General features: G+C 40.0%; 19 protein-coding genes across 27 annotated transcripts; 13 read left to right on the top strand and 6 right to left on the bottom strand.

Annotated features, from left to right (window-relative positions):
- Positions 1–4,760: 4,760 nt before the first annotated feature.
- chp1 (calcineurin-like EF-hand protein 1) lies at positions 4,761–12,215 on the top strand. Its single transcript, XM_074692829.1, has 7 exons — positions 4,761–5,165; positions 5,442–5,514; positions 7,167–7,247; positions 7,809–7,936; positions 8,135–8,196; positions 10,400–10,522; positions 10,703–12,215. Exons 1-7 carry the CDS (start codon positions 5,099–5,101, stop codon positions 10,754–10,756), a joined length of 588 nt encoding a protein of 195 aa, XP_074548930.1. The 5' UTR covers positions 4,761–5,098; the 3' UTR covers positions 10,757–12,215.
- Positions 12,216–17,738: 5,523 nt separating this feature from the next.
- Positions 17,739–19,632, bottom strand: oip5 (opa interacting protein 5). The gene is made up of 5 exons (XM_074692599.1): positions 19,352–19,632; positions 18,844–18,910; positions 18,567–18,689; positions 18,258–18,339; positions 17,739–18,104 (listed from the first exon to the last, which is right to left on the bottom strand). Exons 1-5 carry the CDS (start codon positions 19,521–19,523, stop codon positions 18,009–18,011), a joined length of 540 nt encoding a protein of 179 aa, XP_074548700.1. The 5' UTR covers positions 19,524–19,632; the 3' UTR covers positions 17,739–18,008.
- Positions 19,633–20,587: 955 nt separating this feature from the next.
- On the top strand, positions 20,588–24,679 carry nusap1 (nucleolar and spindle associated protein 1). The gene is made up of 12 exons (XM_074691838.1): positions 20,588–20,778; positions 20,938–20,994; positions 21,118–21,303; positions 22,098–22,281; positions 22,659–22,751; positions 22,879–22,991; positions 23,104–23,154; positions 23,246–23,424; positions 23,808–23,971; positions 24,066–24,176; positions 24,254–24,359; positions 24,451–24,679. The coding sequence occupies exons 1-12, from the start codon at positions 20,704–20,706 to the stop codon at positions 24,536–24,538; spliced, it is 1,407 nt and encodes a 468-aa protein (XP_074547939.1). The 5' UTR covers positions 20,588–20,703; the 3' UTR covers positions 24,539–24,679.
- A 121-nt stretch (positions 24,680–24,800) lies between these two features.
- ndufaf1 (NADH:ubiquinone oxidoreductase complex assembly factor 1) lies at positions 24,801–27,495 on the bottom strand. 5 transcript variants are annotated; one of them, XM_074691841.1, is made up of 6 exons: positions 27,027–27,260; positions 26,880–26,941; positions 26,025–26,545; positions 25,669–25,854; positions 25,491–25,565; positions 24,801–25,395 (listed from the first exon to the last, which is right to left on the bottom strand). In XM_074691841.1, coding segments are annotated over exons 2-6 (924 nt in total). In that variant the 5' UTR covers positions 26,881–26,941; positions 27,027–27,260; the 3' UTR covers positions 24,801–25,254. The 5 variants fall into 5 exon arrangements, with proteins under 5 accessions (XP_074547942.1, XP_074547944.1, XP_074547946.1 ...); XM_074691843.1 differs by lacking the exons at positions 26,880–26,941; positions 27,027–27,260 and adding an exon at positions 27,443–27,495 and having other exon boundaries at positions 26,025–26,548; XM_074691845.1 differs by lacking the exons at positions 26,880–26,941; positions 27,027–27,260 and adding an exon at positions 27,443–27,490.
- rtf1 (RTF1 homolog, Paf1/RNA polymerase II complex component) lies at positions 27,337–37,401 on the top strand. The gene is made up of 18 exons (XM_074691837.1): positions 27,337–27,683; positions 30,596–30,706; positions 30,788–30,938; positions 31,592–31,793; positions 32,832–32,949; positions 33,074–33,185; positions 33,262–33,400; positions 33,493–33,670; positions 33,829–33,911; positions 34,008–34,095; positions 34,225–34,332; positions 34,434–34,511; positions 34,840–34,961; positions 35,304–35,361; positions 35,615–35,692; positions 35,787–35,888; positions 36,118–36,232; positions 36,360–37,401. The coding sequence occupies exons 1-18, from the start codon at positions 27,600–27,602 to the stop codon at positions 36,464–36,466; spliced, it is 2,034 nt and encodes a 677-aa protein (XP_074547938.1). The 5' UTR covers positions 27,337–27,599; the 3' UTR covers positions 36,467–37,401.
- A 676-nt stretch (positions 37,402–38,077) lies between these two features.
- On the top strand, positions 38,078–43,208 carry golga5 (golgin A5). Its single transcript, XM_074691234.1, has 13 exons — positions 38,078–38,270; positions 39,266–39,925; positions 40,174–40,401; positions 40,508–40,727; positions 40,819–40,942; positions 41,029–41,232; positions 41,385–41,555; positions 41,684–41,812; positions 41,908–42,006; positions 42,112–42,331; positions 42,419–42,518; positions 42,609–42,672; positions 42,760–43,208. The coding sequence occupies exons 2-13, from the start codon at positions 39,274–39,276 to the stop codon at positions 42,838–42,840; spliced, it is 2,292 nt and encodes a 763-aa protein (XP_074547335.1). The 5' UTR covers positions 38,078–38,270; positions 39,266–39,273; the 3' UTR covers positions 42,841–43,208.
- A 1,189-nt stretch (positions 43,209–44,397) lies between these two features.
- Positions 44,398–70,952, top strand: trip11 (thyroid hormone receptor interactor 11). Of its 2 annotated transcripts, XM_074691529.1 has the most exons (22): positions 44,398–44,561; positions 44,741–44,999; positions 47,539–47,615; positions 49,417–49,527; positions 49,627–49,929; positions 50,905–50,973; positions 51,469–51,634; positions 51,750–52,076; positions 52,155–52,195; positions 52,286–52,384; positions 52,490–52,693; positions 54,090–57,107; positions 57,219–57,359; positions 59,271–59,464; positions 59,651–59,814; positions 59,900–60,003; positions 61,110–61,209; positions 61,864–61,945; positions 62,223–62,337; positions 65,575–65,697; positions 67,024–67,168; positions 67,318–70,952. In XM_074691529.1, the coding sequence occupies exons 2-22, from the start codon at positions 44,861–44,863 to the stop codon at positions 67,524–67,526; spliced, it is 5,931 nt and encodes a 1,976-aa protein (XP_074547630.1). In that variant the 5' UTR covers positions 44,398–44,561; positions 44,741–44,860; the 3' UTR covers positions 67,527–70,952. The 2 variants fall into 2 exon arrangements, with proteins under 2 accessions (XP_074547630.1, XP_074547629.1); XM_074691528.1 differs by having other exon boundaries at positions 44,398–44,999.
- Positions 70,953–72,439: 1,487 nt separating this feature from the next.
- fbln5 (fibulin 5) lies at positions 72,440–89,637 on the top strand. The gene is made up of 11 exons (XM_074692123.1): positions 72,440–72,967; positions 73,073–73,127; positions 73,349–73,397; positions 74,376–74,657; positions 84,606–84,728; positions 85,334–85,450; positions 85,539–85,655; positions 86,676–86,798; positions 87,158–87,284; positions 88,456–88,651; positions 88,963–89,637. Exons 1-11 carry the CDS (start codon positions 72,924–72,926, stop codon positions 89,122–89,124), a joined length of 1,395 nt encoding a protein of 464 aa, XP_074548224.1. The 5' UTR covers positions 72,440–72,923; the 3' UTR covers positions 89,125–89,637.
- A 2,452-nt stretch (positions 89,638–92,089) lies between these two features.
- Positions 92,090–106,776, top strand: tc2n (tandem C2 domains, nuclear). Of its 2 annotated transcripts, none has more exons than XM_074692333.1 (12): positions 92,090–92,188; positions 94,263–94,348; positions 94,424–94,627; positions 96,825–96,995; positions 97,125–97,204; positions 98,379–98,451; positions 98,807–98,907; positions 100,905–101,021; positions 101,112–101,303; positions 105,566–105,680; positions 105,762–105,961; positions 106,173–106,776. In XM_074692333.1, exons 2-12 carry the CDS (start codon positions 94,288–94,290, stop codon positions 106,281–106,283), a joined length of 1,425 nt encoding a protein of 474 aa, XP_074548434.1. In that variant the 5' UTR covers positions 92,090–92,188; positions 94,263–94,287; the 3' UTR covers positions 106,284–106,776. The 2 variants fall into 2 exon arrangements, with proteins under 2 accessions (XP_074548434.1, XP_074548435.1); XM_074692334.1 differs by having other exon boundaries at positions 92,119–92,188; positions 94,286–94,348.
- A 5,193-nt stretch (positions 106,777–111,969) lies between these two features.
- Positions 111,970–117,380, top strand: plek2 (pleckstrin 2). Its single transcript, XM_074692717.1, has 9 exons — positions 111,970–112,175; positions 112,304–112,468; positions 113,774–113,955; positions 114,048–114,139; positions 114,258–114,445; positions 114,561–114,662; positions 114,801–114,884; positions 115,042–115,120; positions 117,218–117,380. Exons 1-9 carry the CDS (start codon positions 112,122–112,124, stop codon positions 117,343–117,345), a joined length of 1,074 nt encoding a protein of 357 aa, XP_074548818.1. The 5' UTR covers positions 111,970–112,121; the 3' UTR covers positions 117,346–117,380.
- Positions 117,381–118,493: 1,113 nt separating this feature from the next.
- On the bottom strand, positions 118,494–123,019 carry LOC141806686 (galectin-related protein B). Its single transcript, XM_074692322.1, has 4 exons — positions 122,822–123,019; positions 122,437–122,522; positions 119,882–120,062; positions 118,494–119,800 (listed from the first exon to the last, which is right to left on the bottom strand). Exons 1-4 carry the CDS (start codon positions 122,846–122,848, stop codon positions 119,657–119,659), a joined length of 438 nt encoding a protein of 145 aa, XP_074548423.1. The 5' UTR covers positions 122,849–123,019; the 3' UTR covers positions 118,494–119,656.
- A 1,085-nt stretch (positions 123,020–124,104) lies between these two features.
- Positions 124,105–156,945, top strand: zfyve26 (zinc finger, FYVE domain containing 26). Its single transcript, XM_074692440.1, has 42 exons — positions 124,105–124,265; positions 125,149–125,424; positions 125,507–125,669; positions 125,813–125,962; positions 126,223–126,562; positions 128,468–128,592; positions 128,789–128,953; positions 131,267–131,355; positions 131,450–131,601; positions 131,681–131,875; positions 132,036–132,626; positions 132,707–132,871; positions 133,856–134,007; positions 134,098–134,341; positions 134,483–134,746; positions 134,864–134,983; positions 136,001–136,171; positions 136,254–136,487; positions 136,785–136,890; positions 139,132–139,985; positions 140,597–140,796; positions 141,061–141,165; positions 141,261–141,383; positions 141,491–141,667; positions 142,912–143,161; positions 143,281–143,379; positions 143,480–143,667; positions 143,782–143,918; positions 144,447–144,475; positions 144,658–144,794; positions 145,071–145,291; positions 145,786–145,933; positions 146,132–146,341; positions 149,525–149,740; positions 150,124–150,321; positions 151,445–151,525; positions 151,612–151,739; positions 151,820–151,994; positions 152,200–152,259; positions 152,505–152,687; positions 152,843–152,893; positions 154,774–156,945. The coding sequence occupies exons 2-42, from the start codon at positions 125,234–125,236 to the stop codon at positions 154,984–154,986; spliced, it is 7,800 nt and encodes a 2,599-aa protein (XP_074548541.1). The 5' UTR covers positions 124,105–124,265; positions 125,149–125,233; the 3' UTR covers positions 154,987–156,945.
- A 1,819-nt stretch (positions 156,946–158,764) lies between these two features.
- rdh12 (retinol dehydrogenase 12) lies at positions 158,765–165,615 on the bottom strand. Of its 2 annotated transcripts, none has more exons than XM_074692438.1 (7): positions 165,442–165,615; positions 164,731–164,846; positions 163,568–163,723; positions 163,384–163,488; positions 163,065–163,274; positions 162,747–162,936; positions 158,765–159,930 (listed from the first exon to the last, which is right to left on the bottom strand). In XM_074692438.1, exons 1-7 carry the CDS (start codon positions 165,513–165,515, stop codon positions 159,828–159,830), a joined length of 954 nt encoding a protein of 317 aa, XP_074548539.1. In that variant the 5' UTR covers positions 165,516–165,615; the 3' UTR covers positions 158,765–159,827. The 2 variants fall into 2 exon arrangements, with proteins under 2 accessions (XP_074548539.1, XP_074548537.1); XM_074692436.1 differs by having other exon boundaries at positions 158,785–159,930; positions 164,731–164,849; positions 165,442–165,613.
- A 1,412-nt stretch (positions 165,616–167,027) lies between these two features.
- On the top strand, positions 167,028–170,859 carry vti1b (vesicle transport through interaction with t-SNAREs 1B). The gene is made up of 6 exons (XM_074692439.1): positions 167,028–167,329; positions 167,433–167,491; positions 168,347–168,544; positions 169,568–169,741; positions 169,834–169,895; positions 170,012–170,859. The coding sequence occupies exons 1-6, from the start codon at positions 167,233–167,235 to the stop codon at positions 170,109–170,111; spliced, it is 690 nt and encodes a 229-aa protein (XP_074548540.1). The 5' UTR covers positions 167,028–167,232; the 3' UTR covers positions 170,112–170,859.
- A 2,429-nt stretch (positions 170,860–173,288) lies between these two features.
- Positions 173,289–181,456, bottom strand: arg2 (arginase 2). The gene is made up of 8 exons (XM_074692882.1): positions 181,219–181,456; positions 181,055–181,127; positions 175,629–175,803; positions 175,335–175,494; positions 174,816–174,910; positions 174,600–174,704; positions 174,371–174,507; positions 173,289–174,269 (listed from the first exon to the last, which is right to left on the bottom strand). The coding sequence occupies exons 1-8, from the start codon at positions 181,330–181,332 to the stop codon at positions 174,079–174,081; spliced, it is 1,050 nt and encodes a 349-aa protein (XP_074548983.1). The 5' UTR covers positions 181,333–181,456; the 3' UTR covers positions 173,289–174,078.
- A 2,321-nt stretch (positions 181,457–183,777) lies between these two features.
- rbm25a (RNA binding motif protein 25a) lies at positions 183,778–194,952 on the top strand. 2 transcript variants are annotated; one of them, XM_074691865.1, is made up of 18 exons: positions 183,778–183,945; positions 184,228–184,350; positions 184,904–184,953; positions 185,202–185,372; positions 185,618–185,675; positions 185,780–185,940; positions 186,030–186,227; positions 186,315–186,395; positions 191,602–191,870; positions 191,975–192,086; positions 192,412–192,501; positions 192,615–192,688; positions 192,780–192,930; positions 193,120–193,528; positions 193,615–193,919; positions 194,079–194,177; positions 194,375–194,422; positions 194,515–194,952. In XM_074691865.1, the coding sequence occupies exons 2-18, from the start codon at positions 184,248–184,250 to the stop codon at positions 194,605–194,607; spliced, it is 2,472 nt and encodes an 823-aa protein (XP_074547966.1). In that variant the 5' UTR covers positions 183,778–183,945; positions 184,228–184,247; the 3' UTR covers positions 194,608–194,952. The 2 variants fall into 2 exon arrangements, with proteins under 2 accessions (XP_074547966.1, XP_074547965.1); XM_074691864.1 differs by having other exon boundaries at positions 186,312–186,395.
- Positions 194,953–196,323: 1,371 nt separating this feature from the next.
- Positions 196,324–207,036, top strand: slc39a9 (solute carrier family 39 member 9). Its single transcript, XM_074692335.1, has 7 exons — positions 196,324–196,863; positions 198,539–198,647; positions 200,692–200,895; positions 201,345–201,413; positions 201,707–201,792; positions 202,657–202,791; positions 203,340–207,036. Exons 1-7 carry the CDS (start codon positions 196,768–196,770, stop codon positions 203,571–203,573), a joined length of 933 nt encoding a protein of 310 aa, XP_074548436.1. The 5' UTR covers positions 196,324–196,767; the 3' UTR covers positions 203,574–207,036.
- A 1,568-nt stretch (positions 207,037–208,604) lies between these two features.
- On the top strand, positions 208,605–221,378 carry plekhd1 (pleckstrin homology domain containing, family D (with coiled-coil domains) member 1). Its single transcript, XM_074692090.1, has 13 exons — positions 208,605–209,133; positions 212,145–212,238; positions 213,149–213,238; positions 213,371–213,447; positions 214,561–214,652; positions 214,743–214,795; positions 214,875–214,969; positions 215,066–215,159; positions 215,384–215,589; positions 218,096–218,228; positions 218,447–218,591; positions 219,380–219,523; positions 219,805–221,378. The coding sequence occupies exons 1-13, from the start codon at positions 208,979–208,981 to the stop codon at positions 219,960–219,962; spliced, it is 1,536 nt and encodes a 511-aa protein (XP_074548191.1). The 5' UTR covers positions 208,605–208,978; the 3' UTR covers positions 219,963–221,378.
- A 649-nt stretch (positions 221,379–222,027) lies between these two features.
- Positions 222,028–229,763, bottom strand: ccdc177 (coiled-coil domain containing 177). Its single transcript, XM_074692088.1, has 3 exons — positions 229,374–229,763; positions 225,406–228,662; positions 222,028–222,269 (listed from the first exon to the last, which is right to left on the bottom strand). The coding sequence occupies exon 2, from the start codon at positions 228,648–228,650 to the stop codon at positions 226,125–226,127; it is 2,526 nt and encodes an 841-aa protein (XP_074548189.1). The 5' UTR covers positions 228,651–228,662; positions 229,374–229,763; the 3' UTR covers positions 222,028–222,269; positions 225,406–226,124.
- Between the last annotated feature and the right edge of the window lie 6,790 nt (positions 229,764–236,553).

Here is a 236,553-nt window from a genome sequence, read left to right as displayed (position 1 = left end):
AAATTTTACAGGATGAATATTTTCTGTTTGATGGATTTTTTATGCCTATTTTGTGCCTCAAGAAAACACGTGCATATTAATTTGGCAACTAAAGTATCCGTTAAATTCTGGTTTATGTCGCTGAAAATATGGAGCAAATGGTACCAAGAGGCCCCCCTTACTGAAAACTTGGACTAACCAGACTAAATTTTAGAAAAACAAAAAACAAAACAAAAACAGTAAAATGGATCAAAACCAGTTATTAAAATATGTTTGGATGAAAGCAAACTCAAGAAACTGTTCTCCACAAAGTTGATATAAAATATTTTCTACCTTTTATTAAATGAAATTATTGACAATCTAGTTTATTTTTATAGATAAAGAGTAGATCTTCTCAAAACTTATTTGATCAGTCTTTTTTGAACATATCACTGGGAAAATTAAACCACAAATAACCTCCACAAATCCCATTCTATTCTTCAGAAGTAGAAAATATTTTACCTGACCTTATGGACCACGGTGCATTACCAGCTTTTGCCTCTATAATAAGCGCATTAAGCTTGCTATATTATAAGACAGCAACATCTAGTGGCGCTTGTTTGTACTACAGCCAATATTCAATAAAAGCAATAAAGTGTGAGTACATTCACTGAGGTGCAAGTATGATAGATGGAAAGCTTCTGTTTCGGTAGAATAGATTGATGAAATATGGTAAATAACCACATAATTTGGTTGTAAATAAAAAACAGCCTTTTCATTATAAGGTTTTACTGCTGTCAACAAATAGTAAATTAACTTTTTACTGCAGTGTAATGTAAATACATTGAGTTTTATTACTATTTTGTAAATACTTTACTTAAATGCTGCCTCAGTTCCACTATTCTGTCACAAAACTTTTGATATGTTTGTCTTGTATGTCTTATGTCCAACATTTATTCATTTTCAGTAAAGTGTTTTAACTGTGTGCATTGCTTTTGTTGATATTTAATCCTGTAAAAATGTTATATCCTATTAATCCATGTCTATGTGTGTTTTTTTATTCCAGGAAACTTCAGTTTCCCTATATTTGTGTTTGTATGTTTTTCATTTCTATCTACTTTATTTGTATTTGTGTGTTTGTCATTTCTATCCACTTTATATGTATTTGTATGTTTGTCTTGTCAGAGTTTGTCCTGTTCGCCAAGTACGTCTTGTCCTGTGTCCTCACTCATGGCCTGCACCTTGTCGTGGTGAGTGGGCTTTCAACTAAGACAGGCCTCCTCTGTTGAAAAGCTTGTTACATGTATTGTGTTATTGATGGTAGGAGAAAGCTCACACAGCGTTTATATTTCCAAGTTTTATTTAAATAGCCACATCAGAAACAAAGTCAGAGCAATAAGGTGCGGCAGTTTGGTACCAAGTACCATGTATAATTTGTGGTGTAATGTAAACATCATGGCAACATGACTACTATTTTAATTTCACATGTTGTAATTATGGGATCTATTGTATTATATGCATTGTATAATACATAATATATATGTGTGTATTTATATATATGTATATTTATATATATATAATATGTAAAAAACTAAGCTTGATAAGTTTAAATGAAAACATCTTGAAATGTAATTATTTGAGTCACAGTGTCTGCTGCCATCTGCTGGTCAGTTTTTTGCTCGCACATCAAGCAGGTGCAGTCTGAAGTGAAGCACAAACCAGGGGACTGGTCAGGAATCATGAAGCAGCAAAAATCTAAAGAAATATGTTGGAGACTTTCTGCTCTTTGGATCAAACACATGCCCTGGATCAACACTTTCTTTACTTATTTTACTTGTGGTATTCATCTTTTTTGTTTTTTTCTTTTTGTTGTTTTTTGTTTAATACAGAGCAGTGCCGGATTTAGTCAAAGACAATAATTGTTAAGTAACATGAGTTATTTCTTTTATTTCATTCTTTCATTTGAGAGGATTGTCTGTTTGACTTAAATCAAACACTGAAGATTTTATATGTGTTGATTTGTTTTTATCATCACTTACTGGCAATACTCTCTCTTCATCTTTTAAGTCTGTATGTGAATTAGATTGAATTTATCCAACGTTAAGTTTCTGGATAATTAGGTGAAACCTTTGGAACAACTGGACCCTGATGTTTACCAGAACCATTTGCAGTAGCAGAGCAAATCTTCAATTAGCTTTAAAACAGAACCATCACATGAGCAAATCACAGTCAACTTTATGATTATATTTCTGTGTGTTTTTACAGAAGCTCCTCTCAGAGTCAGACTTCATTGCCAACCACTGACAACATGGAGGGTTGGTTCCCAGATGAGGTTTACAGTCTTCAGCAGGAAGTGTGAAAAGAAACAGCTACATTTAAAAGCTGAACCCCAGGCTGGAAGACGGTGTACTAAGAGTTGGTGAGAGACTTAGCAAGGCTACCATGCCTGAAGAGTCAAAACATCCTGCCACTAACATTTTTAGTAATTGTCTCCAAACAGGGATGTCAATTATTGTTGCAGAAACACAGTCTGTTTTTTTTACAGGCAGATCAGTCAATAATAATATCAGGTTGGTTTTAGACATCACTGAATATTAAAACCTAATCAAAGATTATGGATTTCTTCTATTTCTAGATTTCTACAAGGCTTTTTATTCAGTAGAGCATCCTTTTATCATGTGGGTACACAATTTGGCTTTAAATCCAAATTTAAGGAATTTTATAAGGAGTCTGTATCAAGATATCAGCAGTTGTGTCATATTGCCAAATGGCACTACCCACAGTTTTAGGGTAAATGTAGGGATCTCACAAGGTTTCCCAATCTCACCATATTTATTTGTATTAGCTGCTTAAATGCCAGTAATTCGCCTTAAAAATTGTAGTGACAGGATGGAGGCCTCAAAGTTATTGATTTTGATTGTATTAATGGGACATTTGAAATAAACTTGACACAAGTCTGGATCCAACATAACAGCTCTTTTTGGTACAGCATTCCAAATAACATATTTAGTAAACTTAGAGGACTGAAATTTCTCCTTGTCACAGATTTTGAAATGTATAAACTTCCTATATCATTATTCCATAAACAAACATTATTGTGTTGGAATTTATGCCCATAACTTCTCACCCCACTCCACTGTACTCTGGAACAATAGATTTATACTGTAAAGAAAAAAATCTTTATTTTCTGGAGATTGGTTTAAAAGAGGTATTTGGTCTGTGGTTGACTTGATGGATAATGTTGGTAACCTAGTGGATAGAGGACATTTCTGCACCAAACACAACTACTACAAGAAATACCTCAAGAATTTGTGTTTCTAAAAAAAATAAATATAATGGCACATCAGATTATCAAACTGGACCCGGATCCACTTTTAATCCAAGGCAGTTTAATCTGGGATAAAAAGTACAATAACTCCTTTACGAGAAAATCTTTTACTGAAAAATTATTCCGATTCAGATAAACAAAAGAAGAATTACATTTTACATAAATTTGATGAAAATTCTTTTGGTTGACTAAGATCTTTGTATCTAAAACAAATGGGGTGCAAAGGAAGTTTCATCAGTTCCACCTTCTTTCTCCATAGAAATGTGATGTTTGGTTTAATTTTGGATAACAAAACTGATTAACTATGCATTCATTTTATACTGTGTCTAGCTAAATTCTTTATACAAATATAAAGACATTTTAAGTCATCCCCTAATTTACTTTCTTTTTGAATGAATGTAAATTGTACCTCAAGTCTTTAAAATAGTAAAAGAAAAAAATAACTCAAACAATTTATGAAATTTCGAAGAAACTTTCCCAATAAATTAGAATTTAAAAATGATATGCCCTTTTCCCTTTTAACTCGTGTTTTTTTCTTATTTCATTTATTTGTTATTATTATTTTTACTTTTATTTCTGTACTAAGTCCAATGCGGACTAAACGCACTTTAAAGCACTCCTTTTATATATATTTTTCAAAGTTATTGTACTGTTAAATATTGTCATGGCAGCTGTTCTCCCTTGATAGTTTTGTACTATTACTGTTCTGTAATGTTAATAGTTATATCTTTACATAATCAAGAGTATTCCATAAAATAAAAAATTTGAAAAAAAAAAAAGACGAAGAAAAAAAAGCATGATTGAGGAATACACAGACTGTAATAAAATTGACGTCATGTTGCTCGAAGTCCCTACAAAAATAGCTCCCCTGGTGGCTGGCTCCAGTATAGGTCCAAAAAAAAAAAAAAAAAAATCAATCTCCTCAGCCATTCCAGATCAGTTGTGGTCAAACTTTTAAAAAAATATTTTCCCTTGTACAAATGTTTCTCATATCCTGTTGTTGTGGTGATTTGAAAATAATATTGGGTTTGTATTCAGGTCCTCTTTTTTGTGAAAAGTTTCATTTCCATTTGTTAAAAGAGGTTAAAAGGGAGACTTTACGTCAAGTCAATTATGACTGACAGCTGCCATTCTTGTGTATTTTTGTCAGGGATTGTAAAATATGTCGGGAGGGAGAGCCAAGAAGAGATCGGATTCGCGAAATTAAAAATTATATTTGTCACCTGGGTCCACTCTGCCATTGGGGGCGCCTGTGACGGGGGTACTTTGGGTTCAGAACAAACCGTACAACGGTCGTGACCATTCCATTCTATATACAGTCAATGGGGTTACGTCAATAGGCGCGTTCCGTTTTCTGTTGACTATTCAAGTTTTCGATTGATTCGTTTGGCATAACTTATTATCCGGTATTTTTGTTCCTGAGGATAGTAAACTTTTTTTTTAAAGCCACCAACTACCTTTTTTTTTAATCGGGCAAAATACTTGGCCACCTTAATCTGTGAGGACATTCCTGGAAGGGAGGCGGCCTCTCTCGGTACCTGCCCTCCACTTAAAACAGGAAGACCGAAACCCGGACTGCTAACATGAAAACTCGACCGAACAGAGACAGGCTTTACTAGAAAACACCAAACCTACATCGACGAAGGGATTTGAAACGCCCTGTTTGGATTCAATCCGTGACAACTTTCACCGGAAAACGGCTTGATTTAGATAGCTCGCTGCGTTAGCTTGTGTGCTAACTTTGACGTTGGTCCGGATTGAGGTTCTAACACAGCTGGTTCGGATTGCGCAAGAAGAATTTACCTTTTCACCATGGGGTCCAGAGCGTCTACGTTACTTCGAGAAGAGGAAATTGAAGAAATAAAGAAGGAGACTGGGTGTAAGTGGACCTCGGGCTGTATCAAAGATGATAAAGGCTGTGACACATTAGCTGCTTAATATACTTTATGTTGTCATTCATGTACTTATGTCCTAATGGTTGTTCGTCTAGTTGGGTAATATTACAACAGCTGACAAATTACAACACCTCAACAATCCAGTTATCAATGAGCTCTGTGGAGTTAGGTCAAAAGTTGTTTCCCCTGAAGCTGTATACCTGTCATCTTCTGCTCCACTGAAAGTAAAATCTTTGCCCCTTTTGGTGTCTCTCCTTCAGTCTCCCACAGTCAGATCACCCGCCTATATAGCCGCTTCACAAGTCTGGATAAGGGTGAAAACGGCACCCTAAGGTAAGATATTTGAAACAGTAATCATATTAATACAAGGTGTTATATTTAGCAGGTTATTTTATCATATGAAGACAGATTAACTTCATAAAGCCCATGAAAGGACATTCAGTACTCTGTAAAAACAGCCTTTGTTTACATTTTCCACAGCAAAGGTTTTAGTAAGAGATACGACTAAATGTTAAAAAGACACAGGCTGAGATTTAAATAAGGTAAAAAGTACTTGAATGTGTATCAGCTTGCAAAAACGGAGGTGCCACTTCAACACTGAGGCTCCAAAGTCAGTGCAACACAAGAACCCTGTCAGGAGCTTTCACTGACATGTGACTTTCGGGGAAGTCGTAAGTGTGTGATCCAAAACATTTTCATGCAGGTAAACCAAAAAATAAATCTTTAGGAAATGTTTTTGATTTAAAGAAAGCTGGAATTTGCTCTGTGAAGTTGTGTTTTTAATTGAAAAGCGTAAAAATGTGATGTTTTATCAGTTAAGCAGATAATTCTGGCACTACTTCACCTACCTCCAAGGTGCAAAATGGGCAAAGCTGCAGCTACATTTGTAGCATAGAGAACAATTGTTTTAGGTCTAAAATCTTAGTGTTGCTGGAGTTTTGACCCATTTCCATTAGTTAAGACAGCCAGAGGGAATGGGAAGGAAAGATATTTTGGTTTTAGAAACAGACATAAAACAAAACAAATACTTTTATTCCACCAGAAATTATTAATGTATTCTTTTTGTGTCTGCTCTTAAAACCATTTGAAAATACTTCTTTAAACCAGACATATTGTAACACTATCTGCCAATCTGGTAATGAAATTTTTCTCTTACTATTTATACTTTCAATCTAGCACCTGCTGCAACAAAGACTTTTGCTTCTGTACATCGGGCTCTAGCTTAAACCACTATGGTGGTCAGAGCGTGTACGAGCACCAAGAAGGCAAATATCATGGAATCAGTTATTTTACAGAAGGTGTGGAGGATATAATGATAAATTCCAGTCATTTCCAACAAACATGACATTGTGACATTTATCTGGTTTGGGATTAACCCTCAGCCACAGGTGAAGAAACAGCTGTGTAATCATTAAAGCTGAGGAAACATTAGTTTTAAACTTGGTTTGGTGGTAAGGGTTCATTTGCAGATCTTTGTTTAAAGGGAAGTCATGGTGTTTACGCATAACAAGGTCTTGGTTCTGCTTGTTCTTTCTTGCTCCAGTGCATTCAGTTGCAGCATCAAGGTGACTTTCTTATCATTCATCAGTTGCCACAACAATGAGATTTATGTTGAGGTCTCATGAATGTGACTTTGGTGTTCAAATAGTTAGCTTAGATACAATTAGATATTTGGCTCACACATTTTTTTACGAACAAAAAGTAGAATTAAGTAGAGTCATATCAGCAATTCATGTTATCTGTCAAAGTGACTGTTTTTGTCAGTGGAGTTGACACTGGTTGCAAAAGTGATCTTACTCCTCAAGAAATCTGCTTGTGCAACACCAAAAGTTTTTTATGCCACAGTCATACAGAGTAATACATTTTTTATATTAGGGCCAAGGTTCAGAAATACCAGAGTGACCCTTTGACATCTGTTTTCTGCTGGAAGGCTTTAAATAAATGTGCTGAATGCCAACTTAGATAATATTTTCTTATGTCTCCAGTCGAGAAGATTTCCAGAGGATCCCAGAGTTGGCCATCAATCCTTTGGGAGACAGAATAATCAATGCCTTCTTCCCTGAAGGGTGAGTTCTCTCTGTTGTTCTGCGGTTACCGAAGATTGATTTCACTGAAGTGTCTATTATAGCTTTGAGTCACAATCACCGCAAAGCTGAACGAAGCCATCAGAGATTTCCAGCTGTGGCTGCAGACTCGAGAGGCTCTGCCAAGTCTGCGCTGGAGGAACTCTGCTGGGGCCCTACAAATCCTTTCTGTATATTTGGAATTTCTCTTGGCTGATTTATCAAGTCTGAGAGTATAAAACCAGATGTTTTCAGCTGTGTTATTAAAATCCAAAAATGTCAGATGTGTAGGCGTTCTAATGTTAGCTGTGGATTTTAATGCTTTTTGAGGGTGCTTGGGTTTTGGCTTGTTTGCCACCGACTATCTTGAAAATAGAGTTTGCCTCTGTAAAACGGTGTAAAGTTACAACTAGTTTGAGTTTTCTTTGTGTCTCTCACAGCGAGTGTTTTCTTTACAATAAAGGTAACCTGAGCTGCACAGAGGATCAGTTGCAGTTTAGTTGTTGTGAATTTTTTGTTCCTTTTACTCCTTGGTCATGTTCTTCTCTGTCTCCTGGTTTTTAGAGAGGATCAGGTAAACTTCAGAGGCTTCATGCGGACCCTGGCTCACTTCAGACCGATCGAGGACAATGAGAAGAACAAGTCGGCCGCCACCAGCGAGCCACTGAACAGCAGGACGAACAAGCTGCTCTGTGAGTGTTGAGCTCGGTCCTGTGGGTGTGTTCAGAGATGCTGGTGACAAATATTATGACAGGAATTAAAACCTGACCTCACTGTGTTGCTCATGTCTGATACATTTACGTTATTTTCTTTTTGTGAGTTGCTGATGTTTGTAAATTCCCCTGTAGGTGATCGATAAGGCTTATCTTACCTTATCTTATCTTCTACAGTTGCTTTTCGCCTGTACGACCTGGACAGAGATGACAAAATTTCCCGGGATGAGCTGCTGCAGGTGAGTGGATCATTTTCTTATTATTCATATAAATAAGAAGCTGAGTCACTGCAGTTTGTAGAAACTATTGGGTGTGCCAATTTTAGATATTAAAGATATATTAAATACAAGGCATTTAAAGGGGAAGTTGTTTATAAAATTTGGAAGAGCTTTAGTTAATGGTGTCAGAAAGTTGCTCGTCCCCTTTGTATCAGGTAGTTTGTTTATGTTGTGATCCGCTCTTTGTTTTCATATGGCAAGGTTCAACTCAGTGCTGCCTGTATATCAAATAAAACAATAAAAACTAACCATTGAGTACTCAGAAGACAGCCAGCCCTCTTATTCTGTGAGAACAATATTTTTTTTGTCATGTAACAGCCACTTGGCATTATTGATTAAAAAGAAAACATTTTCCATTTTAAGTTTCTTTTCCAAAGGGAGGGGGGTTTCTAGTTTACTCCTGCCTTTGTTTGGTTGTGTTATAGTTATTTAAAGGTCCCATATTATGCTCCTTTTCTGCACTTTATTATGGATCATTGATGTCTTCATGAAATGGTAGTAACATGTTTTGGTCCAAAAAGCCAATAAATCAAGCACAGCAGCATTGTTTCCAGGCTCTCATAGCCCCTCTGTTCAGAACGCTCTGATTTAGTGGGCGGGGTCTTCATATGTAAATGAGCCACCACTGATACCGCCCCGCTCTTCCGCGTCACTGAGAGCGGCGCCACAAGCTCCGAGTGCACAATGTTTAGAAAACAACGAAGCTCGTTTACCGTAATATTATACAGGCTAAAGCAACAGGCTAACTGCAGCTAAAGTTAGCATCCTGAAGCTAACACAGAGACAGGGGGGACACTGAGGAAAAGCTCTTACATCTGCTCCACAGCACACAGCATTTAAAACACTCACATTTCCAGGGTCTGAGGTTTGTTGGTGGATGGTTGGTAATGCGCCTGGATTCAGGACCAGTCTATTCGATAGCCCTCTGTTGTACTGTCCAAAGTTGGAAAAGCAGTCGGCCGTGAAGTGACTAGCACACACATGCACAGTTTAACTGAGTGTAGCTGGCACATTTCCTTATAAATGAACTCTAGCCACTTAGTCTGCCTTCTTCCAAGATAGGGAGTTTGTGCATGGAGCTATGTGGCACTTAGTTTAACTGTGCGTTATTATCACTTTTGATTCAGGTCAAACCGTAGATTTACCATTATGTATAAATGTGTATAATGTATGTATGACAAAAAGCATGTGGGAAAAAATAACCAAGGTGGACTCAGAGGGTCAGCAACCCCCCTTTTTATACTAAAATACCTTATTTTTTCTTTAACTCTGTAATATGTTCCATTAGACGCTGCCTGAAATTATTTAGTAAAAAAAATTAAGATACTTTGCAGAAAAGGGAGTTGCTATTCTCATACATAAATACAGAGGCAGCAGTAGATTACCAACTTCTTTAATCAGCAGGAGTAAATCTGCTTCATCTTTTTTGTCATTGACTATTTAGTCTGCTTCTTACAAAACCATCTAACTTCTGTCAAACAGTGATTTTTACTTGGGTTGCAGTGAAGGAAGTTGCTGGTCTACCCTGAAGAATATCAAAGAACTTTTTAATCTTTGAATCATTTGACCCCATAAAAGAATAATGGAAAAAGAAAACACAGACTTGTGACAAAAGAACAAATGCTGTTATGTAAATGTCTAAACGCTCTGCAGAGCGAGAGTGAGGGATTTCTACACTGATGACGAGACTTTGCCCTTGTGCTGATAATGATGATATGATGGTGCCGTATCTCACCTTAAGTACAGGCTGATGCTCCCCAAGACGGTGTAATATCCTGTATTTTGTCTCCTCTGTTATTTGTTGTCCCTCCATGAAGCCATGTTGGTCTGGGTGACTTTGTGTGACCTGTAATTGCTCTAAGCTCGGGGTTTAATGACTCAAAGACGAGTTTGTTGTTTTGGGCAAAACATTTTGCCTGTCTCATGAGGTGCACCAGCCTCTCATGAGGTGCACCAGCCTCTCAGAGGGAAAGAGCTGCTAGGAGAGAAGTGTTTCTAACTGCTTTATCATCTCTTTACTGTATTATTATCATCCTACAGTCAAGTGCAGCTGCTAATTAGCGCTCATACTAATTAACTTTTGTATCATTAAATGCACACAGCGTAAACATTATGTGGCAGCTGTTCATTAACCATGAAGTGACTTTCTGCTCCTTTCTCTCAGGTCCTGAGGATGATGGTCGGCGTAAACATTTCAGATGAGCAGCTTGGCAGTATTGCTGATAGGACCATACAGGAGGCTGACACAAATGGAGACAACTCTATTTCCTTTAATGAATTCATCAAGGTGAGTTTCCTGCGTTTTTTCCACTCTACAATATTCCTCCTGTTGGAGTAAATGCTTAACAAAGGTGTTATTGTTAAACACATTTTAAACCATGAGGTGAACTCTTGTGCTAGGTCTGTTACACATTACAGGTATGTGTCATAGAGAAGTTATTCCTGCTCTGTTTTCATCGTCCCTCAGGTTTTGGAGAAGGTGGACGTGGAACAGAAAATGAGCATCCGGTTCCTGCATTAAATATATTTTTTTAGTTTCTTTTTTTTATTTTGCTTCAACATGTTGTTGACTTCAGGACACGACCTCATCCAGCTCCTCGGCAGGCTGCTGTGGCCCACACTACAAGAACACGCTGTCAGACCAAGCATTTGGTAGATTAAGTCATAGATCTTGAGTTTCTGCCTTTGCGAGGCTCCGTAAACAAAGGGAAAAGTTGCGTGCCTTGGGTTGTTTTATGCATTGTCACTGTGTATTTTTTCCCAGTAATTAAAGATTATTTATCAGAGGGCTTTAGAGGGTCACAGTTAGTATCACTGCTGTTCCACTTTCTCACGCAAAATGATTTCAAAGCACGGTACAATAACGCTTTTTGCCATTGCAGTGAGTAAGTTTATTCCAAGTTTACTCATGCCGTACTATAGATATTTAACTCATGCTGTGTCATCGTCTGTTTGAATATGCAACAGTTCAAAGTGAAACTTGTTAGGTGTTTTGTTCACTTTAAAATAGACAGTGTTTCTGATGCAAACAGGATCGTATGACTCCCTTTCTTTGACTTGTGGCAGAGCGAGTCAGACGAGCCAGATCTACTGTAAGTTTGTCCTTTTGAAGCAAAGCAGGATGTGCTCCTCATGTTTTTTGTGTTTTCTCACTGAAGTGCCACAACTTTGGTTTTCTTTTGTAAGATATTAATCCAACAGGAAATGGGGGGAGCTACGGCCATGTTTGTGTTTTTCTTTAACTAAGCTACTGCCAATAGATTGTTGTTACCTGTTTCAGATGTTGGACTTCAATCAAAGCGAGTGTGGCTCTCTTGTAAAAACCAATGACCATCTCAGGCCTGTTGAAGCTAACGTGTATATTATATTCTATTTATAGATTCATTCATCAAGTTATGATAATGAAAGTGATTTCTCACTAAATTCTTCTCTCACTGTCTAGCATGTTTGTCTCCCCTAGCACCGGTTTTAATCTGTAATCAGAACATAAAGAAAAGTGGTATCACTTAGATTTAGCTGCTAATTTGACTTGATTTATCTTCACAAAGCCATTGTTGACAATGCCAGGCCCTGTGGAGTGAACTGGGCTGGCTGTTCACTAGTTACTAAACCATGATAAAACTTGTATTTATACAATTGGTCTCCCAGTTTACTGATTTATCCAAGATTTTACTTTCAGTCTATATAAATTGCAGATATAAATGAGAATCAAATAAATTTGGCATCATTTACTGTGCTCAGTTGAATACATGAATTGAAGTGCAGATGTCACACCCTTAAATGTGAGTTTATGAGGTCACCACAAGAACATCCTCCAGCCACTGAGTGCAGGATATATACCCTGACCACTTGGTTGAATCATCATGAGACGATGCATCAATTGTGATTCATTTGTTCTGTGATGTTGGTCTATATTATCAAAGTGATTCATGAATTTGATCTGAATAAATACAAGTGCCATGCTCACTTTGTGTCACTCATTACTGAAGTTTAGTTTGTTCTTTTTTGTTTGTTTGTTTCAGTCCATTTTCCCCCGAGGACTCTTTTTATTTCTGACATGTAGGCAAGTAACTACAGTCAGGTATTTCTTTTTAAAATCAAAAATCAAGTTTTTTTTAACTGTAATAACTGAGCTCTGGTTTTATGCATTTACACTGAATTTTTTAAATACTCTGAATCTGTCCTTATGAATTGATCTTTTTGAACCCTGTGACAGATTTCAGTATTTTTCCGATCATAGTTGAAATTATTCCTTTACTTGTTAGAAAGTACTGCTGTATGATATTTCAATGTCATGTTAACATTTAGGCAAACCAGAAAATAGACCATCATAGACTGTCTAATACATTGATACTAGGATTTTACTATCCGTGAAGTCGCCCATCTGTTTCTGAACAGAGTAATGAAGCTAGTTGAAATATAGTTTCCAGTCTTTCTGCAACCAGCCTTAAGTGGGCCCTAGATTAACTGTGGCTTTTAGTATTACTGCATTGACTTCATTTAAAAAAAAAAAATGTCCTTGGTCCCAATAACTGGCGGCCTGTGTACCAACATGTCATTCCCTGACTCCCTCTTTAACCCAGTTTCCTGCTCTGTTCGCTGCCTTGTCCTTTTTAATAAAAGTGTAAAAGCCATAAAACGTAAACAAAAAGTGACCAGCATGGATGGGCCAATGTAACGCTGAACTATCAATACACACAACTCCTTACAGTGCCTTTAACTACATTAATGAGTTTCTGTTTCAAGCTGTTTCAAGAGCTAGAGTTCTACTTCCGGGGCGGGCTCAATTTATGATTGACAGCCCTCTCGTGCAATAATCGCGCTCTTCCGTTCGCTCGTAGGAACAGAGCAAAAATGGCGTAGAGCCGAGGGTGTGAGGAGACGGGGACGAGGGGACCTTCTCCCCTCCGGGGTGGAGGAAGGGAGGAGAAGCGTACCCGGTGTATGGTTTCCTCTTCTTAAGATATACCCTCACTCAGCGCGCCCAGTTTCCCTGCACAAAAACCGGGCAAACGTCCAGTTTGGGAGAGCTAAATGTGTCACCGTGGAGGAAGAAACCCCCTGGCTTTTGTTTACCATTATGAGCAGCTGCAGCTCGAACCACCGTGGAAATACCTCTGCATCACTTCGGACCATCGTTCCCACCAAGGTCAGGGCTGTTTTTATCACCTGAGACGTCTTCCCCCGTCGTGACACATTTTTAGTATTAACAATGCACTTGGAAGGAGACGTTATCCTTTAATATTTAATGTACAAAGTGGTATTATTTTGTCTATCTGTCTCTATGAGAGTTCTAACGGTTGGTCAATAATTTTACCAGATATTCGCAAAAAAGCAATTTCATGAGATAATAAGTTTACGAAACGTTTTATGAATCAAATATTTTTACAAATCTGAATATTAAAACTCAAGTGTAGCAGCAGATTGTCATATAGAATATAAAGAAAATAGGATTTAAGATGATTTGACAAGAGACTGCACATCTTGTTGAAATAATTCCCATTAATGTCTAAATATTCAACTTAATTTTGTACAGTTGTGCCATGGACTCCCTTATGAAAGTGGTTGTGCATCAATAATGCTGAAATTCATCACTAACTTTTCCTGTAGGATGTGTTTCCCAGTGGTGATGGACAAACAACTCTGTCCACATCAGCCCCAACACCCGCGGATTGCTTCGTTTCAATCTTTGGAGTGAAACAGTGAAGAGTCTTTGCGAAGATGACCTCTGTTGGGTTTTGTGGTACTCGAGCATCCTCGTCCCTCCTGCTGCTGCTGGAACTTTGGCCTCCTCTCCTCCACAGCTCCTCCTTTTCCTCTGTTTTGGCCTGTTCCTGTGGCACCATCATGAGTCAGAACATCCATCTGGATCATGTAGGAGTCTGACTTTCATCTGCACTGACATGACGCCTCACTGTGGTGTACCTGTCAGGTTCAGCTCATGGCGCATGTGCCTGAGAGTTTCATCATTCAGGCATCTGCAGTAAGATTTGGGTTAGATTTCTCTCATGCTGCTTGTAACAATGCCAGTTAAATATAAATGACGTCCCCTTACACTTAGTAACTACATCACCACAGTTTGATAACGAACAAAGTGCTCCACATTTTCTGGGAAAAAAAGTAAAGACACACGATACTGTAGCAAAGATCAAGGTCCTGTGATAAAACTCGACTCAAAGGGTGTTTTTATTTTTTATTTTTGCACTACCTCATCACCATAACAAGTCAAAACAGGAGTGAAGGGAGTGTGATCAGAACAAGTCACCTGGTTGGAAAGCGCCACAGCAGTTTTAAGTTGTTCCTGTGTGGATTAGGTTGAAGGGTTTATAAGACGGCTGAGCAGCCCAGAAGCACATGACACATGCCTTCAGTTTATCCATCATGAGGAAAACACTCACAGCAACTGTGGTCTCCTATGCATTTGTAGGTTCATTGACAAAGAGCAGGTAGAGACAAAATCAGCAAAACCACCTCTGTGGGTTTGTACTTTGAGATCCCTCGAATCATCTTCATTTTTGCCTTTTGAGTTCCCAAAGTCTCCCTTACACCTCTGCAGTAAGTCCCTTTCAAGCCCTGACTATTGTTTCATTATGAAAAGAGGATCTACTTATTGTTTTTAGGTTGTTGCAGTTTTTTTGTTTTGTTTTTTGCACCACAAGTGACCATACTTTGATGCAAGATTGGAACTGGAGCAGAGCAGCATCATTAGTTTTCACCAAGTCAGGAAGATGCATTAGTTCATAGAAACTATGATAGGTTGATGTTGATTTATGCATCACTGCCCCCTGCTGGTTATAGGAAGGAATGCTTCATTTTTTATTAAGCGAATGTTCTTTGTTTTTTTTTTTTGTTTTTTTGCCTTATTAGAGACACCTGAAGAAAGATAGGAAACATGGGGAGTAGATATGCATCAAAAGGTTGAGCTCAGACTGCAACTACGAGGACTTGAGCCTCTGTTCATAGCGCTCAGCTTAACAGGCGCCCCAGAGGAATGCATGTTTAAGACAGTTTAGCACAGGCTTCGCTTTAAAACCATGACCCTACATCTACTCATGATTTACAATTTAGCTCATGTAGATTCTGGATCTAGCATGCTAAACCCCCCTGAACAGGGCGTCCCTTTAGAGTCTATCAGACATCAATTCTGAGCTGAAGCTTTGATTCCTCTAACTCAAGTGTAGCTGAAGGAAACCCTGGTCTCATTGCTTCAACTTCTCTTTTGTTCCGTTTTTTTTTTTTTTTTTAATCACATTTTTTCGGGATTTGTGCAATATTTGATCTTAACTGTCATGTTGTTGACCAAACTGTATATTGTATAAACAAGTGACAAGTTGTTTGAAAGCAACAAAATCACCAATGTCTTCCATTAAGATATGTATAGACTCATGTGCATTAGCTTATTTAGCGGGACTGTGGTGCCAATCGTAGCCATGCATGACCAGTAGTGATGCTTGCTTCATGAAGAATAGTCAAATCCATTTTCTAGACTGAGTTGGAGCTCAGTAACAGTAATGGGGTGTTATTTGACGGACTACACCTTTAAGATAAAACACATTTAGACGCAGCTTTGCCCTGAAGTCTTAGGTTTCTGCAGCATCTCCTTCTTTATTCCATAGCTCTGGTGTAGAATGAGTCGCATCATGGAAATGACACGATCAGGGTGTGCACATTACGTTGTTTTATATATGCATGTTAAAAAGCGTCAGAATATGTTCTCAAAAAAGCTAAAGAGGTGTCCAAAACCATGCACTCTCAAGCATGAAAAGTATTATAGATGTTTCACAACCACCAAAAAGCTCCAAAAAATGAGCTGATGGCGATAGAAATCTTTAGGAAAATGTAGAGTAGTGAGTTAATCTTAGATTCGGGTATAACTGATAGGGATCCAAGGTAGTGTTTTAGTCTCTCATATATGACATCTTATTGTACATAATACCTCATAGTTTTTGGATTCAGAGCGATATATTTTAATCCATAAAATTGTATTTGATTAGAGTTTTAGAAGCAATAACCTACAATAATGCATGAGTTTAGTGCCAGGGTGTATTTGTTAAAGGACTCTGTAACGTCAAGTGGAAAGGACTTCTCTCTATCTCTTGTATGCCGAAAGTAGCTCTCTGTCTGTCACTTTATTTTGGGAGTGGTACAAAAACAGTCTAATAAAGATCCTTCCTGCAGGACACGTCAGGACAGCCGTAGCATCGCAGTATCACCAACTAAAGATATCTTTCTCATGCCAAAACTGAACCCTGCCTTTTATCCTTCAACACCAAACAATTTCAACCAATCAGTACAGGAGAGATACTTTAGGTTTAGACTCTTGTAGCATTTTTACACCCACAGATCCCTCTCCCACCCTTTCCTTTTTAGTAACTGTGGCTGCAAAGGACTCACTGAACGAACTTGTTTGAAAAGCACTTTCTCTCTACGTACTGACTTGCACCATCATCATCATCATCATTTTCATTATCATCCCCCTGTCTTGAATACTGTGTTCTTAAAAAACCCTGTAATGCTCTCTGTTGTGATTATAATCACAATTTATAAGCAAGTAGGCGTCTAGCAACAATGAATATATGGGTTTAAAAAATATGCATGACTTTTAGCAGAATAATGAATGATTTGTATTGCATGCAATAATCCAACTTTGTAATGTGAATGAGTGTAATTAGGCTAATGAGATGTTCATTATGGGATGTTTTGTGAAAAGGTGACAACATGGGGAACGGTTGTTTGACACGTTGAAGTAGCTTTGTTCATCAGCTGCTGTTTAATGCACCAAAAAAATAAAGTGGGAACCAGAGAGGAGTCTGTGTGACTCTTTCTCCGGGTTGTGCCAAACATGACATCGGCTGTGCAGCTGAGTAACACCATTCAACCCTTTTGTTCCCATGTAAAAAAACAAAAACAAATCTTAGGTAAGATGAGTAATGACTTTACTCTGTTGATCAACTTTTCCACTGAGGAGGTGGACTGTGTAGAAACTATGCACTCCAGAGGGAGGAAATGGGCATGCTTATTATGTGTGAGCCTCTTGTCTGGTTTTGTATTATTAACTTAAAATAAAAAAAGAAATCTGTATCAGAAATTCAGCAATAAAAAGCAGCATGGTGCCAACTGGACGGCTTTGTGTTCATGCTTTCTTCAGTTTGTGTTATCACAGAGATGAAATGTTGAAGAGGAACATTCACAGATATCACAGCTGTAATTTTACCCCTTTTTTCAAGATGTCATATGAGGACGAGAGCCTCTTGATACACCACGGTCTCTCCTTCTGAGTGGCTCAGGCTTTTTTCAAACATGCACTACACCCCTGAAAATGTCACGACTTTACTGATGCATACGAGTGCGAACAGCCAAATTCTATCAGATTTTTTTCAGTCATTTTACAGAAGGAAATGGAATCATTTCTTTTAGATTTATTATAATAAACTGGATATCATGACAAAAAAATGCAGAAAAATAAGAACATTTTAATATACAACTCCTAAGTTTATCATTTCTTCAAACCAGAAATGTATCAAGCCACAACAGTCTTTAAAATCATTCCAACCAAGATGCAGCAAAAATCTGTCTTTTCCATCAACTGTCAAAAAGGAAAAATAATTTTATAGGTTTTTCTTACAAGTTTTGACAATCTAAAGACTAACCAGCAGGAAAGTTTTGACTGCATCTCTGTGAAAAACAGAATTCCAGTGTCAGAAGTGTCACTTTACCAGTTGCTATGAACGTGCATTAGACCAAAAACTACCTCAGTCTAATCCTAACCCACACTAATTATTTGACAGTTGAGTGGAAACACTCCTATCAGCCAGCCTGTTCTTGATGCGTGACATCAGATCCAGTTGTGCTTCAAACTGAAGTCTTACCTGTAACGTAGAACACAGACAGATTAAGTTTTGCACAAATCATAATTTAATCATATCTGAGTTTTCTAAATATTTCTCTTTGACCTTTTTGTAATAGAAAAAAACATTGAGAGGAACTTTAAAATCTAAGTTTTTTAGCAAGTGTCATCCTACCTCATGGATGCTTTCTTTAAACTTCTTCAGATCGAACGAAAGTGTTGACGCTTTGACCATTGAGCCACTGTTGAGGATGTAACTGCAGAAAAAAAGAAACTCATGAACACCTAAGAAATGAATCAATGCAGCCTACTCACAGTGTCAAAGCAATGAAAATAATCTCTTGATAAAATGAGAAATCTGACATGAGCTTTTAGAAAGCGAACCATGACAGAGAGAAATACTTGTGTATCCTAACCTCACCAGACAGCAGTTAACCTCTGACAACACAACAAGTCAATATGTTCGTGTGGTCACAGAGCTTACCAGCTGATGTTTGATTTGGAGAGGAGAAAAACAGAGCGGATTACAGCCAAACGTGATGGAGATGAGTGAATGACTTTCCCCACAGAGGCGCGACAGCTGCGACATTTTAGAGAACTGTAGATGCTGGGAGGAGACAGAACAATTTTAAAGTCAAAAGCAAGACTTTAGAACCATAGTAAGATCAAGAAGTGGCCACACCATACACCTAGATCAATTGACCAATCAATAAGACACATTTTCAGCTCATTAAAGCAAAAACTGTGCTGGTTTCACTTACCAATCAGTCATTTCCCCTCTCCGTCCTAACCCTGTTGCGTCACTCATGACTACATCATCAGTTACCCCTGAGGAGAAACAAGCAGCAGGGTGTAAAACTATATTAAAAAATTGTCATTCAGGAAGTAATTTTGCATTTGTGCCTAAAAATGGAACGTGTATTTCGAATAAAAGTTATATCCTTTAATTTCATAAATTTTTGCATTCTGTTTTACTACCATTACAATAAAAAACGAGTGTTGCTTTTTGCAGTTTCAGGTTTCAATGCAAGATTATATTTTTACCACTAACATTAAAAACACATTTTTTTTAACTGTTAAATCTTTATTATGTCGTCTAATATCACGCTTTTCGCACGATGCGTTTGCACTTAAAGGCCACCGTACAGTAACCCGTCAATTAACAACAGTTACTCCAACAAGTCAAATCAGAAAATGATCTAATAATAATAATAAAACTGACACCTAAAACACATAAGAATACGAGAATACTTGTCAATGTAAACTTACTGAGACACATGATAGAGTCCATGCTTTTAATTTCGCCACAAATGCCGAACGAGTCCCCCAGTATTGTGCTGCACTGCTGACAGTGGAGAGTCATTCGCTGCTTGTTTTCTAACTCTGTGGCCAGCTTTACATCACGGGAACATTCAATAAAGAGACTTCCGTCGAATTCCATGTTGGGAAAAGTTAACAAATCCAAACACAACGGTTGGTTATAGATTTGAGCCAGGATAGTCCTTCCTCAATTCATCCTCGGCGCGCTATGGCGTCTCACGAATGATGCATTCAAGGTTATCACAATGAATCGGAAAAAGTGGCTCCAACGAGTTAACGCCCCCGAGTTGCGACAACAACAACTTCTTCGACCGCCTCTAAGTCATGTTAAAAAGAAATCATACATTTTTTTTTGTTGATAATTTTTTTTATGTCAACGATATGATTGGATAATGATATCACTCTATCTTTTTTTTTTTTTAACGTTTATTTGACTTGTTGGCAAATACTTTCCTATTCAGCCTTTTCAACCTTCATTTATTGCAAACATTTTGGCACCTTTTTTCAGCTCAACTGAAGCATCTGCCTGGCTTTTCAAAAAACAACTTATTCATCGATATGCATCATAAATATTCATCAGGTTTGTGTATTTATGTAAAAATTTTGCATTTTTAACCTTACTTAAAAGTTAGGCAGTTTGTTTGTGGGATCTCTGTTTCTCCTCTTTACATTGTATTTTACCAAAAAATCATTTTAATTTTTTTTTTAATTCCCTAAATCATTTTCTCTGTTATTAATCAATTTCAAACTTAGTTATGTGACAAGTTTAGATTATCTGTTTGTTTTTTTTCTTTCGTGTGTATGAATGCTAAAAAAAATAAAAAAATAAAATAAAATAAAAATAGAAATAAAAAAAGAAGACGAAGAAGAAGAATATCTAACTTTAATGTCTGGCATGCAAAATTAGAAGCCCGAAAAATTTAAGCATCACTGAATGCAACCTACTACGTGTCAAACCTATGCGTTTAACACTTCCACCAGCTAGAGCATATATCAAGAAAACACGTTAACAGTGGCAGGGTTTTTTCTATTTATAATGTCTCTGCTATTTTTTTTTTTTTCGTTCTATTACAACAGCTATTTCACACTATCCATGAGGAGAACGTGAAATAAGTATCCTCGCTCTGATTGGCTATGAGGTACTTCCGGTTACACTCATGAGCCTATCAAACGGCTCTCCTACTGTGTTTTGAATTAGTGTGCTTTTAACCGTTGAGCGCCGCCGTAGCCCACACGAAGTACCGAAGTCAGACGTGCGTGTTGATTTCTTCTTAAAAAACGAAACAAAGGTGTACACCAGCATGGATTTTGACGCTATGAAATATGCTGAGCTACAGAGCATTGCCAAGGAGCTCGGGTTGAAGGCCAACATGAAGGTAACTTGTTTAAATAATTTTTAAAGTACGTGGATGAACGGAATTGTAAACGTTAGCTCCATTCATGTTCTGCAGTGTCGCGTTAACCGATGTCAGCTCTGAGCTCTGAGTCAGTTTTGTGCAGTTACTTGAAATAACCCTCGTTTTGTTCGCAAACAGGCTGAAAAACTCCTGAAATCGATCAAGCAGCATTATAGCCAAAAGGATGTACAGCCGGTGAGTTAATTATGATGTGTCAAAGTAAGATCAACCTGGAGGCGTGTCAAAATTTGATCGATGTCTGTACTAACTCTAAAATACAACGGCTACGTGCTAATATACCGTGGTTCTGTTTTCCAGGAACAAAACAAGGGTGTTGCTGAAGCTCAAGAAGACCAACCTGTGACTCAGGACAGTGCTCAAGAAAATAAAGAAGCGTCTAGCCCTACGGTGTTTGTGAATACACGCCGAGGCAGAGGAAACGGTACCAAGAGGAAGATCTCTGATACTGCTACAGATGCAGAAATACCACCAATTGTTGCAGAGGTATTACACATACAACATCAGATACTATCAGCACTGCAACAGCACAGCATGAACATGGGGAATACATTATTTTGCCCCTCCTGACATAACATTGAAAAATTAGAAATAACTTCTTGGTGCTTGCTTTCACAGTCCACTAGATGGTGCTTTGCATTTGTTTAGCAAAACAGCAGCAGTTAGTGGAAAGATTATCAAACTGGCTGCATAAAAAAAACAGAATTTCCCCCTAGAGGACTACTAAAGTATATCTTAATCTTAATAGCTGTTAAATTTGCATTAAGACTGTCTGCTTTTCAGACTCATTTGGAGGAAATAATTGACGGAAGGGAAAACAGAGTAATGTGTTTACTAATGTTTAGTCTCACTGTCCAGGTGAACCACTCTATGATGGGTTTCTACGACCCATTCATTAACTCTAACTCCTCCCAGTTGTCGTTGTCTCTTCCTCAGTAACATGAATATCTTCCCTCATCAGCAATTTGAAACGGACGAAGCTTCTTTGATGAGTGGTCAATCCAAACTCTACAAAGTCCAGTTGCCTTGGTTTTTGAACCTTCAGAATAGAGTTCTGAATTGATCAAATTAAACTGCACAGAAGTTGAAAAGTCCTGGACACCTGCATTGAAAACAATAGAATTGTATTCTTGCAAATTTTGCATGTTACAAATGCATTAGCCTGAATTTGGATTGTGCTGACACATCATCAGGCTTCATGCACAACCCATATGCAATAACAACCCCTTATTACTACTCATTTTAATAAGGACCTTCAACATTACTTGTGCTCTTTTCAGGATGTCATCAAAGAGGCTGAGTCTTGTGAACCCTGTGATGCCAGAGGTGCAAAGAAGAGAAAAGTGTCCTCTGCCAAGGACTCTGACCAGACTGAAGCTGAGACTCTGAAGAATTTTCAGACCACTGATGGTGAACAGCAGCAGCCTAAAATTAAGGAGGCAGCTACTGCAGTTGTTGACACAAGTGAGTTATGTGTTTTAATGAATAATAACACAAAACTGTAGCTCTTGAAATGAAAACATATGTTCTGTTCTGAGTTGGGAGTGTGTATTTTTTTTTAATCTGGCCTTACTGAAAGTAATCAAAAGAGCCAGATCAGCATCTGTATCTGCTTGATAGCACTACTTTTTAGAGTCTGGGCTAAAGAGCAAATGTTTGTCTTTGCTGCTTAAAAATGTTAAAGATAAATTGTATACCTCTACACTGCCATGCAGTGTATTGTCATTAATCTTGAAACAGCAGCTTCTTCCTTGAGCCTAAGTTGTTGTTACATGTTGTGATGCTGTAAATTAAAACATATTGTTTACTTTTTTTGATTTATTTTCAATGTGTCTGTCCAGAAAACCCACCTAAAGTGGCCAAACAAGGCAGGATCCCTCGCTACCAAGGTTCCCAGCAGAAGAACAAGCCACTGTTGAAGCCAGTCACCCCCAGTGAGTTATTTTTATTGTTTTCGTCTCTCTTTCATCCACTTACCAGTCCAGAAACCACATAACAGCAAAGACTTGGTTCCTGTAAAATAACCTCATAATAACTTTGAGTGCCATGTTTCTTTTGTAGACTTCAAAAAACTCCATGAAGCTCATTTCAACAAGATGGAGTCAATTGATTCTTATGTCCAGCGAAAGACCAAGCAGGTGGAGACGTACAAGAATTCAGGCAAAGAGCTGAAGGTAGTTTAATCTTCTCACCAGTCTTGATTGATTTTCTTCAGAACTTTCTGAATGCTGTTTCTAAACATGTACTTCAGATTTAGATATTTAAATCTTAAATTCTCATTTTTAGAAACTTGGGGACAAAACAAAAACACAGCAGGTTGAAAACAAAACTCAAGTGGTAAGTATCTAGAGCTTTTGACAGTATTTTACTTTTGTATTTTAACTGCATCTATGACCCAGTATCTGACCTAAGTGTGTGTACCCCGCAGCGGGCGAATGTGAGTCGTGTCTCCATGTTCAGCCCTGCCCCTGTGAGCAAAAAGGCAGCTGAGGAGAGGCGCAGACACACTCTGCTCTCAGCCAGCAAAGCTCCAGCAAATAAACCTGGTGCGAAGGATGTCGCTCCGTTCAGACCAGACGTCCTCTCCACCCGCAGGATCAATGTTCGGTGCGCAATATGTTCTTTTCCAAAAGAGTGTCTTGGATTAGTAGTAAATTTGATTTACTCATAAGGGAACTTTGGCAAAGACTATTCAGTCCAGAAAGTTGTGAGCTAAATGTGCAAGTATGTGATAATAATGTAGAAAGATATAGACCTGTTTGTGATGGAGAAAGATGTCTTTAAAATCAATATTGGATGCCTTTACTCTGAATTTAAAAATAATGGTTCACTTATGTGACAGAACACAGATGTTGCTTGTCTTGTGCTGTCTAGATTTGAAAAATTTTGCATTATTCAGTTTAGTTTGGATCCAAACCTGCAACTCACCCCAAAGTGACGAATAACCCAAACAAACTAACTGGTAGAGGTTTCTCTGTGTGTCTCCACAGGTTCTCAGAAGCAGTTCATGACAATGAGTACAAGAGATCGATGGTGAAGACACCAGCACGGAAGTCGCCCTGCGTGACCCCTAGCACCCCAAAGACACAGCAAGCAGCTGAGGGAGGAAAGCCTACTGTCAAGACTTCAGTTTTCTCTGCTTCAAAAACCTCAGGTACTTTGTTCCTCTAAATCAACAGAATGAAATCAGAATTCACCAGTAGATATATGAAGCACAACTCATTTTCTTTTTACCCTGATTTGTGAAGCACCATTCGTCTTCACTGGCAACACGAGCTCAACTCCTGGAACACAAAAAAAGGGAAACTTCGATCTGAAGGCGAGTCTGTCCCGTCCCCTCAACTACAAACCTCACACAGGTACAGAATCAAGTTTTAACATCATTACCACAGCTAGATTGTGCAGCAGTTGCAAAATGGTTTTGTTCTTTTTCAAGGTAAACTAAAGCCATTTGGGGAGACAAATGAAAACGCAGCAGGGAACAAGTCTCTGCTCCAGAACTCTCATCAGAAAAATTACAAACAGCACCAGGTCCAGACAAGGTATGTCCTCAAATTAAGCTCACATGACTGATGCTGATCTATCCCCAGGCTTTGTCTCATTGATGTTTCTGTTTCCTTTTTTCCAATACAGGGTTGAAAGGAGAACCAAACACGTGGAAGAACGGAAACAAAAGAAAGAGAGCATGCTTGGGGCCAGAAGAGGCCTTGTCATGATGTAAAAAGATGTCTGCTTGTAGACGTTTGTACAGCCTCTTGTTCCTGTGTAAATATTTTACTGACACATTTCCTCCCAAAACTTCAGCTTTCTGTTAGAAAAATAGATTCACAATTTCCCTCTTCTGTCTAACATACAGTGCAGTTATTAGATTGGACTTGTGCATTTGTTTAAACTTTTAGAGCTCTGAATGTCTTTTTAATGTGTTGAGAATTTTGCTACAACTGTTCATTTATTCATAGAATGATGTATGTTTTTACTTCTTTTGAGAAATACATAAAAAGGTATTGATGCAAAATGTTTTCTTGTCTGCTTTGGTAGTTTTTAAACTGCCGTTATGGTTTTGTGAAGTAAAGTAGTCACTTGATATTAAGACATGTTGTTCTTTTAAATCACAACATACTAATGTGCAGGACAAGGTCAGCTTTGAGGTAAATAATCCTTTTATTCACAGGGGATGCTAAAGTGATTGCAACCCTTAAATTACTAATGGGAGCTCTAAATCAGTGATGGCATTTGGTTTCATATAACACAAACTGAGGTCTCCTGATATTTCTTACAGGAAAAATACAAAGATACAGCATCCAGTTGGTGAAGGATCACACCCTTTGAACTGAAGACCACTCAAACAGTGATTGTCTTTTCAAATGAAGGACTTTGTGGCAATGGTTTGGATGAAACGGATCCTCCACAAGTCTGTATAAACTGTAGTTTGTCCTCTCAAACTTCTGGATTCCTCTTGTACATCTCGTATGCAAACTCCTCGGTGTGCGCGTAATCTCTGGAGACACCAATGTAATCGATCTCCAGCTGGAACGGTCCGTCTGCTTTATCCCCCAAAGTGAACCCAATGGTCTTTACCTGTAAATAGAATAAAAGACATCATGTAACCTCAACAATGTGATGAGCAATAACTCAGGCTGAGACTCTGGTAGCATCATCACAGTATGTTTTACCTTGTCCAGCCAGGCAGGATGCTGGTCGTCTTGTATTCTTCCACGATGTGTGAGGAAGAACTTGGAGAACGGTATCTGTAAATGGGTAACACCAGAATTAACAAGACTAGTCTTGTACTCCTGTGATAATTGTACACCACTCTTAATTTCAGAACCTCTTTTTTCCTATTGCTCTCACCTTGACATCTTGCCAGTAGGGCCCTCCCCTCGTGTACAAGAAGTAACAGTATATATCATCTTTCTGGTGTGCGAAGTACGTTTCTGTAGCAAGATTGATCATCCAAGGACGACCATCCCCACGCACTCGCAAATGCAGGGTGTTAAAACTCGTCCAGTCATAATACTTTTTTCTGTCGAATGAGGCCTGGGTCAGATAAAGAGATTCAGGGTTAAATGCAGCCATGTTAATCTGACTACCAGTAAAGTTAAGATCAGGTTAGAACTGAGCTTTTAACTTAACAGTACTCAATAATTATTGATACCACCATTTCCATCTTCATAAGCAGTGTATATCGCAAACCTCAGAGAACTAACCAGTGGTTGTTTTGAGCGCATGCTGCAGTAGCCACTGTAACGTGTCTCTCCATCCCTAGGAATTGTGGAGTTCAGAGTCCCGTACAGAAAACAGGTGTCATTCTTGCCGAGCTTCAAGTAAACTTCACTCTGGCCTCCTATTTCTTGATCTGAGGACACAGTCCACTCCTTAAGGCTTTCTGGACTCCTGAACTCCCAAATGACTTGGTTCTGCTCCAGCATGTGCTCCAGAATGGGTTTGCCTTGCGGACCAACCAATCGGTCAGAAATCTCCTCCATCATCAGAGTGAAGTGCTTCTTTATCCCCTGTAGACCCTTAGAGAAGTTAAAGTTGATCTTCTGCCATGGGAGCCTGTTGTCTTTGGGCTGGCCTGGCCGCCTGTATTCACTCGGAGTCAGAGCTCTTCTGGGCACAGTGGTAGGGAGGATAAAAGGCTGGAGGAGCTGCTGGTGCTGGAGGTGGTTGATGGAGCTCAGCAGCCTCGCTGAGGGGAGACGTGAGATCTTTGGCAGAGACATCACTGCTAAAAGACAGGACAGAAAAAAAGAAATATTATTACTGTCCACTTACAGGGTGTTGAGTACATGGTAAATCTAGTACTTGCTCTTCTGCTAAAGAGCCATTCAGATTATTTAAAAAAAAGATGCAGTTTTCCGGTGGAAGTTATGGCTGAAGGACAATTAACCTCACAATTTCCAGTTTTTAATAAAATGAGATAAAATTAAAACAGTCATTATTTACAACCAAATAAGGACATTATGAAAGCATAAACAAACAGGTCTAACTTTATCCTGAATGATAATTTGGTTAGCCTCACTAACGCTCTAACGTGGTAGTTCAGCGAACATACTTACTCTGACCATGTTGTACCAAGAGAGAACGGAATGGGAGATATTTAAACTTATTCGCTTCTACCCTAAGAGTTAGAAAACGACAAATTAATATCCATGTACTACTGTTACAGGTTTTTTTTTTTTAAATCATTGACGGGCCGTGCACACTCGTCTGCTTATCCAAGGTTGTTCGTCTTCAGACCGAAACGGAGCAACGCGGGCTGCATTCAGCGCACATTCCTTGTTTTCTTTGGTTTTCAGAGGCGGTTTTGTCACATTAACACCTTCTTCCGAAAAGATTTTTGAAAAAGGTTATTTTAAGTACTTTCGACAAATGTTCTGATGCAATTCTCAAACATAAAAGAGCGTAAAACTATTTTGCAATTTGAAGTAAAAGGTTGAGTTCTCGTGGATCTTGAACGTAGCTGATGTGCACCACAAATTCCTGTCCGGGCTAACCCAACCAAGCGTTGTCAGTCAGTAGTTCTGCTCTCAGGCAACCGTCAACGTACTTGCTCACTTTGCTCAAAAAACATGAAATTAAACTACATAAATTATACAAAATGATAAACACAAACACTAACAGTAATTTCAGTTAACTGTCAGGGCTTTAAAATCCAGCAATTACTATGGTGTCAATACGGGCGCGCATGCTCAGTACTGCCTTTGTGTGGCTGACTTGCTAGCCTCAAACATTTAGACGACACAGAGGAAGCTAGCAGGTTAGCTGTGCTGCTAATCATGGTGAATGTAAAGAAACGGAAAGGCCGGGTCGTGATTGACTCTGACTCCGAAGACAGTGCTAGCGACGATAATTTAGATCAGGTGGGTGCACACTTTTCTGTCTTGGTGATATTTTATCACCTACTAAAGTGTCAACAGCTTGAGGTGAAGCTAATACATGCTAACTGAGTGCGCTGTGTTTGGCCTCGCTTGAACTATCTGAGAGTGGGCCTGTTTTATTTACAACCCAGTCCTTTGCTTCTCTGTTAACTCAAAATTCATCAAGTTAGATAAATTATGGGTACCCAAATGTTCCCAATAAGTTCACTCATGGCTTTTTGGTTTGTGTAAAAAGTAGTGCATTAGCATGCGTTAGCAAAGTTGTGCTAACGTTAAGGTTACACTCATAGAGATGCTCTTAGCGCTAGCAGTCCTGCAGTGTTGTGTAGGTAATTAAAATGCCGCGCAGTGGGTCTTGAAGCAGCTACTGTAGTGGTGTTTACAGTTGGTGAACAAGACTGGAAGCTTTCGAACTCAACGGGATCGAGATATGTGCACCAACTGAAGCCGTAACGGAGACGGTGATGATTTAGTTTAAAAGAACCTTATCTCCTGAGTGACGTCATGGGCGCAGAGCTGAAGTTCTATTTCGGTGTTGTTGTCAAACACGCGCTGGCAGCCAGACTGAGAATATCTGCAGTCTATCATGTCAGAGTGAGGATCTGAGCGCAGCTCCAATGTGTCCCATTTACTTCACCTGTCATAACACACAGGTGAAGTAACACAGGTGTATGCATCTTTTCCTTGTTCCTACAGTAACAAGTAGATTTTCTTTACATTTAAAATAGTTCTTGAGGGCTCTACAGTGGGTGCTCTGATACAGAGTGCGAAATACAGTCACAGGGTAATTCCCAAGCAATGTTGGGAAAAGTTCACAATTCCATTTCTTGAGCCAGATTACAGTTATTCCTGGTCAAGTATTACTGTACAATACAGATGAAAGGTGCTCAGTCAAATATTACAGGTGTTAACGTGCTGAAGCACTTGGTTTAAAAAGTGTGCAAGTACCTAAACTATATTATTTTTTTACTTCTCAAATCATAGTTCTATTTTCTTGAATGCAGAAGAAGATATCAATGTTCATTCTGCTCCATAGGGATGCATTATATCTATATTGTCAGATAGAAATCTAAAAGCTCTGTGAGGAGTTTAAGTGATCTCAAAATAATGTCCCTTCGATGTACTTGACTTTACACAATCTGCAATTTTAAATGATAGTCAGTGACAAAATGGGTTATTTGTTAATGTTATTTCTCGGTATCAGTAGACAACCCAATCTGATCATTTATGGCACAAAGTCCTTTTGATGACAATATACTGGCCTATAGAGTTTAGCAGTGAGAAACAAGATCTATTCTTTCTGGTGAAAACAATATTCTTAGATTTATTTTGTAGTGATGGCAGTAGTTTTACTGCAGCAGTCTGTTTAAACTCGAGACTCTATCAATAAAATGAATAGCGAGTTTATGTTGGCTCTGCTTGGTGAGGATGGAGTTGGTAGATGAGCACTGGTATGACATAACGCAGATTCACGCACGTTACATGTTGCAGACAAGTCTCAGAGCACTGGGCTGTGAGTAACGCTTAACAGAAAGTCTGCTCCCTTCTCGACATTAAATTTTACTGCAAACTGAGTTTACAAAGTTTTCTTGTTGTCACGTTTTAAACAATAGCGCTATTTAACTACAAATAAGTACGATACCTTTTCGCTTTGCATCCTGGGAAAAGTTGGTTTGAACAAAGAAAAGTAGAGTTAAAAGAAGGTCAGCTCTTGCGTCCTCACAACAGTGGATGATGGTGCTCATGGGTAATGGATTCTTTTTTCTTGAAAAACACTAGCGATTCCTGATAGTCCTCACATTGTCTGTAAGAAATAATTCATCTGGTCAGCTAGCTAGGGAAAAGATCAAGTCAAAATCAGTAAAGAAATAAAGAGGATTTTTTTCCAAATTTCTGTCAAGATGTTTGACATGGCAACAAACCTGTTATGCTCAGTGGATGACAACTTCAGTGCACCATTGAGTTCAACATTTCAGCCATATGGAAGTACTTATAAGGTGCCAGGAACCAGCAGCAACATAGCTATTTGCAAATTAATGCTTGTGAATTACAGGTGATAGTAGGAGGACTTTAACAACCTCCCTGAAATACTATTTCAGGGAGGTTGACTGGTAGTGGTAGTACCACTTTAAGTTTTTTCTGTAGAGTGAGGGCAAAATAGCTTTGGTGCAAGTGCAAGCCTCAACTTTAGTCATTCAACAAAGTGAAAAAATATTGCAGTAAAATGTCAAATGTTCAGACCTTCAGCCAGTCGGAGGGGCTGCTCATATTAGCTGCAGTGTGCACAGCTGGATTTGAAATCTGTATCCTATCAGCATGTTGAGTGGACAGATAATGTGTATATCTTGCAGCTTCGATATTTTGTCCTATCCAAAGCTCAAGAAAGTCTTTGATTTTGATTTGTTTTAATTGTGCAACAACTGTTTCTATGCTTTCATGACCTCTTTAGGATGTATCGTGAGTTCAAGTTGCACAGAAATGTGGTTTAGACAAGTCACTGCTCACACCCTCTGTCAGAATGTGTTAAGATGAATGTCTGCTTCCTTACACCCATGTTATTTTACCTGACGGGAACTGACCTCTGCAAAATAAAAACAAAACACACGAGGCCTGTCAGTAAGCTTTCACACTTAGTATACCATTTGTGTTTGGTAGGTTTGGTCGCTCCGTACGTGTTGTAGCGTTGACTAAATGCTCGTGAATCAAAGCAGCTGCTCTAAATAGACAGAGTGCAGGCTAACAGTACGCTGACTATCATAGGGTCATGGACAAAACAACAAATGAATCAAGCCAAAAATTAAATCATCAATTCAGAATGTTGTGTTGTCCGTCAAGTAACAGAGATCAACATTAATGGGTAATGTTTCAGTGACTAAATAACTGTTTGTTTTCAGGAGCTTTTGTCTCTGGCGAAGAGGAAGAGAGTTGATTCGGGTGAGCAGGAAGAGCCTGTTACCAAACCTGCAGCTTCTACAGACTCTGAGACCTCAGATAGTGATGATGAGGTACGACTGTCCCAGCATTTAAAATGTTTGAAAGTACAACAATTTTATACATCCAGAACTGATTTTCTTTCTCTTTTTTAGTGGACTGTGGGTGGAACCAAAGGAAAAAAGAAGGTTAAACCAGGGAAAGGGTCTGAGAAGAAGAACGCTACAAAGAAGAAGGTCAACAAAGCGACAGCATCTGGTAGCTCAGATGGAGACAGCTCTGCAGAGAGTTCCGCACCAGAGGAGGGTACGCATTTCTCTGTTCAGCTGAAAATATAGTGAACATTTTTTATTCACAAAAGAATGAATTGATGTAACATCCATGTGTGATAAAAAAAAAGGAATGCATCAGTCGTAGAGAAGTTAAAAACCCTACTATCACGTTTTGAGGTTAACGTCACTTTCCAGGAAATGACGAACAGATTTACTCTGAAGTGTAGATTACACACAAAGGTTTCATGTCCTTGTGTGTTTCAGGTGGCTGGGATTACATGACTAATGTACTTATCCTCCTCATCCAATTTATATCCCACAGTGTAGTGTCTAAGCTTTTATTCAGGGGATCAACACAATCATGGAAAACCTGGAAAAGTCTGGGATATGTGGTTTAAATCCAGCCCCAGTGGTGACACTGATTTGGAAATCTGTAGAAGACAAAAAGGCCCCAGTACACACTACTTTAAAGTGTTTCCCATTCATTATTATTAAGCAATCTAATCATATTAAAAAGCATAATAATTCATCCCAACTTGCTGAAGCTTAAGTCTCTGTTTCCATCTTGTGATTGATGCTACTTGCTGACCTGCTAGTAACTCACCCTAAAGTTGACAAGCACTGATGGTGACATTCTTATCTTTTTGGTTTCTGAGTTTTCAAAAAAGTGAATCATTTTCTCATCAGGTGAGGTGTCTGACTCTGAGAGCAACAGCTCGTCCTCCAGCTCTGACTCCGACTCCTCAGAGGACGAGGTGTTCAGGGACGGCTACGACGATGACTTGATGGGAGATGCTGAGGACAGAGCTCGACTGGAGCAGATGACGGAGAAGGAAAGGGAGCAGGAGCTGTTCAACCGAATTGAAAAAAGAGAGGTGCTGAAGAGACGGTAAGTGGCAAAAAATACCAAAGAGATACACCACATCCCAGTGGTCTACAAGTGCAACATATCACATCACACTGCAAGGCTACGGACACTAGCCACACTGCATCCGTAAATATTCATTTTTGTAACTTCATATTAACAAACCACACCACTGTCAGCTTTGCACAGGAGACCAGATAGAGACGGAAAAGCATTTTCTAACTGCCTGCTTCATACTTGATTGATAGATAGAAAATGAGGACAGGTTAAAGGGGCTGTGAGGAGTTTGAAAGTGGTCTTGAAAAAGTCTCCCTTCAGATATATGCCTGATAGTAATTGACACTTTAAAATAAGATTATCAGCCCCAATATTGCTGGTTACAGGTTATTTTAAAATGCTACTTCTTAGCTTCCAGTTTGGGTCCACAAGGACCAGACTGATTTATGGCACATCTAGGTCTCTATGACAACACCACACCAACTGAGGAAGTTTAGGCTACAAAACTACTTACAAACTGACAGTGTTTACTTGTTGTCGCGTTAGCCCACAGATCCGTCTGGGCACCGCGCTAACACATAGCCGGCTGCTACAACGTTAGCTTGATGTCACATTTCAAACCATAGCGCTACATAACTGTACTGATTAGTACCTTACCTCAGCGCATCATATCCAGTAAAAAGTTGTCTTGAACAAAGAATACTTCTTTTGATTCGATCTCCATTTAATTCCAAATCAAACACACGCCTCACTAAAAGTAATTTATGACAGTGTGTGGAGACTCCGGGCCACAAAGTGGCGAGGGACTTCAATCGAAACAGATCCTCCTCATAGCGGCTTTAAGTACACTGTACTTCAAGAACACATAGGAAAATTAGTGCTTCCACTTTTACAAGCTATAAAGCACTAAAATCTCTGAAAATGTACTACTGGTCACTCCCAGTGCCTCATGGATCTCCATTCAAACACTTTTTTGAAAATAGTGTTGGAGTGCGCATTGAACTTGATTTCATTTTGTGGCTGATTTTTCCTGATTTCTTAAAATGTTGCATTTTGTGTCGGCAGTTTTGAAATTAAGAAGAAACTGAAGACGGCAAAGAAGAAGGAAAAAGAAGAGAAGAAGAAGAAACAGGAGGAGGAGCAAGAAAAAAGGAAGCTATCCCAGGTTCAAGACACACAAGTGGTGAGTTCAAGGGCTTTGTTTACATCAGACAGTGTGATGAAATGATGAAATGTATTCATCTTTTCTTACTCCTGCGTTTGATGCCGTTTGACTCTTTTTTACTGTAATACTATCTCATTTCTAGGTCATGTCACACAACAAGGAGAGGCGATCCAAACGGGATGAAAAACTTGACAAAAAGTCCCAGGCCATGGAGGAGCTGAAAGCTGAGCGTGAGAAGAAAAAGAACAAGACAGGTTGGTGTGGTTTTAGCGTCATCATGTTTTCTCCTCATGATCCCAGAAGCTGACGTTTCATCTCTTTGGTGAGCAGCTGAACTGCTGGCCAAACGGCAGCCCCTAAAGACGAGTGAGGTGTACTCAGACGATGAAGAAGAGGAAGAGGAAGATGATGACAAGTCATCGGTTAAAAGTGATCGGAGTTCACGTTCATCATCTTACGACGATGACGAGTATGTTTCATTCTGCTGCCGTTCAATCATCACAGTATTGCGTCCCTTCTTCATCTACAGTAATTCACTGACTTTTTTTATTCTGAAAACAGAAAAGAAGAGACTCCCCCCAAGTCGCAGCCAGTCTCACTACCAGATGAGCTCAACAGGGTCCGGCTGTCCAGACACAAGCTGGAGCGCTGGTGCCACATGCCCTTCTTTGCTAAGACGGTAACGGGCTGCTTTGTGAGGATAGGGATCGGGAACAACAGCAGTAAACCAGTTTATAGGGTAAGCCTGGTTTTACAGTAGAGGTGTCACAAACGGGTATAAAATATGTCTGTGTATCTGTTTTTCATAAGATTGAGGGTATTTTGCTCAAGGGGGATCTGAGAGTCTTGACACTCATAACATTTGAGTTTTACTTTTTCTATCTTGTTTTTTTTAAGGTTGCTGAAATCGTGGATGTGGTAGAGACAGCAAAGGTTTACCAGCTTGGGACGACACGAACGAACAAGGGATTACAGTTGAGGTTGGTACCGAATGACACTCACTGATCTATTTGGAACCAGTAAATAGACCGTTTGTTAACAAAATTTGTGACTTCCTGACTGTGTATCCTTCACAGACATGGCGGTGACACACGGGTGTTCAGGCTGGAGTTTGTATCAAATCAGGAGTTTACAGAAAACGAGTTTATGAAGTGGAAAGAAGCGGTGAGTGTGTCTGAAGAGGTGCTTTTTATTCATTCAACTGTGCTGATGGGTTGGATCAACCAGTTTCTTGGACCCTCAAAAAAACAACAGTTAAAGCCTTGAAACGAGAGTTCTCATTTTCTTTTTCAGATGCTGGACGCTGGGATGCAAGTACCAACTCTTGACGAAATCACCAAAAAGGAACAGTCCATCAAAGAAGCTATGAACTACAAGTTCAATGACAAAGACATAGAGGATGTAAGCCTGTTTTTTCTGGATGTTAGTGGGTCAGTTTGGCTTCACGCAGCATCGTGTGAAAGTAAGTCCAACCTGTTGTTTTTTAATCTTTTTTGCTGCAGATTGTTAAAGAGAAAGACAGATTCCGAAAAGCACCACCGAATTATGCCATGAAGAAAACACAGCTACTTAAAGATAAGGTAAGATGATGTTTGTTGTACTCTTTGCTGCTCATTTCAAACTCCTGTAAAGAAGTTGGCAAAAGGGAAGTAGGAATCATCAGTTTTATCCCAGATTATCATGTTATTTTTCATTTCAGCCTAGTGAACAAGTTAAAAAAAAAAAACTCCTCGCAAGAGCTTTACTGTAAAATATAAATCCTGTAAAGTGGTTAATCCACTGAAGTATAAACAAATATCCTGACCATTAAAGCTTTAACATGTGAACGCCACATATTTGTTCCAGTTTGTGTACTGAACCTAACCTCTCATCAGTGTTTTAACTGATTTTGTTCTGTTTTGATTGAAGGCCATGGCAGAAGAGAGCGGAGATGGTGAAAAAGTGAAAGTGATCCAGGATGAGCTGAATGAGCTTGAGGAAAGGGCAGAAGCGCTCGACAGACAAAGGACAAAGAACATCTCTGCTATCAGGTTTGAGAGCTACTTTTATAAGAGGCTCTTTTACAAAAATAAGAGAATTTAAGACCCAAAGTTTTTTAACAGAAAGGGTTATATCATGTAAATACAGATTTTTTTAAAGTTGTGAATTTTTGTTTGTGAGCCTGTTGTGATTTTATAATATAAATTTTAAAATTTAGTTTAAAGTTAGTTTTTCTGGCTTTTTAATTCCTCTGTTAGAGAGGTCAGGACAGTGGATAGAGCAGGAAAAGGGTTATTGACATGCAGGTGTGATTTAGATCTGGGAAGTGTAACATAGACCACTACACTATAACTGCACCCTCTGACTGAATATCTATTTTTCTCACCATTTAGTTACATCAATCAGAGAAACAGAAGCTGGAACATCGTTGAATCAGAGAAAGCTCTTGTGGTAAGTATCCTATCCTGCAACACACATTCGTACAGGATGCTGTTGGAAATTATTATTTATAATATGGAGGTCATGATTGTAAACAGCTTTTAAAATTAATTCAAATGTATTCTGTGAGTTTTTTTGCCGCTTTATGATTAAGATCCAGAGTAAAGGGATAAATCAGGCGAGCAGCAAACATGAAGTGACTGGACTGTGCTTGTGGCATTAGTAGCTGTTTTAAGATGAGATATTTTATTTTTCTTTTCTACAGGCTGAAGGACAAAACTCCAAAAACCAACAAATGGATCCCTTCACACGGAGACAGTGCAAGCCCACCATGGTGTCTAATGTAAGATCTGTATAATGATTGTGTAATGATTTCACGTTTTGTTGTCTGGGTGCAGAGATCAGTGGAGCTGAAATATTTGTTTTTGGTTCTGCAGGCCAGAGACCCGTCAGTCCACGCAGCTATCCTGGCTCACCTAAACCAGAAGTACGGTTCTGGATCAACACCAGATCCTTCAAGTGCAGAGAAGAACAAACTGGTATGAAGAGATGCTCAATGCTTTAAGATCCATGAGTTTAGAGCTTGAACTCTGATTGTAATTTTTCACTTAATGCTGAGGTGCAAACAGAACTAAAATCCCAGCTGTGAGCATTTTAAAGCCCAACATTTAAGTCATTTGAATATTTTGCGATGCCGCGAAGAAAAGACTTTGAAGGAAATTTTAATTCAGCAAATAATTAATTTTTATTTTGTTTTTCATATTTCAGGGTCAAGCAAGCATAAAAGACAAAGACGTCCCCAAGCCAACCACTGACCTCTCAGAAGACTTGTTTAAAGTTCATGATTTCGATGTTAAGATTGACCTTCAGGTCCCCAACGCAGGTGAGATGTTTATTTTTAAGAAAATAATTATCCTGCTGGCTCAGCCTGACTGTAGCTCTGTCATTGCTTAGATAATTTAGTCACTACTTAAGAATTAAAACATTTACTCTTCTCACTTGTTCTGCAGAGGCCAAGTCTCTGTCTGTAAGCTCCAACGCGCTGCCAGTGAAGGACGGCGCCCCCCGCAGGTCCCTCAACTTAGAGGACTACAAGAAGAGGAGGGGGCTGATCTGATGTGGCCAGTTCATCGTTCAGAAACCACACTGCATGTGTAATTGGCTGTGTGTGTGTGTGTGTGTGTGAGAGAGAGAGAGAGTGTGTGTGTGAATGTGTGCGTGTGTGTGTGAAAGTGTGTGAATGACTCCCAGAGGACGTGTGTTTGAATGTTCATACAACAGACTGTTTATCCAAACACAGAGGAAATAATGTTCAAGCAAAGATTTTTCTCAAAGGATCTCTCAGAAGAAATTTGTTCAGATATTTGTTGTTTCGTTTTTTCATCATCACACACAAACTCGTATGTTGAGTTGTGTTTCTTTTTTATGTATTTAACTTCTTTACCTGCAATTTTTGGTCTTCTGGATTCCACTCCTCTAATGTCTTTTATTTTTCTGAAAGGACACAGCGCTTGTGGATTATTACCTTGAACAAGGACACTATCTTAGAAGACTTAGATTGTTGAGGCATTTTGAAATTGCTGGACTGGAGATCTAAAAGAGATTACCAGCTTGTTCTTACATGAATGACTGTTGTAAATCGTTCCCTCTGAATCTGCCCAATTTGCTGGCCACCCTGAATTTTAACAGCTTTGTGTTTTCTGGCAAAGTTTAGACAACCACCATCTTGGACTCGTATGTGATGCTGGCCCTCTGTGACAGATGTGAAAAACTGAGCACATGCGAGAAAAGACATTTGTCCCTTTTTAAATCTTTGCAACAACTGAATTTAAAAGGAACCTTTTCTATGGCTGGCCTGGTTACTCAAGTGTTGCTTAATTTCTGTTTCCTCTCAGTTGTTTATGGGAAAAAATTCCCCTCCCCTCAGCCTCCAGAGCAGATTCTTCGTGTTATTGATTGTGTCCATAGTCAGTTCCTGTATTGATGTGGCATGCCATGTAAATATGCATTTTGGAGTGAGTGCAGAAAAAATAAAGAGGCACTGTTTCGTAATTCTTGTCAGTTTGTGTATTCTTTTATCTGAAGATGAGACTGCAAAGACTTGAGTCTTTTATTGAGGGTTATTCTAACGTTTAAGATGTAAACATTAACCAAAACTTCACCAGAATTAAAAAAAAATGGTTTGGAGCAAAGTATATTGACCAACAAAAAAATATATTTCAGGACTTGAGACAATAAAGAGGGAAAAGAGTGTCAATTTTGCTAACAGTTGTGTATTTTTTGCCACAGTTGTAATAAATAATTGAGGGCATTCTTACTTTTGAAAAAGAAAAATGCAAAACATGTTTCTTTAATGTTTATATTGTAAATTCTCATAAAAGAGTAACACAAAGATGTAGTCATGGGGTTTTAGATTTTATTTTTAACTTAAGGCTCTAATAACCCAACTAAAAATTGAAAAATGCTTCTTCTTTTTTTTCTTTTCGTGTAAAAATTTGACACAAAAATATTAAACATTTTTAGGTGCTTTTCACAGTACAAAATATCGAAAAAATTGTATGTTTGTTAAACATTTAGTTAGTCTTAATTTTTTTAAAATTTAATAAAAACTTTTGTGTACCATTCTAGTTGTATAAGTATTTAAACTCGTTTACAGACATGAGTTGGAGGTGGATTATGTGGATTGTAATGCCTATTGGTTGATTTTTAATCAGGCATCTCTGCGGTCGCTCTGTTTGGGCTCCTTTGCTTGTAGCGCTTCCTGGTCCACGTATTGAGAAGCTCTCTAACATCCTCTTTGACAGATTATGACATCTGGCTGTGTTAGTTTCAGTAAATTTACTCTTACATGTTCTCTCGTCAAACTGCGGCGGTAGCCAGCTGACCTGAGGCGTTTTCAGACGATCACGTCTTATCAAACGGTGAGCAGGAGATGCTTTTCTTTACTAGCCGGCTAGCCTGTTAGCATATAGCAGTGATGGAGTTAACCTGTGTTTACATTAGTTCATCTACACGTAGGCGAAGCTCCTGCTGATGACTCCTTTATTTTGTCTTTATAGTCATCTTAACACGAATATAATGAAGTATCTTGTCAGTGGTTGTCTTGTTGAGTTGCTTAGCTTAGCATGCTACCTAAATAGAAATGGTGTTAAAGGTCTGAAACTGGGTCTCCCGAGCTGTTTCGAACGACAACACTCTTTACCTAGCCCTCATGGCTCAGTCGTGTTGTTGTCAATTATTTGATGTCTTTGGTACGAATTATGACGTTAAAGAAGATTGCATTGATGATGATGATAATGAGGTTTCATAAAGGTGATGGTTTGAGAATACCAAACACCATGATTTCACACCAAACAGGGGTGGTACCTGACCTTTGCTGTGAGCTGTTGACTCTTTTGCACAGGTTGAGCAGGAATATCCATTTTAGTTTATGGGCAGAGGTTATTATTATTATCATTACAGATCTAACAGGGGTGTAATCTCCACTATAACCTGCTGTAAATCTTTTCAATAACGACTCTTGTTGTGTCCTTATTGACAAAACCTGCAAAGTCTGTGTGGATTTCTCACGTTTTGGAGCTTATTAGACAAACTTGCTTGGAATTATCATCTGCAAGAACCAATTATGCACAAGTGAACAACACTTTGAGTGGACTGATATGACAACTAAGTTAAAGGATGTAATTTCAGCTTGAAATGCACTGTCTGTGCAGGTTGACAGCCTGTTTTATTGACACTATTTTGCTTATTTCAACCATAAATAGTGTAATATAAAGTAAGTTAGTCGTGCTTCTGCCTGTTTAATGCATCAAATTCAAATAAAATTTGAATTTCACAGATTTGAGCCTGTTTGCATAGGAGTCAGCATTTGAATTTATGCCTTGCTTTAACTATTCTTGTGTGTTTGTGCCATCAGGATACAAAATGTCTTGGTTTGCGGAATTGGCCGGTAAAGCTGAGGACTTCCTGAATAAAGTGGACCAGGGAGCAGCTACCGCCCTGACCAAACAGCAGATAAGATCATCCTCCTTTTCTTCACCCTATGAAGGAGAATCATTCACCAAACGTGAATCCAATACTTCAAATTATGAGACCAACGCAGCTGTGACACACACCTATGCATCCTCTCATGATGCTCCAAGCTACATCTCTGCAGCAGCTGGAAACGTCAAGAGGTCCAGTGCAACTCTGCTGGCTGGCACAGCAAACTTGCCCAGTACCATGTCTGGTCCTGGCAGCAGCACGCCAAGCTCGGCCAAAGCCTCGTCTGGCTTTGTGAGGCCCAAAAAGAGCGAGCAGGACTTGGATGATGACATGTTGTTTGACTTTCTGAACAGCTCGGACCCTCCTGCCAACAACAGGAGGGATTCAAAAAGAGAACTCATGAAAGCACCTGTTCCAGTCACTGATGCCCAAAACCCAACACCCCCTCGTTCCACTACCCCTCACACCGTCCCCTCCGCCCCGTCCACGCCCCCCTCAACCAGGGGTGTCTCCAGGGCCTCGAGTATGAGCTCACTGTCTGCTCACAGCATGAAAACATCAGAGGAGAGCTTCACTAAGGAACAAAGCCAAGGTAGGATTATTAAAGCTGTCAAGAGGAGCTTTTGGTTAGTGATGATTAGGATGTGTGTCTGTATCCAGTTTTTAATCCTGCATTCACTTGTGATTATTTCAAATGTGGTGATTTAGTGTTGAAGATTAAACGTAGACATACAGCTGTAAAAGACAACAGAGCAACAAAAGCAGGAATATTTTTGTCCCCTCATTTCTGTTTCTAAAGATAATTTATGTCCTCTGTTTAACCTCACCTGGCTGCCACAGAAACACATGAGAGTCCAGACTCAGGTTTGGCTGTCCCTCAGGAGTCCAGCAGACAGGAGACCCCTCTTCCCCCTCCTTCTTCTTCTTCTCCTCCTGCTCCCTCAGAGGAGCCGCAGAGTCAGATCCTGTCCAGCCTGCGTCTGGAAAACCAGCTGCTGCGTAGTGAGGTGTCCTCCCTCAACCAGGAGATGGCCTCAGTCATCCAGAGAGCAAAAGACCTACAAGAGGGTAATGGATGAGACATAACAACCACAGTCAGGACCATCATTTCTATGCCTTTCTCTTTCACTTACTCTTTCTGTGTTGATGAAATGGTTTCTATGTTCTCTTGCAGAATTGAACCAGACCCGCCTTCGAGCAGACAGGTGGAACTCGGAGCAGTCTCAGAGCGACAGGATGTTAAGGGAACTCCGGTCACAGGTTGATGACCTCACAGAAGCCCTCTCTGCCAAAGATGGTCAACTTGCAGTCCTTAAAATCAGACTTGATGAAGCTGATCAGCTGCTGAAGTCCCGGGTTGCTGCTTTAGATGAGGCTCAGAAGGAAAAATCAAGGTACATGCTCATACGAGAGCTTTGTAAAGTACAGGATGTATCCAGCTCCTTGGAGCTTCCTAACTTTCTTTTTGTGGTTTTTATTCTCCAGGATTATGCAGGACCACTCAGAGGGGAGCAGCATGCACACTCAGGCTCTGGAAACGATCCAGGAGAGGCTGCGGGAGGCTGAACTGGCCCTCAGGAGGGAACAGGACAGCTTCCGGCAGATGCAGGTAAACATGATTCTTTTTGCTTTGCATTTCTTCCTGTGAAGTTTCCAAAGATTAATCTGATGCCATGATTCTCTGCTCTTGTGAAGAGCGAGTACGCCGGCCGTCTGTCCAAGGTAGAGGCTGAGAGACAGATGCTCGCAGAGGCGGTGACTGCAGCCGAGCGGCGGGTTGCAGAGGAGAAGCTCAGGGCTGATGATCACCAGCAGCAGCTGAAAAGTTCCAAAGCTGCAGCTGAGAGCGCCAAACAGGAGTTACAGGACTACAAGCACAAAGCTTCACGTATCCTACAAGTAAGATTTGTTCACTTTTCAAACTTACATCATTTTCATACAGATTTAGCGATATTTCAGGGTTGTGTTGTCTTGTATTATTTGTATGTTCTTGTGCTTTTGCGACTTTTTTACCAATTTTTTCTTTACTTGTTTTCTGGATGATCCTCAAGTCCAAAGAGAAGTTAATCAGCAGTCTGAAAGAGGGATCTGGCCTGGACACTCTGGATGGCAGCGGGGCAATGGCTATGGAGCTTGAGGATTTGCGACACGATAAGGAACTGCAGAGGGAAGAGATCCAAAAACTACAGGGGCAAGTGCACACACTGAGGATAGAAATACAGGTGAGATATTTGAAGTGCAAAGAAAAAGCTTTTTTTTTTTTTTAAATCTCCCTGTTTTAGACATGCAAAGGTCAATGGCAGAAGAGGAAGATGTTGAGTCAGCTTTGCAAATGTTTTTCCTTGGACAGGATTTGGAGAATCAGGCTCTTTCAGAGGCAGAGACATGGCGGGAGCAGCAGGTGCAGTTAGAAGAGCAAATGGCAGCACATAACCGAGCCAAGCAGGAAGTGGAGGCTGAGGTGGAGCGATATAAACAGGTAAGAAGGAGGGAGATGTGAAGAAAGTATTTTGAGATGAGTTTTCATGAAACTGTGCTGGATTTTGTGTGATGTTTTTCTATTTTAATTTGTAGGAGCTGCAGTATGTAGAGGAAGATCACCATCGATCAAAAACCACATTGCAGAGCAGAATCAAGGACCGAGAAGATGAAATTCAAAAACTCAGGAACCAGGTTAGGCGGAATGTAGAGCCCCTGTCCTGCTTACTGTCAGAGAGGAGAGACGTTAAAATGTAATCCAGTATGTAACACTTGTGATGTTGTGACGTGCTCTTGCAGTTGACCAACAAGACTCTCAGTAACAGCCAAGCAGAGCTGGAGAATCGTCTCCACCAGCTGACGGAGACGCTGATCCAGAAGCAGACGATGCTGGAGGCTTTGGGCACAGAGAAAAGCTCTCTGGTCTTTCAGCTGGAGCGGCTGGAGCAACAGCTAAAGAATGCTCAAGGGGGGCAGAGCGGAGGGCCAGCAATCAACATGAGCGGTCTGGAGGTGCCAGGTAGGAGGAGAGGAGAGGAGATAAGATGTGATTTCTAATAATTTTCAGATTTCTGAGTAGTGTGATATATTTCTGTTACATTTCAAGGGGCAAGACAGAGAAGCACTCCAGTCCTGTTTAGCGAACAAGACGCTCCAGGAGTGTATGGAAAAGTACGCAAGGCAGCCAGCACCATCGACCGCTTCAGGTAGCTTTTATTTGTCTCCTCACCTGCTCTGTTCTGTAACAGCACTGTTTCCCCTGTGTGATAAATGACTCCTGGTGATTACCATTTCAGCATCAGACTTGGAATCTTCTTGCGGCGCTACCCTATGGCCAGAGTTTTTGTTATCCTGTATATGGTGAGTATTTTAAAAGCAGATCTTCATTTTGTATTTAATGTATGAACACTGGTTCATCAAAGAAATATAAATGTCTCCTTTGCACAGGCGGTCCTGCACCTGTGGGTGATGATAGTTCTCCTGACCTACACACCAGAAATGCATCACGGTCATCCAGATGGGAGATGAAGGCTTGAATTTCACTGGTGTGTGTTAAAAGGTGTTTGTTTCTACAGCCCTCCATGTACTGATGGTACAAGCTGCTGGGATGTGAAGTCTGGGTCCTTACTTTACCTGATTTGCACAAAAAAGCTAGAAATTAAAGTTATTTCCTCTGTTTTCTCCTTTTTTTTGTTTCAAACTGAGGATTGATATCAGACAGCTGTCAGAACTGACAGTTTTAAAGTAATTACAGAGTGATATATATTGTATTTGTGGTCTGCTGACATTAAATCAAACACACCTGTTCTTGTCTGCTTTCAGACTCTGTCCTCTGGAGAGATTGTATTTAACACTATGTAAAAAAGATTCTTTTAATAAATGAGTGTAAAAGAAAAAAGCATCCTGGCACTTTTCTGAGCCTCAAAACAGCAGGAAAGAGAGATTTACTTGTGTTACGCTAAGAACTACACTCTTACTATTACTAAATTATTCTGTATTATGCATTTATCATCTCAGTAATTCATGACATGACACATTAAAAGCTGACATTTATTACATTTCTAAGTTTCACGTGGGCAATATGAGGATATGTAGTTACTAATATGAGGAAAATTTATAAGGTAAGTTCTCACTCCTATCCATTAGATACTTTTCCAGATACTGTTATAATATAAATGTAACTCTGTCGATAATTTTGATTATTTACATAATAGCCTACAGATAAAACATAACAAGTATTAGCCATTTATTTCATTAAAAGAGGGTATGTCAGTGCTGTAAACATGATTATAATGAATTTAAAGAAAAATGAAATATTTGAATAACATTCAATGGAGGGTTTTTTTTAAGTCAATATGGAGAAGGTTTAGGTCCACTAGTATATATAATAAACTAATAAATAAGCATTCATTTTATTTTATTCCATAAACAAAAGAGTTCTGAGGATAAAGAACAGAATTCTGACTTTAAACTCAGAATATTTTTTTAATTATGAGGTTAGAATTAACAATAAAAGAGAAATCTGAGAGAGAAAAAAACAGGAATCAGAGAAAAAATAAGCAGAAATTGGACTTTTATTACCTCATATCTCTTATTTCAAAGTCAGAATTCAGCCTTGTACTTTAAAAACTCTACGGATAAACAAAGCAATCATGTATTAAGACTCAGAATAATTAAAAAAATTGGGATTATAGACAAGAATTTGAAGAAGAAAAAAAAATCTGTATTTTGAGTAAAAAAAAGAAATAAACATTACTGGGGCAAGTTTCCATTTTTTGTTTTACCTGGCAGAAACAGGCTTTCATATAATAAAATAAAGACTGGTTATCTCATAATTTCGTTTTTATTCAGGACAAGTCTCGTTTCTTTCTTTTTCTTCCTTTTTTGTTTGTTTTAATCAAACAGTGTTCTCTATTGTTCTTTTTTCACCTGGCGGGAACGAACTCCTATACAAAAATATTTTTTCCTGAAAGTCAGTGACACCTAAAATGATCCAAATTCAAGGAGTTTCCTGACCAGTGACGATGTTCCTGAAAGCACCATGGATTTGTTGGTCCTCCAGAATCCCACAATGCACCGCGGCCGTCCTCTGTGTCCACGTCAAACCTGACAGCCATCAGCCGAGCTGGTAATGGCTGCAGTTGAGGTGGCACTTTCTGGGCGCTGTGTTGTTTGGACGGACTAAATACCTGCTGTAAATCACCTCCAGCTCTTTGACTGCGGATCACACGGACCTGGAATTGAAGCCGGTAAATGATCAATGAGCTGTTTTGTTGTCATGCACCGTCGGTTAGCCTGGGTGTCTTGACAAATTCCTCCAGGCAAACGATCAGCTGTGATCATCCAGGCTCTGAGTTAAATAGGCGTCTGTCAGCTTGAAAACCCACTTTGTTTAAGCTCTCTAACGCTTACATTAATGTGTTTGTAGAGAGGCGTACACAGTTTAGCTTAATGAAGAAGTTTTCAGCTCCGGAGCCAAAGCTAAGCTAGCTAGCCCCGACCCCTCGTCCTCCTCGGCCCTGCTTTGTTGTTGTTTGGACGCCTGAAGATGTCATCGTGGCTGGGTGGACTCGGCTCCGGCCTCGGCCAGTCTTTGGGTCAGGTCGGAGGGAGCCTGTCTTCATTTACCGGACAGATATCAAACTTTACCAAAGACATGCTGCTGGAAGGGGTGGAAGAAGTAGGAGGTAAGTCTGTCTTCATGGCATGTCTGTGACTGACACTTTGTTTGACACACCTGTGTGTGTGAGAGAGAAACATATACATTGTCTTGATTCCAACCTGATAATAAGAATCATGGTGAAGTTACCTTTAGTTTTCAAGTCTTAACAGCGACTAGATCACAACAGAGAAATAATGTTGTCCTTTAAAAGGTTATTAATTTATTTAAGTATTCATGTGAGGTAAATGCACATAACTTTAAAAAGGAAGACAAACCAAGATCAAAATATTTTTAAGACCAAACCTCCTATAGAGTGCTATGAGAAATGTTGAATAAAACATGGTTTTGTTGGTTTGCAGATCATTAAAATTCCTCATTTAATTAAAAGCAGTGAATAGACAGAGATATATTGAAACTAAATGTTTTTTAATTGATTTATGAAACATAAATGCTCGATTCAAAATTGGTTCCCCACCACATTCGAAAACAAGCTGTGACAGAAACATTCAGTGCTAAAAAAGCTGTGCAGTGCTTTAACATACAAACATTTGGAGAAACATTGCATAACTTATTCATTGAAGAGGTTTACCACTCTGTGAGAGACTGCGTTAGCTAATAGTTATTTGATTTCAATATAATGTACCTCAGATTTAAATGGGAACAATTTTTATTTACACTGTGTAAAATATGCAGAATCTGGGTAAATTTCTGGATGGGCATGATCTGCAGGTCCTCTGGCATTAAAATTAAAATGACTCTGTAGTGGAAATCACCACATCGGCTCTGCATCACTTAAAAAACCTTTGTGAACACAGTTCGTCACTACATCCACAAATGAAGATTAAAATTACACCATCTGCAGAGAAAAACAAATGTAAACATAATCCAGATGTTAGACTAACTGAGGGGAAACGGAAAACTGTCTTCTGGTCTGATGAATCAAATCTATACTGTTTGAAATTCATGAACGCTGTGTCCTCCGTAAACAATTACGCTTATTGATCTGATTCTCTTGTCAATTTCTACCGTGAATTTTCTGTTTACAAGAGTAGGCTTTACAGGTTTTCTTTGTTAACAACACATTTTTGAGTTTATATGTAATCATAACATGACACTCTTGGCATTTAACGCTGTGCGTCGTGTTTTAACATGTTGGTGGTCCTTTTTTGTGAGGTAAGGCCAAGCTTTCAGTGGCTTTAATCTCTGATCTCTTTGATCTTATTGGAAATTCTCCTGCTGACTGACAAGTGTGGCACATTACGTGACATCAACGTAAGGTCTGGCTGCTCTGGCATGATTTAAAGAATCAACAAGGGAATCATTAAGCATGAAGGCTAATGATGTCAATAGATAAAACTCTTTCAAATTGATTCTTAACAAGAACCAGTTATCGATACCCACCCCTACTCACGACTGATAATGGAGTTCGTATCATTGGTGCTCCTTCTTATTTGGCCTTTTAAACTCAGATGTGTCATCAGTCTGAAGCCAGCACACAGCCAAAGATAAAGCATAAACTGAAAGAGAACTTTGGTCACAGATCTCCAGCTCACAGCTTCAGTCAAAACACAACAGAGTGAGTCCTTATCACAGAGTGGGGAGCAATGCTCCAGGTCTTTAATCTGTCACTTCAGGGATTTTAAAGAAGAAACAGGAGCTGTCTTTTTCTTCAAGCTTCACGTTTTTGTAGTTGTGGGTTTTCTTGTTTCTCTTTTAGTTACATTTTCTTTATTGGAATCTGAGGAGGGTCTTGAAAAATCTTACATTTGGTTGAGTGTGAAGCTATGAGTGTTCAGGCCATCTGTCAAAATCCCATCGCTCTGAAAAAATCCTCAGACATGTTGGCGTGCCCAGCCGTGCATGTTTGTTTGTCATGTGAGCTGGGTTAAACAGATCTGTGTCAGTGTGTGACTCAGATAGAGAGGAAAAAATGTTCCCTGTTCGTATCTCTTGAATGTTTGTGTGCACTGTCAGATAAATGTTCACACTGTGACCCTGTTTTTACATACTACTAGGTCTGATTGACCAAAAAAATCTGCCTTTGTTGTGATCACTGATAGAGAAAAATATGCTAATTGTAAATTAAAAACAGACTTTTACACCTGACTTTCTAACACTTAAATTTTGGTTTGTTGCGTTTTATCCATGCTACGTTCGCTGAGGATGGTTAGGAAGTCAGAAAACTGGAAGAAGGAACAAAGTGTGTGACAATTTAAAGGAATTTATTTGCAAACTAAGCAAAACAAGCTACAGAAAACATTTACTTACCTGGACAATGAGTGCTCACTATTCATGGAGTCTTACTATTAAAAATACTTTGAGTAAAAAAACTTTGACTGAGTGTATATTTACCTCCTAAGCTGTGACCACCCACCTCTTGGTTTCTGGTTAAAGTAATCCAAAGCTTTTTGTAAACAGTAAACCTCTTTTTGTTTGCTTTCTACATCTTATTCCTGTTGCCTGTTTTCAACACTGACTTCAGAGGAATAATGAATCATGTATAATATTCCTCGCTCTGCCTGGATGTGATTTATTCATTGCTATTTTCCCCCCTGTAACTGCAGATGCTGCCACAGAGCTGCATGTGTCCAATGCCAAGTTGGCTGAAGTCGAAGCTGCTTTTACCACACAGAAATCTGAGGTGAGACATCAGGTGCACTAAGAGTACATGTATCTGGCTCACTGGGAACTTTCTCTTCACAGTGGGGAAAGCTTCTGAATTTAATCTACTTGAGTTTCCCTGCAGGTCAGCATGCATTAGATCAGAGCTCATTTTACCTGAGTTTGAAGTCAGATGTTGCTCCTGTTCCTGAGAAAAGTCTTTAATCCCTGCAGAAAGAGAAAGTCACATGCTCTGCAGAGAGAGAAACAGAAAGAGGGAGACCTCCCTGTGATGAAGTCTACCCTTGTTGCTTTTGTGGGATGTTTCTTTATGCATTGGCGTAAGGGCTCATCATGATTAATTGAAGTTTCTACCTTGATTTCGGTTATTGCACGATATTCCACTCTCAACCCAGTTAATTCTGTAAATGTATAATTTTGAAACAAGTCACTGAAATAAACAAGCACAAATGAACACTTAAGGGTTATTTATTCAAACAATGGCATTGAAAATGGTACCTAAATGCATCCTTGTGACTGTGAGAGAGTGGAAGAGAAGGCAATTTTCCAAGCTGGACATGAACACAGCATTACAAGGTTATATATTGAAGAGTAGATATGTTAAGTTGGAAAAAATATGTATTTTATTACTAAACAAATTTATATTTTTTACCACATAAACACAAAAAAGTACCAAAAATCGGTACCGTTGGGTACCGGTACCGATTGCCAGGTACCTGGTATCGGTACCGTATCGTTTCAAATGTGAAAGGCACCCATTCCTAGCTAGCACGGAAATGTTTTGTGAAAAATAAAATCAAATTTCCTTAAAAAAGGAGGGGAAAGATATGCCACATAATTTTAACTGTAAATTATTTATTGATATATTTATTTTATTTTTTTTATTCATTTATTTCATTATTTTTCTTTTGCTATATCTGCCCCCCTTCTTTGTACTTCAAGGACTGGAGTGACCACCTTGTTCCGATGTTGCTCATTTGTTTGTTTGTGGGAATGAAAGACTATTTCTTTATTTTGCAAGCAAAATAAATAATTTTAATACTCTAGTATCAATGTAGAAAATGACTTCGGCCTTCTGAAAAAGGACACAATTTGGCTACAGTAAGGATGATCTCAGCCAAAAAAAAGTAGCAAACAACTGACACGGGATTCTTTTTGGGTACAAGCTGCTGGCGTTGTGCTGTCAGCTCAGTGTTTGAGTTTTTCTCCATGACACTTCTGTTCCAAGACCTCCAGAGTCCTGCTGAATCCAACCGCAATCTGTTAGCATCACATTATCTACGTGGGTCGATCCAGCCATGCTCAGTCCATTCTTGGTCTGACTAAGCTGTTTACATGAATTTTAATAGTCTGATCTCATGCTGGCTAAGCTTTTAGCCTAATTTCTTAAGTTGCATGTTGCTTACATGCTTTGTGACACCTGGCTACCTGCCGTGAAACTACACAACCAGTAGTGTTTTTAAAGGGATGGTTTATTAGTAAGGAGAGACTAACAAGGAGGGAAAAACTGAAATCGCCACAGCAGCTTTACTTCACTTAGAAGCTCTAAACATCGGTTTTGATTATTTTTTAGTTGATTGCCCAGCCCTTACCAGTGTGCAGGTTTTTAAAGATCAGCACATTCAGAAACTGTAGGTATCTGTGTTCTTTATGAGGTTTCTGCACCACAGCGTTCATCGTGCTGAAGTGCTCTTCACCATCTCTGCAGCATTCCTCTGTGCTCAACAAACTCCTCAAACCACCATCCTTTGGAGCCAAGAGGAATGTGAATTTCCTGCATTTTTCTGTTATGGACTAACTCTTGTCTCTTTTTGTTTCAGTATGACAGATTAAGGAAGCTTTACGCGGAGCTGGAGGAGAAGCTGGAGGCGTCGGAGATTCAGATTAAAAGACAGACTGCAGAGTACAGAACGCTGCTGCAACAGAAAGATGTATGTGTTTTTTTACAGTTTTATATTTGATGCAAGGGCCAAACAGGATAACAATGATATTTTTTCTTAATATTAGGTTAATGTTTGTGGTTTTCCCAGGTGGAGATCAGTCACCTGAAGGCTCGGCAGAATGGACTCCAGGAAGAAGTCAAGAACCTGCAGCAGTCAGCTCAGTCAGCTTCTAGCGGTGCTGCGCTGCTTCCGGTCACCACGTCTGCCGCGTCCACTACTTCCTCTTCCGTCTCTTCTTACCTGTCCCGTCCCTCAGGGGCCCACCAAGGCTTCCATGGCGATGAAATGGACCTCAGCGACGTCATCTGGTCGCAGCAGGAGATCAACCGGCTGTCCACAGAGGTCATGCGTCTGGAGGCAGAAGTTGCCCACTGGAGACGAATGTCCCAGGTAATGAGAATTTAAAAATTTGTTGCTGTAGTTAAAGTTTTTAATATAGTAATATCAGAAAACATTGAGGCAGATTGTTCTTTTATATCAAAGGTCTGCAACCTGCAACCCTGTGCAGCTCTTTGACTCTTTTGCAGTGGATTCACAATGCTTTTAAAAAATATTGTGAAAATATTGAATTTTTATTTTCTTTCTTACATAGGGTATTGATGATTAAAGACAATAGAACTGCATAATATCATACTTCAACATTTTGTTAAAATAAATATGCATCACCTCTTGCAATAGTGCTTTCATTTTTTTTTTAAGATTTTTGCAAATTTTTAAAAACAATTTTTATACAAATTTAGATAAAAATCCCAATTGTTTGAAGATTTTTGAAAATTTTGCTAATTCCATTTTTTTACATTTCTGCAAATTCTTGCAAATTGTTTTAATTCCATTTTTTTAATTTGGCAATTTTTTGAACATTTACATTTTTTTTAATATATAGAATTTTTTTGAAATGACAATTTTTTTTTTGTTTTGAAAGTTATTTACATTTTTTGAAATTTGCGCACAACCTGAATCAATTTTGTGAAAACTTTTGCAATTTTTTGAAATTTAAAATTGTTTAAAAAATTTTGAATGAAGAGAAAAGACTGCAGGACTGAAAGTTGGAACTATTTTGAAATTTCATAAATTTTGCAAATTTATGAAATATACGACATTACAGGTTTTTCATTTTTTGATTATTCTTGCAAATCCATGATAAAAAAAAATCTGACATCACAAGTACAATTGTATAAACACAAAAAACGTCTCGTTTAGATAATTACTCACTAGATTTTTACTTTGTATAGAATTTTATACACTTTGTTACTTCTGAATGACTTTAATCCAGGTGAGCTGAGGCCAAACGGCTCTTATGAAAATAAAGGTTGCAGACCTCTGTTTTATATCAAGTACTAAAGAAATCTTTCTTTGTTTTTTCAGGCGTCCACGGCTGCAGGAGGTGGAAATGGTGACCAGAGTGAGATTCTTAAACTTCAAAGAACTATAAAGGTTAGTTTCTTATTGTTCCAAGATTGGTTTAAAGTTGTTTGTTGCTGAGTTTTTTGTTTATTTACAATAAACATTTTAATATTGTCAGAGTATTTCAAGTCAGATTTTTTAAGAAGCATCATTCCTGATCACAACTCTAAGCTTCTTTGGAGTCCTGAAGAAATTTTAATCCTCTTTAAGATCCTTTTTTTGTTCGTATAAGTGACAATTTAATGCTTTTTGTTTTAATTTTTATCCTCATTATAAGCTGAGCTGGCTGTTTTAGTAAAAGATAAGGTTAACATACAGTTGTTGTATTTAGTGGAGCATTATGCAGCATTTAGAGCCCGAGGAGTCACATGTTTCCCTTACAATTTGTTCGAAACAGCGAAAAAAGCGTGACTATTTGAATTCTGGATGATTAAATGTTTGGGTATGTATCTCAAAATGTAGCTTTTGATGAAAAAGAAGTAAGAATCTCTGGGTCTCATTGCTCTCACTGCTGCTTTGGAACAGGAGCTGAGAGAGGAGATGAGTCGTGAGGTGGATGAACACCAGCATGAACTGGCTGCTCTGCAGGACGCTCAGCGGCAGAAGATGGCCGACGTCACACGGCGGCACAGGGAGGAGTTAGCTGATTATGAGGAGAGGATAGAGGAGCTGGAGGAGCAGATTCAGAGTGGTTTGACCAACTTTTGCATTTACTGATTAAACCCAACAGACGAAATTGCAGATTTTATACTCAAAATGTTTGTCCCAGGTTTGCTAACATCCTACTCCAAATCATTTCCCTTCAGGTGGGGGTCAAACAGCTTCCTCATCAGATGCCTCCAAACTTCTTGAACTCCAGAGGATCGTCACCTCTCTGCAGGCGGCAGCAGAGAAACAGGAGAAGCAGCTGCTGGAGACGACCACACAGCTGGAGGAGGCGCAGAAAAAGCAGGCCTCACTGCAGCTGGAGAAAGACGAAGCACAGGAGGAGAACACTGAGCTGCTGCAGAACTACACACGGCTGCAGACCTCGGTCGCAGAGCTGCAGACCCGAGTGCAGGAGCAGGAGGGGAAGACTCTGCAGAAAGCGCAGCTGGACCATGAGATCCAAGTGCTGAGGAAAAACCTCACAGGTACACCATCACTACTTTTCATTTGTGCTCATTCAGCTCTCTTTATTCTGCAAATTCAATCAAATTTCTGCTTTTCAGATGCAGAAAGAGAAATAGAGAGACTAAAGAGCCTGGCAGAGGTAATTTTGAGTCTAGATCTGTATCTGCGGTGCGTTGTTGTATCATTTGACCCCACACTTTAACGACCTCTGAAACATTTTGTTTATTAGGCTGAACCAAAGGAAGAGGTTGAGCATGCAGACATATTAGAACTGAACACCATCATTGGGATGTTGAGACAAGAAAAGGAAGCAGTGGAACAAGAAAAGGTCAGTTCAGTTTCTCTCTGGACATGTTTATAAAGTTTTCTTTGTATTGTTTTTTAAGAACCCTATATCTGTTCTTGGTAAAGTTTATTGACTTTCTTCTCACAGCTTAATCTGGAAGAAAGACTGAAGGTGGCAGAAGAGCAAGTCCAAAGCAATAAAGAAGTTGAATCGTCTGATTCAGAGTCGCTGGAGGATCTGAAAGTGGAGCTGGAGCGAAGAGAAAAGGCTCTGAGAAACACGGAGGAGGAACGAGACATGCTGATGTCAGAGCTGGAGGAGTTGGATCGACAAAACCAGGAAGCAACACAGGTCAGACTGGCTTTTCACTCAAAGGTGTAATTATGTCCGTTTGTGAAGTTCTTATCCAATCAGCATTCAGAAAGTGCTTTTGAATAAAGGGGGCAGGGCCAAGGTGAACAAACTCCCAGGGTGAAAACAGGAAGAAGTTTTGATCAGACAGTTTGTGATGTCGGAGAAATAAAAAACGGATTAACACGTTAATTCCCTTAAATCTCTGCATACATGAACAAATAAACATGTTTGCAGTTCTTATTTTTCTTCTCTGTCTTCTCCCCCGATTTGTGGATCTCCTTTTTTTCTTCACATCATTTTTCTTTTTCTACTTCTTCTCAGCTTTCTCCTTCTGTTCCTCATTATCTTCTCCTTCTCCTCCATTTTCTTTTTGTTTTTCATTTTTCTGTCTTCCTTCATTTCCTCTTCTCCCTCTTCTCCCTCTCCTTCTCCTCTCCTTCTTTTTCTTCCATTTAAGCGTCCTCTTGCTCTTTCCTCCTTAATTTTCTTTTCTCTTTTCCATCCTCCATCTTTTGTCAAGTCTTCTTCTCCGACTCCTCCATCTTTCTTCGTTCCTTCATCATTTCTCCATTTCCTTCCTTTTTGTGGATCTCCTTTTTCTTCTTCTTCTTTTTTTACTCTTCCTTCATTTTCTCCTTCTCCTCTATCTTCCTTTATCTCTTCACCTCCTCTAGCACCGTATCTTCCTTCCTTCCTTCCTTCCTCATTTCCTACTCCTTCCTTTTCCTACTCCTTTCTTCCTTCCTTCATCTTTTCCTACTCCTTCCTCCCTTCCTTTCTTCCTCCCTTCCTTTCTTCCTTCCTTCCTTTCTTCCTTCCTCCCTCCCTTCCTTCCTTAATCCTTTCTTCATACTTCCTTTCTTCCTCCCTTCCTTTCTTCCTCCCTTCCATCCCTCCTCCCTTACTTCTTTCCTTCCTTCCTCGCTTCCTTTCTCCTCTCTTCCTTCTTTCCTTCCTTCTTCTCTCCCTTCCCCCTTTTCTTGTCCCCTCCCCACCTTCCTCTCTCTTCTTCTCCTCCTCTTCCATTTTTGTCCATCTCTTTGTTTCCTTCTCCACCTCTTTCCTGTCTTCTTTCTTCTCTTTCTCCTCATCCCCTCCTTTCCTGGTATGCATGTTTTTTCTTGTTGCTTCTTTATTTTTCCTTCCTTGCTGATCCTCCTCTCTTCAAATCTTCCTCTTCTCTACTTTTTATTCCTCTCTTTTCTTTCACCTTCCTTTTTTCTCTCCCATGTAGTATTTCTAGTGTTAATTAATCAATTAATGGTGTTTCTAACACACATTGATCCTCAAACAACATTGTTTGAATGATTTTATCTCCTGAAATGATTCAGAAATGTACCAATGAATCCGTCATTCTCATGTTAACTTTGTTTTTCCATCTTCTCTTCTCCAGCATTTGATCTCTGCGAAGGAGCAGCTCAGTGGGCAGCTGAAGGAGTCAGAAACTGAAATGAAAAGACTGACCACAGAGCTCAGCACCACCAAAGACAAGAAGAAAGCGCTGGAGCAGGAGCTGGAGACCCAGAAGGAGAAAATCAGCCAGAGCGCCTTCACCCTGAACGACCTGCACATGAGCAAACAGCAGCTGGAGGGGACGGTGAAGGAGCTCAGAGACAAACTGGGACTGGCTCAGGAGCAGAGCAGGGAGGTACGCAGAGAGCTCACAGAGTTGAGGAGGACTCTGCAGGACCGAGAGGAGCAGCTGTCTGCAGCTAAAGCAGAGCTGGATCAGGCGGGGCAGGAAGGAGCTGAAGCACAGAGGAGTGAAGACCAGATAGCAGGGAAGGAGCGGGAGCTGTCAGAGCTCAGGGAAGAAGTTGCAGAGTTGAGGAGCTCTAAGGAGAAGGTGATGGGCGAGGACTACGAGTTAAAGATGGAGAACAGAAGGTTGAAAGCAGAGAGCGAGGAAGCCACCAGGCAGATAAAGGAAAGCCATGCAGCTCTAAACCGAACCGTCCTGGAGAAAGACACTCGTATCGAAGCTCTGAAGCTGGAGAAGAACCAGCTGGAAGGTGAACTGAGGCAGGCTGAGAGCACGCTGACAGAACAAGCCAAGCAGTACCAGCAGACCATCGAGGAGCTGACGCGAGCTCGCTCCATGGATGCTTCAGCTCTGCAGACCGAGCACGAACGCGCCATCAAACTCAACCAGGAGAAGGACATGGAGATCGCTCAGCTGAAGAGGGACATGGAGCAGGTAGCTTCAGATCACAGAGACACCAACGAGATGCTCTCCATCACCGTGGCGGGACAGAAGCAGCTGACAGATTTACTGCAGGAGAAAGACGTCTTCATGGACACTTTGAAACAAAACGCCTCAGATTTGCAGACGGAGCTGGACAACAGAATTTCAGTGGCAACAAAGGAGGCTGAAGCTCTAAAGCAGGCGCTGGAGGAGAAAGATAAACAGCTGGGAGGCATGAAGGAGGAGAACAGTCATCTGAAAGAGGAGATTGATCGACTCAGGGATCAGCAGAGCAGGCCTCAGCCTCTGTCTGAGCCGAGGACTTTAGACATCATCACCGAGCTGGAGACAGAGATCACACAGCTCAAGTCCTCCAAAAACAGACTGGAAGAGGAGCTCCAGACTCTGAGGAGGACCTCGGAGGAGCAGCAGGCCTCTCTCCTCCTGTCACAGCAGTCCCTCCAGGTTCAGCAGAGCGAGCTGGAGCAGGCACACGCTCGCCACCAGCAGACCACACTCAACTACGACAGACTCATCCACGCCAGAGACGAGGAGCTGTCCCGCCTTCAGCAGACGGTTGATCAGCTTAGCGAGAGTCGAGGTCGTGCTGACTCTCCTCCTGTGCAGGGAGACGTCATCCTGCAGGAGGAGAAAACTCAGACTCTCAATCAGGACAATGGTAACGAGAAACATGACCTGTCGAAAGTTGAAATCCAGAAACTGGTGAAAGGCATCAAGGAGAAGGAGACGGAGATCAGCCAGCTGAACGAGAAGAACCTGTCCCTCACCAAACAGCTCGATCAGCTGGTGGTGTCTCGTGATGAAGTGGGGAAACTGTCCCAGATGATCCGGCAGAAGGATCTGGAGATCCAGTCGCTTCATGCAAGAGTGTCGTTAGGTGGAAACAGCGGACAGGATGTCTTATTCCTCCAGCAGCAGCTGCAGGCGTACGCAGTGGAGAGGGAGCAAGTGCTCGCCGTGCTCAACGAGAAGACCAGAGAGAACAGCCAGCTCCGCTCCGACTATCACCGCCTCATGGACATCATGGCTGGGAAGGAGGCCGCTCTCCTGAAGCTCCAGCAGGAGAACCAGCGCCTCTTTAACATGAGCGACCCCTCAGGAAGCCAGGAGATGTTTAAGGAGACCATCCAGAATCTGTCCCGCATCATCAGAGAGAAGGACATAGAGATTGATGCTTTGACCCAGAAGTGCCAAACCCTGGTGACCGTCCTGCAGGCGTCAGGAGGAGAGTCAGGCCCCGGCTCCGGAGGCGTCAGCAGCAACCAGTTTGAGGAGCTGCTGCAGGAAAGGGACACGCTAAAGCAGCAGGTGAAGAAGATGGAGGAGTGGAAGCAGCAGGTGATCACCACTGTTAAAAACATGCAGCACGAGTCCGCTCAGCTGCAGGAGGAGCTCATCAAACTTCAGGGTCAGGTGACGGCAGACAGCGACTGCAGCTCCAAGCTGACGGTGGACTACTCCCGCCTGATCCAGAGCTATGAGCAGAAGGAGAAGAGGCTGGGGAGTCTGAGTCAGGAGCTGGCACAGGTGCAGCAGACCATCACCAAGCTCAGCTCCACCAAGGACGTCCTGCTGGGGAAACTTGACAGCGTAGCACAGACTCCTGAAGCTGCTCCTGCTCAGTCGAGTGGACCTCCTCTCAGAGCCGAAACTCCGAGCCAACAGACCTCAGCAGCCGCAGATGTCGAGAAACTGCAGGAGGAAATTGCAAGATTACAAGCTCATTTGGCTGAGAGGGAAAACACCATCAGGACTATCCAGGAGAACAACCACCGCCTTTCCAACTCAGCGTCTGCCTCAGAGATTGAGCAGAGGAGTCAAGCTGAGGAGGCGCGGCAGGTCAGGGAGAGACTGGAAACCCTACAGAGATCTGTGAGGGAGAAAGACCTGCTCATCAAAACCAAAGGCGACCAGCTGAGCCAGGTCAGCGAGGCGCTACGCAACCGCGAGAACGACAACGAGGTGCTGAAGCAGGCAGTGACCAACCTGAAGGAGCGGGCTCTCATCCTGGAGCTGGATGTGAAGAAGCTGAAGGAGGAGAACGAGCTGGTTGCCGCTCGATCTCGAGAGAAGGAGTCAGAGTTCAGAGCGCTGCAGGAAACCAACATGCAGGTTTCTCTCCTGCTGCGGGAGAAGGAGTTCGAACTGAGCGCTGTGAGCGAGAAGGCTGCAACTGTGGAGCGGATGCTGAAGGACAAAGAGCAGGTCGGTCTGCAACAAAGACCTCCAAGATGATTCTGGAGGAAAATGCATGTTTCTTTGTGAAGTTATCATTCTCTTTCTTCTTTGACTTACTCTGTTGGTTTTATGACGCAGGGTAAATCTGGTGAGCTGAATCAGCTCCTGAATGAGTTGAAGTCCATGCAGGAGAAAGCTGTGGCCTTCCAGCAGGAGAGGGATCAGGTGATGATGGCGCTGAAGCAAAAACAAATGGAGACCACTGCAGTACAGACTGAGGTGAGTTTACAGTCATGGCTCATGTGTTGGTCATCAGTAATTAATATCTCAATATAATGGGCAGTTTTACCTTGATAACGATAAATGCACAATGAATCCCTGACTAATGACTATCTTTGCCATCTGAAAATAACTGCAGGAATTGCAAATCAACTGCTTTTTGTTGATTTATTGACCAAAACTGGCACACATTACTCTCAATTAGGGATGCACTGATCTGAAAATTTTGGCTGATACGGAAATCCGATATTGATATTGTTGTTATGGCCAATAACTGATATTTACCAATATCATTATTGGTAAATAGAAAATAAAAAATCTCAACACGGATAATGTGTCGAGGTAGTTTAAAGAGAGAGAATGGCGCAATTGTGAGAAAAGAGATCATGGAGAGGATCAAAGGATGGAGCTTCCGAGATAAACACGATCATAAAAAGTTCGTTTTGTCTGGTTTTTGAGTCAAAAACAGGAAGAGAGACATAAAAGAAGAGGATCCACTCTTCTTAGGTAGATTTTGTGTTTACATAGTCATAGAAAACAATATTATTTGGGCCTTGAAAGTTCGTCCAAGATGCTCTAAAAATGGCCAGCAGCTAATGAGTAAGTATAGGCTCACTTTAACGGATTTATACCGATATATTGTGCATCCCTTCTTTTAACGAGTTATAAAAGCATAGAAATCCCTTTTAACCATTCATGAATAGACAGGCTCATATTGGAGAATTACAAAGTTTTTCACCTCCAAGATTAACTTTTCCTCATCCAAAACTTTGGATTCCCTCTGGATTAGGGATGCACCGGTATCGGTGGATCAGTGCCCCTCAAAACTGGATCTGTATCAGTGGGAAGGGGTCGATCCAGGCAACCAGCTTTCTCCCTTTTCTTTTTTTACTTGCACTCTTGGTTACTTGATTTGGAATGTTGCCTCTGATGCACTTTCTTTGCATTTTGCTGAATTACTAGTCTACAAAGTAAAAAATGTACAATTGAATATTGATTTCTGCACATTCTGTAGCATGGTTTTTACCCAACTGCTGGTAAACATTGAAATGTTTTATAGTTTAAATAAATATGAACTTCAGTAATTCCATGTACTCATTTTTTGCTGTTTACATAAAACATTACCAGTCTTCTCCCACAGTAGGGAATGCAGGTTATTATTAAACACTGGTATCGGATTGGTATTGGTATCGGTTGATGCCTAAAGCCCGGGTATCGGTATTGGAGCCAGAAAAGTTGGATCAGTGCATTCCTACTCTGGATCTGACCTGTTGATGACTTCTGGCCATGTGTCAGTGACATAGTTTTAATAAAAAAGAAAGAGATTTACCATTGGGAGCCAGAACAGGGTGCTTTATTTTGAAATGACAGGATACTCTGATCATTTTGATGTCTGATTACCTGTTTGGTACGATCTGCTCTGCAGAGATTGACGCATTATAGATTGACTGGCAGTGTAACAGTTGTGCACAGCCTTTCGTGATCGCGGTGCTGGCATACTGTAGTGCCTGCTCTCTGAATGCGAAAAAATTGACCAGAGTGGTTTTTAAGTATGGTGTAGTCAGGGCACATACGCTTTAGGTGCACACAACAGGATCAACTTCGACTGACCTTACTTTATCTACAGCTGTGTTTGTCACCTCTTCATTTGAACCATCTCATTGACTGTTCCCTTCTTGTTCAGACTGGATGGGTGAAGTCATGTGACTACACACGCTGTATCTCATCTTAAAGGGGAATGAACATCTTCTTTTCTGTTAAAACACCAAATTTACTGACATGGGCAAAATGATGTTGGTTGTCGTAGTAAATTTTAGTAACGGTAGATTTACAGTTTATCACCCAGACCTATGTGTTAGTGAGTAAAGAGGAACCAACAGTGACGTTACTACGTCTTTATTTTCCTCACAGCTTCAGCACATGAGGGACAAAGAGCAGCGTCTGAACCTGGAGCTGGAAAGGCTTCGTAATCACCTTCTGGAGATCGAGGAGTCGTACACCAGAGAAGCTCTTTCTGCAGAGGACAGGGAGACGGAGCTACGGAGGAGAGTGGCAATGTTGGACGAGAAGCTGGCTTCGTCTTCAAGTGCAGTGGAAAATGCAAGGTCAGTCTCAATCAAACCATCAGGGACGAAACTGATCTGGATTCTGTATAAGCTGTATAAGATTTAGGAAACTGGGTGACTGTATGGTGAATAGAAACAGTTTTTATCTCACTCAGATTACCTGAGCTAATTAATATTTTTATAAATGCTTCTGATTTAGTTGACTCTGCTTTTCTCGACCTACAGCCAACAGGCCACAATGCAGGTGGAGTCTCTGCAGGAGCAGCTGAGTGGAGCAGTAAAGCAGCGGGACGAAGCCCTCATCCGTCTCAGGACCTCACAGGAGCAGGTCAACCAGTATGCAGTGTCACTCTCCAACCTGCAGATGGTGCTAGAGCAGTTTCAACAAGGCAAGTCACATGCAGAGTGAATTCCTGTAACTGTTTTTTGAGGAGATTCATGTTGTGTTACTTTAATCACCTTTCTCCCAAACAGAGGAGAAAGCCATGTACTCAGCCGAGCTTGAGAAGCACAAAAAGGAAAAAGATGAGTGGAGGAGAAAAGCTGAGAGGCTGGAGGACCAGGCCTCCTCACTTCAGGTGCACCAGCGATTAATGACTCCTTAAAGGTCCCATATTATGCTCTTTTTCCGCAGTTTAATATGGATTAATAATGTCTTCATGAAATGGTAGTGACATGTTTTGGTCCAAAAAGCCAATAAATCAAGCACAGCAGCATTGTTTCCAGGCTCTCATAGCCCCTCTGTTCAGAACGCTCTTATTTAGTGGGCGTGGCCTTCATATGTAAATGAGCCACCGCTGATACCGCCCCGCTCTTCCGCTTCACTGAGAGCGGCGCCACAAGCTCTGAGTGCACAGTGTTTAGAAAACAGCGAAGCTCATTTACCGTAACATTACAGGCTAAAACAACAGGCTAACCGCAGCTAAAGTTAGCATCCTGTAGCTAACACAGAGACAGGGGACACTGAGGAAAAGCTCTTACATCTGCTCCACAGCACACAGCATTTAAAATACTCACATTTCCAGGGTCCAAGGTTTGTTGGTGGATGGTTGGTAATGCACCTGGATTCAGGACCAGTCCATTCGCTAGCCCTCTGTTGTACTGTCCAAAGTTGGAAAAGCAGTCGACCGTGAAGTGACTAGCACACACATGCACAGTTTTACCGAGTGAGCTGACACATTTCCTTGATAAATGAACTCTAGCCACTTAGTCTTGTCTTCTTCCGAGATGGGAAGCTTGTGCATGAAACTATGTGGCTGTTTACAGCTAAAAACAAAGCAGTGATGGCTCTTCAACTTTGGCATTCTCCTCCAGCAGCGGGGAGGGGGATATCTGCTCCGATGGACCAATCAGGTCAGACTTGCTCCTGGTTGGTCAAAAAAGGGATCGCTGACGTCGGTAAATCCCCAAAATCCAAACAGCTCGTTTTAGGTCAGGATTTTACATTCACAAGCACTACTAAATACAGGTTTTGTCTATAAATATCACATTTTTTGGGCTGGGAGGAAATCCAAAGACCCACAAATTTCACCTAAAGACTTAAAGTGATTTTTGCATAATATGGGACCTTAAAAAAATCACTGTGCGACTAACAACAAGACCAGACACCAAATTCCAGTCCTGAAATATTTCTTCGGCCAATTGAAGCTACACGTTGATGACAGGCTGTCGTCCTCTCCCACAGATAAACCTCGATGAAGCTAACGCCGCTCTGGATTCAGCGTCTCGTCTCACTGATCAGCTCGATCTGAAGGAGGAGCAAATTGAAGAGCTGAAAAAACAAGGTGAGAGTACTTTTGAGCATTTTCCCTTACATTTCTGCTTTCATCTAACATTTCCCTGCTTTAAATTCATGTCGTAGAAAAGCACACATAAAGACAGAAGCACTCCGCTCTGCTTGTCCTGTTTTTTAAAGATGTAATAAAATAGATCTGCCACTCTTTGAACATTATTCCAGCCCAGCAGCCTCTGAACATCCACTCCATGTTTCTTTATCCTACACATGTCCCAGAATGAGGGAAACTGTGATCCTTCCAGGGCTTAGACTCTGTAGTTTGTGTCACATTTTAATCTCTGTCAGACACACCGTGAGCATTACATCAGAGCTAATTCCCAGACTGTAGTTCTTTTTTCTTCGCGCTCTCAGACGTTGTACTCAATCAGAGCTGATATGACTCCATGAAGTATGTTTGCTTTACTAACCAGACACCTATGGAAAACTTACACCAGGTCTATAAATACTTGGCTAGCTGTGGGAATTTTCTGTTATAGTCTGACCAGTAAAAAGATTACGCTGGTATGTTTGTGTCTCGTTTTCTGACTCCTGATAATCGTAAAAATCTTAGAAGAGCATTTAGAAACACTGACCACCGCTACTCCTTTTTGCTTCATTCACAGACTGAAACAAATTTTGATATTCTTTCTTCTGTTTGTTGCAGTGGATGTGAGGCAGGAGATGTTGGAGGAGGCTCAGAGGAAACTGATGAACCTTCTGAACAGCACAGAGGGAAAGATTGACAAGTAAGTTCAGACATCTTTGGATCAAATCTGAAATTCCTTCATTCATTTCATTTAGATTAAAAGATTACGAGCTCATGTGGTTTTCATCAGATGGCCAAAAATGACTGAAATTTACCCTCATAGGTTGATTTTTTTCATTAAGTGAAGCAAAGTTGAAAGTGAAAGGGAAATGATGGCCTGTGTGGGGGTGTTTACCGGACCGTAATGATAATGATGACAAAGACGGATGCTCTGAATCACATCATGCTTTATTCAATTCATGTCATTCTGTTTTCAGAGTCCTGATGCGAAACCTGTTCTTAGGATACTTCCACACGCCCAAAACCAAGCGTGCTGACGTGCTGAGGCTCATGGGAAGTGTTCTGGGGCTGAGTCGAGAAGATGTGGATAAGGTGAGAACAGCATTAACCCAGAGAAAGAAATGGAAAGAGTTGTAAGAATTCTTAGTTTCCTCACACATATGCACAGGAACGCTCTGGTAGATTCACAGCTGCCCAAGTTCATCCACAGACGGTTTTAGCCTTTCTATTAATTTAATTGTAACTTTATGCTGCTACTGCCTGTGGCGTCTCCAATTTTAAGCCTTTAAGGAGTATCTTCACCGATATTCTCCTCTTAAATCTTAAGCACGCACTAACTACAAGAATTGAAAATAATGATCGCTGATGCACCACATGTGCTCAGTTGTTTGGTCTGACGTTTTTAGTGCACTCGTAAGACACCAGAAAACAGAGGAGTTGTCTGCAGTGATGCCTTTTATCCATTTTGCCCCCAGAGTAATCAGTCAGTAATGGCATGATCTCACACTGATCACTGACAAAACAACAGTTTGATACTGTATAAAAATAATGTGATTATGTGTTATTTTTTAACTGGCTTGAGTGGGCCAGTGGAGCGTGCAGTCAGCTGACCCAGAGCCTTTCTGTTGCGCTTTGAGCCAGGTGAGCAGGCCAGTTACAATGTCGAGCTCTGATCTCAGAAGGAAGCAACGAGCAGCAAAAAACAGAGACTGTGATGGCTGTAGCTACTGTTTGAGAAAAGTAAAAAGAGACAAAGCGCATCTGGATGAAGATGTGGTTAGAGGATAACATGAGCTGTCTGTGCGGTTGTTGTCTGTTGTTGGGGGCTCTCTCTGATTGGCTGTTGTCATCCTCAGGCCTGAACCACACGTATATGGATATATTCCTGAATGCACATTTTTCTGTCCAATTGGGCCTCTCAACCACACGAACACGGCGATTTCACCCACATAAACAGAGATTTTTAAAAACGGATAAAAAAGTGAAGAAATAAAAAAATATCCGGTTGAGTGGATCCGTGTTGCGGTGTTAAACAGCGCTGGTGTTGACGCGATGACGTCAAGCGCCTAGCAACAAGTCACTGTAGCAACGGTTAATAGCCTGTGTTTGACTGCGCATGCTCATAACGTTCTTCTTCTATGGTTTTCACATTTTGCTACCCTGCCACTTATCGGCCAGGCATGGCATTGCAGGCTTCAGAGGCGATTGTTTTCAGTTGGCCTCTTCGTATGGACAGAGATATTTCTGTGGTGTGGATGAAGATTTTTTTTTAAACAAGGACAAAGATATCCGATCAAAAAAATATCCATATACGTGTGGTTCAGGCCTCAGTGAGAATGAAAGGTGTAATCATCCCGATGAATATCAAACATGTTTGAAAAGGATCGGGGCAGCTCCAACGAGTCTGTGCAACTATTGTGGGGCTTAAGATCGATCTGTCACCTGCTCACACTAGAAGATAATCTGATACTGGATCAGATTTCTCCAGCGATTGTCGGAAAGGCTGAATCCGGGTTAAATCGGCCTGAGAATCCTGTAGTGTGAGCCAAGGATTTACTCTACAGGCAATCAGAGACACTTTTTTTAACACTTTTTTATTCTCCTCCATGAGCTGAGCCAACAGCAGGCTCCCCTGTCTAGTTCTTTTTTTATCAATGTCATTCGTTGTTTTGGTCGTTCTTCTGTATCAGGAAGTGCTGACGGCTGAGTCTGCGTCCACCATTAAAATAAAACCCATTGCGTAGAAAATGACCAGCTTTGACAATAAACAGAGGTACGTCCAAACATTTTGAAGCTGTGTCACTATTAATTTAATTTAGCTGAGTTTCATCAGCACAATATAAAATGAATGTCAGGATTACACATTTCTGAATACAGTCTGAGTTACCTGATCCATTGATTTTACTGGTCATTCATTAATAGAAGCACGGAGCATTTTTCCCCCTCATCTTTCCCCTTTTCGTACCAACCAATCAAAGCTTTTAGGAGACCACATCATACCTAGCAACAGGGTCAACCACACCTCCTCACTGAGATCAAAGTTTCTGTCTCCTCCTTGCTCAGAGTTGCTCTTAGAAGCTTCCTGAATCACTCTAAGCTGAGACTCCTCGCTAGGAATTTTTAGGCGAAGTTAAGAGCTTTCTGAGAACGTTTGTGAACATGGGTCCTGGAAAATAACTTCAGGGAAAGAGTGGGAACCCTGTTATTAGCCTTCTCCTGAAGGGAGACAAAAAGTTTGGATTAAATTTTGTTGAAACCCTTCCAGTAGTTGTTGCAACATTTCTTGAAAAAAAACAAAGTCTGTAAACAATTTAATGACAGATTGTCCAAGAGTTGTTGAGATACTTTCGTTTTTCTCTCTGCTGCTCCACTCTGAGTGGGAGTTGTTCTTTTATTTACTCATTGACCACTCTGACCTGTGACAGTGACCGACCTTTTTCAGCTCTGAAAATATTTATACAGTGAAACACGTCCTCCAGAGGCAAACAATGAACCCTGAAACTCTCTGCTGAACTGTGACTTTTCACTCCTGTAAAGTCCTCTGCGAGCTCAGCCTGGACACAGAGAGCTCTCTCCTCATCGAGACCTTTAAGTGTGTGTGTGCGTGTGTGTGTGTGTGTTTTCAAAGAAAATTACCCAACACTCTTAAAGGGAAACAGATACAGCGTAAGGGGCAAAAGCAATTACAACTCCTCAGAAGAAGTATTTTATTGTCTTGGAGGTCGTTCCATTTTCTTTTTTAATGTCTCCCCAGGCTTCTGTTAACGTCGTTTAAACTTTCCACTCAACTCGTGTTCGCAGCAGCCAACTGTCCCACAAAGCCAAGACGTTTTTCAGAATCAACCTCAGAGGAGCGGCTTGTATCCTCCCTCCTGAAGCTTTTTTTTTTTTTAGTGGATCTAAATACTGGGTAGCTGATGCTGAACGCTGCCAGGCTAATGACGTAGATGATTAGGGAGTATGAATGACTGTGGATGAGGAGGGGAGTGTGTGCTGTCAGCAGAGAAATCAGACAGCCTGTGTTTGAGCTTAGAGACCCACAAAATCGTTTTCCAGAAAGGGATGGCAGGCAGAGAGGAAACTAAAGCTGAAATAATCAAACCACTTCTTCAAAAACAGGAGAAAACCCTCTCTTCAGAAACGGCCTGAATAAACAGACTGTCATGTTAATGTACCTGCACTGATTGATCACTTTGATTGGTCTAATACGAGACACTAATATTGTGGAGGTTTCTGATGAAATATGATCTTACTGTGAAGATTTATAGACTCTGTTTCCTCTGAGAGTCTTTCAGTACGTGTCTTTAATCCTTCGCTCTTTGTCTGCAGATGTTGGAGGAGGATGGACGGCATGGTGTTACTGGATGGGTGTCGAGCTGGCTCGGAGGCAGAGGAGCACAGAGTGTCCCCAACACTCCTCAGAGGCCCACAAGTGGCCCAGGGCTCAACTCGGTAAGACGCTGTAGTTTAGGAAGTGTTTTAGTCCCCATTTGTAGTATGTTGTCAGAGTAGTATTGACCAATCAGATATCAGCAGGCAAATGCAGGTGTGGTACACATGCCTCCACTGACTCCAGAGATTTTCAAACAGCAGACTTCATACTTTTTCAATCAGTGTTTGTGCAGTCTAATTTGGGAGTAAGGAATGTGATATAAGTGTTGTTCTTGCAGCTAACGATCCAATCACTGCATCATTTTCTGTCCTCTGTGGAGGAAGCAAACTCCTCACTTAAGATCTTTCATCAGCAGAATATCCGTGAATAAGTCTCTGTGGTTTGCGGTTCCATTTATCTCTTGTATGTGCTTTTTGTTTACCTGTCTCCTGTCGTTAGTGCTGTCTGGTAGTATGGGGTGGGACTTTTTATGTTTTGCTATGTGTTTTGTTTCATTTTGTTTTAATGTTTGTTAGGGATGGAACGGTTCACAAAATCCACGGTTCTGTTCTTATCACAGTTTTGTAGTCACGGTTTTCGGGTCGGTGTACATTGTTGTTTTTTCAACACCTTTATTTTTGCCATATACCCTGATAATCCACTATTAACACATTATTTTTGATCAATTCTCTCTTGTATAGTCATGAAAAACCTGTAAGAATGAAGCTGTTTCCCATTTATAACATCATTAAAGCTGAGTGAAATATTGCTGGTTTCAACACCCCAACTCCTCAGTAAGGAAAGTCTCTATTGGCTGTCCCAGAAGTCACTAAAAGCCACTAAATGACGCTGCTGTCAGAGGTCAAAACATGCACCAATGTCAGACTCCAAACTACAGAAAAATTGCAAGAATTGTCATCTTTAAAAAAACTCAACAGAGGGGTCTGAAAAGTCATCAAATGTAGCAACAAAGTCTCTAAGTTGGCATCACTCTGTGGCGGTTTTATCCTCCACTTTCTATCCGCCATCTTCAGAGCTAACAGAATGACACAACGCCACAGGTACACCCTCTAACTCTGACCGTCTCCTCTACTCGTCATTTACACTTAACACACGCCTCCCCACAACTGTTCCGCTGTATCCTTCGCCTTGTGTTGCGCATGCGAATGACCTGAGCTACATACTCGCTTCGAACTGAGCTGTAAAGTGAAGAAAAAAGAAAAGCACGAACCGAACAGAGCACACACAGCCCAAACCGAGTGAGGGAAACTGAACATTTTGTTTTCTTTTTTCAATAACCAATCCATCCCTGATGTTTGTGTTTATAAAATTGAAGAATCAATAAAAAAGAGTATTTAAAAAAAGTCTCTGTAACCCCTGAATGTCCTGACTTTTTGTTGTTGCAGTCCTTCTCTGAGATGTTTGTAAAGTTCCTGGAGATCGAGTCCACCCCCTCTCTACCTGCACCAAAGCTTTCACACCACGACATCAAGCCTCTCAGCGCCCCTCCTCTGAGGAGATCCAGCGGTGCTGCTTCCAGCGCTGCCACGGGTAAATGAGTCTTCTGGGAGGAGCTGCCTCCAGGATGTTTCTGTCTCTTAATAAGTCATGTCAGACAGGAAGCTCTTGTTCTTTTCCAGTCTGTCTTACCTCCCCAAACACATCAAACTTGATTTAATTTAATCTCTGTCTCCTCGCAGGAGCTGGGAAGCGAGCCGGAGAGTCCAACCCTTTCCTGGCCCCTCGCTCCGCTGCAGTGCCCCTGCTGACTACTTCTGGTCCTGGAGGCTCAGGAGGCGGACACCTGCTGATGAAGCCCATCTCTGATGCTCTGCCCACCTTCACGCCTGTGCCGGTTTCAGCCGAGGCCAGTGCTGGAGCTGTGCTCAAAGACTTATTAAAGCAGTGATCCTGAAACCAGACGGACAGTGGCGTGATTTTACACTACAGACTGAGATACCTGAGCAGTTTTGCTTCTTATTGCTGCTCTATTTTTATTTCCTTCCAAACGAACCATCCGAAGATTCAAAGCCGTAAAAGGTTACTTTGGTGTTTTTAAATCTGGGCCCTACTTTGACACGTTTAGGGTCTTATTGGCTTGTAGGTCCAGTTTCTGATTGTCTGCACATTTCTCCATCCAGCAGCAGTGAAACTGGCTGTAATGTCTGCAGCTGAATGCATCGCTCAGTTTGAGACACTGCATTCAGATTTCCTGCAGAGACAGACCCTTTTTGGTAAAATTATCCATACTGAAGCAGAAGCAGCTGTTAAATCATCACATCCGAAGCTGCCAGACTCCACCGACAAAAACAGTCATTTAACCCTGAGAGCACAGCTGTTGTTAGCCTATTGCTGCTGGGATAGTTAGCTTGTTTTTGTTGTTGTGGGACTTTGGTCTCTTTACTGGATGTTTTTGATCCAACACAGTATTTGTCTGCTGCACAGCTGTACAGAAACCATAACCTATTGAGGCAGCGGTAGACCACAAACTTTAGTGTTCTCTACGCTAAAATTACTGTTTTTCTCAATGGAGTCTGGTGACTGCAAAGATAGGGGGGTGTAGTGACTGATTCTGGTTTCAAAATGCAGCTTACTCTCAGAAAAAGAGAGTCGCAAAACAAGCAAACAAACAAACAAACAAAACTTTAAAGGAACAGTCCCCTTTTTTTTGTTGAATTAGGTACTTACTAGTAGTAAGTGCATTTTTCCAGAAAAGATGCTACTCAACTTACACTGCAAAAAAACTTAAATCTTATGAAGTGTTTTTGTCTTATTTTAAGTAAAAATTGTCTTGTTATTCTTGATATGAGCCACGTTTAACTTATCAGTCCAGAAAAAAACGTTTTATTTCAAGTTATTTAAAGACAAAAATGAGGTCTTAATTGCTTGTGATAAGTAAAAAATCTGCCTATGGAACAAAAGAAAAGTTACATGTTGTAAGACATTATTCTTCTTTTTAGCAAACTTATAAGCACATTTTTCTTGCTTCATTTTACTTGTTACAAGCAATTCAGACCTCATTTTTGTCTTTAAACAGCTCAAAACAAGACATTTTTCTGAACTCATAAGTTAAAAGTGGCTCGTATCAAGATTAACAAGACAATTCTTGCTTAGAATAAGACAAAAACACTTGATAAGATTTCAGTTTTTTGCAGTGTTACTATACATCCCTTTATTGCGCCGTTAAAAAGCTACTTTGTCTTATCACCAATCTCAGACACGACATGTGGCTCCTCCGCCTTTTTACTCAGTGCACTAAAAAAATGTGCATTTTAAAACTTTTGCAGTTTGATATGATTTGAAGCATCAAACACAGAACACGTGGCTGACACAGAAACAGCTGGAGGGTTTAGTTCAGGTCAGTATTCCCTGCAGGAACACGTGTGTTGTCTGTAAGCGGTATGAGCATAAATTAAAGAGAGAAATGTTGCTGTTAATCAAACGAAAGTTAATAAAGTCTGGACCCCAGGGGGACAAGCTGTGCTCAAGGCTACAGCTTACAGGGATCCAAATTAAATTAACAAATAAATAAAGAGAAATGAAGCGAGATGTTATCTATGGTGGAAAATACACTGCAAAAAATGAAATCTTACCATGTGTTTTTGTCTTATTTTAAGTGAAAATGTCTTTTTAGACTCAGTATGAGCCACATTCACTTGCTCAGTCCAGGAAAACATCTTATTTCAAGTTATTTAAAGACAAAAATGAGGTCTGAATTGCTTGTAATGTGTAAAAAAAATCTGCCAGTGGGGTAAGAAAAATGTACTTCTATTAAGACATTACTCTAGTCTTGATAAGCACATTTCTCTAACCCCACAGGCAGATTTTTTTTACTTGTTTTATTCAATTCAGACCCTGTTTTTGTGTTTAAAAAACTTGTAATAAGGAACTTTTCTGGACTGGTCAAGTGAATGTGGCTCATATTTAGTCTAAAAAGATATTTTCACTGAAAATAAGACAAAAACACCTTTTAAGTTTTCATTTTTTTTGCAGTGGTCTGCTACATTTGGATGTTGACGTGAAGTTACGTGTGTAGGGACAATACACTTACTATTGATAAGTATCTCACACCCTGCTTCAAAAAAAGAAGAACTGTTCCTTTAAGTGACCCCACTTTGATCAGGTGCATTTGCTCTCAGTGTTCACCATGCAGGGATGAGAATCTGCTTTCCACAGCTCAGAGGTATTTTTAAAAAAAGGATCCCCTGCTTTAAAAACACCAGACTCACCCTTTAAAAGTGTCTTTGTATGAGAGGCATTGAACTAAAGTGTTGTTTTTTAAGACTTTGTTTTACTTGCAATGACTGTTCTATGCAGCAGAATCTCCCTTTACACATCACTTTAAGTTCACACTCATCATTAAGTGTTCGTCCATGAGCTGAAACGGGAAAACTCTCAACTGGTAGATTTTCATAGAAAGTGTCCTTTTGATCATGAGTAAGTCTTTGATTCTTCTTCGTCGCACAAGTCCTGACACACAAGTGACCTTGCAGACTCACGGTGTGCAGTTCCGCTCATGTGATCGACTTTCTCATCACCTCTTTTTGCAGAAGGAAACACCTCATGTCTGTCCCTTTTCCATCCTCTGACCTGCAGCTTTTAGTCTCTTTTCTTTTCGACAATGCAGTTTCTGATCCAGGACTCAAACGTCTCTGGCAGCAGTCGGCTGTGTGCAGATTTATGTGGTTGCCTACATCTGTTAGAACCATAAAGACATTTTTTTTTGCTAAATCTTGTCTTTTCCAGACAGCCAGACTGTGATATGCAATAAGCGTTATAATTGTGGCTGTGACTGCAGACTGTGGTTGATCAGAAGCTTGAGACTGCTCCTTTGTTTAAGTACAGCACTATTATATAGTTCTACATATGTAAATGGGTGGAGTTTTTCCTATTTATGGGCACGAAGGACGTTTTGGAAGTTAAGTGCCTGCATTTTTGCTAATTAGATAGTTGTATTATCAGGATTGTAAATGGTTAATATAAATATATATATTTACAACATGTAAAAACTGCACATTGAGAAAGTTTTACCTGACCAGAGGCGGCCGTGGCGAGACCGAGCTGCTCTTCTTTTTCTAAAGGCATCAATCAGCCGCTGCAGAAGGAATGTTACAGGGTTTCTCCAGGTGTATCGATGAAATGTAAAAACTGTAAATCCTGGCTGTAAAAGAATTTTTTGTAGATGTAAAATCTGAAACTAAGAGTTGGACTACCTTGAACTTGGCTGAGGTTAGTATCCTCTGACCTGATTGGAGTTTGAAATCAAATAAAGGTACAGCTGACCCTGAGCCACTCTGGGTTTGTTTTTCCTGAACTTTCTTATTAAAAGAGATGGATTTATGTAACTTTCTTAAGAGCAGCTGGTTTTCTCAGGATACAGGGACAATTCTCAGGTGATCAAGGGAAAAAAAACGACATGCAAGTCTGTGGAGAAAGTGAGTTCATAATGTTCAATAGGCCTTGGATGATATGCTATTCTTGCGTTTTAATTCTATTACAATTATTGGGGTGCTGATTCAATTTAAATTCTTGCATATTTATGATTTTTGTGATTTAGTTTGCTTTTTTAACACCAAACCATATGAAAAAATATAATAATGTGATAATGTCTACAGACTATATCAGGAGCCATATTATCCTATAAGATGCACATTACGTGAGTCAGAAAAAAACATTTCACCCTCTGCTGGGTAAAAGTGGTTATTTTTTTTAAATCCACTTTGTAAACAAAGGCTAAAATTTAAATTTTGAATTTGAAAAAAAAAAGATTTTTTTGACAAAGAATCCCGATTTTAGCTGCGTTTCCACCAAGCAGTCTGGGTCCGTTCAGTACGGTTTGGGACAGTTTGGTACAGTTAAGCCTGATCCCGCTTTCGTTTCCACAGCAAACTGTGCCCTCTCGTGGTGGGCGGCGTGTAAGCCAGATGCTGAAAGCCGCAGCTGTTAGACAATAGCATAACGCCGTACCGAGGAGAAACCAAACTGGTCTGCTTGGTGGAAATGCGGCTTTTGATATTGTTAAAAAAAATAAACAAATAAAATAGAATAAAATAAATTAATAAATAAAAACAAAAAAAATTTAAATTAAACAAAATAAATTTTAAAAAATAAATAAAATAAATAAATAAAAAGAATAATAATAATAATAAATTTAAAAAAACAACAAAAATTGATTTTGTTGAAAAAGAATCCCGGTTTCGATTTGTCAAAAAAAATAAATAAATAAAATAATCAAAAAATACAAATCAATTAAATTAAATTAAATTAATTTAAAAAAGTAAATGCAATAAAATTACTATAATATAAAAATAAATTTAAAAAAAAAACCACAACAAAAATCGATTTTGTTGACAAAGAATCTCGATTTTGATGTTCTCAAAGAAATCCCAATATATATCATTTTTTCATTTTTTCTCCTACCCCTAATGATCAATCTTGCTGTTGTCCACGCTAAAAGACGCATTTATATCATTTTTTCTTTCTTTCTTCTTTGTATCTGTACTTTCGCAACTTTTGGGATGAGTTATGAATAGGCTACCTCATGTAAAATCAAGGTTTTGTCTGCTTTAGGCTTCCATACAACAGTAAAAATAAATATAGATGATAAACAAAAACGAAAAATTAAAAATAATTTTAAAAAATGTAATTCTTGAAGAATCACACTGTTATAAAGTTTCTGTTTGAAGAAGTAATGAAGAAAACAGAGATTTTGCTTCATATTCAGGAGAGAAAGCAGCTCGGATTTTTCCCATATGGCCCTAATCTCCTTCCGTACAAACCAGATGTGACTACTACAGCGCGGATTGAAGGCTCCAGATGTGCAGTGACATTCAGCTGAGAGGCAGGAGGAGTGGGGGCTGTTTATCTCTTTGGAAAACAGACACTCACTGTGTATGCTTTACGTCTCCTCGCCCCCCAGCAGCACAGGAGGAGCAGCACAGGAGGAGCAGCCTGTCGGAGCTGTGGGGCCGCTGCCTCTGCGCGCTCCTCTGACCGGAGGGGGCTGGCTCTCCGTTGATTGAATCCAGCTGTGAAGAAAGTGCTCGGAGGGGGCCCGACAAATTTGCATTGCTAAATACTTTCGCGGGGCCGAGAGAGTGGAGCAGAAACCGAACGGTCCGCTTTGGAAAAAGCCATTTGGTCCATGTACCGAAGCTCCAGCTCGACCAGACGGCACTTAATGAAAACCTGCTGTCGGCTTTCGCGTAAAGGCGCATAGTTGGGGGGCTGTGAGTGCCCTGCTAGGTGGCGGAGAGGGGATTTGGGTAGTTTACGGGTCGTCTGACTCTTTCAGTTTAAGGAAAACATGCTTTTTGAGATACATCGCTTCACATTTTTCTCCTCTGCAAGGTCAGTAGTCTTTGTTTTTTGTCTTTGCGCAACAGGCTGGGTGCTTGAGTTCTGAATGAATATGTCACAAGAAGATGAATAACTGGAGCTCTGCTTTTTTAACAGGATGTTGGCAGCTCTGGTATTTATTCTGCTGTGTATCAAGTCTGGACATGGACAGGTATGAGATCACCTTTCTTCTTTAGAGTGCATGTCTTCATGGAGTTCATTCATTTAGGTCAAGGTCATGGTCAGAGTCTTCCAATGATGGGATGGAGAAGTTTATGTAAGAAGATGACTCTGCAGATTTAGCCAATGAAACTTTATGTGCACTTTAGACATCCTAGAAAGTTTTTGTCCTGATGATAACATGATTAACACCTTACTGACATCTCTCCTCAGACCTGCACAGAGGGTTTCACATATGACCGCAGGGCCAGACAGTGTATAGGTGAGTGGCATCACTCCTGTGCTTTTATTCTGAAAGTCTGTTTTTGGGGGTGTAATTAGAAGCATTTTGTAGAGAGCAACCTCTCTTGGCTTCAACATGAAGTGCCTAAATAAACAGATCCCATAGCCCACAGATGCTCTAGATCAGGGATCTGCAACCTGTGGCTCTGGAGCCTCATGCAGCTCTTTGACTCCTTTGCAGTGGCTCCTTGTAGCTTTAAAATCAAATTATTGAAAAAAAAAAAAAAAAATATATATATATATATATATATATATATATATATGTATATTTTTTTACATTGGGTATTGATGATTAAAGACATTGGCTCTAAATAAGATCATGCATTAACATTTTGCTCAACTAATTGTGCATGACCTCTTGCAATAAAGCTCTCAAATTAAATTTGTTAATTTTTGCTTTTTTTTTTTTTTTTTTTTTTACTATTTTTTTAATTAAGGGAAAAAAATCCAAGTTTTTTTTTAAGATTTGCAAACTGTTGAGAGTTTTGCAAATCTTAAAATTTTAGGAGGTTCTGTTAATTTTTGCAATTAATTTATATCTATTTTTATTCTTTTAATTTTGCAAATATTTTAAATTTTTACATTAAAAAAATAGCAATTTTTTTGAAATTATAATTTATTTATTTTTTGCACATTTTTAAAAATGTCAAAATTTTCAAAAAATGTTGCAACACTTTGAAATTCCATAAATTGTTGCACATTTATGAAATAAACAACAAAACAATTTTAAAAATAGAAAAAAAAAAAAAACTAAAATATCACATGTACAATTTTATATACTATTAATAACTAGATTCTAACTATTTTTAGAATTTTATACACTTTTTTTGTCTTTACTCTTAGGATAAAGTAGATTTTGTGGCTCCCGAATAACTTTAATCCAGCTTAGCTGAGGCAACAGACCAAGGTTGCAGACCCCTGCTCTAGATGCAGCTTTATCTGTTTGTCTGTATTCCAGATGTGGACGAGTGCCGGACTCTCTCTGATGCCTGCAGAGGAGACATGCGCTGTGTGAACCAGAACGGAGGCTACCTGTGCATCCCCAGGAGCTTGTACAACCAGCCCTACAGACCAGAGACCCCCATTCTGCCCGAGCCGGTGTATCCGGACCCGTCACTAGGATTCCCTGACACTTTCGCCCCGGCTGTTCCCAGATCTGTGGAGCCCAGTTACCCCAGAGTGAGGACCACTGCGCCGTGCATCCTGGGATATACTCTTGCAGAGGATGGAACCTGCAATGGTGAGTTTGCATGCTTTTATGAAAGGTAACAAAACAGCAACGTGAAAACATCCCACTGCAGCAAAATGCAATGACAAAATCAACATTTCACTTTCTTGTTTTGCAGAAAAATGTCCCTATGACTTGAATAGTGGGACTCATAATATTATAACTCATGCACAGAGTGTAAAAAGTGTGTTATTACTTTGAAACACTCTGAGGAAAAGTGTTTGACCTCTGCTAACCCCCCACTCCTCACCAATTGTTGGTTTTTGTTGTGAAATCTTAGTTAATTTCACCTCCTTGGACCTCAAACAAACATTGAATGAAACCATCTGAAGGCTTCTTGAAAGACAAAGTGATAAACACACAGACATCTGAAAGGAGTCAGACGACGCCACAGGCTGAGAAGATTTATTGCTCTGCGTCGTGTTATTTATATTTCTAATGTGCTTTATTTTCTGGAAATATCTTGATCTGTTTAGTTGGAAGTCAGTCCAGCTGTCACACAAATGTAGAGGAGCAAAGGGAGCTGTCCTCCAGCGCTTTAATAACAGTCTGATTTACTTTAACCAGTCTGGTTTACTTGTTGCATCAGAGTCGGTGCATCTCTTCTTTTTAAAAGTCGTTTAAAAGTTGTTTGTTTTTTACCACCTGTACAAAAACCACGTTTATTTCACAGCAGGTCAGCATGTCCTCTTAAACGTTGCCAATCAGCTCAGAGCCAGCAGCATGCTGTTTCTGCAACCAGAGCTCTGTTATGTCTGCTTACAACCTGTTCGTTGGTCGGTCAGGAGGTTATTTATTTGTCACAGATGAGTCCACGTGGTTCAAAGAAGGATTTCTCCTCCGACTGTCAGAGGCAGTAGGATTCAATTATAACCTCAAGGCAGTAGACAAATTGGATCATGAAAAAGAAATTTTGGCCATCAAATTTAATCCCCTCAGAACCAAAATGGCAAAATGAAGACACTCTAAAACAAGATGAGAGTGTGCAAAATGCAAAACAGTTGCGTTAACCCTGAATGTTGTGCACATTCAGGTATCAGGGTCACAGATCTGAGTTATTTTCTGTACTTTCCACTGATCTACCACCATCTGCTCTGTGGTTGTTTGGTTGTAATCAAGTCCTGGGTTGAAACAGATTAAAGTAGAGCATTCCTCCATCCCCAAAATAGTACCACCTTCTGGTTGTGTGGCATCTTTCCTGCTTGGACTCTTTTGCTCCGTTTCCATCAAGCAGTCTGGTTTAGATCAGTACAGTTTGGTTCACTTTGGCTTGGTTAAGTCCAGTCCTGTTTGCGTTTCCACAGCCAACCGTGCCCCCTTGTGGTAGGTGGCGTGTAAGCCGAATGCCAATAGCTGCATCAGTTACATAATAGTGTGACGCCTTAGCAGTGCGACACAGTGTACTGCGCTGATAAATCCAACCATGAAGAAAAATGTGACAGAGTAAACAAAGAATATTTTCGAGTGGCTCTTTGTTACAAAGTGCAATCGAGCTTTGTTTTAGAGAAGGCTGTGTGCCACGAGGTGAAATGCAGCTGCTGTCGCTCAGTAAATGATGATTCTTTAGACCAATCAACAGGCGGCAGTGTTGTAGCTCCACCTTCCAGGATCGGTTTAGTCTGGCACCCATGCAGGAAGGTCCCAAAAAGTGGGACAGCTCATCTCGGTTATTTGGGGATCTGTCCAAGGATTAGCCAGTGGAAACGCAATAAAATGCGTGCAAAATGAATCAAACTGAACTGCCTGATGTAAGTGATTCAGTAATGACAATGGACCACTTTAAGGCCTCCTTTTACACAACAACATTTCATCAGAAAATGCTAAAACGCAGTGAAAAAAATCTGCCTTTTTCACAGAAACGCAGAGGGACTGAAAAAACGCTGTAGTAACCATTCCAGGCCTGTGGATGGCACTACAACTGTCTTGTCCAGAAGCCGCTTAGATCTCCACTGAAGTGGAGTTGGGCCGATCATCTGGTTTATTGGCGAATGCTAAGTGCAGAAGTGGAGCAACAGATGCACATTTATAATTGATTTGTATAAAGATAGTAGTAGTCGGTAGTCTGTGACATTTGTAACAACGGTACAGTTGGACTGTTGTATCTGCTCCCGCAAAGCAGAGCGTGACGTCAGCATTTCCACTTAAAACCCGACCAACCGAAAAAACAGACTTACTGTTTACACAGCAATGGTGTCTGTAGCATTTCAGAAAAATTCCACTCTGGAGGTTGTTTTCAAAAGTTGAAAGCTGAAACTCCGTCCCTGTGTAAACGTGAAGCTGAAATGCGACAAAACTTATGCGTTTCAGCCAAAAACCGTTGTCAGGTAAACGGCTCCTAATGCTACTATAAGGAACTTACATTTAGCGCGTCTTTTGAGCAGTGTAGTACGCACAGTTTTGGCCCAAAGTGCAACACCTGACAGAGTTTTGGGGGATTTTAACGGCCAATTCACAAAAACAACTGAAACCTTTTAAATGTGCTAGCTGTTCTAATCATTATTGCCACCACTGTATTTATAAGTCCGATTCCCAAAAAGCCGTGGTGTTGGGTTAAAATTATTCTCACAAAAAAAAAGTTTTATTGTTTGCAGAAAATTCAAAGCCTTAACCTGTGTTGTTCAGCATTAATAGAGCCTTGACAGATGTATAAACTCTCCATGCCACAGAAAGTTGTCATCCCCAAACCATCAGGGACGCTGGTTTTGAACTGCTCCCTGTCCTATTTGAAGCACAGGATGCTGCATCCATGGTTTCCAAAAAGAATGTCAGATTGAGATCAAACCAAGGGACAGCTTTCCTTTTTGGGAAGTCTTTTCTGTTGATAAAGTGAAGAGAAGCTCTAGAAAAAAAAGACTAGTTTTGGTTTTGCAGCATTAAATCAGTCTGTTTCATAACCAGTTACTCCTTTAAGATGGTCACTCACTGTGTCGTGCATTAGCAGCATCTCCAACTGTGAATAGTTGAGCCGTGAAACGTCATTATTGTTGCAGGGTGTAAAAGTGATCATAGTTTGGAGGTAGTCCAGACTTTCTGCAAAGTTTTGTAATTTCCTGTTAGCCTAACATGTTATTATCTCACTTATTTAAGGGTGGGCAATGATTGTTGCACACAGTGATGCGTGCTGCTCATGTGAAGTCACTAATTGGGTCAAAGGTCAAAGATTAGATTATTTCATCCCTTCCTACAAAATATACTCGAGTTACTTTTCTGTCCCTTTGCTTTTGAGGAAGTCAATCTTGACCCTCCAGGTTACACGAGGTGAAGGTGGAGAAGCCTGACTCGGATCAGATCAGATCTCAGGGGCAGATGTTATGTGACTCTCAGTGTGTTGATGTGTCTGCAGAGAGCGACCCTCAGCTCCTCGCGGTGAGGAAATCTCTGCTAAATTTCACAACCACAAGCAGCTGTCAGGGAAACACTACACATCTAATGTCCCCCCCTCCAGCTGTTTTCGATACTTCTTAACCAAATTACTCAACTGCATCCAGCCAGGAGGGAGAATGGCCTCCTTAAAGTCCATTTTAGGTGTTTTCCTCTCATTCTGTAATGAGTGGAAAATGCACACGTATAGAGCAGTTTTCTCCCTCTGCTTTAGCTCATGCACAAATACGGACTGTTTCTCTTTTTAGCAGAGAAAGCCTGTCAGGGAATCTGCTCACAACCTTGTTTGGGTAAACGACGCCATCAGAGTGCCAACCATGAGGTCATTTGTTGCCAAATCAGTGCCTGAGCCGTCCAGGGGAACAGGCAGGCCTCTGTGGGGGCCACTCGTACCCACCCCTCACACCCAAATGCCTGCTCTGTGTGTGTGTATACATGTGTATGTGTGTGTGGTGATGTAACAGGCTGTTGATTGATGTTGACTGCTATGAGCAGAAATTACACAGCTTCCTGTCTGACCCTGCAACAAACACAGCTTTGTGTTTGGGTTAATGGCTGCACGCTCCATCAGCTTCACTAACAGCTCCAGTCTGAGAACAATGGAGCAAATCCAGCTTCAGGTGTGCTTTAACACATGTACTGATCTGTAGATCAGATTGTGCTTCTGATGCAGAATAAATGGACTCTTAAAGTTCCCGTGAGGACTTTTCAAGGGATCTTGATCTCCCTTTTAGATATTTGCCCTCAGTTTTCCTGTCCGGGTCAACCACGACCAGTCAAAGTTTAGCAGAGAGAAGAGAGTCTGTGTTTTCCTCTGCTGAAAAAGGATTTCTTGGATTTGTTTTGTAGTGATAGTGGACACTGGAGCTGAAATGGCGAAAAGAAAAAAGGAAAGAACAGCAGAAGAAAGCTAGAGAAATGTGCTTGTCAAGACTAGAATAATGTCTCAATCCAAGCACATTTCTCTTTCCCCACTGGCAGATTTGTTTTCACTTGTTTCAAGCAATTCAGAGCTCATTCTTGTCTTAAAATAACTTGAAATAAGACACTTTTCTGGACCGGTCAAGTGAAAGTGGCTCATATTAAGTATAAAAAGACATTTTTACTGAAAATAAGAGAAAAACACTTGATAAGATTTCATTTTTTTGCAGTGTACAGCATGTCCTCACCCGTCATGGTATTTACGTGGTAGACGCAACAAACCAAATTAAGATAATTTATCCACCCAATCATCATAATTAAATAATTAATTGAATAATTTATGAACAAAGAAAGAGCTTTATTGGCTTGACCTAGGGTCAGAATTTGGCGTCAACAACATGAAAGCATGGATCCATCCTGCCTTGTATCAACGGTTCAGGCTGCTGCTGGTGGTGTAATGGTGTGGGGGATATTTTCTTGGCTCACTTTGGGCCCTTAGTACCAACTGAGCATGGTTTAAAGTCCACAGCCTACCTGAGTATTGTTGCTGACCATGTCCATCCCTTTATGAGCACAGTGTACCCATCTTCTGATGGCTACTTCCAGCAGGATAACGCTCCATGTCATAAAGCTGGAATCATCTCAGACTGGTTTCTCCAACATGACAATGAGTTCCCTGTACTCAAATGGCCTCCACAGTCCCCAGATCTCAATCCAATAGAAGCACCTTTGTGATGTTCAGCCGATAAATCTGCAGCAACTGTGTGATGCTATCATGTCAATATGGACCAAACTCTCTGAGGAATGTTTCCAGGACCTTGCTGAATCTATGCCACCAAGGATTAAGGCAGTTCTGAAGGCAAAAGGGGTCCAACCAGGTACTAGCAAGGTCTACCTAATAAAGTGGCCGGTGAGTGTAAGTGTCAATAGACATTACCTCCTCGCTTTACATCCTTAGGAAAGTTGTCTTAAACAGAGAAAAGTTGTGTCAAAATGAAAATCTGCTTTCCAAAACAACTGCACATCTTGGCAAGAGAGAGGTCAGGTCTTTGCGACAGATTCTTTATCCTGAAAAACACTAGTTTTTCTAGATAGTCCTCACAGCGCTTTAATGAGTCTAATAAATTTAATCTGGATTTTGTTGATGGATGCATTTTATTAAGGATTTAGTTTTTAGCATCAAGCTTGTATTATACTTCTCCACCTCCCTCCATTGGTCAAGGTGCTAACATCACACTGGTGACTCCATCACATTTGGAGTCTGTGCTGATCAGTTTGTGGAGCTAAGATCACATCTTATCTCATCCAAAGTGATGCCATTCCAACTACTTGGTTAGGCAAAGTTTGTTTTGGTGAAGTGTGCCGTATAGTAGTTTATGTGCAAGATGAAAATGAGGCTTCAATAACTGCTTTATGCCCTTTTCTTCAACCAGTAAAAGTCTTGACTTCACTTTTGGAGACCCTATGCCATCCATCTTTATTTATACAGTCTACCATGCGAGCAGCAGTTATTGTTTTTTTTTAAGAAATGCCACAGCGTGGCTTGAACCTGCCTCAAATCAAACAAACAGATGTGATTGGTTCAACCTGAATCAGGTCAGACGATGAAAGGAAGCCAGATGTGTCTAAATGAGCGAATAAAACAAGGAGTGACAGATTCATCTGGTGTCCAGGCTGGTGCTGTGAGGGGATTTTTTTATACAGCGTGTCCTAAAATTTGATTCAGCATCATTTGTGGATTTATGGAAACAATCTTTAAGGGTGAGTTGGCATCTTAAGAAGAGTATAGATTGCTTTAATTCACTGTCATGTAAAGAAGTCGCTCAGTAGGTGGAGTAGAGTTCAGCTCCCGCGTCTTGTTTTTCATTTCACACAGAGCTGCACAGTTCATTTCCGCTCCTATTCCCACTTTTTTATGTTTGTACTTGAGTAAAGAGATTACAAGCTCCTCCGTGGCTTCAGAAACTATTTCAACCTCACAGGCTTTTGGATCTGACTCAGGGTGCACAATCTGGAAACAAAAAACTTCATTGATCAGATTCAGCCCTCTGTGTTTAAAGGATAAACAACCAACACAGCAGTCATAATAATTCCTAAAGGAGGAGGGGGTTCATTTTTTCATATGTGGTCCTCTTTTTCAAGTCTTCGTTAGAGTCGATGTCTCTGCTGGTGGCGTCCCCATCAGCTCATGAAGCTGTCTATATAAGGAGCTTAACTGTGTAGGTTGGAGATCTGCAGTAAGGCCACACATGGGCGGCAGATGAGGACCAATCAGAGGTTTTCTCTGGTAAATGCATGCAGGTGCCGAGGCCGTGTAGCTGTTGGCCAGGGGCCCATCACCCTGGGCCCCCCTCCACCCCTGTAAAGGGCCAGTGGTCCAAGTTGGCACAAAAGCCAGCGCTCCCACCGACAGACGTTATCGCTTTTCATAGCTGCCTGAGCAAACAGAGAGGCCGTCCCACACCCACTTCCCCCACCGGTTTTCTAGGGATCGGTGACTTCATGGTCTGAGAAACCATAAACAAGGAGGAATTTTTTGATTTGTCACATCCTCATAAGGAAATGTGGCCATTATGATGTGGAGGGTGAGCTGCTCCGAGGGCGCCGAAGGAATTCAGATGTAATCTAAGAATTCTTTAATCCAGAGCAAAAACAATAGTAGAGTGAAGCCCTATTGAAACCTTAGCTGTTGTGTTAAGAGCTTTTTCTGACACAGGGTGGTGAAAAAGTGTTGGGGAAACAGACTTTTGATTGGAAAGCCGCCGCTGCGATCTCAGAGCCAGCAGAGAAAGTTCAAGACTGAAGGCTTAAAGCTGCAGGTACCAGTCATTACCAAGCTTTATTTGTTATCATTAATACTTAAATCTGATTGGTGGAAAACTCAAAACAGCAGTTATTAACTCTTAAATTAATCCACATGGAGAAGGTTATGATTTTACCTCTTCCTGTTGACAATGTGGCAAAAATGTTAGCATATAAACACTTTCCTTCACACATGGTAGGTTTAAACAGGAAAAACATCCTCAGCTATCTTTTGAGAAACAAATTTGTCAGTGATACAAAAAGACCTTGTTAGAAGTTAAAGCCAAAAAATAAAATAAAAAATGACTCAAAGACTCCAGAGTCAATAACATCCGTTTACTCCCACTAAATCCCTTCAGGCCCATGCATTCTCCAAGACATGTTGTCACACTCAAAGAAATATTTTTGTTTTATTTTTCATCCTTCATGAAAATTCTTCCACATCCTGCAACTTCTCCTTACTCTGACAACAAATCCTTAAAAGGTGATTTTAAGGCCTTAAGTAACTTCCAAAAACATCTAATATTCCTCTCTACTGCTGGATATATTAGATCCCCGATTAGCCCGTCTGTATTTTCATCAGGAAATTAAAGAGGGTTATCTTTTTAATCTTTAATTTGGAGTCCATGTCGTAGTAATGTTATGGTATCTGTCTGTGTAGAAAGATGGACTGTATGTTTGTATTAAAGGTCCTCTATCAATGAAGGCGAGTTGAGATAACCACACTGAAACATGTTGGAATAATACAGTAAAAATGTGAGTGTAAACATCATAATATGATCTGTCTGTCTGATTCCCTGGTGGATTCCTGAAAAGTTGAGACACTGTTAAAAAATTAAACTAGATCATCACTCCAGTTGTAAATTCTTCCAGTTGTCTACTGGTAAAATGCAAAAATAAGATAAGATTTGTCATATTAAACTTGATAAATTCTCTTGTCTTTCCTCTGGTTCAGTTTAGTTTGTTAGTTTGGAGAAAAGAAGCTGCTTGCTGGTCTGTGAGTTCCACTTTCAATACTTCGGAGCTATGGTTTATGTTTGGTTGATGTTCATGGAACTTCATTCATTCCTTTTCTGAACCGCTTATCCTGTTTAGGGTTGCAGGTGGCTGGTGCCTATCCCAGCTGTCATTGGGCGAGAGGCGGGGTATATCCTGGACTGGTCGCTAGTCAATCACAGGGCTGACACTTAGACACTTAGACAACCATTCACGCCCAAACTCACACCTTGGGACAATTTAGAGCAGGGGTCCTCAAACTTTTCCCCATCATGGCCAAACAACTTTTCCCTTCTCTGATGGGGGACCAGGGTCAGTTTGTAAAAAAAAAAAAAAAGTGTGACGATCGCAGAGGTGTCCAAACGTAGATATTTATTGCTTCCCAGAAAGCCACACATAACCAAATATTAATAACCCTTTCTGGGATCTTAAAGGGAAAAAAACAGAAAATAAATATCACTACTAATGAAATATGTAACACTATTTATGTAATAAATGATAACTAAATGACCGTTTCGGCTAAGTGACCGAATTAACTCAGTTACAACACCTACCAGCACAATACATTTTACTACCAGTATGGTTGTGTATAAGGATTTTTTTTTTTTAAAGGGTGGGGTTTCAGATAGGGCGCAAACTGCAGAAGGGTGGAATAGAAAGTTACGTTCTATGTATGTGTAAGTCTCGATCACATGGCCAGACTGAAAAACAAAAATCATAATGCGCCTCTGGTATTATTCAGGGGGCTGGGCAAGATGTGGAGGTGGACCATAGTTTGGGGACCACTGATTTAGAATGACCAGTTAACCTGATGAATATGTGTTGCAGGAGGAAGCTGGAGTACTGGGAGAGAACCCACAGAAAGGCTTACCAGCCAAGCTGGGAATTGAACCAGTGACCTTCTTGCTGTGAGGCTGCAGCACTTACAGTTGCGCCACCGTGCATCCGTTCTTCTCAAAATTAAAAGTCTATCAGCGATTTAATCATTTTTTGTGGTACTTGGTTACTGTTAACAAATATGGATGATGAGGCACACGTTTAGGTTGCCCCCCTAGGTTCACCCTCGAGCAGGTGGCCTGGGTTCGAATCTAGCCTGTGGCCTGTTTCCTGCTTGTCATTCCCCACTTTCACACTGATTCCTACGCTATCCACTGTCCCATCCTCTCCGTTAAAGGCGTAAAAAAAGCCTGAAAATAAATGAATTAATATGGCTGCTACAGGCCTTCATATAGACAGTGAAGCCAAATGATTTAGAGCTCCCCCTGCTGACTAACTGTATTTAAAGCAATAACTCCCGCCCCCTTCATCTTAACAGATGAATGGGAATGAAACTACAAAATTTAAACCAGATCGAAATGATGTTTCTCAAACTGTGTAATTCCTCGGCTCTTCTCATGCTGATTTAAGCGACATGTAGTTTGATTTTAAAAATATGATTGATTGACAGCTCTGTTGACCAGTGAGGCTGTACCAAATTAGCAGAATAGAGGAATGAACACTAACGCTGAAGAGTCACTGGACTTTCTGTAACTCTAGGTTTCTGCTTCAACTGATGGGAGGATCTGTTTTCCTGTGGACTAAACCCACCTGAAGGATCTTCGACTCTTCATTGGTCGGTTAATGTGTGTTCTAGTTTGCAGGGTCACATGTCAGCCCTGCACACGCCTTCAAGCGTGGTATATCAACACCCATAAAAGCTGCGGTCTGGCTTCACAGCTCCCAGTGGGAGGAGCATGGAGGCGCGGCGTTCATATTAAAACACAGTCTGTAAAATTAAACATTTGTTTTGGGGACTTTCATAGAAAGAAAGTTTAACACGAGCATCTTCTCTCACTGCTTTTCTTCGTCTCTGTGTTGCAGATATCGATGAATGTGAGACAAACTCTCATCACTGTAACCCCACCCAGGTCTGCATCAACACGTCAGGTGGATACACCTGTTCCTGCACTGAAGGATACTGGCTCATAGGGGGACAGTGTCAGGGTGAGTACTGCAATAAAATTCATATTGGTCATAGTTACTGTGAATTTGTGTTGGTGTTATTTAAAGCTCTGTTATTTTAAACTTCCTGACTCATAGTGGAGTCATAGTAGCCTTAGAGTAAACAGAAAGTTGTTTTAACGTTCATAAAACCAACCTGCAGGAATTTAAAAGCCACTTTAAAGACAAATTAATCAGTTATGACAGAAACTAGTGTGGTAAAGGAAGCTCTGTCAGAGAGCTGATGTTTTGCCTCATGTTAAAATGTTTTATTCAGACACTTTTTAAGGTTTGTGACCCAAAAAGTGAAGAAATTCATGTTTATTTTAAGATCTAGTTTGTGCAATTTGGATTTTCCGAGACCATAATGAATGTATTAGAGGCTCACGAAGGTACAAAGTTATGTTATGTTGTCAAGTTAAAAAGATATAAACTGCTGGCACAAAGAGTGACACTTTGGTTCTGTCAGCTTCAGTTCTCCTTTAGAAGAACAGCGCCCTCTTCTGGTCTTGTGGTTAATTCCTCTCGAGAGGCAGACTTTTACAGGATATTTGCTTTTTTATGTGTGTGCTTTGTTCATAACTTCTGTCTCTTTCTTCTCCCACCAGACATTGATGAATGTCGATATGGTTACTGCCAACAGCTGTGTGCAAACGTCCCCGGCTCTTATTCCTGTTCCTGTAACTCCGGCTTCATCCTCAATCCGGACAGCAGGACCTGTCAAGGTGCACAACACGTCGTCTAAGCAGCAGTCACTCTCGTTTCCTGATGGATGTTTCATTATTCAACCATCTTCCTCTGTTGCTCCTGCAGATGTTGACGAGTGTGAAGACGAGCCGTGCAGTCACGGCTGCTTCAACACGTACGGCTCCTTCATGTGTAACTGTGATGAGGGATTCGAGCTGGCAGCTGACGGTACTTCCTGCATCGGTGAGACGAGATTTTTGGCTGAAATTTTGGCTACACATGCATCTGATGTCACTTCCTGATTAGGTTATCACATTAAAACTGATCTGAGCAGCATTACCTAAGCAGCACATGAGTGAGACTTTACCTCTCCCCAGAGGATGCTCAGACTCTGACTCATGCCTTTATTTTCTCATGTTTAGACTTCAGTGCAGTTTAACCTAGCTGACAAAACAAAACACTAGATAGGCGGAAACTTGTTCAAATTTAGCAGCAAGAGTTAAAAAAAACAGGAAGAGAGTGCACATAACACCAGCTTTGGCATTTATTGTTTCAATAAGTTGGGACATTAAGTTACTTGTTTAACCATCAGGTTGCTTGACAGTTTTCAGACACCATCCCAGGTATGTGACACTACATAGCCTCCCACATCCTGGTTTCCCCTCCTGTAGTTCCACTTTCTGATCTCTAGGATCATCTCCTGGCATCTGCCATTCTTTGAGTTGATGACCTCAGTCTTTTCTCTTTCCATGATGAAATTTCTATAAGAGGAGGTTGTCCTGCTGCTTTGAGTAAGACTGACAAACCTCTAAAGCAGCTGACAGACAGACACAGCGGCATCATGTGAGTCATCTGAGGAAGATTGCAGGAAGTTTGTCGATACTTGAAGCCAAAATAAAGAAAACAGGCTGGTCTACTTACAACAGTTAATAATCAATAATAATAAGAGCTGTCTAACTATACAATAACGGTAAGACCAAATACTCCCTTATGGGCTATTTTGGAGTTTTATTGTGCTTTTATTTTGAAAGGAGTGGTAGCTTTGGGTAACTTGTAAACATATAGACGAGTATAATGGGATGGAGGTTTTCTCATCTCACCTGTAGTCCCAAAATTCAAAGCCCAACCATGATAGCTCTTAAATCTGAACTTTCTTAGATTCCTCTCAACAGGCTTTGGTTAACCTGCTGGATGAACCTTGGATCCAGCTGTATTTAAAATAAGTTTCCATGCTCATCTCGTTTTTGTGTTTCTGTCCTGTAGACCTGGATGAGTGCAGCTTCTCTGAGTTTCTGTGTCAGTACAGATGTGTGAACACCCCTGGCTCATTTTCCTGCATCTGTCCACCTGGATATTACGTTTATGAGGATGGCAGGAGCTGTGAAGGTGAAGTTCAGCACAGGAGACAATGACATGCCTCCAGATTTAAACTGAAAAAGGGGGAAAATGTTGTTTTCAATGTCAGTTTGAAGGAATAACTGCATGAAAACATAACTTTTAGAGTTTTATTTAACTTCTCTTGTGCACAGTACATATTTGAATTAAACTGAGTTTATTGTCTAAAATTAAGTTTTGCATGTTAAGAGATCAGTTTTCACACGAGTTAATGTTCAAATATCTGTGACTGCATGTTTAGTCTTCATGTGCTTACCTTCCCATTCTTATCAATGATGATTGAAATTGTTGTTCCTGTGATGATGACGTTGTTTTAACTGACTCTGATTGTTGTGTGTTTGATTTTAAAGATATCAATGAATGTGACACTGGTAACAACACCTGTACAACAGCACAAGTATGTTTCAATTTCCAGGGAGGCTACACCTGTCTGAACCCTTTACAGTGTCTCCCTCCGTACATCGACGTCAGCGACAAGTGAGTAATCCACTTTCCCCACAGTGTTTTTCAGCCTTTGAATGCATCTTCATACCTGCTGTTTGAAGATTTTTCTCATATTGTGGAAGCTCTGAGATGCAAGTCTTTTTTGCAAGTTTTGTTGTGAAAATTTTTAATAAATCTAAACAAAATCTTTTTTCGGTAAAATTATTTTTGATTATTATTATTTTTTCATTTTGAAGTGTCTTTTTGCAAAATAATACCCAAAACATGTGACAAGTTATCATTTTTTTTAGGGTCCTACATTTTTCATATATTTTTAAATTTTGTAAATTGTATTCCCTTTTTATTATTTTTAAAAAATGCATTTTTATTATTTTGTCTTCCTCGGTAATCATATTATAGCACTCAGTTTCAGCTGAATACTTTGCAGAGTAAAAAAGAGTTTAGTGAGATGTTTGAATGAATGAATATTACAACAAAAATGCTATCCATTTTTTTTTTCAAAAGTGAAAAGTTAAATACAAAAAATAAATAAACAAAAAAAGTGAGGGTTTATAAAAAAAATTAACTAATGGGCAACTTACTTCCACACATTTACTTCCTAACTTGTCGGAGATTAAAACATCTTTTAGAGGATTATCCTCACAAATCAGAAAGAGAAAAGAAAAATCTTGTAAATAGTAAAAATAAATGAGTAAAAATAAATTAAAAAAAATAGTCAAATAAAAAAAAATTAAATAGTAAAATAAAAAGGAACAGTGACTAAATTAAAAAAAAAAAACTCAAAAATTTTTTAATCATTAATAGGAAAAAGAAGCAAAATATGAGACCAAATCCATATATTTATCTTATTATTTGAATTTTTATCTTATGGATTTGACATAATTTGGACTTTTTTCATGAAGGCCATATAGCCATCTTTTTTAAATGGGCAAAAATGGATCTCCATATCAAAACCTCGGTACTTTGGGAAAATAGTTCCACTGCTGACCTAAACTGTCACTGTTTCTCTTGTATATTACTGAACCACCTTTTTATCTAATTCACATATGACTATTTTAAACCACTTAATCTCAGTGGGAAGGTTTCAAATGGCATCATTTTTAAAATTTTCTCTAATCATGCTTCTGTTGTATAAAAACCAGCTTGTGGATAAACCAGATGATGACTCTGACTGTAATTTGTCCTTCCTTCCTTTTCTCGACAGTCAGTGTATGTGTTCAGCTGAAAACCCTGCCTGCAGAGACAAACCCTTCACTATTCTGTACCGACACATGGACCTGTCGTCGGGGCGCAGCGTGCCTGCTGACATCTTCCAGATGCAGGCCACCACGCGCTACCCCGGCGCCTTCTACATCTTCCAGATCAAGTCGGGCAACGATGGGCGAGAGTTTTACATGAGGGTGAGTATTTCAGAGATAAATGAGACTAACTGCACATTCCCACTTGTCCCTCTTTGCTCTCTTCAGCCAGTAGATGGAGCTGTGAGCATGAGTGGTGTGTCAGAGGAGACTCATGTTGTAGAAATACATTTTAGTGTGTAGTTACTTTATGATGTGATAAAATCTCTTTGTTGGAACTTGTCCTGCTTGTCCGACCTTAACATTCAGATTCCTCGACTTTGTGCTTTTGTTTCCTGGTTGTTTAAGATATAACTCAGATTTCCTGCACTTCATTCCTCACATGCCTCTCCTTTTTCTTCCTCCCCTCACAGCAAACCAGCAACGTGAGTGCCACCCTCGTCCTGTCTCGACCCATCAAAGGGCCAAAGGAAGTGGTGTTGGACCTGGAGATGGTCACGGTCAACAACGTCATCAACTTCAGAGGCAGCTCCATCATTCGGCTGACGATATTCGTGTCGGAGCACCCGTTCTGAGGGTCTGAAATGGACTTCATCGAGCCTGGGGAATCAAGCTGCTGCTGATGTAGTAATCAGTCTGAAACGGCTCGTCACCCCTCTCTGTTTGTTTCTGAATCCTTGTGTCATCCTCATAAAGACTCAGCAAAGATCAGCTGATGGGAAGTCAGAATCCCCACCCTGGTTTAATGGACACTGAGCTTTTATGGCTGCGATATGGACGGATATTTATGGTGTACAATTTCTGATATCCTCTATTTAGAAAATGACCTGAAAACGACTTTACCACCTCTGTGTACCAGAATAAATATCATACAGTTTTTTAGGAGTTGCCCAGTTGTCTGTGAATATTCATCCCTTCAGATAAGCTGTGAACTTTCATACACCTGAGCTGTCATTGCATCTCGAGTGCCATCATCTTTTATGAGTCAGGATGAGGGCCGGTTGTCTGAGCAGGAGTGTAATGAAGTGATGTAAAAGCCAGTCATTAAATGAATTATTGATCACAACTTCTTCTAGACCAATAAATGTCTTCACCACACAACTGTTCCTCTATGACGTGAGCGAAACACCTGGACGGATCAATACCTGAGATTTTAGGGGAATATGGAGATAAACTGGGAAAAAGTTGGAGAATTAAAGTTTTGGGGTTCTGCATTAACTTTTTGGGGTTTGGGCAATTCTAAAAAATCATATCAACAGGTTTGGGGTATTTTGGCTGTACCTGTTTTTGTTAATGCTGGAGCTTTTATGAAGTTGAGCCATGTGCATAGCTTAGTTGGACTGTATGAAATATTGGTGGTAAGGTCTCTAGAAGCAAAGTAGAGTTTTGAAGCCCAGAGATAGTGGCGGTCACTGTGAAAAGCTGTTTTAGACCAGCGTTTGGTTGATACATGAAATCCCCAATTTTAGTCCACTTCTGTAAAACCTGCAACCTTAATATCTTCTGATAGAAAAATCTCTCATGCGACCGATCAGTTCAGTTGGTAAAAGTTTTTACTTAATTGTAAAAATGGAGCACAAACATGCACCTTGGGGGAAACAGAAGTTTTCTTCTGAGGGGACTCACAGAAGTGCTCGCCAATGTAAAAGTTAATAAATAACAATTACTATATAGATATAGACATAGTACTGTTAATGGCAGATTTGGTTGCTTTTTGATCCTTCAATATTTGATAAAAATTTTTAGTGCATCAGACGACAATGGCTCTTAATGGTAACAGTCTAAGAGCAGTTCTGTAATGCTATGAGCTGCGCCACGTCATCTTTCCGTGTATTTTAGGCTGTAAGAGCAGCAACATTAACCACAGTTTAATAAAAGACAAAAATCTACAGCCTTCCCCAAATCATTCTCTAGTCCTACTGGTATAACATGAGGCTGAATAAGTCATAACTTTTTTACAAACGGGCTAAAAGATTGCCAACTTGGCTCATTTTAAAAAAGACAGGGAATCTAACAATAACAAACAGACCATAAAGTTAAAACATTTTATGATATTCCTCTTTGACACTGATTAAAAAATAATAATAATAAAAATAAAGGACTGATGGGCCCACCCACAAAGCCACCCCTGCCGTACACACCTATCCTCTGTTCCTTTTATGAATGATAAAACTTTTGGCTCCATCCTTAGATATTTATCAGTAAATTTCTCTCAAGGATGGGAGTGTGTCTACCCCCACACTCTGCTCCACAACCTTCCTTCAACTTTCTCCCAAAGAACACAAATTTCTGACAAACAAATCTTATTTACATTTTACCAACATCCTCTAAACTTTTGAGTTATAAAAATGATCCTTACATGTGATCACAATTAAGATACAGATAAAGGAGAGGAAAATGAGAAAATGAGAAAATGTAAGTTATTGAAAATTTGGCTGTAAATTAAAAATGGCAAGGGAAAACATTATGAGATTTATTATGGGATGCCACACCTCATGAATATTAGAGTTTGAACTGTTATGCAAAAATTTCCAATAGTTTTTTCTACTTCATGGTCTCAAAAAGTCTTCCAGGTGGTTTCATGAAGAATGCAGCAAATCTGTTTTACTTGAATCATACTGAGAGTTTTGAAAACTTGTATCTTTAATTGTTTTATTGTAGGGTGAAAGTTGAGACAAGTGTGCATCAAACTGCATCACCCAAAATAAATCACTTTTATCTGACAACTCCAGACAGAAAACGTGTTTATCAAACCAAAAATAGGCTCTGGATGTTTGTAAGAAGTTGAAATATCTGCTAATGCACCAAACCAAATGCTCTATGACAAAAGTAAATAAAGTCACAAAGTGTTTTGGAAAAACAAAACATACTAAAACGAAAAGAAAAGAAACAAACCAAACAGGCATCATAAAAGTGCTGTGGTGCTCGATCCACTACTTTTGAGTCACGTGGAATAAGACTTATTAAGACCTTTCTGGTGAATGTGGCTTTAAAAAATGTTTGATAAGATCTGAGATTTTGCTTAACCCCCTTCAGGGATTCATCATCCAGGGTCGTATCAATAAAAATCAACATACACAGGGAGGTCTTAGTGCATAAAATATCAGTTAGTATGATGAGGAAGCTTCTGGAAGATGTGCATAACAACTCACCAGCTTATGTAAACAGCGTTGTTCTTCTACAATAAGGAGAGTATTTAAAAAACAGGGGTGTTCGTGATGTATAAAAGTTTGCGTGAACCAGATTGTCCTTCCTCTTATTGTACAGCTGCTGAAGCTGTCAGTGAGCGTGCTCAGTAAATAAAGACACACAGGATCTGTTTGCTGCCTCTGTTTGGACTCAGGTAACGTGGATACAGAGTTTTAATATCGACTGAAGAGGATAAAGATAAGATAAAAGGGTAAACTGAGAAATACATAACAGAAAGTGATGCCCTCATCTGTGTTACGAGGAAGGAAGCTGAAACACTGTGAGTCTGTCCGGGAATCAGAGACAGAGAGAGAAAGAGGGGAGGGAGGGAGGGAGGGAGACAGAGCAGTAAGTGAAGTGAATCAGAAACCTGAGCTTCATTCCTCTCTGCTCTGCTCATGAGAAGGATCAGCTGGGAGTTTATCCTCATTCAGTGAAAACATCACAGGGGTAAGTTTTCATTTCTGATGCTTTTATGTTTACAAATCATTTCTGTTTTACGTGTTTGGCAAAGTTGGACCAGCTCAGATCTCTCCACAGGCTCATTGGCAGCACAGAGCAGGCTCAGTCAGCTGGTTTCAGTCTCTTTGAATGATTCCTGAAAGTATTCCTCTTGCATGTGTCGAGCTTTCAAACCCTGACTCATTCTGAAACATAAGAAAGTACCGCAGACAGAATATTTAAAGACTAATGAGGAAAGTTCAGAGGATTTAAACCAAATTTTGCTGTCACAACCAAGCTGCATTTGTTGGGTTTAAATTTATGGGATTATGACAGATTTTGGGAGAGCCTCCTCAAAGTTGCAAACAGGACAACGCTTGGGATCATGGCACCAAAAACAAATCTGGAGCATGTTGGCAAACTTACAAAGATTGTAAGTCTTTAACAGTGCTCATTTTTTGTGCAACTGAAACAAATTTGGGGAAAAAAATTACATTCTAAAACATAAAAAAAAATTTGCATGGTCATTTTTGTGGGAAAAATGGATAAAAAAAACAATTTAAGGAGCATAACAAAACTACTAATTATCTCAAAGACCAAACTTTGCAGATGTTACATTAAATACCGGGGATTGTTAGAGCTCTTTAAATTTGGGATCATAACGATGACATAATCTGACAAAGTAATCTGATAACAGCTCATCTTTATGGAGCACAGCTGTGAATGTGGGCTGCATTTTAACATGCACTGTAAACGTGATTTTGCAAATTTGTTATTATAGCATTTTAATCTATGTCAATATGACAAAAGATTATTGAAGTTATGATAACTTTTAATAATAAGTTGGCATCATCTCAATAAGGGATGGGTACCAAATTAAGTAATAGGTACCGACTGATTTACATAAAATCAAAAGGTACCATGTCCGGGTACCTAAACCCATCCTTTTGACTGTGAGGGAGTGGAAGAGTAGGCAATTTTCCATGCTGGACATAAACACAGCATTGCAAATATATACACTGAAGGATAAATATGTTAAATTGAAAAAAAAAGACAGAATTATTAGACAAGTTGATATTTTTTTACCACATAAACACAAAAAAGTATCAAAAATTAGTATCATTGGTTACTGGTACCAATTGCCAGGTACCGGGCACCTGTACCGTATCATTTCAAATACCTAATCTCAACTACAAAATATATTCCAACTTGAAAATCTATGTCGGGGCAGCGCAGTGAATATGAGAGCCTCAAACTGTTTTGTGAAGCTACAGCCTTCAAGTTAACAACCAGAATGTCACCATAAGTAAGGAGGGTACTTTACGGATATGAAACCCTACTACTTAATGGATAAAGTTAAAGGTGATATCAGACTGTCTGAGCCAGATAATGTGGTATATATTTGTCTTCCAAGTTAAGAAACAGGTGTCTTACCTGGAAGTACAAACTGGACTTTTGAACCCAATGGTCCAGACCATTTATTTATAATGCTGAACAACAACCTGAAGAAGTTAATGTAGCTAAAAATATAACTTAAATAACCAAAAATGAAAAGTTAACATAACTAAAACCTTGAGTTGAGTTGAAATAGGTTAATTATTTCAAACTACTACCTGAAGAAGTTGAGTTAACAAGTCTAAATTAGCCAAACTAAGACAAGGGTTGACGCAAGACTTCTTATTAAATCAAGATGACTCTCTTGGTGTTGAAACAAAAAATGTGTTTTTGGCCTAACAGCCCTTTACATTACATTTTTTTTTTACATTAAAACAAGAAGTTACATTTAACAGTACAAGTTAAAACACATTTTGCACCAGAATTAGGGCACTGGTTTAGCTCAGTGGCTTTAATGCACCCCATGTACAGAGACTACAGCCTTGCATGACTCCACTTCCAGCCTTTCTCACCCAAAAAGACGCACAAAGCCCAAAAATGAGTTTGAAAAACTTCCAACACTGGATTGAAACTGTTACACCTTTGAGTGTGTGACACCATTCTGACACTCTGGGCGTGTTCAGCCTCTTATTGGCTCATGAAAAGGTTTGTTTGCCGTGTCAACTCTGACTGACACTTACTCTTTTAGTGCTGGATTATTTGCACTTGCAGCCATGGAGTGCCTCAAAGACTGCTGCAAAAGTTTTATGAAGCAAAAGGAGCAGGAGACCCAAGGTAACCCAGCTGCATTTTATGCCACATTTCATCAGCTGTTCTGTATCTGATGATGTGATTTCATCTGTTTTCCAGTGGTCACACTGAGGATGCCTCCAAATAAAGACCAGGCTGACGGATGGGAGCCGGAAGAAGGGAAAGTTGGAGTGTCAGAGGATTATCTCCTGTCCAAGCTGCCCCCTGATGGCAGAGAGGTGCCGTTTGTCCTCCCTACCTTTAAGGCCTCGTACGTCCAACCTCGAGGCTCCCCCTACCCCAACCTCCAGTCTGGTCCACAGAGTAGGTACCTGAAATGATCCCTCAGCTGACTGAACTCCCTGTGTTTACATTTAGACATTTAGGGATTAAAGTAATGATGATCCTAATCTCACCGTCATACTGTAGGGAGAAGTATCGTAAAAACCTGTCCTGTGTGTCAGTGTTGATTTAAAGGTTGGGCTGGTAAATAATGCCGCTTCTCTTCATCACCTGAACACACAACATATCATTTCATTCTCCTCAATCGATGTTTGACTTCAGGATTAGGCCCATTAAGTGCTTCATGCTCGTCATTGTGGCTCCACAAGTGTTTAAGCTTTCAGGGTGTGAACATGAGGAGTTCAGAAACTAACGTGGAGCTCACTGTGGTTCCCTGGGTTCTGCTCAGCATCTGAATGTGCTGCACAAGGTCTATAGGTCTTAAATATGACAAGGAAAGAGAAGCTACTACGCTAATTCATGAGCTAAGGCAAGCCCAAGCTGTGTTACTCTTATTAAAATAATGTGAAATTTGACTGGGACAATAAATTTGGCTGATGTAAAACTGTTTATGATCAACAAACAAGACACTTTAAGAAGACTTTTTTATCATGTCTTAAATCAACCGCTGCTTTAGGGTCTGTTTTCTTCTAAACTGAACTGTGATTTATGAACTTCATGTGGTATTTAAGAGGACTGGAAAGCAGCGATTCAGGCCATAAACTAATAAGAGAATTCAGCTGTTATTTTTGCTTTAGAACCCATTGGAGTGCCAGCGCTGCAATTTTAAAAGTGCTCTTTAGGTTACTGTAACTCCTCAATCATTTGGACTAGCATGAAAAATCAATCAGACCCATTAAAAAGGAACAATAAGCTTCATGGTGATATCCATGGAGCTACAGTACTGCATAGGAATTCATGTGTAACGACATTCCGGTCACAGGCAATAAATAATGCAAGCTGAGCTCATTACAATTCCTGAAAGAAGAGAAGATAAGCTTTCTGGGCAGATCTCTTTTTTAAGCAAAAATAACACCAAAAATAAAAGTTTTAACTCACTTTAGCTAATATTTGGCATGGCCATTTCAAGTGGTTGTCTATGGGACTGACTCACTTCTGAAGCCAGCCTCTAGTGGCCGTCAGAGGAACAAAGTTCCATCCCTGAAAGTCTCAGCTCAAAAATTATAGGCAGGTTGTACTTTTTTTTTTCTGCAACAGCTACCCCATCAGGGAATATTGGCTGCTGTGCAGAAAGTATTTCTTTTTAGAATGTTCTTGGACATTTTGCAGTCCTGTGTTTCCTGTGACGGCTGATAGTGAAAGTCTTTGCACTAGCATTTAGCTGCAAATAATTTTATCCAGTATCGTTGAAGGTTTATTTTAAGGCAAAAAAGTAACAGAATAGAGTTATGCCACTAAATATAAATATCAGTGACTCCAATGGTTGGGTGAGTCCTGTTGAGGGTGCTCAAAAAACAAGCTAACATATAAAGAGAAACTTATCGTCCTGTTCATGTGGCCCTTCTGGTTCCTTCTCGAACCAGTTTCTGTGTTTCAGCGGTTGTTGTTTTTTGCTAACTGCATAAGTTGCCTTTTTGTGGAAATCTCTCCTGATATGCTTGTGAATGTGTGATGACCCTGTGACTGAGGCAGATGATAACTTATGCTGTTAGCTAAAGACAACAATTGCTGGATCACAGAGAACAGTTAGCATAGGAGCTAACAGGGAAATGCTTACTGCTAATTCCACCATTGTCTGGATGTGATCAACAAGAAATAATCATGATTGAAAATGTAGATGCAAAAGATCTATAGACTACAGGAATGTTAACATTCCTTTGCATGGAGTGGCTTTGCAGGTATTGATATTATGACATTTGGTTATTGGGTATCCCTGGTGACACAAATCAAACAGGATCTGATGACTTACGTCATGTTCAATTGCCTCGGCACACAGATGGGTTAGCAGAGGTAAAGGTTAAGGTGACACATTTTACTCATCCAAAACAAACCTCAAGCTAAAGCCTGCAGAGGAGACTCTTGCAACCCATGCCTCAGATGGACCAGCTTAATTAAAACCAGCTCAGAAGTTACTGAACTGACCTTTGATTGCTCAAGAAAAAAAGAACCAGGATATCCTGTTTCTAAATGAAAAGCTTATCTCTCAGTTACTCAGTGAAAGGGAAAAATGTGCTCAAACGAACACACTCTGACCTCCAGCTGTTTGTCCTCTCTGCAGGCTCAGCTCGGTGCACCTACGCAGAGAGGAAGGCTGAGCTGCTGGGCTCCAGCTTCCTCAGCTACAGCCCCGAGTCCAGCTTCCATCGGGGTCAGATGGTTGAGTTTATGTCCCCTGGATCCACCCGCAGAGATACCCTGAAGAACAGAAGCTCCAGTCCCCTCAGTCCAGGTAGAAAAAACTACCTCATATACTTTTTACTTTTTTAATAAAAACAAATGTAGAATACAAAGTGGATTAAAAATTTATGAACCCCAGGTCTTAAATAAAGCTCCATGGGTATAAACATTTTGCTTTCAGGTTGGAATCTGAGGCCTGGTGGCGACCAGCGTCTGAGCAGCTCCATGCTGGATCTCTCCAGCCCTCAGGCTAACATACAGGTGAGACTCTCTTCTATCTTATCTGTTCTCAAACAGCACCTTTCTCACCCTGTGTCAATTTCAGCTAAATATAGATTTATAGTTTTCACAGCAGCAAAGTGGAACAGTGCAAACAGCCTCACAGATAGCACTTTGATTCTAAGAGTAAAGAAGTCAAATGTGAGCCAACTCTTGTGCACTAATGCTGTCAAAAAATATTTACTGGACACATTTTGATGCTACATATTGTTTGTCTTCAGTTGCTGGGGTATAAAAGGTGTTAAAGAGCTTTTCTACAGTTCAGAGTACCCAAATAAGTTGATTTTCACTCAAGTCCCGCCTTTAACAAGGCAAACAGCCAATCATAGTTGAGAATTCTTAAATGACACCTGGAGTAGCCAATCATATTTCAAGGAAACTTACGTTACCTCCCGCTGCCCTTCTTGCTAGAAGTGGACACGCCAAATGCAACAGAGACTGGAAACAGGTAGAAATGTTATCCCTGCCCTTTTCTAAAGAGTAATTAAGAGCAAGAATGAAACAATAACTTTTTTTATTTTTAATTATATCTCTGCTGTATGCTGTAACATCAAATGTGGCGTAATCAAACAAGTTGTGACGTGTTAAACTGAGCTAGCTAGCTACTGGCTTCAGTCCAACAATGAACAAACAGACAACAATGGGACATTGATCTCCTCATCTTAAGCTTTATTGAGCCATTAGGGCCTCCGTACAACTTTTTTAAGAGTTTAAACTTAAAAAAATAGATAGTAATAATTAAAAAAAACACGAACTGAAAAATATCTGAGCGCCTTTGTCGTCTGTAACAGCCTTTGCAGTTAGAATAAGATTGAAGCTCAAATGTTTATCTTGCCAGCATAATAAGCAAACAATAGTGGCATGAAAGGCCCGGCACCTTGGCTTTAGATCTGAGGGTGAACAAATGCACCCACCCAATCCAAGAATAGCGTGCAAGGAAACATGTAAGACGCAGGAGATGATGAGTTCAAAGATGCGGCAGATCTAAAGAGGACATGACCTTTTTATATCTACACAAACACTTGATTCAGATCTATGGCTTGTGCCACATTTATGGTCCCCAGAGGCTGAACCATCTCAGTGTCACAACAGAAAATCTAGGGATCATTTCATGCTGTTCTGACTGATTACTTTCTGTGTTTGTAATCACCTGCAGCACTTTGACTCACTCACCAGCGTCCACAGCAGCACGTCCTCCACCAGGTTTGGCTCCATTGAAAGCAGCTTAGGTGAGTTACAACAAGTGGGAGCACCACCATGAAATACTTTGGTGACATTTAAATTCTGGTTAACTCAATTGCTTTTCAGTTATCTGGGATATCTTTCTTTAGATATATTGCTCATAGTGTAGAGGCGTCTTTATCTTCTGTAAGGATGGCAGCAGGAAGCAGGAAGACACTGCGGTTGCATAACTCCTGGGTTATGGGAATAAAATTAACAAGAGACAATTATTTTAGACCTTAGTCTGAAACCTATTTAGTATTATTCAACATTATACGTTTAAATCTACATTACAACACTAAGCCCAAAACATGCATTGCTTTCTTTCCGTCATACTCCTGTTTTCTCACTCACATGTCTCAGATTCTATCACTTTGTCTGGGGATGAGCGTGAGCTGGGGAAGGTGTGCATCCAGCTGAGCTACCATGAGACTCTGGAACAGGTGTGGATCACTCTGGTCCAGGTAAGGTTACACACTGAAAAGAGAGGTGAGCATGAAAACACAAAAAGCCCCATTGTACTCCTCTGCAGCCTCTCTCAATGGGCTCTGTGTTTGGAGAACACAGAGCTCTGTTAGAGACTCTTGGTGCTGTGTTAACTTTGGTTTGGAGACACAAGGGGGGGAAAGGTTGTGCTTTTGAGAAGCAGAATTGTCTCTGCTGGTGTTTCTGATCATAATTTAATTTATTGTTCTCAGTTTTAACGTCCAGATGATTCTGCAAACCTTTGAAATAGCCTCGAAGGCCTTAACTCTGACACAAACACATCTTAAGACACTTAAGTCCTTCTTACTGGACTTAAAGTTTTTGCATAAGCTGAGCATTTGCAGGGTCACTGCCAATGATCAGTATGAAAGACCCAGCAGCTCAACTTAGTCAAAAAAAAAAAAAAAGAAAGAAAAAAAGACCCTTTGATTAAAAACCTCAGAAAGCAATGGACAAAAACAATCACAGCCAAGCTGGAGCAACTTAAGACAAAGGTAAAAAAAAAAAAAATCACATCAAAGCAGGAAAAACTTGATGAAGAGAGAAGTAACAAAAATTCAGTACCCACTGGAGTTTAAAGGTCCCATATTGTGCTCCTTTTCTGCAGTTTAATATGGATCATTGATGTCTTCATGAAATGGTAGTAACATGTTTTGATCCAAAAAGCCAATAAATCAAGCACAGCAGCATTGTTTCCAGGCTCTCATAGCCCCTCTGTTCAGAACGCTCTGATTTAGTGGGCGTGACCGTCGTATGTAAATGAGCCACCGCTGATACCGCCCCACTCTTACGCTTCACTAAGAGCGGCGCCACAAGCTCTGAGTGCACAATGTTTACAAAACAGCGAAGCTCGTTAACCTTAAAATTACAGGCTTAAACAACAGGCTAACCGCAGCTAAAGTTAGCATCCTGAAGCTAACACAGAGACAGGGGGACACTGAAGAAAAAAGGTATCTGCTAAGGTGGACCAATCAGGTCAGACTTGCTCCTGATTGGTCAAAAAAGGGAATTGCTGACGTCGGCAAATCCGTTTTGGGTCAGGATTTTACATTCACAAGCACTACTAAGTACAGGTTTGGTCATTAAATGTCACATTTTGTGGGCTGGGAGGAAAGCCAAAGACCACAAATTTCACGAAGAGACGTATTAAAGTGATTTTGCATAATATGGGACCTTTAAAAAATAGTAGGAAAAAAAAAGAAAAAGTGAAACAAACTTAGGACACATGGATCTTTGATTGGCACAAAACAAAGGGAGGCACAGTTATGGTACATTAAAGGGGTAATGGGGCTCTGTTAGGCACACAGAGGGGCAGGGGTCACAATCACAAAGGCGGGAAGTGAAGTTGCCTGAAATGAGAGAAGAGCCATGAATACAAAATAAAAGTAGACATGACAGACATGTAAGACAAGACTGAAGTAAAAAGTGGTTAACCCTTACCCTGACCCCTTAACCTGAACCAAACTGACAAGACACAACATTCACTCTTTGTAAGAGCTCTTGGTGAATATGAGGTGGTTTGAGACGGTCTATTTGTAGAGGTGGGGGAAAAAAATGTTATTTGATATATCAGGATTTTTTGTTTGACAATATCAAAATCGGGATTCCTCATCAATTTTTTTTTATTTCAAATTCTTCATTTCAGTCTTTGTTTATAAACTGGATTGGAAAAATGTTACCACTTTTCTCCAGCAGAGGGCGAAATGTTTTTCTCTGACTCAAGTGATGTGCATTCTTATGGGAAAATATGGCTCCTTATATAGTCTGCACACATTATCATCATCATTTTATTTTTTTCCATAGTCTGGTGTTAAAAAAGCAAACTAAAAATCACAAAAATCCTAAATATCAAAGAATGGCCATTTTAAACAAATTGGCACCCAAAGAGTCGTTACAGAATTGAATCGTGAAAATAGCATATTGCCCCAGCTCTATCTATTGGGACATGGTGCCATGTTTCATGTTTTGTTTTCAGTGTTCAGAGCTGAACCTTCCTCCTGATGGAGCAGAACAACAGAAGATTGGATTCAAAGGAATCATCACCGTCCCCAAACCCATACAGTTCAAGAGCTCCATCAAGGAATACTGTCAGGTAACAGCAGAAGCTCCACACGTTCTTACATGAGTTTATAATTCCTTTATGAGCTGTGATATAAAAGTACTGACTCCATCTCCTCTCCAGGATGTGTCCTTCATGGAGACCTTTGTGTTTGCGCTGCGTCTCCAGCAGCTGCGTTGCAGTGCTCTGGTGCTGAGGTTGCAGATGCACAGCAACAAGAAGCGTACGGTGGCGGAGTGCGTCCTCTCTCTACGACAACTGGGCGCTCAGGAGACGGAGCACTGGCTTGACCTCTGCCCTCGATCCAAGTCCTCTGTGAGTCTGCATTTCATTTCTCTTTTGGTTGGGGCGGCATCCATGTAGTGAAATGGGGAACAACAACCTTTGATAAAGGTTCAGTTGGTTGGTCTTCTGAAGGCACAATCCCAATACTTTGTGTATGTTGCCTTCGAGGAACATTCGTTACACAACTTGTGGGTCCGTTGTGTGGTAGTTGGATTACTACATTAATAAGAATTCTTCCTTAGAGGCACTAAACCAACATCTCTGACAAATTCACTAATATCCAATCCAATATGCCCATTCCTCTGGTTGAGGATATTTCCTGACATTCAAGGTCATTCTTCCTGTTTGTGTCCTGTTTAGTTCAGATATGCAGCTGATTGTTTTACCCAAAGTCTCAAAGGAAAAAAAAAATCCGTTATTGAAATATCCCAGACTTTCCCCCAATGTTTCCTTCCTCTGTTTGCTGCCTTTTATCACCTTTTGTATGTGCACAGTAAACAAGAGCTCAGCACTGTGTGTCCCTCATAAAACCGTCTCCGTGATGGATTGTAGCACGCTGGCAGGAACAGTAATCTTGGTCCTCACAGGATAATATTGACACTGAGTCAGGCTTGTTGCATAATCACAGGGAAAGAAAATGAGGATTCATTATCAAGCGAGATCTGGAAACAGGCTTTTTATTGGAAACAAGGAGCCGGTGTGATGATTGTAGAAACCTTAGATGCGGTAAGTAGGTCAGACCTCAAAGCATTTCAACTGCAGAGAGTGGGTTTGCTGATAAATGGATGCTTGTCTGGCCAGTGGAAGTGAAAAGTGAACTGTTTCTGCACTTAAAGGATCAGACAGTGAATCATCATTAGACTCTGTGAGTGACTTCTCCCATCTGGAGGTAAATAGGCACAAATTGTCCAAATCACCGTCGCTCAGTGAAGGCTCTTAAGAGTCGAGACGGCTGCACTTATAGAAGTCTGGACAAGTAAGATAGTGGCTTTTTAAGAAGACGTGTGGATGATTACGCTTTCAGATAAATCAAACAACAAGGCGTAGAGTCTGCAGCTGCACTAGCCCCTTTTTGAAGCTGTAGAAAGGCAAAGCAACATTTACAAGCCAATAGTTGGTTTCCTTTCATTTGAGGTATTTGACAAAAGACAATGGCTGTTTTCCAAACTACTGGCTACACTAGCAGTGCCTTTTATTTTAGCTGAAATTCAGTATGTAGGAGGTACTATGTGAATATTTGCAAAATTTGCAGCCTGCCAAAAATCCCTGGATGTCCTACTGATCCAGGAAAATCTCTCGGTATGCAACAGACCAGTCTACCTGGCATACTCGACGCTAACACTGTTTGTCAATGTGGGTGGTAGGTTTTGGTGAATTACCGCCATCTACTGGAATGATTCAGCATTACAACTACAATACAACCACACTAATGTTTGATGGTCTGGGAGATAGAAGGGTAGTGATGCGAAAGAAACATTGGACAATCTTCTCACCTACAGTTGTATAAGAGATGTTAACTTCTACAAATTCATTTAAACCAATATGAAACACTAATTCCCTTTTTGTAAACCATTCGTGACTTAAATGGAAGAGATGTTACCATCTGCTGCAAAAATACAAATATCTATTTATAACGATATAACTTTAGGATTTATAATTAAAAATCAAATATGGTGATTCTGTAGTGATATAATTAATAAGATAACTAAAATTTCAAGATCTACCCATAGTTTGTTTGTACATTAAAGGTGCAAAGGCCAAAAAATTAAATTAAAATAAAATAAAATAAATTATCATCTGTAGCTCCACTTTCCAAAACTGAAAACCAGAGTAGTGTACAACAAAGCTGACTCAACAGTACCATCATAGCCTACTACATGCTACAAGCAAAAGCAGTAGGCAGTACGCAGTGCCTACCACATACTACATTCACGGGTAGTACGTAGTAGGCCATTGATACAGTTTTGGGTAAATCCACTTGGGGGCTTACTTTTCCTAATCCGCTCATGCCATCAGTTACAAGTGAAACAGCCATCACATTGTCACCTATTTTGGTCACCAGGTGTAAAACTTTACATCTAAGGCCCCGTTTACACAACAATATTACACCTGAAAAAGCATAACGCAGGGAACACGCAGTGAAAAAAAATCTGCGTTTACACGGAAACGCTGATAGACTAAAAACGCTGTAGTGAGCATACCAGGCCTGTAGGTGGTGCTATAACTGTCTTGTCCAGAAGCCGCTTTTGGGAGATCTCCACTGAAGTAGAGTTGAGATGATCATCTGGTGTATTGGTGAATACTAAGTTAAAAAGTGGAGCAAAAGATGCTCATTTTGTTGAAAGACAGTCAGCAGAAAAAGCAGATTGAGCAGCACAAGCACAAAATGGTAGTTTGCGAAGACAGTAACAATGGTACTGTGGTTCTGTTGTATGCGCGTGCGTGAGGCGGAGTGTGACGTCAGTGTTTCCACTGAACACGCTGGCTTACTGTTTACACGGCAACGGTGTTGGGAGCGTTTCAGAAAAATCCCACTCGTTTTCAGAAGTTTGCGTTTTAGGTTGGCTGCAATGCCGTTTCGGTGTAAACACGAGGCTGAAACACAACAAAACTTTTGCATTTCACCCTAAAACCGTTGTCGTGTAAACGGCCCCTAAACCTTTCTGATACATATTTAGGGGTAAAGCAAGAAAGAAAAAGGTCTACTACAACATAAGAGCTACGAGTTAGCTCAAAAAAGGGTATTTCTCTTTCTTTTGGTCTTAATTCTGGCTCTCTGGGTTCCCCCGTGGTAGCTTTACGTGATTTACAGCTCAGGAAAAATCCTTTTTTTCTCACATTGGTGTTTTTGAAAACCCTTATTTCAGCCTCTGCTGTATCTTTAGAGCTCCCTGCTACACTAACTCCCTCCTCTATGGTTGGCCAGTCCTCTGGGGGGACTCTGGTTTGAGGCTTGTCCCTCCAAAGTGTCATGATCCAGTTAGGGGATCCTTGTGCGATGACCTCATCATTTCTAAAAGATCTTGTGAAAATCACGTTATTTTAGGAACAGTTTAATGCAGTTTACATACAGATTTAGAGGTTTTATCAACAAATGAATGTGCAGTGGTTTGGAAATTTTCACTTGTTGAGTCTGAACATCCAGCATTGATGATTTGTATCCATGTTTTAAATGTGGGAAAGTATAATCCTCTTCTTTAAAGTAAGCAAACATGCAGAGATTAAATGTGGTTTGGTTTGGTCATATTTATGACATTTTAGCAGCAAAAAAAAAGTTCAACTCAGGTAAATGTCGGTGGATTCACAGGCTTCATCCGTCAACACACAAAATTGAAGTAATGTATGGTGCATGTTCATTCAAATTTGGCTTCATGTTTCACTGAATTTTATCAAAACTTTTTATTACTTCCAAAAATTGAGTCCAGTTTTTCCCTTTTCAAGCTGAACCACAGATTTTACCACTTCTCTAAGATCTAGAAAAATCTCCCCACCTTCCTCGGCCGTATTCAAAGGTCAAACTGCAGGTTTGATGTCAGACCATAACAGATGATGCTCTTATGTGTGTTTCGTCTGCCTCTTTCATAAAGTGCTTTTTTTGGCGGATGATTAAAGGTCAGTGTGTTGAAGCTTTAAACACACAAAAGCTCCTACAGTGTCGCTCTGACTGACACCAAACAGCTGTCCAACAATTTACAGCAATTGTTCAGAGAGAGCTGCGATTAAAGGTCAGAGTGTCAAACTCTGAAAGCCAGTAGCTGCCAAAGTGCCGGCCCAGTTGTGATGAAACTTGGAAATAAATGTTTCGTCTTTGAACACTGACGCTGGTCGTCTATTTTGGAGTTTATTCCAGGGTAGGAAAAAAACCTTGCATCAGACACTGCCCTGTTTCCTGTAAAGCAGTGACACATTTCTCGTTTACGTTTCCAGTAAATTATCTTTCTTTAACATATTTCTGACTCCTTGATTTTTTTTTTGCTCATTGTTTTGTGACTTGTCAGTTTTATTTTACTGCCTTTGTGTCTTTTATTTTGAAAGGCCACAACAACAACAACAACAACAACAAAAAAAAAACGGCTGTTACCATTATGATAAGTCTCGTAAAGACTCTGACCAACTGTTAAAAGTACATTCGATTAAAATCAGTGAGTCTTACCCAAGCAGCAGAGAAATGAAACTCATGCAGAAGTGATTAAAAAAAAACTGCAATTCCTTGAGTGTCCACTTGAGGCAGCCTCTGGAAGCACTTGAAACCACACACACACCCATTACATTGAATGAATTTACATCTCCAGGTGTGCCACGCCGAGCTCAATCTCACCACCTGCTTTCAGCCGGTCAACGGACGAATCCAACTCCAGGTCCTCGCTGCGCAAAACCTCCCAGCATCCTCCACTCCTCTCACACAAGGTAAGTATCTCTGAGAGTGGACTTTAATGTGATGTGACTCAGTTTTAGTGCAGCTCATGTGATTCTCCCTCGTGTATGAAGCATTTTTTGTCAAAGCGGAGATGCACCAGTTGGGGCGGGTGGTGATGAAGAAGAAGACTCGGGTGATAAAGGCCTCGAAGGGTCAGTGTAGGTGGGCAGAGACGTTTCACTTCCTCCTGGCAGCTTTGGACCACGACTGCTCGCTGTCTGTCAAACTCTACAGCCGCAGCTCGGTCAGAAGGAAACAGTGTCTTGGACAGGTGAGCTTTTCCAGTGTGTATTGGTACAATCAATACTGTCTAGGTTACTGCTGAACAGACAATACGTAAATAACAACCTAGATTGCAATGAGCATCAAAGCCAGTAAACTGATTCTCGCTGTATGACGATATCTTGTAGCTTCCAAAAAGATTTAAGACATAATTCAAGATGAATATAAACAAACTGAGGGATGTCACATGTCTCTGTCAGGTTCAGCTTGGATTCGACAGCCCGGTGCTTGAAGCTGTGGAGCAGTGGAAGGACATGATGGCTCATCCAGAGAAGGTGGTGTCAGCATGGCACGGTCTGAGTCCAGCGTGAGCTTCTGCTGTATGCACCATAGAGACATGCTGTTGTACCGTGGTCCGTTAAAGTTGCTGGATGGGCTCTGATGGAGCAGGAATGTAAAAGACTTGAACACTCGGTGCTACATTCCTGCAGAGAGTTCAGGATTTTGGTGGTAAAAAGGGTCTTGAACAAATTGTAAGCTTGAGTAGTTCTTTTTAGTAGTTTGAGTCTAAGAGGTTACTTTTTTCCTCTTAGATACAGAGGAACACTTGCTTGACTGACAACATACCACTTTGATGTACATAATACTTGTTTTGTAAGTCATCTGACCTGCTTATGTTGCTGCTTTTGTGCAAAATGTTGTCACCAAGTTTAGAAGGACAAAACTTCACAACAAAGCCAAACTGTCTCAAAACATCATATTCACGTAATGATCTTCAATTCCAACAATGACAATATTCAAATAGTTTACTGTCGTCTATAAACCATAGACGGTATAAAACATGGACGAAGCATCCGCAACGCTGCCCCTCTGTTCTTGAAACCGTGAAATGAAACCAATCCGCGGACACAGCCACATTCGCTATGACGCTGGCTGTGAGTTTTTCTTCGAGCAGCTACAGGGCGCCCAGTGGTCATGTGACCTGAGCTGTGCCTCTGATTGGAAAATCAAATGATCCTAATAACAGATAGAAAAAATTCACTCACTGTACAGTGTGTGCCGATAGTGAAATCAGCGTTTTAGACCCAAAATGTTTTTTTAACCAGGCTGTAAATATGCTTTTTAATGCTGTAAAAGTCTGTTTTTATGGCTGGGTGTGTACGTGACTTCTGGTCTTTCTGCAGCCAGCCTCAAGTGGATTCTGGACACAACAATGGAGGACAAGAGTAGAAACAACAAAAAAAGTTGTAACATTTTGAGAATAAAGATGGGATGTTATATCTAAGGGGTCATGACCTGAGAATTAAGTCCCAATGCTAAGAGATTAAAGAACCAATGTCACAAGAACAAAAGAATAAATTACGGACAAAAGTTAAATTGTTTTTTCGGAATTTGTAATGATCCTCCAAAAAAGTCATAATGTCAAGAGAGAACAGAGGTAATGTTACAAGATTTAATTCAAAATGTTCAGAGAATGAAGTTGTAATGTTATGAGATGAAAGTTACAATGTTACAAGCAAGGGGCGGTTAGTTAAAATGAAGTCTATGTAGAAGTGCCAAAAGTTGCGGTTCATCGTGAATCTGACCAGAAGTCACATACACACCCAGCTATAAAAACAGACTTTCACGGCATTAAAAAGCATTTTTAAAGCCTGTTTAAAGATATGGTTTGGGTCTAAAACGCTGATTTCACTATTGGCACACACTGTAGGGTAAGTGAATCCAGAAGTTATTAGCATTATTTGTCCAATCAGAGGCACAGCTAAGGTCACGTGACTGGCAAGTGCCCTGTTCAGAGAAAAACTCACAGCCGGGGTAATAGTAAATGGGGCTGCGTCCGCGGATTGGCTTCATTTTACGGTTTCAGGAACAGATAGGTGGCGCTGTGGAGGCTACATCCATGTTTTATACAGTCTATGGTTACAAGATCAGAGTCATGAAGTTACGAGAATGAAGTCATAACATTAAAAATTTAAAGACTTATTTCTTGATACACTACTGCTTTTGTTCTGTAACGTTACAAACTAATTCTCATATCATTACGACCTTTTCATGTAACGACTTTTAGCCATTGACATTATGACCTAATTCTCAAACATCATGACATTTATTCCCTAAATTTACAACCCCCTTTTTATAACATCACGGCAGCTATTGCCTAATATTACTGCATTTGTTCCATAACATTACCACCCAGTTCTCTTAACATTAACACTTATATTCTGTAACTTTCAGACTTTTATTCTCGTTATATTACTACTTATTTTTTTGACTTCAGAACTTTTAGTCTGCAACATTATGAACTTATACTAGTAGCATTTTGACTTTTGCTCTGTAAATTTAGGGCATTTATTCTGTAAAATTATGAATTATTTTCGTAACATTGCAGTAAGTATTTATTGCGACTTTTGTTATGTAACATTATGACTTCAATCTCATGACATAACGACTTAAATCCTGCACATTATAACTTTTTAGTCAATATTTCCCAAGTTGTCTACCCTGTTTCCAGCTCTTATTCTTTGCTTTGTACATAATAAGGGTGTTAATATTGCTCACTATTTTTGTTTAATTATTTTTTTGGATGACAGTAAATGAAGCTGTTCGCACAGAGAGACAATTTTATACATATCAATTGAACTTATTCAGTTTTGGTTTTGATTCTTTTCGTGTGCAAATATAAACATTTCTTTACTTTTTCTTTTAGCTGCTGTTATTGAAAGTTACCCATATTTACTGTGTGGATATTATGTCACTGTAAAACACAGAAGCACCAAACCTTAGCTGTACCTTTTGATAGTAAAGCACTTTAGTTTTTTTATGGATTAAATGTTTTCATGTCGTAAGTTTCGTTAATAAAAGTAGGCGTGTTGTCTGGAAGTGTCAGGTTTGTTTGTCTGTTGATTAACAGGAGTGAAGAGAGTGCGAACAGAAAATAAATTCTGTCTTTCCATTCCCACACGGGAGGAAAACAGGTCGTCAGCACTGGGATTGCACACCGTTTGCAGAACCTGTAAAATAGGTCAACAGTCGTAAACGTGTGCGTCACGAAGAGGTCGCTGATAGGGAAATCTCACGACAAACGGCAGGAGAATCTGTGCTGCCTCTCCTCACATCCTGCTTCTACTCTCAGCCTTTATCATGAAAGTATTTTGATGTCACATCTCTGTCAGGATGACGAATCCCTGTCTCATTCCCAACACTTGTGGAGTGACCTCTGGAGTTTATTGAAAAGTGAAAACAATTTTCCTTTCAGCTGCAGCACTTAGAATTAATGATAACTTTAAACCAATAAACTGCAAAGAAAAGCAAAAACAACAGTCTGATAATTGCAGGATTCTGAAAAAACTCTCCTTTTTCAGTAGCTTACCATTCAAAAAATAGTTTTAACAGGCCTGTTTGTCCAGACCGCTGAAATCCTGACTCCTTTCAATCCCACAAAAACAGAACACACAGTGTCAAACATGCTTTGTGTAACCAGCTGTGAACAGTGATACAAAAAGTCCAATGCGTATTTACATTTTAAGTCTGTGACCAAGACAACCGGGCGCCCCACGTGAGGCTTCATGCGTCAGTGCTCTTCATATCCTGGTGTGCCAAAAGACCATTTTATTATCTTTATGTAATTAATGTTTGAAGTACGGTTAATGTTATACAGAGGGCTTTCATACACGCCTTACACTGTGACTCGACTTAACACTCCCGTCAGAGGAGGGAGTTTTACTCTGACTCAAAAGAGCTGCAGGATTTAGGTGATTGATCCTCCATGTTTAACAGATCCTTTATTTGACACTTATTTGGACTGCTGCCACGCTGAGTCTGTCGCACACTGTCTTATTGATGCATTCTTTGAAACACGAGTTCCTTCACCCGGGAGACACAATGCAGCAGACAGGAGGGTTGCAAAGGATACAGTCCTCTGTCGTCATGTAAAGCCTCTTCCTGTGTGTCATTCAAAGCAAAAGGTTTGATAAACCAAAGCACAGAAAACCCTGTAAAAACATGAAGAGGTGTCTAAAGTATTCACGTCCATTTCTCAAGTAGAAGTATAGATAGTCGGGTTAAAAAGACTTGTGTAGAATTTGAAGAATCAACTCTGGTTTTGAAAATACTTAGAGTATAAAAGTAAAAGTAATGTAAGGAGAACAAATGCCATTTAGGACAAAAGCTACTGACTATAATTTTTTATTAAAATGTTAATGTTAAAAAAATTTGGAGCAGCTGGTGTTGATCATTAGAGTCTTTCTACACATGGGATAGATCTCTTAGGGCCACTTGTTCAAAGGTAATATGATTGGATTTTGGTAATTGGATTGGATTAAATTCTGAAAATGGGTTTTTCAAAAGGGACAGAAGGATTTTGAAATCGGATTGGATCAAATAATCCAAAAATAGTGTAAATCTGGATCAAATCTTCAGTTTGTGTTATTCAGAACTTTTCTGCAAGATTTGGATCACTTTGATCCACAAAAACAGGATTATCTTGATCCCAACAGGGGGTAGGATTTCAAGGTGGATTTCAGGAAGAAGATGTAGTAAAACCTAAAAGTTGGTCAAATAATACAACATTTCTACAATTTATTTTCCATACTAAATTTTTATTTTAAACCTGACTTGTTCAACAATGACATAAAGTAAATAACTTAACATAGGCTATCAATAAAGCGTTGTATTACAGTAAAGTAAAAACAAAGAGAAAGTGAAAGAACAGAAGTACAGAGCAAACCAGAGAAAAACTTCAGATCTGCTTTCTAAAAGCAAAGCTTAAAAATTCTGGAGAAGAACCCTGAATATTTCTTTTATTTTGCTTACTTCCAGATATTTAGGCTATTTTTTAACATTTCGGACGTTTTCAAAATATCCACTTTTTTTTATATATGTATATTTGTTATTCATTTGTTGTGGCTCAGTTGAGGGGTCATAAAAGAAATTAAAAATAGAAGTGGATTTTTATGATGGTTTTGTTTTTTTCTCAAATAAAAAAACACCCTCGATGACACCATGTTGGCTCTTCTATCTGTTGTTATTTTCAGAGCTGGTTGCCCACATTGTGATACGTTCGTTCGTACGTCCGATCTAGAGCACTGGTAATCTGGATTTCGTGATCTTGAAAACTGTGTATCCAGATCAGGTTGATCCGGTTCAATGTTGCATCCCAATGGTGCAATTTATCTGGATAGGTTTTTATTTTTTTTTCTGTGTGAATGTGCTGATCCTTTTCTTTCTTTCTTTTTTAAATGACAGACTGGAATGAAAACAGGAGTGAAGAGGTTATTTTTCTAAATGTAGGATGTAGAAAGTACAAATATTTGTCTAAAAATGTAAAGAGTAGAAGTAAAAAGTCAGCTAAAAAATAACTTCTCCAGTAAAGTATAGATACCCCAAATTTTTACTTAAGTAGGGTAACAGTATTTTAACTTTGTTACTTGACACCTCTGAAAACATGTTTTTAAAACTGCTGGAAAACTTTCCACATTACAGGAGAGACACTAAACAGATAGTCTGCTCACATCCTGGACTCTAAACTGTGCAACAAACTGAGTTTACAAGCTATCTTGAACAAGGAAAAGCAGTGTCCCAAAAAAAAAAAAAAAAGCTTTCCTTGGACAGAGTCACATCTTTTTGACAGATGGTGATAATGCTTACGGGAAACTGAGTCTTTACCCTGAAAAAAAACCAAAACAGATTCTGGCCAAAGATGTCCAATCACCCAGAAACATTCAATATTTAAAGCAACTCACAGGATATTCTCAGTCTCTGTGGATTTTGGCGCCCCCCTGTGGACAAAGAATGAAGTGTAAATTTCCCATTTTGGCAACTGATCATCCAGGTTTAGTCATCTTTTAAAAACCTTTCTGGAAAGCAAATATATCTAGATCATCCTATTACAGATTAGATTTTTTGAACATGTAATCTTATGACAAAACTCTGTCACCATGGCTTCAAACATACCAGACACTCATTATCCAAACATGCTGTGAGTGGTTGCTCTGAGCCTGTGATCCAGAGCTGAGCCTCTGAGGAGTCAGTGCGCCCTCAGGTGATGCAGAGTAAGAAGTACAGCAACTGTTTGACAATCCAGCATTGAGCAATGTGTGAATTAGTGGGTGTGAACATGACGACGCAACATGACAAACTTTCCTCTTCATTTAAAAACCTGAGCAAGCAGGAACAGGCTGAACTCTGCTGCCAAGATCTCACTGAACAAGATGGATACAGAGAAGACAAACATGATTCTGAGAGAGGGATTCCTGGTGAAGAGGGTGAGATTTTCAAGGACAATAACAGAAACTTTTGCAAATGTATAAGGTGTGGGACAGATTAATGTATGGAAATACCATTGTAAGAGGAAAAAGTGTGCTGAAAATCTTGTTTTAAAATCTGATTTCAGGGTCACTTGGTTCACAACTGGAAGGCTCGCTGGTTTGTGTTGATGCCGGACAAGCTGCTGTATTACAAATACGAAGGAGGCAAAAGAGACTCATGTCAGCGAGGGAAAATCCAGCTGAAGGACTGTGTGATAACAAGTCCTTTTCTGGAGTATGAAAATCGACCGGTGAGTTTTTCCCCTCTGTCACTCTAGTTCAGTGTCACTATTGGTTGAATAAAAGTTGTATTTAAACAAAGTAGGAATATTAAGAGCAACATCAAAATCTGTAACCCCTGTGTTTGTGGACAGTTTTTTACTTTTGGTCTAATTTTTCAAATACCTGCGGCAAAACAGCTCAACTTTTCTCTAGACTCTGAGATTTTATTCTCAGTCTTGAAACTTGAGAAATGTTCTCTCATCTCTCATTATTCTGGCTCTAAAAGTCTTCTACTGTAGAGATGTTTAGACAAAAAAAATGAGAAGCATGCACATCCAAACCAAAGAGAATACATGGTGAGTCAAGAGAGTTCCCTGAACAAAACTAAGCAAAAGACGATGTGCAGACAATTTAATTAACTATTTTGAGATCATTTTGAAACATCACTACCTTGGTGATTTAAATGATCAATTTAAAATTTTATTTTCACTTAAATAATGGAAAAAAAATCCTCTTAGATTAAAAACAAATAAGACATTTCCCATGGATTTAAATGAATGACTTTTACAGGTAGACAAAGTATATATTTTTCCTATGCATGGTCCTGACAGTCTTCAGCACTTTGCAGTTTTTATTTAATGTCTTGATTTAAAAATCAGCAACTTTTATGGGTACTAACCAAATTCTATCAAAAGTACTGGGTACCAATTCTTGTAAAATCAAAATGTACCATGGTTAGGTACCTAAACCCATCCTTGTGCCTGTGAAGGTGTGGAAGAGTAGGTGATTTTCCATGCTGGACATGAACACAGCATTGCAAGATTATATGTTAAAGAATAAATATGTTAAATTGAAAAATTATACATATTTTATTATTCATCAAATTTATATTTTTATCACATAAATATAAAATAGTGCCTGGCAATTGGTAGCGTTGAGTACCGATACCAATTGCCAGGTACCAGGCTCTGGTACTGTATCGTTTTAATCTTCTTAAATCTGCTATGCATAAATATTTGCAGAGATAAACACCAGAACAAAAGCAGGTTTGGACTTGAAACTTGGCATGTAGTATGAAAAAGATTTACTTTCCAGGACTTTTTTTTTTTTTTCAGTTTATGACTTGGTTACTCAATCTTCCTCTTCAGTGTTGATGTTTTTATTGGTAGAAACCACCCTCAAGGTTTGGCTTCACCAGCACAACATTTCTAAAACTCTTACCAAAAGTTTCGCCTCAGGTTACAGTTTTGTCAGGACCTGAGCGCCAACATTTCCTCACTTGAGGATTGGATTCTCTGATCTCTGGCACTCACTAACCTGTGTTTTTCCCCCAGCTGGTGTTTAAGCTCCGGACAAAGAACAAGGTGGATCATTTCTTGGAGGCTTGTTCTCGTGAAGAAAGGGATGATTGGGCGGCTGACATCACGGAAGCAGTCGACAAACTGCGCGTAGCTGCAGGTGGGAAAGTGATGGATGAGGAAGACCAAGCTGGATCGCAGTTACACATCAACCTGAGGTAACACACACGGACTTAGGAGTGTCACACACATGTGGTGCTGTTACCGTGTCAACCTGCTCTTAAGACTGCATCTGTTTTCTTATTCAAAGCAAAGTGTTGGACGCCATGTATGACGTCCACAGCGGCATCAAGATGAGCAACCATGTGGAGCAGGGCAGCACGTACAGCAACTGTTTCTCAGGTGAGCGATGACAACATCCGTTTATTTCTCCATCACCTGCTTCAACATGCATCCATCTTTAGCGTCATACTCAAACTTCAATTACAGCACCTCATAGTTATAAATGATATCTCTTCAGGTTCAGCGGTGGTGGACTGGCTGGTGTTCATGCAGCTGGCTCTGACCCGGGTGGAGGCCATGACCCTGGCCTCAGCCCTCCTGGAGGAGGGTTTCCTGAGGACTGTTGGCACAAGGAGCCTGGAGGGTATCCGCACCGCCGGCCTCAGCGAGCAGTTCATGGATGACTCCACAGCACTGTACAGCTTTGTAAGCCTCAGATAATCCCTGTTTTCTGACCCATCCAGTTATATTTTTATCTTGCAGACCACAGGAAGGAGGTTGAAGTAGTTCTGAGTTCACAGTGTGTTTCTTTTTGTCTCAGTCTGACAACTTGAAGAAGAGAGGCAGTGTGAAGGCCGAGACGTCACTGTCTGCTGTGGAGCTGAGTGGAAAAGTCATAAAGAGAGGAATTCTGCTCAAACAGGTAAGCATGCTTCAGAGCAACCCAAAACCCAACCTTTGATTAAGTTAAAGATCACAGGAAGGGGATACTGTGATGTTTTTTCACCTTCAGACATTGAATAAAAGTCAGACTAACTCTTGGAGCCTCCTTCAAACACAGGGACACAGGAGGAAGAACTGGAAGGTGCGATTGTTTGTGCTTCGTTCAGAGCCAGATTTTCTCCACTACTACGACCCCACTAAGGTGAGTGTGTGAAAGAAATGTTTAAAGCAAATGTTTAGATACAGAGCTTGAGATATGACACTACATAAACTAACCCAAACAAAGCATTTGTTTTGTTTTGGTCATACCTCAGACCACAAACCTGACTCAGCTCTTCTTCCCTCCTGTGATCCATCAGGATGATGTCAGCCCCGTCGGCGGTTTCTCACTGCGGAGCTGTCTGGTTTCCTCTCTGGACGATAATGGAGTTCCCACAGGTGAGTCAATCTGAGTAGACACCTGAAGATTTCTTAGCAAGATAAACTGTTACAAAACAAGACTGATGGTGGAGACTCAATACACTCCTTTTTCACCACTTACTGTGATCAGATATTAAAGCTGTTATAGTAAAAAATGTTTTTTTAAGGATTCTTTATTATTGTGAGATAGGGCTGTTTTCACCATATGTGTACATAACTCCACCATAAATGATCAGATTGCTTTGCAAAACAATACAAGACAAGGTCACCATAATTTCTGACAGATGCAAAAGTACGATCCAGATCTTGGCAATACTCTGGATACTAAGATCCAGAACATAATACATGTACTGGGTTGTCATAATTTTCAACACTGTCAGGAAACAAATTATCGTAAAAATCTGCAACTAACACCAAGTTGTAGCAGACAGTCTACTGAAAGGACGTATAACATTAAAGTAGGACTAAAGTGTTGGTGACAATCACAATATGCATGATGGAGGTCTGTGCTCTCTGAGTGCTTTTCTAGTTTTACAACAAAATAGAGCCAAAGAGACTGACATACCAAGATCTGAGATTATAAAGTCATATATTTGTAAAAAAAAAAAAAAAAAAAAAAAAAAAAAAAAAAAGGAGTGACAAAGTCGAAAGTGAACGTTATCGCCTCTCACGCCTGCACATCAGATACCACTGCTCTTTGTAAATAAATCATGAACTTTTATCTACGTTTATGTCAATTTAAGCAAACAACCTGATGGAGACATGTTTTCATCTGTTACGCTTCCTCCCCTACATCTGTAGCTTAACCAGGAGGTTTCTAGCTGTTCCACGTGAAGCAACATGGCCTGTAGATGTAGTTTTTTTGAGTTTGTGTAGTCTTATTTTCAAGATTTAAAATCTCACAGACTTTCTTGTCCTTTTTTGCACAAAATTTTGTATTTATACTCAAAGTTTGGGACTTAATTTGAACCAAATTGCTGTTTTTTTTCTCACAAATGTATGAGTCAATTCTAATGTACTAACTGACTTTCTCATAAATTTGAGATGGTGAACTTTTCATCACAAATCTGTAACTTAAATCTCAGAATTTAACTCTACTCCTTTAATCTCTGGCTTTAATTTGCTGTTGTTCAAATGTCCACTTCTTTGCGCAAAGCATTCTGGGACACCCGACAGCAGGGATCTGGCTCAGAGCACTACTTATAAGGATCTTTTCTCCATCATCATATCTTTATTATCCATTTAAAGCAAACACACGCGGTGTGCTGGTCTGATTTAAATGACTACTCAGTTTAAGACATCAAGTGAAGCAGAGCAGACAGAGTAGGGGTTTTATGTCCGGGTAGATAATGAGAAGATCCTCCAAAGTGTTCAAGTCCACTCTGATCATTTGACATACAAATATTTGTTAGCATTACAAGAAAGCCCAAATGGAAATATCTAGAAACCTCTTAATCAAAAGACAGTTCAGAGAGACAATTAACCACCATAATTCACAGCTCCTTCTGACATTAACAGATATGCAGCTGATTTTAGTAACAATAATGATCTCTGGAGACATCCAGTGTTCTGCTGTCAAAGACTTTCACCTGACTTGACCAGACTTGGAGTAGATTTCTTTAAATGACGTCTTGGAGCCAGTTCAGGCAGAAGAATCGAGCTGTACTGATTTTACATTTACCATACGTCACTCTCACCGCCACATGTCAGATGCTCTGGCTTGGGGGTGTGTGAGGTGTAAAACTGTGAGTTGTGATGAGGTCAGAGCAAACACGCCTAACCCAAACCCTCACCGATAATATCATTATCTCTATACTGTGAATCAGTCACGCAATGTTACACCCCCTTGATTGTTTTGTCATGACACGTCCTGACTTAAATCATTCAGGGGATCATAACGAGTCATGAAACAGTAAACAGTTACCTGGACTCTGATAAGTTGCCTTACTGTAAAGTGTAACCTTTGAGCTCATGTGAGCCATCTTCTAAGGAGTGTGACACTCAGTGACCATGTGAGTCACTGATTGATGTTTAAAAACTAGTTTTCTATTGCAGGAACTCAAGACTTTTTATGCCAGCTGACACATTTTAACTGTATCCTTCCTCCCTTTGCAGGTGTGAAAGGAAACATCCAAGGCAACCTGTTTAAAATCATCACCCATACAGACACGCATTACTTCATCCAGGCCCCGACCCACCAGGAGAAGATGGACTGGATAGATGCAATCAGAGAGCACTCATAAGGTTCAAACTTCACGTCTGATTCCATGAAGAGGGGTAGAAAAATATACATTCTGTGAATGTCGACTGTAGCAGCAAAGTGGGGCCATGCAATGATAACAACATGATCAATGTTAGTCAATAGCTGATTGTTGGTGTAACTGTATTTTAAAGTTTGTGCTTGAATGTTGTAAAGGTAAAGCCAAAACGTTGCAGCAGCTTATCATATGATCATCAAGTGTATTTAATTTAATTTTAATGTATTTCATTTATTTTTACATTAATAAAAAGGTGTTTTAACTTTTAAGCCTCACTCTTATACTGATGCAATTGCTTATTACGGCCACAAAAAAAGCTGGAGCGGAAGAGAACATTTTTGAGTTTAGAATAAAAAAATTGGGAGAAAAGTTGTAAAAATATGTAAAAAGAAAATAGTAAAAAAATAAATAAATTGCAGCTTTAAAGACTATAAAGTTTCACATTTGCCATAGTATATTTGTGGGAAAAAAATGTTGAAAAAGAGTCGGAAATTTGTGAGGAAATAATAATAATAATAAAAAAAACAATTATATATAATTATATATATATATATATAATTTTATTTTATTTTTTCAAAAAAACAAAAAAAAAGCTGACAATCTTTGAGAAATTACATTATGAATTTGTGAGATGAAGTTACACATTTGTGAAACTTTAAAGTAGTAAATTTGTAGGATTGTAGTGTATGTGTTATTTACATTCATTCACCCTTAACGTTTAATAGTTTCCTGCAGCTCAGCTTCTTTTCAATTCTTTGCCATTAGTCGTTTTACAATTTCCCCTTTCCCCTCATTTAAAGAAGTCTAATAATGCTGTAAATTTTTTTTCCAGTGTAACATATGAATATATTTTAAAGCCTGAACCCAGTAAGCCTTATCTTCAGTGAGGAACAAGAGGAAGTACAAGTACAGACAAGAACAGCCTGAGGACGTGGTTTTTTGCTCCCAGAAACCCCAGACGGGCACTCCTTCTCTGTAAACTCATATGTGAATGACTCAAGCTGAGCTGGAGTTGGTTTAGAGTTGACTTATAGGGAAATCATTTATGACATAATGTATTTTACAGGAATGGAGTTTGTGATTTGCACAGCAAACAACAACAACAAAAAAACAACAACAACTAAAGTGATTTATTGCAGTGAAGTCAATATTAAACATTCCCATAAAAAGTGCTAATGTAAAAATTAAGTACACAAAAAAGTTGGCTTTTTAAAAGTGATAATAAGACAATGTGTGACAGAAGCTAATATGTTTAATCTGTTTTACTGGCATGCACTAACATAGGCTACTGAAATGTTTTTACATTATTCACCGTATTTACATGGCAGCCAATTTCCACTGATGTTACACTTTGAGTAAGAAGCTCTGATGCTTTTGTAATCCCACTTTGAAATCTTATATCAATATAAATATTGACAAAAAAAGAAGTTAAATCTAATCCTTTCCAGATTAATTAGAAGCTGAAAATACATCAGATAATGTGAAACTTGACAGACACTTGCAAGAACTGACAGTGACTGTAAAGTTTATGCCTTTATGATTAGAATAAAAACAAATTCTACCCTGCTTGGTTAAAAAAAATGTGCTATACAGACCAAAAAATGTGTCTGTAACATTTTTGTTTTTGCCCTCTAGTTTCATATTTTAACAAGGAGCTCTTTGGAACTTTGCTCTTTTGGAGCCAGCCTCAAGTGGCCACTCTGGGAACTGCAGATTTGGGGTTTATTTTTTTATCCCTGAAAGCTGCTCCTCATCCGTATGTTGGGGTGTTTCCATATTCATTGATGACTTCACATCAGCTTTATGACATCCTCTCACCCTGACTGTAACGTCAGAAAAAAATGGTTGCCATGTGAACATGGTGAATTACAAATATTACTGTACTTATTCTGGCACAGAATGACAATCAATTGTTTTTGGGGGACATTCAACTTCATGCAGGCGCTCGTAACATTAAGTGCTTTCAAAAGTTAACTCCAGAGAAATCAAAGACAGACGTCTGAGATTTTAATGCACAAGTGTCACATTGTTTGTTCATTACGGGAAATTATCATAGCTCTGACCTCACGGCCTTTAAACTCAGTTCAAATCACATTCTTCGGTTTATTCAAGACATTTATGACTGTCGGTCATTATAATCAAGTCTCCAAATAGGTAATCTAGTGAAGGCACTTTGTCTTAACACGTGATTACGAGGCAGGTTTGGATTATTTTACTCTCTGAAAAACTGGCTCTAATGTCATGTATTTACGGTCCCACATCATCCCTGTCTAGGTTTTTCTTCTTGTCGCTGGTGTTAGGCCACCTTTGTGAGCTGTAGATCTCCAAAAACTCGTAAGGCAGTGAGGGAGGCGAGCGGGACGAACCGGTGGGTGAAGCCACAGAGAGGCTGGCCGTCCACCAGGATGCGAAACTGCTGGTGCTCACAGACGATCTCCATCTGAGAGTCAGAGAGGACGAAGAGGACAATAAGACACACACTCTGTGAACACACTGGCTTTATTAGAGGATGTACTCATACCTTAAAGGATTCCCCAGCTGCAAAGGGAAAGAAGGAGAGTGTGTTTTCAGCTTTTCCCCACTTTCCAGCCAGGCGAGCGTTGCGTTGGACGGCTTTTTCCATGAAGCTGACCTTCAGCTGAAGACCAACGTCGCCCTCCTCCTCCTCCTCCTGAGGGTGACTGGACAGGGTCACCTCCATGCTGCTCCAACACACAACACAGGACAGTAGAGTACTAATGAGTAGAGAAGGCAAATTTACATCCCTTCTTTAACTGAACATCTTATTTCTCAGGCTTCAATTATTTGTCAGTTTTAGTCACTTTAAAAGTCTTAGCACAAAAAAATAACATCAAATTAATAACCACTTTTCTACTTCTATTTATTGTTGTTTATTGTTTATTTAGATCCCAATTACAGCCCAATTACTCATAGGGATGAGAATCGAAAACCGGTTCCTGTTGAGAATCGATAAGAAATGCTTCAATCGATATTGTTAGCCTTTGTGCTTAACAATTTTCTTATCAATTCTTCACATTATGCTGGAGCCGCTGGGCCTTACGTCGACTAGTCTGCTGCAGCTATCTTAGCTTAGCAGTTAGATAATGTTTCCCAAGAAAACTCGGATTCTGGATTTTCAGCTTGAAGTTTTACTGAAGAATTGACTTTATAAAGAAATGTACATTACGCTTTTTCAGGAGATTCATATTCAGTACATTCAAAATGGTATAAATCACCTTATTTACCAAAATAACAAAAAAGCGCCAGCTTGATGCTAACGTATATGGGAAAGTGCATTGATGTGCTTGCAGTTAGCATACATCTGTATCACTTCAGCTTCAGAATAGAATTTCAACTTTCATCACAGAAACATATGGCATCAACTCTGTAAAAAATACAGATCAAATGTGAAAAGCTAACAGGAAATTGAAAGGCCCATGACTGACATAACTACTAAGCTTCCAAACAACTTAAACCATTGCTATAACCACTTTGAGACACTAGATGGCCCTACTTATTAATATATTACAGCACAGTACATCAATGTCACATTGTGTGCAATTTTTACCTGTTTCTGTATAATTATGCCCAGAAATATCCAGACTCAGGAACAAATTACATTTTATTCACTTACAGTATAACCTCAATTAAATATTTTTGACACAGAAAACCTGTAAAGCTACTTTTTGTACCAAGAAAATTCACAACAGGAATTGATAAGGGAATCGATAAAGAATCAGAATAAACAGAATCAATAAGAGCATCGATACTGACAAAATCTTATCAATTCCCATCCCTAACAAGTCACGACTTGAGCAGGAAATACTCTTCGTGGGGTCCACTCATATAAGCGTAAATTTGAAAACAAAAAAGGAACAGTCCAAAACAGAACAAAGAAAGATGAGAAAAAATCAAAACAAGAGGCAGCTCAATAACAATCAATTACAAATTAAAGAGTACAAATATAAAACCTATCACAAATCTATGTATATATACATGAAGTTTTAAAAAAGACATCAGAATGGCTAGACAATGACAATACACATATGACCACACACTTATTTAGACGTACAATTTTTACCACCTGCTGAAAAGTTCATTAAAGTCTCTGAGACACTAGATATTTCTTTAATTTTGCTTTCAAAACAGTTCTCCTTGTAAGAGTGGTCATATCTGATGGGAGATCATTTCACATCCTCATTCCTTGATACAAAACAGTATGTTGTCTTGAGTTATCAAGCTTTTTATCATATATTTACATTTTATTTGGAGCTTTAATTTTCCCAGCTTTTCTATGATACAACTTGAGCTTGTGTGATTTGTTTGAGCACAGAGACATCGTCTGGTCTTTGCTTGTATTGCACAATAGAGATGTTCAGTGAGAAAAGCTACAAAACAGGTATTAACTTGCTATTGTTTTTGGAAAGCCAGTGATTAAATGCAATATAAATGAAGATTTTTGATATTTATTTGTGTACGTAAGGATGCACTCACACACACTTCATGCCACTTCAGTTAAAGTCTGGATCACTCTGACTAGTGTCAAAGATGTATTTGATTATTTTACCCCCTCTGATTCTCTGGTTTAAGCTCTTAAAAAGTAACTTGACATTCAGGGTCCTTTGGGAGCATTTGTCTTTAAACGCTTGAGCCAGAATGAGTTTCTTCCCAGGAACTGAGTTCTGCATCTTAGTTTATTTTTTTAAGCATGCTTTCGTAACCATCAGCCTTTATCCGGCATTAAACTGATGAATGAATGAATGAACAAACAGCAAGCTGATGTTATGACCAAAGAAATTCCAGTATGACTCTTCAGATTTCATGGGATTTTGCAGCTCTCCCACGCACATCAGTCCAGCATATAATTAGGAAACGCTGACTGACTTACAAAGATGTTTTTTTCTTCTTCTAAAGCAGGGACTTGCAGGGTGGTTGGCGTGCTCTCAAACAGAGACAACAGCTGCATATCTGAGCTACAACGCTGCCTGGGCATTTCCTCACGTATTTTAAGAGGCTGCCACGTCAAGTGTGCAACAGTTTATCCATCATTTAAAATCTGCAGGTGCGTACACTCACCTTTTGGGCCTTTTGTTGATAATTCCCATAACAACTAGCTTCATTGAAGGCCGCATTCCGCCCTTTATCTCCCCGGTGTACTCCCCCTGTGAAACAATAGAGGTGTTACACATGAGGATGAGGCCTTCACCGCTAAACATGACAACACAGGGAGTTTATACAAGGAGGATGCGCTCCTGCACCATGCGTCCTGATATTCTGTGAATCTAAAATGGGCTGATACATTTAGCACCGGTTTGAACAAAAGCTCCATTGATCCACATTTTTAACAATCAGTGACTCAGCTGGACAAACTATCTGCATCTGCAAAAGTGGAATCTCAAACTGAATCGTTGCAGAGATTTTGCATGCATGCACCAAAGGTAAACAGATCACGGCTACATACATGTTCTTTCTTGTCCTTTTCTTCCATTCCACCCAGGGCGTGATGCGGCGTGGAGGTTTCGAATCACCGATGCCAACTGAACACTGATCGACTCTGCCTCCAGCTGGCAAACCCCGCCTGCACCACGTTGTCATAGAGACAGGCTCCCGGATTGGCACCGGGGATGATGGGAGACAGTCTGAGAGGGAGAGGAAGGGGGATAAATTAATATACATCATGAGGACAATGTGTTTCCCCCCTCAAAAGCCATAACAATGCTTCAGGATGCTTTTAATTCCTCAAAGTACAATGCACGCGCTAACCTGATGATGCCTTCAAGGTCTGCTTGTTCATTTGGACTACATTTTTCCTTTTATGGTGCACTAAACTAACATAAGCATAGTCATCGCTCCATTTCCTTGGAAACTAAGCAAACTCAATGTGCGTAAGCTCCAGAAAAGGAGTGGAAAAATATTTTTTTTTATTTTTGGACTGGTTGTAAATTATGGTTTGGAAAATATGAGTGTAATCTTGAGCAATTTTTTTTTACAAGGCAAAGACTTTTAAAAGTGATGCTTTAGGAAGGAAAAATAAATTAGTGTAAGATTTTTTTTTGTGTGTTAAAATCCCATTTAGAGGTAGGTGTTTAGAAGGGATCCCAATCACAGGAGGACTGGGGCTGTATTTGGGTCAACAGGTCACAGTATGGGGCTAACTTACAGAGACAGTGCCGTTCATATTTGCAGGGTGACAAATTAACCTGGGCATGTGTTCTGACTGTGGGAGGAACCCAATGAGAACCTAAAAGAGGACATGTAAACTTCACACAAGCAGGCTCCTGCCCTTTTTGTAGAAAGGCAACTACCTTAACCGGTAACATCTTTTAAATCACCTCTTAAATCTCACTTTTACAGACCTGCTTTTATGTAATGTCACAGTTGAAAATATACTTTATTTCAGTTTGATTAATTTGACTTTATTTTTCACAAAATTTTGTTTCTTGATTATTTCAATTTAACTATCTTCTTTAATCTTTATGCTCTCATTAGGTTTGATCACTTTTACATGCCTTTATCTGTTAAGCACTTTGTAAACATTCTTTTTAAAGTGCTATATGAATTAAAACATTATTATTTTGAATAAATAATTATTACATTTAAAATTAAGCAAATTGTGCTTTCTGAGACTTGTTAGTTTGATACACAGTATCTGAATCATATGATGTCCGATGGAACCTGAAGGCGTCATTTTAATAAAAGAAAGTCCCCGGCAAGCGGTTTGGGAACGCCCACTCTTGTCTACCTCGTGCCAACCTTTGACCAACCAGCGTTTGAGAATCAGCTGATTCTGTCACATGACCTCCGTTAACATGCAGCTAGCCGCCTAGCATAACAGGTCAGCAGAAAGCAGGAGCTACGAGTATAAATAATCCCAAATTTCAGGAGAAAACAGCTTAAAGAAATGAGTAAGTAACAAAAATAGATATTTTCTAACTTTTTGAAGCTTTATGATGTATTTATAGTAGATGTTATAGAAGTTGTCGTACTTAATGTACACACAGAAGCCACTCAGCAGCTTTTAGAGCTAACGCTAAGGCTAACAGGGACAATTAGGGAACTGTCAAATCTGAGACACCATGAAGTATTAAAATGTTGTTCGAAAAGTGTATTTAGATGGTATTTAGGTGTCTGTGATAGAAAACAGCAGCTCAGCAGACGGTTGTTTTGATCAGTGTTTGCTTTTCAACGTGCGTGGTTTGTTTGCACAGACTATTAAAGAGACAGAGGACCTTACATTCATAACAAGCTAATAACATATATACCAAGGAACAGGCAACTTGGCATACTTTGATTGAAGCAAAATCGACTTTTACCTGTATACATGTTTGATACAGTTATTCTCTTTTTATTTTCCTTTGAAGTAGAAAGCATTTTACAGTCTGCATGTTTTGTTGTTATCCACTCTTTTGTTGTCAGTTAATACTTTTACACACACAGGCCAGTTTTGCTTTTAATATGATATTCTTTCCCCAAAACAGTTTTTATTATTGCAACCACAGGTGATACAAATATATCTGCAATCAAGGATAACAGAAAGTTTCTCTTACAAAATAAAACAAAGATTTTAAGTGTTTTTCTACAAAAATCCAACCTTAAAAGCATGAACTGTGTCAGTTTGCAGACTTGTTTGAACTACAAGATTAGCAGGTATTTGAACACCAGAAATAAATACACAAATGTAGAGTAATTTTAAATTATATTACTCTACCGTCTCACAGCAAATTAATTGTGTACTATTTTCAAATAAATATTCTTTCTTTAAACTCAGAGCTTTTCTTTCTGTGTCAGGTGATGTGAGCTCGGGTTGGAAGTAGAGGTTTCCCTCTGGTTGTGACCACTGAGCAGAGGAGTGTCACAGTGAAGACTGACCATCATGCATCCATTTGGCTGTGAGGCTGAGACCTCCCTTCAGGACCTGTTTGAGTACTTTAAGAGGTGTCTGCAGCACGGGGAGTGGGAGCTGGCCAGCACCTGCGTGCCACAGCTGGTTCACTCAACAGGAGGACTCTCGGAAAAGCTGCAAGACATCATCAGAGCTATAGTCTCCCATCCTTACAGTCTAAAGTGAGTTCTTCACCTGTGTGTTGGAATTACATGCTGATTGTGGGTTTCATTCACTCATATCATGGTTATGTTTGTGTTGCAGATGGGAGTCTGTGGGGAGTCCACACAAATTGGCTTGGTTTTGGCTTCAAGTTTTGGAGAAATGGACAGAAGAGAAGGTTCCTCCAAACACACGAAGAGAGCTGGAGTTCCTGCTGCTCCTGGAAGAGCTGGGGTCTGATGGAATACCAGAGACAACCCTCAAGGTCATTTTTAGCCTCAGCTATTTCTGTAATTAAGCCCACAGTTAATGATAATATAGTAGAAGTAGGATATGAGGGTCTTTTCTATCAGATTAAGACCACTTTTGTACTTAAACTAACATGTTGCATAAATGATCTTTCTGTAGGAGCTGCACCAGGCCTTCTTGGACACACAGTCAGCCCAGGAGGCTCCTGTTGCTTCGAGGACGACAGATGGTGCTGTGGAGTCTTGCCTGCAGACGTTGTTGGAGAAAAAGAAGCCAAGACTTGCCCAATCTTTGGCACATTTCTTACAGGTGGAGTCAAACATAATGTTACGATAAGAGACAACATAGATGATGGAAAAAAAAAGGATGGAACAGATCAGCTTGGTCATAAAAGTGAATTATGTTGTAGTAAACTCCCATTGTTTGTTTGTCTGTCCTTTGTCTGATTGTCGTATTCTCTCTGTGTCATAAGTTATTTTTTTGTGTCATGTTATCTTAAAGTTTACGAAAAATGAAAATTTGAGTTTAATTTTTCTAACACTCCTTGCATCTGTCCCTGTCTCCTCCAGGAGCAGTCGAGCTCAGAGGACCAGAGCCTGCAGCACACATTCATCTCACACTTGATGAAGAAGCTCGGAAAGCCCGAGAGGAGGCAGGAGAGTTTGGAGGAGTGGGCGGACGAGATCTACTCTGTGCTGTCCGTGATGCCGTGGGGCTCTAAGCGAGGCGGGGGCCAGCTGGAGGCACTGTGTGAGGCCCTGTGGGCGTCCAGAGATGGCCCGCTGAAGGAAGAGAAGATCCTTTCCTCGCTGCTCCGGCCGCGCTGTGATGCTCTTGTCTCTGTGTACTGCTGCACCGCTTTGAGGCTGCAGAGGGATCATCTGCTGAGGAGCGCACCACAAACACAAGGTAGCTGGAGAAACTGAAAAGTCTGTAATTAAACTACACTTCTTAACTACCCACAAGTAACTGTTAGGTGTTATTTACAATATGAGGGTATTTCCTGTAAAAATCAATATTACCTGTAAGTGACATAAACATGAACTCTGAGTGGACGGATTGATCCGCTTGTTTGGAAACATGGTCCTTTACATACTGTCTTCAAGTTTTTTCTCAAGACCTCCTCTCTTTCATTTTGGGTCATTAAAATCAATCCTACGCTCTGACTCAAACAAATCTTCAGTTCTGCTACATCAGTTCCTCCTCTGAACTGCTGTAGTTTCTCTGTTATTTTATTATTCAGATAAAACTGATAACACTGAAACCTGAGATCTGCCCTTCCTGCTTCTTTTTCCTCTTTTGATCACACTTCTGCTTCTGTGGTTGCTAAAACTTCACATGTGACAGCTGTTTTTGCTCTTTTTGCACATTTAGCATCTCCAAAGATTTTTTTCATTTTCTGTCATTAACTTTTTATTGCTTTGGGTTTTTTGAGACACAAAACCAACATAAAGTTAGACATTACATACACCACGCAGTAAAAAAAATCAAAAGTATAATATAACTATGAATACAAATTACAACACTACTGACACCACTACGACAAACAAACAAACAAAACGAAACATAACAAAAAAGGGAAGGAAATAAGATACACAGTTTCGCATATGCATATTCAAATTGTATATGTATAGACATACCCACATATAAATCTAAATATATTGATGGCTCACAATAGTCTTGGTTACACTACTGTTGGGCCAGCTCTCATACATATGACATATCAATCACACTTGACCTCTATAATGATACTCCAACTGCATGTAAGAATTTTAGTCTTGGAGCTAATTGCTCATACCCTGCTATTTTTGCTATTTTCGACAATTCCCCAATCAATCCTCTAATGAATACATTTTCTTATCCTTTGACATGCCAGCAGGGATTGTAGATTGGGGGATTATGATGAAACCTTTGTTTAGAGACTGCAATTTGAATAATTTTGCTGTAAAAGTGATGCAGTTCAGCTACAAAGCTGAACCAGTAGGGCTGGGACGATATGCAATTCGATTCCATAACAATTTTTGGGCCGACCATTCAATTTAAATTGCGATTCTTCGATATGTATAATTTTTGCAATTTTCAGTTTGCTTTTTTAACACCAGACCATGGAAAAAAGTTAAATGATGATGATGTCTACAGACTATATCAGAAGCCATATTTTCCCATAAAATGCACATCACCTGAGTCAGAGAGAAATATTTCACCCTCTGCTGGAGAAAAGTGGTAACTTTTTTATAAACAAAGATTGAATTGAAGAATTTGAATTAAAAAAAAAAATTGACAAAGAATCTCAATTTTGATATTGTCAAACAAGAAATCCTGCTATGTTGTGTTCAGTTTTTTTCTCCCACTCCTATGAAACAGTACCTGCCTTGTTTTAAGTGCTCAAATTACAGATACACTCCACATGGACTTATTAAACCTGCTTTACTTTCACATTCAGATTTTCTACCTGCATATTCATCAGCACTGGTTTCTACTAGCTCTGTATAAACTCAAACTTCACTGGGTTTGGGAATTTGGACAGTCTACCTGTAAAGACGTACCTTGTGTCTCCATGCTTACAAACAGCTGCTTTTCTTCTCAATGTATGTTACTGGAGAAATGGCTATGTATTCAACATATTTCCAAAACTGAGCATGAAACTGATGTAATGCACAGAATTCATTGATTTTTATAATCTTTCAAATACTTGTGTCTTGATATGCCGGGCTCCTCAGATAAAAGCAGTCTTACATTGGGATTCATCCTTCTTGCGAGTAACTGAAACTTTTGTTATTGATGTTTTTTTCATTTCTGTTTCGTTCTTCTTAGTGGACCTTCCTGAAGCAGAGAAACTGACCCTCAGCTTATGCAGCCACAAGGATCGTCCATCCATTTGGAAGACCATTTACTTCGAGTGCCTTAGCAGTGGAAAACACTTCCTTGAGCAGGTCTTGGTAAGTACACCAAGACCTCTGGAAAAAATATGTTAATGCCTCAAATGTTTGATTCAGATTTTTCAAAAGGAACTTTGTTTCTTTACTGCCATGTTTCTGTGGCTTTAGAGCTGTATGAATTGAATCTTGAAGAATATGTTAATTGAATAAGCATGAGGAAATTAAATAATGTAACAAAATTGGTGTCTTCCTTTAGGTAACTGCACTGGACCTGATTAAACACGAGGAGTTTCTGCAGCTCAAAGACTTATTGCAGCTGGAGTTCCAGCCTCTGTCGCGTCTGCTGTTGCTCCTGGGATGGACTCAGTGTCGCAGTCTGAGCTCGGCTCAAATGCTTCTCAGCATCCTTCATCGAGAGCAGGTCAGAATACAAAACGTTTTGCTTTCTTGGACTTTAAAATGCTCATCCTCTTGTGCTGTTTACCTCTAACGTGCATAAATAGTTGCATCCTACCCGAGATGGGGACTCGAATTTGTGACTCTTTCTCGAGTCCCGCATATTTTCTTTTTTGGCCGACCGACTAGCTATATGTGATTCCTTCCTTTTTTTATGGTAACCATGGTAACCACTTTACCCATGTGTGTGCTTCGCTGCATCACGCGATATCACTTATACATCGTATTATGTCAATGGCGACCAGAGGCAGACCTGCAGCTGCTGCTGCACCATTTGTCATTACATTTGGTTACAAAAACTTCAGGACAGCACCAACAAAAGGAGTGCTGACTGCAAAGTCTGCAGGATCCAAATCAAAGATGCTGGATCCACTACACCAAATTTTACCAGGCACCTGAAAACTCAATTGGATAGGTCAGTCACATTAGGGCATATGGACAGAATTCGCTTTGCACTAGCTACATAACGTTCACTTAGCTTTCTACTAGGTTTGTAACATCTTTGAATAGATGAGTGAAAGTTTGCTAGTCACACTAGTTTACATTGAGGTGTGTGACATGACCGATGTGCTAGTATATGGGTGGCCAACCGGTCAGAAGCCAAGAGCCACAAGTATTACCGCAGTACTACAAAGAGCCACATCATTCACTTGGTCTTACAATAGCACTTCCTCCCACACATAAACAAAATTACATTAATAAATACCAATATATTTCCAATTTTCAGAGTGAGATTTATTGTGTTTGTGTGTTTAAATTCGTATTTGGAGCCATGTCAAACACAAGTTTCTGTTTTTACTGCAGAAGAGACAAAGTTCCATCTATCTATAAGTCTATTAATCTATCTATCTATGAGCACACGAGTGATTGAGAGGAGTACAGGTAGAGAAGAGAAACTGAAACTCAAGTATGAATCTCATCACCCAAGTATTGATCAATACTGATCCCAACATTGGCATCAACATAACAGTATTTTAGATTTATCGGCACACCACTACTCATAACAATATATGAATATATATGTTTCTTTTTTTGTGATCAAATTTTTATTTGCTTTATATTTCTGCCTCTCGGCGTTATACATACAAATATATTTATGCACAATACAAAAATAGAATCAAAGTTGTAAAAAACTTACAAATGTAAATAAAAAGTGCAGTAGGTAAAGATACAGATATTGTAATCATAACCGGAATACAGATTAAAGGTATAATCATCTACAATAACTGTAGAGGTGATAAAAGTGTTTAAACTACCGAGAAAACATATAAGGAAAATATTAAAGTGTATAAATAAGGTAAATTAAATTAAGTAAATCTCACAAATAATACAAAATAAATTAAATAAATAAAAATAAAAACCAACATAAAACCCAGACCAAAACCCACCCATTCCCCAGATCCAGATCCATAAAGTTCAGTCAAATGTTACATCAGAAGTCCACGTAGGTTAGTTAAAAGTGCATCCCACGCCTTTATGGCAGAGTCTTTCGCTCCATGCACTTTGGCTATTGATAGCTCCAAATAAACAATGTCCAAATATGTCAGAATCCAAGCACGGTACGAGAGCGAGTGTGGAGGTTTCCGGCGTGTGGCCACAAGTTTTTTCCCAGCAGTAAGGCCTGCCAGCAAGGCTTTTCTATTGTCCAAATTTAAGTGCTGGTTAGATAAGTCATTCAAGATAAGTACAGCAGGCAAACAAGGTGTATAAATATGTTTCTTATGAATGGATCGAAGAGCCGCACACTGAAAGACAAAGAGCCACATGCGGCTTGCAAGCCACAGGTTGGCCACCCCTGTGTTAGTAGATAGGAGTGATAATAATACAGTAAATGCTTTGAATGCTTATCATAGATATAGCTGTGCAGTATTCTTAGTAGACCAGATAGCAGCAGATGACAAAAGCTCCTGAGTCTCATTTTTAAGAGACTTGAGACTTGACTTAGGCTCGTGACCAAAGACTTGGGACTTGACTTGGACTTGGAAAAAAGGACTTTTGAAAATCTCTGCATCCTACAGTGCAGCTCCATGAGTATAGGAGAACATCTGTTAGCAGTGAAACCAAACTCCAACTAGCTTACCTGTTTGGGTTTCTGAAAAAAATTTGGCTGAAAAAAAACCTGATACCTTTTTTGAATACCAAGAGCTCACTTTAGCAAATGAAAACACAACGTTTTTTTAATTTACAAGGAAACAAACTGTTATCAAAATGTGATAATTAGTTAAAAAAAATTCTTACACACTGGTGCCTAAATTGTGTTTTCTGACTTTTTTTTCAGGCACCAGCCAATGACTCTGTTCTGCAGGAGTTTGCCAATCTCCTGTTCTCTCAGCTTGGTATACTGGAGTGGTGTAAAAACAACAACCCGTAAGCTTCTTATCTTCTTTCACCAGAGTTTGACTCCTGCTAAATCATTGTTTACTTTGTGTATTAACTGTTTTTCTTTTCTCTGTTTCTTCAGAGGGATTTCTGCAGAAGCTCTGCTGGCTCAGCTTTACACTCTGGATAATCACTCCGCGCTCTATATCCTGCATTCTCTGACTCCTTTGGCTCAGTTTGAAGAGCGCAAGATCCTGGATCTGCTGCAACAGCTGCTTAATTCACCAGACACAGGTTAGCATCTTCAGCATCTTCTCTCTTGTTGTGTTTCTGATCAAGCTGGAAACTAAATCAAGGGTTTGGATTCTTGCAGAGGAAGATGTAGAGAAAGTCAGTCCTCTCAGTCCAGGAGTGCAGAGGAACATAATCCTGTTCCAGGGGTTCTGTGCCATGAAGTACGCCATTTACGCTCTCTGTGTGAATGCTCACAAATACTCAAACTGCAGTGAGTGTGAGTCCATGCAGCAGCATGAAGCAGAGACAGAGCAAGCTTCAACTTCCTCAAATGGTAGGACAGCTTTGTGTGTTTCTGCTGTGAGGTGTTTGTTTGATGACAGCCGGGAGTAACATTTCCTGTCGGCTAAATTCTGCAGAATGATCTCGTTTGCAAAAAACAAAAAAAAGACAAACTCGACAGTGTGGATTAACGTCTTTCATTCTGTTTTCAGGTTGCCATGAAATGTTCAAGCACTTCCTGTCAGAGTGTCAGCTCTACCTGGAAGCTGTTCCCGCCGTGTTTCGCCTCGAACTTCTGGAAAACATCTTCTCTCTTCTCTTTCTGTCCACTGCTGACTTTGTCCAAAAAGACACAAACTCAAATCAGAACTCTCAGTCAGAAACGTTACCAGATATCAGACACACAAATGTGGAGTCAGAGACCAAATCAAAGACGGATGAGGTCGAGGACAGCAGAAAGGAGAACCAGAAGCTGCCTTTAAATTCAGCAACAGCAGCCCACTGCAGCCACCTGGAGCTGGGACACTTCATCCAGGGCTGTAAGGGTTTTTTGGTGGATGTGACAGCTATGGAGGGTTTTCTGAAGCTGCTGAAAGAAGGACTGGAGGGCATGTGTGTGGTGGGACAGCACGATGGACAGGAGGGAGGACGGGCGCTTCCTCGGGAGGCCGAGGCCGCTGAAAGTCTCGGATGCTCGGTGACAGCTGCGACGTTTGGGTCTCGTCTGCAGAGGTTGAGCAAACGCACCGCAGAGGCTCAGTGGAGGCTGCAGATCATCACGAGTAACCAGGGCAACGGAAGTGGTGAGACAAATCAGCTACTAGGGGTAACGCCAGGTGGGTTGATGCAGGCATTTTTAAAGTCTTGATGGTTTACTCTGCAGGTCCAGAGAGCCCTCTTCAGGTGTCCTCAATAAGCTGTAGGGTCGCTCCTCTGGAACGCAGCAAGAGCTCGAGTCTGAGGAGAAGGAAGAGACATGGGAGGCACTCTGTAGAGAGACAAACCTCCACAGAGAGACACAACGGAGAAGTTAGCACAAGCACATCAGGTGAGGAATCAATACAACCTGTCCTCTAGGATATTTATAAATGAACAGGGTTATTCTGTCTCAACTTTGGCTAAAGATGTTAGTCTTAGGTAACACCGCTTCATCCAAATATCTCCGTCAAGTCCATTAATCCTGGATAGGGATGAAACAGTTAATATTAATGTTTTTCTTTTTTTTTATTCTACAGCTCAGTTTGAAGCAAGTATTTAGCTTCAATCATACGCATGCACAATGCGAGGCGAAGAATACAGGGCAACAGTTGTGGGAGGCGTGTGTGTTGTTTACATGACGAGCGGAGAAAGCAGAGTTAGAGGGTGTACCTGCGACGTTGAGTCGTTCTGCTGTCTGGGAGCTCTTTAGATTAGATTTCAGATACCTGAGATGGCAATTCTTGCGACTTTTCTGGAGTTTGGAGTCTGACGTTGAATCGTTTTTTGATCTCCTCAATGGGCGGCGTGTGCTATCGTGAGCCCCTCCTCTATATGATGTTGTGTTTTACCTGCTTTTTGTCTCTCCCACGTTATTTCTCTCTCCTACAGAGTCCATGACAACTACATGCAAATGGATTATTCTGCACATTAGACAGCAGCATCATTTAGTGACTTTTAGCGACTTCTGGGACAGACAATAGTGACTTTCTTTACTGAGGAGTTTGCATGATGAAACTAGCAAAGTTTCACTCAGCTTTAATGATGTTTCAAATGGGAAACAGCCTCATTCTTTCAGGTTTTTCATGAATATACATGAAGTAATTGATTAAAAATAATCGGTTAACAGTGGATTAATGGGGTCTATGGTAAAAATAAAGGTGTACAATGCACACCGAACCAAACCGAAAACTGTGACTCCAAAATCGTGATAAGAACCAAACCGTGGATTTTGTGAACCGTTCCATCTCTACCTTTGGAGGAATTCAGAGTCAGCTTCTGTGAGATATGCACTACTTTTGCTGTACTATGAAAGTTAATTTTTTCCTTCTCTTAGACGGTGGAGGAGGGACAGCGGCGGGCTCTGTGGAATTGGAGGTTTGTCCGTGTGGAGGTCCACACAGCTGGCTTGTCCCCGCCATGCTGTCGCCTCCAGAGTCTCTTCTCATGTCTTGCATCCGCCGAGGGAACTTTATGGAGGCACATCAGGTCTGTGTGATGCTTTTGTCTGACTGATCCAGCTGCAGCCTACACACAGAGAGAGAACTGAGCTCTGTTTTTCTATTGGTGCGTCTGCAGGTATCTCTGGTGTTTGATCTGGAGGCGTCTGCCTGCTGTGGGGAGCTGGTCTTCATGGAGCGCTACAAAGAAGTCCTGGTGGAGTTGGGCCGGGTGGAGCAGAAGATGGAGAGCAGGTCGATGTCTTCATCTTCGTCATCCTCTGAGGGTTTGGGGACGACAGCTGTGACAGGCCCGGGGAGGAGTCGACTGGGCAGCAGCGGGCGTTCAACCCTGCAGGCCATCGGGAGCGCTGCTGCTGCAGGTCTGACCGTCGCTATCACTCATTTTATCAGCTCCATTTTTGATTCCTGTTTGGTTTTTTTTTAACTAGTGCCCAGTTTTTACATATTTAACAAGGATTACTTCAGGAGACTTCATGACTGATCTCTGTGTCTCCCTGCAGGTGTGGCCTTCTACTCCATCTCAGACATAGCTGACCGCCTCCTCAGCACCCCTGCTCACCCGATGCCCTCATTGGAGGAAGGCTACTGGCTGAGCCGCTGCTCCTCAGACCCCTCTGGGCTCCTTTACTCACTGCTGGATGAGCTCAGTCCTGCAGCCATGGCTGCCTTTGACCTGGCCTGCTGCCACTGTCAGCTCTGGAAGACGTCCCGTCAGCTGCTGGACACCGCAGAGCGCCGGCTAAACGGCAGCCTGGAGGCTCGAGGTAAGGAGCCAGAATATATCAGAGTCTTTTATAACAAAGTTTTTAAAGTTGGGGATTAATTTATTACAGTAAAAGTTGGTTTTGATCCTGACTCTCACTCTCTTTCTGCCCCCACAGGAGTAAGAACTGACTCTAAGGTTCCTCACTCTGAGGGGATCTGTGGATTTCCTATGGTGTTACAACAGATCAACAAGATCCTGAATCATCCTTTCTCTAATAAAAATTCAGTCAAACCAGGTAAATAAAAATACTCAAGTGTGATAAAATAATGAAGATCATGCGCTGTGCTTCAGGTCTGTCATGTTACCTTCTAACATGACAGGTACACATTACAGGTAAAAGTGGTGTTGTCTTAAAACAAGGGTCTGCAACCTTTACTTTCAAAGGAGCCGTTTATCTTCAGCTCACCTGGATTAAAGTCATTCAGGAGCCAGAGAATCTACTTTATCTTTGCACTAAGACAAAAAAGTATGATATTAAAAACAATTATCTAAATGAAAAAACTTTTGTGTTTATAAAATTGTACATGTGATTTCTTAGTTGTTGTTTTTTTCACAAATTTGCAAATTTGAGAAAAAAATTGTATAGATTTTATAAATTTGCTAAATTTATGAAATTTTAATAAGTTGGGAATTTAAAAAATTGAAATTTCAATTTTTTTTTTAAATAATAAATGAAATTCAAAACGTGTAAATATTTGAATATTTTTTAAAAAATTGCTGGAATGTCATAAATTTGCCAAAAAACCTAAATAATGCAATTTCAACATTCTGCTTAATTTCCAAAAAATTGTAAAACTTTCTAGAAAATAGCAAAAAAAAAAGTGGGGATTTATTAAAAAAAAAAAATCAAAAATTTGCTAAATATACCACAAATTCGAAATACTTCTTCTCAATTTGCAAAAATGTAAAAAAAATTGAAATAAAAAAAAAAAAAAAAATCTCAAAAAAATAGCAAAAAATTAAAAGCTTTATTTAAAGAGGTGATGCATTTTTAGTACAAAATGTTATATTATGATTTTACTTAGTGTCTGTGTCGTTATCATTAATACCCTCTGTAAGAATTTAAAAAAAAAAATGAAATCTTTATTTCAACAATATTTTTTAAAGCTACAATGAGCCACTGCTAAGGAGTCAAATAGCTGCATGAGGCTCCAGAGCTGCAGGTTGAACACCCTTGTCTTAAAACATTTCATCTGTTTTCTGCAGAGTCTAAGACAATAAGAGAAACTTTTATGTCCTCTGTTTTCTGTAGAAGCTGCCAGTGAGGACCAAGTGGTTGCCAATCCGTTTGGTTGCTGCATCCGGGACGTTCTCCTGTGTTGCCATCCGACCCTGAGTGAAGAGTGCATCGCTGCACGGCTTGGCCTGGCTCAGCGTTTAGAGACGACTCTGAACATCCTGAGCACTGCTACAGACGGCGCAGGTTTGCTTTACCTTCACCAGAAGATTTTGAGGATGTTTTTCCAGAAAAGAGATGAGTTAAATATGTGTTTGATGTCCCACAGAGGGCAGAGTGGGTAGTGCTCTCCTGGCATTGCTGGGCGAACAGGCCAGCCTGAAGCAGTCTGAGCTGGACTCTCACCCCGTGCGCTCCAGCATGAAGCAGCTGCTCCGCTCTCTGGACCAGCTCTGCCCTTTTGAGCCGGACGGGGATCATGCCAGACCTGATTACGTGCGCAGTTTCCTGGACTATATCAACACGCTGGCGTCTGTGCTGGTGCGAAGTCTTGGCTCAGAAGGTAACATGATTCATAAATCAGTAGAGTAGGAGGATACAGTTTTACAATCTCAGCTTTTGAAACATGCTGCCTCGGGAACTTTGTACAGGAAACTTGGTTTTGCCACAGCTTTTGATCCACAACTTCTTCTCCAGTGCATCTTTTATATAAGACGTGAACTATTATGTCTATTTAATGTCCTACTTACATGTGTTGGCATGTGTTACACAAAGACCTAAATATGACCCATAAAAAGGCTCTTGTCGACTCTTCTTTTTTTAATGCACTTTTTTTCTCTTATTTTCATTGTTTTCTCAGACCAGAGCAGTGAAGTGAAGCTTGGGAATCCTCTGCTGGTGTTACTCCAATCCCCATTTCAGCTTCTTTCTCACCTGCTTTTTGACAGACAGGTGTCTCCTGACAGGTAGGCACAACCTTTAAACACTGAAAAGCCCCTGATCTGCTCTCATGGCTTCTTCTACCACTGCTATGCTGACGACACTCAGCTTTTTCTGTCTTTTGATTCCAATCAACATTTGCCACAAACTCTGCCAGAAATCTGGGTGTTATGATTGATGACCAGCTGACCTTTAAGGTTCACGTGGCCTCGATTGGTCGATCTTGTGGATATGCTCTCTATAACATCAGGAGGATCAGACCCTACCTGACACAACAGGCCACGCAGCTTCTGGTTCAGGCCCTTGTGATTTCATGCATCTCCCTCCTGGCAGGCCTCCCTGTGTGTACATTTAAACCTCTGCAGATTACCCAGAATGCAGCAGCACGTCTGGTCTTTAACCAGCCCAAAACAGCAGCTTCACTGGCAGTAGCAATCAAATTCAAAAGCTCTTCCTCTGACTTACAAAACATTGACAAGAATGGCTCCTGCCTACCTGGGGTTCCTCATCCAGGTCTACACTCCTTCTCGCCCACTACGCTCTGCTTGTGAAAGACGCCTGGTGCTCCTAGCCCAGCATGGCTCCAAATCTCTAGCCAGACTTTTCTCCTCTGTTGTTCCCAAATGGTGGAATGAATTACCAAACTCTATACGATCCACAGAGTCTGAATCTGACCCTTCTCCTCTCTGTCCTCAGGGGTAGAATGAGTCAGAAGGTCTCAGACTCAGCTCTTAGTGAATTTTCAGCACCAATTACTGAATGTTGTTGAAGGTTGAGGTATATTGTTGCTGCAATCAAGGGCGTAGGTTTGGTCTCAACATTGGTAGGGACAATATAACACCATACCCTGCATGTACACTTTTTGCTGGGGACTGGACATTAATAAGACCAAACAGATTGGGTGGACGGGGGTCAGGGCTACATTTCTCACAAATATGAACCTAATGGATATACAGGCTAAATGATCAATGCAAAATAAATCTGTATTGACTTATACTAACTTGCATGTGTATTGGTTCACCTGATACACCATTCAATTCAAACCTTTATTTTCAAAAACTACTATAGAAACATTTTGAAAACTTCCAGAATAAATGTCTGGATTTTATTAGCAAATTTAAATTGCAATATTTGAACATAACTTAAAATCATAGTAACATACACAATACAAACGTGTTACTGAATGCAAAAAATAAACATTTGTCTTAAGACCACTCAACATTGTCTGTCTTATAAATAAATTAAATATAACTGAAAAAAATGTCTTAGTCAGAGAATAACAAAAATAAATAAAAATGGAGCCTTCCTTCAGGTAAAACACTACTGCTTTTGTCCACAAGCACAGCCAAACTCATAGACAGCACCGCTCCTAAAACTGCATTAATCGTCCAAAAACTTGTGTTTTTCACCACTATTCCATCATAGTCCGCTCCGGGTTGATATCAATGATCTGCTAAAGTCCGTGTCCCTCCAGACAGCGCTGTGACCTCTGAAATGACGAAGACTTTTGTCCCTCAAAGCAAGGATCAGCTCTCTAGAAAGCACTATGCATGCGCAGTATGCTAACTCTGATGCAGGTCGGACTTTCAGTATCAAATTTAGTGGTGTGTTCCCCGCCTCCACAACATTGACGTCTTTTTACATTACTTACAGTGGCTGCTGCTGGCCGAAAAAAAACTTCTAATATCCCTCCTCTTCGAAGGAGGCGGCATGTTGTCGACACGTATTTCTGTCGGGGGTGATTGAGTGTGCGTGTGTGTCGGTGTGGGGGTCATTAGCCAATCTAACGTGCGTTTGAGGAAAAAAAAATATTGGACCGGCACATTCAGCGAGTGAAAAGGGGTAAATTTATGTCTGAACATTATGAAAATAATTTACTCAATAACGGAATGGTCGATTCTATCCTTACAACATATGGGAAGACAATCTAAATTCCCTATTTAACTGAAGTCGTTATATAATGCAAAAAGTTGCTTAAAAGTTAGTGGGGACAATTTGTGCCCCTGAAAAGTTGGTAGTGTTATGTCCCTACCGTCCCTATGCAAACCTACGCCCTTGGCTGCAATTCTTGCTTGTGTTGTACGTCGCTTTGGACAAAAGTATCTGCTAAATGAAACTGTACAACTGTAGATAATGTGGGCTGTTTTGGGTAAAAGAAGCTGGTAAAACACTAAAGAGTTCATCCCTTGTTGTAGGAGTCAAAGAAGTGAACTGAGAAGATGAAACCAGTTGGTCTAAGGTTTTTGTTGTGGTGGTTTTTTTTACAGGGTTTTGTCCTTGCTGCAGCAGGAGGGTCTGCGTCTGAGCGTCCAGCAGGTGATCGTCCAACGATGCTGCGAGACTCTTCCCGTGTGGGTCTCCTGTGCAGGCGATGACAGAGACTGCAGTCAGACTAAAAATGATGACAGCATGTTCAGTGTTTCCAGTTTGTCAGTCCTGCTCCAGCAGCACGCTCAGGAGCACATGCCTGCTCTGGGACTCGCAGAGTCTCACTCTGACTCCAGCTCAGAGTCTGAAGCAGAGGACAGCTCTGCTCTGCTCCACAGCCTCTCCACCTCACCCACCAACCTCTCCACCTCACCACCATCTCAGTCATCCTCTTCCTCTTCCTCTTCTTCCTCAAACGCTTTCCTCCTCACGCCGTCTGCCCTGGCTTTCCTGAAGTCTCGCTCCCCCTTGCTGGCCACTCTGGCCTGTCTGACTGCCTGCAAAGGAGAAGCAGCCCGCACACAACCCTCAGGGTGGTCCGGCTACTTCCGCAGTGTCCGTAAAGAGGCGGTCCTGGATGGTGAGCAGATTTCTCGTGAAGCAGACCACCTCCTGAAAGACTTCTCTATCCTCCGAGCGTACCTTCACACCATGGCTGAGCCCGTGTTGGGCTCTCTGGTGACTGAGGGTGAGGACGGTTTAGGGGCGGTTGTTTGTGGGAAACCTCTCGTCAGTCTCCTGCTGTCAGGGCCTCAAGCAGAAGTGTCTCAGGCTGTGGCTGCCGAGGCCTTTCAGAAAGCTCTGTCTTCCAAAGACCTGTGCCGAGCCCTGAGTCTGCTGGAGCTGTATGGGCAGGGCTGCAGCCAGGAGGGGGCGCTGAGGGACCGTCTGCTTGCCTGTGCTGCTCTGGAAGGTGAGAAATGATGATGAATGCATTTCAACACTAGAAAAGCACCCACACAACTCTTTGATCCTACTTTAATGTTATACTCCCTTTCAGCAGACTGTCTGCTACAATTTGGTGTTAGCTGCAGGTTTGTATGATAATTTGTTTCCTGACAGTGTTGAAGATAATAATGACCCAGTACATATTTTATATTCCAGAGCTTAGTATCCAGAATTTTGCCAGGATCTGGATCATACTTTTACATCTGTCAGAAATTATGGTGACCTTGTCTTGTATTGTTTTGCAAAGCAATCCGACCATTTATCATTAAGTTACACACACATATGGTGTAACCGGCCCTATCTCACAATGATAAAGAATCCTTTAAAAAAATCCTGGATCCGGATGGTGATCCGGATCACCACCAAAATGTAATCACTTCTTCCTTATCCCATTTTGAACATTTCCTGAAAATTTAATCAAGATCTGTTTGTTACTTTTTGGGAAATGTTGTTCACAGACAAACAACTCTTCTTCTCAACTTTAACTCTATTTATATCTCAAAGAACACAAACCAATCAAAAAAATGAAGTCTTCTTGTATCTCTGAGACTTTGTGTTCTGGTTTTCTACATCCAGATGGAGATGAAGGAATCGGTCAGCTGTTTAGGGTGCAGGACGCTAACCTGCGAGGCCGTGTGGCCCTCCAGGCTCTGGAGCGCTGGCCCCTGTCAGCCTGTCTGGAGCTGCTGGAGTTCTGCCTGAATGATCCGAACACAGAGAGCTCGCTGAGGACAGACTTGGAGCTCAAGAAGAAAGAACTGGACATCTATCACTGGGTATTAATGTTATTAAGTTTCTTATTCTTAAACTGGAAAAAAATGTAACTAAAATGAGGCAGTCATGCAAACTTTTGAAAAATGTTGTTGATAGAGAAGCAGAGGCTTACGGAGAGTTTGCGTAACTTGTTTTGCTCTCTGTGAGAACGTTCAGTGTGTACTTCTATATGTCACATTAGCAGGAGTACAGTGCACTCTTACCTGTCATTACCTGAAGGATGGTGCCTCATGCCAAGTGTTTGTACCTTTCTTCTCTTCCTACAGATGTTGGCTCTTAAACCTCCGCTGCCTTGGGCAACTTGGCAGGAGCTGAGGACTGAGTCAAAAACAAACTCTGAGTCCTTGTTGTGTATGATGGTGGAGGCTAAAGTACGTACAGCTAACACGCAGAGACACACTGTATCTCACATACAACACAGTGACCTCAAAGATTCTCGTTTTTTTAATTTCTTTTGTTTCTGCAGGAGTTTGATCTTTGTGCTCGGTGGGTTGAGCTCTATCCTGTGTCGGAGCAGCTGAGGCTGCAGCTGCAAACTGAGCACCTGCTTCATCTGCTGGAGAAGGGACAGATGGATGAGGCTTTCCAGGTGCAGAACAACCCCACTTCTCTTTAACTTAAGACCCAGATTATTTCAAGAATCAATCCCTGAGCTGTTGTTTACATTTACCTCTTGTGTTTTTTGCTTTATGCCAGTTGCTGGAGGCTGTTTCAGATTTTGCAGTTGGCCTGGACGTCTGTGAGCGTGCTCTGGACCGTCGCCCCGGATTGGCTGCCTGTCACTTCCTGGCTGATTACCTCACGCTGCATTTCCAGAGGCAGGTGTCTCCAGCTCGCCGACGACACATCCATGCTCTCCACCTGGGCTCTAAGGTTTGTAAAAGACTATTATGCATTTAGACTTAACATGTAAGCACTTCTCATTTCCACTTTAAAGCATACATATTTTGTTCTTTGAATTCAAGAAGTTTTTTATCCACGAAAGTTTATTCAAAAGCAGAAGAACAGGAAATTAATTTTGCTGCAAATCGTGTTGATGCTTCCTAGAGTTTTTATGTCAAAACATGTTTTTTTTCCTTTGGTGTTACGTTTTCTTTGTTTGATAACAGTGTTATTTTCTGACACAAATCACATTCTGCATCTGTAGGATCATGTTTAAATCTTTCCAGTGGTAAAATACAAGATCATCCTCATATACTTTACTTTTCATATACTTTGTTAATTTTTCACTAGGCTGCCCCGTTATGGCTGCCTGTTGCAGCAGCTCTCTCCTCCTTGTCCGTTTCTTATGATTTTTTTGTCTCTTTTTCGTCATCTTTGCATTTTGAGTAGGTTATTACTTTGTATGGTTCATTTGTTGGTCATGGACACCAAACTGGTTTTGCCTACAGTAATATTTTTTACTATTTTGAGGTCCTTAGTATAACCATGGATGCTTTGTTTACACATGAAACCAGCTGTTAGCACCCTGTAGCATGTCAATGCCAACTGGTGCAAGGCCAGATGTCTTCCCACAAGGTGAGGATTGCATGCTGGTTCTTAGGTGTGAGCTAAGAAGTGACGACATGGACCTGTCCTTCCATCCATCGTTATTGGGAACGTTTGATCTATCTCCAATAAGATGGACGAGCTAGTTGTGCTAACCCAGCAACAGAGGGAATACCAGAAGGCAGAGTAGCATCATGCTATTTACAGACATGGCTAACAGTGCTAACACCAGACACCAACGCCACATCGGAAGAGCTTCACCTGCTGTGAGCAGACAGGATCCAGGAGACAGAGACTGAACAGACTGCTGAAGAAGCTCAGTCCTGGACCCTGTGGAGGTGGAGGCTGGCTGAACTGGACAATGATGGACAAGCTGTCATCATCTATTTTCTTATGGACCTTTTTGCACTTTCTATACACTTTCTTATTTTTGTTTTCTTAATTGCTGCTGTGACTCCTCCTGAATTTCCCCTTGGGGATAAAGTATTTTCTATTCTATTCTGTGTTGCGTTTTTAAATACTGCTGGCTGTGACTGGTCTGATTGAATATGTTAGTAAAGTGTCATATAAGAGACTAAGTGATACGATTTTTGCAGGTTGTGTTCATTTTGTCTCCTTTTGTCTTCCAGGTGTTGCTGACTCTGCCTCCAGCAGCTCGTCAGGACTATTTCCCCCTGCTCTCGGAGCCACTTCTGATGCTGGAGCAGCTGTTGATGAATCTCAAAGTGGACTGGGCAGAAGTGGCAGTGCGAACCCTGCGGAGCCTCTTGATTGGTCAGGAGGCTGGCTTTGGTGCCGAGGACATCGATAAGCTGTTGTCGGATTACTCCTGCAAGGCTCTTGACTTCTCCTGCGCTCCCAGGAGGAGGTCTCGATCCGGTTAGTGCTGAATACAAACTCTGTGGTTACAGCTACTGAACATGTTAATGTGCGTTTGTATCAAAGACAAAAATCATACCAAAATCTTTGAGCTTAATAAATGCCTGCTTGTTTTTCAGACTCTTTAGTCAGCCTTCAGGATGCACTGCTTCAGTGTCCTGCTCAGGATAACTGCTCCCTTTCATACAGTCAAATCGATTCTCCAACAGCGTCTACAGGTGAGACTTTAACACAGGTGTGTCAGACAGACTGTTTTTCAGGATGGCTAAGCTTAAAACTTCAAGTTCTCATGATTTTTGTATCTGAACTTGGTTGCAGGAAGCACCCCATCACACACACTCTCCTACACCAGCTCAGACAGGGAGAGGGATCGAAACTCAGCGGGGAGAAAACGTCGCTCGTCTTCCAAGTTTCAGCCTCCAGATCAACCCCCGGCTCGCAAAGACTGGGTCCCTGACACCCAGCAGCACGTGTGCATGGTCTGCAAGCGCGAGAGGTTCACTATGGTGAGTGGGTCAAACAGTGCGAGTCTCATTAGTGTCACTGTGGATTAAAAAGATATACTTCCTGACAAATGGAAGATTTTAAAAGTTTGCATGAGTTTTTGTCTTTTCTTGCAGTTCAACAGACGGCATCATTGTAGGAGATGCGGTCGCCTGGTTTGCAACGCGTGCTCGGAGCATACGATGCCTGTTGAGGGCTGCCCAGGAGAAGAAGTCCGAGTGTGTGACCAGTGTTACGCCTACTTTCACCCAGAGTAAGACCCTGGAGATTTACATGAAGGGAATATTGTGATTTTCTTTTTCAAAACAGACTTAACTTTAAAAATCCACAACATCTGAAACCTAATAGTTAAAGCAAGTCTTTTGTTTGGTGCTTGTAAATTGTATGATCTTACAAAAAAAAAATTTACTGGCAAGAGTCAATTCCCTATGACAGTGGGTGATAGTGCTCATGGGAAATGGAGTCTTTATCCAGGGAAAACACTTACCGCTTTCAAGTAGTCATCAGAGCCTTTACACTTACACAAAACATTAAGGATGGTGATTTGGGCCTAAAAAACAATATTTTTTTTGCACAACCAAAAATAAGATGCTTCAATTGAATAAATTTGACTCTGTTGGAAAAGGGAACCTTGTGTCTCTTAAAGGTTAAAGTTAAAAGTCCCAAAAACAACAGCCAATAGGTTTATAAAGCTTGGTTTCTTAAATGTGAAGTTTTGTCAAGTAATTAGACTCCTCAGGTGACATTTTCACTAATATTTCTACTTTTTTTCTGTTTTCAGCTCTGATGATGAGCTGGAACCAGCTGAAGGTAAACAAAACAACACCTTTTTGTCCATTTGCCAAGGCGTCTTTCTGCTTTTGCTTGGTTAAAAGATGATCTGTGTTTTTGCACTCCTGCCATGTGAAACAAACAAGCTGCAGCCTTTTTTGGATGTAGTCTGTAAAGATGTGTTTTCATCAGTCCCTCTTTTCTCTTCTGTCTTTGTGCAGTAGCTGGAAGCCCCGTGGTCACAGAGAACGCTCTGGATGGGATGCTTCATCTGCCCGAGGTGGTGCAACAACAGATCCAGCTGAGCACAAACTCTGCAGAGAACCAGCTGCTGCGGAGCGAGTTCTACTATGAACAGGTGTCTATTGAAACAACTTTTCATAGCTTTATTACTCAAAAAAAGATTCTCACAGTGCTTTTAAAGATTAGCTCTGGAAGGATAGAAGATGTTTAAATTTCATAAAGTAGATTATTTCAGGCTGAGGTCACACTGCAGGGCTGTTTTGACCACTGATAGGCTCAGATTGGGATTTAAACTCTCCAAATTGCCATTTCCCAATACCCAGTGCGCACTTACTGTCAGGTTAAACTGACTAAACTTTTTAACTAATCATTCTGTGCTTTAACCTTCAAGGCTCCCAGTGCGTACCTCTGTGTGGCCATCCTGTCTCTGCACAGTGACCAGACAGCCTGCGGTCATCAGCTCATCAGCCACTGCCGCGCTCTGTCCCGTAAGCTCACCAACCCAGAGGTGGACGCCTGCCTCCTCAACGACATCATGCGGCAGCTGCTGTTCAGTGCCAAGCTGATGTTTGTCAGAGTGGGCCGCAGTCAGGACCTCGCCTTGTGTGACAGGTAAGATGTAGGTCTTCGTTGTGTAAGCAGTTTGTTTGTGTGTTGAAGGTTGCTGGGCTGTCTCTGAAAGGCAGAGGAGCTGCCCTAAAGATAAAGATGATTGCAGAATGAATGGTGGCTCTGGGGCAATTCTGATGTCAGATCAGCTTACATCACTTTGTGCTATCAAATCTGGACTCAAATCAGGTTTTAATCTTCTGCAGCTTGTCTGGTGATTATGTCAGTAAAGTAATATACAGTCTGGTTGAATGTGCAATCAAAGGAAATGTAGGTCAAGTTGAATGTATTTATTATATTTCTAACAAGTCTGAACCCTCACTGCTTGAAGGTGAGTTGGCTGTCATTTGATGCACTCTGAACTGCTAAGACAAAGTCAGAAGAGGTCGTATCAGGCAATGAGCATGAACTTACCTGTTCTGTTGCACTCCTGGGTGTGTTCATGCCGTGGGGCTGCATTAATCACTAGTTTTACCTCTCACTCATTTCCTCCACAGTTACATCAGCAAAGTAGATGTGCTTAAAATTCTGGTGACTGCTAATTACAAGTACATCCCCTCCCTGGACGACATTTTGGAGACTGCTGCTGTCACTCGTCTCCGGAACCAGCTGCTGGAGGCAGAGCACTATCAGCTGGCTGTGGAGGTGAGGAGCAGGAGATCTACTGGGTTTTCTTTCACATGAATCTGCATCAGAGCATGAAACATAAACCAGATACAAAGATGCATTAACAAGCATTGACAAGTCTAGAATGAAAATACTTACTATGAGATGAAAAAGTTTTGACTTGCTCTGAAAGTTAATCCCAAACCTTTCCATGCCATGTGTTTGGCTGTGTGTTAGGTGTCCACTAAGAGCGGTCTGGACCCCAGTGCTGTGTGGCAGGCGTGGGGGATGGCATCTCTCAAAGCTGGGAACCTCACAGGAGCGCGGGAGAAGTTTGCCCGCTGCTTGAAGGCCCCAATGGATCGGAACCAGCTCAACCTGGGTCCTTTACTGCTGCAGGAGATCATTCAGCACCTGGAGAACAGTGTGCACCCCTCTCTGGCTCAGGTGAGAAGATTATCATAAAACTAACAACACTGCTGCATTCTTTTTGTTGTTATCCCAGTTGGTTATCCTGTGTGAATACTTTAGATTAGAGTTACTTTTGGGCTTTTGTGTCCTTATTTAGAGAATGAAACAGTGGATAGAGGAGGAAACTGAGATCAGAGGATGACGTGTAAAAGGCCACGGACTAGATTTGAACTCTGGCTGCACATTTTCAGGAGTATTGCACACACACTTTGGATGCATGATTCCCAAATGAACCTTTTTGTACACCTTAAATGCTCACATACATTACGATTGACATTTTTAGAATATGCTCATTATCCCATACGGCAGATCTGATTCATTTTTTGAGTGAGTGATAAAAAACTTCTTTTCTTAGATCTGTGTGGAAAAAAAATCTTGTTTCATGTCTCTAGTTTGGGTTTTGAAAGTTACAGTTGAATGTTAAAAAGATGAAGCTCATTTATCAGTTTGTTGTTGTAATACTCCCTTTGGCCACAAGAGGCTGAGATGCACCACAAACAACTACTGAAGCTGACTGCTTCATGTTTTGATCCAGGTGTTTTGTTGACCCTGCATGGGCTGTGAACACATGGCGTACACATTGTGGACATGATGTCTTAGCAGTCTATTTATTGCCACAGTTGTGCTTTTCATTCTTGATATAAAGTTAGTATATATGAACAGAATTAATATTATCAGCTACATAAAATTTTGATAGTAAATTTCTTACAAATTGAGTGAAGTTGTGCATGTTTACAGTTGTAGATAAATACTTAATGTGGAAACTAGTGAAACTTACAAAAAAAAAACTATTTAAGATATATACCAGTCTATAAAATCTAAGAAGTTCTTTTTGATGAACTAAAGGTTATATAAATCCCTCTCAGCTCTGGTCACTGGTCATGCTGTCTGCTCTGCATGTTAACGCAGACATCAGGTACAGTCTGGAGTCAGGACAGAATGTCTCACCCCTCCACTCTGGTACATGACACCTTTGGAATCTCCCACACATTGTTTGGTGCTGAGGGGTGTGTGTCCTTCGTGCGGTTTCTATTGGTGAGGGTTAATGGGTGTTTCTTTAAGGGGGAAGCTTTGTTTACTATATCCGGCTCTGTTTTCCTTCGGGGACTACTGGAAGGGGTCCAGGGTCTCTTTGCAGTCCATTCTTATCATGCACTGCTCTGGAAAGGAACACCGCTGCACTGCAGTAACCTTCATGCCGTATCATGTTAGGGTGGGACTGGTACATTACCTGATTAGTGGAGTGAGTTAATTATTACAGAGCTATGTCGTGTTCACACATGTGGGTCAAGGCTTGTATGAGAGCCGGTCCTGACGCATGATTTCAGGAACCACCCTGGAGATGAATGCCAGGCCTTATTTATTACACAACGTAAGGTCAGAGTGATGAAGAGGTTTGAGAGGTTTGTCATATTGATTCATCCAGCAGTGGGAACATGATCTTTAGGTGTTGTTCTCATTCTGAGGCTCTGATTTCACCAGTTTAAGTCTGGATTTTAACACTTTGTCTGAAAGGTGTTGCACACAGAGGAGTCATTGTTGGGTGAAGTAGTCCTGAGTGATTAACCATCAGATGTGGTATCACAGAAATAAGCACTTTAATGGATTTGTTTGAAGCTTTTTTTGCCTTTCAGTTTTGTGGACCCCACAATACAGAAAAATACAGACTTTTCTGGGTTTATCTAAGGTAGGGGTAGGGAAGGGTACCTTTCACATTTGAAACAATATTGTACCAAACCCAGGTACCTTGGTATAGGTACTCAACAGTACCAATTTTTTAGTACTTTTGTATGTTTATGTGGTAAAAAAATATCATTTTTTAATAGTAAAATGTATTTTTTTATTTGTTTTTTATTTATTTCTTTTATGGAAAATCACCTAGTCGTCTGTTCCCTAACAGTCACAAGGATGTATTTAGGTACCTTTTGATTTTATGTGAATTGGTACCTGGTACTTTTGACAGAATTCGGTCGATACCTATCAAAGTACCTAATTCAGGACCCATCCCTAGGCAGTAGTATCTAAACTTTTTCAGAAAGCCACACTGGATTTGTGAAAATGACCAGGGGCCATCATCTCTAACTGACTTATGTTTTAGCTAGGGCTAAACAGTTAAATGATAAGAAACGAACATCGCAATGTAAAAGAATAGAATTTTCAAATCCCAATGGCTGCAATTAAAAAAAAGTGTGTTGAGAGGATAAAGCAGAAGATAAACTCCCCTCCCAAAAAATTGTATGCTTAATCATTATCACAATATTGGTCCAAAAAAATCACGATTAGATTTTTTTCCAAATTCATTCATCAGTTTTAGCCATTAGAGTGACATTATGAATGCTCTATTTTTTAACCATTTCTTTTAGTGATTTAAGTTAAACATCAGTTACCATGTGTGGTCAAAAGATAACTTGTGTCATCATCACAGACTGATGAAATCAAATCTCACCTGTCCCTCATGTGTCTCTTGATACCAGACGATAAGTGGTCAGTTTTTTTGCAGTGTTGCTTGCTGCGTAAACAGCACGTAAACTCGAAAATGTATGTTGTTTCAGGGGCAATATGGAGAAAACATGGCAGGGTTTTAATATGTTAGGATCAGGATCTGGATTTTACCATAATTCTTTCTCATATTTAGACTTTTTGACCTGCAAACAACAACCTTTAACCCTAAATGTTTCTTATCCTGCATTCTGCACCTTTTTTCGCTTTTTCTGCACCACTTTGACATTTTCATCTAATCTTGTCTCCTCTCTGTTTTTTAACCCTGGATCTTCAGGGAGCACATTTTCACATTATGATGAATACATTAATTTAAACAGCTATGAGAGTTGAGTTTATGCAAAATGTACAGAGTTTTAGCTTTATACAAGTAGCCTTTGATGTAGCCCAGATGTAGTTCAGTGAGATGCTATAAGAATGTGATAATATATAGAGAGACTCGGATCCAACTTGTGGCACTTGCTGCACTCTCTCGTCAAAGTTTTCTCCTCTTTTACTGTCTCATCATCTAAATAAAGGCTTCACACATCATAAAAACCATCATTAAAAACAACAAACTAGCAAACAAACTTCTGATTTGGAGTAAATAATATGCATGGAGTGTTTGATTTTAGTTTATGTGCATTTCTAACAGTTGATGTGTTCCTGTGTCTGTGTCAGCCTCTCGGTGAGGACATTTTGGCGTCGCTGTGGGAGCTGGAGGAGGCCCTGTGCGAGGCAGGTCCACTGGATCGACCAGAGACTCCATCACAGAGCACCTCTCTCCAACAGGAGTGTCTGTACTACCTGAACACATACGGCACTCACCTGGCGCTGATCAGTTTCTATATGCGCAGAGACTGCATGACTGATGCCCTGACGTACCTGCTCAACAAGGTGAGGATGTGATTCTGATACAACAAGCTGAGAATTAAACCTGTTTCTCAAACATGCATCGGCTCAACAGGAAAGTTAGTGGGATAAATGACACCAACTGAGAGGAATCTTAGTCTCCTGTAGCTCTGCAGTTTGTCTGGAGTCACATGATCAAGCAGCTTGGCTCTAGATAGGATTTTACACCTTCTGTTGCCAGAATATGAAATCCAGGAGTCAAGTTTCTCAATTCTCTTATATATAAGATCGACATGACTTTGTGCATTAAAAAGTGTCATTTCAGGGGCTAAAGTTGTGGATGTAATGCAAAAGTAGCGTCTCTCAATGGTGTCTTTTTCTCCAATGATCACAAAGAATGACATGTTCCCTCTCTGATCCCGCTCCAGGAGTGTCCAGACGAGGTGTTTCTTGAAGGTGTGTTGCAGCCCAGTCTGCAGAGGGGGAATCTCAGCATGCTGCAGGGCACGCTGGAAAAACTCGACCCCGGGTTGGAGTCATGCAGCCGCTACCTCATCGCTTCCTGCCAGTTTCTACAGCGACGAGGATACTACAACACTCTTTACCAGATCCAACAGTTTATGATGGTTAGATTCCTTTTCATCCTTTTATTTTACATCCCTTTATCATTTAAGGTTAAAAGAAGGAGTCGTACGTTTACTGACTTGTATAAAAGACTAGAAAACAAAAGGAGCCTGGTCTAGACCTTAAATTAGCCCCTTTATTCCATTTATCCTGTTTATGGCAGTGGTGCTTAATGGTATATATGACAGAAAATCAGCAAATCTGGGGTTTACTGGGTTTACTTCTTGTTTAGCTTAGCGTTTTTTTTTTATTTCTTACCATGACTGTTTTTGTTATGACGCTCGAGGTTTATTCGTACAGTTGCCTAAACCTCAGGCTGAGAATCCTTTCTCTATTCTGACTACTTTGTAAAAGTAAAATTATCTTCCTATATAGATGATGCAAAAATAACTATATGAAGTAGAGAAATTTTTGTTGACTTTTGCTACTAATAACAGCTGAACATTTGCTCAAGGTTCCAGCAAAACTCTTAGAAGAATAAGCTCACAGCGGTGTTTAAAAAAAGTAATTAAAAAAACGTAAAAAAAAAAAAGTAAACAAGATAAATGAATTAACTAATTTGTTAATAGAATAAAATAAAAAATATATAAAATGAATAAAAAATAAATGAAATCAAAAATGTTAAATGTATAAATAATAAAAAAATAAATAAATAAATACATAAAATGAATTAATAAAAAGTATAAAGTAAATAAATAAAAAATATAAAAACAACATTTTATTATTATTTTTATTCTGTTTGAAACATCACAAGAAACTGAGCACCGCAAATCTCTTGGGAGTTTAGCCAGCTAGCTTGCAATCACATCCATTTAGCGGTTTAAAAAAAAAAAATCAAATGAACAAAAAAATAATATAAAATAAAAACAAAAATGTATAATGTATAAATAAAAAAATATACAATAAATTAAAAAATATATAAAATAAAAAAATAAAAAAATATAGAATTATATATGGATAAGAATAAATTAATAATAATAATAAAAAAAAGTAATCTCCCAAACATCTCCTCCTCTTTTTTAAATTTGGATATCTAGCGCGAGTGAAAAATTTCATTTTTTCATTTTTCTGGATATTCCTATAATATTTTTGAAATTATGTCTTCATTGCTTTCTGCATGGACAGGATCATGTGCGAGCTGCCATGACCTGCATTCGTTTCTTCACACATGGAGCCAGCTCATATCTACAACTTGGAGAACAGCAGGTACGTCTATTGTTTCTAAAAAAAATTTAAAAGCCTTTTAATTATGTTCATATGAGGAGTCTGAACCGACTCTCGACCTTCTACAGCGCTGGCTAGTCAGAGCCAAAGAACACCTGAGGACATACCTGCAGGAGCAGCAGGGTCGGGGTGCCGGGAGGAGGAGATCTCAGGTCAACTCCTTCAGGAAGATGATGTCGTCCAGCGACGTGTCCAGGTAACGTCAGTTTCACTCTTCAGCAGTTTTTCTGTTCCTCATCTCTGGTTTCATTTTTTAAGAAAGCTTTGTTTCACCAGGCACATGAACACAATCGAGCTCCAGCTGGAAGTGACTCGTTTCCTCCACCGCTGTGAGACTGCTGGCACCTCCAAGGCTCCTCAGAGCAGCACGCCTTCCTCAAAGTCCCCTGGATCCAGCACACCACCTACACTGTTTGGAGGAAGCCCTGTAAAAGTGGAGGTGGCCTGCAAGGTGAGGGAGCTTAAAGTGGATCAGGTTCATTAAAAATGCTCAGGGATTTGTTTAACATCTTGAAGCTCTGTGGAATGAAACACATTAAGAGGTTTGTTTCTGGAAGATACGGCTTCATTTTTAAGGTTAAATATAAGTCTTTTATAACGTGTGAAATAGAAAAATGAATGAATTAGGAATAAGTCTTTTATTTGTGCTGTTTCAGGTGATGCTGGGAGGAAAAAACATTGAGGAGGGTTTTGGCATTGCATACAGAGTCATACAGGTATGATGTTATGAGGTGAAGGGTGAATATCTCCAAAACACATTTACGTCCTTTGCACAACAAACTTTTTGTGTTTAAATAAATTCTTGTCATGCCGACTGTGATAAAAACACAGCCACACAGTTTAAAAAACTTGAGATAAATTTTATTTTTATGCACAGAAATCACAATTCTCCATTAAAAGAGAGAACTCCATGTGTACTCATCAGTGTTCATCTCCTCTTTTCTCCTCTTTTCTGCCTCAGGACTTCCAGCTGGAGGCCCAGGCGGTGTATGTACGAGCCGGTCAGAGGCTCATCCGACAGAAACAGTACGGAGCTGCGCGACAGCTGCTCAAATGTGTCAGTGAATCGGGCACAGCGACCAAAAATGACTGCGACGCCCTCATCCTCAGCTGTGTCTCTGTGGCAGATAAAGGCCCTGCTGATGTGAGTTAAAGAAATCATACGTTAAGATGTGCTGTGCAGAGTTTCAGGGAGAGCGGCGGTGACTTATCTTTGCTTTAGGATAGGAAAGGACTGAAAAAGAAGGAAATAACTCTTTATTACACCGCCTCCATGTTGTTGTGCTTTATCTGACTCAGGCAAAGGAGCTGGAGAGTCTCATCCTGGAGAGCAAGAGTACGGAAACAAAGGTAATGTCAAACTGGCTTTGTAGCATTTCAGACTCAGCTGTCTGCAGCTTCCATCGATTTTTTTTTTTTGTGCCTGGGATCTTATCTTACAAACAACAAAACCAAGACTCATCATTCCTCTAGGTCACTGTGGATGAGGGTCGGCTGTATTAATCTGATCGTCTTCCTCAACTCTGTCCTTTCTCCTTCCTGCTTATATAATCATACACTAACATTGTTCTTTGAATTTACTTATTATTTGTACAATGAAATGATTGTATCATGTAAACTTACACCACACACACTGAAGTGAGTCAAAGACACTCCACACCAGCTACCCTGGATGAGCATTTTAAAATGCATAGAGAAAGATTCGTATTCACATTTAAAAGTTACATTATTTTCTGTCTTGACATGGATGTGTGGGGAAAGATGCTGATGTATTTTGTCGTAAGCTCTCACTTTATTTTGAGCATCACAATAACGGCAGGGACGGCGCTGAACAGACAATAAAAACCCGTCCTCTGGGAGAACACGTGCTGAAATGAAAGTGCTGAAGGGTGTGTTTGAGGAGGATGGAGGCGTGATGTGCTTGTCTCTTTTTGCCTCACGCTGTTTTTAAGAAACACACGACTGCACAAGACCACTTTTATATGTACAGCTGACCAAAATATCCTTTATCACTACTACTACAGGACTCCTTGGTGTTCTCTGTAGAGAGCGTTTCTCAAAAACTACAAAAACTACATTGAGCTTCAGAGACTGGCTGCATGAAATGGTTTCAGATGGAGACATTGCAAACTAAGAGTTTAAATTATCAACCATAATGGGAAGAAAATTGAGATCCTTGACTTGAAAACATATTTACCCTTTACGAAAAGGCCTTATTTTGTTGTATCTCTTGTGCTGTTCATGAATATTTCTGTGGTGGTTGGCGTACGCCTTTAGCAGTACGGGAAAATGTAATGATATACATGTTTGTGTGTCACTGATGCTGGGTTTTGATGTTTGTCCAGTTTATATGTTGCTATTACAGGGGGAAAAAAAGTGGCAAAATCAGGATTAAAACTAGAAAAGCACTCAGAGCGCAGACCTCCACCAAGCATATTGTGATAGTCAACACTTTAGTCCTACTTTAATGTTATACTCCCTTTCAGCAGACTGTCTGCTACAATTTGGTGTTAGTTGCAGGTTTGTGCGATAATTTGTTACCTGAGAGAATTGAAAGGTGACCCAGTACATATTTTATATTCTAGATCCCAATATCCAGAGTATCTCCAGGATGTGGATCGTACTTTTACATCTGTCAGAAATGATCGTGACCTTTTTTTGTATTGTTTTGCAAAGCAACCTGACCATTTATGGTGGAGTTATGTACACATAACGTGAAAACTGCCCTTTCCTTTAAAAAAATTGTGTATCCAAATGGTGATCCAGATCGCCACCAAAATTTAATCACTTCTTCCTTTTCCCATTTTGAAGATTTCCTAAAAATTTCACCAAGATCCATTGGTTACTTTTTGAGTTATGTTGTGCACAGACAAACAAACAGACAAAAACATTACCTCCTTGGCGAAGGTAACAAGTATACACAACAATATCTGGCGGTATTTAGAAACACTAGACCCATATTTGTTTTTTGGTACAGCTCATTTTGTATCATTTTGCAAAATTGTAGTCAAATAAAAACACTGAAAGGACAGGAAGTAACACAAAAGATGATCACAAACAAGAAACGAGAAACCTTCAAACGGGCCAAGATTTAGAAAATAAAGCAGAAGCTAAATGGATGAATTAGATTAGAATTAGATTCAAGATATCAAGAGATTCTTCATGAATAAACTGAAAGATAAACTCTAAATTGTGATTAATTGATGTTCTGGATCTCATCACACCTGCAGATTAAAGCCTACCTGCTGTGCAGTAAACTGAGACCTGCGTACCTGCTGGCGGTGAAGCTGGAGTCGAGTCGAGCGGGCCCGCTGGTCCAGGAAGTCCTTCAGGCTGCAGAGGGGGCCCAGGACTCTGTGATGCAGAACATCTGTCACCAGTGGCTGGCTGAACACCGCAACAAGGCGTCCCAGCAGCGCCCGGGCCGATCCAGCGCCAGGTAAAGGTAGAGTCAGTCAGCCTGACGAGGGATAAGATGAACACTGTGCTTGAAACAGATGAACCACAATGAGAGAAAAGTTTCTCTTATCGTAGAAACTTCCAGAATCTCAGATCCTTCTCGTTCTGTCTGTGTCTGTGCGGCCTTCCTCTCTGTGATACTGATGATTCACCGCTGTGCTTTATTTCCTCTCTGGAAATACTCGGCTGTTATCTCTGTGCTGCCCGGTACGTGAGAGGGAACAGTGTTACTTTCAGAGCCACAATAACAACACCTGTTATACAACACAACCCAAACAGAAGCAGTTATTCCTACAGTATGAGTGTCTCTGTGTCTCACTGAGATTTATCTCCTACCTCAGCCAAAAGGGAAAATACTTACTGACACTTTCACAAACTTGGCTTGTCTTTTCAGTTCTCATTTAAATGCTGTCATTTTTTGTGTGTGTGGACGAATATTGTGCCTTCTCAGACAGCGGTACATATTTGATCCATGAAGAAACTGAATCATGTTGAGGTATCATTGTGATGAAGCTGTTTATGTTGTCCAGCACGTTCTGTTTCCAGCTCTCTGCGTTTGTTTCCATCCAGTCAGGGTTGAAAACAAACAGGGTCTAAAATATTTAAGGGCATTGAAAATGTCATGAAGAGTTACGTTAAAAATCTTCGGTTGGATTTAGAAAGGGAACCTCCTGTAGATCATGTTTTAGGTTGTACAGAAAATAAACACTTCATTAGTTTAATCTCTGGATTTTTTAGTTTTCACGCCTCATGCATTTGATTATGCAGTGATCCAGAGTTTAAAGGGTTATTCCGTGAGTTTAAAACTCAAGTCTGTGTCTATTCAACCTGACTTCAATGTGCCCCTCATTACTGGAAATCCTGTTTAAAATGCTCTGTGTGCTTCACATTTGCTTTCATTTGGTGGTTTTTTATGAAGAAAACATTAAAACAATTTATTGCAATATTGTAGCATTAGCAGCACCCTTTAACTCTTAAATCACATCTCTATAAAAGTTTATTCTCTGCACCAACATCTGCTGTTGTCCACAAAGTTTGATTTCATGAGGACAAAGAGCTGCAGTCATGAACACACTGACTTCATATTTTAAAGACTGGAGGCTTCCACTTGGTTTTAAGCATGAAATGCTTTCTTTGAAACCAGAAACTGCTGTTGGGTCATCCTTTTAAATGCCACCAAGCTCTGTTTAATTAATTGAAATTCCAGCAGGTGGGAGTTACTGATCCAACATAAGTTTCAGTTTCCAATCCTTCAGTTTCAGTGTCTTTGGAAGCAGCATATCAGTGGTGATAAACACTTTAAGAAGACGTATTTAACTCAGCACATTACAAATATCTTAGGTTTAAAAAACCCGAAATAGCCCTTTAAATAATGCTTGGTTTCACTGGAGAGTTGACCCACAAGTGTGAGAACTAAATCTGTTATAAATCACTCACCTTATCAGTCTGCTGATCTGAAAAAAGGGATTTAACTTTTTTGTGTACTTTGCCAATTTTCCCAGCATTTGTTACCATAATTTTAATTCATCACCATAATCATCACAGATGTTGCTCAAGCTGCCTTTTTGAGTATAACACAGTTTGTACTTTAAAACATTATTACATGTTGTCATGTTACTCTGTAAAGCACTCATTAGAGGAGATACTCTGTACTTACTTTGCTTGTTCTGCTCTTGGGTGAAGACTGGGACTGACAAACCTTCCTGTGATTGAAGTGTTGATTGGAAAAGCTGAACAGAAGACTTTTGAGATGCACATTTACGATGTTCTTGCACTCTGATCCTCCTTAACTTGGACTCTTGTCTCATCACTGCCGCACTTTATACTTGTAATTTCTTTTGGTACAAAATGTAAAATATGTGACACAGTTACTACTTTGTTTATGCAGACTAATGATTTGACATTTATCTGATTTCTCCATCTCCTGTAAAATAAATGGAATAATAAAAGAAATGCATTGTTTAAAAGTCTGACACATTGAGTGGTATTTCGACCACTCATAAAGAGAAAGACTTCTGTTCAATCTGTTTGTCTTCCAGAAAAAAAAAGACTCTAAAATGTCAGATAAAGAGGTTTTAGCTACCAGCATTTTAACTTAACTGAGCTCAAAGACTGGAACAGAGGCACAGAGTTAATTAGCTAATGTTGATTAGATAATTCTCTTGTTCCAAGTGTTCACTGAACACTCTTAATGTCTTGTCTTTCACAAATAACACCTAACCTCTTTTTAGGACTTTCTCTAATTTTAAGTCTTGGCTTTCACACATGCACCTTACAGCAAATGTTGTCCAAGCTGTAGTTCAGCCTCCCACCACTAGCAGGGGCTGTACTGCCAGTTTATGGCTACTTCCTTAAAGCTCCATAAAAAGCAAAAAGGAGAACCCTCCTACTAAAAACTGTTTAAGGTGCCAGAATAACCCACTTCAACCATTGCAAAGTTGAGATAAGAGATTTTTTTGTGCTGACTGTTTCGACCTTTAAACTTCCTTTAATGCTTTAATGCTCCATGAGCAAGCAGACAGCTCTTATGATGTAGTGCAGGGATCTCAAACTCATGCCATGGAAGGCCAAGAGGCTGCAGGTTTTCTTTTAAACCAAAAACTCCACCAGCTGATTTCACTGATTATCTCACGTTCAAGCAGGGAACAGGGACTAATCAGTGAAATCAGCTGGTCGAGTTTTTTGGTTGGATGGAAAACCTGCAGCCTCTTGGCCCTCCATGGCACGAGTTTGAGATCCCTGGTGTAGTGTGTAGACCAGGGGTCATCAGCTACATTTTTCCAAGGGTCAATTTTTTTTGGCAGACCTTGGATCTCACAAGGTGTGCCAAAAAAACATGAAATGATGAAAATAATACAGTATCCTCAGTATTTGTTTACAGACTACCTATACTGCAGCAAGCCACCAGGGGGCAATTGCAATATTTTGGGCTTCATAGTTGTGAGGCTGTCAAGCTGTCATCACTGTCAAATGCATTGTCGTAGTAAGGTGAAAGGCCATCCAAATATGACGGCAAAGTTGACATAGAAATGCACCACTTTAGTGAAGAATAAACTGATAAGTATGTACTTATGGAGCCAAAAAATGTTGTTTCTGTGTGCTTGATTTGGAATCAAACCGTCACTGTTGGTAAAGAAAATAATCTGAGGCAACACCACAACACAAACCATGGAAGATTCAAGGAGTCCTAAACAGCCAAAGGTCTGTCAGTCAGAGAAACATTTCTGCTTTGAGATCTCAATACTGTCTTGTGGAAAAGGAGTGCATGCAGTCAGTTTATGGTTATTTTTTAATTGAAGTCAAGCTCTGGCACAAGCTACTTTTCAGAGGATGTTCTCTTCACTGAGGTAGTTTTTGTAATATTCTGGGGCTGGGATGGAAAGCTCTGTCAGGTCAGATTTGGCCCAGCTGACGTACATTTGCTTAAAGCCTGACCAGCACAGAAGGACAGAAGTCTGGTGGTGCTAGCTCTGCTAGTGATAACCACACTTAGCAAACAGCTAAACGTTGTTTACCCACAGACTATGTGATCCTGCATTTAGCAGTAAAGAGTATAAAGCTGATAAAATGTGCTCATTGTGAACTACTTCATTATCCCCACCCCCCACATGCTGGTGCTTTTCCAAGACAACTGACACTTTGATAACAGTTTTAATAGCAAAGAAACATTGCATAGGAATGTTACCTACATATTTGAATAATAGTTTTTCAATGAAAATAATTTCATAATCTTTCACTTCCAGTTTCTTTTGATTTTAGCACAGCCTGTGGACATCACAGTAGCTTTAATCTCTTTGTTGATCTTCTCCTGATCATGTGTCAGTGGTAGTGTCTGTATCTGCTACCTGACAGAAACTTTAAGACCATACTAAGTTCGCAAACTTCAGACCCTGAGGATGCAGATAAACATCAACCCTGGCTGTCAACCTTCACTTCATATTCAATTCTATAACTTCACTCTTGGTAAGAAATGCAAGCCTCTTTATAGTAATATTTGTTTTATTTACATCATATGTAAACATTCAACTCTTAACATGAATGTAAGTGTAGTAAAAGGCATGTTGCAATTGTATAAAACACAGATTGTAAACTCTTGGCAACCTTTGTGTAAATGCTGAAAGGGAACATGAGGAGGGAGATCCTTAAAAAAGAAAACTGGTCCTCCTGCAGGATTTGGCAGATGGAAAAAAAATTCTTTAAAGACTGAAGTGACCCTATCTCTGATATGATTTAAATAGAAAAGCTTTTCATCTAAACTTACTATTATTATCACAAAATACATTTATGCAATTTAAGCTCTAATTATGGCTCAGACAGACACTTATCTTCGAGGTTTACTAATTTTGGCAACAACCTGGAAACACTGTAAGAACCCCTGCACTTGTTTAGAAACGCTGGCACAAAATTCAAGCTGTATTTATATTCTGGAGAAATAAAAACACAATATTTGAGAAAGATGCTGGTCATTTACCCTGGCTTGACCCTTCACAGTATCCTACAGCATCACAACACATCAAGTTGCTTTTTTGCCTACACTGTATTCACATTGTGTCACAAAAATAGAGTCAAAAAGTTATCTGTGTGTACACCATAATACTGTTCAGTAGTTTTGGTTTGAAGCATCCAAAACACTCACGTTATTATCATGTAATTACTGCATTATTACACAAAAAAGCAACTTCACATTATAGTACCTCCTACAGAGTTACCTGACTGCTTATTTAGGTAAGAAACGTTCAAAGTACAGAACATGGAAACCATAATGAAATGAATGAAAAGAGATTGAGTGAGGGCTCCTTTGAGATCTGAGAGGTTAAAGGTTGAATCAGTCCCACTCGATACCCAGCAGCTCACAGCTGACATCCCACAGTCTCCTTGCCGTCTCCTCACTTCTTCCCTGTGGGGCAACAAAGGCAGGAGCGCAGTCGCTGTAATGAAAGAAGGGGGAATGATTATTACATAATGATGGTGTGGGTGAGTCACCGCTCTGGGGGCTGTGTTCCCTCTTTAATTTGACCTTGTGCATGATGAGAATATCAGTGCCATCATTAATTTTATCTGTCGACACTTGGGGAGATGCTGACACGTGTAGAAAGAAGGATACGTTCTCGTGTTTGAGCCTCCAGAGACACACACAGGTCCCACAATAGGTTCTGATCGGGGAACTTTGAAACCTGGGAACTTTTGAAACGAGATGATACACTTTATCAACCCCTTTGGGAAATATGCCTTGGAAATGTTAACAAATTCACTGCACAATATGATAAAATAGGATATGACATTACACAGTGCCACTTAACACAAAACGGTACATGAAAATACAGTATGGAACTGTACAAAACGGTATTACAGGTCATGATTCAGCACAATAGTCTACGGTACAACACAATTCAGTAAAACATAATACAAAATGACACCTACAGGATACAAACGATACAGTACAACATACTATGGTCTACACAATACAGTGCCACACAACATGATAGGATACAATACCGTATAATTAGACATACTATACGGTGTGACGCAATATGGTACGACACTATATGGTGTGGCACAGTATGACACAAAAGGGTGCCACACTATATGGTGTGACACAATACGGTACGAAATTATATAGTGCTGCACTTTATGGTGTGACACAATATGGTATGGCACTATATGGTGTGACACAATACGGTACAACACTATATGGTGTGGCACAATACAGTGCAACACTATATGGTGAGACACTATATGGTGAGACACTATATGGTACGACACTATATGGTACGACACTATATGGTGAGACACTATATGGTACGACACTATATGGTGTGACACTATATGGTGTGACACTATATGGTACGACACTATATGGTGAGACACTATATGGTACGACACTATATGGTGTGACACTATATGGTGTGACACAATACAGTACAACACTATATGGTGTGACGCAATACTGTATGACACTACATAGTGTGACACAATATGGTACAACACTATACAATGTGACAAAATACGGTATGGCACTATATGGTGTGACACAATACGGTACGACACTATATGATGTGGCACATTACAGTACGACATATTATGGTGTGACACTATATGGTATGACACTATATGGTGTTACACAATACGGTACAACACTATATAGTGTGACACAATACGGTACAACACTATACGGTGTGACGCAATATGGTATGACACTACATGGTGTGACACAATACGGTACAACACTATATGATGTGGCACATTACAGTACGACACATTATGGTGAGACACTATATGGTGCGATACTATATGGTGTGACATAATACGGTACAACACTAGACGGTGTGACACAATGCAGTACGACACTATGGGTACAACACTATATGATACAATACTACACCATTTGATTTGATACAATACTAATGGGATACTCTTTAAGTTACAGTTTCAGACAACTAGGTATGACATACAGCACAATGCACCATGACTAAGTACAGTACAATACGGATTGATAACGTACATCATGATGTGGTCCAGCAAGATACAGTATCACATGATATGATCCAACAGTGTAGAAAGGAATATGGTAATGTTCAACACGACACTGTACGACACAATACCATATGAGAAGATCTAGTACGACACAACATACAGTGACACAATACAATAATGTACAGTACAGTACGACACAATACGGCACCTTACGATAGGATACTATTTGACACGATACAATACAACTCAATATAATTGAGTACAACAAGGTACAGTACAACAAGGTACCAGGGCACCAGTATGGCCTAGTGATCTAGGTTGCACGCCCCATGTAGCAAGCCCTTTAGCGGGGCGCCCTGGGTTTAAATCCAACCTTTGGCATCTCTCCTGCATTTCACCCCAACTCTAAGCCAGTTCCCTGCTCTGTCCACTGCCCCATCCTCTCTGATTAAAAATTATTAAAAAAAATATTTTTTAAATATGCAGTACGATAGGATAATATAAGACACAATTTGACAATGTATAACAGGATAGTGTACGACACGATATGGTACAGTACAACATGATACCTTATGGTGCAGAACCGCAAGAAATAATACAATACAATAATGTACAGCACAGTTCAGTATGACATTATAGGATACTGTATGGCATGATACAGTATAATACAATATCACACGTACGGTATGATACATTATGATACAATACAAATTACTTTTTTCAGCAGAGCCTCATACACTTAAACCATTGCCTTCAATCTCTGATCTTTCCTAAACTAAATGATTCACTATGCGCCACCAATCTCTGACAGGTATTAAATTTAAAACCAGAGAAAACCCCAAATTAAGAGAAAAACACAAAACTGTGAATAAACCTTCCTTCAGAGCAACTCCTGTTCCCCAATCTTCTTTTTATCATCATTACTTTTTCTGGAACACAGCGTGACAAAATAATATTGCAGTGCTACAAACTGTCTAATGGTAAAATCTTGTCGGAGCCACTGATGTAGATGTGAAGAGACAAATGCTTCTCCTTCAGGCTTTTTGCAAAGTTTTGGAGCATGCAGCATCTCCATGGTAACTTGAAAGCTTGTGGGATGTGTGGTTTTTCAAGAGAACTCTTAAGGCTGAAACATTATTCTTTAATCAAGTTCAGAGCAGGTCACCAAATGGCATCTGTCAAAACATTTTAGCTCCAGTATTTTAAACCCAACAACTTGTGTCCTCATGGTGTAATTTCATGCAAAGAAATCCTTGTTGTTTTCACTTACCTGAAGTGTTTCCCAGAGACTGAGTGCAGTTCCTCTGCCACTGCACAGTAGATGCTGGTCTGTGCTCCTTCTCGTGGTGTTTTTAGGAACATGGAGAAGATGGTGAAAAATATTGTCATGAGAGTTGAATGTCTGGTTAGGTCTGAGTTCACGGTCCCTGGGTGGACTGAGTTCACTGTCACGTTCGTGCCTGTGAGAAAAACACATCAGCATCAGGCAAAACGAATCAGTCTTTACGCTGTTGAAAATATGGCTCTGTTAAACCTTTTTAAGCTTTAACAGAGAGTGTGTTCATGCTCATATTTTGTTTGTTTGTACCTTTGAGTCTGCGTGCCAACTCTCTGGCAAAAAGCACATTAGCCAGTTTGCTCTGGCAGTATGCTAATCCACTGTTGTAGCTCCCCTGGCTGTGGAGGTCATGGAATCGGATCCAGCCGAAGTTGTGCGCCAGAGAGGAGACAACAACAATTCGGGCTGGCGCACTGCGCCTCAGAAGCCCGATCAGGAGGGATGTCAACAGGAAGTGACCTGCCAGAAGTAAGAAACACACAGTCATTATTCATCACATGTAAGGTGTATTTTCGCATTTTCAGATAAACAGTCCCTGCTAGCAGCTCCTCTCTCAGCTCTATATTACCTAAGTGATTGACTCCGATGTGCATCTCAAAGCCGTCTACAGTTTTCGTGTAGGGGCACATCATCACCCCGGCGTTATTTATAAGGATATGAAGCTGGTTGACCTCTGAAGAAGAGACGAAACAGAAAACACGTCAGCTGTGATACATCATCACTGTTCTGCAGGCTAGCAGCTCAAAGCTCACCTCTCAGGAACTTCTGTGCAAACGCTCGTATCGAGCAGGTGTCTGCCAGATCCAGCTCTCGAACTTCCACATCTGCTCGAGGACACGCTGCTCGTATACTGGCAGCTGCTTCCTCCCCCTTTTCCACATTTCGACAGGCCATGATGACCCGAGCCCCTGTGGAATGAAAAACAACCAGGAGCTAAACTTTGAGCATTGAAGACGGGACAGGGAGGGCTTCTGTTGCCTGGAGATTTTATTGATCCACCTGTTTTTTGTGTTGCTCAGTGATTTGAAATTTCTGATTGTCATAGTTCAGGTAGATATTATACTGCTCCTCAGGCAGAGTTATGAAGTTTTAATACACTGAAGTCAACCAAACTCTAAACTCCAGTCTTCAAATTCAGGCTAATTGCCTCCTGTAGATATTTTTGAAGATATTTTTGAACCAGGCATGGAAATAAGTCTCAACTTGTTTCCAAAGGTGCTGTATAATAAAGTAAAAATAGTAGAGATGCACCAATCACTGATCACTAATCCTTAACAAGCCTGACCTGCTGATACCATTATGGGTCGATATCGATTTTCATTTTTTATAACTAACAGCAGATACCTTCAATGTTCCAATCTTAATTTACTGAAAATCATTGAACAATACCTGGGAAACAATAAAGTCTTTGTGTTTTAACCCAAACAACAAAAGTTTTAGGTCTCAGAGCAAAAAGCAACAATGGCTGGCTGTCAGACCTTTCTAGAGGTATATAAGATCCGTTTCATCCCCAAAAATTAAGGAAATCGCCACCAACGGATCAGCCGAGCGATCTATTGGTGCATGTCTAAAAAAATAGCTTTACTATTAAAATTGCCTGGCATGTAGCAACTAATATCAGTTTACTTAAGTAGAAAAACCTGGAAACACCACTCTCAAAATGCAATAATGCAAAGGTGCCCAGGGCAACACATCTTGTCCAGTTGTAATCTGACACATTTATTTGTAAAATGCCCAAACAAAACATCATATCAAGATTTTAATAAGTCTTGTGACATAGAGCCAACATGGTAGGCTATCTGTCAAAAGACCACCAAGAGGATTTACTTCCCTCATATTTTGTAACATTGGGCTCTAGGTGTGAGGATGTGCATGCTTTTGGTGCCCTGTAGTGGATTTATAACAAATGTATCACCTCGTATTGCCATATCCAAAGCAGTCTCCTTTCCAATCCCAGTGTTGGCTCCAGTGATGAGGACTGTCTTTCCTTCCAGAAGTGCTGTAGACATGCATACTCCTCCTGCTGCATATCTTCTGTTGATAAAACAATGAACACAGATCAGTACTACAACAGACTGCTCTATCTGGATGACCAGAAGCGTCTTCCTCTGTCAGTAGAAATCTTGTCCTCATTTTTTTGGGCAATGGGACAGCTTGGCTTAATTATTCAGAGAGAAACTTGGGTAATGTACAGCTCTGAGCGTAGAGTCGTACGACCCACGCCACCGTGCAGGGCCGCCCCATAACCAATCGCTCAGTTGGAGTAATGCATACAGATATAACTCCTCCCACGCGCAGCCTCCTGATAGGCCCGAGCAGCTCAGATGGAGACTCCTGGTTCATCTCTGTGCAAAAACTCCCACAGCTCCATCATTTCTGAACCATTGATTTTCTGCTGTTGGAAATCAGTCTACGTCGAGTAAAACAGTGGGTGAGGGAAAATAAACCCTTGAAATGCACTCAGCTGTTTTAAATACGCGGACTTTTTTATTCTAGTGCACATAACCTGATTGTAGCATCAGCATCAGTGCAATGAAATGCCCTGTCAACCAAGTAACAACCCACCCGTGATGCTCCAAACCCTGCATTCAAATGGAAATAGATGGTGTTTTTCCGTGCAGCTTACCTTACATGTGTTGAAAATAAAAGCACCAGTAACGTCACCACTCCGAGGCTCGCGACAATGACAAAAAGCAGCATCGTAGCACGGACTGTGCGCTTCTTGAGTGTCTTCAGCTGGATGCCACTGCTCTGTAGGCAGAACAGCTGATGTCAAAGCATAAAGGGGTGCGAAGCGTAGTGAGGGTGAAAGATACAACGCGAACGGCATCATGGGATTGTAGTTTTACCTGGGCTGGAGGAAAACGCTGTATCATAAACAGATGGATGACGTCACGTAAATTATATATATTTATTCAACCTTCGGTGGTTGGAGTGGACCACAGAGTTGGACCAATTTTTTTTTTTTAAAAAGGGGGTTCAGTTTATTTTATAATAACCTGTTTTTAGTTGCTGCAACCCCTAGTATGTATTTGTATTTTTGCAGCACACTAGATGTACATTTTAAAGCTTCAGATTACTGTATCATTTATCATTTGGTTGCACAAACATGAAAATCATCTTGATATGTAATAATAAAGAGAAAAAAAGACAAAAAAAAAAAATGAACACAGAAAAAGGGTAAAAAACAAAAACAAAAATATATCAGACAAGACCATAGGACAGTGCACCTAACATTAATAAGATAGGATAGGATAGGATAAACCTAATTGTACAGTATTACACCTGCAATGTTTTAGGTATGAACATAAAGAATATACAAAATATAATACACAGATACAAAAAGGTGCAAAAATATCATGTCACTTTTCTAAAAAGTGATCCTCTGTATAATGAAACACCAGCAGCAGAATAATATCTGCTGCTGAGACTGTATACTGGCAATGTAAATTTACAGTACACAAACACATATTGTACTACAGAAAATAACTTAGTAAATGTTAATTTAAGCTTCAAAAATGAATGAATTTACAGCTAAATAATTGTGTAGTTTAAAATTTAGTCACATGTATTTGTTTGGGTTTGTAAAAAAGATGGTAACCAATTTAATAGACTCACGTTGTATTTTACATGACGTATTTAATAATATTATAGATTATAGAATTAGTAAATTATAAAAATGATAATGATGCAAAAACGTTCTTATACAAGTAGGCTAAATAACAACAGAAACCACACAAATAGGTTGTTCTTTCAAAAAAAAAAAAAAAAATTCATCCAAATATCTTGAGCAATTTCTGACATATTTAAAATTCAGCACACAAAAATATTTCTTACACAAAGCAACCAAAAAACCCCCCACTTAAAATATGTACAGCATCCTTTATTTAAATAAATGGTATGCTTTGTTTGTTATATTAAAAAATAAAATATAAGCCTGATGTTACGTAGTTCTATGCCTTTCCATTTTTTATTCATTATAACGAAATTAAAATAATGTATTTAATTTAACTTATCTCACAAATTTAAAAGATATTTTTTAGCAGAAGTGAAACAGACTTCGTTTCCCAGAAGGCTCAGCTTTTGTGGTCCGCGTAGCGCCTGAACACAATCACTTTCGTGCTTATTTTTAAAACATTTTTCCTACTTGATTTAGCATTAGTGCTTGTATTCAATTCACTCTGGTGATGTACAAAATACCTTGTTTAATATATGTGGAAAGTAAAAACCGGCTCATTTTTGTGTTTGACTTTTGGTCCGGAATTTTAGTCAGCGGATCACGAGGACCATCATGCGGAAAAGTCCCGGGGATCTGATTATCACCAAAACAAAACAACCAGATTAACTTCCAGTTGTGACTGTTATTAGTGCCATATTTTAAACAAAAGACGTAGTAGTTCCTGAAGACGAGGTAAAAATGTCGTCGGAGGAATTCGAGAAGTTACATGAAATCTACAGATCGCTGTACGATGAGCTGAAGCTAATGCCGGAGAGAGCTCTGAAATGCCACGGAGGTAAACAGTTCATTATCTTTGTTTAAACACATTCTGGTTATGTTGGTTTTCAGTGTGACCTCTTTTCTGTGCTTAGCTAAATGAACTTTTGATGTATTCACAGAGGAGAGGAAGCGGTTGGTGAGAAGCTTCGATGAGAGGCAGGGGGAAGCTGAGGAAGTGGTGAGTTGATCTCTTTAAATCATCAAGTTAAATATGCGAGCTTTGAATATTATTCATTCCTAACGTTGATGAGGGTGTCTGCTTCTCGATAATCCTGTTTCTACTCAGGTGTTAAAAAAAATGACAGGACATTATCTTAAAGCTCCTATGAGGAACTTTTGGTATGTGTTGATTCTGGCGCCCCCTGTGGAAGAAATAAAACCTTTTTTTGTGTTTTTTTTTCCTGATTGTGCCAAGGGTCTGGATCAGTGGGTTAGGAAGTTATTCAAGCTTATTCAGAATACTTTTTGCCAAAAAGTGTAAGTCCTGAAGTTGTTGGATACATGGTCACTTTTATGCAAGAATAATCCATGAGTTACTTTTCTAAGAGACATTATCAACCACTGTTTCAGAGTAAGACATGTTTTTTTTCTTTTCCCCCCAGAAATTGGAAATTGGAAATTGCTTTAAAAGGCTGTCTTTGCAGCGTTGTAAATTATCTGACTCCTATTCCATATCAGCTGTTTTGAAATTCAAAGTAACGTAATACTAATTGTCAGGTTTGATATTATTTTCATGTTATTATTATAATCATTATTCTTACTGAAGCTTTAATGAAATTACACTTTTTTTCACGCAAAAACTCTACTGTTAAGAGATATTTAGCTAAATAGATCATTTAAACGATGACATCAGTGTCACGTCATTCTACCACTTTGAAAACACCATGGGCATGCTGTGACAGTTTCAGTTTTGTAACTTAAAGAAATCACCCTGGCACCCTCACAGATCTGACGTTGTTCTGCTTCATATCAGGAAAAAGATCCTCCTAATGCTCTGGAATAATCTATTCACCAAAGTTTTATCCGTCTCCAGTTACAAGGAATGGAAGAGGAGCTGCGGGCTGCCCCGTCCACCCACAGAAACGCCATGAACACAAAGCTGCGCATGTACCGCAGGGATCTGGGCAAGCTGCAGAGAGACATGAAAATCTCTGCTCCAGGCTTCGGTTCGTCTTCCATGCCAGTGGGAGGAAGCCATCATGGCATCTATTCATCACAAAACCAACAAAGTGTAAGTGTGGGGTGCTGCATTTACAGATAATAATCCCTTAGATTATAATTTAAAAGTGCTGCTTTGAGTGAGGTGTTGTGCAAATAAAAGCACCTCCTACACATGTCCTGCCTCCTCTGTTACTCTCATGTCGTTCAGACACATTAGTCATGTCATATTGCCGCTGTGGATTCTGTCTTTTGGGCTTTTCTACTTCCTGTAAAGAAGTGATGATTTTTCAGAAACACTGGGACCTTAAAGTGATACTCCGGGATGGAACAAGTTGGGTCCTATCAAAAGGTTTAGGGCAGAAATTACCCCTACAGCAGTGTTTTTGTGCAGCAGAAGCCCAGGGCACACGCACCAAACACCCCCCCCACCCCCTGCTCCTCTGCCGGTTTCCTCTGCACTCAGATGGGGCCATTTTTTACTTGACCGAAAACACAAATAAATGGACTCCCACTGAAAAAAAATCTGATATCGGTCTGCATTCACGCTTTATTTAGAGAATTTTCAGCGTGTTACTTTCACACAAAAACACAGCTAAATAATGCTCTAGTTCTCATCGTGTCGTAAAACAGCGCTAACTCCGCTGCAGAGCCACAGCTGACTACGAGACGCCGCGCCGCTTGGTGTATCAGTCCGCGCACGCGGCGTGCCAGATATAAACAAACGCAGGTAGTCTGCCAGGACGAAGAGACATGATGAGAACTAGAGCCTTATTTAGCTGTGTTTTTGTGTGAAAGTAACGCGCTGAAAATTCTCTAAATAAAGCGTGAATGCAGATTGATATCAGATTTTTTCTGTGGGAGTTCGTTTATTTGTGTTTTTTGGTCGAGTAAAAATTGGTCCCGTCTGAGTGCAGAGGAAACTGGCAGAGGAGCAGGGAGGGGGTCTTTGGTGCGAGCGCTCTGGGCTTCTGCTGCACAAAAACACTGCTGTAGGGGTAATTTCTGCCCTAAACCTTGTGATAGGACCCAACTTGTTCCATCCTGAAGTATAGTTAGTTGACCCTGATTAAATTTTATTTTTCCCACCTTTCAGACACACCAGCAGTCTCAGAGAGCCTTGCTTCTGCAGGGCACAGAGGCTCTGAATAACGCCAGCCAGAGCATTGAAAGAAGTCAACGCATCGCCAACGAGACAGAGCAGATCGGTACAGACATCATCGAGGAGCTGGGAGAGCAGAGGGAGCAGCTGGACCGAACCAGAAACAGAGTGAGTTGTGAATTGTTGCTATGATTCTGTATCTATTAATTCGATTGTGTGTAGTTAATATAATTCTGCTCTGTCTTGTCTGGATTCCCTAGTTGGTGAACACCGGCGAAAACCTTGGTCGAACTAGAAAAATTCTCCGTTCCATGGCTCGACGGTACGTGCTTCATCTTAAACCTTTGTTGTTGTTTTGTTTTTCGCCAGCTACTGACTTCTCAAATGTTAATTATACATGATCCCTGTGATATTTTTCATCTCTCTTTTATCTTGTAGGCTAGTGACAAACAAGCTGCTGTTAGCTGTCATCATTTTAATGGAGCTGGCCATTCTAGGAGCCGTGGTTTATCTGAAGTTCTTCAACCATAGAACCTGAAAATATCTGAAGCTCTTGGATCCAGAGCATTCTCAGACTTTCTACATCTATCTCCTCTGACCATCCAGTAGCAATAATGCTGTCCTGCTGTGCAAATGAGGACAATGAGATGACTCTGTCTTAATTGAACTTTTACAGACGGTAAGAGGTTTCTGTCCATGGTTCATTTTAGGAAAAGAAAAACAAAGTTGAACCTTTTCATGGACCAAATCTACAGAAACTTCATGCACAAACTGTGAGCTGTGATTTGCACTGTTTTAACAAACTATTAAATGCCAAGGATGCCCTGCAGGATTATTTCTGGCTGCCACAGACCCCAGAGATGACTCCAGGCAGGTTTTATTACGCCAGAGTATGACCTACTAACTCAATGTGTGTAGACATTACAGTAAGAGTTCAAAGTTCCTGATCTGACTCTGACTCAGCTGTCCTTGGAGGTTTAAAGATTCGATCTTTTCCTTTCTATCAACAGTATATGAAGAGCTGACACCAGCTAAATCTGCTAAGTTTTAATGTCTTGTCCAGTATTCAGATTGGATCTCCTGGCTCACCCTATACCTGAGACATGGGCCAGATTCTTCAGAGGGATCTGACTCATAAGCAGAGACTCTTACTAATTGCAATGTTTCTAACAGTTATGAGTGTTGTCAAATCACTGTATTATACAAAAAAATCTGTTTAAAGCGGGTTTAATTATTCTTTACTGGACTGTCTACATTAAAGTTAATCTTTAACCAGAGTTTCCACTCCATCTGATATTTTCTGGGGCGGCTGCCAGACTGACTAAAGTTGAAGAAAAACATCCGCTGCCGGGCTGACGTCACTGGAATGAGTAACAGACTGATTGTTAGACCAGGTTAGTGCTGGGTAAACAACATCTGTTACTATGGAATTAATTCCCTGCTAATAGGTGATAAGGTTATTTTTTACTGCCGTGTTCTTGAAGTAGAACATCTGTTGCAGGTTTTCCTTCCACTTAGATATCATGCTTTTCTGGTGTGCTGCCAAGTACAATAACATGTTTGAGGAGTTGTTTGTGTGGCTCAGGTGCAGAGTGAAAGTATGGGGTGGTGGAGAGGAAATTATATGTTTTGTAACACAACTCAAAACATACAGTAAAGATGCAGAAATATGTGTGAATAATGTAAAATTTTATATATAAAACTACAAATTACCCCAATATGATCTTTGGCCATTGATAAGGTGTCCCTCAAATACATGCAGCTCTTTTGATTATTGATGTCCTTCTTTAGTACATTTAGATTGTTGCTAAATTTTCTAGAGACATTCCTGGACTCAACAGGATGTATCATGTATCAATAACCAATAGTCCTGTAAACTTCCATATAGCATTTATTTAATGTTAACAACTGTAGACTTGTTACTAATTTTAATAGATATTTACTTTCACCAGAGGATAAATTTTTAGACTAGGGATGGATACCTTTTACATATTTAACGATACGGTACCAATACCCGGTACCTGGTAATAGGTATCAGTACTCAACAGTACCAGTTTTTGGTACTTCTTGTGTTTTAATGTGGTTATAATTTTGAATTTGTTTGATCATCTCAAAGTTTTTTTTTAATTTAACAAATTTATGTCTGAATATATAAACTTGTAATGCTGTGTTCATGTCCAGCCTGGCAGTCACAAGGATGGGTTTAGATACCAAAACATGGTACCGTTCGATTTTACGTGAATCGGTACTACAGATGAAATTTCGGTGGATACCTATAAAAGTACTTGATTTGGTACCCATTCCTATCTAAGACCTAAGATAGTATTTTACTCCTCTGGTAGCACAGCCACCACCCAAATAAAGCTTGGGCTGTCATTCATGATAAGTCATTAACTGATGTATTCAATATATTTTTTTAATGGTAATTGTCCCCAGAGGATAACTAACTTTTTTTTAAGTCATATTAAGTAAGGTCTCCCAGTCCATTTCTTTCTCCAAGACTCATTTTAGTCATCAATCTTCATGGTGCTCAGAGGATGTCTGATTACAGCGCCCATAATTCAATGAATTTTCAGCTCACATCTCATTACAGCTGTTCATTGTCCCAAGGGGAAAAATACCCCCTTACCTTTTCCACCATCCATACCCATGAAATTGATCAGATTGCTGTTTTTTGTCAGTTTGCAGTCTATTAATTTCTAACTTTGGCTCAATGGAATACTTTATAAGCCTATTTGGTTGTCAGAGGATGTGTCACGACAACTCAACGATCATGGCATAGCCGTACAGAAGACGATTATGGCCGCTGGGGAAAAAATGAGTTTCAACATGTTTTTTTTTTTATTATTCTGAGCTCATAGTCAGAACTTAAGAAAAAAGTTAGAATTCTGAGATCATTTTTTTCTAAGAATTCTGATGTTTGAGCTCAGAATTTTCAGATTGAATTCAGAATTCTGAGAATTTCTCAGAATAGTAATGATACATAAAAAAATGTTGGACCAAATTTCTTTTTCCGGTGACCCTAATCCTCTGTATGGCCATGACTAATCTTGTTAAAAATTTTTCTGCTTTATTTGCTTTGTTTTAACATATTTTCATAATCTTCAGGGGATAAATATGCCTTTACATTTTACCCTCACTATACCTTGATGGATGTTTCAAGTATATCAGTTCCATACTCTGGCCTCAAACAAACAGGCCATTAAAAGTTGTTGTATCCACATGAGGTAGATGTACCATCTCCATATCTTCATAGAACAACATTCGCTTACATTTCTCTTCATTCCATCATTAAGTCAATGTCTTTTACACATGATTGTGCCAAATCTTGTATTTTTTTGTGTCCAAAGAGAAAACCTAGTTCATTCTTGTTCTCCAGAGGATGCTTTCTAATGACTTTTTGATCCCCTAACATCTCCTATAGTATCATTATGAGGTTGACTTTTGCAGGTTTCTTAACAACCAATGGAATGGTTGATTATAACTCCATAGTAAACATTTGTTGTCCCCTTAGGGTGAAATCTCATATCTAGGGTTATTAGTCACTTTTTTGATTCATTGGCAGAAGCACCTAAATGTGTAACGTTGATTCATGGATGATAGGTGACTTCTCATGAGTTACTGAAACACTTAGTTACTGTGTGATGGGATGAAAAATGAAGGGGAAAAAAGACAACTTCACAAAGCAATGAAAAATGCAACAACATTTATGGAAGACCAAAATATAAACTCTTTGTTACAAGGACACGAGTCATCTAGAGGCCACATCAAGTCAAACGTGGACCAAGCATGAGATCAATTCAAACTTAAATGAGCTAACATTGTTGTGCTAATGCTATATATATATATTTTTATATCCAGCGTTTGAAATCAAAGCTGGACGTTAACAGTTTTCAAGCCAATTGAAATGCGATGTTAGTAAATATTTCTACACACAGGAACTCTAAAACATGAAGGATCAAGGTGAAAATACAAAAGTCTAAAGAAAATACAGTAACTACACCTGGTCCAAAAGTGCAAACACATCATTACTTGTTTTTAGTAACTGGCACAGCCACAAAACAGTTTGAGAGTCCACGTAAAAATGTGGACCTCCAACCAAGTTTTCTTCAGTTCTCATACCTCTGAGGCAGGTTCATATTCTTTGAAACAAACACAAAATAAATATGTGGCAGCTGTGTCATCTAACACATAACTTCATACATACAGCAGCAAAATAGGAAGTGAGTAATCAATAGTACTCCTGATAATGAAGGACATGGTTTCTAAATTATGCCAAAGACTCTTTCAGTAGCATTAAGAAGAACTTTAAGAGTCAGATCTAAAAAGCCCTTATAAGCTTCATGAATTCCATCATTAATTCATTTCATAAGACGTGAAACAGCAAAAAGAAGAAAACAAAAACTTGACAACTTCAGCTACTGTTAGATTCGGTCTATGCAGTGTTGTGGTTGAAACTGAGGAATGCCCAGAGATGATTAAGTCCATAGCTTTACTTCCTGCTCTCAGAGGCGAAGCTTCTCTGTCTCGTCCTTTGCAGCAGGGATCTCATCGATGGACACATGAGCGCCTTCTCTCGTCTGTCCCAGAGACGACGCAATGACATCGACTGCAAGGGAGGCGGTGGACTCCACGGCTTCAGGGTTCGCCCCCAGCACTGGGTTTACTTCCACCAGGTCAATGACTGACAGCAAACCTGCAAACCAGCACATGAAACCATGATTTAACTAAAAGCCCTGGAGACAGATGAGGATATTTCTAAAGCAGGATGAATGATGGTATTTGCTGTGTTTGTACCTGTGTTGTGGATTTCCTCTGTGATATAGATCCCCTCCCTGTAAGTCAAACCTCCGTTCACTGGCGTTCCTGTGGCTGGAGCCAGAGATGGATCAAACGCATCAATGTCGAAGCTCAGGTGGATTGGTCGTTGTTTTCTGTTCAACAAGGTAAGAAATGCAAATTTACCTCCATGTACACAAGGAATCATTTGATTTCATCAGCCAACATTTAAACTTTTGAAATGTACCTTGACAGAAGCTGGTCCAGGGTGACTTCCATGACTCTTTGGATGCCTAGTCTGTCGATATCTCTCATGGTGAAATACTGGATGCCCAGATTCTTCAGGATTTGGCTGAAATAGAAATAAACAAAAGAATATCACGAACTCTGTCTACCAATGTTTGAATGCTGAAAAAGTTGTATCACATTTGTAAAAGTTGTAAAAATAGATGTTTTTGCTTACTACTCTCCAGGGTCGACATCTCGCAGTCCGATGTACACCAGATCCCTCGAGGAGAGGAAGGGCTTTGTCCAGGAGAACCCTGGGATGTCTGGCATCTGAGGTAGACAGATGGATCATTTAATACAGTGTCTAAGACTCAAGGGGGCCACAAAGGGACTGAAATTACTACAAAGTCTTTTAATGAGAAGAAATAAATTTGAAGTGACTTCTAAAAAGACAATAAAATGCACTTAACAAAACTTTTTGAAAAATGGGTTCAACTGAATTTTGAAGCTACTAAGAATGAAAAAAACTCCAAAGAGATGCACAGCAACCAATTCAATTGACTCAACCCTATCACAGAGACTCTGAACAACAACACAGGGACTAACCGTGTGTTAACTAAAGCCAACACGGTAAAATAAAAATGTAAACAAAATCTCTGAGAATATCTACAAAGTGACTTAAACATCTATTGAAAGTATCTGCAGCAGGAAAAAAACATCTGAAACTGATGAAAAAGTGATGATTTCCTCTCACCTTGTCTTGCAGCTCTTTCAGCATGAACGCCACAGGCTGGCCGTGGAGGTTTCCAGACGGAGAAGTCATGGGCGTGTTGACATCTGCGTGAGCGTCGACCCAAATGACGCACAGGTCAGGACACTGCTGGGCGTGGCCTCCCACTGATCCGATGGCCATGCTGTCAAAGGAGAAGGACGATTATGTATAAATATGAGTCAAACCCAGACACTGAGAGTCGCACAAACACGCATAATAAATTATTTACATCAGGATGTACAGGCTGTACTTTACATTGTGTATTGCATATTTTACCTGTGATCACCTCCCAGCATAACAAGGGTGTGTCCTGCACCAACAACTCTGCTCACTGCTCCACATAGCTTCTTATTTGCTGCGCCCACAGTGCGAGGGAGCTGTACATTCATGTAGGATTCATCCTTCTCTGGGTAGTGGAAGGTCAGGTCTCCAAAATCATGGATGGAGTAGTCTGAGGGACACACACAGAAAAAAGAAAATCTGCCATCAAAACAAGGGCTTAACTCAAATAATATGGTAGTGCAAAGTCAAAGAACCTGCTGTACGTTAGCTTACATCATTCTGGTCAAAACAGCACCAGAGCTTTTAAGCTGAGGTGCTACCATATGTTTTCTTTCTGAGCAGAAAGCTGGATTCTAACACAGGAAAAAGGAAATCAAAATAAAACTCCCTTGAAACCTGATACATTAATTGTATAATTGATGCTACATATTGGTATTTTATTTTGAAAACCACAGCACTGTAAACTCTCCAATTTGATATCATACATTGTGACTCCTCAAGGTGGCGCTGATGGTATCAACCCTGCATTTTACCTTTTAAGGTATCCCTCACCAATCAGATATAAGAAGATACTGTGACATTTTTGTCCTGCAGTGCATCAATTATTACAGAAAGGCTGTGGGTGTCGTGGTGTAATCGATATCTAAGGCAATGCAGTAAGAGCTATCCTTCAGTTTTCATCCTCAGAAACGCAGCACAAAATTAAACTTGAGAACATAAAAACTAAGGAAATTATGGATGCACTCCTCCCAAAGCTCTGTGCAATTTTACTCAGGAGAAATAATCAAACAGGAAGCCGATTCTTGTTTTTACGATAAGATAAAGTCAGGCACCGATGGTTAAGTCCCTTGGTGATCTTAATATAGAGTATTTATTCCTACTAGAAACATTCTGCCCTTGTCAGGGGGTCTCTTTTCAAGAGAGAGTATTTTTTCACTCCTGAAAAAATGTGTCATGGGAGGTTACATAATAGAAGATAGTCCACCGTCTGTAGCCCCGACAGCATGACTAAACATGCATTTGTCTGGCTAGCAGTCTGAGGAAGCCGAGTCATCTAACGCCAGTGGAACATTAGTGACGAAGCACTTTGCACTTGTCCTCTTTCCCATATCAGCTCAGGTTCCAGTCACCACAGTCCACTCCATGCTGGGTGGGCTACAGACGTTAAAGAGTGAAAAATGTCCCCTTGGTGTAGGACAAGTTCCATGAAGTAAACAAGTGATGTGACCCTCCATATCGGGGGTCCATCTGGCAATGTGAGACTTGAGTGCAGTGTAGTGTTACCCTGCTGATCTAAGGGAACCAGCGGAGGTCATTTCCATTCGGAGACAGGACAGGAATAGACCTTGTCTTGATGTAACAGTTTGCAGGTATTGCAAGAAAAATTCAAAAAAGTTTGTCAAAGCAGCAAATAGCGCTAAGATCTGCTTCTGTTTGCTTTGAAACTAGTGAAAGTTTTTTGTTTACAGGAGAAAAACCACAGGACATCCGATGTCTGGTTTTGACTGACAATTTTATGCAGACATCTTGTTCCTGCTGAGAGTGTAAAGACTGTAGACTGTGTTGTATTTAGTTTAGTAAGGTTTCAGTTTCAGGTTCAGGTTTAGCTAGTGACATGGCAGATATATAATTTTCACTGCTGCCAAACTGACATCAAGCCAGCAGGAGAACAGCCCCTTGCCAACTATTTCCTAGACTTGGCCAGCCTATGTGCATCCATCAAACCTTAGGTTTTGAAAATTTAACAAGCAGTTTATGAAGATCTTTACCATAAACCTGAGGCCCTTCCTGTGACATTCATTTTTTACACTACGAAGAGAATTAGGACATGGAGGGTTAGGACATTTAAGTTAAGGAAAACAAGGATTGTCATTTCTGACTTCCATCATGTGTTTCCAAGTGTGTTTTTAAAGCTCCTGTGAAAAGTTTATATTTGGCTATGAAACTGACAGAAACTATCACCTTTTACCTTTTATGAGCTACAAAAGCAAACAGGCATTTGCAAATATCTATTTTTTTTTACTTAGCTTTCATACTTAAGAACAGCTGTGAGGGGGTAGGTGTCAAACAAAACAAATCACAGCATGAGGTTAGGAAAATATTTTTAAACTTATTACAGCAACAATCACAGTGGGTGATACATCGGACAGTTACAGGAAAACTGGAGCATTTTGGATAAATGATAGAATAGTTTTTGGCTTAACTAAAAAAAAAACTTTATATGGAATAGGATTAAAGCTAATAAAAAAAGTCTGAATCTTAAGAAAAATTCTTAATTCTCAAAATTTGAGTTTTTTTTCCCACATAATTCCGACAATGGTTTCAGAATTTTGCTTTATAGTCAGAATTGAAAAAGAAGTCAGCAAATGTGTTTTTCGTGTATCCTCTTCTGTATCTTAACAGGTGACATACATGATTTTCTGCACTTCGTTTCTCATCAGATTTTTTTTATATTAATCACAATGTGTGTTACATACTCCTTTGTTGTCTTGTTGCCAAATCAAAACCAGTCCGTCTGCCTAACACTGCAGAAAGTAAAACTCTTGACCTGAAAACACAGCTACCACATGACGCTTTAAAATCAGTGCCAAAACACAAAACATTGCCCCTGCTGTAAAAAAAAACAAAACAACGGATGTGTACTGATGTTTACAGCTGATGAGAAGACAGACATGGCGGCCTTTGCTCACCATAAAAATACCATGAAACACCTGGGTGTGTTCAAGAAAAGGTGCAGCTGTAGTATACTGGCACACCTTGATAATCACTGTGTGAGCAAGACTTTTAAGCTGCAGTTATGTCCTATAATTTGATGAGTGTGTGGTACCCAGCAGAGTTTATCATGACCCTGTATTCCTGCAGCATAATGATATAGTCAGTGGGTACTGTGCCCTAGAGAGAGTATTTATAGCAGCTTTACCATACACATGTATGGCAGCCTAGTTTCTAGAGTTGACAGGCAGCCCTGGCTTCAGATATCAGTATACATGACCTCTTTATTGGTTATTCAACATTTATTATTGTGTAATTATTTGATTTTGTAGGTTATTCTTACCTTAAGTAAACTTTGACATGTCTAATCATATGTATTGTTTTAAAGTCAGTGTACCTCATACAAATGTTTGCATCCCTGTTCTCCCTCGATGTCGCTCAGATCATCTGACTGAGGACTGGTATGTATCCTCTTTGCCTATGAGGAATCTGACAGGGCAGTTTGCTTTTCAGGGCTCCTCTGCTGTAACACGCCATCATTAAGACATGAGATCATATGAGTCTGTTAACTGACTACTTTTGTTGGTTCCGTTGTTTTATTCCCAATTTTAACTTAAGTTTATTTCCCTGCACTTTGCTGATATACAGACAGTAAAATATATGGAGCTTAAAATAATAAAAGAAAAACTGTAGGCTTACTTTAATATATATTTTTTAAACATTTTATGAGCGGATTCAGGTTAAAGAAGGCAATCAAATTAAGCTATCAAAGTTGTACGACTAACTTTTTAAAATGATGGAGGTAGAGGTTTTTTTCATAGAATTTGCCAGTTATAAACTACAAAATAAAAAGATGTGAATTACGGAAGCCCTAAGTTGACATGTGTCTATGCTTTTAAGTAACGCTTTTCCTGTGATAACAAATAACATCTGCTTGCTTTTTGCCATTTTATTATCTTGCCATCCCGGAGTGTAAAAACACAACCCTAACACATAAAAGTCTGGCAGCAGGGTGTATTATGGTCTGGCTTATCACAGTAACTGGTGGATTTATTTACACATTGCCAGGAAATGATCCTTTTATGACCAAAAACCCCGCTCCATGGAATTCAGATAACAGGAGGTTTGGACCTAAAAAACAACAGGATATTACTCATTACTTCCAGAAAACTAAGGTTGTTATCGCGGGATGAGATAAGTAAGTCAAGATATCAGGAGAGCAGACAAAAATTGCTGGTTATGAGGAAAACCATGGGTGTTAGCTTGGGAAGATTATCATCGTAATGAGAAGGCTAATCCTGAGAAAAATAAGAAAATGAGACAAGATACGCAGTAAAAAAAAAACCTGTCAGCACTGAAAAATAAATCAAAATATTATGATACAATCAGCAACTACTGAAAAACTGAGTGAATAAATATTAAAAATGTCTGCTTCAGGATTCCGTACAATTAGAGTAATAGTTTTAGAATATAGAAAATAGATTTTTTTGTTGTTGTTGTTGTTGGGCGAACCATTAATTATCATTATTACTACTTTTTATTTATTTATTTTTAAGATGTGATTATATAATCAACCAAAACCTTTTTTTTTCGTTTTTTTTTTTTCTGGTATCAGGGCTCGTGCACAATTTATGCCCAAAGTGCCTTTGGTTTCTTAAAAGAAAGTATTGTTTGGACCCTTGGCAGACTCTCTGAGCAGCCTCCGTAGACTTCAAAGTGTCTTTAAGCTTCCACATGGTAATGCCAGACCTCACTGTCTTAACGCCCCTGCAATGTATTCCCCTGTTGCGTCACCTCCCTTTTTACTTGATCTCCTTTGTTACGCAGACTGGGGCATTCAAACACCCAGAACCTCAGTGACCTGGGCGCTAATAAAGGCTGGATTCTTCCCTCCTGTGGTGTCGTCTTTCACGGTAACAGCAGCCCCGTGACGTGCGCGTCACGAGTGTAACAAAGTGAGTAATAATAAGAATAGGCAGCAGTACACTAGGGGTGAGTGGGTTTGTCTGCAGTGACGACAGAGTGGAAATAATTCAGCCTCCGTTTCCTGCAACCTTCCGAGCATGTGCGGAGAATGACTAAAGCGGGCGGACATGTGGCTGCATGACTTACAGAAAGAAAGAAATCGCATCATGGTGCGCAGTTATAACGGGGTCTGCATTACAAGCAAACCCTGGCCGTACATGGGCTTACTTCAAAAGCGTGGAGGCAAAAAAAAAGCTTTACATTCGGCTACGTGTAGTCGCCATAAATTCATTGCAGTTTTTGAACAACTTGTTTTACATTATGCAATGACTGTATACGTTTTGACTGGCATCGGGTTGCTGTATTCTGTCATCAATTTGCCTCCAAGAATATACAATAAATTAAATTATAAGCGCTTTTCAATCGACAGTACTGCGCTTTACATGCGTTAAATCCTTGTAATATCCCCGTTATAACGTCTTATTAAGGATATGGTGATCCCATTCAAACTGGACTAAAGCAGAGACCACTTTGTTCCCAAAGCATGCGTGCTAAATCAGCCTCTCAAAGGCTCCATGGATGTTAGTATTTACGGTCTCCCGGTGATGTAACAAGGCTGAAACCAGGAGAACTATCAGCTATATCTGTCTAAACGCAGCCCAGCAGAACCTGCAGGTGACAACCATCCGCTGTTACATAACACAGCAGTACCGGCTGCTCCGCTGTTATCCCTCAGCACCTACCTAAACAGGAGAGCCTCTCTATCAGCCCCGCATCTCTGATGGCTTTGGGACCGTGTTCCACGCCTCCTCTTTTCTGTCAGAAAAAAACACAAACAGTGTCAGAATTAAAGAAAGTTCTTCGTCCAGAAAAAGGGTGAAATAAAGCTTTCAATGTCTTAGCCTACCTGTCCTCCTGAAAACGGAGCCCCTAAAACAGCCACAGACTGAGCTCTGCTTTGTTGGCAAGTGTGGCTCAGTTGTGTTCTGAGAAGACGGAATACAGGTCCTCTCAAAGACATCTTTATTGTTTTTTTAAAAAGCAAAATCGACTGAAGTCTGAGGTCGGAGGCTGCGCTCTGTATGACTGATGAAATCTCTGCGAGGTGTTGAGCTGGTGGATGCTGAATGTAGCCGCGTCGGTGCAGGGGGCCGGTCTTATGTGAGTTTAATCTGCTTAATATTAATGAGCTGCTGAATATGAGGCGGGAGATAAGTGGTGGAAATGATCACACCCTAATTTATTCACAAGAACTGTAAAGTTGTTGCGCAGTTTTGAGTTTATCAAAGCTGTTTAGTCCTTATCGTGATAAAACTTTTTATTCTCACAAAATAACAAGAAGTACATATATAGCCTGTGACGTCAAAGTGATTGGCACACCTTCGTATTAGCCAATAGGAGATGGCGAAACGAGCGGGTTGGCTCAGTGGGCGTGGCCTGAAGCCTGATGTAGGGCATGAGCTCTGCGGAAATGTTTGTTGTGGAGCCCTTACTGTGGAGGTGGAAATTTCCAGAGGCGCAGCCGAGCTGGAATGATAGGCTTGTTTACATTTTAACTTTTTGTGGTATGCCACACGTGAAATACATATCCTGCCAAAACAGATCACATTACAGGTCATGATAAAAAAAAACACTTACCCATACGTACTCTTTACATTTTCCTTCAGTGTAACGTATACTATACTCGACGTAAAGGTGATAGTTCAGTATTTGTCCTGACAATCAGAAATAGAAATATGATTCACAGTTGTTTACAAAAAAAACTTTTGCTTTTAGTTTCGTTATTAGACTTACTGAAAGTATTCCATTACAAGTACCCTATTCCGAGAATTGGGTTAATCACCGGTTACAGAAAGATAACACAGATCTCACGTGAAATTCATTTATAGCCCTTAGCCACCTGTTTTATTGTATAATGTATTTCAACCATACAAAATTATAACTTTGTCCCACGTTAATAAAAATTGAGAATTTTAATTAAATATCATTATCTTATTTTTGAAAAAACAATGAGAAAGATTCACAAGTAGAATGTAGAAAAATAGATTGTATTGATAACTTATACAGTTAATTTTTAGGTACAGATTATCATTATTATCATTATTATTATTATTATTATTATTATTATTATTATTATTATTATTATTATTATTATCAGGTCGAGTTTGACATCAACTTTGGCTGCTGTTGTTAGGTTTCAGCATTTATATCCCAGCTGTTCGATCTTTTATAGTTTTGTTTTGGAATTACCACTTGCCAACAGCTGACTTTTACACCACACTTAGAATTAAACGGAAACACTCAACCCACAAACACTTGGTTAAAGGGGCAGCAATTAAACTTTTTTACCAATGTGTTGTCTTTTTCGTTATCTACTTGCTCAGTAACGGGAGTGACGCTGTCAACGGGCTGAGCCGTTAGGAGCCAGGGGAATGCTCACGCGCAGCAAATAATACAAAAGGATACAAAGCATCTGGCGCCATCACGCGTTCAGAAATGGAGCCTGCTGCGAATTTGTAACGGCGTAAATCGAGTTTTTATGACCTGATCACATACTGTCAGGCATAATACTCCATCTTTCTGATGACTTTTTTTTTGTTAGGATGTCAGGCAAATGTAATACTTTGCCATAAATGAACACTCATAACAAAAATCTACAGGGAACATTTTTCCTCCCCGTGTAAATACAAATATTGGTGTCAGATCAGCAACGATTCTACTTGCCCTCAGGCTATAGCCCTCAGGAACCTGTAGTTTCTGTTGTGGTTGTATTGTGTTTTTATTTATTTATTTATTTATCTATTTATCTATTTATTTATTTATTTATTTATTATTGTAATTTATTTATTTTTATTTATTTATTTATTTATTTATTTATTCATCTATCTTGCTGTTGTGGTTTCTTTTTAGAAGTTATGCTTTTTTTTTTTTTTTTTTTTTTTTTTTAATGTTTTTGCTATGTTGTTACTGTGTTGTTTTTTTCAGTTGCTGTGTTTTGCACTACAGGGCAACGTACTCTCACACTGTTAACCAAAAATAACTTTGGTTGTTTTACTCAGATTGCGTATGAAAATTATAATTAAAAAAAATAGTCCCAAACTACTGCTTAACATGTTAGAATAATTTATCTTAATTGTGTAATTAAGACAGAAGAAAATGATTAAAATTGGCTATATTATATTACCCACCATAATAAATGTCATTTATATATTATTTTCTTTTCCCCTTTTGACCCGAAATCTGCACTTATTTATTGTTTTGTACTATTAGTATTCTGTTGTCTTGTTCTGTGTTTGCCTTGTTCTATTTTTATGTTTCAGTTGCACGGAATAATAGTTCACCTCTATGTATACCAAGGCGTGTGGAGGTGACAATAAAAATCTGAATTGATGTAAAAGTCATGATATTCCTCTTGCCTGAGAGACAGCACTGAGGTCATCAAAATGAAACTCTACTTTCCCATGATTCCTTTCGAAAAGAATCGGTAGTTATTTGGGGTTCTTGCAGCGCACCGGCAAGAACTATAACGCTAAACTTAAGCGCTGCGTTTTTTGAGTGTCGTGTTTTATAAGCTTTAATTTGGATAACCCATATTGTCCCTGGACTCGGGTTTTTATTTTAGACTCGCCTGCAGGTGAGTTTATCTCTCTGTGACCGCTGCAGCGGATGTAAACTAACAAGGCCACAGAGTGTGGGTTAGCCAGCCTGAGCTAATGAAGCTAGTTAACGTTGATTGTGGAAGATGCTTTCATTAGGATAAGCCAACAGCCCACCTGGTTATTTTGTATCATAAGCATGATGAACAGCTACGAAAGCTTAGAATTCATACTTGGATTGCCTCATAATACACAGTTCAATCCATCCAAACATTCACAATATTCTTCCTGAATTTCACCATCCTCTGTCTCCTCTATAGGTTTCCCTGTATAACTCAGGATGTCTTACCCTCCTCCGCTTAACCGCCAGCAGATTGGCATCCCGCAGCTGCCTCCCAGGATCCCCCCTCCTCAGTATGGCTTTGCCCCGACTGTCCCTCCAGGTAACTTCAGTGAAAACCTGTGTAATCATAACTGAAGTAAGAGCTGTGGATTTGTCACTCAGCTTCGGGGTCCCATTGTTTGATTCTTCATCGAAATACTCAGCGATCAGAAACGGAGAGTTGTATTTTGAGATGCTATAGTCACTGTTTGTGCACTTACATGACAACAACTGAAAGGTAATACTTCACAGCAAATCTGTCACAATCGTGATGTTGCGAGGCTCACATTTGTAATAAATATCACACTGAAACATATCATTTAGAAAATGAATTTTAGGTTTTTTGGCTGTACAGTTCCTGCAGTCTAAATGAGAAGCAACATGGGGCGACTAACCCTTGATAGACTACTTTTATCATCCATAAAGATTCAGAAGCCACATCCCAAAGTATACTGAATTTAAGACAGTTTATACCATCACACGTGAAGAGCAGTTGCATTTTTCTCTTACCTTTGTCTAATACCCACCACACAAAATGTCTTGCATTATCCATGTTTGTGTGTTTTAAATACCTGAATAAATGGTTTGATCATTGCTTTTGTTTCTATCACCAGGTACTCCCATGATCCCGGTACATATGGGTGTTGTGGCCCCCACACCCACCGTGAGTTAGAGACAGAAGTTTCTTCTGCATGCCATTTAAAGTGTCAGCTGTCCTGCATGAGTTACAAATACATACATAATCTTTATGGATTCATATATTGAGAAAATCTGTTACAAAACCAAGGCTGTTTTACTGATTGTATTCTCATTGTTCCCTAAACTTACTTTTTTGTTGTCTTTTTGGGCTTTTATTATTAGCCTAGACACGAGTAACAGTTTAGAGTCTAAATGTCTAAGTTGATGTTGCAGGTTCTTGTCCCGACAACTGTCACTATAGCACAGAAGCCAATGACTCTGAGGAAGGAGCCTGGCAGCATTAGAGTCAAAGACACAGATGAGAGCGGTGGTCCAACTACCACTGTGTTTGTAGGAAACATCTCTGAGAAGGCATCTGACATGCTGGTCAGGCAGCTCTTAGCGGTGAGTGACACAGTGCACCAGAGTTACTTAGATGAATTTCAACTAATGAATACCAAACCTAATTGGAACACTTAAATCACATGCAATCACAGTGAACTTCTTAAAATTAGAGCACATTTATCAGGAAGGTTGTATGAAAAATCCCACCTTGAGTTAGTGTACATAAAGCCTGTGTACTATCTTTGTACACTAACATTTCTGCTGTGAAATTTAATAACTCCTCTTTTCTGTTCACCTCCAATAAGAAATGTGGTATTGTTCTGAGCTGGAAAAGGGTCCAAGGTGCCTCTGGGAAACTCCAAGGTAAAAACTAGAAGGGATCACATCTTTCAATCATCTTCAAATGTAACGTGTTTGTATCAGTGAACCGTGAAACTAGCTTTTCCTCTGCTTCCTCATCCATGCAGCTTTTGGCTTCTGTGAATATAAAGAGCCTGAGTCCACACTGCGAGCCCTCAGACTTCTGCACGAGTTGCTCTTAGGTGATAAAAAGCTGCTAGTCAAGGTGGACGCCAAGACCAAGGCCCAGCTGGATGAGTGGAAGGCCAAGAAGAGGAGTGCGAATGGGGTAATCTGTCTTCCTGCTCAAACCTGTTGGCTGCTTGTATTGTTTTCTTAATTTGGTTTTAAAGTTGGTTTCTTCCCTCTAACACACAGGGATCCAGTGATGGGTCAAAGAATGAAGACGAAGAGGAAGAGGAGGAGGTTTTGGATGAAGAAACCATACGCCGGGACCAGGTTGTTAATGGGGCGATAGAAGTCCTTATTCGCGAGTATGCAAGTGAACTCAACGCGCCTTCCCAGGACCCTGACAGTCAACCCCGGAATAAGAAGAGGAAAGAGAAAAAAGAGGAGGTAGTGTTTGCTCTGATGTTGCTGATTTCACATTTACTGCTCAGTACTTAGTGTGTCTTGTGTTTGTTTCTCTCTTTGTGAAAGGAGGATATCAATGCCATGGAGATGGAGGACGACAAAAGAGACTTGATTTCCAGAGAGATCAGTAAATTCCGTGACACACACAAGGTAACGTATTCAACTGCTGCTATTACTCTGTAACATTAGGATATGGAGGAGCGATTCTCAAATTGCAATATCATATTCCTTAACAGCAAATGTAGCTTCACTTCAGAGGACGTAGAGATAAAACTCCTCCACGAGACTGTTCTGTTTCTATTAAAATCTAGAGGTATTTTGTTATTTATATATTAGTGACTCTTATTCAAACCTTGAAGAAAAGAGGGCTGTAGATGTTAATATCTTTTTATTTTCTGTTAGACTTAAGTGCTCTAATGCTACATCAACCACTCCGACATAGCGGTTTGCTACGGTTTAGTATTTCCAAATTACAAAAGTAGTTTTTATTGTTTTTGATCAAACTGATTTGAGACTAAAAAATTTTAGCTCTGCACAAAGCTAGAGAGCATGGACACAATGTGAAATTTCATCTTAAGCTAATCTATTGATTAAACTTCACCAATGTGGTAGAGTTCATTTGGTGACTAGAGCAAGATGAATCTCAGAATCTCAGCTTTGGAAAAAGTTGCGAGGATAGGATGTAAGTATGATCTTTCATTTCTTCTTTACCCATGTTGGGCGCTCCCTTCTAGAGGCTTTGCAGAGGGGCAACTGGCTCTCACTTCACTGCTAGTGTTCTCTTTAAAGTTGACTGTAAAAGGTGCTTTTGGGACAGTTACAAACTATTAGTTATAAATGAAGCATGCGAAGTTAAGGTGAAGCGGCTCAGTGAACCTTTGCATGTCCTCACATGATAAATGTTGTGTTTGAAGAACACACACAGTCTGAATGAGCTTAACCACTGCAGTAGTTTGAACTGCAGCTGTAATGATGGAGGGAGCGCCTCTCCACAGCACTCTGTGGTCTGAAGATATGCAAAGTAAGTCCCTCTGTTTTTTTCTCTTTTGTTCTCAAACATTCACTCATAGTTCCTTTCTTCTGCTCCATCTTTACTGTCCTCACCTCTTAAATACGGTTCACTTCAGGACAAAATAAAATGATTAGTGCAGTAAAGTGCAAGTTAAGGGGTGTTACAAAGCTGTTATAAAGGTTTAGTAAAGGTGTACTAATGGTTAGGTTAAGGTTGACATAAAAGATAGGTTTTAGTAGTGAAGGGATGTTGAAATAGTTTAGTTCAGGGTATAATAAAGGGTTAGTTCAAAGTTTACTGAAAGGTGTTAAAATAAGCTGTAATAAACAGTTAGCTAAGGTTGTAATAATGATTGACTAAAGTGTAAAGTCAGTTGTAACAAAGGTATGGTTCAGGTCATAATAGAGCTGTAATAAAGGGTGAGTTTTAGGATTAACAAAGAGTTTTTTAGAGTTAGAAAAAGGTTTACTTACAGGTGTTATAAAGCTGTGATAAATATTTTGTGACAGGTATGATGGAGCTGTAGTATAGGGTTAGTTAAGGTTATAATAAATGATTAGTTGGTGTCATAATAAATAGATATTGTAGGTTTTAGAAATGTAAGGAAGTTTTCTTTTAGCTGTAATAAAGGGTTTGTTCAGGTTGTACTAAGCTAAAAAAAATATATAGTAAAGGGTGTAATAGAACTGTATTGAAGGGTCAGTTCAGGGATGAGTAAATGTTTACTCAATGTGTTATAACACTGTAATAAAGGTTTAGTGAAACGTGTAATAGAGATGTAATAAAGGGTTAGTGAAGAATAGGAAAAATATTTACTTGAAGGTGATATAAAGCTGTAACAAAGGTTTTGTTAGAGGTAGGTGATAGAGCTGTTGTAACGAGTCATGTAAGGTAATCAAAATTGAGTTATGGTGTGAAAAGGTTAGTTAAGGTTATGATTAGTGATTATTATAGGTGCTAATAAAGGGTTAGTTAGAGTGTAATAAAACGTTAAAACTGTAAAGGTGACAATGTAATTCGCTGTGTATTGGCACAATTTAAGGCAGTTGACTTTTTCATTAAATTTATTCCTCAATTTAAATTCTATTAAAAATCCTAATTGAATATATTAATCAAATGAGGTATGTTTTAGAATAAAAAGCTGTACACAGTATCAAAACCTGGTGTTTTACTTGAAACTTGAGTGAGTTTTCCAGATGTCTTAAAGCTCCTCTTAAAAAAAATTGACAATAAAATGTTAATTCTCTCATACAGTTTAATGATACTTACTTGAATCAAGTTGCACAACATTTCCAATGAAGGTCATCACAAAGTTTTAGAACAGCTATCATACCTCTTTTTCTCTTTCTTTTCTTTATTTCCCCTTCACTGGTGCTTAGACCCACATTTCCAACAGAGCTCACTGCTGTTTTACAGTTGATAAAGAGACTGTTTGAAATCTGGGTCTGACTGTGCTAAGTTTAAAAACATTTCTTGGGTTGGGGAGGCCAAAGAAACATGAGGAAACAGCCTCGAGGTAAGACTGCTTCACTCATTTCCTTGTGAAATAACTGAAATTGAAAAGCACATTTTATTGTGTTGTTTGTGCAGATGAACTGTTGCTCGATAAACTGCTTCACAGGTTTTCGTTCTGGAGGTTTTTGCTGATTATTTGAACTTTGCACTTGACTTTCTTTTCCTCCCTTGTTAGCCTGTAGGATGAGTAGGTGCAGAGAGGCACTCATTCAGTCCATCATCTGTAAGTTGTGCATCAGTAGCTCCTGAACGGTCTCTAGAAAAGGCTGTGGTGTTTTGATCAGCTTTGCAGAATACATTTACTATTGCACTTAAAGCTTTTATCTGTTATACCTTACACCAAACTTTATTTCTGGAGTCTATACATGTTTACACACCTTATATCTGCATAATTGCGTCTACATTCACATTCTTCACCTTTAAGTATTTAAGGATGCACTTTCTTAGGCTTCATTCTGCTTTACACAGAGCTCCAACGCTCCTGCAGGGGAGCACTTGCATTGCAGCATCTCAGTCTGGTTCTGCTGCCCTGAGTATCAGATGACCATGTAGAAAACACATGGGGGCTGATTATGTAATTCACTTAGTTGGCCCATTTGCCATGTTAAGCTCAGGCTTGTTTTAATCCATTTGGCACCCACAGGAAAGCCCAAACCAGGGTGTTACATAGGGGTGATCCTAAGTGTATAGTTAGAACTTAGCAACCTTGTTGACCCAAAGGCGTAAAGCTGATTTAGCACGAGGGGAACACTTTCCCATTAAGTGCTTTATATCACAGCATGTGTGTTTGTAGCCCGAGCAGCTGAATTAAGCCATTAAACCGTGAGGTTCTTGTTGAGTCATTCAGGGATGTTTTCCTCGTTCAGAGAATACAGTTCATTCATTTAGCTGCAAGGCATGTGACATGACGTACAAAAAGTGTTGGAAAAAGATCATTTTAATATTTTTATTTGGACGGCTTCATGGTCAATTATATAATAGACATCAGTAGAAAATGTTTTCCTGTTGCTACATCTTACCTTTATCTTTGCATTAAATGCATCAACTGCAACAATAATAATACAAAAAAAATTTTAGAAGAAAGAAAACACCCCTTGTGAAAAATGTTTTCATGGTCACATTAAAAATAGTTGTTAGTGTGGGAGCAGAAAGATTCTAAGAAAGATCAGTGACATGCTGATCGTTGAATAAGAGGGCCTTTTGCAACAGTTTAAATACATCAAATATCATAAATGATTTACGAAAACTGATTGATTGGTGAGTTTTTTTCCTCCCAAAATAAGCGCCCGAGCTGGTCTCAGAAAAACACCCAATCAGTCATGATCAGGGATGGGTACCTTTCACATAAAAAACGATACCGCACCGATGCCCGGTGCCTGGCAATCGGTACCGGTACTCAACGGTACCAATTTTCGATACTTTTTTGTGCTCATTTGGTAAAAAAAATATCAATTTGTTTAATAGTATATATTTTTTTGTTTTTCAATTTGACATATATATTCTTTAATATATAACCTTGTAATGCTGTGTTCATGTCCAGCATGGAAAATCGCCTACTCTTCCACTTCCTCATATTCACAAAGGTGCATTTAGGTACCTAAACATGGTACCTTTTGATTTTTCGTGAATTGGTACCCAGTACTTTTGACAGAATGCGGTCAGTACCTATAAAAGTACCTAATTCGGTACCCATCCCTAGTCATGATTACACTCATAAATTGAAAACAGAGTTATTTTAAAAAATGTCATTAAAACAAATGTAAATAGACATATGTGTTTGAGTTATTTTTAGTAGCAAAGTACAAAACTGCACTGTGCATTATTTATTCAGACAAAAAAATCAAGATTATGAATTTTTTGTATTTTTAAAATGGAAAACACTTTTAAAATGCAAAACAAATAAATTTTAACAATACTTTAAAGGTGGCCTAGATTTATAAGACAAATAATATGAACTAATAGGCTGCTTCAAAGCCCATTCCAATTTGATTTTAACTTTTCATGACAAACTACACAAGGTCTAATCGAGCTACTGATAATTAATTAAAATTTTGTGATTGGAAAAAGACCAAAGTGTGCATTGTAAAAGATAAAGGAAAAAATCTGCTTATAATAAAGCAAAATTAAGAGATGTTGCAATGAAAAAAGACACCAAAACCCCTGTATTTGCCTGTTCAAGCAAACCAGACCGGGTAAACACCAAATTTCTTATCTGCAGTCATTTGCATCAACTCAGATCTGTTGGTATATCTGACGCCAGAGTGAACATTGATTGGAAAATGGGCGGATGTGGGTTTGACCACCATATTTGCCCACAGCTGAGTTTTTATTGGAAAGGCCTCTCATTACATCAGAGCATAATCTCAGATCACAGCAGAGCGCACGGTTACTGCAGAGGACGAGCTGACCTGTTACATATGTGAGAAAGAAAAAGTAATTCACTGTGACGACTAAAAGGTGGAGTCAGGACAGGAAGCGACACATGCAACAAAAATACAACAATGTTTGTTTGAAGAGTGTAAAATTAGAAAGTAAAACACCAGCATGATGTTTGTTATTCATGGTTTGGAGAAAGTGTGTCCTGATTGGGTAGTATTTGCATTAAACCACTCTTCCAGGAGGACACATCATGGCTAAAGAGGACTTCCTCATTTGCAGCAGCAGCCTCTCCAAGGCAATGAGTCGTGGCCGTATGTGAGCAGCGACTCCAAATCATTTTCACTTTCATGTGCTGATTACCTGTGTGTCTTATTGAAGTATCATCTTCCCCATATTAAAGAACAAGTAAAATATGTATTCCCACCTTTTCTCCCTGTTGGGCTCCCGCAGAAGCTGGAGGAGGAAAAAGGAAAGAAAGAAAAGGAGCGACTGGAGATCGAGAGGGAGAGGAGGGAGAGGGACAAAGAGCGGGAGCGCGAGAGGGAGCGTCGTGACCGTGAGAAGGAGAAGGAGAGGGAGCGGGAGCGAGACAAGGAGCGGGATAGAGACCGTGACCGAGAGCGGGAGAGAGACCGCGAGCGGGAGAGGACGAAGGAGCGAGAGAGGGAGCGCGAGAAGGACAGGAGTCGAGATGTCAGCGAAGATCGCAGCAGATCCAGGTCAGTAGGAGACTGAACGTGCCAACATTCCACAGATTTTGTTTTCATCTTCATTTAAATCATTTGATATTCAAGGAGTGTAACACCCTTGTCCCTTGCTGCAGAGAGAGGACCAGAGAAGATAAAAAACGAGACCGGGAAGAAGATGAGGAGGACATACACGAACGTAGGAGACTGGAGAGGAGGCTCAGGGACAAGGAGGCAGCTTACCAGGAAGTATGTTTATACTCTCTCTGGTCATTTCAATTAATTGTTTTTTTAAATGGGCTGTGAGGAGTTTGGAAGGGATCTTAAAAAAGTCTTCCTTCTAGAAATATGCCTGATTATAATCCACACTTCAAAATGAGATTATCAACGCCAATATTGCTGGTTAAAGGGTATTTTAAATTGCTACTTCTTAGTTTCCAGAGACTTCGTGCCACAAGGTGGCAAGGGAGTGCAATCAAAACAGATGCTCCTCATAGCATCTTTAACTTCACTTAACAGTTTTTCTTGTTTAGGTCCGACTTATTGATTGCTGAATTATTTTCTGTTTTCAAAGCGCCTGAAAAACTGGGAAATCAGGGAGAGGAAGAAAGGTCGGGACTACAGCAAAGACACAGAGAGGGAGGACGAGAGGCGCTGTGAAATGGTACAGTGTTATCAAATAACGTTGGTTATTGGTGATTTACATCATATGTATCAAGAAAAACTGCTGTACTGAAAAAGTTTCCATTTCATTTCATTCACTGAATTCAAATTCAGATGAAAGAAGCCAAACGACTAAAAGAATTCCTCGAGGATTACGACGATGACAGAGACGACCCAAAATACTACAGGTGATCATTGAATGCTCACTCTGAGGTGTGTTATATAAACTTAACTGTGTTTGCTATTTTCCTCAACTTGACTTCTTGTTCTCCTCCTCAGGGGCAGCGCTCTTCAGAAGCGACTCCGCGACCGAGAAAAGGAGACTGAGTTGGATGAAAGAGACCGGAAGAGAGAGAAAGAGGAGCTAGAGGAGATCAGACAGAGGCTGCTGGCTGAGGGTCACCCTGATCCTGATGCTGAGCTGCAGAGGGTGGGTGGCTTAGTTCACAAAAGTATCACTAAAGAATCCTGGCTTTACAGGTTTTCATCCAGCAGGCTGATTCCTAAATGCCTTGCTGATTTAAACATGGAAATATAAAACAAGTTTGTCTGTTTTTGTCAGTTTTGTTAACCAGGATGCGAGTTCAGTCTTTCTGTGTTCTGTTTTTTTTTTGTGAAGATGGAGGAGGAAGCAGAGCGTAGACAACAGCCTCCCCTGAAACTGGAGCCTGAAGAGGTCGTGCACCATGAAAAGTCTCACAAAGATCGAGATCGGGAGAAGCGAGGGTCAGCGAGGCCGGCAGAGCCCATCTCCCGGGGTCCAGTGCATCATTCTGATGATGACGAACCAGAAGGGGACGAGGATGACTACCGCGATGCTGAGGACTCGCAAGACGCCAAACCACAACACAAACCCATTATGCGGCCAGTCGTGACAGCTCCCTCAGTGTCCTCTGCCAGTGGGAACGCCACGCCTAACACACCCGGCAACGAGTCGCCCTGTGGGATCATCATTCCTGGCGAGAACACTCCTGAGGTCCAACCTCCAGAGGAACACCGGCCCAAGATTGGTCTCAGCCTCAAACTGGGTGAGCAAAGTCACAAACTTGACACAGAGTGATTGGTTGTTTCATTTCTTCTTTGCACTAGATTAAAACTTGTCTCTGTTTGCCAGGTGCCACCAACAGTCCCAGCCAGCTCAGTGTGGGGAAGAGGAAGAAGCTGGCGACCATGGAAAGTGTTTTTAACAAGTTTGATGACGAGGAGGCTGATGAGCAGCCTCGCAAAAGGAAACTGGTTCCCCTGGACTACGGAGATGATGATAAGAGTCTGGGGCTGGACGGGGCTGAAATTTCTGGTGGCAAAGGCAGCATCAACACGGAGGAGAAACGCAAACACATAAAGAGCCTCATAGAGAAGATCCCCACAGCCCGGCCTGAGCTCTTCTCCTACCCCCTGGACTGGGCCATGGTGGACTCGGTAAAAAGCCTCTTGATCTTTGATGTGTTGATAACGTTTTGTATTTAAAACATTTTTTGTTGATGAAGAGATCTGTGTGTTCTTATTTTCAGTCCTTTTCCTAGAGGGTTACATTTTCAGCTACATTAACTGGCTAATTTGTGGTCTTTGTATTTTTAGACACTAATGGATCGACGCATCAGACCGTGGATCAACAAAAAGATCATTGAATACATCGGCGAGGAGGAAGCCACACTGGTTGACTTTGTCTGCTCGAAGGTTTGTGATCATTTTTCCAAAATTAGCTGCATATAGTTCAGATTTCCCTCTTATTCCCAGTGATTTAAGTTTAAAAAAAAGTAAAGAGCTTCTTAATGTGTTTTTTTGTTATAGTCAGGGGTTTTGTGTCTGTTTTTTCCTGAAGTTTGCTTCTTTGCCCTGCTGCCCTTTTTAAAATTTGTACTTCTTCCCCTCAGGTGATGGCACACAGCACTCCTCAGGGTATTCTTGATGATGTGGCTATGGTAAGTTGATACAGGTGTAAAAACAAAAATGAAAAGACGTAAAAGTTTTTGTGAGATGATGTAACATTTGTCTTATCTGTCTCTGTGTTTAGGTCCTGGATGAAGAAGCAGAGGTCTTCATTGTGAAAATGTGGAGGCTGTTGATTTACGAAACAGAGGCAAAGAAGATCGGACTGGCAAAATAAGGACCTCATGTCTCTGACTTCCTTAGCTCACACTTCTGCTGCCTTCAGTTTTCTGCTGATGCAGATGGTAATTATGTCCATTCATCCCTCCATTCCATCAGCACGGAGCGCTGCCTTCCTTGTTCGTGTGTGTGTGAGCGAGTGTGTTTGGAGGAAAAAGGCTGAGCTGTGAACAGAGTGGGTTTGCACAAACATACTGCATGATGAAACTTCAGTTGTATTTTTTTCTCTGGATTGAGGCAAACAATGGTTAAATCTTATCCCTGTTCTCTGATACGTTGTACACATCGTGCTTTGAGTTACTGTTGTAATGTTGAGGCACTGCTCCATTGTGTGAACCAATAAATATGCTTTTTTATAAAAACTGTCTGTTCTCTTTATTCACTTTTGCTGGTTTGAAAGGCGGTCTTGTCGCTCTTGTTTTATATTCTGTTGTTGTCATTGCAAAATCTCAAATGATAAGACGTATAAAGATGATTGAAGTAACCATGGTCTTTCAAACATACTATATATTTTTTAGCCATTGAATTAGCAATATGTCTAAAGATAATGATCCTTTCCCAAAACCTGCAATCCAAGCAAAACAGATCAGAAAATGACGCTGACTGTGTTCTGTAAGAAAAAAATCACCTTGGCTAAATCCTGCAGATCTGCAACCAAACCCGTTTTGCAAGACTAAAAGTCTGGCTAGTTTATCCCATGCACTTGCCCTCAAAAAATGTCCTTATTAACAAGGGTTAACAATACCCAATTAAGAAGATTTAGGGGAACTTTTTGTCATTCCTAAAAGGGGAGAAACCCATAGTTACCTTCTTGTCTTAAAAGACAACTTCATATCTAAATTACTTATATTCTATTATGTTTTTTTTCTTTGGGACACTTCCTGAATGTATTTATTTTTTTATTTTATTTTTTATTTTTTTGCATTTATTTTAATTGGAAAAGTATCTTTTTTTTTTTTTTTACCTGGTGGACACAGGCATCAGTGAAAAAAATACCTTGTCTTTAATTATTTATTCATTTTTTTATTTATGAATTTTTTCGAATGGTGTCCCTATTGTTTTTACCTGGTGGAAATAAACTTCCAGAGTTGAATTGAACAGAATATTCTTTATTGAGCTCCAATGGAAGACATTTTTGTATCACAGCTGCTCACAACATTGAAGTGCAAAACTGAAGTATAGTAAAAAAAATATAGAAGTAGCAACAACTTAAGATGAGAACTAAAAATCAGACATTTAAGAACCATTCAAAAAACTGGAAAAATGTCACTTTTTATTCTAGAACAAATATGCACAAAAATGAATGATGAATACTGAGATAATGTGCAAAACTGCTGTATATTTTGAATATTGGACGGCGTGAAAGTACCTTCTCTTGAATCTTTTATATTATTATTTTATAAACCCTCTGTTTTTTCCATTAAATATTTTTTTTAGTAAACAAGTTTCTCTATTTTATTTATTTATTTATTTATTTTACCAGGGAGAAATATGCATCCATACTGAGTTCCTACCCAGAGAAATATCTTTTTTACATGACTTTTTGAAAATCCCTATTCTAAATGTCTATCATGGCTCTGCTTGTGTCTTGTTTACACCGCTGTTTACACCTGTGATGGATATTATCTTGTGCCACATCACCCCTGAGTCCTCCCCCCCGATGCCTTTCGCAGACACGTGGCAAAACCACTTCTACAGGTCTATGGTGTGACCCCTGACCTGGAAGCACTTTTCTGTCGGCACCAAACAAGAGGATGTACTATTAGCAGGTTGTTAGCTTTCTGCCAACGGAGTCAGGAAGTCGTAATATTATTGTTGACAGGTGAATCATTAAGAAACAATGCAGGAAGTTGCATTTTCTGAGGCGAGCATACACGCGTCAGGATTTTTTGTTTGTGAAGTTTGAGAGTCGGGAATTACTGAAGCTAGCCACTTAGCTTTGCTCTGCTAACGAGGCCAGCGGTTGCATCGTCTGTGTTGAGTTACCGTGAATGTTTGACAAGGAGCTGAGCTGCTGCAAGAAAAGGGGACAACGTTCTCATAGTTAACAGTTACTAGTCACCAACAGGGCATGTTATTAATCCTGAAGACTACGAAGAAAAGTCCGTTGTGAGTGCTCCTGGAAGTTGGTTTAGCTTAGCAGCAGGTTAGCCTAGTCATGGATGATTTCAGCTCGATCAGTCTGCTCTCTCTGGCGATGCTGGTGGGATGCTATGTGGCTGGGACGATACCTTTAGCCGTAAACTTTTCAGAGGTAAGTATGAAATGAGAAAGATTAAACAATTTGATGGATTCAAAGCTGCTGTGGGAAGGTTTGAACTGGTTATTGTGGTGTCACATTCTGCCACGACATACATTTGACAGACCTACTTGCCAACACACTCAAGAGAGCAAATAACTTCCCATTCAGTGACGAGTTTGACACCTAAAGGTTCTGTACAGAGTTGAAGGTTTGAACTGCTTCAGGTTCTACAAAAGTGTGAAATAAAACAAGTGTAATCTGATTGTCTGATAGCAAATACTAACAAACCATGTACCCGTGTGATGTTAATCTAATATCTTAGCGCATTAAGTTAATGCTGGCAAACTAGTGCACCTAACGTCTGTAATATAGTAAAAAAAAATGACTGAAGGTGTGAGACTTGATTTTTTCATGGTCATAAATTAAATTCAGTCTCAGCAGTGTGGGGGTATCACACCATCTATGAGACTGATCAGCAACATGCAGCTTTTAATACATATTCCTATGGCATTTTAAGGGGTGTTAGCATTGATTCAAATACTTCACATCAAATTTAAGAAAAAAAAAAGACAAATAATTACAGAGAAGATTTGGGGACAAAAACCCAATCATTGCATTTCTACCAATGACTTATCAAAAAGAACTACAGACTTTTTTCTCTGCTCTGTATATATTTTTTTCTAAATAAAAAAAATATATCATCCTGTTTTTTAAAAGCCCAGTATTGGACATGAAAACAGTTCGTTTGTATGTAGAAGGTCTCGGTTGCTTTTGTAGCTCAGCTTTTTTAGAGTATTTTAACAAATCATTGTCATACCTTTTTTATGCAACTTTTATGTTTTTATTTTAAAATCTGTCTATTTTTTTTGCGATTTTTTTTGTATTTTTTTATTTATTTTTCCTGCTTTTTAATTGATTTTATTGTTTTTTATTAATATGTTTTGCTGATTTGTGTCTCTGTAAAGCACTTTGAATTGCCTTGCTGAAATGTGCTATATAAATAAACTTGCCTTCAGAAAGAGGCGTACTCATTCATCGCAGACCATTAAATACTGATGAAGTTAATGATACGGTTCACCCAACAAGACAAACTTTCAAACATGCAAGATATGTAGCTGTAAAACATTGAAAAACACCAGTAAGTGTAACCTACAAATATTTCCCAAGATAATCCACCATCAAATCAACAGACAAATTTCTACTCCCTTTATCTTCCAATGAGAGTGGCTGTTTCAAGGAAGATGAGCAGGAACTTGAATCTTTTTTTCCTCAACATACAGTTTGAAAGAGTTCAGGCACCAAAGATTGTAAGTTTCTGTATTCTTTGGTCACAACAAGCAGACCTAAAACTGATTTTTTTAAAGAGTTTCAGTCTATGTGTGGTGGACAAGGCAGAGATAAACATCAAACCTCCAAGATTGCAAGATCTGAAAAGATGTGCATGTGTAAGTAAGCATCACAATCATCCAGCACAGACAAAAAATCTCTTCCGGGCCTCAAAAGAAAAGCAGGATCTGACATTTGCCAGCACTCTGCAAGTTTAAGGTTAATCTGTGCCGCTGGTACCTATGATTACATCAGAGGCTCTGTGATGTTATCAAGATCCCCACTCCATCTTGTGTTTGCAAGGATTAAAAACATTGTGATAATCTTTGCTGAAGATGTGTTTGTGTGTCTGTGTCTCCAGGAGAGGCTGAAGCTGATCACAGTGCTGGGAGCGGGGCTGCTGTGTGGGACTGCGCTGGCTGTCATCATTCCTGAGGGGGTTCACGCACTTTATGAAGAGATACTTGAAGGTAAAAGCAAACAGAGGAGTGTATGTCAGAAAGGTTTACCCAGAAGGGTAATGAAAAATTCTTGCCACACTTTCATCATGGCTGCTGGAGACAGGAAAGACAGCAGTAGGAGAGTTTGATGAGTAGACAAATGTAGAGGTGCTGCTTGGTGAAAAGTGAAACAAAAGTGTCTCACAGGATCTTTAATTAATCAAACAGATTTAACAATCAACCCGACAGTTTGAAAACCAGTAGACTAGTTTGTTCTCTTGTGTGTCATCTCCATGGGTGATAATCAAAACCTACAGTCGTTTGAACTTGACACATTTGCCCTGTTTGTTCTACAAACATCTTCTTTTTTCTTTTTTTTTTTTTTTTTTGAATGAGAGGAGGTCAGGTGCCCAGTTGACTCTGGGGTTCAGGGCAAACCTGTTAGATCCCTTCTGTGCTCAACCAAACAAGGACCAAAAATTCCCCCCTTTGAACTCTTTTGGCTCTTTGTGAGAGCTCCAGTCACCTGATGGAGTGCCACAGAACAGATATGTAGACTGTACTCTAAACCAACAGTTTGACTCTTTTCAAACAGAACAAAGTTCGCCCTGTGGTGAAACACAAGCAGCTGACGTCTGTTTCTCTTATGTAACAAAACTCTTCAAACACAGAAGTTTGTAAAGAGATCATCTGCATCAACTCGTTCTTCTGTATCTTCAAAGAGTGCTGGGTGGATGGACTTCTGATATTTGTGCAGAACGGAATGAAAAGCCCAGTTTCCACCAAGTGGTTCAATTTGGTTCGTCTCGACATGGCCTGCATTTTATGGCGTTTGCACTGACTAATCCTGGGACAGATCTCCAAAAAACAAGCCGAGCCGTCCCACTTTTTGGGACCCTTTCGTATGAGTGCCAGACTAAACCGATCCGCCTTTAGAAGGTGGAGCTACAACACTGCAGACCGTTGATTGGTCGAAAGAATCATCACTTACCATGTGACAGCGGCTGTATTTCTCCTGGCTGCACACAGTCTTCTCTGATACAAAGCTTGATTGCACTTTGTATCAAAGAGCTACATGCCAATCACAGAGGACGAAATGCTGCATGCCTTCCATTGTTGCTCTTTGTTTACTGTGTCGTGTTTTTCTTCCCTGTGAATTTATTAGCGGGGTACACTGTCGCGCTGCTATGGCGTCACACTATTTTGTTACTAGCCAAGTTTACATGGACCCAAATATTCCGCTTGCATTCTGTTTATTTGCTCAAACGGAAAGAATTTAACCTTTATATACACCTTATTCCGAAAGAAAAGTGCCAATCTGAATGGACATTTAATTGGTTTCACAGGGGTGGAATATTCCTTTCTCCAAACCGATTGAGGTTTCATGTATCCACTCAAAAGGAAAGTTGTCAGGGTGCGTTCTTTCAGATCATGCTCAGAAATGACTTAAGACGCAACTAGAGACGCTCCTCAATTTGTTTACATTTGTTTGTTTGTTTGGGCATGCCTCATTGACTATTCTGTTTGATTATAGCGGCGCATGTAGACCAGAGATTGGAATATTCTTTTCCATGTATACTATTGTTTTCGGAAAAGTCGGAAAGATGAAAAACTCCTTATTTAACTGTGGCTACTGATCCGGCTATCGGCATACAGCTTACACGCCGCCTACCGCAAGGGGGCACTGTGGGCTGTGGAAATGCAAACAGGACCAGGCTTAAATCCGCCAACCCGTACCAAACCGGACTGCTTGGTGGAAACGGGGGCTTAAGTCTTTGCATATGGTTACATTTTAAATATCTGTATAAAGTCAGAAAAAAAAAGAGAAATTATAAAACATAGTGCTTTAAACCAAACAAGATACCTTTTGTACCATTGGCAAAAACACTGAGTAATGAAACTGAAAAGTTAGCATTTAGTAGGATCAGGACTTGATTTAGACTCTCTAATAAGACTATCAGTAGAGAAACTCTCAGACATCTCTGACTCAGCCGGCCCAGTCTCCTCCTAAAAGGCGTGTTCAGGTGTTTCTTTCATCTCCTCGTTCTGACCCCCCTCTCCTCACACTCTGCAGGTGGACATCACGGCCACGGCCAGGCCGGAGTCTTAGTAGCATCTGAGGCCAAAGCGGAGGGTGAATCAGCCCTGAGTGCAGGCGCAGAACATGAACACAGCCACGAGCAGCTCCACGCCTGCATCGGGGTGTCCCTGGTCCTGGGCTTCGTCTTCATGCTGCTGGTGGACCAGATCGGCAGCTCTCATGTTCACAGCACAGAAGGTTAGTGTTAGCCCAGTCCACGGGTCGAGCACCTCGATACGGAAACTTAATTTGTTTAAACATTTGGCTTCGTGACATCGTCTTTGTCAGTAGCCTCATGGAGAGTTAATCTCCTCTGGCAGAAAATCATTTCATTAAATTCGACCCAGCTCACATCCAGATGGCTCAGCTACAAAGTGTCTTCACAGAAGCACTGATGCTAGAATTTCAGGGCTTTGTGTTTGAGCTGCTAATGCTCTGCAAACATCCACTCAACACCACCCAAAAGATCTCACTCAGTGTGAAGATGCTGCTCATTTATCACCACTGAGTTCTTCTTTTATTTACTGATACAAACACATCCAATCAAAACACAGACTCATTGATGCTGCAATTTTATTTCATTTAATTTTGTGGTTCTGATCCTTTAACTGTAGATATTTTTTTTTCTCCATCTGTTTCTGCTTTAGATCCAGAGTCAGCGAGAGTCACCTCCTCTAAAATCACCACCACTCTGGGTCTTGTGGTGCACGCTGCAGGTTGGTCTTTTCTTGGATCTGTCTTATAACAAACACGTGTTCTGACAAGAAGTGGGCAACACAAGATTTATCAACCAATAATGGATATTTTCTTTGCTGACAAAGCTGTAATTTTCCTGCTAAATTTCCTGGTTGATTCTTGAGGCATTTATCAGAGCTTAAGAGCTTCTTAGTAAGTACCAGAGGCTCTCTTTAAAAACAGCTTTAATGTTAAGTGTAAAATGACTCATGATGTATTGAGGGTGTTTCAGTTTTGTTTGCTGAAGGTGTTTCAAACTGTCTCTCGTCTCCAGCTGATGGCGTGGCGTTAGGAGCTGCTGCTTCCACCTCTCAGACCAGCGTTCAGCTCATCGTCTTCGTAGCCATCATGCTGCACAAGGTGATGACAGTGTACATGAAGTTAATGCTTCAAAAGTTCTTTTGTTCTTATACTATTTCACAAATTAAATTTTTGTCTGAGTGTTGTTTTCATAGTATGAGGCAAACTAATTATATCTGCCAAAAAGTTAATGAATGGATCTTGATGAAATTTTCAGGAAATGTTTGAAATAGGATAAGGAAGAAGTGATTAAATTTTGGAGGTGATATGGATCACCGTCTGGATCCAGGACTTTTTTAAAGGATTCTTTATCAGTGTGAGATAGGGCCGTTTTCACCATATGTATATATAACTCCACCATAAATGGTTGGATTGCTTTGCAAAACAACACAAGACAAGGTCACTATAATTTCTGACAGATGTAAAAGTACGATCCAGATCCTGGCAATATTCTGGATACTAAGAATATGAAATATGTACTGGATCATCATAATTTTCAACACTGTCAGGAAACAAATTATCGTACAAACCTGCAACTAACACCAAATTGTAGCAGACAGTCTGCTGAAAGGAAGTATAACATTAAAGTAGGACCAAAGTGTTGGTGACGACCACGATGTGCTTGGTGGAGGTTTGCGCTCTCTGATTGCTTTTCTAGTTTTGTTTGCACCCACTCACTCAGAGTTTTAGCCTTATGTTCATTGTTTGTCTTGAAGGAAATAACACTCAGAACCATCAACTGCTGTTTTTTTAATGTTCCCCAACAGACATGTCTTAGCAAATTAAAATTTTGCAGCCTCAGCCCAGCTCAGATAAATCAAGCATGAGCTGTTTTATAAAGGTTAAAGAGAATCAGCAGATAAATCTGTAAAACGTGTTTACAGCTTTAACCAAACTTGTTGTGAACTTTCCTGACCCCTGCAGGCCCCTGCGGCGTTCGGCCTCGTGTCATTCCTGATGCACGCTGGTCTCGAGAGAAACCGCATCCGCAAACATCTCCTGGTCTTCGCCTTGGCAGCACCCGTCCTCGCAATGCTCACCTTTTTAGGCCTCAGTCAGGTAAATCTTCACAAATGTTTCTATTTTAGGAACATGTGGAAGCACATAGCCTCTTGATTTCTTGTTGTGTGTGTGATAAACGACTTCCTCTTGTATATTAAGAATTAAAAATGATGTAAACTTGATTTGAGCTGTAGGAAAGTTGCACAGATAATACGCAACAACTATCCCTGTCCCTGCACACTGAATCAAAGCAAAGGTGTAGTCTGGTATCTGAGTCTTTTTAGGGTATGGAGAACTATTTCAGGCAGGAGAGAAACTTGAGGATCTGTTTTCTCTGACAGTTTCCAGCCTGAGACAAACCTGCTTTGTTGTAGCACAGTGTGTTACAAAAGAACACGCCGCAGCAGCCAGGAAACGATCTTTAAAACCAGTTCTGCTGGTCAGGACATCAGACGACATGTTAGTTAGGAAACCAAGAGGGAGGATGTTTCAGACTCCTCACTGTGCGTTTGGATACTGAAGACAGTCACCGTGTAGGATGAAATGTTTGAGGGAGGAAGTAACCAGATACTTATCCTCATGTTGTGTCTTTCTTCTCCTTTCAGAGCAGTAAGGAGGCTCTCTCAGACATCAACGCCACAGGTGTCGCCATGCTCTTCTCCGCCGGGACCTTCCTCTACGTCGCCACAGTCCACGTCCTCCCTGAAGTCGGGGGCGGCGGCCACAGCCACGCTCCCTCAGGAGGGAACGGGGGAAAAGGACTGAGCAAGCTGGAGGTGGGAGCTCTAGTGCTGGGCTGCCTCATTCCTCTGGTGCTGTCCGTTGGTCACCACCATTAAAGCCCGTCTCACAGGACGAATGTGAGACGGTGTACAGGGAAAAACAGACACTTCAAACTTCACGTCTTATTGTTGGCACACCTGCTGCTCGTTTCAGGACATCTTATGGCTCAAACTGACCTGAAAACTGAGGAAAGGATGTTGGAAGGGGTCTGAGCTGCTTCAGTGACAACAAAGGCACAGGATGATGTCTCTTCAGCTCCTGTCTGAGCCCATTTCTCCCATCAGAAACCTATTTAAGAAGCAGGATGGGATAGCTCTGTCCAGTTACATCACCGTGAAGTTTCAGTGTTTCATTACAGATGTCAAACAGGATGATAGTTGCACAGCTGAGATTTCCAGGGCCTGAGTCTAGCCTATTATACCAAGAATGCGAACGTCTTTTTTAATGAATCTGACAGCGGTTATGAGTCTTAGCAACAATCCAGTTTAATTTAAACTGATTGTTAAGTGCCATATTTATCAAACGAGAGGGATACTTGAAGAGAAGGTGCCAGAGTCTGAAAGAAATGCTCTTGATTAATTTCATTCCCAACAAAGCCCCTTTTTTTTGCACAGCAGCAACATCAAACGTTTCGCTTTCATTCAGGAAAAGTCGCATCATAACATGTGTACCCTCACTGTCTGTTGAAAGAAGCTGCTTCCTGTTCTGTTAAACTTGCAGAGTGATAAGTATAAATACACGTTGAAGAATAAATCTGTATAGAATCGTACGGTGATCGTGTAGAGTGTTGTAAGCTTTTCTTAGAGGTGGAGGGTAGCTCAGCAGCTCTGGCTGATTTTTCAGGCATTAACTGAATAGAAAAGTTTAGGGACCAGAGGAAAATTTCTACAGTCATTTTTTTTTTTCTTGTAGGTGATTTACCCCTCATTAACTAATCATACCGGAGCAATAACCACACATGAGATTGGAGCAAGAAAAACGCAGCCCAGCAGCAGCAGGCGGATAAGTTAGCGTCTATTTGCTCTGTCGTCAATCAGGACGATTCACGTGGATATCATGCGTGTCACTGTGCGACTCTCTGCAGGGCTCACCTGTGTGTATATGTCTGTAAGTACGTCCTGTACAGAGTAACTACTTTCTTTCACAATCATCATGACCTCTTGGTGTGAGATGGAACTGCTTACTCACAAATACATTTTTTTATCCGGACTTTTTGGACATGTATGGACTGTTCACTGGACTGTTCAAGAGTCTCTCTTTTATGTATAAATTGGAAAACTTTTACTCATGTGACTTGTTGATTAATTCCACGTTACAGGATGAGGAGAAACAAGAGAGGAGGTGGGGTACGTGGGACGCATGCAGGCTAGCTGCTGCATGACTTTCTTTCTTCTTTTTTATTTTTAAGGGACACTCTTCTGTTTGTACAAACACCTCACTTTGTTGCTTTACAGTCGGGCGTGTTGGAGGAAAGCCCCGTTATGTGCATTATTATACGTCTTTCCCTCCCTCATGAAACCCCTTTTTAATGAATCCAGGGTTCAGGTGTTAATGTGTCGCAGGTTGTAGCTCACTTTTTATTACTTTTATCCACGGATTAATTATTAATCCCTGAAACTGACACAGCAAAAAACTTCAGAAAATGATGAAGAATGATGTCAGGGTTAAGTCTTAAGGAGTTCAGACACTTGTATAAAAAATCCTAACAAGTCCAGTTTACGGTTAAAGAAGACAAAGAAGAGGGTTTTTTCAGCTGGGAGACTCCCTTTTTAATTTTCTTTTTTAAAATGCTACTTGAATAATGAATTAAAGCTCCTGTAAGGGATTTTTATCTCACCATGACAGACTGCAGTGAACGGTGACGTCGCTTTATGAGCTCCAAAAACAGCAGGAACAAGCCTGACAGACCACTGTAAGAAGATATGTTTTTAACTTTTTCCCCTCACTCAGATTAGCAAAGAAAAAAGATTAAGCGTTTGTCCACAGGGGGCGCCAGAATCCACCCAAACATGAAGCTCTCAATAGGAGCTTTATTTGTGTTCTTTTTATGTCCAGTGTAAAGTCGATCAAATCAGGTTTGCTGGTGCAAACATGAACCTGAAAAGCTGCCGAAAACATGGTTAAAATGTTCAGTTTTTGAATGAATAAAACGAACAAAGTTACAATTCAGGAAACAGTCACACGATGTGATCTTGATGAAACATATTTTCCTTTTTAAAACAAATATTCATCATGATTTAGGTCAACAGTTTAATTTTTGATTGATGCATTAGAGCGAAAATGTCCTATTCTTATCTGCTGATCCTCATCTTCAAAACTGAAAATACCAGATGTGTTCAGACTGAGGCGATCAGTGTTGTGTCTTCCATGTTTTTGAAACGATGGTTAAATTGTCATCATAGGAACGGTTCTACTTTTCAAGCTATTTCAACCTCTAATGGTCTGTTACAGTTGCACCTGGCTGGTTTTTCCTTTTTATTTCTTGACTAAACTTTTCCTCTGCTTCTTTTTTGCCTCAAAATTTAAAACCTATAGTTCCTCCTTCTTCCAACTGACCCAGCTCACACGTCTCTGAAAACTCTAAAATGAGTTTGTACTTGACAGGAATCAGGAAAGCGATATATTCACAGACAGAAGGGACAGGAGGAATTACTAAGATGGGCTAAAATGCATCAATATTAAAGGTTACAGGCTGCAATTTTTTTTCTGGAGCTTGAACACAGTTATTTAATGAAAGTTTAACAGAAGAAATGATAAAAGCTTCTTTGAGGAACTTCCTTTTTTGGTCAGTTTTGGCACCCCCGTGTGGACATAAATGGTACCTGATCTCTTTTCTCTGGTTTACATCTTTGTTTTTAAAAGAAGTTTAAAACTCTGTCCTCAAAAAGTCGAATGTGTCACTTAAAAATAGCCTGCAGGTGATTTCTCTACCTGGAGGAATAATCTGACATAATTTATCTTCACGCTGATGGTTTCGTTTGCTGCTCGCTCAGAAACATCTGGTTAAGTTTCATTTTGCGGTCCCCCACAGGAGCTTTATGTTCAGTTTTCTCTCATATATTTAAAGGATATTAAGTAATTAAACAAAAAGGATCTTTTTTTCCAAATCATAAGTTAGAATACTGAAATCTGCCCTACAAATTCAAACTTCAACCTGCTGAGAGGAAAGTTTCTCATTTAGACGCCTCTTTAATTCCAGCAGATTCACTTTTATTATTTTCTCACAGTCATAATTAAGATTATTGGTAACTTAGAAATGCAATAACTTCTCTGACGTTTAGTCCCACCTCCTGCGTCTGATTTTAGTGAACCTGCAAGCGTAAATCTTCTAAATGAAATGGCTCTGATAGACAGAGCAACGTCAGCACGTTTTGAAGCTGTTCAGAGGAAGTCTTGTTTGTTTGTGTTTGCGTTTTATTTTCGTCATTCCGATTGAGTCTGCCTTATTTCCACACTTCTGATTGTGAAGAACAGTTGTAAAGCAACGTGTTTTATGATGACTAAATTAAAGTTTTTTAACTGGTGAACAAACCTGCTGAGGTACTGATTATTTAAAGCTGCTTACTGTTAAATTATTCACAATATTTTAGTGTTAGACAGGAGTTGTTTTCCTGTTTGGTGCTTTGGTTTTAAAATTTTCCACATTGTTACTCCTACCAAGTCTTGTTTTTATCGATATGTGGGAATTTTCCCTCCTTTTCCAGATGTTTTTGTTGTAAGTTTGTTTTGGAGGCATTTCATTTTTCGTAAAAAATTATGGGAAGGGGGTTAGGGGTTCATTTTTTTAATCTATTTTATTTTATTTTTTTACATATAATTTTCATAAAGCACTAAAAGCTGTACTCTAACGGCCCTAAACCCCTATGGTGTCTTTATGAGAAGCCTGGGAGTGTCCCCAGTTTGTTTTTCAGCATTTTATTTTTGGTGAAAACTCTAGCCTCGTAGTTCTTTTTAATATATATATTTTTTAATTTTCTGAATGTTAAAAATCACTAAAGTGAACCCTAAGGACTCAAAAACGCAAGAAATGTTGTCCCACTGTGTTTTTCAAGCATTTTATTTTTGGTCAAAATTCTGAAAAAAAAAAAAAGCAAAATATGACAAAAACAAACAAACAAGTTTTTTTTAAAAAATGTGAGGTAAAATTCTTATCTCTCACATTTTTTTTTAAATTTATTTTTTAACAACATTTCAAGTATTGAAAAACACTAAAAGATGTTTTCAGAGGACTCACTTACCCCTGGTCGTCTTTGTAAAAACATGAGGAGGGTCCAATTATGTCTATGCGGCATTTCATTTTTTTGTTAAAATTCTGAAAAAAAAAACAGTCTGAGTTTTAAAAGAGAAAAAAAATATATTATTATATTTTTTTTTAATGAGAGCCTAAGGAGTGTCCCCAATGTGTTTGTCAGCATTTTATTTTTGGTCAAATTTCGACAAAAAAAAGCATTAAGTGTTAGCCTTTTTTTCCCTCCACATGTTGAAAAAAAAAAAAGACTCAAAATTAACCATGAGGACTAATGGACCACTTTGGTTGTCTTTATAAGTGCCCCGGGAGTGTTCCAGTTATGGTTTTAATTTTTACTAACTTTATGAAATGAGAGTGGGGGCTGGCACAGCCCCAGCATACCCCCCTTGATTTGCGCCCCTGCCCTGCTTACGTCAGCATGTCTTCATTCTGCTTTGGTTCGTTTACATTTCCCACCATGATCTCTCGGTTTGTTTCTCTCCTCAGAGGGACTTAGCTTATGAATTTAATGTGTAAAAATGTTTCACAGGCTTTTTCCTTCTCGTCAGATGATTACATCATGAAAAAAAACATGAGCAGGATCACGCATTTCTCTGCCGAGGCTGAGCTGTCAATATCTTCATAATCTGCTCTCCATCCTCTCTGACACATGTCCTGTAAATTAATCTGATCCTCACGACACTGAGCTGCATGTTTCACCGCTCTGACTCTCCATCCTCTGCGCTTTCAGGCCCAGATGTTCCCCTAATTCACTGCTGGAGGGATGGAGGGGTGGAGGGGTGGAGGGGTGGAGACCACAGAGTTCATACCTGCCAAGAGCTGGAGACGGCTGCTCTCTGCGGCTACAGTAATCTGAATAACAGCTTTTACTGGCTGGGAGGTATCGACCGGCTTCAGATTTAGCATCTCACTCACAAAGCTTCCCTCCCCCGTCACCTCCCTCCTCTTCCTCTCTGTCATCCCTGTTTTCCTCTCCTCCGTGCGCTGCGCGGTCAGTCAGATGAGCGTATTGGCAGCTGCATCATTCCACCCTGCTGAGTTATCGGGATATGTTTGCGACTTTTCCTGCCCTGTGTCGAAGCTTTCCCTGCAGCTGCTCTGTCACCTCTGCTCGGTTAATTGTTATCGACTTCACGTATTGAAGTTTCACTTCATTGATAGTTTTTTTTTCTGTTTTCGCTCCACCTCCAGGGCGTGGGAGAGTCACAGAGGATGTTCTCATCTTCATCCAGAAACTCTCTGTTCTCGCCCTGGTCGTCCATGGAGCAGACAGACGCTGAAGTGTTGGACATCAGCACCAAGGTGCAGCTGCACGGGGTGCTGTGGAAGAGACCGTTTGGACGGCCGTCAGCCAAGTGGTCCCGCAGGTGAGTGAGTCAGGGTTTCTTTGGTGGGTCTGATCCTCGTTTCATCAGAGGGTGGAGAAACTTGATCTGTAGCTCGGGAAACATCACCATCATCACCTCTCTCTTCAGTTAGGACATTTTAAGGGGAGAAAGAAATCCTTCAATCTCAAAACCAAACAAAACAAAACAAATTTTTCATTAAGAAAGTGACTTTTTGGTTCTCCGAGGGAAGAGAATTGAAAAGTTTATCACCAAGCTATGATAGAAGATGAGTAAAGTAAAGTTAAGAAAAAAGTTTTCCTTGTGTATCAACAATTTGTTAAACTAGTATAATAATACATATTCATATTAATATCGTAGAATGAATATATAACTTATAAAAATACCAGTTTCTGCTTCAGCTGCCCTGTGAAACATCTCTGAGGATGTTTACCTGTAGAAAAAAACAAAAACAAAAAAGACCCCCCCCCAAAAAAATAAAATAAAATAAAATAAAATAAAATAAAATAAAATAAAATAAAATACAATTAAAATAAAAATAATAATAAAAAATAATCAAAAAATATATAATAAATAGAAAACAAAATAAAAAACAAAAAAACACAAACAAAAACAAACAAAAAAACAAGTAAAAAAAAAAAGAAACAAAAACGGATCAAAGTAAAAGTATGCTTCCTTTTTACACAAGTGTTTCAACTTCTAATGAAGTTCATGATAAATCTAGATATTGAGAGATTTGTTTACCCAAATTGCTGAATAATTAATAATCAAAGCATTTTTATTCAATATTCAGAGGTTATAGTGCGGGAGATGTTTTATTTTTAAAAAGTTCAACGTATTTGAAACATAGATAATTTTCTGGTCTTATACTTATTTAGACTGAACATTTATTTCACACTGTTGGTTTGAAATGTTAACATTTCTTATATTTCTTATATTCAAATAAACTCAAAGATTTGTCTGTTCTGCAGTTGCACATGCAGGAATTTCCTTCCAACAGGAATATTACATATATTGAGAGTTTTGATAGTGAAGGAGTTTTGAAGCCAATAGTTTAGTAAGTTTCAATCATTTAAAGAACACATTTAGCCAAATTCAAAATGCCAAAAATCAATGCCAATGTCAGAAAAAATGACTGCTGCATCAAGGACTTTATCCTCTGTACATGGGGCGCATAAAGTGTTAGATCATTTTTTCTTTAAAAATCTAAATCCATGATGTCGAAACGTGGATGAATTATTACATGTTGAGGATAAACTGTCTGAAAACCACCTTTTTCTTCAGTTCTTGTAAAAACTGGAACTCATAAAAGTAGAATTTTTTCATCTACATTTTGGGTAGATAAGCAGATTTTTCTAAGGGTATGGACATATTCTTCTTTAGAAGAGCATAAACAAGCTAAAAGTGTAAAAAATAAAGTCAAGTTTATGACTTTAAAACTTTTACTGTACTTTTTTATGACACAACACCACAGGAAGAAAAGTTTACAATTTGCCAAGCGTGCATCATGCATGGGTGTTTTTCTGGCATTTTAAGATACGGAAGCACATTCAGAAATTTGTCAACAAAAGCTACAGATGAATTCTAAAACATTTAGCTCATAGAATATCAGCTTTCTGTATTTCTTTTTTCCTAGACGTCTTTAATCTTACATAAAGTGAGATTCTTCCTCTGTTCTGGACTAAATGAGCAGATTTTATGATAAAGAGTAGGCTTACTGTTCATCTAGGAGCCAAAAAAAGCACAAAGTAGCTACTTTTTGTCTGCAATTCACTGAAAAAAAAGTTGTTTTTTTCCACAGATCCAAACATCAAAGAGAAATCATAAAATAACAGAAATCTCGGTATTTCAGAGATTTGATGAGATAAATGTTTGCTCCATTCAAAAACAAGCTGCTAAATAACCTCCTGCTGTGAGAGTGTTTCCTGATCTGATGGTGTATTTGGACGTTTAAATGTCTGGAATACCAACTCACGTCACTGTAATGCTCTTAGTTTACATAACCGTTAAAGCGACAATACACGACGGGGTCCAGAGAGTCCATTTGCAGCTCTCTCTTTGTCACCTCGGCTGTTTGCTTGTGTCAGAAAGTCTGAAGTCGTGTTCGCTCAAAGCTCGTCTGGTTTCCTGAGCCAAAACGCAGAATCAGCCGAGAGCTCCAAAACAAGATGTTTGGGCAATAATCTGACACCAGAGGGATGAAATCTGGATAATGACGGGCGTCAGATAAGAGCTGGGTTATAATCTGGATGAATATTAAACAAATTAAAGGGCTGTTCTGCTGATTTCACACATAAAGCTCAGGTCATGACCCCATGGAATAGCCTCATTTTTCCTGATTTATTCGATGAATCACGGCTATGGAAGCTCTCAGTTGTGTAAATTATCCTGACAGTTCTCGTAATCCAAATGATTTTTCTGCGAATGCATTTACACTTCCAGCTGTCAAATACATCAAACTCAACTTAACCAGCGGTTTAAGTGGGCCAATCACACGTTACATTAAATCGATGAACCTGAGCGGTGATTTGCTGAAACCAATTCATACTGAGGATCACTTTCAAATAAAGATGCAGTGAGCTTTGGGCTTTTCTGGATTATTTTTCTGAGAGCTCTGAAGGTGTTCACTGGTTTTAGGTTTTCAGAGGAGAGTATCAAATCTGGAAAAATGACCCTGGAGCATGTGGTCAATCTGGGGTGTAGGGTGGTGATGTATAGTGAACAGGTGTGAGTTAGAATCGTGGCAGAAAAAGTCTTGCTCACCCTGTCAGGATTCCAATTTGTAAAATCACCCAATCATTTTACTGAACTTTATCACCCTCAAATTTTCAGTACAAAGAAGCTCATACAGATGATTGACTTAAGGATGATTTAACTGATCTTGAGCCTCAAATTAACATTTCATATTTAAAAAAAAAAAAAAAACCCTTGGGAGGAGATTTCATTTTCTGACTCATATTCGTGTACCTCATTGCCAGGATGCTGAAATCTGCTGACTCTTTGCTGCTTTCATTGTCTCCGTTTGTCCAAAGATTCTTCATCATCAAAGACAGTTTCTTACTCTACTATGCCGAGAGCGAGAAGAAGAACTTTGAGACCAACAGGTACTTCAACATCCACCCAAAGGTGAGCCGCTGCTGCTTTACTCAACACCTGCGAAGACATGCAGAATACAGCAGAAGATTTTATTTTTTTTGAAGATAACTTAATGTTTAACATGAATGTGTTGAAATCACTTCAGAGGGTTTCTGTACGGAAGCCCTGAGAGGCCACTCACAGGGAAAAAATAGTTCAAAGCAACGTCTTTTTGATGTTTTTTTAACTTTTATGTATAAATTATGAGATTTTTTTTTTTAAGTCTTTCAGAGTAATTTGAAACACATTTTGTTCTTTAAAAGAAATATTCTTTATATTTTCTTTTTATTTCTTTTAGTTTTTTGTTATTTTTTTGTTTTTTTGAGCAGCCGTTTTTAATTCCTGGATTTTAAAATCTACTTCATGAAAAATGAATACTAGATTTTTTTTTTTACTGTATTTTATAAGTACTTAATCATTTCTGAACAACAGTAGTAGTGAAATAGTGACATACAAATACTTAAACAGTTTTACATGGTTGGAAAAAAATGGTTTGTGTAATTTCTTTTGAAAAAAAAAAAGAAACATTGATGAAAGCTAAAAACTAAACTTGTTTTTTTGCTGTAATACTCATTTCTGCTGCAAGAGGTAAAAAAAAGCATCACAAAAAAAAGATTAATCACATGCAAAATTTTAATTTAATATTTATTTTGATTTACTTGCTAGATATTTTTCTTCCTCTTCAGCCTTTTTTCTAACAACTTGTAAAAAAGGGCTAAAAACGTTTGTCTAAATCTTTTTATTTACCTCTTCTTGAGTCACTCAAAGATGACTCTTTCCAGACATTTTGAGAATATCTCTCTCCTGATTAATTTTCTCTTTCTTGCCTCTCAGGGCCTCCGTACTTTGAATTTTTCTAACAATCACTCTGAAGTAACTCTGTGGTGTGTTTCTGTTTCAGGGAGTCATTCCACTGGAAGGATGTGTGGTGTCAGCTAACGATAACTTGGGCATGCCCTTTGGCATCGTGATCAACCTGGAAGACTTCACCGTAAGAACAAATGCCTGTCACACCGTTAACACACCTTAAACACACCTTTAACACACCTCTGTCTCTCTTCTTTCATCATTATCATCCTGCAGAGGTTTACAGTCCTGTTCATATTTCATACTCCTCCCTCAGGGAACCATCGTGGTGGCTGCTGAGTCTGAGGAGGAGCAGGTCCAGTGGATGGAGATGCTGCACGAGTCGGGAAAAGTGTGAGTATCAGGCCGACCGAAGTCCTCTTTTTATGATGCAGACTCCCTGAGAGTGAGTTAGTTCGGTGAAGTGATTTCATGAGATCTGGATCATTTGGGTTCAAAAATCCGGCTGAGACTTTTTGAATTGTCACCAGTTTTGCAAATATTTAGACGGATACCACAAAGCCCTACGAACATATCAGTGTTGCAATAATAAATCATGTGGGTATTGTTAATGCCTTCCCCAGTTTTTACACACTGCAAAAAAATCTTATGAAGTTTTTTGGTCTTATTTGAAGTAAAAATTGACTTATACTCAATATGGGACACATTCAGCTGGTCATTCCAGATAAATGACTTGTTTCAAGTTATTAAATGACAAGAGTGAGGTCTGAAATGTTTGTAACAAGTAAAAAAAAATCTGCCAATGGAACAATACAAATTTGCAAAGAAAAAAAAAAAAGTCTTACTACAAGTAACTTTTCTCTTGCTCCACTAGTAGATTTTTTTTTAAACTTGTTACAAATAATTTAGATGTCATTTTTGTCTTTAAATAACTTGAAACAAGACTTTTTTTCTTGACTGGTCAGGTGAATGTGGCTCATTTTAAGTCCAAAAAGACCGTTTCTACTGAAAATAAGACAAAAACACTTGATTAGATTTCAGTTTTATGCAGTGCAGAGACTTTGAAAGTGAAGATATTTCAGAAATAGACACTTTACCTTGTGTTTGATACAGAAGAACATCTAGGCACCATGAAAGCGTGCTTTTAACTTCACCATAATTCATGTAATAGAAGCTCAGATATTTTACTGAATTAGATAAAACTCAATGAAACTGATGGAGCTCAAGAAGAGGAACAAGGATCACCAAAGTCAAGGTGTTTCATCCTCTTGGGGCTGTGAAATCTGCAGCAAGTTTAAAGACCAGATTCAAAAGTTACCCTCTGAATAACATAACCTGAGGAAGAGTCTGAATCCTCAAAGTCTCAGTGAAAACATGAACCTTTAGGCCAAATTACAAGTGATTCTGTTCAACAGGTTTTAATGAAGTTTGCTGAATGAAGAGGAAAGTTTGACTTGCTGCAAAGTGATGGATAACTCACAGAAAGTTTTGATGTTTGTCCGACAGCACGTGGAAAAACGCTCAGCTGGGAGAGGCCATGATCGAGAGTCTGGAGGCTCAGGGGCTGCAGCTGGCCAAGGAGAAGCAGGAGTACCTGGGTAAAACAAAGAGAAATCATCTGAATAAACATGCTTTCTGAAAATTACACTTGCACAGCAGGCTTACTTCCAGTTATTTTCTTCCTGCAGACAAACTGATGGAGGAGACGGAGGAGCTGAGTCACCAGAAAGCACAGAGAGAGGTGAGTTCTCCAGAGATCAGGAAAAATCAGTGAAATTCTGTCTGAAACAGACTTAAAGGGTTTTGGTTTGTGTGTGCAGGAGCTGGAGCGTCTGAATCAAGTCCTGGAGGAGGAGAAGATGAAGTTTGAGGAGGTGGTGATGGAGCTGAAAGCAGAGCAGGAGCATATCAGACTGTAAAGACTCAGCTCTCTCCTTTTGATTTGTCCTGATCCTGATCGACAGTTTGAAAAGACTGAAACCTGACGTGATTTATTCTGTGTTGATGTCAGAGACCTGGATGGTACAGCTCAGTCCCTGAGAGGAGTGGAAAATGAGAAAGAGGAGCTGAGCACTTTAACCATCAAGCTGCAGAAATCCATCGAGGTAGGAAAACAAAGTTTGACAGAAATAACTTATTTCTGCTTTTCTTTGAGTGGGGATTTACAAAACAGCAGAATGTACTGAGAGAAAGCTGCCGTAGGTAAAAACAAGAGGTGTTGGATTTAATTCCGCATTTAAAAAGTTCAGCTGTAATTAAAAACAAAAAATATTTATTTTAGAGAGATGTTTTTCTTTGTGTCACCTGAAATATTGTTTTCCTCCTCCAGGAGCTCTCTCAGGAGAAACAGCGGACTCTGGAGCTTCTCGGGGTGAAGGAGGAAAAGGAGGCAACAGAGATGACAGGGGAGAGCTCAGCCTGCAGGACGTCTGAGGACGGAGAGGATCTGGGAGACATGGACCTGCTGCAGGACCTGAGACACATTGAGGAGCAGATGAAGATCCTCCTGAAGGAGAAAGAAGAGGCGGATGAGAAGTGAGTGTGGAAGTGAGAAGTGTTTTCAGAGTTTAGGAAGTAAGACACAAACATACAAACACTGATGATTGATAAGAAATTGTAAAGTAAACATCTAAAGAATCAGAGCTTCAGGTTTCAGCGTCCAAAGGGTCAAACTCTGGGATGCTAATGCACACAGGATGAGCGAGTGGAAATGTGTATTGATCCCAAAACAAGCAGCTCATTGATCAGCAGGAGTAAGAGGGGTATTCCAGGCTGCTGCTATCGACTGTGAAGCACTAATGTTCTGTTAGCAGCGCTGAAATATACGACCTGTAACTTTATGTTTCCATGAGCTCTGTCTGTGATCTGCTGCTCTGCTCAGTCAGCAGGTTTTTGGAGAATCAGACAGTTTTAAAATTCAAGTTTCTCCTCATCAGCATCTCCAAAATTAAAGCCTCACTACAGGATTTCTGTAAGCAACACTCTAAATCTATGGAGGAGCAAAACTTCCAAAATTAAAAATAAAATAAAAGTGAAAATAAAAACAAAAATGAAAAAATATATTGATAAGTAAATAGATAAAAGTAAAAATAGATACAAAATAAATGTGTAAATATAATCAAATATCAATAAATAAAAACACTATGCTCTTATTTAACCCATAAAATAAATATGAAGTGCTTTTATTTACTTATCTATTGATATTTCATTCCATTTACACATTTATTTATTTATTTATTAATCAGTTAATTAATTAATTTGTTTGTGTGTATATTTTTTATTTTTTATTTTCATTTTATTTTTTTCAATTTTGGCAGTTTTGGTCCTCCATATAAATCCAAGGATGTATAAATGAAATACTTTGTAAAAACAGGTTCTTCTTGGCACTAGTAGATTGTAATCTACTATACTGAAAATTCACAACAAATGGTTGAAATTCAGAACTCAGCTGATTTAAAAATATAGAAATGTTCCCCTCTAAATTTACTAAAAATTAAAAAATGGTGTTCATTTTAAAACCAATTTAAAGAATAATTTTGCAGTTTCTGGTCTATTTATGTGTAGATTTAAAGGTGCATGTCTTTAATTTTATTAATTCAATTAAGCAGCATTTATCAGGTCAGACTTGTTTAAACTAGAATACAATATTCATGCATGTGTTTAAAGTTTTTTTTGAATACTTAAATTATTTATTTATTTATTTTTTACCTGAATGAGCCTCTTATTTCTACATAAGAAACCTTTTCCTACTGAAGCACAGAATGGACAAACAAGTAACATATGCATTTCTTATTAAGTGAGTGCCAGGTGGAAGACGAATAACAAGTTAATGTACATAGTTGTACTGATAGATGCTTTTGACGGGAAAAGTTGAAAAATACAGGATCATATTTATCATGTATCATTGGAACTTTTTGTCCCTGAAGGCCACCGTAGCCCCACTGACAGGAGATGTGAACAGTGGAGTGTTTCAGTGTAAATGTTGCTAAATATTCCCATTCAATGCAAAGCTTCTTCAATTATTTAACCTCCTTAGACCCCAGATTTTATCTGGTGTGCATTTTTTAAAAAATTCTCTTTGCTTTCTGGGAAAAGTAAAACATGATACGTATAAAGACTGAACTGGTCTTTGTACAGGAAATTGTGGTTGTTAGTTTTATTAGTAAATCATTAGTTGTTAATTATTACTGTTATAGTACGTAAATATACTAGTTTCATTCAGAAAATTGATATTATGCTGTAATATCACCATAAGATGACGTGGGCATTGTCCCTAAATGTGGCTAATGGGTCAATGTTTTAAACACTGGGTGTTCACCAATGTAATTAGTAGCAAATTTAGTTATTTCGTAATTTTTTACACAAATTGTCCATAGCTGCAACATCAGTGATTCATTCAGTTAATTCATCTGACTGTAATTTAGAGCACAGGAATTTTTTAAGAAGAAATTTTCAAAGAAGTTTGGCACGAAATAGAAAAACAGAAGTTAGTTCCATCAGTGTTAATGTCACATTTTTTTTAAAATAGAAAGCCATTAATGGCATTTTACGATTCACAACAAGCTTAAGCACGTGACTTCAAAACATTATCAGTATCATCACAAATATTTTTTGAGCAGAAAAAAAAGTTTCCTAGAGGAGGAAATGCGTAATGCAAAGCAAATTATCTTAATTTAACAACAAAGTTTGTTTTTGCTCAGCAGAAAAACTGCAAACAATTTTTTTAATGTAAAAATGTATTTCAAACTAATGCTCCTTCACCCCTGCTGACAAAAAACATTTATCAGCTTCCTCAATGCAGTTAGAGAGATGAAGGTCTGTGCTTCCTGTTCTAACTTTGAAATGACTTTGCAGGTTTGCGTGTGTGCGTGTTCATCCGTACAGCTCAGTGAACTCAGATAGCAGCATGTGCAGACCGACTTGTGCTGCGGCTCAATCTGTGAACTTCTTAAACCTGCTCATTCTCTGAAGTATAGAGATGAATATTTTGTGGCTGGGTCAGAGACATGCATGTTGTTATAAATTGCTGTATTTTCCCCAGGCTCAGGGAAAACGAGCAGCGGGCCAAAGTCCTGCAGCAGGAGCGAGAGTTTTACTCATCTGAGGCTCGAACGCTGCAGCAGTCACTGTCTCAGCTCACTGCAGACAAAAGGCAGACGGAGGCCGAGCTGAAGGTAACGCAGCGTGACTCAGCTCATCACAGGGGGCAAATAAACAACAACAAAGTCATGATGAAGGTCATGGTTAACAGCTTAACAGCCCCAAAGCTAACAATCTGTTTTATTTTTATTTATTGGTATTTACATTCAGGATTAAAGATTTAAGTGTTTAAAAAGTAGTATTCATTAAAGTAAAGAGATGATTTAAAAGTAGCTGTTTCTTTGTGTCTCAGGCGGAAATCCAGTCTCGGATGGAGTTAGAGAAAAGGCTGAAACAGGCGGAGGAGGCTCTGCAGGATCTTGAGAAAGGCCTGAACTCTATGGAGAGAACCAAAGAGAGAGATGAGAAGATGAAGGGAGATGTGACTCAGCTGAGGAGTGAGTGAAACCTCTGATTTCCTTCAGATCAGATCCATCTGTAGCTGGGAGTCTGCATGAGCTCACAGGGGCTGGTTAGAGTCAGATATCGGGGAGAAAATGTGCATCAGGTGTGAGTTAAATCCTCTTTAATGACAAAGTGAATCATGTAATCTGGCTGCAGTGTGGCTGCCCTCTTGTGGGCAGAGGTGGTATTGCGTGTGAATTTTGTAGTTTTTCCAGTGGGAAGAATCTACAACAGTGAGATATCTCATCAATTCAGAGACAAATATTCTCCTAAATGAGTCTGGGTCTTTGTATTTCATTTATATTCTTAATTAAAGCAGCAGTTGGTTCGAGCCATGTTCGTTAAGTCCATTATTATTATTTCCACTGAGCAATAATCTGCTTATTATCATGCATATTGTGTTGATTTTTTTTCCAGGTCAGCGCTTCTATAATATTTATGTCATTTAAAAATAAGTAACTTTCATTTAGATGAATTTCAAGTGTTTAGTCAGAAAATGTCTCGGCCTATTGAACCTCACTCTTTGAAATGCTCTCAACCAGAAGCAGGAAGTGGCACTTAGACAACAACAAACACTTCAGTGCTTCATTGTTGCAGCTCAGTGAACTCCTTCAGTTAATGTATTCAGATAGTTTTTTTTTTTCTCAAGGCCGGAGAAAACACTCGACAAGGCACCGTTAAATCAAAGGAGAGGGAAACAGAAATGTGCTGCACGCATTCTAATAAGTAACACTGGATTGATATCAGCATCCTCTTTGTACCGTGTGTTTGTGATTCTCAGGGTTCTTTGAGGACTGTATCTGTGCAGCAGAGATCGAGGCGAAGCTCCCAGCAATCATGAAGAACGCGGTGTATCTGCACAAAGCTGCTGCTCGCCGAATCAAGAGCTGCAGGATCCAGAGGAGAGCCTCCAGACGCCACTGGTGTAAGTCTGTGCACGGTGACGCAGAAATGATCAGAGCAGAAAACATAAATGTTTAACGACTGACTTCATCTGCTGAAAATCACTATGATGTTCTGAATTCATGGAGTGCTGCATATTTTGTTTGTATCTTTAACGTCTGTGTGAGCAAACAAATGCAACAAATAGTCACATTATGAAGTTTGAGGCTCATTCGATGTTTCGCATATGATTAAGATATATGTTTATCATTCAGACTTGGTCCCTGTACTATGTCTCACACTCTTCTCTCATTTTTTCCACAGTAAAACACTCAAAGTCATTCGCCGTTGCCCCCGTTGACGACACTAACATGGACGAGCTGCGAGAGACCGCCAAACGACTGACATCCGACAGCAACTTCAGAGAGAGTGTGTACGAGATCATCACTCGTAAAGATGCCACGAACAAATTAGAGGACTGAGAGGAGAGGTGGTCCTTAGCTGAGCGATGTAGAGATCCTGTTCCTGAACACACCGCTGAAAACTGTAGACCAGGATCTGAAGTTTCTAAAAATGTATGAACAGCAGTGAAAGTTTAGCACTGACTCAAAACTGAACCTTTTTATGTAATGGTACTGTTTTTCTGGACTAATTTGTAGCCTTTTCAGAACAAACAGTTTGAGGAACCAAAAAGAGTAAACCCTGGGGCAGAAAGTCCTGTTTCTTTTCCTCTACCGGATCTTAAAAATCCCCAAGAAGTTAATTAACAATTAAGGAGTAAAAAACTGCTTCAGTTCCTGTGTCCTCTGTTAAAAACTGTGGAATGTGCTGGAGAGAAAATGCAGTACTAGTTCCTAATTTTAGTTCTTGAAATTTTGTGTGAAAAAAAAGAAAAAGATAAGAAACAAAAAGATCAATTGCCAAAGGGAACAGTCCCATTTCCACTGCAGGAGTTAAGCTCACAGTGCAGGAACTGTTCAAGGAACTTAATGCATTTCCAATCCCCTATGTAAAAGTCCCTGGTCTAGGTATGGTATCTTAAGAAGTACAGGTGAAAGTGGACTAAATGCGCTTTACATTATTTATTTACTTTAAGCAAATGTTTTGTTTTGTTTTTTACTGGCAGAGCTCAGGTCTCTCGGCATGTAGTACCATTAAGAAGAAATTTAGGTACTGGCTCTTCCAGTCAAAATCCTAGGGTTTGAAGGTTCAACAGCTTAGTGGTGACAGCCAGAGTAATCACTGCTGTGATTCCAAAGCAGGAACTTTTAAAAGGGATGGAGAACTGTCAAAGAAAGAATACCATGGTCTCTGGATTGAGTTAAATGGACATTTTTTTGTGGAGAACTTTCCAGTTGCTTAATATTATTTACCAAAAAAGTTGCTATCTACACGCTCAGATTGGGTACTTTGCTGGCATACCTGAAAAGTTCCTGTTCAGCAATTCCAGTCTATTCTCAACTTAAGTTCCTGGAACATTTTTTAGAAAAAAGAGAAAGAAAGAAACAGATTTTATAAAACTATAGAGTGACTATAGTTAATATCTTTGCCAGAGAGCAGGAACGCTTTAAGGAATAAGCTGCACCCCTGCTACAAGGGACAGGTTCTATTTGAGGTTCCCATAACCTTACCTGGTACCTGTTGGATGGTTACACTTTCCAAAGGCACATAAAGTTTGTTGGGTCCTTTTGTAAAAATCAATACATTAAATTTGTCAATTAAGGAAAAACGCATACAAAAATTGTGCCAAAGACAAAATACAGGTACTATTGATCATTTATCCTGAGCACAAAGCCAGAGGAATTCAGAAAAGGCAACATTCAATGATAAAGGTGTTTAAAATCTCACACTTGACATTCATTGGCTGAAGAATGTATTTGTTGCTTTAATGTGGGTATCCAGATGCATGGAGGAACATCCCTCCCTTGAAAAACACCAAGGCTTAAAGTTCCAGGTTCCTTTGGTGGAAACATGACTTTAGATCCAGATTTTCTCAAAGCTGTTTCGTTGAAAACGTGCAATAAGGAACTTTCAGACCTGGTAAAACCAAAGAGTTAAAAAGATGTGAGTTGGACAAACAGCTGTTTTCTCACCCTGGTTGAACTCACATTACCACCAAACGTTGTTGATGTCATGTGTTAATGGTAGACTCTTCAGTCTTCACCTTTTTATATAAAAAGTATTATTATAGATTTCTGTTATGACGACATGTTTAGCAGATAGAGACAGATAAATCTTGTAAAATGTTTGTTTTATTGTTCTGGTTTTGATTGTATGCACACACTGCTTCCTTCACTTTAACAGAGGTTTTATAAAAACAAAGAGCTCACATGTATGTCTGATATTGAATTTGACCATTTCCGTTATTGCTACATCCAAAAATCTGTCTTTGACGAAGCAACGTGATGTAATCCACTCACACAAGCACTGTAGGATAATGTACAAATGACTCTTTAACTTAGCAAAAGAAGAAAGAGGAAGAAGCTCACGTCAGGGGAAAGAAAGAGGGAACTCATTGTGGACTGAACATAATGCCTTGATGCTAATAAAGCTGTGTTTGAACCTTGAACATGTCTTTTCATTTCCGCAGGTAAAAGGCTGTAGGTTCACATCAGGGATCCAGTTCTTAGCGGCACTAAGGATGATGGCACTGTTACTAGTTACAAACGACTAAAGAGACGTGTTTCCATGAGAAGAGAGACCTTTTTGTGTTTGATACAGTTCAGAGGCTCTGTCACAGGGGTCACAGGTCACAGGGTCCATCTCCAGCTCTTCCTCAGCTCCAAGACCTGCAGAGAGGAAAATAACAGATTGATGAGCGTCAGTAAAATCACTGCTTCTGATAACTTTACACACAGAAAGACCTAAAATTACACATGCAAGGAAAAGAAACATAAACATAGCATCATGTGCATCACACTCAGCTTTTGCAGACAGACTTATCCACAAATCTAGTACCTATTGATAGCGCTATGAATCATTATTTTCTCCAGACTGAAATCTTGAAGGATGAGCTAATAAGATGCTGAAGCTCCAAATCTATGAATCATCTACAGGAGCTTGGGTCATTCTGGCATCATTGAGGTGTAAAGAAATCAATAAAGCAATGAGGCGCTTAAAAACCAGCTGAAGTGTGATGTAAAGCTCTTAAAAGCCGATAAAATATTGCTCTTAGTAAAGAGACTAAATTTATGACAAGTGCTTTGTGCTTTGTTTTCTCTGAAAATAATTATTAGTAAGTGAATAATAAATATAACCACTATGGTTTCTAAACAAGCTGAGTTTTGGGTTTAATGTGAGGAATTGCAAAACATAAGAACAAAAGAAGCAGCAGGAAAAAAAAAAATCGTCCCAAGCAGAAAGTTTATCCTGTTCTCAAACTATATTCAGAATTTAATCCAACAAATGTGATTTGCTGCTGCAGCTTGCTCCTCCATTTAATACAATCTTTTATTTATTTTTTCATTCAATGCATAAGCAGGCATAAATCTGCTGCCTCATGCTCTAACCTTACATCACCTCCCCCCTGATTATCAGGAGGGAACAGCGAGGCTCAGTCTGAGCTGTAAGCCTGTCAGTCCTCTGCAGCTCTGCTGCTGCGTTTCTGGATTTCTCTCAGAGCTGAACGACCTCAGCAGGAGCGGCAGGGACAGGGGCTGGATATGTAGGTGAAGGTTTGAGAGGATGTCTTTCTAAAGTGCTGCAGAGGGAGAGGACTGCTGCAGTAAATTCACTGAGGGGAATATTAAAGAGTCACAGGAAGAACAAAGCTGTACAAATTGTACGTATCCAAATGTGGAGAGTTGAACAATGAAAAAGGGTGTTTAGAAACTGGAGAAACTAAGGGTGTAAAGAATACATTTATGAAAGCCCATATTTATGAAAGAGGAAGGATGCTGCGAAGCTACAAAATTTCTCAGTCAGTTACCTGAGATTTAAAGTTAAGCAAACACTCGCCTTTAAGTTATGAAAACACTCAGAAAACTGATAAAAAATGTGTGTAAAACTAATCAAACCAGGATCACAGTTTGCAGCCAAATGATTCTGAATGGGTTTGCTAAATAGTTGCTAGTTACCAGAGCTAGCACCACCAGCTAATAGCTTTGATGGCACATTGACCAGACAACATATTTTCATTTCTGCCCTTTTGGAAAGCTCAATGACTCTTATGTTAGTGATTGTTATGATTTCCTACAGAACACTATAAAAGCCTTCACTCAATAACAGTACTGTCAATCACTCATTCTTTTAAAATCAAAGTAAAAGTTGCCAAAAAAACACTTGGACATAAATCAGCATAATAAACACGAACTGTAATGACAGAAAGCTCATTTAACATTTATTTGACGTGTATTTCAATGTAACAGTTTGACCCATGTTCCATTTGTGTACATAATAGAAGCGGGGTCCAGAAGGATCGTCTAAAGTATGGAGCACAATTGCTAATATTTGATGCATTGTATCAGAGTTAGCTTTGAGCTAGCTTACATGTACTATCCATTTTGCATCTACATTTCCCAAAGCTCTGGTCGAGTGGTTACCTATTGGTTTAAATGAAATGTTTCTCCAGCTCTCTGTCCGCTATACGTAAGGATAGGTATCCAGTTAGGTACTTTTATAGGCATTGACTGAATTCTGTCAAAAGCATCAGGTACCGATTTACATAAAATCAAAAGGTACCTAAACATGGTACCTTTTCCTTTTATGTGAATCTAAATGCATCCTTGTGCCTATGAGGGAGTGGGAGAGTAGGAGATTGTCCATGCTGGACATGAACACAACATTGCAAGGTTATATATTGAGTGATAAATATGTTAAATTGAAATGATATACATTTTTTATTAAACCAATTGATATTTTTTACCACATGAAAAGTACCGAAAATTGGTACCGTTGAGTATCAGTAGCAATTGCCAGGTACAGGTTATTGGACTGTATTGTTTCAAATGTGAAAGGTACCCATCCCTAGCTATACGGAGTGTGCTTGTCTGAGTTTGTAAACATGTGCACATGTTTGTGTGTCTGGTAACGCCTTGGGGCAGAACTTCACTGTGTGCAAAAACAGCAGCAACAGGAGAAATGTGAATGCAATGATGTACAAACGACATCCCGTCATGTACATTACATGAATATCATAAGGCCATTTAGTCTGTTAAATTAAAAAAAACAAGGTATAGACCTGATTTATGAGAGAGGTCTAAAACTAACTCTGAATTACTTCTGCTGTGGTCTGGGAAACACTGTACATACTGAAAAACCACCCCACACTACAAGACAACATCTGTCATCTGTGCTTGTTTACATCCAGGTAGTACAGCATTATTGCATAATTGTAGTAGGCATTGTCAAAAGCTGCCATCCTGACAAGTGGTGGGTGGCAGCACAACATTTTTGGCTTTAAATGATAAAACAGCAAGGGTGGCCATGTTTGATTGTTTGGCTGGCTAACCGTTCATATCTCTTATCAAGAGGATGGTAAACGTAAATATGAATATTGAAATAGGAAGAAAAATATGTTCAGGATATCAGAGAAAAAAATTGGAAGAAAAGGAAACAAATTCTTAAAATAAGTTGAAATATATAAAGATATGTTTTGGTTTTATAAAAAGATGAGCTAATGTGGCTAAATCTAGGTTTAGATCTTCATCTTCCAGAATAAAACCTCCTCCTCTGCCGGCAGCCCCCTCATATTCCCACGCACCCTCTCTGCACCATCCTGGTTACTATCTCTATGGCAACACCTCCATCTGAGGGCAGAATCCCACGTTTCTCCTGATTCTCTTTTTTTAATCTGAGATTGCAGGATTAGCGCAGTCAGAGGTCTTTAAAGCCTGATGTTGGCTCACATGTTGAGTTAAAGCATTTATTTCTGCTGAGTCGGGTCAGTTTGACCACGTGTTTGTGACAGAAAATAAAAGCGTGTACCTGTCATCCTTGACTGGGAGCAGAGCGTCTGCAGGAGTTGGGGTTATCCGTTTCTCGGAGGGCTTCGATATGTTCTGTACTCTGGCATAAAGAGGGGAGGCAGAGGGAGTCCTTGAGAGGAAGCAGAGTCCTGCTGATGCTTCATCAGCACAGGCCTCGTGCGCAGCCCTCCTGTGCTGCAATGTCAGCGTTACGGTGCAGACACGTGTCCAGCTGAGGGCTCTACTTCCACGCTATGTCCAGATTTGTGTACAAAAAGGATCCCAGTGTTGCTCTGGGGGACTGGGACCATTTGCGCTTGATATTTCCTCGCAAAGTGGTCCGTCTAAAAGCCTCTGCAGTTGTCATGGAGTTGTGCTTCCTGGTAAACAATGAGTCTTTTCAGTTCCTGCACAGCTTTCAGTCCGGTCACTGAGACAGACAGAGCAGAAGGGGAGAAGAGGGGGTTGTGTTGCAGCACTCTCTACTTTAATATGAAGTCTACTGTTGGTCTCTTACAGGCCTCAGTGTGGATTTCAAACCGCTGATGTGAACTGTTGTCTCCTTGATAAAAAATGATTTGGTTTGCTTTGATTGGACGTTGATGAAAAATGTAAGAAACTTGGGGGAAATGGAGAAGTAACACTCATAGGAAGAGGGATAAAGCTGCTGACTGATGAGAGCCATGGTGAAGGCGAGCACATGACCAGAATCAGAGTCCACCACAGGAAGCTGTGTCTTTATTTCTCATCCAGGCTGGCTTTAAGCTGAGCCTCCAGAGCCATTTTATCAAACGTACGCATGTTCGTCTCCTCGCGCACTTTGTCCCGCACATGAAACGAAGCTCTCGCCACAGATCGAGCGCTCTCCAGCACCGCCTTCTTCTCCTTGAAGATCTGCTCGCTCTTCTCCAGCTTCCTCTCGATGGACTGCAGCAGCTCCAGACGCCTCTGCTTCTCCTCCTCCTCCACGCGCTGCCTGTTGAGCCTCTGGAGTTTCTCCTTCTCCTGCCGGCTCTGCACGGCCCGCTGAGCTTTCTCCCTGGCCCGCTCTTCGGCCACCAAAGCCGCCTGCTGGGCTCGTTTCTCCGCCTCCCTCACGCGAGCCTCCAGGAGCTGCTGCTGCTGCTTCTCACGCCTCTCTGCGGCTTTGCGTGCTTTCTGGATCTGCTTCTCCTCACGCTTGGCCTTCTCCTTCAGCTCCTGTCCTCTCCGCTCGACGATCTGTTCGTAATTCTCCAGGGAGCGGCTGAGCTTCTCCTCTGCTACCCTCCTCGCCTCCTCCCGCTCCTCTTGCTCCCTGCGGGCGATCTCTTGAATCAGGGCAGCGTGGCGTCTCTTCTCAGCTTTGTTCAGGCCTCGTCTGTCCTCCTGCGCCTGGTGCTCCTTCTCTTGTCTCTTCAGCTCGGCCATGGTGAGCTTCTCCTTCAGCAGCAGCCTCTCCTGCTCCAGCATGGCCGCCCTCTCCTCCTCCAGCGCCTTCAAGTTCTGCTCCTGCAGAGCTTTTTTGTGCTTCTCCTCCCGGGCGGCCTGCTGCAGCCTCAGCAGGCGACTCTTCTCCTGCTGCTCGGCCAGCTCCCTCCATCTCTCCTCATTCTCCTCCGCTTGTCGCATCTTGGCCGCTGCTGATTGTCGCTCCTGCTGGCTGAGTCTCCTCTGACGTATCGACACCTGGGTTTGCCAAACCCTCTGACACTCCTGCACCGCGCGCTGCTTCTCCCTGTCCTCCTGCTCCCGGCGAAACTCGTCCATCCTGCGCTCGCTGTCCCACTGCAGGTGAGCAACGTAGCGCGTCTGGCTCATGATGTCTTCCTCCTGGTACCTCGCGAGCATGAGCGCAGCGATCTTGCGGTCTCGCTCGGACACAGCTTTCAGGCCTCGTTTCTTCACCTCCTTCACGATGCGCTCCACCTTCTGCGTGGTCTGAGGGGAGTGGCTCAGGTCGCCCAGACTGAGGCTGCGGCCCATCAGGGAGTTGAAAGTGGCCATGGTGCGAGCTCGAGGACTGGAGAATTTAGCCCAGTGATCCCGGGCTCCATCCCAGCTGTAAGAAGAGGAAGCTCCGGACTCTGAGGAGGTGCACGTGGTGGTTGTAGTGGTGGAAGTGGAGGAGCAGACTGGATCGATCCTCCGCTGCAGGGACTCCAACGAGTGGCTCTTTCCTCGCACCTTAGGGTGGAAGCCTGGGTGGCCGTTCTGCTGAGAGAACGCTCCTCCTGTCACGCCGTTTAGAGGTGTCCCTGCTTTCTGCGCCGCAGGTTTGGACACAGAGGACGTCAACGTGGTGTTGGCTCTTGGGAAGGAAGGCGGTTTGGGTGTTGGTCTGGGGAACGTATTGGAGACTTTACCGCCTGAAGACTTCCTGGTTACAGGTGGGGGGCCTGACGAGAGTGGACGAGGAGTTTTCACTTGCTCAGACGATGGGGATTTGGTGGATCCTGCTTTGAAGGATGGTGCAGAGGCTGTTGGACCCGTTTTTGCAGATGGAGCAGAGGCTGAATGTGTGAGTTTAGGTGAAGTACTAAAACTGGTGGAAGAAGGCTTAGGTAGAAGAGCTACTCCAGTTTTAGAAGTTGAACCTGACGCCGTGGACCTGGAGGCAGAGCTGGAGGTCACCTGCCCAGATTTTGGGGACAGTGTAGAGCCAGAGGAGGCTTTGTGCTGCTGCTCCACAGGGGATGACGATGGGCTGCTGCTGTTCGCCGCCGCCTGCAGAATCCTTCGTTTCTCCTCTCTGATGATCCTCTCCCTCTCCTCTCTGCACTGCCTCAGCTTGGCGTGCCGATCCCTCTCGTAGACTTCAAACAGACCCGTCGCCACACGCATGGAGCGCCCAGGGGCCTCCCGGGCAAAGTCTGCGAGTGGGCGAGGCAGCAGCTCTACGGGTTTGACGCCACATCGAGCACACGCCTCTAAGGAGCGGGGGCTTGTGAGCACGTAGCGGCTTCCCTCTGCGGCTGGTGAGTCAAAGTTGTACAGGTCCAGGTGTAGCTTTGGCGGCTCGTCTTTGTCAGTCTGAGTCTGTGGTTGCTGAGGTGGAGGCCCCTGATGGGAGGCCGGGTCTGGTCCCGGTGGGGACGCGATGTGGCAGGGGCTCGGCTCAGAGCTGCCTGTGGGAGGTGTCTCGAATCCAGCATCCCCATCCTCCTCCGTCGTCGTTCCATCAGCCTGATCTGTAAGTCGAGGGTCTTCTGTCGCCACGGTGGGAGTGTCGAGCTGCGGGCCTTTACACTTACTCTGCTCCTCTGCCTCTGAGGGGTCGACCATAGTTGGCGGATTCTGTAGGTGGAGATGATAGAAGGGGGCGGGGATCATGGAGGGAGGGAGGTTGGGTTGTATGATACATGAGGGGATGAAATAGTGGGAAGAGTTTTCAATTAGAGGATTACAGCATTCATCCAGAGCTTAAGAGCGATGCAGGCTATGGGGGAGGGTCCGAACGCCGGCTCACAGATTCATGCATGCATGAACACAAACTCATGCACAGATTTTGACTCCAGATGAGACATTCTCCCTTCAGGGAAGTGACATAACACATGAAAAAACACCAAGGTCCTTTAATAGAGGGTCTATTTTTGGCAGAGTTACTGGGCTGAGAGAATTTGATTACTCATAGCAATATTTTTCACTCTACATCCCACAATCAACCTACAAACAGCCTGCATTTAAATTCCTAGCCGTCCTGCACATATATTATTAAGTAGTCTGGAGTAAAAGCTTGATATTAAACCCTTGAATGAGAGTCTATCTAGTAAACAAGCTCTGTCCACCATCATGGACTCACACCTTACAAAAAGGAAAGGCCTGGACTCTTCTGTATCAGCAGGAAACATCTGCACTTCACACCAAAGCCAAACGCTCAGGATTGGTTCATTACCATGATCCAAGAAGAAATGTGGCTCAAAATGTGACATTTACATTATTTTCTGTACAAATATCCTTTGATTTGTTTGTAATTCATGCCTTAGCACCGCTGAAACATCCACTAACCTGCCAGTTTGCAAAACGTTTTCTAAACCGGTGCTTTGTTCCCCTGTAATCCGTGCAGCGCCCCTTGTTCCCTGCATAATATCAGGTTTCAGGGAAAAAAGCTTCGATCGAGCATCACATCGTCGCAACCTCCAGCGACACGACAGACAGACGGATCCTTTCGCAGCCTTCCGAGCAGACTTCAGATCTGTGCACCCAGAAGGTTGAAAAATGATCAAAAACGAGTCCACAGTAAAATTCAAGCTCCAAGAAGAAGAGAAAATGTCTTTTTCCCAGCTTCCTGTGATCCTCCTTCTGTCAAATGTTTCCCGTAAACATCCGCGGTCTCCACCTGCTTTCTGCTCAGCAGCATCCCTCCATCTCCGCCTCCTTAGCTCCGCCCGCCCGTGGCAAATATGCTATAAATACTGGCTGCGCGGTGCAATTAACCAAGCGCCTGCACTGGCTTTTAACCACAGTCTATCAGTCTCTTTTAACCAGGAAGAAAACACTGAGCTGATGTCTGTTTGTCATTAGCCTGGAGCTAAGTCCCCATAAAGCGTTATTTAGAGCATTAATATATTCCTCTGTAGACGGAAGAGCCTTTAACACAACATCCTTGACTGAATAAGCAGTAGGACATTATTAAAACAAGAAAAAAATAAAAAATAAAAAAAAATAAAACAAGCAAGCAAATCCCCCCCCCCCCCCCCCCCCAAAAAAAAAAAAAACAAAAAACCCCCCCCAAAACAATAATAATAATAAAACTGAAAAAAGACGAAAAAAAAAACCCAAAACAAAATAAAACAATATAAAACAAAAAAGAAAACAAACAAACACAGAAATATCAATTACAATATACAAATACGGTTTCCCAGAATGCAAAACATACCTAAAGGAAAAAAAAGACAACATGACAACGTAAGAGAAAATGAAAAAAAAAAAACATAAAAGACACACCAAAAAAGGAAACACTAAAATAAAAAAGAGAACACAAACATAAAATGGCAAACACAACAACGAGAAAGGATGAAATGGAAAAACGTAAACACAGAAGAGATAAAGCAAGAAAAAAGAGTAAATGCAAATATAGAAGAGAAATTTTTTAAGGAAAAACAACAAAAACAACAAACAACAACGACAAAGGATGTAAACACAAAATGCCCCTAAACAGGGCATTACAGAAGAGAAATCACCAGAACCAAAAGAAAGAGCAGCACCATTAAAAACAGAAAGCACAAACTTAAAAAAAATATACCACAAACAAGCAAAGAAGAGCCAAAAATAAACAAAACAAAACAAAAACACAAACCACACACACACACACACACAAAACAAACAAAAACAAAACAAACAAACAAAAGACAAGGATAGTTGCTGATTGGACAAACATAACTGTCAGTGTCTTTAACAAGACAAAAATGCTGCATTCATGCGTAGATTTTTTTAATCATGAATGCTACAAGTGATACAAAATATTTTATATATTATACATTATATATATAATATATTATATATTATCCATTTTCTTTCTTTCTGTTTTTTTTTTTTTTTTTTTTTTTTTACATGTTTTGCACTTCAGGGCCACCATATGTAAGAGTGGATGGTTAAAATTTTGGATGACATAATCTGTGCAGACCGTCCCCTGTCAGGATCATATCACAGCATGTTACAGTACCATCTGCCACTGCCTCTGAGTGATAGCAAACAGACTGTAATTGCTGCAAACATCCAGCAGAGGGCGCTTTCATATAATAGATTTAGATTCATGGAGGAAAATTGCAACAGGTTTTTGTAGGTGAAATATAACCCACCTTTTGACTAAACATATGCAGTGACTGTGTTAATATATGTAATTTACTTAATAAGAGACACTTTTTTTTTATCAACACACTGATCTGTTGTGTCTTTTGATCACGTGGTCAGGGTTTGGTACACAGTTTTGAGGCCAAACTGGTGCTGCTTCATAGACTTTGTCAAGTTGGACTGGTCTGGCTTTAGGTCACTGTTTAAGACCCAGTGGTCCATATTTTAGGACAGTTTTTGTACTGATCTGGTTTGAGGCTCTTTTCAGAATGGACTGGCCTGATTTTAAAGACTCTTTTTCAGGATGAATTGGTGATGCTTCAAGGTCACTCTATCAAAGCAGACCAGTCTCGAAAATACTAGTTGAAGGAATGGTGTAGTTTCCCGAGGGTAGACCAGTCTAGTCCTGAAGACCTTGAAACTTGTACTGTTCTGGTTGAGTCCAGTCAGGGATGCTGAACCAGGATTAGATAACTCGGGGTGAGAATTGCAGTGAGGATGACCTACTAAACTCCTGACCTGGTGTGGGGAACAGTGCGAGTTTAATTGGCCCCGCCCGTCAGCCGTATCAGGAGGACAGCGGGTAACAAGTGACAACAGGGAACGTGCTGGCTGGCTTGTTAACCGGGGCCATGGAGGTCTGGAGGGGGGCTAAAGGGGAACGGGGCACTGCGTGGTGGCTGCACAGTTCACTGGTGCGGGGGTATGCTCAGCAGAATTTCTGTTTTTGTTTTTGGTACTGTAGGGCATGCTCCCCACCACTAAAGCTGGACTGAGGGGTTCATCGAGAGGTGAGCGGCTCTGTGCAGTCATGGAGACCACTGCGGGGCCCGGCTGCTGCTGAGGGCCCTAAATAAGAGGGCCCTTCAAGACTGATGTAGAAGTGGAGTCCTGTCTACAGATGGCAAAAAACAATAACTCAGAAAAAGAGGAAAACAATATTTGACTTTTTATTTTTAAAAAGGAAACGTAAATCTGATAAAAATTACTGTTAAAAGTTAGAACTGGTGAAATTAAAGAGTTTTAAGGCCACCAACCCTTACTTTTAAAAGGGGGAGCTATTTTCACATTGCTTTAATTTTCTGAGTTAAGGAGTTTTATTTCATTATTTTTATTCATTTAGAAAATCAGACTTGGAAAAACAGATAGTAATTAAGGTCATTGGTATTTTTGAATTAGTTAACAATCACCCTAATGTAAAATTGTTTTGATAACTTTTAAAAACTTTTTTTTAGCTGTACCATTTTTCAGTATTGGCACAGAAAAAAAAACATATTCATAATTTTATATTTAGTCCACTGCCACACTATTTGTACTGTCCGGAAGTGAGGAAGAAGAAAGCAACTGTTATTTTTGTGCAAAATAATTTGTACTTATAGAAGATTTTTTGCGGGTAAAACTTGACAACTTGATGATTCATTACATGAGCTTTTTGTCCTACTTGGCTACCATAGATTTACTGAGGAGAAGGGGGGAGGAGAAGGAGGGAGGAGAAGGGGAGCGTTTCAGTCTAAGATCTGACTGCTAGACATCATTAAATATCCCCATTTATACGCACTGTTCCTTTAAAGCTGCTGTGGGGAACCTGTGGTTTATGGTGAATTTGGCGCCACCTGTAGTCAAAGATATTATATCATAATTTCATCCCGCTCAGGTTTAATGTCAAATTCTCTCATTTTGAGTATTTGCTGTTGAAAAAGTCAAGAGTAAAATAGTGAAACACAATCACAAGTCGACTGATTTAGATGTTTTCAACAGAGCTGATTCACTTCTGGTTGCATGACTCAGCACTCTCTGCAGACATATTTCCCAAACTCTATTTTTACTCTTTTTCACGGAAATCTGCAAAATTTGAAAATGAGGCGCTGAATCAAAGATGATTTCTGCTTTCCTTGAGAGGCTTTGGTTTTCACCAGTACGAAGACAAATGTTTAAGTACGATCAGATGAAGCTCTGAGCGCTGATGATAAGAGTGACGTTACACAAGCATGAAGTTGATATGAAGTAACTGAGGGTAAGTTCTATCCAGGAAATTTCCTTGATCAGCGCGTCTTTACTCTGCAAATAGAATAATGAAACAGACGTAAAACAAAAAGTGTGAGATTGTGAGAAAGTTGCTCTACTGATGCTGTGTGTGTGTGTGTGTGTGTGTGTGTGTGTGTGTGTGTGTGTGTGTGTGTGTGTGTATGTGTGTGTGTGTGTGTGTGTGTGTGTGTGTGTGTGTGTGTGTGTGTGTGTTCCCTCGCTCTGTGCTGCCCTGCTGGAGCTCACTGGTCCTGTGAAGACTGAGACCTTTGGTTGCCCCCAGTTCACATTTCCAGCCTTGCTTTGCCAACAGAAAGGGACACGTTTTCTGGACAGTTTCAACAACTCCCCCTCCTGACCCTTTGCTTTCTCCAGCCACTAACTCCCTCCTCCCTCCTCCTCTCCTCCTCTTCCCCTCCTCTCTCTGCCTTCTGTGGGACGTACAGGGGTCCCATGTGGGTGAGGAATAGTCCCCCTCCTCACTGGAAGGGGAAAAGGTCCCAGAGACGGAGCTGTTAATTCAATCAGCAGAGCGGTATGCTCAATTAGGCATCCATAAGGGCTCTGGATGGGTCCGGGGGCCCTGTGGAGGGCAGGCAGCCCCGTCCCCATGAGGTATTAATTGTGGATGACAGTGTGTAAACAGTGGGGTGAATAGACAGCGCAGGTGCGGGACACCCCGGTCCAGACTCAATAGCCCTTTTCACACCCTCTGTGTCCACTTTCTCTTTCATTCTCTCACTGCGTAAAAATCCCTCACATCTCTGATTAATGTCACCGATAATTCTCCTTTGTGGGCTTATTTATTTGTTGCTGTGTGTGTTCGTCTCTAGCCATGCTCCTCCACCAGCCTTTGTGTGTGTGTGTGTGTGTGTGTTTATGTGAGAGTGTGTGTTTGAAGAGGGTAATAAGAGGCCAGGTTGCTGCTGTCCAGAACTGTCGGCTGTACACAGCTCCTCGTTTCAGGAGCTAGTGAAAATCGCAGCCAGTTCATGTAAAATATGAGGAATTTAAGAAATGAAATCCATATGAGACTTAAAAAGGAGCGAGCTTTTGTTTCTGACCTCTGATTTTTCCGTTCAGCACACCACCCAGCCCCCGTCCCCCTGTCTGTCTCTCAGTCAGAGCTCTAATTGTGTTTGGATGTGTTTGCAAAATGTAAACTCTTCACAGCAAAGATGAAGTCAGACTACTTAAGGAGAACTCCAGCAGAGGAAGATGTTCACTAAGATGTATTGAAGCACACTTCTTTGAGGTTTAAAATCTGCATCTAACTCTCACTTTGGACTTATCAAAAACTAGAAAAGCACTCAGAGCACAGACCTCCGTCAAGCATATTGTGTCCTACTTTAATGTTATACTCCCTTTCAGCAGACTGTCTGCTACAATTTGGTGTTAGTTGCAGGTTTGTACGATAATTTGTTACCTGACAATGTTGAAAATTATGATGACCAAGTTGATATTTCATATTCCAGACCTTAGTATCTAGAATATTGCCAGGATCTGGATCATACTTTTACATCTGTCAGAAATTATGGTGATCTTGTCTTGTATTGTTTTGCAAAGAAATCTGACCATTTATGGAGGAGTTATATTCACATATGGTGAATATAACTGTCTTTCAGTGATAAGGAATCACAAACCCCTGACGATAGTCTGGTTAGTGGGCCAAGTTTAACGTCCTAGTTCCTGGACGAAAAACCTTCACGTACCTTTTATTTTGTACTTTACTTCCAGAGAACAGCCTGTGTGACGTGGGACAGTTTGTAAAAGCCTGCGAGCATCCCATCAACTGTGTCTTATCAAACTGTATCGCAGTGAATCCTACAGTAATGAATCGCACAGCATCCACCCCAGTCATATTGCATCCTACTATATCCTACTTTATCTTATCCTAACCTATCATAATGTATTATATCGCAAGCAATGTATCGCTTTCATACTGTAACGATTCCAAGGGGCACAATAAGGTTTGGAAAAGTTGCCTGTTGTGGCAGCTCTCTCTTTCTCTCCTGTTTCTTTGTGGTCATCTTTGCATTTGTAGCAGATCATTACTTGTATGGCTCATTTGTTGGTCGTGGACACCAAACTGGTTTTGTCTGCAGTGATATTTTTACTACTTTTTCTCCTGTGTTTGTCTGGAGATCCTACATGTAACCATGGACCCATTGTTTACATGTGAAATCAGCTGTTAGCAGCCTGTTGCATGTTAATGCTAACTGGTGTAAGGCCTGATGTTTCCCACAAGGTGAGGAGAAGGAGGTGAGGATTGCATACTGGTTCTCAGGTGTGGGCTAAGAAGTGACAAAATCGACCCATCCTTCCATCCATCGTTATTGGGAATGTATGATAAATCTCCAATCTCCAATAAAATGGACGAGCTAGCTGTGCTAACCCAGCAACAGAGGGAATACCAGAAGGCAGAGTAGCATCATGCTATTCACAGACATGGCTAATGGAGCTAACACCAGACACCAACACCACGTTGGAGGAGCTTCACCTGCTGTGAGCAGACAGGATCCAGGAGACAGAGACTGAACAGACTGCTGAAGAAGCTCAGTCCTGGACCCTGTGGAGGTGGAGGCTGACTGACTGGAGAATGATGGACAAGCTGTCATCATCTATTTTCTTATGGACCTTTCTGCACTTTCTATACACTTTCTTAATTTGTTTTTCTTGTTTTTCTATTCTATTGGATTATATTGCATTTTATGGTTTTGTATTGCATTGTATCATATTGTATCACAGTGTATGGTATTGTATTCCTATCATATAATGCAGTAATTTTTTAGGGGAAGAATTTTAAACAAAAAATCCTCAAAAACTAGAAAAAATAACAGGGGCTTATAATTCAAAAAGAATGTGGTTCATTTACAGCTAATAAATGTAGAAATAATGAGACCACTCACATCTTTCTACCCACAACATTCAGCATACCACATGTGAACTCTGTGTGTGTCTAAATTCAACTTTTATCCCTACATGTGGCATCATGGTTGAACATCTGTGCTAAATCCTCCTCCCCTCCGGCCGTCAGATCTCTGGGTGGCCTCCATCCCGCTCCGTCTGTTTCTCAGTCTACAGACACCTGCTAATTTTCAGCCGTATGTAAGCCGGCAGGGGGGACAGCGGCTGGGGGCGTCTTTGGAAAGGCCGCTGCAGTAATTGGGAAATACATTTCTTTTCAGCGTGCCCATTCATTCCCTTTTTTGTTTTTGTTGTCAGAGGTTTCCTTTCATGCTCGGCCAAATGACAACAGAATTAAAGTGTCGAGCCATGCTTTCCCTACAACAGCTTTACACCCCCAGAAAACTTTTTCTCTTTTGTTCGGGGTGGAGGGTTGAAGCGAGAGGGAAGAACAGATATAAAC

Source organism: Halichoeres trimaculatus, unplaced genomic scaffold, assembly GCF_033239565.1.
Source record: "Halichoeres trimaculatus isolate MK-OKI-2021-1 unplaced genomic scaffold, fHalTri1.1 fHalTri1_scaffold_17, whole genome shotgun sequence".
NCBI lineage: Eukaryota > Metazoa > Chordata > Actinopteri > Labriformes > Labridae > Halichoeres > Halichoeres trimaculatus.
The sequence above is the reverse complement of the archived record's forward strand: the minus strand, read 5'-3'. Positions and strand labels throughout refer to the sequence as shown.

Coding starts and splice junctions, on each gene's coding strand:
- oip5 (XM_074692599.1), bottom strand. CDS start 19,523: ATGGAATTCGACGGAAGTCTCTTTATTGAATGTTCCCGTGATGTAAAG. Junction 18,690..18,843: donor AGAGGGGAAATGACTGATTG/GTAAGTGAAACC, acceptor GTCTCCTCCCAG/CATCTACAGTTCTCTAAAAT. Junction 18,105..18,257: donor TTAAAGAAAGCATCCATGAG/GTAGGATGACAC, acceptor TCTACGTTACAG/GTAAGACTTCAGTTTGAAGC.
- fbln5 (XM_074692123.1), top strand. CDS start 72,924: ATGCTTTTTGAGATACATCGCTTCACATTTTTCTCCTCTGCAAG. Junction 72,968..73,072: donor ACATTTTTCTCCTCTGCAAG/GTCAGTAGTCTT, acceptor CTTTTTTAACAG/GATGTTGGCAGCTCTGGTAT. Junction 74,658..84,605: donor AGAGGATGGAACCTGCAATG/GTGAGTTTGCAT, acceptor TCTGTGTTGCAG/ATATCGATGAATGTGAGACA.
- arg2 (XM_074692882.1), bottom strand. CDS start 181,332: ATGTCTTTGAGAGGACCTGTATTCCGTCTTCTCAGAACACAACTGAGC. Junction 181,128..181,218: donor CTCCGTTTTCAGGAGGACAG/GTAGGCTAAGAC, acceptor TTTTTCTGACAG/AAAAGAGGAGGCGTGGAACA. Junction 175,495..175,628: donor ATGCTGGGAGGTGATCACAG/GTAAAATATGCA, acceptor CTCCTTTGACAG/CATGGCCATCGGATCAGTGG.
- rdh12 (XM_074692436.1), bottom strand. CDS start 165,515: ATGCTGCTTTTTGTCATTGTCGCGAGCCTCGGAGTGGTGACGTTACTG. Junction 162,937..163,064: donor GTTGGCACGCAGACTCAAAG/GTACAAACAAAC, acceptor TTTTTCTCACAG/GCACGAACGTGACAGTGAAC. Junction 159,931..162,746: donor GTCTCTGGGAAACACTTCAG/GTAAGTGAAAAC, acceptor CTTTCATTACAG/CGACTGCGCTCCTGCCTTTG.
- trip11 (XM_074691529.1), top strand. CDS start 44,861: ATGTCATCGTGGCTGGGTGGACTCGGCTCCGGCCTCGGCCAGTCTTTG. Junction 47,616..49,416: donor TTACCACACAGAAATCTGAG/GTGAGACATCAG, acceptor TTTTTGTTTCAG/TATGACAGATTAAGGAAGCT. Junction 61,210..61,863: donor TGAAGAGCTGAAAAAACAAG/GTGAGAGTACTT, acceptor TGTTTGTTGCAG/TGGATGTGAGGCAGGAGATG.
- tc2n (XM_074692333.1), top strand. CDS start 94,288: ATGGAGTGCCTCAAAGACTGCTGCAAAAGTTTTATGAAGCAAAAGGAG. Junction 97,205..98,378: donor GCCCTCAGGCTAACATACAG/GTGAGACTCTCT, acceptor AATCACCTGCAG/CACTTTGACTCACTCACCAG. Junction 105,681..105,761: donor CTCCACTCCTCTCACACAAG/GTAAGTATCTCT, acceptor TCGTGTATGAAG/CATTTTTTGTCAAAGCGGAG.
- zfyve26 (XM_074692440.1), top strand. CDS start 125,234: ATGCATCCATTTGGCTGTGAGGCTGAGACCTCCCTTCAGGACCTGTTT. Junction 145,934..146,131: donor ACTATCAGCTGGCTGTGGAG/GTGAGGAGCAGG, acceptor GCTGTGTGTTAG/GTGTCCACTAAGAGCGGTCT. Junction 149,741..150,123: donor TGACGTACCTGCTCAACAAG/GTGAGGATGTGA, acceptor ATCCCGCTCCAG/GAGTGTCCAGACGAGGTGTT.
- nusap1 (XM_074691838.1), top strand. CDS start 20,704: ATGGATTTTGACGCTATGAAATATGCTGAGCTACAGAGCATTGCCAAG. Junction 21,304..22,097: donor TACCACCAATTGTTGCAGAG/GTATTACACATA, acceptor TGCTCTTTTCAG/GATGTCATCAAAGAGGCTGA. Junction 22,752..22,878: donor GTTGAAGCCAGTCACCCCCA/GTGAGTTATTTT, acceptor TTTCTTTTGTAG/ACTTCAAAAAACTCCATGAA.
- rtf1 (XM_074691837.1), top strand. CDS start 27,600: ATGGTGAATGTAAAGAAACGGAAAGGCCGGGTCGTGATTGACTCTGAC. Junction 34,096..34,224: donor TTATGAAGTGGAAAGAAGCG/GTGAGTGTGTCT, acceptor TTTCTTTTTCAG/ATGCTGGACGCTGGGATGCA. Junction 35,889..36,117: donor GTGCAGAGAAGAACAAACTG/GTATGAAGAGAT, acceptor TTCATATTTCAG/GGTCAAGCAAGCATAAAAGA.
- chp1 (XM_074692829.1), top strand. CDS start 5,099: ATGGGGTCCAGAGCGTCTACGTTACTTCGAGAAGAGGAAATTGAAGAA. Junction 5,166..5,441: donor AATAAAGAAGGAGACTGGGT/GTAAGTGGACCT, acceptor TCTCTCCTTCAG/TCTCCCACAGTCAGATCACC. Junction 7,937..8,134: donor CAGGACGAACAAGCTGCTCT/GTGAGTGTTGAG, acceptor TATCTTCTACAG/TTGCTTTTCGCCTGTACGAC.
- rbm25a (XM_074691864.1), top strand. CDS start 184,248: ATGTCTTACCCTCCTCCGCTTAACCGCCAGCAGATTGGCATCCCGCAG. Junction 185,941..186,029: donor AGAAGAGGAGTGCGAATGGG/GTAATCTGTCTT, acceptor TCTAACACACAG/GGATCCAGTGATGGGTCAAA. Junction 192,502..192,614: donor ACGAGAGGCGCTGTGAAATG/GTACAGTGTTAT, acceptor ATTCAAATTCAG/ATGAAAGAAGCCAAACGACT.
- vti1b (XM_074692439.1), top strand. CDS start 167,233: ATGTCGTCGGAGGAATTCGAGAAGTTACATGAAATCTACAGATCGCTG. Junction 168,545..169,567: donor CATCACAAAACCAACAAAGT/GTAAGTGTGGGG, acceptor CCCACCTTTCAG/ACACACCAGCAGTCTCAGAG. Junction 169,896..170,011: donor CTCCGTTCCATGGCTCGACG/GTACGTGCTTCA, acceptor TTTATCTTGTAG/GCTAGTGACAAACAAGCTGC.
- ccdc177 (XM_074692088.1), bottom strand. CDS start 228,650: ATGGTCGACCCCTCAGAGGCAGAGGAGCAGAGTAAGTGTAAAGGCCCG.
- slc39a9 (XM_074692335.1), top strand. CDS start 196,768: ATGGATGATTTCAGCTCGATCAGTCTGCTCTCTCTGGCGATGCTGGTG. Junction 201,414..201,706: donor TCTTGTGGTGCACGCTGCAG/GTTGGTCTTTTC, acceptor TCTCGTCTCCAG/CTGATGGCGTGGCGTTAGGA. Junction 202,792..203,339: donor CCTTTTTAGGCCTCAGTCAG/GTAAATCTTCAC, acceptor TTCTCCTTTCAG/AGCAGTAAGGAGGCTCTCTC.
- plekhd1 (XM_074692090.1), top strand. CDS start 208,979: ATGTTCTCATCTTCATCCAGAAACTCTCTGTTCTCGCCCTGGTCGTCC. Junction 214,796..214,874: donor ACCAGAAAGCACAGAGAGAG/GTGAGTTCTCCA, acceptor TTGTGTGTGCAG/GAGCTGGAGCGTCTGAATCA. Junction 214,970..215,065: donor GAGCAGGAGCATATCAGACT/GTAAAGACTCAG, acceptor TGTTGATGTCAG/AGACCTGGATGGTACAGCTC.
- golga5 (XM_074691234.1), top strand. CDS start 39,274: ATGTCTTGGTTTGCGGAATTGGCCGGTAAAGCTGAGGACTTCCTGAAT. Junction 42,332..42,418: donor GAGCGGTCTGGAGGTGCCAG/GTAGGAGGAGAG, acceptor TTACATTTCAAG/GGGCAAGACAGAGAAGCACT. Junction 42,673..42,759: donor TTTTTGTTATCCTGTATATG/GTGAGTATTTTA, acceptor TCCTTTGCACAG/GCGGTCCTGCACCTGTGGGT.
- LOC141806686 (XM_074692322.1), bottom strand. CDS start 122,848: ATGGAAGAAAAGGACAAGAAAGAACAT. Junction 122,523..122,821: donor AAAAGGACAAGAAAGAACAT/GTATGTAGCCGT, acceptor ATTGTTTCACAG/GGGGAGTACACCGGGGAGAT. Junction 119,801..119,881: donor CAGCTGGGGAATCCTTTAAG/GTATGAGTACAT, acceptor TCTGACTCTCAG/ATGGAGATCGTCTGTGAGCA.
- ndufaf1 (XM_074691841.1), bottom strand. Junction 25,855..26,024: donor TGCGCTCAAAACAACCACTG/GTTAGTTCTCTG, acceptor TATCTGACCCAG/GCCTCATTCGACAGAAAAAA. Junction 25,566..25,668: donor CCTACTGGCAAGATGTCAAG/GTGAGAGCAATA, acceptor ACCCATTTACAG/ATACCGTTCTCCAAGTTCTT.
- plek2 (XM_074692717.1), top strand. CDS start 112,122: ATGGATACAGAGAAGACAAACATGATTCTGAGAGAGGGATTCCTGGTG. Junction 112,469..113,773: donor TGGAGTATGAAAATCGACCG/GTGAGTTTTTCC, acceptor TTTTTCCCCCAG/CTGGTGTTTAAGCTCCGGAC. Junction 113,956..114,047: donor CAGTTACACATCAACCTGAG/GTAACACACACG, acceptor TCTTATTCAAAG/CAAAGTGTTGGACGCCATGT.